This window comes from Sinohyriopsis cumingii, chromosome 14, assembly GCF_028554795.1.
Source record: "Sinohyriopsis cumingii isolate HCF-2022 chromosome 14, ASM2855479v2, whole genome shotgun sequence".
NCBI lineage: Eukaryota > Metazoa > Mollusca > Bivalvia > Unionida > Unionidae > Sinohyriopsis > Sinohyriopsis cumingii.
In genome coordinates this window covers 73,471,069-73,759,426 of record NC_142974.1, presented here as the reverse complement: position 1 = coordinate 73,759,426, position 288,358 = coordinate 73,471,069, and the positions used below count along the sequence as shown (strand labels likewise).

The 288,358-nt window shown below is 37.0% G+C and overlaps 7 long non-coding RNA genes across 10 annotated transcripts; 5 read left to right on the top strand and 2 right to left on the bottom strand.

The window, feature by feature from the left end:
- Positions 1-74,275: 74,275 nt before the first annotated feature.
- LOC149784151 (uncharacterized) lies at positions 74,276-83,550 on the bottom strand. Of its 2 annotated transcripts, none has more exons than XR_016413765.1 (3): positions 83,200-83,550; positions 76,516-81,720; positions 74,276-74,671 (listed from the first exon to the last, which is right to left on the bottom strand). It is a non-coding gene; the product is annotated as an uncharacterized LOC149784151 (long non-coding RNA). The 2 variants fall into 2 exon arrangements; XR_016413766.1 differs by lacking the exon at positions 83,200-83,550 and adding an exon at positions 82,343-82,667.
- A 9,626-nt stretch (positions 83,551-93,176) lies between these two features.
- Positions 93,177-115,651, bottom strand: LOC149784150 (uncharacterized). Its single transcript, XR_016414102.1, has 4 exons — positions 115,010-115,651; positions 114,375-114,496; positions 103,527-103,641; positions 93,177-94,159 (listed from the first exon to the last, which is right to left on the bottom strand). It is a non-coding gene; the product is annotated as an uncharacterized LOC149784150 (long non-coding RNA).
- Positions 115,652-150,198: 34,547 nt separating this feature from the next.
- On the top strand, positions 150,199-285,904 carry LOC149784145 (uncharacterized). Of its 3 annotated transcripts, none has more exons than XR_016413763.1 (3): positions 150,199-153,177; positions 284,741-284,840; positions 285,445-285,904. It is a non-coding gene; the product is annotated as an uncharacterized LOC149784145 (long non-coding RNA). The 3 variants fall into 3 exon arrangements; XR_016413762.1 differs by having other exon boundaries at positions 150,213-153,393; XR_016413761.1 differs by lacking the exon at positions 150,199-153,177 and adding an exon at positions 155,398-155,428.
- Positions 160,608-163,917, top strand: LOC149784149 (uncharacterized). Its single transcript, XR_016413760.1, has 3 exons — positions 160,608-160,759; positions 162,772-162,865; positions 163,458-163,917. It is a non-coding gene; the product is annotated as an uncharacterized LOC149784149 (long non-coding RNA).
- On the top strand, positions 242,145-245,443 carry LOC149784148 (uncharacterized). Its single transcript, XR_016413759.1, has 3 exons — positions 242,145-242,296; positions 244,310-244,403; positions 244,984-245,443. It is a non-coding gene; the product is annotated as an uncharacterized LOC149784148 (long non-coding RNA).
- LOC149784147 (uncharacterized) lies at positions 252,399-253,580 on the top strand. The gene is made up of 2 exons (XR_016413758.1): positions 252,399-252,544; positions 253,121-253,580. It is a non-coding gene; the product is annotated as an uncharacterized LOC149784147 (long non-coding RNA).
- LOC149784146 (uncharacterized) lies at positions 258,424-261,739 on the top strand. The gene is made up of 3 exons (XR_016413757.1): positions 258,424-258,563; positions 260,576-260,669; positions 261,280-261,739. It is a non-coding gene; the product is annotated as an uncharacterized LOC149784146 (long non-coding RNA).
- Positions 285,905-288,358: the final 2,454 nt, after the last annotated feature.

Genomic DNA, 288,358 nt, shown 5'->3' with positions numbered 1-288,358 from the left:
AGGCTCAGTCAACCCCGCATGGATTTATAACGATAAACTTGCATGACCCACGGTCACGATATCGATTCGGGCTTGATAAAATTTTTAATTAATAGCAGCAACGAAGGTGAAGCCTCTCTTGAAATAACGAGTGAGTCAATTAAAGGTTTTTCGCCCTCTCTGCTGCTTAGTAATATGCATTTGAAGACGTAAGGAAAATAATGTATGATCATTCAATTGCCTTTTCGATCGCCTACATTGGATGAGTATCGTTATTTTATTTACTGCGTTAAATTGAAATCTTTCTACAGAGGCATTCCTGCGAAAGACACAATGGTCCTACATCAATTTATTCGGGCCCATTATGCTCAAACTTGTTTCACTTTGCGGTGAGAAAAGAAACCTACCTCCGAATAAATAAAACACCTTATGTGGTAGGTCAGTCTGATCAATTAAACACACAATTCATGAATACAAGCACTAGCAGAGAAACAGCCAAATATGTTTTGTAATATTTTTAAAAGCTACTGCTCCAAAAAGGTATAAGATATTATGAATTTTTTAATAACTATAGAACAGGGTCATAAAACAAGAATGAAAAAAGCCATGAAAAGTAAATACAAAGTTACAATGAGTTGGAGACAGGTCGAAAACATTGTGTTTCAAAACTTATTTACTAGCTTTGTACAGATTGATAAAAGTATCAGACCATGGATTGAAAAAATGTTACTTAAGCACGAGGTAGCAGCTGCAGCAGCAGTTTCCCCTATTTTCCAAAATGATTAACCATCATCTCTGTACTGAGTCGTCAAGAAGGAAGCACGGTTTAGTTTTAAGATAGTTTCTTAAACCTTTATTTTTGTAATTTAATTATATCGGTTCATTATTTTTCCACTTGTCTCAGTTTTATACACAATGTTTGACCTAAATTACCTCTCAATTTTCTTTCATTAACTTGTTCTTTCCTTTGTCCTCGTTTTTCTTACATCCCCTTGTTGATTCTTCTTTATATACCATTGACTGATATATAATATTTAAGTAGGACAGTCTTAACGTTGACTATTAAATATTTATTGTTGTAGGGGTGCAAAATGACAAATTACGTATTCGCCATCTATTCGTATATATGTATCGTAAAGAAGAAAAGTAGTATGCACAATTGGTTTTCTTTCTTATACTTAACATTTTATGTTATACTTCTTGTAATCGCGAACGAAACAGTTATCGAATAATATATGTAATTTAAACAATGTGTGAATAACAAAATAGCTATTGGTCAACCACCAGGTGTAGTGGATAATAAGCCGGGTAGTCTCCCTTTACAGACAGGTGAAAATGTATGTCACGTGGTTCCTAATATCTAATGGCCAATAAGATCTCGACTAGGAGCAACTGTCCACATTTAAATCTGATTTCAGACACTAAACATGGTCAGTGTAGCTCAAATTCATATCGATGCATCAACCTTTGAGACAAGCGCTATGGAATTGTCACTGACGATTTCTAAAAACAGGCCTATTAATTTAATACCTCTGAGTTCGGGTATGCATTGTTACGTCCAATCCGCTATTCTTCTAACCACGGTTGGGTTGTCTCTGTATATCACCTCTTATCTTGAGTTGAATATCCTGTTTGCATTAATCATAGTACCCATGTGTAAATACGGCAGTTAACTATATATATATATATATATATATATATATATATATATATATATATATATATATATATATATATATATATATATATATATATATATATATGTATATATATATATATATATATATATATATATATATATGTATATATATATATATGTATATATATATATATATATATATATATATATATATATATATATATATATATATATATATATATATATATATATATATATATATATATATATATATATATATATTGACGTCAAAGAGAGCTGGTGAGAAGAGGCTCCACTATGTGAACCCGCGTCTGACGAGATCTGCTAGTTGTTTTATTATATAAGTTTCATTTTGTGCTGATTAATTTGTCGTATATTCGGTATATCGGCATGGTAGATCACATGGATACATTTCATACCTTACCGAAAGTCTTATTAAACTCAATGCAGACATGATAGAGGTTCTGTTCCATAGTGCTATGACCTTGTTTCCAACCTTCACCATCATCAACAACGATGTTCTCGGTTTGTGGTTTCAGTTTGTTAAGGATGATCTTAAGCATAGCCTTGCTTACATGACTAATGCGGCTGATTGTTCCCTACTTCCGGTAAAGCTGTAGACTCCCTTTTCTATGGGGAGTGGTGATCAGAAAATGTGTCCATATTTTGTTGCAGATTGTTGTGAGGACATCTTCCATTGAGGTTCCTCCTACATCAATACGTTTTGTTTGTATATTAACCACCCCAGCTGAATTCCAATTCTTTAGTCACTTTTTGCAGACTATGTTTCTTCTGTGAGGAACGGGTGGTCAGCTTCTGTGATAATCAGTACGAAGTTTAATACAGGTTTGTCCTCAGGCAAAGTAAGATACGTTTCGTCATAAAGTCATCGTCGCATCATATTTCAGCTAGTGGGAAGCTACCTGTTCTGGCAAAGTTAATGCTAGATAGGAAGCACTTCTTACCATAATGTAATCAATTTAGTTGTGATATTTTCAGTCGGGATTGTGTCACGTGCATCTTCTAGATGGTTTGCCGGGGCGAAGTGTATTCGTTAGCACTAATTTAGTGTCGGTTGCAAAGCACAGCAGTTTCAATCCGTTTTCATTTATCTGTTCATTAAGTATGGCAACATATTTATTGCCAGCATGTTTTGTAGGTCTTCTCTTACCATGGCGTTCTAGCATATTTGTATAACTAGAAAATCTTTCTTCTGTGTATGGCTGATGAGGGGTTGAAGCTGGTCAAAGAACTCATCCGCTTCTTCGAGATCATGGTTAGACGGTAATGTTCAGATACCCTAAAATGGATGGCAATCATCCTGGTATACTTTGGTCGACAACCGATGAAAACACTCACAAGGTCATTAGGCAAATAAATACAACTCCATACTCGTGATTAACCTCATGTCGATTGAAGTAAATCCTGTGTCCTTTATCTATGTATCTGTCTCCGAAGTTATTCCAGCGCATCTCGCCGAGTCCAAAGATGTGCCATTGGTATCTTCCCATATCGCGAGTAAGCTCCTTGATTTTATCAGCTGTTTTAATGTTCTGATATTTCACGTTCCAAAGTCGATCTTATCTTTTGACTGTAATGTGGTGGCAATTGCACCAGTAGCATATTTATCACTACCGTCCTGGTATTCAGCGGATGATGCGGTCATTGGTAACCCAGGCTGTGACCGGTTATGTATAAGAACTTAATCTATTGTCATATAGTCAATATGGGCAAATCATGGTCAGTTAGACCGCAGCCGATATACATGTTACCGTATGACTCGCCCTGGTCTTCAATATGTCGCCGTTGATTTCATCTTAGAACCCATCCACCCTTGCCGTTGACGTCAACTTGAAATATTTCCGCCCTGTGATCTTCCGCTCTTTGATGTCATGCTAGTCACAACCCTGTTTCTTCAATACGAATGAAGACTCCTGGAGTCGGGAGAGTCTTTAATCTTCCCTTGCGTGTTTTATCTTGCCCACTGCCTATCCAATCGAAACATGTTAATAATGCATGCTGAGAGTCAAGTTATGTAGCTCCTGGTGCCAGTTTTTATAAATTTTAAGATAGCTCTTCCTAAATTATTACTTGGGACTTCTTTTATTTGTATATGTCTGTTTTTGTATGCGTGTGTGTGCCAGTAAGTAAAATATTCATGATGAACATCAGCTTTAGAGATTTGCTAACTAACATAAATGTTAATGTCTTCATTATATAGAACACAAACGATAGTGAGGAGATTCACCATATTCTGATTCATCTGTCAACTCTAAATGGTAATGACAGTTACGTTTGAATCCCATTTGCAATGATTAGAATACATATTCGAGTACATTTTCATTATTCCGTTAATAACAGGTTCATAATCTCAATTAGCAATTGTTAGCCTAGAGTTGGAAGTAAAGTCGTGCTCCGCTCTTTTCTGTCAGAAATCACATTCGTATTTCTTGACAAATATATCAAGTGGATAAAGACATCATAAGCTACACCAAGCATCAGTTATACTGAAACATTGTTCATGATCCGTAATCTGGTACTGAAAAGCTCTTTTGGTTACCTCATCTAACAACGCTTTATAAGATTTATAATATCATTATAATGCTCTGTGTTTTATTTTGATCATTGTTTTGGTCACAAGAAGGGCGTTTGATGGACATTGTTGCCAAATTTTCGAAAATATTTCACCAGATTTTAAGTTACCTTTGATCCTTCTTGATGTTTGAGACCTACTTGATGCGTGAGACCGTCCTGACGTTTGTGAAGGACCCTAAAATGGTATCACCTTTAATCACTCAGATGAATACTGAGTCAAACTTCCGATGGTCGTCATGCCGACAAGCACGATATGTACCATTGCAAATGCCAGTCATATCAATGGTGAAACTATATGGATCCTTTGTGATCCGCGCAGACATTCCTCGAAATTCATCGCACGTGTGTTCAGCTGTTTACTATCTACAATTCATATTTCTAATGCCACACACTATCATCAGCATGTTAGTTATCGTAAATAACTTTAACTGCACGTGCGTGTTGTTCAGTAAAAAATATCACATGAGTGTGTTGGTGTCCACCTTGTGAAAATATGTGTGCTAGATTGACTCGGTTTTCAAGCATCTCGTCGTCGTAAACTACAAGATTGTTTACGTTTTCATCGAAATCGCTACTTCTCTGTGCTTCATCGATGGTAGAAAAGAAATCAATGGTGCCGTGGCCATCGCTGCTTAACGCTAATTGGAAATGTTTAAAAACATCATAACACACCTGGTCATCAGCCGATGCCGCACTCTAGTACCTCCGATCCCTCTTCAACCATGGACTAGAATAACTGGAACTTGTGTTCGACGTGGAGCAAATACATTATTTGGTACTAAACGTTCAGGCTTTAAAGACGTCCGGGTGATATCACAGCAGCATTTAAAACGTTCTTAAGAACCTCTTGGAGTAAATATCCTTGCAAAGAACTCATTCCTGGATACAATTACTATAGGCGTGTTACATGGCCAGGAATGGGAATTGATTCTAACAACCAATCAAAGCCTGATGAAGCACATGTGAATCGTGTTGTTGCTGCGTGTTACCGATAGACTTGCGCGCCGGCCCCGGTATGATTCATAGCTTAAATGGGATTGCGTGAGCAGGTGGTAGACATTGAATTGCAAGATGATCGTCAGATGAGATATTGAAGGCCATCAATGCACCCAGAGGCAAAGCTTTTGATTAAAAGTAATGCATACTGACACAAACAAACAAAAAATTGACACAGAACCGAAAAATATCAAAAACATTATACTTTCCTAATCGGAATTGGAAAGGTGAAGACGCCATGGAAAAGTTAGCAAGCGCGGTACAGGATCTCATACGATTGCTTGAATATAATTTCCAAAACAAGTGTTCTTGAAAATTCATCTGCTAGTACCAAGAAAGATTTCACGTGGAGGGTTAGTGCAAAAGAAGAAATATAGGTCACTTTGAATTAACTATGTTATGAATGGGTGGTACTAACATAAACACACATAATCATCAATGCCACGATTCAAGCCGGTCCTGTGAGATGAACACGAAACGCAAGATGGTCAGAATTATAAAGTACTTACGTAACCACATACTTCTGCAATTGGGGAACCCTCCGTAAGTTTTATGCTCTAAAAAAAGATAATATTTACATAGCATCCAGAAATCTCGTGGTGCCGTATGCTAAATGCATTTAACATAACATAAGTCAGCATAATGTGAAATGTAGATTGTTTGTACCATTTTAGTACGGGTTTGGTACCGAGTTTACAAGCATTTAGCTTAATGATTGAATCTTAAACACAGGGAAAAGCACAATTTCACTAAATTGACTAAAACGTCAACCATCGGTCAGGGCGACCTACTTCACAATTATGGCATATTACTCATCAGAATGCATCACTTCCCTAAGTTCCAAAATTCCAGATACGACAGTATGTATTCAAAATGAACCTCACCCCGAAATAGAGAGTATAATAAACAAGCAGCAACAATAACGAAACATACATAACACGGCTAAAAAAATATATTGCAAAAGGAAAACAAACCACCACCAGCCAATCAGTCAAACTATGCGGTAATGGGATAAGGTAACAGATTAACCTAATCAGTAAAATGAGATACAAAAGTTATAGGAGCCATCTATTACTGTAATAATGATACATACAGTCGTTTAGTTTAAAGGTTACAATATGAACAATGCTTGAGAAATATACTTAAAATACACATTTCAATTAATATCAATGACACCTGAATAGAGCCATAGTAATCAACGTTTGTAAAGAGGATCTAGGACCATTTCACGCTAATTTTCTCGCCCAGTCTCATGCATCAAACTAAGTAGTAAAGTAACGTCATATGATCACAAACATGGCACTACGAATGCAAGACAAATTAACATTATGCCACAAATGAATTTAACATTAGTTTGTATGATTAATTTTAGTACGGCGATATGTTCGCAAGGGGAATGATAATACTATGAATGTCCATAAGAATAACATGAGATGGCATTATGGGCACAACTTGAGAAATGATGTTAATGGTATCCCTATAATTAACATTAAACTGCAATATGGGCATAAGAGGAAATATAGTGATCAATATTCCATAGCTCCAGTAGTTTCTCGTGGTTCGGTACTGTTATTCGGGGTTTTCCAGGGTTCTTCCTCCACCAGTTATACTTACCACCATGTATAGCCTGTTTTGTGCTGACAAATGGCGTTAAAACCTACAACAACTACAACAACGACAATAGTGAATTATTATTGACATTAGATGGCACTTTGTGAGATTTTGACATTGAAATTGTCCATGGGGTAAACAGGATGGGTCTGTCCAAGGTAAAAAAAGAATGGAACATGATGTTAGATACTCTCACACTTACTGACCGAAATGCAGTCTAACTAATATACACTCACACATACTGTCCTTTCCACGTCGACATACAAACACTTACAACTTTTGACGACCACGCCATCGTATTGACCAGCACTCAAATTTACCAACCAACAGCTTCATCTACTTATCGATATCCAAAAATTACTTACCAACACGCTGTCTTTCTGACCTGCACCATTCTCTACTGACCAACACTTACGCCTGCTGCTCAGCGGCCACACCTACTGACTGGCAGAACATCAGCTTATTGACATTCACACCTACTAAGAAATATAGAATGCTGATGACCATATCAGCCAACAGTGCTAGAAGAACGTAAGACAAGGAAGATGGTAATAACGACACATACTACAGAAAAAAATATCCTCAAGGCCCCAAACAAAATAAGCGTCTTATGTGCAATCAGATCATTTGATATTGTGTGATTTGAATAGTCTTATATCGTCCAGCTTTCGCCAATCATAACATCTAAACCAAAATTTATAAGATGTTTCCTTTTCGAAGAACTAATAGCTTCTTCAGTTATTTTTGTACATCGGCGTTGAATTTTGGCTGAACTATCTCTGGCAGTTTTACTGATAATTGATGTTTCCATAGCCAAACAGTCTCATTACTGGTTGGCCAGCGTGAGAGAGAAGCGTATAAATGCGATACAAAAGCCCACATACACACGCGACGAGTTTCTATTACGAACCTCGCTACTGCAATAATAATTCGACCAAAGTATCTTACACATGTGGTCGACATGTGACTCCTTTTATGGACATCACACACCCCACATTATGCAAAACGAGTGCTCATTACATGTTCTGGTAAACAACACATTCAAAGAAAGCATTATTAAGGGGTTTCGCTTTACGTTACCTTTGTTAGTTCCTAAATTTGTGCCACTTGGCTACCCATTTTATATTCTTCAGTCATCCTAAACACTACATAATGATAGAATGTAATTTCAGCAAGAGTTTGCTATGTCCTGCTTATATACATTTTAAAGGAAACGCTTCATGCATCTCTATTAAGCCCCCAACCCCTATTTATGCAACGTCAACAATAATTTTTTTGCTCATCAAAGATTGTTCGTGCATTGCTTGAAAATTCTTAAAAGTGTATTCATTAGAAATCAACCATTGCGTGATACTCATCTAGCTCGCATAATTGAGAAGACGCGTTAATGGCGTTCTTTTCATCGCGCGGCTCGAACAAAATCAAGGTAGGCGATTATGGCTCATAAATAAGCTTGAAAACCATCTTTTAACGTCATCTAGCAAAGTTCTAGGTTAGTTTAAGCTTTCTTATTTTACGGAATATCAACACGATTGTACCGAAGCAAATAGAGTACAGTACCTTGCCGATGTTAGTGATGGGAATGGAGCCCACACTGTTCAATCAACAATTTATCGAGCTTCTGACTTGTAGTTGAATTGTCGCGGATTCGATACAGCCTCTGTCAGCTGTCTGGGGTTGGCCTTGGGAAATAAATCTGATCATTATTCACCAAATAGATAATAATGCAGATCTTTCTAGGTGTAGTAGTAATAGTAGTAGCAGGTCAGTTTTAAATCGACTGTACAAAAATGAATTTGCGGGGGAAATATGAATAAGACATATTTGTATTGGCTCTACAGGCGTTTCCGGCATATTACAGTACCAGTTCTCCAGTATGCGCAGACTACATGCACCTACCCAAGTAGTAGACGCAAAAGTAGTTAGCTTCGCATCCTATAGTATTGCGATTTAGAGCCACTGTATCAGGATTCAATGCTGAACTTTTCGTTGATAAGATGTTTATAGCTACGGCGAAAGAGTGTCTTTATGTATGTGATTCGGATTTTTAACGTAGCTTTAACAATTTTCCAGTCATATCACTAATATGCTACAGTGTGGAGCTGACAGTGAAGTCAATCATTTGGGCATCATTCCGCAGACATTTAGCATCATGTCCCACTCAGTCTCATTATCCCACACCAGCCCGACCAGTCCTAACACTAACATCTTAGTGCTGAGCGCAAAGCGAGGCTGCTGTTTGTAATATTTTGATATGACTAGGCCGGGTTTCGTACCCGAGCCACAGCCCCTCTCCGCGTATCCGGGGCGGACGCTGTAAACACTTTGCTCACAAAATAAAAACATCTCTGAAATACCGAGCGGAACAAAACGCACACGTATTAATAAAATGGTAAAAAACTATTTAATTCATTGCAGGACCTGTATATTTATATCTCATGACTGGAAGTACACGGCCATTTCAGATTTAAGACTGATTCTCCCCTCTCTATCTCCCTCTCTCTCGCACACTCACGACGGCAAAACATTTCGTTAAAAATCTTTTTTCTATATTTATTTTCAAATTTGTTTTCAAACTGACTCTTCTATACCTTTAAAATTTTATGGTTATTTTTTTTCCCCATCGTTGGACGGACAATTAACTTCGTACGCTATAATGAAGTCACGGCATAATACAAGCTGTTGAGAAAAAGAAACAATATCATTCACTATAATCTATTCAGAAGTCTTTTTATTTCTTTGGTAAAGAAAATTTTTGTAAATTCACGTATTATATTAGCATAAATATGACAGAAAAAGCCACGTTGATGCATCCCATAATATATGTAAGTCTGCATCATAAAAAGGAAACACAGATATACCCATAACATACGTGCATACATGTACATACACACACACATATATACATGTACGTAAACACGCACAAACGCACACACATACATACATACATACATACATACATACATACATACATACATTAAAAGTGGGAAAGTTAAACAAAGCTATTATCAGGAGGAATATAAACCTTTCCCGACAAAAATAGAATAATTAACTCCTTGATTTATTATCAGTTCAAACGGATGATGAAGCACCGTGGTTTTTTTAATAACTATATTGCACTCGCTGTAAAGGTACATTAAACACGATATTTTGATTGCAAGTTGCTAGCTGAAAGTTTCATTGTCAATTTATATGATGATACTTCTTTTCACAATCGAGTGGACGTTAATAACACATATTGCACAATTCGTGACAGGAATTTCAAGGTGAAGTCCTGCTATAATGTTTTGAATGATATGCATTCTAAAAACCGGTTTGGGTAATAAAATACACCAAGACAATTTTATCAGCTTTACGGTTGGATTCTTTCGAAAACAGGGGTTTATGTGTGTATGATTTAATCATGCGTCAGCATAATCCTGGTCGTATAGTGCCAATTAGTCCTAAGTAGCACAAGCGGTAGAGGTAAAATAGTACTTAAAAGATGAGTAGGATAAACTCTTTCTCTAGAAGGTCAGCACGGATACCTCTGTTATAGATTAATAAACGTAAGGGTAGGTTGCTTACAGTAATAGTGAATTGCCGCCGGATCTCTCCGGGATTGTAAAATGAAGCCAAAGATAACGCAATCCCGTCACGCATTCCATCCTTTTAGTCGGAGAGAGGTTAAACAAAGGTCACACCAGGTAAACTGACAACGAAGTAAGCGGACATTTTAGTAAAACTGAAACGTTTATTTTCGATCTTATATACAAGGCTTTTTTCAACTTTTATAAAATCTGTTATATTCTAACATTATTTTGAATGTTTAATTATAATAAGAGGAATAAGCCTATAAAGTAATTTAAAAATATGTTGCTATAGTAAGCTGATGTGGTATTGTGATATAGGACAATATTTTTCATAACCATTGATTGCAAACACTTGCAATTTTGTTTCGGTAGGTATTTGTGGCGAGTATGGTCATGTAATTTAGTGTATGTCAATGGGGACCATCTTATTATCTAATGAGGTGTAGTCAAAACATTATTTGTTTATTTACATTATAATATAATTTATTTTATTTTTTGGGGATAATATCCACGACCAAATCTTCAATATAAATTGAAAAAATCAGTAACTATACAGTAAATGAATTTTTTCATCTAAATTTTAATATTAAAATAGTTATTTTCTAAAACTTCTGGTTTATTCAGTGTTGGCTCTGTTCATTATTTTAATAGGAATTGAAGAATATGCTTTATAAAACACTTTGGTAATGTTCCACATTTAGTTGATATCTTGATAGTAGTGAATGGGGTCGGTTAAGCGTCAATGGGAATTAGCATTAAAAAACACCCTGGGTCACTTTAGCGTCAAGGGAAATTTAACATGGAGAAAAATCGTGGGTCACTTTAGCGTCAAGGGGAATTGAACATGGGAATAAATCGTGGGTCACTTTAGCGTCAAGGGGAATTGAACATGGGAATAAATTGTGGGTCACTTTACGTAAAAGGGAATTGAATATGGGATTTTTTTTTTTTTAAATTTTTTAAATTTTTTAAATTTAAATTTAAATTTAAATTTAAAAAAGGGGTAGGCAATTGAAAAGTCATTCTCTTTTCGAGAAACATGGCTGGCCCTGAAAAGGGCCTTTGGGTTTTTCTTCTTCTTTTAACTTCTTAACTTTTTCCACCATCCTCTTATTTTGTCCATCATTCCTTTCTTCTTCTTCTTTTCTGTTTCCCGCATCCAGTCCGGGTGACCCATGGCTCGGAACTTGGATTTTCATCCAATTGTTGTTAAGTCGCTCAAACTCTTCCTTTTTCTTTTTGTTTTCCACATCTTTTCTTTCTTCCCTCCATTTCTCTTTAATCTTCTCTACTTCTTCCTCCATTACTTTTCTCATCAGATCTTCCCCTTTCTTCACCTTGTCCAACCCCCATTTTACATTCCTCCACTCTGTCCAGTATAATATCTTTTCTATGAAGCACCGGACTTGGATGACATGATCCAGTGCTTCCTTCAAACTTCCCACTCTGAAGTAAGGTGGGTTAATGAAGCCTCTTGACTTATTGACTTCTTCTTCAATCATCCCTGCTATGATATCTCTTGCTGTCTTTAGGCCTTGAACTTGACTCGTTACAAAGTCTTTCATATCTCCATGCCTCCATTCCTCTTCTATTCTTCCTAAAAATTATTCTACATCCATTATCCAGAAATAGATGTCTCTCAATAGATTAAATAGAACTGATACTTGAGTCATTTTGTCTCAATTATTCCGTAGAATGGTTCCAACGACGAACGTGGTGGGTTCTTATAGTGAAAGCGCGGACGTGAAGGAAAACATCCCCCTAAAACATAAAATTGATCTTACCTAGATCATGACCCAACAACGCGCGGACGTGAAGGAAAACATCCCCCAACTTTCTCATTTCATATAATAGAACCCTAACTATACTCTTCACATACGCTAAGAAACCCATAATCTACTATTCACACAAACATACCTGAGCCCTTACAAACACAAACACACAAACACACAAACACATACCCTCACATTTTTTTTAAAAGAGTTAGTGTTTATATTCACACTACTCTACCTACACACATTGGCAAATTAATAGTTATTTCTTTTCTAGAGTATTGGGTAGCCCTTAGAAGGGCTGTTTTTTTTCAACTCCAGATGCACCTATCTAATGGTTGCACCTTCCAGGCCTGGCGCCATACACACATCTTTGACTCCAGTCTCTTTTTACTTTTTGTCTTGAGAGTGCAGAGGCGGGATGATTCGCTTCAGCACCCCAATCCTCTGTCTCGGGAATATTGTACGACATCCTCTCTCCTATTTTCTTTTCCTCTTCTTTCCTCTCTCTTCTCTCCTCCTCTTCCTTCTTTATTCTTGCTTCTTCTACGATAGCCTCCACTGATAGTTCATTTACTATGCGCCTGGCATATTCCAGGTGCATCTGGAGTTCTAACAGTTTCACAATTCTGGTGTTCATTCTTCTGGTGGTGGTGTTGATCAATCAACAAGGGTAGCTAGACTGACGAATGAGTTTCAATTTATAGTGAAAGCGCGGACGTGAAGGAAAACATCCCCTAAAAGCATAAAATTCATCTTACCTAGATCATGACCAAAAAAAAAGCAACGCGCGGACATAAAAGAAACACTCACTCACTTTTTATGCTACCCATTCCTATTCTAAAAATTTTTTTATAAATCACTTCAACAGACTATTTACATACGCAAAGCAATCCAATCTAACCCCAAATATACACCTCAAACACCAAAAAAGACATTATTTTAATCTACTATTCACACAAACTTACGTAAACTGTTACAAACACAAACACATACACTCTCACTATAAATAAAGAGTTAGTGTTTATGTTCACACTACTCTACCTACACACTTTGGCAAATGGATTGTTATTTCTTTTCTAGAGTATTGGGTAGCCCTGAAAAGGGACTTTTTTTGTTTGCTATTGCATTCTTTTTTTAGTTTCTAAGAATGCGATGTCCTCTGATTATAGACTTTCTGGCAATAGGTCTGCTTCTTCGGAAAGAGAAGAAGAACTCTTTGGTGTCGATACGGCAATCGACAAAGCCTCTGTCACGTTCAGGTTGCTGCTGCTGCTGCTGCTGTTGTTGTTGTTGCTGTTGCTGCTGTCTCTGAAGTCTGTACTTCTCTGTCCATTCTTCTTTTTCCCTGTTCACTTCTTCTCTGAAGAGCTCTTCTATCAGGTTTTTAGTGACTTTTAGCATTCTCACGTTCTCTATTTCTTCTGGCTTCGGTATCAGACTGTGTCTGACCCTATGCAAATTCACGTAGGCTTCGTTGAGCTTAGCTAGTTTGGAGCACATCTTCGTAGGAGGATGAGTCGACAATGGATGGTTAGACTGGAAACAACCCGGTTCTTAAAGTCAAAGCGCGGACGTGAAGGAAAACATCCCCCACATTGTTTTCGAGTCGCAACGTTCAATGAGTATTATGAGAGAGATAGTAAGAAATGAAAGAGCATCAATCCAACATTCTTATACCTAAACAAAAGACAAAGGCATTTTTTCAAAACACAACATTTTTTATTCAAAAATCACTTAACACTAACCAACAACAACTCTAACATATTTTTCAACAATAATCCAACATGATAACATCAAGCATTTTTTCTTCAAATGCAATCTACTTTAAACAGGGCTGACAACGTTGTGAATGAAATTGTGATTTCCACTGTTGGAAATCATTAGGCCATTGATGGACACTACGTTTCCTAGCTTGAGACAAAAGATAAGCATAATGGTCACAAAACCATTTATCTACTTTCACATCGTTTCTAGTAGAAGAACGAGGATCAAAATGAGTTACTAAATGTTCTAAGGAATAGCCCAGGCTGCGATGATGCAGAAAATACACACAGTACTGTCCACACACCAAGGAATCTGTGCCTTGTAATTTCACATTATTGAATCGGGTGGTTTGAGCATTTCTTCTCATAAAGTCAATGATATCGTCTTCCAAAGGGGGCAATTCATAGGAATCGAAATATTCCACACATCCTTCTTGAGGAAAGTAAACGGCTACCCAGTGGGTTCCTGGGAGATGACTGTCGTCCGTGTTGATCACGTAAGCTTGATGGTCTTGAGGTTTGCGATGAGGGAGTTCATCTTTAGCACAGACGACAGGATTCCAAGAAGCCGTATACGAACTGTGGTTCAAAAGGTAATAAAGTTCCCAGGTATCCATTGTTTTACATGTGTTGTTTTCCTTCTTCTTCACAGGTAATAATAAGTCGTCAATTCGATCCTGACTTTTTGCTTGAAAATGTCTGACAAATAACCGTTTCTTCGTTTCGACTCCTCACTCTGATTCAGGAGAGCTTCGATACGATGGATCTCTTGAGTGGTTAATGGTGGACAAGAATGTTCACGCAAGTCTTTATACCACTGGTGCAACACGTCTTCGTCCGAGATGAGACTCCAAGCTTCGTCCAGATATTCGTCCAATTTTTCTTCTTGACTTAACATCAGGTATTTATCGTGTTGAATTTGACTAGGATGATCGTTTTGACATCCATAGCAATTTTTCTTGATCAGTTCCGTTATTTTTTCGACCAAGTGTTTGGCAAAACAGGAGACTAAATGAGCTTCTTGTTCTGGCCATCTCGACTTCATCATGATCACTTCTTCTTCTTCCGCAGTCTTCTCACATTTCATGTCCAAAGTTTCTCCACTAGGTAAAGAGGGATAACAGTCTTCCATGGCTTCTAGTAATCTAGAATGACTTCTCTCAAACTGTTGATTTCTATGGTGTTATCGAATTCGGCATACAGGAGGACGTTCACTGTCTCGTCCAGTGGCTTTGCAAACTGAAGTTCCACACGAATCTGACCTGATTTTATAGGGTGGAAATGTCCCTCGTCGCTGCCTTGGTCTGGAGTGAAATCGAAAGCACACAAAGCATAACCTCCTGCATAATCATCGTACGTAATGCCGTGACTGGTGTTGGTTCCTAACTGTCCCGTGGCTTCGTACAGGGACAAGTACGATCTCAAGTAATTCTTCTTGGTAAAGTCAGGTTCGAAAGGTCGGGTACACAAGGTTTTGCCATCGCGACTGACTTCGATCTTGGACACGTCAAAGTGTTGAAAGTGGAAAGGATTTTCAGCGAAGGCTCCGTTGAAGGCTGTATTCAAGACCATACCAAGGATTAAACGTTTGGGTAACTGTCCTTGAAACAGATGATCTTCGATCATGGATCGCTGTCCCTTGGGAATGGTGAAGGTTTTCACTTCCACGCGACGTATCGGATACTTGGCGGTCGTTCTGCTTAACGTCTGACTGATGTCGTTTCCCACTTTGGGTAGCACTTCCACGCGCCGTACGTAGAGTTTGGCCTCCTCGATTTTGCTTTTAGGAGTGCCAGTCTTAGTAGCATCAGTATCAGCCAACAAATGGAAAGCGGTACTGCTGCGATTCAGTCTCAGGCGGACATTTACGCAGTTTAGCAAATATTTCTCTTGCAACCACATGTCCAAATGCAAACGGTCCATCAGTTCTAAACTCTTTCCACCTGGGATTTTCTTTTGTCTTTCCTCAAAGCCGTCATTGTCTTTATCTAGTAGGTCAAACTTGGTCGCTACGTCAGGTTCCCACAGCACACAAGCATTGAGATGAGTATCCTTGGCATCTATTCCGTACGTCAAAAGATTTTCCAGGTAGGCACGGTAAGGGTATGTATCCATGCTGCTGCTGACCAGTTTGTTATTCAAGTACAAGTCCACTGAGCTGAACAAGGAATGCATGAAATTGTTGATGGGAGCTATATTCTCAGTGTCTTCTACTGTACCATTATCCTGATCTAGAACTTTGACTTTCAAGTACAAGTAACTGCTATTCAGATCGATGTAATCTTCGGGTTGTCCCTTGATTTCAAACTCGATGGGAGCGGAATCGGACAGTGAGGAGACGGGGTGAAATTCTACCCATGGGATTCTTGCATCGTCAGCATCGTGGGGGGCATGGCAAACAGATCCAGTTCCGTCTTGGAACAAGCGCAAGACTCTCGGTGCATCATTTTTTTCTGTTCTTTCTCAATAATCGAAAACGTCTAAGTCTCGAACGGTTCTTCTTTTCTTGGCCTTTCTAGCTTGAAGTCTGGTGAAAGGGTGTTTTCTTCGTCGTCTCGTTCTGCTTTGTCCTTGCTGAATGCCTGACTCGGTAACGTGTAGGGCATTTATAGGTGTTTCTCGGCGACCCAAAATGTCTTTGCCCGTTTGCAGCAAGACGATTTTGCCTGCCCTCATGAAAGCTTCTTTAGGGTTTTGTTTGTCGATGATGACATTTTGGAGAAATTCTTTGCCTTGAGTCAGTGCCTCATCTTTCAAGGCGTGCAATCCGCGTGTCACCATCGGTTTCAACACCGGGGCAACCGAACGAAAGGCCGATTTTAACATGTCTCCTAAACCGTGTCCTCGTTGTCGAGCAACCCCTTGATACACTGGATACATGACTTACGAGTCGTGAGAAAACCGTTTTCGAAAATGGAGTTTCACCGTGACTTTTCCTTTGGTGAATGGAATATTTTGTCCCAAATCTCCTTTTATAGTAATGTTGACCGTGTCCAAATACGACTTGCTGACAGGCAAATACTGAGGATGGACAAATTCGCGGTGGATGTGGTAAGTGTTTCCACCTTCTTCGTCAGCGTTCGCGGCAGAATCCACTTTGAAAGGAATGACACGCAGTAACGGTACGGAGGTGTGTCCCACCACATTGTACTCCACCACATCGGAATACACGAACATCAAATTCAGTCCTTGGTTCAGTTCTACCGGGGCACGAAATAACTTGCTAAAAGAATCGTTATCGTAAACGATGGGTAATTCTTTTTTCTTGAGCATGGCCATTCTCATGTCCATGTCTCCGCCCAACATGTCCAACAATTCAGGACAAAATAAAATGGACAGGATTTTACTCCCGTCAAATTTCATCATGAAGCAACGAGCTGCTTTGTGGCACTCCAGGGTGACACTTTTTCTGACACTCTCCAAAGCTTTCAGAAACACGACATTAAACCTGGAGGCTATGGTGCTGACCAAATGTTGACCACTAAAATAATAGCCTGGAGGAACGAACAAGTGATATATGGTGTACTTTTGATTTTGTGTGCCAGGGGTTTTTATGTTATATTTGCCATGGGTATCCAAGTACTGTTGCATTTGCTCGTCATGAACTTCCACATCAAAAAAATTTTGATTGGGAAGGACATTGAGGACTTGGGTCGGGTGAATGATTTCTACTAAAGCCACTTCCCAATGGGTTTCGTGATCTAAGGGGATGGCCTGAGGTAATTTGGCCGTGTAACAGCACAACGTGTTGTGGAGAAACACCTCCATGGAACTGTCACTGGGTAAGGTTAAGTAAAATTGGTTTTGGTGACTCATAATTCCAGATTTCTGTGGCTGTCCGAGGGGTTATTACTGGACGTCAGAGGCGTGTCTCCGTCTAAAATGGGGATCTGATTGTGGTTGGAGTGGTGACTGGCACTGTCACTGGACACAAGGTTCCTGAGGTTCCCGTTCGAGGAGAATTTCAGGGAGGGATTGGGAAGCAGGTAACCGATGCAACTGCTCAATAAAATGGTCCACAATTGTTTGTCTCTTTGTTGCAAACTCAAATTGGCAATGGCTGCCCCGATGACACATTACACCACGAAGAAGACGATTTGCGTTTCAGGCACACGTTCTCCACACCACACCCACAAGGGTTGTTTTTGTAAATCTTGCACAGAAGAACTAGGTGAAGGAGGAGTGGTCGAAATAGCTGCGTCTGCTGTGTGAAAGGGCATGATGGTCACTTCTTCTTTTTATAGTCGATGACTTGGGAAGCGTCTATCCAAGAATCAAAACTGGGTGGATATTCTTTCCAACGTACTTTGACTTCTTTGACACGTCGTTTGCCCACTTTACGGGTTCTGCGTTCGAGAATGCTTTCGATGTCGTACACGTCGTCTTCTTTTTTGGTGACACGTTGTAACTCGGGCAAATAAAACGTTCCTTTGAGCACTTCTCCGTTCATGTCTTCCAATTTATAGACGGCAGGATGACGGCCATGCACTCGTCTAGTGACGCGAAACAATTTGGTCGTCCAGTTAGGTAAGTAACCTTTGTCAAAAGTGCGTTTGGTTTTGCCAATGCGCACCCAATCTCCTACGGCCAACTCTCCACTTTTCTTGGGGACAGCCCTCGTCGGGGACGTACCGAACAGGCGCTCAAACACCAACACTTCGTTGTCGGGAGTCACGTCTTGCGGGGCACGTCCGATGCTTCGATGGTAAGATTGGTTGTACGCTTGCACCAGGTGCGGTAAGATGTCGATGTACTTCAGAGTGTGGTGATGCGTAAAATATTTCCACATGCGTTCTTTCAAAGTGCGTTGAAAACGTTCCACGATGCGGGCTTTGGTTTTGGGATTCTCGGTGGTAAAAAAATGAATGTCACGTTTCTTTAATTCTTTTTGGAAAGCTTGGTTCAGAAATTTGGTGCCTTTGTCCGTTTGCCATCGAAGAGGGTGACGACCGCTTTGTTTCAACACCCGTTGCAGGGCTCGCACTAACTCGCTGCTGGATTTGGAAGTCAAGGGCACGACCCAGGCAAATTTGGAAAAGACGTCGATGACACAAAACAAATATTTGTAGCCGCGATTGTAGCTGGCCAAATGAGAGACATCGGCTAAATCGGCTTGCCATTGATGATCGATGCCTTCCACTCGGGTGCGACTTCTGGCAAACTTGCGTCGAATGGGTTTGTGCAAAGTGTAGATAGCTTGTTCTTGGAATCATCGTTGCACTTGAGGTAAACGGAGACTTTTCAGTCGAGTTTTGGCAGCACGATACACTTTTTGAACTCCTGCGTAACCTGCAGGATGGGAGGGATCGTAGTAAATGCTGGCTAAGACTTTTTCCATTTTTGTGTGTTAATAATTCACCCACTCTTCGGTGATGCTCCTTTGGGTGGGACGGAAGGGTGGTTTGGAAACGGATTTACGTGTCCGATGGGCTACGGGAGTAGAAGTCGAAGGTAGTGGTGGTGGTGGAGGTGGCAATGGAATGGCTTTGGTTTTCTTTTCTTTTTTCGCTTCTGGTTTCCCTTATTTCTTTTTCAGTTCTGTCTAAGGAGGAGTGGACATCATCTTTTTAATCCAAGCTTTCATTTCTTCTCGTTGGGGTGTGGGGGACGGTGTCAACAAGAATGCTGCAATCTTACTTGAAATGGGAGCTGCTGACGGTGTTTGAAACACTTCTCGCATCTCTTCTTCCTCAGGTCTTCATGGGGTAGCATCTCTGGTGACCCCTGGGGATGGTAGGACTGGTGGTGGTGGTGGTAATAATGATGGTGCTGGACTTTTCATCAAGGTCTTAAAATCTTTCAAAGTGGGTAGAGCTGTTTCGTCTAAAGCTTTCTGGTGAAAGAGTTGAAGTCGTTGCAAGAGTTGACCGTACTTTTGCGATTTTTCTGTTTCGGACAAATCTTGGCGATCCATTAAAGACTGTAATTCGTGTTGTAACTGGGACATCTCGCTCAAATAGGGATTGGGAGGTAAATGTGGGGTGCGTTGTTCTTGCCACCGATAGTATTCCATCCATCGTTTGTAAGGCACTAAAGCTAGTTTTCGTCCTTCCATGGGGTTGTCAGGGGTCGATTCTGAGACCTTGGGGCTTCCGAGGGCCTTTTTATCTTGCTCCCACCAGACCTCCCAACAGGGTTCAAAAGACTCCTTTCAGTATGGGGCCTAACAAGAGAGGCAAATTACCTCCACGTTGCACTAACATCTTCTTCTTTTGACGAATGGGAATTTTCTTTCGAACCATTTGGCGAAGAACGTGACGATGTTTGCTTAAGCATTGTTTCTGGTATTTGGACAAAGGGATCGTGCCTTTCAAAACATTCAAACAACATTCGCACACGGTATCGATGACCTCTTTGGAGGCCGTTTGAGTGAGTTTCTTTTGTAGGGGTGGAGAAGCTTTGGACAGGACAGATAACATGTCCCCATCTTTGGCTAAACGTGGTGGCAGTCCTTTCCTTTTCTATCCTTGGGGTTTTCTGGAGGGTGACATCTTTGAGTCTTCAGGAGCACCAAAAAAACACTGATACCCTACTTGGTCACAGGCTTTTTTTATACTGGAACGCGTCGCCACTGATTGTCTTTACGTCGTATCAACTTCATGACAGGCATGACACGTCGTGCAGGGGTACGCAACGGACTAAATCGGGCCAGTTCTTGCTTGGACAAATCCAGTAAACTTTGTAACATGCCCGGTCTTTCTTTTACTTTGATTTTGGGAGAAGGTACTTTGTGAGCAGCAGCCACTGCCACTAAATTGGAGGATCCTGCCACTGGGGAAGTTCTTTTTGGGGTCATCAACGGAGAAGTTCTTGGTGTGATCAACGTCTCCAAGTACTCTTCAGTTCTTGGTGTCATCAACGGAGAAGTGGATAAACGTGAGGCTGCCCGAGACACAGTCACCGACGTGGCAGGTCGTGGTTTGCGAGTGTAAGGTTGCGTCCTGGCCGAAGTGCCTCTCTTGCGACTAGTTTTCTTCTGTGGACTTTTCTTTTTCTGAGGACTTTTTCTCTGTTTCTTTTTCTGGGGGCTTCTTTCCTTTTTCCGGGGTGGTGTCTGGTAAGAGGAGGGTCCCGCCACTGGAGAAGTTCTCCTTCGGGACTTGGTCTTTTTCTTCTTGGGGCTTCGTTGGACTTTTTTCTTGGGGATACGTTTGGGGGCATTAGGATCCCATCTTAAGAGTGAGCGAATGATGACGCCTCCTAGAGTACCGCTCCCTCCAGGTTTCAAAATGATTTGTTTTTTGGTTTGAGTGTCGATGCGGGGATCGGCCAGTTGGACCAAAGCGACTTTGTTTCGATCGAAAAAGCGTTTGGTTTGATGAGGAATCTGAATGATTCCTTGGAGTAATTGACGTGCCGTCACCGTGAACCATCGTAAGACTTCTTTGAGACTAGCTTCTAAGACACGAGCTCGTGTTTGTGGATTTTTTTTTCGACTGATGCCATACAAGGCACAAATCAATTTGACGGGAAGATGCGACTGAAGGGACGTCATGTTCACACTGTGTGTGAGACAGACGAAAAGGGCCTGTGGTTTTTATAGATTTTGTATGGGGAGTGAAAATGAAGTCGAGGACGGAGACGTGTACAGGACAGGTCCTCCGTCTTGGCACCAGTGGTGAAACAAGTGGGTACGAAATCGCAAATCCTCGGGGCTGGTAGGTTTCAAATCGCCGAGTAAATAGGCGTGTGGCGTTTGAGTGGCATCGTCGTACGCCTGAGTCAGCCAAGGCGTTCCTAACTGTTTGGCTAAGACTTGCACTTGCGATTTATCTCGAGGGCTTTTAAACAAGACCACGTAATGCGCATTGAGACTGATGGTGCGATGGGCTTTACTTTGTTGAAACAAATTTTGGGTGATGTAAACGACACTGGCATTACGGTGATGCCCTTTACGCGTAAACCACAGTTTAATTTCTTCTTCGTCTTCTCCTAACATGTCGTCGAAAATGACCAAATGGGTTTGACGGGAGTCCGAGACGATGGCGTCGTCTTCTTTAGGAATGCCTTCCACAAACACGATGGAATCGCCTTGACTTTCTCGCAAGAGGTTGTACGCCGATTGCCACTCTTTGTAACACCACACGATCCGTTGAGGGGGTAGATCGATCAAATGATGTTTATGTTCGATCAAACGTTTGACGAATTCGGTTTTGCCTGAACCGCTAGGTCCAGCAATGAGCATGTTGAAGGGATGGCGAAGATACAAAGCCTCCCAACTGGCACGATCTAAGTGTTCGTCGATGACTTTGACAGTAAAGGAAGAGGGAGTAGAGACAGCAGAGGTAGCCATTGTGTCAGAAATGTCACTTGTGACACGAAAACAAACAAGACGAGAGTTTATATACTTTTTTCAGAACACGTTTATTGAATGTTTCAAATATCAACAACACGAAAAACAAAAATACATAAAACCCAAATAGTGATTTACAGGAATAAAAAACACATCAAAACGATCAAAGTGGAATATAAACAAGTCTCTGTACAACATGTTTTGGGTAACCAAGATGTCCTTGGGACAGTGTGTAATGTTCTTACAGTCTCTACATGAGGTATTGTCACACAAGTGTCCTCCCGGAATGACCTTTCAGGAATGTCCATGACAGTCCTGTCCTGAAGCGAGTGGTTGTTCTCGGTGACGGGTTCTTCTGGCACTGTCACTAACACAGGTTGAAAAGTAACTTTTTTCCTTGAACAACTCTTGTGCATACTGGGCCACTTCTTGGGTCCAAGCCTCAAAACCCCCCTTTTTCCAGTCACGAACATCTGTCCAATGGGGGTGTAAGTCACAAGCTACACACACATCGTCATACACGTCTTGGGTCGCTAAAAGTTGACGAATCTTTTTTTCCCGTTGAGGTCGAGAAGTATCCAGATGAAAACGCAAGGCTTTGAGCAAAAGGAGTTTTTCGTGACCATTTAAGGCCATTGAGGTGGTAAGTACTGATCGTAAAGAGTCCACAAAGAATCGGCTGGTAAACGAAATCCCAGAAAACAAGTCACTAAGACACAGACCACTTGTCGTCCCAAATTGAATGGATAAAGTTCTTGTAATAATCGATGGTAATGATCCACGGTTTGAATATGGTCATTGAGTTCCTTCCACGGAATCTGTTGGATTACATGCGATAAAGGTCGTGGCATGGCAGCCTGTTTTTATAGTCTGTTTGTTTCGGAAACAATACACGTACTTTCTAGCCAGACATCTACGTTCTCCAGTAGGGAATTTAAATTTTGCATACTGTAACCGAAACGTCAGACTTCGTTTAGAAGTTTCCTCTTCCGCTAAGTAGATTCCACGTAAAATATGTCTGTAATCCTTTACCTTGTCTTCCTCAATGTGTTGTACTAGGTGAATCTCGAAGTAACCAAAATGATCAACACGTGGATCATCGGGGGCCTGGAAGTATTGAACAAGGTCTGACCACTGAAACAATTTCTGACGAATCAGTTCTTTTATACCATTCAGGTACCAGTGGTTAAAAATCTGGTGACGTAACGGATGCAATTGTTCTTTACGTTTCACTTGTATTTTGACCAGCTCTCGGTAAATCCTTTCTCTCAACTCCACAGGTAAGGCACGAATGTTCTCTAGCAAAGTATCCATGAATAGGTCATACTAAATCCTCTTTGGTCTGACACAAGAAATGTACTGTTTGCACAAACATGTTTTTACTTCAGTGTCGAATTTAAATCGTTTAGTCACTAATTTGCACATTACAATTCGTTCAGAACTTTCCTCTTTCACTAAGTTGACATTGTGTTCACGATGTTGGTAATTCGTTAACTCTTCCTCTGGAATTCGTTGCAGTAAATTTACAATGATGTGGGTAGAATCGTCCATAACAAACCAATCCTTTTCAAAACTAGAGGATCGTTCATCAATGTCTGTCCGATGGAACACTTTCAATTGAATCAGTCCTTGTATAGCCTTCAGGTACCAGTGGTTCAAACACCGGTGACGTAACGGATGCAATTGTTCTTTACGTTTCACTTGTATTTTGACCAGCTCTCGGTAAATGCGTTCTCTCAACTCCACAGGCAAAGCACGAATGTTCTCTTGTAAAGTATTCATGAACAGATTATTATGGTAAAGTTACTTCAATGTCTCGGTCCCACTAAGGGTAAGTAATGACAATTTGGTGACCATCGAGCATGTTCTACGTAGGCCAAATCTTGCGGTTCCGAGTGGTGAAGTGACACACCGCAACTGAAGCACTTGACTTTATCTCCTTCACCCAAGTAGAAAAATCCGGCTCTGGCTAATTCTTCGGGGGTCGGTCCTCCCAGATACTTAGGCCATTTTCCTTTGAACGATTGAAGACGATTTTCGAAGTCGCAGTATTCCGACAAAAGCACAGGAAACGAATATTCGTCTTTCACAGGTTCGTTTCGATGACGGTTGGGTGACAGGAACAGGAGTTTGCTCAGGGCTGGATGACATCCGTAAGGGGGTAGACGTGAAGGCGAACATTCCCCTTTAAAACGAAACCCAGTAAAATGTCCAAGAGGACGAGCGGCATCCCTTTCGCATCCCTCAGGTTTGACACGCACAACATCACTTTCCATGATAGGAGTAGTGACACTAAAGTTCCCATGATGCTTTATGGCATCGCTTAGGTCACAACGTACACATCGTACCCATCGCAAGGCTCACAATCGCATTCCACTTCCGAAGCCCCACACTTGAATTGTGCCTTTCTAAACAACTTGTTTTGCATTTCTCTGAAAGTATTCATCTCGTTCGTTCGGTCTTGGTAGTCCCAATGAACTATCGATCTTGCCTAGGGTTCCTTTTTTATATACAAACCAATACCGACGTGACCGTAAGGTAAGGTGAAATGATTGGGAAGTCTCACTCGCTTCTGGTACACAATTTGATAGACTTTTTCCAAGGGTCGACTGACGATGTGGTGAGTGGGTAAACGTACAATCTTGTTGGGTTGGTAAGTGGTCACTTTAAAGTTTGCATCCTCTCCCGATTGCAAGGCTTCTTTCACTACCCCAAAGTTCACCACTTGACTGGTACGATAATTCAGAGTCAGTCCTTTCACTTTGCACGTCGTGTGCACTTCTCCTTGTTTGTCCCGGTATTCGTAGCCGTAATTTTTGGGACCGCCACTGACGAAACTTAGAATCTTGTTGTCGGGATGCTCGTCTGTCCAGGCTCCTAAACGGTCTCCTTCGATGTCAGGGTGATGTTGAATCGGGTGATGGATGTAAATGCAACTGTCCGTGTCAAAGTACAGGACGCGTTCCCCTAACAGTTCTAAAGCTTCGTACAATTTTAAGCGAGCATGAGCTGTCACGTAAGCCGCAATGATGACATTTCCAAAGGGGTCGTCTTGTACAAAGTCCAGATCTTCTTCGTAATTGACCAAGATCAAATTCTCTCGAACGACGTCCACGTGTTTCATGTATTTGGTTTTGTCGTGAATCATCTGGAAGTAGCGGGAAGGTTCTGTCAAATATTCCGTCTTGGGTAAACACGGTCGTTGTGCCATTTTACCCCACAAGCAATGTAACATCACTTTGGCAAACTATCGCCTGCCTTCGTTTTTTTCGATGTGGTCTAAAGAGATGCCTTCTTGTTCGTAGTATTTCTCTTTGAATTGTATTTGGTCTTCGGGAGTGGGACACCAGGACGGATAGCCGCTGGCTTCTTGCTTCAGTTTCAAAAAGGCATCCACGTAGTCTGCGAAAATGCCTTTCTGACTGGGATCACCCTTGTGGTATTGTTGTGTCTTGGGAAAGTGGCAAATTTCGTACACTTCTAACAGTTGGTATCCCATGTCCATAGCTTTGAACAATTCTACGCTGACCCAGGTTCCCGTCAAGGCCCGTTCTTCCTGGGTGTGCTGACAAGGCTGATCTTGGTTGCACGTTTCGGCACAAGTACTGCACAAGGGAAACATCAGTTTGCCTTGACAATGTTGAGGTAAGACGGGATGGTATAGGTTTGTGGGAGGCAAAACTTTGCACTTGATCAAGCCTTCGTATTGTCGAATGTTTTTCAGGTCGATGTGTTCCGTTAACAATTGTGGGTGCCCTACAGGAAAGCGACAATATTTGCACACGTAGGGATACAGCGAACACACGTCCAAGTATTTGATTTCTTCTCCTTTCTCTTCGTCGGCTTGGTACAGCAAACAGGTGGCATTGGTCCTTCCTCCGTACAAACTATCCCTCGGGTTCAACGGGTCCATGAACTGGTAACTTTCCACGAGGCGTTTAAACTCGGAATCGGTTTTCATACGGTGATCGTACTCGTGTTCCCACATTTCCACCACTTGGTATCCTTCCTGTTCTAACTTTAGGCGCCGCTGACAAGTGTCCTGGTACAAGTCTTCCATGGTTCGTTGTAAAAACTGATTTTTAGTGTCACAGTCAGGGTAGCAGACAGGACATCCGTGAAATAAGCAACCGTTAAACTCGTACAAGATCTTGGGGTTTTCTAAGTCCCAGCCATCGACCGAATACGTTCCGATGGTCTTTTCGCCCCCTCCGTTGCGGGCATGCTGAATCCACTTGTCTTCCTTGTCGCACAAGTAATGTAACCAACGTAGGGCTTTAACCGAGTATTGACGTTTGACAAAGTGTTTCGTTTGAGGGCTGATGACAGCCACGGTGTTTTCAGGCATGAATCATTGTCGACACACTAGGGAACACGCTTTGGCAATGGTGCAAGCTTCTTTCAAAGGATCGACCTCTCCGTGTTCCATGAACAGTTCTCGAAATTTTCCACAGCAACGCCGTAAAATATCCAAGTCGGAACAACAATACTTTAGCATTTCTTCCTGAAAGTCGAAAGGGTCCGAGGTGTGAGCCTGGTACCAAGCGTAGAAAGCTTCTCGTTGTTCGGTACGCATGTTGTCGGGGTCATAATAGTGAGCCTCAGGTAAATGGGGTAGAACGGCGTGTTGATTGGCTTCCGTATTGAAAAAGTGTGGAAAGTACCTTTTAGCCATTTCTGTCATTCCAAATGTTTTAGGCATTCGGCTCAAAGGCATGGACAAGTAACTCATCGAATCTTTAAACTGCACTTGTCCCACTTGCACGAAAATGATTTTGGCTCCGTTCAAAGTCACTTTAGGACGTTCGGTGCCATGTTCCGTATAGTATCTCAAAAGAAACTGTCCATCGTATCCGGAGAAATTGTGAGCCATCACCGTGGCATAACGATGACAATCTCCGTAACGTTCGATGTCCTCTTGGCTCCACGTCTTGTCGACGGGGTCTAAGACCCATCGAGCGAAATCGGCTAGCGTGTTCGTCCCGGAAAGATTTTTTCACGCCCTCCAGGAATTTTGCTGCAGTGAGGGCAATGACTGAAGATAGGTTCTTGAATGCACTTCTCGCACGCTCGATGAGCCACGCAGAAATTAGGAATGTGAATGCCAGTCTCTTGCATGCATTCGAAATCGAAAAAGATGAAATTGCCTTTCTTCTTGTGACCGTCCTCTTTCTCTCGTGGGGGTTGGTAATTTTGCACGTAACATTCGTGTTCCAAGTCCACGATGTGGTGACAACTGTGACATTTTTTCTTTCCTGAACATACGTGTGCTTTGACACTATTGGCACGTAGGCCTTGTCCACACGCGGGGCACAATCTCAGCAGTTGACAAGCGCATTTCTTCTGTGAACCTTACGTCTTAAAATGTTGTTGGTAACAGGTAGGGCTGACAAACGTGCGCAGACAAGTTGAACAAGGCACTGGTTCTTCGCTCAGACAGGGTGGAGAGGCCAAACATCCTGAGCATTTCCATCCACAATGTTTGTCTTGCTCTCGATTATTATAGCCATAGTCACATTTCTCACAATAATAAACATATCCCAGGAAGCCAGCGATACTGGTAATGGTATCGAAATGTGCATCGTGATGATAAAGGTGAATGTATTTTCCGTCCTTAAAATCTTGGCCTCGAAACAACAAAGACCCGGGCATTTCTTGAGGGTGCACTTTCAAGGTGTAGCGTGGAGCTAGGGCATCTTGCAATTTTTGCATCTCAGGAATGCCACAGGGTGTGTCTTTGGACAGTCCGGCTTGTTGTAATAGGAGTTCTGCTTCATTTCGTTGTTTGGCTCGGTCGGATTGTTGAATAGTTTTCCAGGTTCTTTTCCATTCTACCGTGTCGTTCTTGTTGGCATAGGTTCGTCCCACCACGATGGCACGGGCTAAACACATCTGGTAATGAGGGTTGTTAATTCGGACGAGACTCTTTTTGGTGTTGCGAAGGTCGTCCACCAATAACATCTTTTTGCGCCCAGTCCCTTGAGGAGGAGAGACGTGGGTCATGTCCAGTGTGGCTTTACCATCGGTGATGTCAAACTGATCATTAGATTGTTGTACGTGTTGAATCTTGTCCATGACTTTGGAAGCAGTCAATTCAGCCGGGGTGCTAAACTCGATCCAAACAGGGGATTTCAAACCGTCGTGTTGTATGGAAAGTCTCAAGCGATCGTCTTCTTTGGGTTGACATTGTCGCTTTTGTGCAGTGAGCAGAGAATCCCACACCCCAGTGATAAACACTTCTGCTTTCTCTAACGACACTTCAGCCTTGAAATCTTTAAACTTCACCGTGTATTTGTAAGCCGTGGTTCTAAATTTTCTAGAGGAGCGCTTTTCCGTCTCTCGAATGGAATAGTATTTTTCAGGGTTGACTAAGGGTGCCGAACTTGGTTTAGAGGTTTCAAATTCTGATTCACTCATGTCCTCTTCAAAAATCACTGGCATGAATTTGTGCCAAGATTTCAGCCCTGGTTCGAGGCGATAGATCACGTTTTTGCCTCTTACTTTCTTCTTCTTTCTTCTCGAATGAATAGGATCGTTTCATCTTGAGTGTAAAACGTCAAATGACTCAAGTTTAAACACCATAGACTAATTTATAGTCATGGCAGGCCAGCGTATATAAAAGGGTGTGTGTCTTGTCATTTCACTATTCATTTCACTCTCAAGCCGAGCACAACGATGGAAGAGACTAAACAAATCGAACGTTTCGTCAGAGCTTTGCGAGGGATCATTAGAAAATTCTCTTCAGACCAGCCCACGGACTACTCTCCTTCCTTTCGAGATAAAAGTCAAGATACTTGCTATATCTGTCAGAAGAAAGGGCATTGGTCTTCAGAGTGTCCAGACCGTCAAAAAAGAAAAAAAAAACAGGGACTAAAAAAGACAAAAGTCAAGATACCTGTTATTATTGTAAAGAAAAAGGACATTGGTCTCCAGATTGCCCAAAAAAGAAACAAGAGGAATCAGAAGAAAAGAGGAATTCTTCAGAAGAAGAGAAGGATTCTTCAGAGGAAGAAAGGGATTCTTCAGAGGAAGAAAGAAGACAGATGAAGAAAAAGAAACAGGAGAAAAAAAGAAGAAGGGAAGAAAGCGAGGAGGAGGAAGAAGAAGAGGAAAAGAGTGTGACGGTGAAAAAATTCAAAAAACAGAGAGACTAAACAAGGAGACAGAAGAAGTCAATGAACTTTTAATTAAAGTGTTATGTTGTGAATTGTGAATTGGATTGTAACAATGGATAAAAGAATAAATTAATGATATAAGGTAAGTGTCTTTGAGTTTTGATTTTAAAATAAGAAGCTACACTCACGCACTCATACACAGACACGTACTATAAGTGTAAAATGGGTGAATTTTTTTATTTTTTAGTTATTGGCAAATTGAAAGGCTATCTCTTTTCGAGAAATGTGGGTGGCCCTGAAAAGGGCCTTTTTTATTTATGGTGTAGGGGTGAGTTTAAGCAATCAGCTTTAACTGTCTTAAGCCTTTGCCACGGCCAAGGCCTACTTCTGGACTGCGTGCTGTTGATGATGATGATGATTGGGTTGAAATCACTAAGGGTGGTACGGTAGGCTTAGTCACAGGGTTAACGTGTTTAGCTCGGGAAGGTCGTATTCTCTTCGGTCGTAATAAAGAAGTCTGATACATTTGTTTCAGACTTCTTAACTCCGCTAAAATGTCCAACAGTAGCGTGACCGTTTGATTTTCACCCTCTTGTTTCTTTGCTGCTACTTCTTCTTGCTGTTGTTGCTGTTGTTTTTTTTTTCTTACCTCTTCTTCTTGCTGCTGTAGGAGAAAAGCTTGTTCCGCTTCCTTTTGTCGTTGTATAAATTTCTCCAATTCTTCTTTCTGTCTCTGTCTAAAATTGTCCACTTGCGGTAATGAAGAAGGTAACGAAGGTTCCGGAACAAATTCTTGCGAGGTAAGAAAATCCACAAAATCCCAATTCACCTCTTCTGAAAGTAAGTCCTGGTTCCCTTGGTCAGTCTCCCCTGCTGGTGCACCCCAATGGATCGTTTTCTGAGTTTCCGTCATGTTGAATCACTGTCGCATAGATTGACTGCACACAAGCACTAGCGAATCTATATAGACTACGTGACGTCACAGACTGCTATCTTCGGATTGGATGCGAGCTGACTGAATTTTGTAACGCGTGTTCGGATTGGTGAATGAACTCAATCCGTTTCAATCCTTCCTCTGCCTATAAATAAGCGCAGTTCACTGCATTGATTCACCTGTTCTCGTCGCTTCAAGATGTTTACCACAGTCGAGTCATCCACCCTTGTGTCTTCCATGATGTTTAGGACGGACATGCTCATGTATGTCCGATCCAAGTGGACCGTTGTCCACAGGACAAACACCAGCCTGTGGATACGTAGGATCTACGTTGAAAGACAAGGATGCCTGAAAAGAGTCCTGATTTACGGACCAACAGTGAGACGCAGCCTAAGGACAAGAAGAAGACCAATGCGGTGCCATTTATGTTAATGAATACATTAACATAAACCCAAAGGCCCTTTTCAGGGCCAGCCATATTTCTCGAAAAGAGAATGACTTTTCAATTGCCTACCCCTTTTTAAATTTAAATTTAAATTTAAATTTAAAAAATTTTTTTAAAAATTAAAAAAAAAAAAATCCCATATTCAATTCCCTTTTACGTAAAGTGACCCACAATTTATTCCCATGTTCAATTCCCCCTTGACGCTAAAGTGACCCACGATTTATTCCCATGTTCAATTCCCCTTGACGCTAAAGTGACCCACGATTTTTCTCCATGTTAAATTTCCCTTGACGCTAAAGTGACCCAGGGTGTTTTTTAATGCTAATTCCCATTGACGCTAAACCGACCCCATTCACTACTCTTGATGTTGTCCCATATAATACAATAGACCAGGACGAAATATTAAGATGATGTCTTGATGTGTTGCCATATAATACAATATACCAGGAGGAAATATTAAGATGATGTCTTGATGTTGTCTCATATAATACAATAGACCAGGAGGAAATATCAAGATGATGTCTTGATGTTGTCCCATATAATACAATAGACCTGGAGGAAATATTAAGATGATGTCTTGATGTTGTCCCATATCATACAATAGACCAGGAGGAAATATTAAGATGATGTCTTGATGTTGTCCCATATAATACAATAGACCTGCAGGAAATAACAAGATGATGTCTTGATGTTGTCCCATATAATACAATAGACCTGGAGGAAATATTAAGATCATGTCTTGATGTTGTCCCATATCATACAATAGACCAGGAGGAAATATTAAGATGATGTCTTGATGTTGTCCCATATAATACAATAGACCTGCAGGAAATAACAAGATGATGTCTTGATTTTGTCCCATATAATACAATAGACCTGGAGGAAATATTAAGATCATGTCTTGATGTTGTCCCATATAATACAATAGACCAGGAGGAAATATCAAGATGATGTCTTGATGTTGTCCCATATAATACAATAGACCAGGAGGAAATATCAAGATGATGTCTTGATGTTGTCCCATACAATACAATAGACCAGGAGGAAATATCAAGATGATGTCTTGATAATATGCATCATTTTAACCGAGAGGACGAAGAAGCCGACAATGAGAAGGAAAACATTTATAATGAACATGGCGCCATAATATTTGTAGCTGGCATAGTGGTATAAGATTATAGTACACAAAATACAAGTAGTATTCGTATTCGTAAATCCATAAACAATAATGTTTAATATTATCCCTTCCTTAATGAGTTAGCTATGGTGAGGGAAGAGTTTCTATTCTGAAGTTATATATATATATATATATATATATATAATTCTGGGATGGAAACATGTAAGAGTACATGTTTAAATTAAATTTATTTTTCTTTCTTAATATTTGTACATTCATATATACATATTTTCTAACTTTTAATGTATCATATTTATTATTCGTTTTCTCGATGTTTTTATTGCATGAAGCATTTAGCTCCATGGAGCAAAATGATTGTTTGACTAAGATCTAAAACACATATAAAATAGTTTTTAAACATTGTAGAAAACACTATATAATTTCAGAACCTTTAATAAGAAAACACTAACTAAATTTCTTCTTTCTGTTTATTATTCTTTCTCATTCTGTTCTTTCAAATTATGTTTGTCAGGTACAAAAAAGATTATAGTGTTGACTATATCAAATGTTTATATACAGGAGAAAGAAACGTGGAACGAAATTTAACTATATATTAATAAGAATCCTTATGTTTCTTATGAATATTTAATTTATATGGTTTTGTGTTACTTTTGCGAAATGAATTGAACTGTTAAAACGTCATGATGTCGAATTGGCGAAGTGTAACTTGCAAGGTATAACATGTCAAGTAAAAGTCTCTGGCTTTGTTTCATCACATCGCCTCTTGATGCAGCAGGGGGCAGCGTCGTTAATTTGCCTCTGACGCGGTTCTGAAGGCTGTCACGTGACGCATTTAGCTATTTGATAATCAATGGCACATCTATCTCCAAGAGAGACAAGGGCTTATTATACATTGTAGCACAATTCCACCTGTTACAAAATTTGAAAAATAAATTAAACTACTTTGTTCTGAATTATGTGGAATGGCACATGGAAATATCTTATTACCTGCAAAAGAGCTATTTGAATTGGCACTGAATCGCAGGCATAGGAAATGTATTCATCATGTGCATTTCCGGTACTGGTAGTGATGCTATTATGTATATCGCGTCCACTATAGACCCCAATCTTGAACTCTCAAATTTGCATGTACTACACACAAGTCTTGAATAAGTTCTTTCCAAGTTACTCACGTGATGACATTCATTCATGGACATTGACAATAGATCGTCCTTGACAACGAAGCTTGCATTATCTGGTTCTTATCAATTTTGCCAGAAATATGCAAGAAAACTGTACGGGAAACTGTTATTTATATAGATCATATTGAAAAACGTTGGAAAATATGCACTAGATTTAAAAACTATATACCATAATACTTCATAAACAGTATATATTCATATTTCAGGGTGACTCTTCGTGCTGGTTTCACAATGATAGATTCTTTACTTCCAGACAATGTATAAAAACAAACTTACACTTTGAAACGAGAATTGGAGGGAGGTAGTACAGCTGAACTCGAATCAACCGAATGTTTATTCTTTAGCATCAAAGAAAATAAAAAAAAAATGATATGACAATATCCCATATTTGCAAGATAACTATGTTTAGGATGGAATCCCAGTTTGTAAACGGGTGACTCCATCTAGAGGGCATCTCAAAGGAATATGTTATCACGTTAATTACACGAAAGAGAATGACAGAAAGAGCGAACACATCATGTACTCAGATGCAACTGCGTTTTTTAATAAAACTATTGTAAAACAAATGCGCAAATGTGCTAAAGACAGAACTTAATAATCATCAAAACTCCGTCCTCTATTTGGCGTAAAGGAATAGAGAGTAAAGGGGTGGGATCATTGGTTCCAAAACTTGATCCAGACTTTGATGCTGGTTAGACATGAGTATTATATCTCAATTAGTTGACTTTTGTCACTGAAATCATATGTAAGATCTATTCTTGAAAGGTTTTAGTGAAATTGTCCAAACTGAGTTCACTGCACTATATATCACAGATTATGCAAGTACACAAGAACGTATATATCTGAGTGATTATGACTTTACTAGCTCCTTTTCTGACAACAAGCCAAAGTCTGCCTGAACACTGACCTCTATGTGAAAATGAGAAACATTTGTTCAGTGAGAAATTAAAATTTAATACGATCATGTAAGGTATATCCATTTATATCTCTCTATTTCCATTATATATATTTCAGGTATACATACATACATACATACACACACACACACATATATATATATATATATATATATATATATGCAACATTTGTAACGGCGCAAATTTTTAAACAATTTCCCAACGTTTCGTGCTAAGCAAGCTCTTTAACATGATATAAAAATAAACAATGTTCACAAAATATACAGAAAATGAACGAAAAATTATGGAATCCTACATGTTAGAGTCACTAGAGTCAATTTACATCAAGCTGTACAACAATACAATTTTTTTGAGGAATAATGGACGAGTGTCTTGTGTCAATCACATAACGAACCAGCATTATGCTTTAACCTAAGTTCTGAACATATGACGAGACAACGTTTGGTGACAGAGATACGCCATGAATTACATACATGTAAAATAATTGTGTCGGGTGAATTGACAAGGACATGAACAAGAACACCACCACCACCACCATCAACAACAACAACAACAACAACAATAATAATAATAATAATAATAATAATAATAAATTAATTAAATGAAAAAAAATTTAAATATGTAAATACTTTGGTAGATATTTTCGCAAATATTGCAAAATTGACTGTAAATTTGACTAGGATGTAACATGAACGTTAGCTTTGTTCATTTAGACCAAATTCCCCATGACATTTGACGAGTAGTGTCCAGCATTGTTCTTTAAGTTTGTGATTGGTTTATGTCCATCTAAGGTTGTATACAATAGGTAACATCTGTAACAACTCGCTTGAATGCAGTCTATTCGAGGTGTGGTTGTTGGTTACTTTCGTGTTGAGTTTCTTACGAATGTGGCTTCGAAATTAGACATCCGCTTTCTGAAATCAAAGGGTTCGTCAAAATAGTGAATGGCACTGATCTTGCACGTTATAAGATGGATTGTATTATTGGCTTGACTTCCTAACTTATGACTGATCACGCAGTTCATTCCTGTTTTCGACCGTCTGAAACATATATCTATCTATCTATCTATCTATCTATCTATCTATCTACATATACATTCATCCATCCATCCACGCACCCACTCACCCATCCATCCACCCTCCCACTCACCCACTCACCCACCCACCCAACCACCCATCAATCCATCCACCCACCCACACATCCATCCATCCATCCATCCATCCATTCATCTAACCTTCTGTTATATCTATCTATCCTGTCTGTTATTCCCTCTCTGAAGAAGAGTCAGCCACATGAGTGCTCCTCCATTCAGTTCCGTCAACAGTAGTGTTTGCACTAAGTCTGAGTTCCTCTTAATTCTGTAACACATCCATCCATCCTTTCTTTTGCCGTCCTCAGCTCCGTTGTCCACACACTTCTTCTTTCATGATTCTTCTGAAGCAGCTGTTTTTTCTCTCTCTATTCAACATACCCATGCCACCATAGTATGGCTTCACAATCCTGTTATGTGAAACAAGCTACTCGATCAATTCGGCTAATGTGTTCATTTATTTTCCCCTCTTTATGTGAGATCACAAGTATCCAACCTATCATTCTCATTTCTGTTCTTTCTAGGAGATCTTCTACTTTCCTTCCTAGTGACCATGCTTCTGTGTCATATATAATCGCTGTCTTATCATTGTGTTATATACGTTTCCTTTCAATGTTACTGACATCTTACGATTACAGTCTGGACTTGTTAAGTCTTTCCACTTTTGCCAGTTTGCCTTGAACATCTGCTTGACATCCTCTGCGCTTCCTACCTTGACGTTTACTACTGATCCCATAAGGTCTCCTCTTGTTTCCATGCATTTACTTTACTGCCAGTGATTATCAAGGGTTGCTCAGTCTGGTATCTGTGTTGCTAGCAATGATTATAATGCCTCTACTTTCGAAGGTACATTAACATCTGATAAACCTTGTCAAAAGGTTCGTCTATGTATCTTCTGCCACAATCAGATCATGTGCGTACAACATGTCCCATAGTACCTCACGCTTGACAATTTCAGTGACGGCATCTATTACACTTTTGAACAGTAATATACTCAGGCACGATCGTTGATGAAATCTCACTGTGCCCCAATACTGTTTCTTACCATCGTTCGTGCTCCTTCAAACATGGTGTTAATGACTCGCATACTCAGTTATGTTACTCTCTGTTTTCCTTAAACTCCAATAAATAATGTATTTCTGCACTAGATCCAAAGCCATTGTCAAAATCTATGAACGGCAGTATCTCTTGTTGAAACCTTCAATAAGCTTTTCTTGTTTAAATGTCCTCATTAAATGTATCTTTCTCCCCTTGTGTGCAACCTGTATGAGGATCATACATTGAGATGATATTTAAGACTTTGCTATGTATTACAGTTTTAACTAACATGAGTCGATTGTCATGTCTTGTCATGTCTGCCACAACATTTTTCGATTCCAGTTCGAAAAGCATTCATACACAATTTCTCTTGCTCTTATCACCCCTGAAGATAGCATTGCATCGCTCACCAAGTTCATAAGCGCTCTGATGTTTCCGGTTGAACTCCTATATACACGTACTATTAATTATCCTTCTCTGCATTACATCAACTTACTCACTTGATTTTTCTGTCATAATGCCACAATTCCAGGTGGCCACCCTTTTTTTCTGGCTGCATTTAGAGCATCATTTATGGGCTACGCCATAGCAGTCACATCCACTTTTTCACAATATCTGGGCAACGGTGCGGGTTCTTTTCCAGACATCGTCCTAACCACATGTCTTCTGCTGCGCAATAGTAAACGCATGTTAAAAACTATGGAAGCAGCATTCAGTGACCGGATTTCATTCATGTTGTCACCATAACGGACAGCTGTTAGTGAAATCACCCTCACGCAAAGCACATGTTTATTGAATGGCTATCTGTACTCGCCATGTCACGTGACTGTCAATGTGTTTGATGCAGCTTTTACGCACAATTGTCGTGCCACCGATATCTCTCACTGCATCCTGGTAATATTGTTGCTGTTGGCCCGCGACTGTTTATTCGTCAGGTTGCACCTGCTGATATGGGCATAGAGCACAATTAATTTTACTATATGTTTTCAACATTTGTTTCTCAGTACTGACCTTTCCACTGTGTGACAATCTATGAAAATCATATGTTAATCTAAAATACGTTCGAAGATGACTTCACGGTGAAGTTCTTGTCAAGGTTAACCTGCCCTTTTTTGAGATGCTGGACTTTCAACATAGCAGCATGTAAACAGAACACAGATTTCACTTCCGGATCATCACCAAGATCTTATTACTCACTGTGCACTGTCGCCGAAATACACACAGACAACAACACCCTGAGCTCATATTATCAAGAATAAACAGTTACCTTTAAATCCCTACAAAAAATGCATAAATAAAACTCTTATATCACCACCAAAATGAGAGAGGAAACAATGTTCTAAAATTAGACTATACCTACATTCGTGGGTACTGAACTGGAAGTATTAATTTTAACCCGATTCCTGACAGGCCCCATGTGTTAAGCCAATTTTAGGCAAACTTTTGTATTTGCATGCTATACCTATTTCAACTTTATAAATAAAATCTTTTTGAATTTCCTTGCAACTAAAACATGTGACACCTGTCAGAAATTATGTAGTACTCGTGTTCCACAGGGTGCAAATTCTGGTCCAAGAGCTCTTGAGAAACCAAAGCTAAATTTGCTATATCTTCCTTAATTATATGAATTTTTCAATGCAGTAAAAACCTAATGTAATACAAGATAAGCCCTGTCTGAAAATATGTTTGAAAGTTACAAATATTGATAAAGTAAATTTTAATGGCCAATTAAATAAACATTTAAATTTTAAAAACTAAATTTTATTGAAAACTTAATTTTCATACAAGTTTTAAAACACCGTTTTACCAAATTTTAAAAAGAAACGTTGATTAAAGAATGGTATTTAAAACAAATGGTAGATTGAGTCTGTACAGCTGATAACATTTTTCCCAGGAGTAGTGAAGCAACATAGCTCATAGTGATTTTGGCAGCAAACCGCAATATGTCTGTACAGATGCATATAGGTGTACAGACTAAAGAAACAATGACAGGTGCTATCTTCCACATTTATCGTGTCAGGTACTCAGGCAGTTGTTTCCATAACTAATAGCACATTCAGATTTAAAGTTCTGATGGGACCACTACCATGCTTTATAGCAAAAATGCATTCAATTTCAATGTCGATAACTACAAAAGGTGGCAATGGGATAGGAAAATAGTTTCTAGGGAGGCTCTGCTTTACTGAAAAATGGTGCTGATCTCTCTCATGAAGACCTAAGCCATGTCTTTGAGATGCTATATATCAGTGTGGTGATATGAACTAATCTTGGTCACTTATGGCAGTACACTTCACATGCCCTTATGAAACCTTGCTATCACCACCGGACTACTGGAGAGTTTCCAAGCTGATCCAGCTCTAACACTTTGTTCCAGATACCAGGCTAGACCTGAAAAGATACAATATGTTTCACTTAATTCTAGAAAACAGTAGGATCTATGTAAATGAAGTTGAAATGTGTTAGATATGGTGATTTCAAAATAACATTAAAGTTGCAAGCATGGGGGGAAAATATTAAACTTGACAGATGATACTCAGAGATGCGAAGCAATGACCATGTATTAAAGTGATCAAATTCATCGTAAAATATATGAGGTTTCTACAAGCATCTTTAGCCATTTACAAGTTAAATACCTAATCAGGTACACTATGTATCATAAAGTTTAAGGCAATGTTGGGGCTGTGAGGTTTGAGCAGTGGTGCAAACACTAGTACATACCAGTATACAGGAAAGTCAAGTGACAATGTGCTAAATTAGAATATATTACTATAAGCAATCTTATTCATGAGAGAAAAACAATTTTGGATACTGAAAGTGAATACAGCCAAATGTCGTCACACAGGTCAACTATAGGTACCAATAAATCCTATATCGTCAACTAAATGTGAAAGTCTGATCCGGAAAACTTGTAAACAAGGATGGAAATTTGCATATGTGGGACATATACAATGTACATAATTCAAATGATCTGTTTGAACATTTATAGTGTATTTTTAAGAGTGTTGGTTACCAGTTATTAAGCTCATTGATTCAATATAATCAGATATCAGCTGAAGCTTCAATAGCGTACTCTGTCAAAGTAATAAATTGAAATATGTTGCCATACATAGGCATATTCATGATGAAAATAACATTTTGGGATATTTTCAGTGCACACAACCAGAAATGTGCCTTAGAGATTCATTATAGGTACAATGACAGCCTATACGATGAACTGAATGTGAACTTTTGATCCCAAACATTCTAAAATGGATGGATATTTGTTCATGTGGGACGTGTAACCATGTTAAGATCAGTTGTACAAAGTTAAATTCAAATAATCCGTTTGAATATTTCTTTTGTAACCTTTAGAGGGTCAGTTAACAAATATTATTAGTAATTAATAATGCATAAAGCAAGATGGATCATTAGAATTTCCATAACATCATATAGGCCACAATGCCACACTACACCAATCAATATCTTAACCTAACTGAACAATAAAATGGAATGCATTTTGTATTCAACTTACATCGTTTTGCTTTTTTCTTACATCCAAGGGTAAATATACCTGGGGAAAGTATATTTTATCCCTTTGACCTGTATTTTATTCTTGGACAGTTTAAATTGGTTTAGTAGAGAACTTGAGTAGGTTCTAGTATAAAGTTTTCATCGCTGTCCTCTCACTAAATACCTTATAACTATGTTTATAAACAATTACTGAAGGCTATACAAGTAGATGTGTGTCACTCAGGAAGTGACCCCATCATAAACACATAAATTAACTGCTTGGACCCCCTAATAAATAGTCTGAATGGCCAATACAACTTATAAGTTTGCCTTCGTGTATTTTAAATGAAGGTCTCATTTTAACTTATAAATATATTTTCTCTGACAAAATGTGACAAATATCCAACATTGGAGCTTGTATATGGTGTAGGAATATATACATGCTGACAACATTTAATATCATTCCAAAATATACTATATATGTGCATTTTAGGTGGAATATTTTAATGTTTAAAAAAATTAAAATTTTATTTAAATTTTTAAAATACATATTAATTTTTACTTTTAATTTCATTCTTATATTTTCAAAGCCAATATACATGACACGTTCAAATTTCATGTGTCTATCATTAATAATAAATATTTTATACCAATTTAAACTTTACTCCAATACTGCCCTGACGGGACATATAGCACAATTAATGTTACTATATGTTCTCTACATTTGTTTCTCATTACTGACCTTTCCACTGTGTGGCAATCTATGCAAATCATAGCTTAATCTAAAATACCTTCAAATATGACTTCACTGTAAAGTTCTTGACAAAGGTTGACCTGCTCACTTTTGAGATGCTGGACTGTCAACATAGCAGCATGTAAACAGAACACAGATTTCACTTCCGGATCATCACCAAGGTCTTATTACTTACTGTGCACTGTTGCCGAAGTACACACAAACAACAACACCCTGAGCTCATATTATCAAGAATAAACAGTTACCGTTAAATCCCTACCAAAAATGCATAAATAAAACTCTTCTATCACCACCAAAATGAGAGAAGAAAAAATGTACTAAAAACAGAATAGAACTACTGAACTGGAAGTATCAATTGTAACCCGATTCCATATCAAACCTAACCTCTTTACTGAGGAGACGCACCACCATCCACCACCTGTGTAATCGTGTGATGTCAGCGTCTCTCTCTCTCTCTCTCTCTCTCTCTCTCTCTGTATATATATATATATATATATATATATATATATATATATATATATATATAGAGAGAGAGAGAGAGAGAGAGAGAGAGAGAGATTATTGTTGTTGAGGAGAATGACATACTATTAAAACAAGCTAGTATCAAATTGGTGTTGCAGTTTTTACACATCAAACCTGCATGGAGCTGTGACGCATACGCATAAGGAAACATTCTTATATATCAGTTGTTCACGTGGTTTTATAATAATGTAGCCACAACCATAAATACTCGAAAAAAGCTAAATTGCAATATTAATGGCTTGCTATGCTCCATCCTGATTGAAAAGGACAGTTTGATTTAAAACCACACTGTAGATAAATTACACAAGCCCAGTTTATTGTCTCTCTTCTACAGTTGTAATGTGTCCAGTTGATCATTAGAAACACTAAGTTGAAATATGTTTGTGAAAATATAAATTCAGTGCGTATAGCTATCACTTTCAGCTCTCACATCACTAGAAAACAATGCAAAATAATATTATAATTGCACTTGTTTACGATATGGAGTGAACAAATAAAATGGCACGTTTGTCATATCTACTCTCTGCGTTTAGGGCAAATATGAATGTGAGATATAATGTATCAACACAGAGCTTATGCTATATAAACAAACAAGACAGAACAAAAAAAAAATAAAGATGGTTTCCTTGTTGTACAAGTGCACTTAAAGAAATCTCACCCCGGATCGTTCCTTTTCTAATGGTATATGTTTCTCCCTTCACCTCCTTCAAGACTTTCTTTACAATTTCTTACGTTTACAGACAGCAAAACTGTTACAAGTAAAATATGATCAGTATAACAGTCCTTAGAATTATGCAACAAATGTTAACATACAATGACGATGTTCAGCAGCAGAAAGTGATACTTTCTTAAACAAAGATTTAATTCATATTGAGCACCTCCGAAATTTGCAAGACTAATGCTCAATTTTCACATAGACGTCTTTGAATTTAAACAGAATCTGTATTACAATCGGTATCTAAAGTAATGCATGAACTGAACCATTGTATACACAGGTACATACGAAATATTATGCAGATTGACATTTTCACACCTATCTAACATGAACTCAAAAATCGTGTACACAAGCCCATACGAAATGTTATGCAGATTGACATTTTCACACCTACCTAACATGAACTCAAAAATCGTGTACACAAGCCCATACGAAATGTTATGCAGATTGACATTATCACACCTACCTAACACTTTGTATGTCTGTTGATTAATAATCAATTCAAAGTTTACGTCCTAGTATGGCTTTCAGAATTCCATACATTTTGGCAAAACACGATTGTCAGGTTCATATAGGAAACAAAAAAATAAACTTTTCACCTGTGTTGAAAACAAGGTTCTCCTCTTGGCGGGCCAAAATCTTGTATTTCCCATGAAACATAGACTATCAAATAAATTTGAAATAAAAAAGACATTCACATTGTTCATTGACTTAACTAGCAACGGTCCAATTTCGAAATATTTAATTGAGAAACTTGTATAATTGAACCAAACTTTATAAACCACTGTAAAATATGACCAAATTATTTCGAAAGTTGTTTATTTTTAATTATCTTGATGTACATGGATTGAGCTAATGTACTATTTTTACACAATTACTGCAACGTGATGTATCCCTCTTATGTTGCCTCCGATAAAGTGTTGACAAGGACATAATTCTCTAAGTAGGGGCCCCGAGGGGCCGAGTAGTCTAAAGCGCTCTCCGTTACGGATCACTGCCATCTCACCTCTGTCTGCGTGGGTTCGAATCCAGGATTCGGCTAACGTGGGTATGTGTGAAAGCTCTCCAGTAGCTTCTCGTGGGTCGGTGGTTCTTCCCGGTGTTTTCCAGGGTTCTTCCTCCACCATTAATACTGGCCGCCATGCATAGCCTATCGTGTGCTGAAATATGCCGTTAAACCCCACAACAACAACAACAACAACAACTCTAAGGCTTTGAAATTCCGTTGTGAAATATTTGACTATTGTATAAATATATATAAGATATTTTATTACCGTTTACGTGATATGTTTGCTCAAATCGTCTTGGCATCTCTGAAACATTCTATGATATGTGCTTCAGCATATGAGTGGACTAGTTAAACACGAGTACAGCAGTGTATTTTCAAGTTTTATCGATATTGTCTGATTGAGATTTTCGCATGCACAGAAAATGAACATTAATTGTATACCATACCAAAACACTATAACTTTCAAGGTTTCGTTAAAGACAGCTTCCCACCCACCTTTGTATCACGCTAGTGGCGATGAATGATCGGACACCCACGAAGGCCGCTCATCTCTCTCCATAAGATCAAATAGTTTCTTGAACGAATCCTTCAGCTTCTGTAGTTCTTTAACCTGTTTTTCCATTTAAATTTGTATGCATCTGGTTCCTCTTCATCAATAAATGCACAAGTTAAGCTCAGCATTTACTAGAGCAAAAAAAGGTGGCTGACGAGAGCTTAATGTTTAAACAATCAATAATTTGCAGAATACAAAATCATCCAGAGTGACAAAATTACCAGAGCCTACCACCATGACTCAATCTGACATCATACAATGAAAACGGCAAGGTCGAACACACACAATTGGCGACTTGTTGTTAAGGATTTCATTTAATTTATAATAATAATTCACTAATACTATAATATATATATATATATATATATATATATATATATATATATATATATATATATATATATATATATATATATATATATATATATATATATATTTGTTATATATATAATATGTTTCAATCGGTGAAAAATATGAAAAAATAATTTAACAATTAAAATAATTTATAATTGGACTATCATGATATATTCAGCTAAATAGGGTTATTTTAGGTTAGAAAAAAATAAGCATTCTTCAAATTTGAGCAAATGTCTAGATCATAAAAGACATTAATTCAAGAAAAATAAATTATTATTGCCAAATTATATAAGGATTAATATCAAACTATCAGTCATTGAATAGACGGACGAGTCTTAATTAAAAAGTCATGAAATATACCAAAGTCACACAATACATTTTTCCCACGCTTATTTATTTTTCTGGGTAAGATTGACCGTGCATAAGCATCCCAAAGCTTTTTCTGATAATCTGATAATTCATGTGTCCCAATGTTATTACATAGGACGAAATGGGCGTGGGGGAAATGTTATTCTATAGGACTAAATGGGCGTGAGAAGATAACCAAGCTTTATTGACACTTCCTACTGTATCAAAGATAATTAATATTTGTAACTTTAGTAATAAAATCAATTTTAGAAGCATATGTTTTTATTTCAATATGTAGGTAGATGATGAGTGTACATAACAGTTAAATGAGAGAGCAAGGTCCACAACGGAAGATTACATGGTGCAGCTGATTTCAGGTTACGACTATATTTGTCCGAATGAGGTACTTGAGTATATGATAACATTTGTATTGCAAGAATGTCAGCGTTAAAAAATATGATAGTACAGAACATATTTTACTAATGTTTTCGTTTGGACTTTTCAAAAGATCAGTGTTCCCCATATTTGAATGGAAGGGGATACATACAGTGTCAACTGCCCTTCGGATTTTATGAGCAACATTGAAATTATAATATGTTTAATGTACGATCTGTAGAATGATTTCGAAGAAAACTTTAAATAGTCAATGATGTGGATGTTACCTTTCTGATACCTTTATTCTTAGGGATATATTCACGATTATTTTTAACATTATTCTTGATGTATTCAGCTTTATGCACTGGCATCAAGTATAACACAGCTTCGCAACTTGTTTCGCAAACTTATGCCGCATCATAAAGGTAAATAGGGGAGCCATTCAGTGTCTAATAACCTGATATTCTATAAATTCCGGAAGTGTAGTGGAGTGGTTTGATGTTACAGTGGCTCAGACTAATCTATGATAGAACATGAATGCATATATTTAGCAGCTGAGGATTATTGTCTAATGCATAGTTACAAACAGTTTATCCTGCTGCAATGGGAAAGACGCACTTAAATGTTGTACTCTCAAGATTCACATTCAAATTATAATTCATTTATAAAATTGCGCAATTTAAATTACGGGTAATGGTGTCACATATCTTTGAATGCTGTTGGATAGAAAACTGGAAGAAATTGTTAAACAGTTTTCGGATCACAAGGTCGATTTTGTGCAAAACGTATCTAAAAGAGACTTGATGAGCTGGAATATTAATGTCTCAAACAGTTTATAAGAAATGTGTACATTTAAGTTAAGGTATATAGGCGGGTCCTGAAAAAAGGCGGTTACTACTTTTCTTAGCTCCATGATAGAGTTTAGGCAATTCTTTTCCATAATAAAGTAGTGTTTTTTTAACGCAACGTTACACATATATTGAACTTTGTAAATATTAATAGCTGCTCTACCTATCAACCTAACAATAGTTGGTGCCGGCAATCATACTATACATTTTCAAGTGGTTACTTTTTTGTTGTTGGTTACTTACGAGCTTGGCTGATTGGTTGGTTGAACTGATGCATAGCTCGAACAATGGGCCTATTTTTGTATGCATTTATTATATTTATTATCCTTTGTGCGCACAAGCGAATATATATATATATATATATATATATATATATATATATGTATGTATGCATGTCATATAATACTAAAGGACTAAAGCGTTGGGGAATTGCAACAACATGTAATCCAACATATATACGATCTATCGCCATTTAATTAAACCTCATGCCATGTGCGTAACCCACACCTTAAAGAGTATGCTTTAAAAAAGATACAATGCTCTTCTCTGACACATACCTCATACAATGCGCTTCATTCACACATTGTACAGAATGCTTAATGACTTACGCCTCTTACAATACGCCTTAATAACAAGTACATCATACAATGCTCCTTAATAACAAGTACCTCATAAAATGCTCCTTGTTAACAAGTACCTCATACAATGCGCCTTAATAACAATTACCTCATACAATGCGCCTTAATAACAATTACCTCATACAATGCGCTTTACGGATTGATCCACCAGACTTTATTGATTTATATTTTATATAACTCACTTTATTAACTGCAATGTAAATCGTTTATTATTAAAATTTAAACAAAAATTGATTCCACCGTTCCGGTTGTCTAGTGCTTAGTGCGTCCGCCTCGGAAGCGGGAGGTCGCGGATTCGAACACGGGCTGAGTCATACCAAAGACTTATGAAAATGTTACTAACAGCTGCCTTGCTAGCCGCTCAGCATTAAGAGGTTAGGGTTATGAATGTTCGACATGATTCAGGATCATGTAACTGGGTGGGACATCAAATTACATGTCTGCAGCACGATGCTCCAGAGCTAGACATCGCAATAAACTGCCCTACTTTACACATCGTCGGTATGTGACTGAATCATTGTTAAATATGCGTTAAAAGTACAAATCACACACACACACACACACACACACACGCTCCTGTACGTGTAGAAATTCCAAATCAAACTGGTTTTGATCTCAGAAGCTTAGCATCTATTTTTCTCCCAGTCCGCAGCTACAGAAAGAACGTCCATACTGAGATAAAATCAGGACAGTATCAAACAATCATATGTTAGAATGAGAAACAATCTTTACTAATTTAGTAAAAATGAAAAGGCAAAAATTACACAGTTTTTAATATTCTCAGTTAGAAGAAAAATATTTAAGGACATATGGGCATGAAGTGCATAAATTCTAACGAATTGAAAATTCAGCGATAATGGTCGATTACAAAAAAGGAAACCGCACTTCTGTAGCATTCTTCCTTACATAAATTACTGTTAGGGAAGACCTGCGTGAAAGGAAAGTAGTATATTCGTGCATGTGAAACTCGACTAAAGAGTGGTTACAACTATTAATTACATTATAAACCTGAATGTAAATGAATTTAGGGCTCTTCAGCGCTATTCTCTGCCAATATTCTCGTCGATGCCTACCAACACGCTCTGGTAGTCTAAATGGTTAGATCATTCACCTTTGATGCGGGAGGTCGTGCCGATTCATACCAAATACATAAAATGGTACTTGTAGCTGCCAGCCATGGCGGACACCATTGAGATGTTAATGTTAGGACCGGTCAGCCTGGTCTCAATATAATATGGGGGGGGGGGCATGGTGCTACATGTTTTAGGCAATATTTTCCTGTGTTGGACATAAACTATAAACTACCCAACTGCATATATCGTCGAGACCTATTCTGTGGCCTAAGTGGTAAAGGCGAACACTTTGGATACGGGAGGTAGCGGGTTTGAAACCTGGCCGAATCATATCAAAGACTTATACAAATGGTAGTAACAGCTGCCTCGCTTGACAGTAGGCATTACGAGTTTAGTGTTAGGATTAGTGGGCTTGGTGTCAGTATAATAAGACTAGGTGGGACAATTATGCTACTTGTCTGCTGTATGATGTTCCTGTGCTGGACATCACTATAAACTGCCACACTGCATACATCTTTGCGATATGGCTGTAGAATTGTCAAAGCTACGTTAAAAATCAAAATCACACACACATGCGCAATTATTTCAGATATATAACTTAATTTCACTAATCTTGTTCACATTATTTATCGCATGCGAAACGTGTCTTCATCCGTATTTATCTATCATTTAGACGTACAATATTTAGTTCCATTTATTACCAGTCAGTCATATTTCAAGAAGGCTGTATAGACATTCCTGAGTGGCTGGATGAAGAAATAATAGAGAGCTGTTCGTGTACGACGTAATGTTTTCTGGACGCTTTCGGGGACACGGATATGTTGTTTAATTATCTTAGAGACAATCTAGATTCGTTTTTAGGTACCCTTGATTCTCCTTCTCCTACTCTCCTTTCCAATGGTGCCTTGTTTCGGTATGTCTAGTTAGTTTTTCTATACTTTTAAAAACCGTTTCCTTTTCTTTGAAATGAGAAAACTTAACAACTATGGGCCTTGAACTTAGTTTCGATATTAGGCGGTGCACTCCTTCGATTTCAAGTAACGAATCATACATGTCCAATGCTTGCCCTAAATATTTTCATACCGTGGTGTTCGTGTTGTCCAACGTTTTAACATTGATTTATGGAAATGCGTAGAAGATGGAGGTGTATTTGAGTGAATGTTGATTCTTACGTTTCTTCTTGTTAGTTAAACGTTTTGCTTCTAGAGTAAGCACTGATTGATTGAGGTCATTCACGTTTGCTTGTATGTTGGAGTCTGTGCTCATTTAATTCTTCATTTGATTATTTTAAGTATTCATGTGGTCCAATCTATATTTCAGGCGTTTCACCTCATTACGGACACAACTCATGATTTGTATAAGATTATCTGATTTATCTGCCTTTTCTTTGCGCATCTATCCCGGTACATATAGGGAGCTATTTCCCCTTTAAAAATAGATAAACAGGCGACACAATTTTTTTTTTAGTTGTTTACTTCTTTGATATAACATTATACCCTTTCGCTTTACGTAAAATATTGTCATATCGTAACGGGACACTAACTGATCATAATTTTCCTTTCGATCACTACATGACACGTTATAAACAAAACATACAAAACTTGGTACGTGTCATACTGACAGCGGAAAATACGATACGAGAACATCGACAATACAACTATAACATTTTGCACTTTTACACACATGCATGTTGTGATTTATTGCGATAATTATATATATATATATATATATATATATATAAGATTGGGGGGGGGGTACCTTGCGAGACAGAGTTTCCCCCAAGCCACTCTCGTTTAGAAAAGATGAAACGTATTAGTAAAGATATCCAAACACCCTTTACGAAGACGTTCAACGTGAATATTTGTATAAATGACTTGGTAATTAAAATCACTAGTTGTATTATCTGTTGTCTTTTACATAGCTCTCTGATTCATGGAATACTGTCCAGTGCACTATGTTTACCCTCTCACCCTCTCCCCTTAGTTTTACAGATCCTGGTTGCATTAATTGTCAAATGTTATTTTTTTATTGGGACGGACACTTTCAACCAATATGTATTGTAGTACGTAAATTATTATGAAAGACTGTTCATGTGATGACGTAAATTGGAAAAGTTTTGCTAAATCGTAGCTCAGGGTCAAACTTGTCCCAGAGTTATGGTAAAGGTCACGTGTGAGTAGGAAAAGGATGATCCGTATTAAGTATAATTTCTACCCAAACCGTTAGGAAATATGATAATCTGGTCGTAATATAACAATAGCTGAATGGTCTTATTTTAGGTTTGTACTAAACTCGAGAAAAGAACAAACAATTAGGTTGGTTAGATTTCCAACGTTATTGTGAGGGTGGTCATAGAAGAGAAGCACATAAGTGATCTTAAAGAGGGATTTCACCGTACATAGCATTCAAAATAATTTACATGTTGATACATTATTTGTCTTTATGCTGTTTACCTTTAAGTTTTTATAATGAACTGAAGATACGAAATCCCAAGTTACGCTACCCCCCTTCCCACATGTACATACATATGATGTTAATTATGAAGATTGTTATCGTACAGTGGATCCCTTGAATTATCCTTCTTTATATGTTGTTTTCTTGACCTAGTCGTATAAGTGTTTACTCTCGCAGACATACATTTTTTTGCACATTTAAAAAGACGTTTACTTTACAGCAATACTTTGTGAAATGAACAGTAACAACACTTCTTTAAGTATTCTTAAACCGGGAGAGGATCAAATTAAAAAATGCATTAATGAAAGTCCTTGACTGTGAAAATTAACCCGTAAACATGCCTTAGACGGCTATGTGATTTTTCAACCGGGACAGACGTCAAGGTGGAAACGCATTCTAAAAAAAACACTGGTTATAAAATCGAGCTAGTAAGTATGCATCAGACGGTTATTACATAGTTCATTAGCATTTAAAATCAGAAATCATTTCCATCTTTCTTTAGTAGAAAACGCATTACCACGTGAAACATTTGAGAGTTCTTGGAACTGTTGCCTATTAGGATGACCGATATGAACCCAAGCCTCTAGTTATGGTGACTCTCTTTCTCTCTGTCTGTCTGTCTGTCTGTCTGTCTCTCTTTGTCTTCTTTAATGCTAATTTGGGACGCACGGACGTACATATGAAGATTTTCTGCAAAACACGTTTCTTAATGTGCTAATATTGTTCATAGTCTTGAGTATTTGCTCACGTAGGCATACGGTATATTTGACACTTTACAATTTCAGCACGTATAACAAGATGTTTATCGACGCGAATGTGCAATGAATAGATGACAAAGCGTGGGGGTTCAGACTAGTGGCTGTTTTATATTACTTCAGTCGAGATGGAATCAAAAAGAAAATGCATTAAAGAAAATTGAGTCCATAAATAAAATGTTTTATACGATGTAATACCCTTGACAACCTGAAAACATTTTCTTTCATCTTTAGCAGAAAATTATTTTCTCCAAACATGTTGTCATGGAATTAAGCTTGTGATGATGTTTTTAGCCTTTGACATTTTTTTTCAAGAGATAAACTATTTTTATTTTGATTTCTGAAAACCTTATCCGAAGTTAGTTTCTTTAACAATGCCTGTCACTCCGTTAAAATGGCGTACGATAATCTGCGCCTCTCTCTCTCTCTCTCTCTCTCTCGTACGTACCGCCCCTTTGGCCTAGTGCTGTGATTGTCCGCCTCGGATGAGAGAGATCCCGTTTCGAACACTGGCCGAGTCATACAATAGACTTTTAAAATCTGTACTTACAGCTGCCTCGCTTGGCGCTAGGCATTAAGTGTATATAGTGCTAGGAGTGGTCGGCCTGGTTCAGGATAATATGACGGGGTGACAGCTCATGTTATATGTATACTGCATGATAACTCAGAGCTAGACATCATTACATACATCGTAGCGTTATGGCTGAAAAAAATGTTAAATCTAAGTTAAATATCAAAGTCACACACACACACACACACACACACACTCCCGTATATGTAGAAATTCAATATCAAACAGATTTATATCACAAGCGTAGCAACTAATTTTCTCCAGGCCGCATCGACAGAAGGAAAGTCCGCATTTATATAAAGTTAGAGATAATATAAAACACACATATATTAGTGACATAAACAATCTGTAAAGATTCGGTACAAATGAAAAGAAAAAATACCCCAGCTTGTAATGATCTCAGAAGAAACATATCTAAAGACTATTGGGTATGAAGTACATAAATTCAAATGAATTGATAAGTCAGCATTATAAGGTCGATTACAAAAAAGGAAACCACACTTATGTAGCATCCTTCCTTATATAAGCTACGGTTAGAAAAGATCAACGTGATATGAAAATATTAATAATTTCATAGACTGTATCAACCGCGTCCATAATTTCCTTTACAAACATTTCACATTCAGGCATGTGAAGTTCGACTGAAGAGTGGTTATAACGATTTGTTACATTGTAAACGCGAATGCAATACCAGTCATATTGTAGGGCGTGGTGTTAAACGCGGCATTGGTACATGAATTGAGAGCTCTTCAGAGCCTTTCTCTGCTTGTTGATGACTCCCACACAGCTTCGGTAGACTAAGTGATTAGATCATTCGTCTTGGATGCGGGAGGTTGGGGGCCTATTCATACCAAAGACATAAAATGGTACTAGCAACTACCAACCTTTCCACTCAGCATTACGAGGTTAATACTAGGATCAGTTGGCTTGGTGTCAATAAACTGTGACTACGTGGGACATCATGCTAGACGTCAGAGGTATAAAGTTCCTGTGTTGGACATCACTATAAACTGTCACACTGCAGACATCGTATAGACCTCTCCGTTGACCGAAGTGACCCGCCTTGGATGCGGGAAGTCTCGGGTTCAAACCCCTGTTGCGAATGATCTAAGACTTTTACAAATGGTACTAACAGCTGCCTCGCTTGACGCACAGCATTTAAAGGTTAGCGTTAAGGTTGGTTGGCTTGGTGTGAGTGTAACGTGCCTGGGTGGGAAAATGATGCTACTTGTCTGCAGCATGATGTTCATATGCAGGACATCACTATAAACTGCCACACCGCAGACATCTTGGCGATATGACTGCAAAATTGTCAAAGCTATGTTAATAATTCAAATCACAACCACACATATTTATTTCAGATACAGAACTTTAATTCAATTATCCTCTACCCATTATGAATCGCATGCAACACTTGGCTTCATCCATATTTATGTATCCTTTATACGTACAATACTTTGCAGAACATCAATAAACACATATTTAGTTCCATTCATTACCAGTCAGTCATATTTCAAGAAGGCTGCGTAATCATTCATGTGTGGCTGGATGAGGAATGAGTACAGACCTGTTCGTGTCCGGGATACTCTTCCTGCGACGTTTTTGGGTCGACGAATACGTTGTTCGATCAGACGAATACGTTGTTACCTTAGTGAAATTCCGAGATTTTTTAATGGGTACAGTTGCTCCTCCTTCCCCTACTCTCCTAGCCACTTGTGCCTTGTTTCGGCATGTCTTTTTAGTTTCTCTATATGTTTCGTTAAACCGCTTTCCTACCATTGAAACGAGAAACCTTAGCACATATCGGTCTTGAACTCATTTTTTATATTGGACGATGCACTCGTTTGATTTCAAGTTTCGACTAGTCCATGTCCACTGTTTGCCTTATATATTTTCCTATCGTGGTTTTCGTGTTGTTCCAATTTTCGCCCTATATTTTTGGAATGCCGTAGAAGATGGAGGTGTTATTGAGTGACTGTTGATTCTTACGTTTCTACTCGTTAGTTAATAGGTTTGTTCTAGATTTAGCATTGATTCATTGAGCTCATTTTAATTTGCTTCTCAGCTGTTGTTTGTGCGAATTAAATTCTTTTGTTTGTGTGGATTATGCTAGGTCTTAATTTGTATGGTCACTTCAGTACGGATATAACGCAGGATATGTATAATATTATTAAATCTTTGCCGTCCATCAATGCGAAATGCTAATCTTGATTTATCCCGCTGAAATGGCATGACTGAAAACAACGCACTATCTTACTCTCACTCAAAAAGCAGGCATCGGTATCTGTTAGTTTAGCAGAGCCATACGAACATTTTGGAGGGATTTTCAGTCCGTATTTACATGTCTGTGTGTGTATCGGTGGCATATACATACCAATACAACATTCAAACATGCTTAGCGTCTTGGCAATCTCCCTGGTCTGCCAGTCCCAGGCCCTGAGTTTGATTCCATTTCATGTGAAACCAGCAAAACGAAAAGCAGACTGATACTCTCTGAAGAGATATTAATAATCTTGCCAATTCTAATGACAGAGAACACCGATCGTGTCTTTCACGGACTGTGAACAGCAGCATATTATGACCCTTCAAACCATTATTTCACTCTCATGCTTAATGTATGTCCCACATTATATTACTGAATGATACATGGTTCAACTAACTTTAAAAGGTTCGAAATATCAGTAGCTATGGACATTCACGAGAAACCTACTAAGTTACCTACTGCATACTTTCCAAGTTTCAAACCGCCCATCTTTCAAAGAAAGATAATTTGCTCAACCCCCCGCGATATAATTACATTTTGCCTTATTTGAAAACCATATGACTATATTCTATATTATATCTAAAGCCAGGCGACCCCCCCCGCCCCCTACGGTGACGCAGTGGTAATAATTCCAAAGATATTACTGTTTAATACAGCAACATTTGGGAGGTAAAAATGTAGATCAATGAATACTAAATAAGTGATTTTACAATGTCACTGCAATATAAATTTGACTAATTTTGACCATTTGTGTTGGCGCACAAGAACCGTCGATGCAAGGAATACAGAATGGTACCTTTCTATACAAGGCAAGAACGGAAAACCGACGTATTAATCTTCGAAACATTCTAAAACCAACTTTTTACTGGAATATTAAATACAATGCTATAGGAGGAATAATAGTGACAAACAGAGGAACAATGCATATGGAAAACGACGATTCTGAAGTTCGACAGATTTGAACTGATCGCATCAAGCCAATATGTTTTCCTTTGTTTCGAATGGCTTTCAGCTCATACAATTACTTTCACATTATATCGACTAAGTTAGGATACATTTTCAGGAAGCTAATTTATCACCAGTCTGTATTTCCTCCATTCTGCTTTTAAGGATTCAACCGATTTTTCAATTACAAAGCATTAGCTTATCATCTTTGAATAACCGTCTTCTGTTGAAATTAATGATCAAAAAGGAAAGTGGTAGCTCTGTGAGCATATTTATTACATATGACTGAACTGCATAACTGTCCTTAACACTAGTGGTCAAATTTGACACGTGAGGAAATTCGATTGTATCATTGTGATGGAAGATCCCCAAAAAGAACACACGTATATATGATGTCAATGCAGATGAATATGACGAGTTTACAAACGTGCACATGAATCTTGTCTAACTCAAATTTAACTTCTCTAAATACGTTTATACTGTCAGGGCATATCCCTTAATATAAACATTCGAGCAGTGATTCTTCTAAGAATACAGAAGTGGTCACTTCATTTAAATTCAAATATAATCAATGCGCTAAGTAATCAGTTTGTAATAGCTGATACGTGTAAGAGTGTCTCCATTTCTCTGATTGGGATAGACACATTATTTCGTCCCAACCCTTTCCTATGAATATTCTAGTGTTCATATTTAATTTAACATTTTCGGAAGAGTGGAGAGGCACGTCGCAAATTAAACTGGTGCGCAAATATGTTTTTTCGGGAATGTGTTAATTATTCCCTACATAACTGGTATCTTTTCCTTAGTCCTTACTGAATCGGTTAGTACTTTTTTAAATCGAGAGTAATACGTAAAAATAAGTAAGAAACCCGGTGTGTGTGTGTAGTTCATATATTTAATTCCTTGACTCATACACATGCACAATATGAATTTAGCCTATTGATGGTAACCTATTACAACATACAATATGTGGACATCAATCATGTAGCAGCAGGGAGGGCGAACAGCCTCTAATTGGTTCACTCGTATTTTCGCGAATTAAGCCTTCCTTCGAAAACACAAAAAATCGTATAAAGAAAAAATGCGTATCCAGCGTAAAACAACTTCGTTTACCTGTTGTCGCCGATATGTTTCTTTTTTCTTTGTTTTTCGAAGGAAAAATGCGGGATTGTTGGTGACAATTTGGAGGCGCACCTTCCTGCTGCTATGAATTAAAAAATTAAGTTAACAATAATGGCCAACATTGGAGAAGCATATACCACTAGATTAGCCAGAGAGCGACTAGAAGCAATAAAGAAATATCTTCCCGTGAGAGATTCTGTAAGACAAAAATTACAAGAACGTCAGCAAGCACACGTTGAATATGCTACAGATATAGAACAATTATTTAAACCCGTTACAACAGCCACTGAAAAAGCTGCGGCGGTTACTGAAAGAGCTTTACTGGGAGATCCTAAGGACGAAACAAAGAAAGGTATTCTTCCAGTGCTAAAACAAACCGTCGCGCACACTGAAAAAGTTGCAGCGAGAACTAAAAAAACAAAAAAACTTTTACGAGGTCTTCCAACTAATATAGCTTCAGCTCAACCTCCACCCGTCGATGAAAAGGTACTTGAAGGTATTGAACAAATTCGTACTGAACTTGCGTCTAAACCAATAAAGGAAAATATTGGACTGATTGCAAAATTTAGGGAGGATTTAGGAAATATTAAAATAAAAAAATTGCCTGAAAAATTATTAATTAGTATATTTAATAAATCTAGTATCTTAAAACCCGGTTCTGAAAAAGTAACTGATGATAATCTTATTAAATGGATATATCGCATATATAAAAACAAAAAACAAGCCAGAGATGATGATTTAGAATACAGAAGTCTTGACGAAGAAGTAAAGAGATTTTATAAAGAAACGCTGAAACAGCTAGAACAACAACAACCCTCCCAGCAGGAACCTTCATATCAATTTCCTCCACCTCTGCAACAGATAGAACAACAACAGTCTTCTTCACCGCAGCAAAAGTTGATGTCGGAACCTAAAAGGTCTGGGGAGCTACTTAAAAAAGCAAAAGGAGAAAGATCGCCCTTAAGACTATTTAAGAAAAGCACAGAGACAACAGAAGAAGGAGCAACTGGCAGTGGTTTGGGAAGTGGTTGTATTGCCTGTCCTGATAATATCCTCAATGACGTGTCACGGTTAGAAGTTCTCATAGGAGGAAAGCGAGCTGGGAATAACTCATCACAAATAATTAATGAAGCAGCTGATATATGTCAGCGATTATTTCAAAATAATATTATGGATGCTAGTATATACCGAGAACTTATTGATGAGCTCGCGGACGGTGTTACCGTCAATGGTTATTACAGCGACTAGTTAAATAAATAAGTAATTAAATAAAATGATCGTACACAATTCTCATTGTAGACCAGTTATGGTCAGGGTTGTAAACTCACGAGTACCCGTATACAGGATGACTTACGGAAATGGATTCGGTGATGTTGTTCGGGGTTTATTTGCGAGGATGGCCCCTAAAGCAATACCGATCGCAAAACAATTATCAATGAAATATATTGACGTTATTAAAGATAAAGCTCCTGGTGCTGTTGGTAACGTTGCCAGTAAAGCATTGATGGCAATCAAGGACAGACTAGCACGATTAATACGCAGACCGCCACCACCGGTGAAATTACCGAGTACCGAAGTGATGGCGGCAAATGTTAGCAAAATAATAAATGAAGCTGAAAATCAAAAACTAGCGGCGCTGATAAATCAAGGAGCTGAACAAATAAACACAAGTCTGGCGGCGGGAAGCGGTCTTCGTTTTAGACGATAACAAATTATAAAAAAAATGTTTAAACGTCAAACCGACACAGCATTCGACATAGACGAACCGGTTCTTAAAAATGAATCAGTGCGCTATTTTCAGTATTATTCTTATGACGCGAGAAAAAACGAGATCAACGAGGACGAATTGAATTACAAGTTCATGATACAAGTAGATATTTCTTGCCAGCTGAAGCATTTATTGAAGTAGAAGGTGAAATTATAAAAACAGATGACACAGAATACCTCCCCGGGGTTAAAATCGGTTTTGTCAATAACGGAATTATGGTCTTGTTTAGTAGTGCCATATGTATGATTGATATAAAAAATATCGAAACGATTCAGAATGATGTCGATGTTGCTACAACAATAATTGGTCTAGCAAGATATTCTGACGACTTTACAAGATCAGCTGGTCCATCAATGATATTTGCCAAGGACACTTCTGATTATCCTAACAGTGATCAGTTTATTATTAGACGACCAAAAAACCGTGCTGCTCCTAATCCTGCTGATATTGACGTGGAAGACATGATTACTGGCTCTAATACAGAATTAATTTAGGTTTTGCTACACGTAAACTAATGTTGAAAGGTAATCGTAGAAATGTTTCTTGTGCTATTCCACTATCACATATCTTTGGATTTTGCAGAGATGTCAGAAAGGTAATTTTCGGAGCAAAACATCCGGTCGTGCTTGTAAGAAAAAATGATGACAATGATGCTTTATGGCGACCCCTAGGTGATGATGGTAAAGTAGAAATAAAACAATTATCACTGTGGATGCCGGTAATGACTCCGGCAATTACTGAAGAACAGCGACTGCTTTCTGTTATGGATCAAGGCGGTTAATTGCTGTTATCGTGGCTTACAACAACCACAGATAGTATTCAAAGTAATAATAATGGTTTATTTACATGGCATATAGCATCACAGCAGGGGGTTTCCGCGCCGCGACATATTTTTATTGCTCTTCAGGATGTTGCACGAATAAGCTCACAAACACGGAGTCATATGATATTTGACAAACTGGGTGTCTCAGAAATTTCCTTAAAAATAAACGGACATCAAGAACCATCTGAGAACATACTGTTAAATTTTGATAATAATCAAGTTGCACGTGCATATCAACGTTGGACAAAATATCTAGCGCGTGATATAAATATTGATACTGGTTTGCAAATATCACAACTGGATTTTATGACATATTATCCAATCTATTACTTTTCACTAGAGCATCTTGATTTAACTAGACAGTGTTGGTGGCTGAATGAGATTCGTTGACGCGCCAGTGGAAAACATGTATACAATTAGATCAATCTCGTATCAAATAAAATGTCATGCAGTCACGTTAATGTCACTCTGAGTCCTGGTGAGGTGAAAAAATTATAATCGAAAAACGCGAGCGCATATGGGGCTACCATAATACTAAAACAAGATCAAATTGCTAATGGTGTCCAAACAAGTTATCACTGACTAAAACCGAACTAAAACATTTCAATAAAGCGAAGCAAGCGAAAACTGGAACTCAACTTGATTTCGCTCCAAAACCCATCAAGGATATGGTTAAAACCGGTGGTATATTTCCTTTTGTCGCAGCAATAACAGCACTGATAGCTGCTGCTGCCCCAGCTGTCGCAAAAGCAGCCGCGTTAGGAGCTGTTGGAACCGCTGCTGGAATGGCATTAAAGAAAGCAACTGGAAAAGGATACAAAAAGGAGCGGGTGTAAGACTTCCAGGAACTCCGCCTTCATGGTACCCAATACGGTTTTAACACCAATGTCAAATTTTGATTTACTCGATGCCGCTAAACAATTAAATATAAAAAAATTTCTGAGGTGCTTTTATGAGAGATCAATTACTACAACAACCGAATAATCCAGAAACTGGAATTATTAATCTCGATAACAGCGATGGTCCAGGAACTCACTGGGTTGCTTACGAGATACATCCACGTGGAATTATCTATTTCGATTCGTATGTGTTAGCACCGCCAGTTGAATTCTTCAAATGCGTACAAAATACTGCATCTACAGTTTGGTACTCAACGCTACCAACACAAACACTAACCGATCCACCAATATGTGACCGTGAAGTATTAAATGTTCTTGACGTGATATCACAATCAACCAAACCACCTCACAAAGTCGTGCAAAGTAAATCGCGGGTCGATTTAAACAATCGTTAAAGAATAATGGTTGATATTTACGGAAGATCTCTTCTCTCAAAGACAAAAAAACGCGGTGATGTAGATTTATCAAAATATGCGACCAAGGATGAAATCGACAATCTTTTATCGTTATCCGGGATAGACCCAGATGAGGTTGTTATTTTTCAGGACCGACACGGAAAACTAAAAACCAGCGATATCAAATGGCATGAAATAAGGCTTATTGGAGCTACTCCGGGTAACATCCCTGTATTCACTGATAGCGGGAAAATCAGAGATTCACTAATATCAATCGCGGCGTTAAGAGATGATACCCAGAACGCTGCAGGGGAACGCGTAATAATGACCGGCGATACAATGACAGGTGAACTCAGGATGAACGGTAACAAAATAGTGGTTTTAAGAGATCCAACATCCCCGGAAGATGCCGCGACGAAAAATTATGTTGACACCGTTGACGGTAAATTATCCACGTTGCGGGCCGAGTATGACGTTCACGTAAACGCGTTTGCAAATCTTCGCAGAAACTGTAGAAAAATTAATGAAACCGCAGAGGAATTCTTTGGTACTCCACCCACCGCTGATATGAAACTTTCTGATATCAAGAAAACATTGGACCCGATCAAACAAACACAGCAAGATATAGTAAGTGGGATTCCTGAGATCGTTAACAAAACCAGTTTGATTAAAATCCCATCTGGAGTTACTCCCGGGCATATTACCAACATAGTATACACGGTATCATCTGGATTCGCAACATGGTCTAAACAAAATAATACTATCAAATATACCGGAACAGTCACTGGTGTGTACAGTTTGTCTGTGTTCAGTGCCGCTAAATTTGAGATATTTACAACGTATCCCTGGCGACATTCCACCGACAAGTTTTCCGGGGTTGTGACTATCATATTAAACAAGGGAACCGAAGAAACATTTATACTGGAAGCAGCTGATAAGAAATTAACCGCAACATCTTACTGGTGGTGTTTGGAATTTGTAGCTGAAACGTCTCAAATGGTTACCGCGTAATGTAAATAATGGCAACAGAGTCAACTGCGTAGCAATATAGATACGATCAAGTACGCGAATGGCAGTCAGAGTTAAAAAATACCATTGACAAATGCACAATAAAAGTAAAAAAAAAATACAAGCAGCGTGTAATCGTGATGGATGCTATAGTATACTCAGTATCCGCGATAGTTGCATCCGCCGGAGTAGTGTTATCAGCGCTAACACCAATAATCTCAGCAACAATTACCGTTTCATCATCAGCGGCAATTGCAGATGTTTTTAATATAATCGCAACAAAGTATCTTCATGCGCGCTAACAAAATTGCACGATTATGTTACACTGTTAAACTCGGTCACGAGAGCCTACTCGAAATTATCTTCGCTGATATCATCAAGTCTCGACGATACAGCAATATCAGATTCCGAATTCGCGCAAATGGCAAAGATATACGAAGACTACACCAGTCTTTTGAAAAGACAAAGGATAAATAATGACGGAATTACTTCAACAGATAGCCACAAATACAAATCAGACAGTCGCGAATACAAACCCAGTGAAAACCTGTTCGATAACAGTAATTTCGACTAAACCAGAATTTAGTATTAATTTTCCAACGGCGATTCCAGTAAACGAGATCGCGTTAGCACAATTACGAGTGTATTACAGCTGGCCCAATATCAGATCAAAATCATTTGGTGGATTACCAGCACATAATTCGTTTGTGTTTGCAAATAAAAATAAACAAGATGGCACTCCCGACTGGAATGTCATTTGGTTACCAACCGGGTCTTATCAAATCGAAAAAATCCATGAGGAATTACAACGTCGAATAAAAATATCACAGGAAAAGAATCCAAAATAACAATAACTGTTCATGAACCAACCCTGTCTTAAGCCATCGAGATAAACTCTCCTGATTACGCCATAGATATATATCAGAGTAATCAGAACAGTATTAGGATGGCCTAAAATTCCACCTGAAGAACCGTCGTTACCATCAGAACCGAAAAAGTCTGATAAAGTCACGGACAAACAATCATATCACGAAGTTGAATCACGTTACAAAGATGTTTGGTTTGGCATTAAAAATTCAAAATTGAACGAAAATTGTAACGTTGATGTTGAATTATCAGCACCAAGAAGAGAGGATTGGGACACCGATTCCATATTATGGAGATCTTATTCAGATCCCATCCCCTGCCCCCGCTCATCAATAGGTTATGGCATAAGTTTAAAACTTATTAATAAAAAAATCAACCGCCAAAATCATTGATGAATTCTTTACTGAGATACTCGCATAGTACAAATAAACACTATCACTGGCAACTATTCTCCGGCACAACAATGACCCAGAAGGGACAGGACGACATGTATACCCGGAAATCGTAAATAGAACCGAAGTGGTCGCGGTCAATCTTGTATGTGATGTCATTGATGGCAGTTACAGCACGGACACGACAGTATCAAATCAAGTCCAGCAAGGATTTGTTCTTTATTCATTCACCCCGAAAGATATACCACCCGGATTTCTAATCGTGCAAGAGCCGATCAATCCAGTCTATCTACGATGTCATAATCCGTAGCTGACCAGAATAAATTTCAAACTAACAGACCAGTCTGGTCACCTTCTTGATTTACGAGGTGAAACACTTTATATTAATTTACTTGTAAAGTCTTAGAAGTCTTTGACTTCCACTTCCAAATCTACGATTTTCAAGGTGGACTGACAGACCCTGATTTCTAATTAATCAAGCTATTATATAATGTACCAACATGTAAAGGTTTGCATACACGACAAGCAAGTACTTGAAAACTACATCAAGAAAAACATATTTACACAGTTTCTAGTCGGCCCAGTTGATTTGGTTATTCTTGTGTACGGTAACGAAGACTTCTTATTGACCTAATCACAGCTTGATACAATACAGCAAGAACGTATTTCTGTGATCACGTGTAATAAAGATCAGATTCTAAATTACGCGCATTCTTGCATTAAATCTGATCGACTAAGGGAAACATTATCTGTATCACCCTGACGAAGTCAAGGAAGAAAAAAAATAATTATCTGTATCAGATTGATAATACTTTTTTTACCGTCAGTGACATTCTACTTTCGATTTCATTTCCAAGTACTTGCCTTCATATCTAGGTATTTACTTCACATTCTGACATATATTTTTTTAGTTGCCTTACACGAGTATTAATTACTTTCTTTGCTTCATATTCTTGGAATAATTCCAACCTAATTTTTTCAATTGCACGAGACAACGAAACAACTTCATTATTTGTGCTTCTTCTACTGTAACTAGCGATTTATATAACACTGTCTGGATTTTCTTTATCAATCTGTACTGAGCAGGCAAAATATAACGCCCTGCGCATTTAGCCTCATGTAGTGTTTCAAAATCAGATATGGTTTTTTTCACGATTTAGTTCATCAGATATATTAATTCCATTTTCTTGAAATTTTTTAATAGCAACAATCACATCATTGATGCTTTCGTAATTCATATATGTATATGTATATATATTTAAATAGACCAAAAATAAACAGTAGCCATGATGAGCGGTTATCAATAATGAGTCTTGCACTGGTCTATGTGTACTCCATGAGGTCCTTTCAGACTTTTGTTTCGAGATTTTATCTCGGAGATTTTATCTCAGTTGAGAATTTTGTCTTACAGATCCTTTCGAATGGTTTCTCGGCATACTCGTGATTCTGTCAAGGGCCACATTCTTTCTTTTGTGTGAGACCCATGTGACGTAGAGCTTTATGCATCCAAGGCTACCGTTTATTTTTGGGGAGCCACACAAACATACCTCCAGCGAAAGTGAAACGAAATGTTAGAGTATTCAGAAGGCTGTATGTGTACTTTTCATGTACATTACCGACTAAGATCAAATCCAAGGGGTGAAAAACACACCTCCACGATTTGACGTGGAGGAGATATGTACACGAGGGCCCTGCTGGAGCCCCACAATTATTATAAAACCCTATATATTGGGACCGTCGACAGTATGTCCGTGACGAGACTCGAACCGCTGTCATTTGATAGAGTTGGGGACGAGAGTCAGCCGCTCTACAACTGCACCATGGTCTTATTTAATAATACAGCATTTAAAAATTATCAATACAGGTAACTATTGACAGACAGTTAACAGCTAAATTTAAGTTCTGAACATTACTGCTAAATTTAAGTTCTGAACTGGATTTGTGAAAATAACACTTACCTGTACTGACAATTGTTGATTTTATCAAACGCGGCGAAAAGAGACTGCGACGCAGTGTGTATAAAATTGGCTGTAAAAAAACCCAACTGTATACAGTTCTGCTCGCTGGATAATATTACCTGCAAGTTCTATTACCTTAACGAGTCAAGGGAGAGATAATTGTATCATTGACTTTTACACAGTCGCTGTAGAGTTATCTCCGTTATCTGCATCCAGATAAGAAAATAAGATCCAATTTTTGTACTTGTATGAAAAGCTGATTTGGTCACTTTATTTGCCACACGTCGTAACCCCGCGGAGTTAATACCAAAATACTTGGCAGCTGAGTTCATTGACTGAAATATTTTCTCTTTGCCGGTCGCTATATTTAAATATTGAACTGCTTTAGGATTTTTGTTTCCCCTCCCAGTATTCCCCCTTGCAGAATTTTCACTAGGTGTGATAGCCTGAAAATTTTGAGGAGAATTATCGAGTTTGTCGTTGTTGATGTGATCAATCACAAGATCGTTTTTAATCTTCCCAACGAAACATTCGAATACAAACCTGTGATTATGATGGGATTTACCCCCAGCAGTAAATCTAAGATAACCAGCATTATGAACAACACCAACTGGTTTTTTCAACCTGCAATTGCCGACTATTCCATCACGATTCGCTTCGTAATTCTTGATGATAGGATGTGGGACAAATTCTTGATTCATTTTATATAATAATGTATTTGTCTAATTTATAATTTGTCTGAAAACTTAGTTATTTAATCGCGCTCACATTTTAGCGCATCATTGTTATTTTTTTGTTATACTATCTTTTAAGTTCCCTGTATATTTCTTATTTAATTGTTTGTCTTAAATATAATATGGAGGAGTTTGATCTTGGCAGAGTAACCCCTGACTCGCGGAGACGAGCCCTGACTGATCTGATTGATATTATCAGGGATGCCAAAAAGAATTTCGCAATGATGCAGCATCTCACGCATGGTCTACATTCAAAATTATACACGACTCTGACGAAGTCAAGGACGCTACAAGGAGCGATGCACGAGCGAAAACAAATATCGATTACCTCTTTGATAATCAGAAATATTTTTTTCAGAATAAAAGTTTATCGTGCAGGCCGATTTCGATACGTGGATTATCCTTGACGAACGTGATCCTGTCCTTACTAATGGAAAAATCGCTCTGTTAAGCAAAGATTCCAGACCAGGAATGGTGACTATGATTGATACACCATATTACACTTGATCGTATCCTGTAACCGCGGTCATTTATAGAATCTATCCGATAAAAAAAAATCAATAAACTTGCCCCAATGAGATTGTCAAGGCTAAGTTGTGTAGCCGGGCGAGTAATGGAATATTTTACAAATGCGAATCGTGGAAACGGTTTAACTGATTTGTGACGTGAACAAATAAACAAATGGGCTGAATCGGTTAAGGATACAGGAGCGTCAATAAACGATGTCGCTGAATTATCAAGTGAATTAAAATTTCCAATGATAGTAAAAACGTTAACCGGAGGGGTCTTATATGAATCAGCGAATAAGTCAAAGGGAGCGCCGATTGAAATTATTGACCATAACGCTCACGCTTGGACTAGCGCAGTTACAACATTTCCACGAGATCGTGTTGTGAAATATTACTCGTCAGAGAACTCGTCGGGTGGAATGTTTGATGCTATCAGCCGGATAAGCAAAAACGACCCTGTGTCAGTGTGGTTGCTTAAAAGCTCCGAAGATGGCGAGTATGATCAATTTTTAAGACCTAATGGCGAATTATGTTGTAAAGAATCTCTGCATGAAGAAATGAGAAAACTCACACAGAGATATTCAGAAAATACTGAGCAGTTATTAGCTAATTGTTTTACAGTTCCATCAGTTGCTGCCCAAGCTGCCAGAGAAAAAAGTTCATGGAGACCAACACGCGCTGAGTTCCTTGAGGATGTTCAGGATAGTTGTATCGAATAAGGACATGGCAGTTTGTGGAATACCAGATATAATATCAGCGAGATGATTTCCGTGGACATGATTGCATGTTATCCGGGAAGTTTTCTTGGGATGGGCGAGTGTGCTGAATATTTTAAAAGATTTGGTCATCCTTGTCACGAGATGGTAAGAGTATCAATTAATGGTCCATTACCCGATTTTTCCCTGACAGGATTTGCTTGTGTAGTGTCGTTTGAATTCGCTGAAAATCTTCATGCTATTTGTTATGTTTGGTTTTGCAGACATTTCTCGGAGAAACCTTGGGTGCCAATAGTGTTATTACGATATATGCTTGACAGTAAAATGTTGATATCGTTGACGGTCAGTGAAGCGATCATATCGTACCGAAAACAGACTTCGGTTTGGTTACCAACACCGGAATGTATCAGTGCAGATGCGGTCATTGAAGAATATGCGCGAGAGCGTCCAAACGTTTCTGCTGATGTCATTGTTAATGATGCTCCTAATATTCTTAAGATTAAACTCAGCAACAGTGAAGAAACAGAAGAATAATCGGTAAATTTACTTAAGGTGGTGCGTATGATCATAAACGGCATCACTCACGATTGATTATGGATGATGCTGAATTAAATTTTATAATTGCTGATGCCGCTGCAAGAAATATATTTTGTAATCGGGAGGACGCTTACTTGTCTGACGAAACACGGTTGGGAACAATTTTAGTTACATTAATGGAGAATCACCTCAGTACCCACATTTAAGATCTTCGATGCTCGCTTATGTTTCTATAAATTTGCTGTCGCAGATAAATAGATTTTCTGACACTGCAGTTAGAGTTGCAACGGATTGGTTTTACTTGAATAAAAAATACTTAGGATTACTGGATTGTTTTACAAGCAATGATGAATCATGGAGCTCGTGGAGAATAAAAAAGGAAATGTTACATTGTTATTGTGAATCCGCTATTGTTGCGGTTAAAGATAGTTATTGCAAATCAGAATTATCAGAAGTGTCTTCTGCACCGTCTGTATATGATCCAATCACCAGACACAAAACCATTTATTTGAACGGACCGGGAGGTTCTGGTAAGACAACTCGAGCGATTGAATTATTTCGAAATTCAGATATGATTGTGCTAACACCTACACATAGACTCGCCAGGGAGATGAAACAACGAGGAGTCAATTTTTGTACTTATCACAGCTTTTTCAAACACAGCGGTGGTGTGTGGACTCCTGACCGAATGGGAGAGAAATATATTCCGCGGATTATTATTTGGGATGAAATAGGCACAGTGTCTTTAGATATATTAAAAATATTTCTTGATTGGCTATTAACAAAAAATACTGCAGTCGTTATGTGCGGCGATCACGGTCAGCCATCACCTTTTTTTGGTCCATCTCCGCATTTGTTGTTAAAAGATTGTGTTGATTATTATGAAGAAGTGTTCGATGATTATAAATCTCTTGATGCAACGTTGAAGGAATTTAAAACATTAATCAGACTACAACCGAATAAAATTCAATATGAAATTATGCGTAAAATAATTTCAGAGACTTCAATGAGCGACTTTTGGAAAACGTGGAGACCAAACGATTTGATGGTGGCAAGTTGAAAGATAGTCAGAGACACACTTCAACATCAGTTATTTCAATTACCAAGAGAAAAGTTCCCGACGCTGCCAGTGCCGTTGTGCTATAGACCAGATGATGCACGACTACAGAATATTGTCGTTAATATACCAGGACAGTCAGGGAAACATAATTTAGTATTGAATGATATTGTTACAGTTGATGTCAATGTTGTTGAAGATGCACTGCGCGCTGATAAATCCCCGTGGACGCTAGGATACGCAATGACGATTCATTCATCTCAAGGATTGACTATTTCTGATACACTTGTTTGGATCGTTGATGATCGAATCGAGTGGTCAAACTTAGTTTACTTGACTGTGTCCAGAGTCAGAAGAATATCTCAACTGCGGAGAATTGTCTTGGATGAGTCAATGGCTGATGAAATTAATAATGAAAACAACGGTGATATAATAAGAAAAAAAATAGCCGGTTACAAACAGTGACAAAAAAATAATCGCGATTTTGACCTTGACGTTGAATTTATCATGACACTGAAACAACAGCAGAATAATCACTGTGTGAGCTGTAATTGTATAATGTTGTGGCAGTCTTCGAGTAATAATCCAAGACAATTCACCGTAGATAGAAAAGATAATCGTCTTGGTCATACACGACAAAATGTGATGCTGACATGTCTTGAGTGTAATCGATGTCGGGGTGCTAGTTAAGTGATCTGGGCGGTAATTGTGTGTCCTCGGGAATTACTTGTAATTGTTCACGTGTGAATCCACGTTGAGGAGCAGTTGAATCCAGTCTATAAATTGCGGGTCTACCTGTAGATCTATTTATGTTAGATATCTTGTGTGTGGTAATACTCCAGATAGGATCAGTCGCTCTTATTTTACCACCTTCAAGTTCACTTGGTTCATATAAATTTCTCACAGTGACATCACCCAGTATTGGTTCTGTTGAAAAATCACGTCGCTGTGGTATATTTGTTTGGTAATTGCATTAATAGGTTTCATGTTGGTTGTTCGAGTTATTTCATTATTTAATGCAGTTATCACGCTTGGTAATCTTGCAACCAATTGGCGATCTCTTGTCCTGGATGAATTCCTTCGCGTACTGATATCCAAGTAACCGCTCAGCAAGTGTTCGTTTAAATCGCTCAACAATTGCCTGATCACGGTGAATTTCAGTATGTCCTCGTCTAATGTTGACATTATGTTGCTTCATCAGCGATTATACTGAACCCTGAAATTCTTTGCCAGGATCAACTTGTAAGAGATGTGGACATCGTAGACCACCTCGTTGATAAATTCCTTCAAAAGCAAAAGCAACCTCAGATGCTGTTTTAGTCGTTAACGGTTCTGCATCCTTGTATCTACTCGCAACATCAGCTACAGTTAACGCGTATTTATATGTTATTTGACGTCTTCGGATTTTAACAGTATCATGTGGCAGAAATAATATGTCAGCTTGGTGAACTTCATTTGGCACACTAACATTGAAATGTGTAAAATTGATTTTCTGAGGGCGGGGTAGATAAATTTGCTATATTGCCTGTTTGCCTGTTTGGATAACCAATCTGCTGCAGTATCACGTGTGACTTTTGCACCTTCAGCGAGTTTACTAATTGCTGCGCTACCCCTCCAGTATCCTCTTGGGAAATAATAAATCGACTCCATTATAATTAATTACCAGCATCTAGTGCTAATTTACCTTTCATTGCGGATTTTATTAAGCAACTAGCTAACCTTTCCTTGAAAGATTTATCAGTGATGGAATTTAGCGCGTGAATTAATTTCACATCAGCGAGATGCCTATCTTGTAGATTTTTACTTTATAAGCTACATCATGCGCATGACACGCCTTATCAATATCGTTTATCAGATACTCACCTGGTTTTGGTTGATATTGGTCATCAAGTCTGATATCAAGTCTGGTTCCAGGACCACAGTAATCATATCCTGGAATATGTTTTTCTCCTGGATACTTAGACCACGGAGCTCCTGGAAGTTTTTCCTAATTTGGCGGCAATATCACCTCCTGGCTTTTTTTTTTACTTGGCGCTGACTTTGGTTTTGATTTTGGTTTTGACTTTGGCGCTGACTTTGGTTTTGGCTTTGGTTTTTCACCTGACTGCGTTGACTTGCCAGAGGAAATAAATTTAAATTTCTTTGTACACTTGCCTGTAAGTGCTGATCTGTTATTTTTTGTTGTAACAGTTGTTGTATCTGTTGCTGGAGTACGTGCTCTACATTTTAAACAATATAAATCCATATTTATATTATATTATATCTAATGGAAATCACTGACTTTTCTGCAACAAGGAAACGAGAACCAGTTAAGCATCACGCAACGCTACCAAATTATGTTCGTATGATTATAATTGGACCATCTGGGAGTGGTAAGACACAATTGTTACTTAATTTAATAATGAAGTGGATGAAGTGGGATAAGTTGTATTTGGTAGCTCCATCTGTGGACGATCAACGATATTACAGCGTGCTAAAAGATATTAACGAAAACATGAGATCGGTAAAAGATGATGTTATTGAATTTATAACTGAAATCGATGAAGCACCAATTATTGATGATATTGATGGATTTATTAATAATTTAGTTGTTTACGATGTCATGTTGGATAAACAATCAAATCCAGCTAGGATATTTTCCAGAGGTGGACACAAAAACACAGATGTAATTTATGTAACCCAAAGATACACCCAAATTCCCAAAGTGATCACGGATAACTGTAATATTCTTGCAGTGTTTAACGGAGTTGATACACACACGTTACTAGATATTCATCAGACCTGGTGCAGTGGCGATATGGATATAAATACGTTTAGAAAGTTATTTAGTCATGCCCAATCAACCCCGCACGGATTTATCACGATAAATTTACATGATCCTCGAACACGGTATCGAGTAGGTCTTGATACGATTTTTTAATTCATCGCAACAGGAAGGCGCGCCTCCAAATTGTCACCAACCATCCCGCATTTTTCCTTCGAAAAACAAAGAGAAAAAAACATATCGTCGATAACAGGTAAACGAAGTTGCTTTACGCTGGATACGCATTTTTTTAAACGATTTTTGTGTTTTCGAAGGAAGGCTTCACTCGCGAAAATACAAGTGAACCAATTAGAGTCTGTTTGCCCTCCCTGCTGCTCCTGTTAACCATTGAAGAAGCATATATCTTCACGCTTCTATCTAAACTGGTCAGAACGGGTCTAATGTATAAGCTATGACGTATGTAATATAGTTATGTTTGGTCAAGAACTAAACACAATTACTCATCTGAACAAAGCATAACGTAAAGGTTACAGTGGCATTCCGTTTGGTTGCAACGGAGTAGTACAATGGGATTCATGATTCTAACAAAAAAAACCAAAAAAACAACAGCACTCAAAATAAACTCATGTGGTAATGGGTTAAATGCTAAATAAATATAGGTCACGGTCAGTTAGCAAGGTTGTTAGGACGTAGTACTAACATAGACACACACACATCATCATAAATGCAATGATTCTAGCAGGTCATGAAAAATTAATACGAAACACAGATTTAACCTACACAAAATCACGGACAAAAATTGTAATGAACTAAATTACGTCTGCAACGAGGGAGTAGTAACAATCAACATGAACCACTTTCGTAAGATTTTTGTTCGAGACAAGATAATATTTACATCTAGCAAAGCGAGCTCGTGTTGCCAACCCACGGCATCAAAGCAAGAGGAAGCAAATGTTCACAGTTCTCACACATTCGCACATACCTGATGGAATAAATTTTTGTGTTTATAGCGTATTTCGTTGTCGCTCCCGAATATCCGAGTCCCAGAATAATAAATGACGTAAACGTCAAGTGTAAAACTGCAACAATAAAACTACGGCCCCTACACATTATGACTGTAATGTGGGCTCATAACATTTTATTATTGTATGTTTGTAGCAGCCATATATAACCCGGCTTTTTACAGTCAAAACATATGCATATGCTGTTCGGCGACGAATTACCAGTCTAGTTAGTTATTTACATCTTTAAATAATTTATACATAGACCTTGTATTTTGGTTGAGTCATCTCTTGTTTTTTTTTAAAGATCTTAACTACAATACAATTGATGTTTCGATAGCGAAGCAATCTCGTCATTGATTTCCGTACGTGAGTAAGAAATGAATACGTGAGGAGCAGGGAGGGCGAACAGACCTAGGGACTGCGACACAAAATAAACCTTCCAGAGAAATCTAATCATGAGAAAGGTTTTATTTACCGAATAAAGGCTTCCTGGAAGAGTTACATCGTTATTGATCCTCAATCCGGAAATAAAACCTTAGTTCGAAGATCTAGCTGCAGAATAATATGTTCATGATATTTTTATGGTTATCGATTAAAGATTGACGACCGACTATCGGTAGACGCCCTCCCTGCTGCTGTCGTGTTTAAATGGATTTTAGATTTTCAGAATATTAATGAGATATAATATTGAATTAAAAATAAATTTTGATTTTGATTTCAAGATACAAATAAAAATAAAATAACATGGATGTAGGAGAATCACTTAGATCAAGAATAGCACGAGAGCGATTAAAAGCAATAGAAGAATATCTACCAGTGCAAAAAGAAGTCAAGAAGAAAATACGAGCTATTCAGAGTGCGAGGGAAGGATTCGCCGAGACAGCGCAGGAATTATTTAAACCAGTGACCAAAGCAACCGAGAAGGCTTTCATAGGTGATATAAAAGATCCTGAGGCAGCGAAAGAGGTGGTGAAAGAAGGAATTCTACCTATGTTGAAAAGAATTGAAAAACAAACCACTGCCAAGATCCGTACCGCTAACAAATTCACCGATGATAACGCAGCAAGAATAAAAGCAATAGCAGATGTTGATATCCTTGCTAATTTTGCTGTTAATTCATTTCCTCGGCGGAAAAATATTTTAAAACCCGAGTATGTTGATGATGTTACCGGTCGCGAAAAATGGTATAGGTTGATCTATTATGTGCGTTATAACACAGATCGAGTCACCGCTAGGGATCTTGGATATAATACCTATCTTAATGCGATAAAAGGTTTAGGGAAACAAGCTGCGCGGCAACCTCAACCTGTGCCGCAACCTCTGCCTGAGCAACCGCCTCAACCTGAAGAGGAACCTGTATTTATGCCGCATACCTTTTTAAAAAAAACTGCTCTTCAAGATATCAATGATGAGAAAAAAATGATCAATATAGCTAAAAAACAGGATGAGAGCGGTAAATATTTGAAGAAAAAAAACATAGTGAAAGAAAAAACTTATACCATTAGAATGGATTCCAATGGTGTATTTTGCTTCCAAAAGATCAAAATTAGATCGTAGTGATCCGGATTTTTTAAAATTGTATGACAAAATACAATCTCAGATTAAGCAGGCAGGATTACCTAAAACCACCACATGGATGTTCAAACCGGAGGCTATCACTAAATTTTTTGTAGATCGTAAAATAATTACTGAGATTGCTGCACATGATTACGATGAAAGAAGCAAATATCTGATATCGGATAATGTTGATCGTGTGAAAGAATCTGAATGGACTCCAACGTTATATTTTGCTTTTTATACGGAAAAAATATATGATCTGAATGACCCAGATTATAAAAAAATTGTTAGTGAGGTAGAGGAAGAAAAACTACGTCCAGAGGAAGAAGAATTAGGTATTCCATAGGACGAATCGAGGATGAGCGGTGAATTTGCATCCAGATATTTTATTCATGATGTTTTATCTGATATTAAAAAAGATGAAAATGAATTAGCGCGTTTAGCTGCGTATGAATACAAAAATATAAATAATTATTTGAGGTCGGAATATCACAACAAGCGTCTATCTCTTGATGATTGGATTTCTTTGTTGTATTTTGCTAGTAAAAATGAAGAGGTTGATCTCGAAGATAAAGGATACGACGATTTCAGAGATAAAACTTACATCATGATAAAAAATGAGGAAAAAGAAAAGGAAAAAAAGACCAGGTTTTCTTGAATCAATTTTTGGTAGTTCAAAAACAGGTAGCGGATACACTATCTGTCCCGATAGCGTCGTTAATGATGTATCTCGGCTTCAGGTTCTTGTGGGGTTAAAACGAGCCGGAAATAACTCGCACGAGATAGTTAATGAAGCAACAGATATCTGTCGAAGATTGTTTCAAGGAAAAATTATCGACATAGCTATTTATCGCGATCTTATTGATGAATTCGTAGACGATTATCACAGTGATTAAATAATTAGATTATAAATAAAATGATCGTGCATAAAAGTCATCAGAGAGAGATACAGGCTCGTATCATGAACTCAAGGTTACCTGTGTATAAACTCAAATACGGATCGGTGATAGGTAATTCAATATTACATTTTTCACTCGAATAGCACCTAAGGTTGGTCCGCTAGCTAAGCAGCTATCGTCGAAGGCCATAGGTGTTGTTCGCGACAAAGTCATAGGCACCGTTGGTACTGCTACCAGCAAAGCATACGACCGTATTAAAGATAGAATATTGCGATTAGTAAAAGGGAAACCAAAACCCGCGGATAAATTACCTGTTACTGCTAAGATGCCTGGCGACATCAGCAAGATTATAAATAACGCGGCTAATCAAAAACTAGGGAGGATAGCGTTAGAACAGGTACAACCACCACAAGAGACTGGTACCTCCGCATTTGGGGGTCGTCTTCGTTTTAGACGATAAAAATATTTTATTAATAAGTATGTTCTGGCGGACATCTAATGAAGCTTTTAAATTGGATGAACCAGCAGAGAGAGACGACTCAGTGCGAGACTACCAGTATTACTCATACGACGCAAGAGAACCAAACAGCAGTAGCAGAATCGAATTACAAGTACAAGATACAACAAGATATTTTCTACCGTGTGAGGCATTCATCGAGGTTGTTGGTAAGATTGTGAAAAACGAAAATACTAATTTCGCTGCCGGCGTCAAGGTTGGATTAGTCAACAACGGTATTATGGCGCTATTTAAGAGTGCAGCTTATATGATTGATGGTAGAGAAATCGAATCAATTAACGACAACGTCGATGTGGCAACCACGATCATAGGCCTAGCGAGATACTCAGATGATTTCACCAGATCGGCTGGTCCTAGCATGATGTTTACCAAGGATAATTCAGATGCTGCTGATATTAATCCATTTAGACTTGTGCAATTGACTCGTGATTCTGCTGCTGATGCGGTAGCCGGAATAACGATAGATAAACCAACTGCGGCCTTCCCACTGGCTTATGATTCTAATGCAAAATATAATCTCGGATTTTTCACTCGTGTAGCTACGTTATCAGGTGACGATACAAAATTTTCATGTGCTATCCCGCTATCGCATATATTTGGATTCTGCAGAGATTTTAGAAAAGTCATATTTGGAGCCAAACACACGGTTGTCTTCTATCGAAAAGGTGACAGCAACGACGCTATCTGGAGGACTGGAGCTGCAGATAACAATGGTAAGGTTGTATTAGAAAAACTTACTTTGTGGATGCCTTCGATGACATAAATCGATAGAAGAAGAGAGTAATTTGTTATCGTTTATGAATCAAGGTGGTAAATCGGTGATGTCATGGCTGACGACGTACACAGATAGCATCCAGAATAACATCAAGGGTAATTTTACCTGGCATATAGCATCTCAGCAGGGTGTATCTGCACCAAGACATATCTTTGTAGCTCTTCAACGAGCTAATCGAGTAGGTGATCAAACTCAAACTCATATAATTTTCGATCATTTTAATGTTAGTGATGTATCATTGAGGATAAACGGACATCAAGAACCAATTGAAGAGATTCAGCTAAATTACGCAGATGGTTTAGTAGCACGTGGTTATCATCGTTTGTGGAGCTACATGGGTCGAGATCAAAATATTGATACCGGATTGCAAATATCTCAGTTAGATTTTAAAAAATACTATCCGATCTATTATTTTTCACTGGAACATATTGATTTGATAAAACAATCTGTCGTTGATATTCATTTTAAGGCCAGAGTCGGTCGATTCGATACAGCTCATCCAGATGAAGTTACTCAATATAGAGCCATTGCTGTTATACTCAGCGATAAAACCATGATTCTTGAGGGTATCGAAGGCAGAATGAGGATCACTGATGCTCCTGTAGAGAAAATGTGATTTAAATCAATCATAAATTTATAAATGTCTTACAAATATGTTAATGTGACTCTGACTTCGGGTCAGATAAAAAAAAACTCCAATCAGAATTAGCGAAAAAATGTGGGACAAAATTGACACTGAAACATAATCAGATTCAAGGTGGTCGAAATAAATTATCGATAACAAAAACGCAACAAAAACATTTTAACGCAGCTAAATCATCTAATACCGGAGTACAAATCGCGCTATCTCCGGCCGCTATAAAAGATATGATTAAGGTATGTGGTATTTTCCCGCTATTAACTGCGATACCAGCATTAATAGCTGCGTCTGCACCAGCTGTAGCAAAGGCGGCCGCGTTAGGTGCGGTCGGATATGCAGGTCATAAACTAGCACAAAAAGTTACGGATGGACGATATGGTAAAAAAAGGACGAGGACTCCGATTACCAGGAACGCCTCCATGGTACTACGAGAGGGGTACCAATCTGCCAGGAACCCCCGCGGTGTGGTACAGAAGATAACACAGATGTCGAATTATGATTTAATCAATGCTGCTAAAAAACAAAAAATAAGATTTTTCAGAGGCGTATTTATGCGAGATCAATTACCGGCTCATCCGAATAAATACGAAACAGAGATTATAAATCTCGATAACAACGCCGGACCAGGTACTCATTGGGTAGCGTACGCGATAAATCCGCGCGCGATTATCTATGCTGACTCATACGGGTTAGCCCCACCTAGAGAGTTTTTAAAATATGTAGCTCAGTTGAATATTCCAACGTGGTACTCTACGGTACCAACACAAACACTAACTGATCCACCGATATGTGGCGACGAAGCAATCAATATTCTTACTGAAATATCCAGGTCAAAAAAAAAACCTAGCATAAAATGGTCCACGAGTACACGTCAGATAAATTAGATCAACGACAACAATATAATGGTTGACATCTACGATAGATCTCTGCTAACAAGAACAATAAGAAAAATACTAGAGAGAGAAAAATTTGATTTATCAAGATACGCTACGAAGGACGACGTTAACAATATTTTATCGTTAGCAAAAGCAGATCCTGGTGAGGTTGCTGTTTTTCAGGATGAATACGGACAACTAAAGACGAGTAACGTAAAAATAGGTGATATAATCAAACGAAACGAATATGACACTCACTTGGTTGATTTTAACGTCGTCAAAGAAGATACCAGGGAAAATGCTAACGCCATCAGGATAAATCGCGGGGATATTGAGCTCATATCCGGTCAGATGCTCCGAAAACTAGCTCAGAAGAAACAGATAAAATCAATAAAAAACTCGCTGTCGTTAATACCTCAGTTCATGGCAAAATCGATCTTAATAAGATTCCATCAGCGATGAAAAATTTATTTATTAATCTAACGCCTATTATTGCATCAGGAGTATTCAAGTGGACGAATGTATCAAATGTTTCTTTCAATTATACAGCACCTGTCACTGGCGCGTACAGAATAAATATTTTTTCCTCAGATAGATTCAAAATTACCTGTGAAAAATATAAATGGAGACACCACACATATAGATTTCTCGGTACACTAAATATTTTGTTGAATAAAGATATCGAAGAGACATTTAAATTCGAACCCACTGACGCTAATAAACCAACACCACCACCAGATACATCCATATGGTGGTGTATTGAATTTCTCTTTGAGACACGTCCTTCATTTAGTTTTTGATCGATAAATATAATGGAATACAGGTACAATCAAGCTCGTGCATGGCAGATGTCGTTGAAGAGTATCATCGACGTCTATCAGGTAAAAATAAAGAAATACCAACGCAGATTAGTTATCATCGATGTTACCGTTTATTCTGCTTCAGCAATAATAACTGGTGTAGTCGTAATGCCGTTTAAACTCTCTGTATTTTTTCCGCCACATCCTGCACACATTCTAGTCTTCCCCCGAATTCCAATGTTGCATCTGATGCATCTCGTAGGACCAACTCCGCCTCGCTTTATATAAGCTAAATGTATCCAGCAGTATTCTTCTGTGCACGATCTGCCACAACAAACAAACGAACCGACCATTAACCATTTGCACTGATTCATTATATATTTAAAGATATACTTGTTTAAAATACAGCAAAAATGGTTTTTGATCTCGACAAAGCAGAATATGTTATTCCTGAGCTAGATCAGGCTAAAAAAGAATTCTACGATGATGGAGCAGCTCATGTATGGTCGACATGGAAAGCAGCTGATATCGATAATACGATGAATGATGCACGAGCTAAAAAGATAATTGATTCGCTCGGTAGTGATAAATATATATTCAGAATAAAATTTATCGTGAATAACGAGAACGATGTTTGGATTACACGTGACAAACGCGATCCAGTGATCAATAGCAAAAAATCTGTCACGGTGAGCAATAATTCTAAACCAGGGTTATTGACAGGCATAGATAAACCGTATTACGTATGAGCATATCCTGTAGCTGCTGTTGTTTATGGCATTTACAGACTGAATAAACATGTTGTTGAGAATCTCACTAAGATGAAAATGTCAGTGAAAATAAATTGTGTAGCTGAACGAGTCATAGAACATTTTACGAACATAAAACGCGGTAACGGATTAACAGATCTAAGGAAAGAAAAAATAAACAGATGGGCAGAATCAGTTGTTGATGGTGCATCGATAAGTGATGTTGCTTTATTATCAGCGAAATTAAAATTTCCCATCACGGTAAAAATGATATCGGGTGAGATATTGTATTCTTCTGCGTACAAATCCAAAGGAGCTCCTATTGAGATAATTGATCACAATTCTCATGCTTGGTCCAAATCAGTTACTGTTTTTCTTCGGAATCGTGTTATTAAATTCTATTCTGCGGATGCGGGAAATATGTTTGATTTTATTTATGAAATAAGTAAATCAGATCCTGTATCTGTTTGGTTATTTTCCAGCGATGATCGATACGATCAATTCGTCCGACCCAACGGAGATATGTATCGAAGTGAATCTTTACATGATTCGATGACATCGATAGCAGAAAAATACTCAGTAAATGAAGAATTACTTGTTAATTGTTTCACGATTCCATCTGTTGTTGCCCACGCAGCAAGAAAGAAAAATTCATGGAAACCAACTAGACAAGATTTTCTTAAAGATATTCAAGATAGTTGCGTCGAATACGGTCATGGTGGATTATGGAACACAAAATATGATTTTATCAATATGATTTCGTTTGGCATGATAGCATGTTATCCAGGTAGTTTCTTAGGAATGGGAGAATGTAGCAAATACTTCATTCAGTTTGACCATCCGTGTGACGAAATGACAAGAATGTCAATTAATGGTCTGTTGCCAGATTTCCCCCTAACAGGATTTGCTAGGGTTACATCGTTTAAGTTTTCTTCAGGGTTACATAAAATATGTTATCTTTGGTTTGGAAGACACTTATCAGAACAGAAATGGGTTCCGATAGTGTTATTGAGATATATGTTAGATTCTGCTATGTTAACGTCGTTGATGGTCAGCGAAGCGATTATTTCATATCAGAAACAATTTAACGTCTGGCTACCTACCGAACACGATGATGCGCATGATCATCAGAGACGTAATTGCAGATTAATTATGGACGAAGGTGAGTTAGATTTTATAATAGCTGATACCGCCGAGAGAGGTATATTTTGCGCCAGAGAAGATATTTATGTCGCAGATAGAACGAAACTCGGTACCGTGGTCAATTATCTCGAAGGAGAATCACCGCAGTATGTTCATCTAAGATCATCGATGTTGGCGTATGCGAGTATAAATCTTTTATCGATGATAAATACATTTCCTGATACCGCGGTTAGAGTAGCTACATATTCGTTTTATATTGATAAAAAATACCTACCGGAGTTAGAAAAACTAGCCGGAGACGGATCATGGGGAACTTGGCGAGTGAAAGATGAATATATCTTACATTATTGTGAAGACGCTGACGTAGTTGATGAAGAAAAATATTGCTCAGATAGCGTATCAGAAACATCGGCAACACCATCTGTGTATGATCCTGCTGCGAGATATAAAATGGTCTACATAAACGGAGACGGTGGATCAGGTAAAACGACTAGAATGATTGAATTATTTAAGAACTCTGATGTGGTTGTTCTGACACCAATACACAGATTAGCACGAGAGATGAAACAACGAGGGGTAAATTCGTGTACGTATCACGGTTTTTTCAAATATAAAGGTGGTACATGGAGTCCGTCTAGGATGTGAAAAAATATGTAAATAAAACTGTTATCTGGGATGAGATTTGTACCGTATTTGTTGGTACATTAAAAATGTTCTTAGAGTGGCTATCAACACAAAATACTGCTGTGATAATGTGCGGTGATCACGGCCAACCAAATCCTATTGATGGCGAATCTCCTCACAATTGGCTGAAGGGTTTTGTTGACTACTATGAGGTCGAATTGAAAAATCTTTTCTACGGATCGGTATAAAATTTTTTTGTATAGCTATAGCTGGTTTCATATTTATCGCTCTTGTTATCTCATTATTTATCGCTGAGATAACACTCGGTAGCCTGACGAACCAGTCGCTAGATCGTTTATCTTGAATGAATTCTCTTGCGTATTGATAACCAAATAATTTTTCAGCTAGTGTTTTATTAAATCGCTCAGCAATAGCCTGATCGTTGTGGATGTTGACTTTACCGCGTCGTATTGCCACATTTTTTTGTTCATCAAATAAGTAACAGCACCAAGTAATTCTCTCCCAGGATCAACCTGAAGCAATCTTGGCCACGTTAACGGACCTCGTTGATATATTTTTTTAAAAGCGTTAGCAGCCTCAGATGCTGTTTTAGTTATCAGCGGCTCAGCTTCTTTGTATCTACTAGCGATATCAACTACGGTTAGCACATATTTGTAAATCTTATCGTTAACGGTATCATGCGGCAGATACATTATATCAGCCTGATGAACCTCGTTTGGTACGCTGACATCAAAATGTGCATATTCTATTCGTTTGGGCGGTGGTAGATAAATCTGCCAGATAGCCTGTTTAGATAACCACGTAGAAGCTACTGATGGTTTCACTTTAGCAGCTTTTGCAAGTTTTTTGATTGCTGATTTACCTTTCCAAAATCCAACAGGAGAATAATAAATCTCTTCCATATAATACTAATTGCCACCAAAAACTAATTTACCTTTCATAGCAGCCTTAATCACCCAGCTAGCTAATCTTTCTTTGAGAGTCTTATTTTTTATCGAATTTATTGCATGAATTAATTTAATATCAGCTAGATGCCGCTGTTGTAGATCCTTGCTTCGATATGCGATATCATGAATATGACACGCCCGATCGATTGCGTTTACAGGATCCTCACCGGGATTCGGTTGATCTTGATCATTCAATCTGATATCAAGTCGTGTCCCTGGTCCGCAGTAGTTATATCCTGGTAGATGTTTTTCTCCGGGATATTTGGACCAAAATAATCATGGTAACGACGATAATTTTGATGTGACATCACCTCCGTATTTTTTTCTTTTTTTTTAATCGTTTCTGATTTAGTTAGTTTCTGGTCAGATGAAGAGAATCTAAATTTTTTTGTGCCACATATTTCACATTTACCAGTAACGGCCGATCTATTATTTTTTGTAACGACAGTCGCTACATCCACAGTTGGAGTTCGTGTTCTACATCGTACACAATATAAATCCATAATATATTTATAACATGAATGTAATTGATTTTTCGGCCACAAAGAAATCTGCTCCAGTGAAGCATCATGCTGCGTTACCTAATTCGATTAGAATGATTATAATAGGATCATCTGGGTCAGGTAAAACAAAATTATTGTTGAATCTGATAATGAGATGGCTAAAATGGGACAAATTATATTTAGTTGCACCATCCGTAGATGATCAACGATGGTATCAGCTACTCAAAGAATTTAATGAAAACGCAGCGTTGTTGAACAACGGCGAGAATATAATTGATTTTATCACTGATGTAGAAGAAGCGCCATCGGTTGATGTTCTAGATGGTTCGATAAATAATTTAGTAGTCTACGACGATGTCATGCTGGATAAACAATCGAATCCTGCTAGAATATTCTCTCGTGGACGACATAAAAATACTGATGTTATTTATGTGACTCAGAGATATACACAAATTCCTAAAGTAATTAGAGATAATTGTAACATGATAGCGATCTTCAACGGCGTAGATACGCATACTCTGAAAAATATTCATCAAACCTGGTGCAGCGGCGATATGGATATAAATAAATTTAAAAATTTCTTTGGACGAGCTCAGTCTACACCATATGGATTAGTGACAGTGAATTTATGCGATCCACGAACCAGATATCGAGTCGGCCTAGATAGAATCTTTTAATATTCTGAAAATCTAAAATCCATTTAAACACGACAGCAGCAGGGAGTGCGTCTACCTTTAGTCGGTCGTCAATCTTAAATCGATAACCATAAAAAAATCATGAACATATTATTCTGCAGCTAGATCTTCGAACTAAGGTTTTATTTCCGGATTGAGGATCAATAACGATGTAGCTCTTCCAGGAAGCCTTTATTCGGTAAATAAAACCTTTCTCCGGATTAGATTTCTCTGGAAGGTTTATTTTTTGTCGCAGTCCCTAGGTCTGTTCGCCCTCCCTGCTGCTATACGTGTGAAAATAAAAATCAACACAACATTAGATAAATTTCAGTTAGAAACATCGTTATTGTAAGAATAATTCGACCAAAGTTTCTGTCACAAGTAGTCTACATTTTACCCCTTTTATAGACAACACCCACCCCACAATATTCAGAACCTGTTTTAATTGCCTGCACTGGTAACCGCCACATTCATATCCATCATTAGTAATGGGTTTTCATTTCACGATCCTTTCATAGTTCCTAGCCTTTTGTCACAAAACTGCGTCATGTCCCGGATTGACCTAGAATAACTCCAACAAACAACAGTAGTGGTAACGATATCCATATAGTAAATAATACTATGAACGCTACCGTAAACACTATAAGGTATTTGACGCCATGGCGGATTAAGCTGCAACAAGAAAAGAGAGAAACCAGACTACAATTTTGACGAAATTGATCTTTCAAACTCTTAAATCAAACTAATTATGTGAAAACATCAAGCTATTTAAACATGCACATTAGTAACGGAAACATTCCATTCAGTTATCTCTTGCCTTATATCTGCACCAATACTTATTAGTGAAAGAATACAGCTTGATTATACTATCTTGTGTTTATAATAATAATAATAATAATAATAATAATAATAATAATAATAATAATAATAATAATAATATATAATAATAATAACAATAATAATACTAATATTATCTATATATATATAAATATATATATATATATATATATATATATATATATATATATATATATATATATATATATATATATATATATATATATATATATAATTGTTCTATGTATTATTACAAATCAGATTCATCTCGGTCGACATAGAAAACAAGCTTTGAGAGTCCAAATTATAATGCATAGCACTTTACCGTTTGGTATCATTGTCTTACTAGACAACACTATTTCAGAGTGAAGTGTTTTCTTTTTGTAATTTAAGTAGGCTTTGAGTAAGCTGCAAATGTTTTGTAAAATGACAGGAGTATTAAACAAAACCAGCTTACCAATTAAGCGACTCTACGACGAGCTTTGGTGGATATCATTTTGATTCCCTCCGATTTTCACCAGTCATACACATATCTCTAACTTGTTTAGGTCACAATTATTGAAACTTGCTAGAATAGTTCCACATATTGTCAACTGTTGCTACAGGTATTTTAATTATATTTCCTCTCCCACTCCTACATTGTGGGCCCCAGTGACATATCAAAAGATCTATTAATCATAGGGAAAGTGCAACATCCGCCTTTTTATTTAACAAAATAACTTTGTGATTGCAGCTAATAATCACGAACCAGATATCATATTCTGACTGGAGTGAGAATTTATGTCCAACACATTGGATCCCTAAGTACATATTTACTCTGAGGGAAATAGCGTATGTGTCTCAGCTTGCAAACTATTGAGACCATCAATATATTATCATATGTACAGCGATTATATATATATATATATATATATATATATATATATATATATATATATATATATATATATATATATATATATATATATATATATATATATATATATATATATATATATATATATATATATATATATATATATACAATTCCAATTATTATAAATTGACTGCGTCTTCTACGCTCTGATTGGATGTAAACGGTCACGTGATACTGATCATGAATGTTTTATACATCGATACATTCTGCGGACTACTTTTGATTCATTGTTACCAAATCTTTTGATGTGAAGTTTTGTCTGTATCAAAGCCTTACACCCGAAAAATAATAACAACAAGCTACCATCCACCCATTTCTGTGATTTGCGATATAAAATGACAAGCGACAGCTTAAAATCGACCAATAGAAGCTAAAACAATATAATTGCACAGACCTACCTGCACTCCAACACTCATCCCTTATGTCGAAGAATACATATGGCAGGCTTTAGAAGCCAATCTTCTGAAATTATTGCATTTCACCTCGACAATATGTTACAGCCGCGGTAGTTAAAGGTCAGGGTGATATGTCAACCAAGACATGTCACTAAAATGGGCACGATTTTGCTTTTGAAAGATCGAAATGCGTAGAAAGTAACAACGACGTTGCTATAACGACACGTGCCATACCCAAACGTAATTTAATAAAAGGAATACGCCTAGTTTAACCGCAACAACAATTTTTTTATATATTAAAATATTCATCATAACATTATATCACTGGCATGACGCGCAATGACATTCTATCCAGTATCACCGTATAAAGAGTCGATTAATCTAGGCTTGCGAAGATAGGGCTATGTATTCTACCGCAGTTAAGAGGCTAATGAAAGAAAACTTCGCTGTACATAAAAGTGAATGCTTTGTTGGTTAAATCTGCTGATCTGATGTTAGAAAGGAGGAAAATTGGAATTATGAGGATTAAATGATCATGGTTCGGTATTTATCGATGTGTAAATTTTACCTAATCACTCACAAATTTTACATAAAGTCCTTCGGACTTTATTTACTTTGGATGTGATTAGGTAAAATTTACACATCGATAAATACTCAACCATAATCATTTAATTCTATACTATATAACGGTATATATATATATATATATATATATATATATATATATATATATATATATATATATATATATATATATATATATAATCAATTTTGACCACTAGTTATATCCTTATCTCCATCTAGGACATATAAGACGGGGGACAAATTATGTAACTTTGGCGACATACGTTTTAAATACAATGTCTGATTTAATTTGGAATCACAAAAGCAGGAGAACATGACCCAAATTACTTAAGGACGCCTTTAAAAATAATTAATATTGAACAAAACTTTTCTTGCAATTGTGTTCTTTTATAGCATGATTCTCACGATAATTTTTAAATATATATCCTTTCCGATATGTTATACAAGATGTACTTGACGCATATGAAGTTCTTTCCGATAATACTCTACCACGTATAGTCTCTCCATGTTATTATGTTCTGTTTTTCTAAGCCACAAAGCAAAATCCAAGCTTCCGTATAATAACTAATTGCTTCCTAACATTCAAAGCCAAGTCCAAGCTCTCCAATAGTTTGGATATAAGACATTTGCAGCTTACTGCTTGCTGAAAGATTTTAATCGTCTTGTGGCTGGCGATAACTATTCTGACCTAGGAAGAAGAGGGATATTATACATTTGATCCCAACTGTAGTTTCATATCTATTGTACATTTTCTACGGAATTATTTGCAACTGACGGTTGGAGATTGTGCCTGATTGTGGTTAAAATGGCTTCTGCGTCTTAAATAAAAAAGAGACTTGAGGTGGTTTGAAGGTATACATTTGTCAGGTGTTCTTTCATAAGTGTCCCCAGCATCATCATCCCCGACTAAAATCATAACTGTGCCATTATATTTGTGGACTGAAATACTACTATCACGTATGGTACGAACACCACTCTCGTGCTCATAACGATCGAGATCGTGCCTTTTTTCACCCATAACAATACCATTTTTTTTCCATTTTCAGTCCTAACTTTTTCTGCCCTCATTCTTCTTTTCTTTCGCTTGTACCTCATTGTCATCATCACCATAATCGTCCCCACTATAATCATCACAGTCACCATCATCCACGTACGGAATCACTTTTCCTTGTTCATCTAGACGAAAAAGCTTCTGTTAACCTCTCTGGTACATCCAGGCCTCAGTTTTATTTACTTGAGGCAGCCTCTGCATCATAATTAATTTAACATGATGAGTCGAAAACACAAGCAAATCTTAGTCGGGAGTAACATTTTCTACAGCAAAGGTGAAACAACATTTGTTGCCGTACTTTGGAATCAACTTCTTTCTTCCTGAATATTCGGAAGTAACATGCATCTACGCACTGCTTTTGACGGCCCCTAAGTAGTGCGAAGTACTAGATTAATGTCGATGGATATATCAATATGTTTATAAATTGGTCATCGCCAGGAAACAGTAAATCCTTGCAAGTTTGCAAACGGAATATGAGAATCCCGGTAACTACTGCTCCTCCAATGAATAAAAGGAATCCATACTAAATGTTTCGATAAGTTCCTTTAAAGAACATCATAGGATTAAATTCTAGTAAGTCTACAGTAATGGCGAAGAAGAGCATAGACATTAAGTCTCTTTTTGAACTCAGACCAAATCTGGATATAACTGGAATCAGTGAATCGTTCATTATAAATTGACACTTTTCCGGGATGTCGAGATTTTCCACCTTCTCTACAAAAGCAATGATTTTTTCCATATGACAGACAAAATCAAACTCATATGGATATCCTATTTGTACTCATTCAAAACCTATGCCTGCATTCATAAGATTGCAATGGCAAAGGGGGTCTTGTTCCCCAATACGTTCGACGATTTCCAAAACACAGTTGTAGGATGCTTATATATATACACGTTTTAGGTGCGTTGTGGGCAGTCATCCCGAAAGTGGGTTTACGGGAAGGACATGATATAGTTTACATTTCAAATCAAAATACATATACATAGGTTGTATTTCTTACATAGTAATTATGTATATGTTGAAAATAAGTATATACACTTATGTTATAGTCCTATTCATGTTTTCGGTTCGTGGGCAGATATATATATTTCATGGGCAGTTTTGACCTTTAGGTTGAAGATGACAAAGTAACTGCCCAAAAATACGTTCACGAAGAACAAACATATAGCATTCTGCCCGTGAATACGGCCACGGGAACAATATATAGCGTACTGCCCACGAATACGTTCACAAGTAACAAATATATAGCATGACTTTCCGGTGTGCGCGCGCAAAATGGTTGTCAAGACACGACGATAAACATTAATCTATTAAAGCATCCTTTGCAATGGCCAGCGTACATATAGCGGACGTGAGGTTCGTTTTTCACAGCTTGTTTGAAATAAATGGATGATTATATATCCAGTGTAACAACTTGCATTGACAGCTTATGGATGCTAATGTTTGACATTTATTGTGAAGATGATTGTTCACTGCTTGTTGATGAATTCGTAGCTTCCGTTAATCGATGCTATAGCTCAATTTAACTGTCATACACTGATATGTTTAAGTCTGCTTGCACAGTTAACTATGCAGAGTTATGGAAATATAACAAATTGGTTTTAATAACTTTCAGAGTTTGTTTTACTATTACTCAATATTTGTTTCAAGTACTATAAAGGCTGTGATAGGTTGGGTGGCTTAGATTACAAATCAGGCCCTTCTCACTTGGGGGGGGGTGGGGGGTGGGTACTGCCCATTATGAATATTACTGGTCCTAGATGTCCAACCTGATATTTATGACATATAGGTTCAACATTACTGCCAGCAGAAATGGTGTTCTGTAGTATTTTTCCCAGTCAATAGTTTATGGATATATTATGTCATGTACTATGCTTGTTTAATTCTCTCATCTCAGTTCTGACGTTACCATTGAATGCTATAATGTTCCCAGACATCCGGTATTCTTGGTTATTAAAATTATATATATACACAGATAACTGAAGGTGAGTTCTCATTATTCCCTAACAATTGTAATTAGTGGGGCTGTAGCAATTGATGGTCTGAGAATTCAAGTTAACTGGTTCAAAACTTGGGTAAACAACAAACTGTTTTCTTCCTTTGACAGGCATCATAAAGTTTTGCATCTTTGTCTCTCTGATGACTGTGGTACACAAGTTACAGACTTTGCCTTAGAATGAGCCTGATTTTTTATACTTGTTACTGAATGGGGTGGGGTAGGGAAGTAACAAAATTATTAAAGGTGGAATGTATGCAAACCATGCTGGAAATAGATATGTGCCAGCAACTGCAACATGTAAGCTTCAATCAATTTGGAAACTATAAGCTTTATCCTGTAAATATTAACAGTTCACACCCTGTATAAAAGGTGATTTTGTGTTTGATTAACTGGAACTGTTAATTTATTATGTTAAGGAATTTATTGTTTTAACCCTAGTAAATGTAATATAATTAGGTCAAAAGTTCCAGTTTGTTTATTGTTTCCAGAGTTGATTATTGTAACTGGAAGAACCTGTTTCTAAGTGTTAAATGAAACGAAAGAGATATTGTTTACTCAAGTGATATAAAATAAAAGTTTAAAATGAACTGAAAGAAATATTGTTTATTCAAGTGATACAAAATAAATGCAAAAGTGTATATTCATTAAGAAGTGTATTGTCAATTGCAAATAAATGAAGATTTATCTTATTTTGTTCTTTACTTGTGTACAAAATTATACCTGGATTGGCCAATAATTACTTGGACTCCATTTGGAAAAGAAAAATCTATATGTCCTAAATACCTAATGTTCATATCATAATGCTCTTTTAATGGATGATTATGCTTTTCAGCTGACGTTACCATATTGCCAAGTGAACTAATAGTATGGCCTTCGGTGTGGCCCACTAATCACATTTGTAAATGAATTATGCATACAATAGAGAAATAGCTCTTAAAATATCTTATGAGTTGAACAATGTGTGTACACAAATAAACATGAAGCAAATCTTTGAACTTGTATGCCACACATGCAAGTGAATTGGTGGTTTTCATATGTAACTTGTGTACTCTTATGGCTTTTGTCTATATTACTTTTAGCCATTTCTATTCACACACCAGAACACAACCTTTTTTGTCTGATTCAGGTACTAATGCAAAACTTATTTCAGCTGTAACTGAAGTATACAGAATTTTTCCTGACATTGAGGCCTACTGTGTAGACAGTATAGCTGTAAGTCATCAAATCAAATGGAAGACAACAGTGTGCAGTTGAAGAAAATGATATATACCCAGTACCATTTAGAGTTATCTTAAAGAAAAGTCACAATGCACACTGATACAAGTAGTTTTAGAAAATGCATTTGTTCCACATACATTTTAACTTAACCCAAAAGTTCAGTCTCTTGCCTAAAATTCAATCAGATGTATGCATTTATTCCATAAAACACAAAGATATAATGAACCAAATCATTTTCATTATTGAGTTAGGTAGTAGGCTATGTTAAAGAGTGCAATCACTTTATCGATTTTTTTTTCCATTACATTTTTATTTATTATAAAATGACATTTCTTAGTGGAGTGCTAGCAACTGTAACTTGAGGAATATTTTGTACATGCTGGCCTAAGTGTCATGAATATACTGTGCTACATTTTGCTTTATTAGGTATAATACTATCATGAGACTTGCTTGATTAAATCCTGAATTTGTCAGTTACACTTACAAGTCCACTGGTAGAATTTAAAATCTGTGACAGTTTGGGAACTTTTTTTGCAGTAACTGCAAATCACTTTGCCTTCACAGTCAATGAATTCAAGCCATTGATAATTGTCAAACCATTGTGACTGAAAATGTGATTGTCTCTTAGTTGTGTCCTATTTTATAATTTTGCTGCCATAGAGTCTGGATTGTGTCTCTGAAGAAATAGTTCATCTAGACTCTGTTGCAGTATTACATTTTATATGTTCAATTTAATGAATTTTCTTTCTTTGAATCATTCTTATGTCATAACTTGCGAAAATAGTTTAGTTAACAATATTTATTCAAACAGAAAAGATAACCTCACTTGACAAATCATCCTACTAAAGTGATCATGGCATACACTTTTATCTTTGAAATTCAAATATTGCCCACTCGTTAATTAACATAACTAATATTGCACATTGAAGGTGATCATATGTATCATCAGTTTTAAAAAAATAAAGACATAATACTATCATTTAATCACTACATACAGGAAACAGACACTTGTGTCTGTAAAATGCCTTTCATTGGATTACTTTGGTTTATTAAAACCAAACAGCAATCCACTCAGGATTTTCTAGGATAGATACAGAGAATATATTATGGTCATTCAGAACGCTATCAATACATCAGACCAGATTGTTTTTATTATTATTTAGGCAAAATAACTTAGTAAGTCAGATGGCAAACATGAGGATGGTGATAGGTTATGTGGAATTTGCATTGAATCATCTGATCCCAGAAGATTTGATACAATGTCACTGGCTATGGTAATGATCAAGTGCAGTTGCACGGCACCATAAGACTTATCAAGATACCATAAGCTAGAAAGATGAAGAAAAAGAAAAACGATGACCCAAAGACAAATCCTGCAAACTGTGTGCAAAAATGATTCCACAGATTATAGATGAAAACTTTACTATATTTAGCTTCAAGATATTAATAAATTCGGATTACTTCCTCCAGTCTGCTACAGTAATTCATGCCCATTGCACTCATAAATTGATTATAGTCCTTGCAGTATTTTGTGTGGGCCACAATATTTTAATTGATGCAGCTGATGCTCCATTCTTCAGTTCAGTGTTGATTCAAACATAGCAATGTCCCTTTGGGATGTGTGCATAAATAAAGAATGCCTGTCCCTTCATTACCACACTTGTTGAATTTATCGTGTCTCTCTGAAAACTGTACCATGTGAGAAAGAATTTTATAAACAAACTGGACATAAGTATTGCTAGACATATACTCAGACCTGAGACTTCATAAAAGACTGCTTACTTGTGAGGCATTATTAGTGCTAGGGCTTGAGGTAATAACTTGCTATATGTTTGGTAAGGCAAAATAAGGGGCCTTATGACTTAAATTGAAACTGTGAAAAAACAAAAGGTTCAAATGCAATAAACTTTTGTTTTTCCTCATTTGTTATATTACAGTGCCATGAAAGGTCATTTCTTTTATCTTTTTAATCCCTTGCCAATTTTAAGTCATCATCACTAACCAAGTCTCTAAATCAATTCTTGGCATATTTAGCTAAAATGGTGTCTACTGTTCCATTATATCATTGATTGTTTAGCTTGCTTGTATGGAGCTTAATACCATTTTTCAGGACATCATAGACTTTACATGGCAGCCAACATATTTATTGGAAGAAATCAACACACATAACGCTACTGGCAAGCTTTCTCATATACACACATTGGTTGGACTAGAGAGAGTTGATTAGTGATGTGTATGCCTAGACCATTCTATAATCCAGGGCCCCATGATTGAATACAGCTTAAAGAAATTAACCCTAATTCAATTTCCTTGTTGCATTTAAATCATAACACCCACCATGCAAAGTGACACATGTCTCAAGATTTTCAAATTTGTATATGTTTTGCAACTTTTAATTCTGAGTTGATGCATGTGGATGTGGAAATTCAGTTACTGAATACTTAGCTACTTATATAAGGAGCTCTCACACTGGTAAAAGCATGCAATTGGGATTGTATTTGCAAGAGGGCAATTAATTGTTCAAAATACTGTTTTAGCTAACTACATATGCGAAGGGTTGATGTATAAAAAAGAGGATCAAGAAATCCTAGCTGGTAAAGATAATTGTATCCAACTTGACAGAAAGTGAGAAGGCCTTTTAATTTTGTACAGCAGTTTCATTAAGGAACCAACTATAATACCATTAGAAGTTTATGAGCAGCAAAAACCACATTTAGGACCAACTAGACATCAAAACCATATGCATAGTTCCATTTACGGCCAACCAGACATCAAATAGGTCATCTAGTGAAAGCACAATGTCAAAATGACCAGCCATCTAGGAGAAGTAGCAAGGAAGGGGTTTTCCAGATGCCCATTAAAACAGCCATATTGGAGGTTAGATTGGCACTATTTTCATTTACGTCCAACTAGACATAAGAAGTCTTTCACTGATATGACGATTCATTCAGGAGAAGTAGTTATACCAAGATTTTCAGGATGGCCACATTGGTGGCCTTATAGGATGTCTGTACAGCACCATAATTCTCATTCAGGACCTGCTAGACATCAACATAAGTATTTTGTACACATGTTGACACGCTGACACAATTATCCATTCAGAAGTAGCGATAAAAAGTTTCTTAATATGGCTACTGTGGCAACCACATTGTATGTGTGAGTGGCACCATCTTGTTTTTTCTTCCAGATATTTTCACACAAATATCATATTTAAAGATAACATGAATTCATACAAGATCTTGACAGTTCATTTCATAACAGATTTTTCCCTCATATTAATATAATCTTTTGAAAACATTTATACATTATAGTTCTAGAAATTTTTCATGCTCTCAGAAACTATTAAAATCACAGCAGAAAGTGTTATGTTATATCTTTATTCAGCACTGAAAAATATTTATGAACTCTTAAAGTTTTTTCCCCTATATTAACTTAATTTAATGAAGATTTTCAGACTATAACCTTTCCATTGGATTTATTTTTTCAAACATGGCGTAAAAAGTATGTTATAGTAACCAATTTTTACATTGCCTTCACCATTGCAGAAATCTCTATAATCAATTTCCTAGTAAAGAAAAGCCAAGAAAATAAATGGACAGTTAATATTCACTTCAGGATCACAGACCTGAGGCAAATATGTCATTGTTAAATCAAACATTTTTATTGTGTTTCCTTAGACCTAAATATATATATATACTTGCTGTTACTCTAAACGAAGGCTGGTGATCCAGTTGATAACCTTTTGGGGGTTTTAAGGATGTCTTTAAAATTAAGGCCTTAAAAATGTTGAGATCTTATATTAAAAATGACAATTTGAGCCTTGCAGATTCATGTCCACAGGTGCCCAAATAAAAAAAAAAGGGGGGGGGTGCAAGGGGCAAGCTTGTTGGTGTGTTATAAAATAACTGACTTATCATCGGTGTGCTGACAGGTGATGTGTAATTAAATCACTGTTGTAATATTAATAATGAGTGAGTCTGCACAAAGGAATTTCATACAGCTAAACTAGCTCAACAACTAGAGGCAATTAAGAAATATATCCACATTCGTGATTCTGTCAAATGGCAGATACAACAGCATCAGGAAGCTCAAGTGGCATTTACAGAAGGTAAAGAGCCGCTATACCTGTTATCTTTTTAGGGATGTGCTTGGATTTTGCCCTCAAGCTGGAGCAGTCATAGGATATATAATAAATCGCCACGGTCGGAATTTATCCCCAAGCTGGGGTAATCGATGGGTAAAGTCTTATCCACAGTCGGGGTTTTATTCAAGCTTCAGGTGCAAGTTTTTGTGCATCTCCATGCCCTTGCATAAAACACAGTTACACGTTTTTTTATATAGATATTTTTCAGTTGTAGACAGGAATAATAAGTATTTGCGAGTGTTTGAAATGAATGGGTTCATTATGAATTGAGTGGCACTACATTTCAAAAGCAAAATTGGATTGAAATGCAAGAACTGTAGTACGGAATTAGTGTTGGTTCTGGATCGTAGAATGGAATTGTGTGTGTGTGATTGGATTTTTAACGTAGCTTGAATAATTTTTCAGTCATATTGCTACGATGTCTGCAGTGTGGCAGTTTATAGTGATGTATAGCACTGGGGCATCATGCTGCAAACATGTAGTATGATGTTGCACCCAGTCACATTATCCTGACACCAGGCCGATCAGTCCTAACACTAGCCTCTTAATGCTGAGCGTCTAGCGAGGTAGCTGTTCATATCATTTTTGTAAGTCTTTGGTATGACTTGGCTGGGGTTTGAACCCATGACCTCCCGCTTCTGAGGCGGACGCTCTAACCACTAGGACACCGGAGTGGTCAGAATGGAATTGTAACAATTACAATGGAAGCAATTTGTATTATGCTTGTTGGGGCATTCCTCACTGATGGCTGTCAGTGACATCATCATGGGAATGTGTAACAGCCACATTTTGTAAGAACAAGGTGTAGTTGGTGAACAATACAGACACTTTTCTGACATTTCCACTGGCATCATCTCATATGATGTTATTTAAAAAAACTTCCTACAACATACTCACAACATATAAAACCTATATGCAAATCTGATGAAAGCTGCTTGTGTTTCTGAAACACATATTCCATACTGGTGGCAAGAATGTCCAAATCTACATTACAAAAATGAAAACATTACCATCCATCTAGGAGTTGCAAATGTATGAAATCCTCTTGTTGGGTAGTTTTACTAACAGGCTTTACAGCAGGGCCTTCCATTAGATTTAAATGTGGCAGGTAAGTTGACAAAGTAGGGTGGGGGGTTGGGGGGACCTACCCCAATGGGGATAATTCATTTTTTTTTAAAGTAGCATGGTGTAAAGTAAAAGTAGATGGGCTGATAAGGAATCCACTGAATTTACAGACTAAAGGTTCAGACATTTGTTTTTAAGAGAAAAATGAAAGAAGGAAACAATACAACAGATATTTTAATATGACTTTAATGTTTATTTTCTAGATTTAATTAAGATTATGAATCAGAATCAGTCTCCAACTCCACTGTAAAGTTTATCTATTACTTCTTCTGCTCAGGCACCTGCAAATTAAAACAAAATTGTAATGCTTAAATAAAGTCATATCATCTCAGCACTAGTTACATATGCAGAAGTCATGTTAATCAGCATTATAAAAATGTATGAAATTTTCTTCACTGCACTTGTGCTTCCCTTACTATCGTTAAGCCATGATACAAGATAACTTTGCACTTACTTGTCATTTCTGGCAAGTGGATGGTGCAATCAATTTGCACAAAGATGAATTTATTTCATCCAAATATTTCATGTGAATAAAAATTCCAAATGGAAGCACTTGTCCGATCAGACAAGATATATGCATATTGTAGTTAGCTGGACTCTAGCTCTGATAGTCCTGGGCAATAGGATAAGCTGATTTTGTTATCAGTTTAGAAATGCATCCGCTTTGCAAATACTATGCTTTAAAAGACGAAACTGAATCCAATATTGATGAAATAAGAGTCATTTGGATTACCTTGTTTTTTATCATTCTGCGTTGGTTGGATGCATATTTGAGGGTCTCTGATATGGTCTCTTCCATTCCATTTGCCTTTGCTTTGCCATTAGTTTTCAAGCAGGCTTCTGCATGAGTAATACAATGTTTTAAAATAAGTTTCACAATAAAGGATGCATTGCATTTTTCTAAATGCCAGCAATAATCAATGGAATATTTTTAAAACATGTACTTTGAAATGTGTCTCAAGTTACTTTATCAATTCATTTAAAAATCTCTGGCAAGTCACATGAAAAACACAATTTAAATCAAGCCATACTTACTTATCAAAGACTTTCTCATTCACATCCTTTACCTCACACAATAAATATCAGCAACACCAACATTAAATTCACACAATCAGTACAAAACCTAGGTGTTACTCTGGACAGTACTCTCACATTGCACCAACATGTCATGAACATATGCAAGGCTGCGTATCTTGAGCTGAGACGCATCAGCTCCATTCTCAGATATCTTTCAGTTGATGCCACTAAAACACTTGTGTGTTCATTACTGCTTTCAAGACTGGACTATGGTAACTCAATTCTGTCTGGTTCATCTTAATATCTACTGCAGAGACTTCAAAAAGTTCAAAACATAGCTGCTTGGATCATACTTAGAGTACCACAATCAGAGCACACCTCCCCGCTGCTCTGTACCCAACACTGGCTATCCATTCGATCCAGAATCAAACACAACATTAGTTCTCTGTGCTACGTTTCACTGACAGACTCTAGTCCAACATACCTATCCGACCTCACCTATGTGTACACACAAGCAAGATACTTACACTCCTCTTCCGACAATCATATACTCATTATTCTCACTATGAAAACAAAGTCACATGGACAGCATTCTTTTGCATACCAGGGCCCAGCAACATGGAATGAATTGCCCACTGAACTTAGACACAAAGACGCAGTGATCCCATTCAAGAGTGCTCTCAAAACTACTTATTCTGACTACAAAAACAAACTTAATGACTTAATAATGTTAACTACCTTAAATATTCTCAGCATGTTTTTTATGTTTTCTAATTTCATGGTGTTTGTTTTTGTAATCATATCATTGTGTATGTTTTTATGTTGTCTAATGTTGCAAAGCGCTTACAGCTTCTAAAGATTAGGCGCTATACAAAGTCCTCATTATTATTATTATTATATTTAGCTTGGATGAATATTTTTTAAATCAGTGGCCATAACTAAAAAATGGGATTTTGTTTTATGATCATAAAAGTATGTTGGACACCATTCATGATGTACAATGCTGTCTGACATTTCTATGCACCTAAGGTTTCCATCTCAAATATTAAAGCAAAATGCATACCGAATTTGACAGATTGATGAAAATAAAAAAAAGCAATGCTTACCATCTGAAAAGAGGCAATTGTCACTAGAATATTCTATTCAAAATGATATTAATTTTGGACACAGGGGATACCACCCCCATGTTTTCCTGACTCGTGATATGTCGGCCTATTCTGTGCACAGCTTTAAAAGATGTAATGTTTATCCATCGAGCTATAGAAATGAAATACATTTACTGTAGACTGTTTCTGTCAGCAGTTAAGTTGAGTAATTAGGTCAGGTTTATAGCTAGTTTACAAAATTCAATGTAGAATGCCAATAAATGACAAGATATATTTTTGCAAACTAAAGTGATCTTGAAAAAAGATTAGTAAAGTTTAACATTTTATAAAAAATAAGCTATTATGTGGAAAAGAAACAACAATGAAATAGGATGCAATGTGTTTACGTCTAGTTTTGGAAGGTACCGTCTCTAAGGTACCGTCATAATTGTACCGTAGTTTAATGGGTGGAAAGGCCATTGAAAGGTAAGGGCAGTGCGGAGACCATCGAGTATGTTCCAGAATAGCTGAATCTTTGTAGATACATAGATCCATTCGTAACTTCAGTCCGCAAGCGAAACACTGTACTTCGTATCCCAATCCTGACTCAGGTCCGAAGTAGACAAATCCTGTTCTAGCTAAAACATACGAAGAAGGTAATCCTTCCCTATCCGTAGGCCATTTTTGAAACGTGTCCAATCGACGGGCACAATCACAATAGTCAGGTAAGAAGACTGGAAAATGGTAGGGTTTGAACTTGGAGTTCTCACTGGATTTCTCACTCGATTCTTGCTGCGGCGAAGTCATCCTTCTGGTGGGTGGCTATCCTCTTACAACCAATGTTTTATACCGACATGTCCATACGGCAAAGTAAAGTGGGTGGGAAGCCGCACTCGCTTCTGCTACACGATTTGATAGACTTTTTCCAAGGGTCGACTGACGATGTGGTGTGTGGGTAAACGTACAATCTTGTTGGGTTGATAGGTGGTCACTTTCTCTAGACTGCAAGGCTTCTTTCAATATGCCAAAGTTGACCACTCGACTGGTACGATAATTCAGAGTAAGTCCTTTCACTTTACACTTCGTGTGCACTTCTCCTTGTTTGGCCCAGTATTCGTAGCCGTAATTTTTGGGACCACCACTAACGAAACTTAGAATCTTGTCATCGGGGTGCTTGTCTGTCCAGGCTCCTAAACGGTCTCCTTCGATGTCAGGGTGCTGTTGACTCGGGTGATCGATATAAATGCAACTGTCCATGTCAAAGTACAAGACACGTTCCCCTAACAGTTCTAAAGCTTCGTACAATTTTAAGCGAGCATGAGCTGTCATGTAAGCTGCAATGATGACATTTCCAAAGGGGTCATCTTCTACAAAGTTCAGATCTTCTTCGTAATTCACCAAGATCAAATCCTCACGAACGACGTCCACGTGTTTCATGAATTTGGCTTTGTCGTGAATCATCTGAAAGTAGCGGGAAGGTTCGGTCAAATACTCCGTCTTGGGTAAACACGGTCATTGTGCCATTTTACCCCACAAGCAATTTAACATCACTTTGGCAAACGATCGCCTGCCTTCGTTTTTCTCAATGTGATCTAAAGTAATGCCTTCTTGTGCCCAGAATTTCTCTCTGAATGTCTTTTGGTCTTCAGGAGTGTGACACCAGGACAGATAGCCACTGGCTTCTTGCTCAGTTTCAAAAAGGCATCCACGTAGTCTGCGAAAATGCCTTTCTGCGTGGGGTCACCCTTGTGGAATTATTGTGTCTTGGGAAAGTGGCAAATTTCGTACACTTCTAACAGTTGGTATCCCATGTTCAGAGCTTTGAACAATTCTACGCTGACCCATGTCCCCGTCAAGGCCCATTCTTCCTGGGTGTGATGACAAGGTTGATCTTGGTTGCACGTTTCAGCACAAGTACAGCACAAAGGAAACATAAGTTTGCCTTGGCAATGGCGAGGTAAGACGGGATGGTATAGGTTCGTGGGAGGCAAAACTTTGCACTTGATCAAGCCTTCGTATTGTCGAATGTTTTTTAGGTCGATGTGTTCGGTGAACAATTGTGGGTGCCCTGCAGGAAAGCAACAATATTTGCACACGTAGGGATACAGTGAACACACGTCCAAGTATTTGATTTCTTCTCCTTTCTCTTCGTCAGCTTGGTACAGCAAACAGGTGGCATTGGTCCTTCCTCCGTACAAACTATTACTTGGGTTCAGGGGGTCCATGAACTGGTAACTTTCCAAGAGGCGTTTAAACTCGGGATCGGTGTTCAAACGGTGATTGTATTTGTGTTCCCACATTTCCACCACTTGGTATCCTTCCTGTTCTAACTTTAGGCGTGGCTGACAAATGGCCTGGTACAAGTCTTCCATGGTTCGTTGTAAGAACTGATTTTTAGTGCCGCGGTCAGGGTAACAGACGGGACATCCGTGAAATAAGCAACCGTTAAACTCCTACATGATCTTGGGGTTTTCTAAGTCCCAGCCATTGACCGAATGCATTCCGATGATCTTTCGCCCTGTCCGTTGCGGGCATGCTGAATCCATTTGTCTTCCTTGTCGCACAATTAATGCAACCAGCATGGGGCTTTGACCGAGTATTGACGTTTGACATAGTTGGTCGTTTGAGGACTGATGACAGCCACAGTGTTTTCAAGCATGAATCGTTGTCGGTAGACTAAGGAACACGCTTTGGCAATGGTGCAAGCCTCTTTTAAATGATCAACCCCTCCGTGTTCCATGAACAGTTCTCAAAATTTTCCACAGCATCGCCGTAAAATGTCCATGTCGGAACGACGATACTTTAGCATTTCTTCCTGAAAGTCGAAAGGGTCGGAGGCGTGAGCCTGGTACCAAGCGTAGAAAGTTTCTCGTTCGGTACGCATGTTGTCAGGGTCGTAATAGCGAGCCTGAGGCAAATGGGGTAGAACGGCGTGTTGATTGGCTTCTGTATTGAAAAAGTGTGGAAAGTACCCTTTAGCCATTTCTGTCATTCCAAACATTTTAGGCATTCGACTCAAAGGCATGGCTAAGTAGCTCATCGAATCTTTAAACTGCACTTGTCCCACTTGCATGAAAATGATTTTGGCTCCGTTCAAAGTGATTTTAGGACGCTCGATGCCACGTTCCGTATAACATCTCAAAAGAAACTGTCCATCGTATCCGGAGAAATTGTGAGCCATCACCGTGGCATGACAATGACAATCTCCATAATAATGTTCGATGTCCTCTTGGCTCCACGTCTTGTCGATGGGGTCTAAGACCCATTGTGTGAAATCGGCTAGTGTGTTCGGTCCTTGAAAGATTTTTTCACGCCCTCCAGGAATCTTACTGCAGTGAGGGCAATAACTCAAGATAGGTTCTTGAATCACTTCTCGCACGCTCGATGAGCCACGCAGAAATTAGGAATGTGAATACTGGTCTCTTGCATGCATTCGAAATCGAAAAAGATGAAATTGCCTTTCTTCTTCTTGTGACCATCCTCTTTCTCTGGTTGGGATTGGTATTTTTGTATGTAGCATTGGTGTTCCAAGTCCACAATGCAGTGAAAATGTGACATTTTTTCTTTCCTGAACATACGTGTGCCTTGGTACTGTTGATACATAGACCTTGTCCACACATTGGGCACAATCTCAGGAGTTGACAAGCACATTTCTTCTGTGAACCTTGCATCTTCAGATGTTGTTGGTAACAGGCAGGGCTGACAAATGTGCGCAGACAAGCAGGACAATGCACTGGTTCTTGCCCTTCGCTCAGACAGGGTTGAGAGGCCAAACATCCTGAGCATTTCGATCCACAATGTTTGTGTTGCTCTCGATTATTATAACCATCGTAAGTCACATTTCTCACAGTAATATTTGTATCCCAGGAATCCAGTGATAGTGGTAATGGTATCGAAATGGTCATCGTGATGATAGAGGTGAATGTATTTTCCATCCTTAAAGTCTTTCCCTCGAAACAACAGAGACCCGCGCACTTCTTGAGGGTGCACTTTCAAGGTGTATCGTGGAGCTAGGGCATCTTGCAATTTTTGCATCTCAGGAATGCCACAGGATGTGTCTTTGGACAGGCATGCTTGTTGTAACAGAAGTTCTGCTTCATTTCGTTGTTTGGCTCGGTTCGATTTTCGAATGTTCTCCCAGGCTCTTTTCCATTCTACCGTGTCGTTCTTGTCGGCATAGGTTCATCCCACCACGATGGCTCGGGCTAAACACATGTGGCCTTGAAAATTGTTAATTTGGACAAGACTTGTTTTGGTAATGCGAAGGTTGTTGACCAATAAGGTCTTTCTGCATTGTCCGGTCCCTTGAGGAGGAGAGACGTGGGTCATGTCCAGTGTGGCTTTTCCATCGGTGATGTCAAACTGGTCATTAGATTGTTGCACGTGTTGAATCTTGTCCATGACTTTGGAAGTGGTCAATTCTGCAGGGCTGCTAAACTCGATCCAAACAGGGGATTTCAAGCCGTCATGTTGTATGGAAAGTCTCAAGCGATCATCTTCTTTGGGTTGACATTGTCGCTTGAGTGTGGTGAGCAAAGAATCCCACATGTCGGTGATGAACCCTTTTGCTTTCTCTAACAGTACTTCAGACTTGAAATCTTTAAACTTCACTGTGTATTTGTAAGCCGTAGTTCTAAATTTTCTAGAGGGACGCTTTTCCGTCTCTCGAATGTCATAGTACTTTTCAGGGTTGACTAAGGGTGGTAAACTTTGTTTAGAGGGTTTGGATTCTGGTTCACTCATGTCCTCTTCAAAATCACTGGCAAGAATTTGTGCCAAGACTTCAGCCCTAGTACGAGGCGATAGATCACGTTTCTGCCTCTTACTTTCTTCTTCTTTCTTCTCAAATGAATTGGATCATTTCATCTCGATAGCAAAAAGTCAAATGACTAAAGTTTAAACACCATGAATTAATTTATAGTCATAGCAGACCAGCGTATATAAAGGGTATGTGTCTTGTCCTTTCACTATTCATTTCACTCTCAAACTGAGCACAACAATGGAAGAGACTACCAAGATCGAACGTTTCATCAGAGCTTTGCGAGGGGTCATTAGAAAATTCTCTTCAGACCAGCCGAGGGACTACTCTCCTTCCTTTCAAGATAAAAGTCAAGATACTTGCTATATCTGTCAGAAGAAAGGGCATTGGTCTTCAGAGTGTCCAGACCGTCAAAAAAGAAAAAAAAGGGGTTAGAAGAGACAAAAGTCAAGATACCTGTTATTATTGTCAAGAAAAAGGACATTGGTCACCAGACTGCCCAAAAAAGAAACAAGAGGAGTCAGAAGAAGAGAGGGATTCTTCAGAGGAAGAGGAAGAAGAAGAGGAAGAAAACAGACAGGTGAAGAAAAAGAAACAGGAGAAGAAAAGAAGGGAAGAAAGTGAGGAGGAAGAGGAGGAAAAGACTATGACGATGAAGATATTAAAAAAACAGAGAGTGAACAATGAGACAGAATAAGTCTATGAACTTTTTAAAGTGCTCTGTTGTGAATTGTGAATTGTAAATATTTATAAAAGAATAAATTAATTATAAAAGGTAAGTGTCTTTGGGTTTTGATTTTAAAATAAGAACCTACACTCACGCACACTCATACACAGACAGGTACTATTGGGTAAAATGGTTTTTTTTAGTTATTGGCAATTGAAAGCCTATCTCTTTTCGAGAGACGTGGATGGCCCTGAAAAGGGCCTTTTTTGGTGTAAGGGGTGAGTTTAAACAATCAACTTTAACTGTCTTAAGCCTTTGCCATGGCCAAGGCCTACTTCTGGACTGCGTACTGTTGATGATGATTTCGTTGAAATCACTAAGGATGGTGCAGTAGGCGTAGTCACAGGGTTGGAGTGTTTAGCTTGGGAAGGTCGTATTCTCTTCGGCCGTAATAAAGAAGTCTGATACATCTGTTTCAGACTTCTTAACTAAAATGTCTAACAGTACCGTGACCGTTTGATTTTGACACCCTTGTTTCTTTGCTGCTGCGTCTTCTTCTTGTTGTTTTTTTCTTACCTCTTCTTCTTGCTGCTGTTGCTGTAGGAGAAAAGCTTGTTCCGCTTCCTTTTGCTGTTGTATAAATTTATCCAATTCTTCTTTCTGTCTCTGTCTAAAATTTTCCATGTGCGGTAATGAAGGAGAAGGTGACGAAGGTTCAGGAACAAATTCTTGCAAGGTAAAAAAATCCACAAAATCCCAATTCACCTCTTCTGAAAGTAAGTCTGGGTTCCCTTGGGTAGTCTCCACCATCAGTGCACCCAAACTGATCGTTTTCTGAGTTTCCGTCATGTTGAAAAACTGTCGCTTAGATTGACTACGCACAGGCGCTAGCGAATCTATATAGACTATGTGACGTCACAGACTGCTCTCTTCGGATTGGACGTGGGCTGGCTGAATTTTGTAACGCGTGTTTGGATTGGTCAACAAACTCAATCCGTTTCAATCCTTCCTCCCCCTATAAATAAGTACAGTTCACTGCATTCCTTCACCTGTTACTCAGCACCCCAACATGTGGACCGATGTACAATCTTCAACGCTTGTGTCTTCGATGATGTTCCGGACGGACATATCAATGTATGTCCGATCCAACTGGACAGTTATCCACAGGACAGACACCAGCCTGTGGATGCGAAGAATCTTATGTGGGGCATCAAGGATGCCACAAAAGAGTCTTAATCTATGGTCCTGCAGTCAGGCACAGCCTAAGGTCAAGAAGAAGATGTCACAGATGCCCTTTATGTATATTAACATAAAACCAAAGGCCCTTTTCAGGGCCATTCCTATCTCTCGAAAAGATCTTGACTTTCAATTGCCTACCCCTTTTTTTATTTTTTTGTTTAAAAAAATAATAAAAAAATAGAGACCCCTCCCTGTTTCAATTTTCGCCTGTTCCATTTTCATAGACCCATCAGGTCGGGACCTTATTAAAATAGGGTCCCGACCCTGTTCCATTTCCCCTAGTCCCAAGACAGTCCCACGATTTATTCCCCATGTTCAATTTCCCTTGTCCCTAGAGTGAATAGTTTTTTTTCTTTCTCCCATGTTAAATTCCCCTTGTCCCTAGAATGGATATTTTTTTTTTTCTCCCATGTTAAATTACATAGTCCCCAGAGTGGATATACCCTTTTTAACATGGAAGTTCCCTAGTCCCTAGACCGTCCCTATTCACTACTACCATTGTCATTACCAGCCTGAAACCCAATTTAATGCCATTTGTATAAATTCATTTCAAATAAATATTATGATATAGTTGATGTGTAAAGTCAAGCAAGTATTCTGTTTGCAGATTTTACATTTTAGATATTATAGTAAAGTCATATTTTCTCTTGTTTAGTAAACTTTATTGCAACTGGTTCCAAAATAGTAAATCTTATTTAATGTTCATTCACCAGAATAGGTATTAATACAATCCCGAATTAACTGTATGGTACTAAAATATACCCTGATCTTGTGTGAGATTGTAATATACAGAACTATACCTCAAGACAACAATAATATATTGAATTTATATTGTATCAAGACTGTCATGGTTATGAACTCCAACTTTATTCAGGTTTTTTCATAATAAATGATCATCTTGTGCTATGGTTGAAAAGAAATCAAAGTTCAGTTTAACTCCATTCTCTCCACATTTGTAAGTTGTTAAGAGGCATACTCATCCTCAGTGTTATAGTAAAATGTAATCTTATTTGGATCAATCTTGGTGGTATAATATATGAATGGAGAAAGAATATTATCATCCAGATTAAAATATGTTTTATTCAGACTCTACTAAAATGTTTAGTTGGATATGGGTTACGGAGCCTGATGTGTACGAACAAAGCAATGTGTACCATGACCTTTTTAATTTAACATTTTAAACTCCTGCAGAAGAAAGAGATTTTTTAGATCCATTAATCTGTATTAACAAAAACATTTCTTCAGTATGATTTTCAATTACTTAGTATTGACACAACTCATATTTTAAAGTTGTTGTTTTTTTGTGTTTGGTTTGGCCTTTTATGGTAAACCAACACAAGTAAGTTATTTAGTGCCAAGGCACTTTAAGTATAGTGCCTTGCCCAAGGACACACCATGGTAGCTAACCCAGGTTGGTCTGATGGTAGAATTTGAACCTACCTTATTTCACAGGTCCAGAAAGCTAACCACTGAGCCACTACAGCTCCCCATCTTATAGTGGAATGCTGGTATACTTTATGATCAAGAAGGATGGGTTGGGGTATGCATGTTGCATCTGAAAAAAGTGATGGAATTTTTGTTTACATAATATTTTAGTCATACAATATGAATCATTTTCTATAGATTTAAGATGTATCAGATCAAGTTAAGAAAAATCATATATTCTGTTTCCTGGGAATGTACTAAAATTCACTGTTATTGTTTGATTTTTTGGTAGTAAGCTTACTTGGTATTTTTTTCTTTTTAACTTGAATACCTAATTTGTTAACATCCTATTCTAAATCTTCAGAGTTCTGTCTATTAAGTGACAACTGTTGATACATGTAGGGAAGTTTTTGTTTATATCTTTTGATTTTTGTGATTCTGGAAGTTGCAGTATTTGTTGTTGTATTATAACCATTTCAGTAATTTAATGAATGCAGAGTATACTGCTCTATAAATGAAATTTAAGTGAAAATAATGTAAAAGTATGTTTCACTGCAAATATAAATTGTTTAAAATAATATATCATTTATCATATGACTATTCAATTGTGGTAACTAGTATTCCATCCAATATCTATATATTAAAATATGTCTTTTCATACAGCTGGTGATCATTTAGATACAAGTCCAATTGAACATAATCAAATTATCAATGCAGGTGTTTTTATTAGTAGTAGTATTGCAAGTATAAGTGTTAGTATTAAGATTTCATATACAGGTATGATAAGTGTATCATAATGTTTAAATGATGCTCCTCGTTACAACATAAAATATGTTCATTGAAACAAATGGTTCACTGGTAAATTGGCAGCAAAGGTCTTCACTGAATTATGTTGCATAAACTATTTTACAATAAAACATATATGATGCATCTCAATTATGATGAATGTGAGGGGGAGGATTAATAATAATGCAATTTAAGTTATCTTCATAACATAAGTTCTAGCAGATGTGTAATTTTTATGTGGTTCATCATCAGTTTGAAACTGGTCTGTGATTTCTGGATCTGGACATACCTGGTCCCCTGCTGTTGTGCTGCTATGGTCTTTACAGTTCATTAGGATATCAGTTACACTTGGTTTACATTTAGAACCCCATGGGATGGAATGCCCAGTTTGAAACTGAGAGAATGGTTAATTATCCATAATATAACTCCTGCAGTTATTATTAGGTTTGATATCAAGGTCTTTCTTTAAAAGCTTTTCAACTCAGGTTCTGTTCTACCATACAGATAAATAAAGTCAAATTCAAGGCTTTCAGATTTGTCCAGTTTGTGTCATGTGTTGCGGCAGACAGACTGTATATTGCCACTGTACCATATAAATATCAGTGCTTAGTCTGCTCTCAGTTGCTGTGGTTTGATTAGTTACAAGTGTCATCACATGTGACTAATTATTGACCAATGTAATGAAACTTGTATAATTAGAAGGCTGTATTTAAAAACTCTAAAGATCTTAAAAAGAAAATTGGATCGGGGTAAGTAAAACCTTTTACTTTGACCATTTGGCTAGAAAATAATTTTCAATAATTTAAATTGGATGATAGTAATATAATAATTAATTACACAAATCAGAATAAAAGCTATTTGCATATCCCCTTACAGCTGTTGCTTTTTCATAGTACTAAGTAGAATAAAGTATAGTTAAGACAGATAGCTTTAAGCTAGAATTAAACTCAAATAAATTGCAAGAAATCAAAACAAACCCAGGATTAAAACTAAAGAAATATCCCGTCATATATACCTTACATCAAATAAAGAAACTCAAGATGGATAACAACAAAATTAATGTCACATCATCAAATAGTTATCTCAGCTGCCTGGTCAACCTAAAGGCAGATAAACTAAGGCAAACTTACTCCGAAGCAGTCTCATCCCCCCTAAGAGAAAAACGACAGATACAGTTCTTAACGCCAATTTTCAACTCGACCCCAACTGACTCGATGAGTAGACTCTACCTGTCACCAAGCGTAAACGAGAATGTGGACAATCTACCGAGTAACCGCAAAACTACATCCGACATGAGTACCCAAACTGAGGAACAATACTCAACAAGCACAAAAACAACCCAGACCACGCTGGTTAAAAACACTAGCAGCCAGGGGACTCAAACTGAGAACCTACTAGATGAAACAGAACGCCCTCACCCTACCACAAATAAAGCAGTCACACACGACTCAACAAAAGGTAATAATAATAGGAAAACCAAATCCCAAATACCAGTTAGAAAGAATAAGGAACACACTAACTGTCAGAATACAAGACCCAGCAAGCCGGTTATGGACAACGAAACAAAGTCAGCTAAAGAGACAAACACCAGGGGAAAAAAGACCAGTCTGCAAAATATCCAAAACAAGAAACACCCCGCTGAACTGACTCTCTTCGTCAAGGGAGTAAATTCCAAAATAACGAAGTTAGCCTTTAAAACCATAGCATGGCAATTGAACAAACATCACCAAGGAGAATTCACGCTTAAAAGCACTAGAGACGACTTGCTGATAATCAAATGCACCACTGAACAACAGATTGCCAAATATATGGAAATTGAAAGAATAGGCCAAATAAATGTTCAGGTCACTAGACACAACAGAACAAAACAACACATAGACCCAAACCCCCCAAAAACACACAACAAAGGAGTCATATACGTATCAACTCAAAATAAAACCAATGAAATAGTAGACTACATAAGGAGTAAAGGACAGGAAGTAGAGAAAGCAATCCGCCTAAAAACAAGAAGGGGAAAGGATAGCACTGCAGTGGTACTCTTTTTTAAGGGCGCCACCCCAGAAACTATCAAAATAGCCGAAAAACTCGAGGCTAAAAAAATTTTTGCTTTCAAAAACAAACCACGGTTCTGTGGCAACTGCAAAAATTGGGGGCATTACTCTAAGAGTTGCGGAAACCTATTCCGGTGCAATCAATGTGGTCTTCACCACCCAGACCGGAAAACATGTAGCGCCACCAATCAGCACTGCGCTAACTGTAGTGGTAACCACAAACCAAACCACGCAGAATGCCCCAGGGCTCTTAGAGAAGCCCTAATAGTCGAATATATGATCTCCCATGGGGTAAACTATAAGCAGGCCAAAACAAAAATCAGGATACCAAAAACAAAATAAATAGGTAGCACCCTCACTGGTAGGAAACACGCATAAAACGAAAACAACAGTAAATTAAACAAACTATTAAGACTTTTTGCACTAGAGATGGATTCCAGAGCAGAAATCAAAATATGGCAATGGAATGCACGCGGCCTTAGGGCCCACGCTGACCAACTAAATAACAGAATACTTGAACAGGAAAGAAAACCAGATGTTATATGCATACAGGAAACCCACCTAAATGATACCTCACGTATCCCAAACATCATAGGCTACAACACCAAATACCTAAAGCATCGATCCCCCACAGCAAGAGGAGGGGGGTTAGCAACCTTTGTTAGAGATGGAATTACATCAGAAATGCATAAATTAACAGATAGTAGACCGCCCAATGACTTCGAAATACAGATAGTCAAAATAACCGCTCAAACTAAGCAGGTACTAATCGTTAACCTCTATGAAACAAATGAGCAGCGCAATTTAAGTGCAGACGAAACAATCAAAATGATTAAAGACTGTGGAGAATGGGTGGTAATATGCGGGGACTTCAATGCGCACAATGAACTATGGGGGAGTCAAAAGACGGACATTCAAGGAAAAATTGTAGAAAAATGGGCACAAAAATGCAACTAAGTTTTTCTAAACAACGGAATGCACACCCGGATAGATGACAGAACAGGCCACACATCAGCAATAGACCTATCTCTATGCACACCAAGATTAACAGGCATTTCTGATTGGCAAGTTGATGAAAGCAACCCTATGGGAAGTGACCATTACCTTATAAATATAGAAATACAAATTAGAATACCTCAAAATAAAGCGTCCTTCACACCAAGATGGAAATACGAACAGGCCAACTGGATTAGGTTCAAACAGATAGGTGACTCAATCGACCCAGAAACCATATATCACCGGGACATTGACACCTTTAATGACAAATTAATAGAAACCATTAACACAATGGCCCAAGAAACAATTCCTAAAACTAAAGGAGTAGCACCCAAACCCACGGTGCCCTGGTGGAATAATGAATGTAAAATAGCAATTAAAGAGAAAAAAAGAGCTCTAAACAAATTCAAAAGAACTAAAAATAATAGAGACTTTAACTACTACAAGGAAAAGGAAAAAACTGCCAAACAAACTATTATGATAGCTAAACAAAACTCATGGAGAGAATTCTGCTCAAAACTAGATATTAACACAAAATCGAAGGAGGTGTGGCAAAGAATTAAAAAAATGAGAGGCAAAACTAAATCAATAACCCCCAACATACCTGGACAAAACAACAAACATAAGGCAGAATTATTCGCAAACTATTTCGCCAACATGTGTAGCAATACCAACTTAGAGGATAAGTTTAAAAATCATAAAAGGCAATTTGAGGAAAGCAACTCTGACAACATAAAGGAAGCAGGAAATAATGACGGCCCACTAAACCTTCCGTTTACAGAAGCCGAATGGAGAAAGGCCCTCGCCGGCAAAAAGACCACATCCCCCGGGGAGGATACTTTGGGGTATGAAATGTACAAGAACCTACCCAAAAAACTTGTCACAATTGCACTTAACCTCATTAATAAAATATGGGAAACCGGTACCATACCTATAAGATGGAAAAAGGCAGTAGTGGTCCCGATTCTTAAGCCTGGAAAACCCTCAAGCGATATAAAATCATACAGGCCCATATCACTAACAGACAATATATGTAAAATAATGGAAACTATGGTAAACAACATGCTGAAATACCATTTAGAAAGCAAAGGACTACTAGCTAATACACAGAGCGGGTTTCGCAACTACCGAAGCACAATAGACCAACTCATGAGACTAGAAACCGCTGTCAAATTAGCATCTAGAGAAAAATTTTAAAAATCCAGATATGTTACAGCCATCTTCTTAGACATGGAAAAAGCATATGATCTAATGTGGACTAAGGGACTGATAAGTAAACTTAAACCATACGGAATAACTGGCAATATATACAAATTTATTGCTAACTTCCTAACCGATAGAAAGATACAAGTCAGACTAGGACAAGACTACTCCGAACGATACAAACTGGAAAATGGCACGCCACAATGAAGCGTAATCAGCCCAACTTTATTTAATATAATGATAAACGACCTGGAAACAGCGGTAAAACCCAACCACCTTGACTTATCCCAATTCGCCGATGACAGCGCCGTATGGAAAACTGGCAACCCGGCCAGCAGAGAAACGACCAAGCACTTACAAAAAGGACTAAACGATATAGGAAATTGGACAGATAAATGGGGATTTAAATTGTCACCTCTAAAAACAGTAGGCATAGTTTTCAATCCGTGAGGTGGCCACCCCCCACCCACTCCAAACTTAACCCTAAAGGGGGTACCCATCAAATTCGAAAAACAAGCGACACTCCTAGGTATGGTATTCGACCACGAACTCACGTGGGCAGCTCATATCCAAGAACTCGTAACGAAGTGCAAACGAGACATCAACCTCCACAGAAACCTCAGAGGGGTGAATTGGGGGGTTGATCAAAAAACACTCGTTACCCTATATAGAGCACTTATAAGAGCAAAATTGGACTATGGTTGCCAGGTATATGGAGCAGCGAACACCACGTTACTAAAGAAACTAGACACAGTCCAATCAAAAGCGCTAAGGGTATGCACCGGCGTCCTAAATGGTACCCCCACACAAGATATCTTAATAATAGTAGGAGAACCCCCGCTAGACCTAAGGCGGAAGGAATTGATGCTGCGATACTCGACTCGAATATCAATACACCAACCCAACCACCTCACGCTACAAGCCCTCTTAGCATGCGACAAACCATTCGATACAAAAGGAAAAAATAAAAAAATACCTAGTGGGAAAATAATTATAGAATTAAAAAGGAAATTTCAAATCGCAAATATCAACCCAGAAAAAATAAGGTACTACCCAGACCCCCCGTGGACCTGTCCCACACCACAAATAGATCTTAGCTTACGTAAACTAGGACAAAAACAAAATGACCCGATAGGACTAAGAGCATCAATACTAACGTACATTGACAACAAATACGAGACATACACGCAAATCTTCGCAGATGGATCAAAAACCAAAAATCCAAATAAAACTGCAGCAGGGATAGTGATCCCAAAATTAGATGTCGCCGTTGGAAAAAGACTCCCAGACCAATGCGCTATATACACGGTAGAATTCATGGCAATACTAATGGCATTAACATACGTCAAAACATACCCCACAACTAAGGCAGTCATTCTAAGCGACTCTTACAGTGTACTACAATCGTTAGCAACAGACCAATCCAAGAGCAGACCTAATATGATTAATCATGCAAGATCGCTACTTAAAGAGATTGAAAAAAACAACAAACACGTTGAATTCGTATGGATACCCTCTCACATCCATAATCCCAGGCAATGACAAAGCAGATGCAGAAGCAAAAAACGCCACAAACGAACCAAAAGCCCAAAATATAGCATACAGCGTCACTGAAATCAATAACATGGGACAAGATCAATGACATGTGGCAAGAGCTATGGGAAAAATCGGATGCAAACAGTCTAATACACACGATGATGAAAAAAGTAAGTAGAAAAGTCGAAAGTCCGACCTTCAAAAATCCATACGATATAACAATAATAAATAGAATAAGAACAGGTAAAACACTATTGGCAGGATGCGCAGGGAAACACATAAAAAGGGGACCAACCGAAAACTGCCCCTACTGCCCAACTCCAGAAACAATCGCACACTTAATAAATATATGCCCCAAATACAACCAGGAAAGGGCCGAACTAAAATCTCAACAGGAACAAATAGGAGAACGGTGGACATACCCGGAGTTACTTGTGGCAAAAAACAATAACATAGGAATGACCTATAATAACATCATGACATTCATTAACAAAATAGGCAAAAGGGGACAAATCTAAACCGAATGAAGGGTTGGGTATAAAGAGAGACCATGTAAAGAAATTAAAACCAATAAACCTAAAAGATCGAACCAAAAAAGAAAAAAAACAATCAAAATATTACAAATCACTGTTTGGGAATTGTGACGGCCGGCTCGGGCTAGTGGGTTCACAGACTGACACCGCCGCTCATAACCCGAACAATAAAAACCAGATAAGGACGAATATTACAAAATCACTGTTTTGGAATTATAATGGCATGCTAGGCCCCGTAGGTTCAAAAAAAAAAACAAAAAAAAAAAAAGAAAAAAAGGAAAAAAAAACAAAACAAAAAAAAAAAAAAAAAAAAATATAAAAAAGTAAATCAAAGACCAGTCAAAATATTACAAATCACTGTTTGGGAATTGTGACGGCCGGCTCGGTATCGTGGGTTCACAGACTGGCACAGCCGATCATAACCCGAACAATAAAAACCAGATAAGGACAAAATATTACAAAATCACTGTTTCGGAATTATAACGGCATGCTAGGTCCCGTAGGATCAAAAAAAAATTAAAAAAATATAAAAAAATAAAAATAAAAAAAATATACATTAAAATAAATCACAAATAGCTAAGCTAAACAAAAATAACAGGTAAATAGCCAAGTGGTCAAAGCGAAGGGAAACAAAGGCAATCAAACCACCTCCCTCGAAGAAAACATCTCACGGCGAACATGGCAGTATCAAAAGGACGAGAAGACCAAAACAGAAACGGACACGGGATAAGGCAGAAAGAGCTGAAATAAAAAAGAGCAGGAAAAGGCACAGAATGAAGTTAAACGTCCTAAGGCAGTAAAAGAAGAAAGAACAGGACACTTGCAGACCTTGGGGAATGAAGGCAGAAACAATGAAAAGAGTATGCCTCAAATAATCAAACCACCCCCACCCCCCAGTATGAAAAGAATTGCCTTCCCGAAATCAAACAAAAGAAATAAGGCCACCCCCCCCCCCCACATCTACTTATAAGTGTGAATGAGAAAGTGAGCGTGAATGTGTGTTGTCGGGATATGTGGGAAAAGCAGAAAAACGAACAAAAATGTCTATAGCCATCACACAAATATAGCATACACACTCCCTACCCACCTTTTTTTTCTTTTCTTTTCTTTTTTTTTTTCTTTTTTACAAACAAATTTTACCACATAGGGCTTTCATTCTGACCCACGAAAGCCCTCTTTTGACCAACAACTTACTGGCCCTGAAACACACTGATTGGTTTAAAGCCACACGTACGAAATACTTAACCAAATTGAGATCTCCAAAACAAAATAAAGGGCTACTAAAAGCCTACTAGATGTGAAAAAATTTTCGGAAAATTCAAGTACGCAAAGTACACAAAATTTAATAGACCTTACAAAAGATAGGAAAATTCACAACTCAGGAATATCTGAAGCGTATGTGACAATCACATGTTTGGCAAGATAGTACAGGAATAGCCCAATAAATATAGGGAACTGGGCATTGATTGCAATGAAAATTTCATAATACTGCTGCTGGTGTGCTTCGGTTACTGCCTGAAATGAGAGAGGAAGGAGATGCAGGATGCAGAAACAGACCACCAACGGAGTACAACGATGGAGAAGGTTGCAGCGACGAGAGCCTGGGCGGGACCTTTTGGGGCACCTGGGCTTCGGCTTGCTTGCTTGGGGGCATTGTATAAGTTAATCGCTAAATTCAAAAAATACACAAACGTGTACAAACTAAACAGTCGCACATACCGAAAGGTGCACGTGACTTTAATCCAATGAATGAATGAAATGTGTGCTAGAGGGTAGGGTTAGCAGTTATACTCCCAATTATGTTTGTGATGAGCAAAAGCAGCTGCACAAATTTGAGCTTTTAGTTTGGTTCTGGTAGGGTCAAAGGATGCAGGTACATTTTACATTCATTTTTTACTAGAAATAGCTATTTTCAATATTTTTCTGTGACAAGGCAACTAAAAGAATCAGTATGTGCCTTATGCATGAATAAAGTTCACTAGTACTATAACAAATTAGCATACTTTTCATCACCCCTCTACCATCAAGATTTTTTTATAGTTACCTCTGTAGCAGACACAAATAAAAGTCGGCAGCTCATTTGCAGACTAAGTTACGCATATGATCTCCAATGCTCATCTAACTGTGACAGGCAGTCACCAACAAGCCAACCTATTTCCATGCCTAACTCAAAGTAAATCTGAACCACATTATAGATTTAGCTTATGTGTAAATTTATAAATGCTAGGCTTGTGATAATTAGGTTCATGCGTTCTACCTTAAAAATTAGAGGGATGTCAAAATACGAAACTATCCAGTGAGACCCATGATGTTAATTTTAATCCCTATGGGATTTGTGACATAAAAAACCCAAATGCTTTATGTATTAAAAGGTAACTAATGGGGGCAGGATCTGCAGTGAATCAATGGTTAGTATGCTAGACTCCTGATAAAAATGTTTGTGTTAAAATCCTGTTATCAAGTCAACCAGGTTACCTACTGCAATGTACCCTTGCCTTACTCCAATTCCCTCAGTACTCAGTAAACAACTAGTGTTGCTGTACATAACAAAACCAGTCCATATTGATTTTACATATTTTACTAAATCCTGACAAAAATAATTCTCTAAATAAAGAATGATTAATATGTGATGGTCTCGCATGTAATCAAACTCTTCCAAGCTTTTAATGATATGAACCGATTTATCAATGTTTATCAAATTTGCATGAAAAACTATTTCTTATTTGTCATCAAATATGTTCAATGTTTTGATCATATAAGCATTTCTGCTACATTAGATCAAAATAATCTTTTTGTCAGAAATAGAGCCCTTATAGTATTTGCAAGGTCAACCAATCAGATGCAGAATTTGAGTTTAATATGAATGAATATTTTTTTTACAAAATTGCTCTTTTGCTATATCTTGATGAGATAAATCTATTCACCAAGTCTGATGAAATTAATGAGAAATAGTTTTAAGAGCAGTAGCAAGAATGGCTAGTGAGATGTAGAACCACCACATTATATGCATAGATTTTGCTTATAGCCTCAGACATACAAGCAAATAATTAAACAAGTCAGATCTAAATTGGATCATAAACACTGTTGTGCAAATCATAAGAAACTCTGCCAATCAGATGCAAGGTCACTTCACTACCATACCTTTATCACACTCATAATAAGCATCATTGTGAAACTTGACTCTATAAGCCCAATGGCCAAGCATGATCAAACTTGAATCAGCAGTAGTGGTTATAACCTCATGTATTTGTATGCATCTTCACTTCTTCAATCTAGATCTCATTTATATAAGCATGTATTCTACGTTTAGTAAAAACTGCACTACATGTATAAATATTGCATGCGGTGGTAACATACTCAGATGAAAGATCACCTTATTATTATTAATGGTTAACACTCATCAAACTTCAAGGACAACTTAATGATTTTAGCCTATATTGTGGAAGTATGGCTTTTAGGCTGGTTAAAAAACTCAACTAATCTTATACATGATCACATGTATATACTTGGATTTTGCTCATTATTAGATTTATCCAAGATGTTGATTTAAGCCCAAAACCAAGTTTTATATAAACAAATTGATCAGAACTATGGACTCCAGAGTAGCTAATTTCTTACTGTTGAAAGACAGAAGGGGATGTGAAATAAATAACACACTCTGGACCATTACATAAACCCACTTAGCCTTTTGACCAGTTGAGATAAAATATCAACAATAATGTTAAATAAGATTGATAAATTATGTTTTCTCACATTACCTCTAGCCCTTTTCAACATGGATGGTATTTTTCTTCCACATATGTCAGCTCTTAATTAGTGCCCCTTTCCCATCATGAATGTTGTAGGTGAAACTCTCAGAATTAGGCTTTTTAATTTATATCTGTAGAAGAAAAAAACTATTGGTCTGCATATATCAATGTCACCATTTCTGTATTAGATTAAAATACCATATGTGTGTGTGTGTGTGTGTGTGTGTGTGTGTGTTAATTTTAGAATTTAAGCAAACTTGTCTCCATGTGTTTATTTTAAAACTGATGATGATAACACATAACAGGTTCAATGGATAAAATGTTATTTCTTACTTCTTACAACTGCTCATTATATCTGAATTTACATTCAATGTTTGTTTTAATTAACATATTTGGGATATTGGGCAAATTATTTATTTTGTAGTTTATCATTATATCATTTACCAGTCTTTTATCATTCAAATATGTAATATAGTACCATTATACTGACTTCATATTCTATATGATATCCCAGCAATACATATTAAGCAGATAAGTGCAAATAAAAATGTTCAGAATGTAAAATTTACTCCAAGCTCAAAGAAGATCAGCAAAAGATAATATCCAACAAATTACCAAACAAAAAGCGAAGTTAACGCAGTTACCTTTATTATGACGTCTCCAACACCAACGGTACTGTACAGCTACGTCTTCTGAGTTTTACCGTCATCTTGTCTTTCAAACCAGAATTAATTTCTTGAGCTCTTACAAAATGAAGAAACTTTTAAATACTATAATTTAAGCAGCTTCTTTACATGCCATCAGATAAATTATGGCACAGTGTTATGTCTGTCAGCAAAACGCAACTTCACATTTGGACGGCGCGCTGTGTGGGCATCGCCGACACAGCAACAGACATGAATTCTCTATTAGCAGACAATGATTCGGAATAAATCCTTCGCAAATCTAACATTCTCGATTTTTCATAGTTCCACTTTTCATTGTTGCATCTGTTTGATTGTACAATTGCTAATGATGTTCAATGAATCAACTTCAATTCATCTGCTGTCTGAAATCCCGGTTCAGTTGGTATTTTCTTCCGCGCATGATGTCGTGTAAATAAAAGATACGGTCGACATTCAAAGTGGTTTAGGTTAATTTATTATTTTTCTTTATTAAGGTCATTTGCAGAAAGTGTTTCGCTAGGGTGAGAAAAAAAAATATAACAAAAAGAAAACTTTCTTTTCCAACGCTAATACTGTATATATTTCAATTTGTGATTGATGCTATAAATAAAAAAAAATGATAATAAAGCATTTTAGCCCGTGGCTTCGGCACGGCACTCGTTTTTGTGGGTTTTTTAAAATGGTGTTTTTTTTTGGGGGGGGGTGTTTTTTGTGTGTGTACCACACTAAAAAACATACCAGGTATTAGGCCTAACGTAGGAAAAGAAATTATCCTCTATTTATTACTATTCTTACTGTCAAATGACGCAAAAGTGATCAAATTGCTATTAAGATTTTGTTTTGTATAACACTTACCGCTCGTTTTCCTCGAGATAAAGCAGCCACTTCAAAATGATTATAAAATCTGTGACAGATGAAAAACGTGGTTTAAATAATTCGTAATCGCCTGCCTTAAAATACTGTAGGAATTTGCTAATGTATTTCATGGCCCTCGTTTGAATAGATACCAACGATCATGTATATCGACCAAATTTTGTATATTCCTGCCCACAATCATGTATTTTGTATTAAACCGTATATTACACGAGCGCTCTGTGGCAAACTCGGGGGGGGGGGGGGGTCTCTATTATACCCAGAGGCGTAGCTATGATATTTTGCGCCCGGGGACGAACTATAAAATTGGCGCCCCAGCCCCCTCCCCGTTTAATCACATTTTTGAATATTACCCTTGTTTACTTATTATAATGTAACGTTGTAAGCCTCATTTTGGCGCCCCTGTACCTTGGCGCCCGGGGACATATGTGCTCCCCTTCCCCCCCCCCCAGCTACGCCTCTGATTATACCTGCTGTATCAGTTGAGAAATATATTGAACAGATCAGGCCCCAATACTCTCGCTCTGAAAAACATTAAAATAATTATATGCAGAATATCGGTAGGTCTCCCTCTTGCCGAAAATGTCAGCACCATATATATTTTGCAAGTAATGTAATGGGTATAATAACACACACACACACACACACACACACTTTTTTGGGAGTGGGGGGGGGGCAACGGACAGATGCCCCCATTTCCCCAAAAAAATAAAAAGTATTTTATATTTGTGTATTTCCCCCTCAGATGTGTTCTACGTTTTATTAAAACAAAATTTTATATAAAAAATTTAGTTTTTAGAATTTTTGATGGGGTATTTATGTTTCCATAGTGTTATCTAAAGGGTTGTTCGTCCGAGTCTGGTTTCCCTCACCTTGCTCGAAGTTCATTCCCTTGAAATGTTTTGTAACCTTTGCTATATGTCGCCTAGGTCTCAGTGTTTGCTATATGTAATGGTCTTATATTGTGTGTATGCTATATTTTTTCTTTATGTTTGAGACAGCAAGTATAGATCAAATATCTTTCCCAGTTGTATTTCTTCCTTTATGATGTTATATTGTATCTTTTAATTTGTTTTATGGTTTTCTAATTTTGACGATGGAATAGTGTACTATTTAGATTTTGTTTAAAAAAAATAATTTCCTATTTTATTATTCGAGTGATAATATGTGTCGTTCCTCATAATAGTCTTTAAAGATGTTGATAGGTAGGTTACGCTCGATCCAAGGTTCACGCTTCTTTATTCTCTATGTGTTTTTCCTGGGTCGCGTTAGGCCTCCTTTATTTAGTTTATCTGATTATGCTTTATTGAAAGATCCAAACGTATTTATGAGACCACATTATTCTATAGTGGTCAATCATGCAGTGCGGGAGAAGTTAGTAGGGTTTTAAACTAAGTGTTATACAGTATGTATTTGTGTCTTTATTTTGTCTGTTTATGTTCTACATTGGGTGTTTTCAAAGACTCATGATGGGCCTATGCACTTCACTGAGCCCTGTGACTTAGCCCCATGATGTCATCGCCATTTACTTCCCCCTTATATTTTCCCTGTATCCCTTCCTATATATGTCTTTAGAATTTTCTTTCAGAGAAAGAAGAAAAAAAATTAAATTACAAAATTCTTTTATTTTTTTCTTTCTTCCTTTCTTCCCTTTTCTCTTTAAAAAAAAAAAAAGTTATATGGGTTTCTTTGAAATATTTGAAATAGAATTTGAAATTTTCTTTGAAATATGGCTGTTGTGGGGTGCGAGGAGGGGGTATGGGTATGGCATCAGCTCGCAATTGCGCTACGCGACCCTTCGGTCTGTAATACCTATTCCTCCCTCCCCCTCTCTCCCCCAATTCCAACATCAATTGCGTTATATCAACCTGACGGTAAGTATCTATTCGTCGTAAGACGTACTGAGTTCTTGTTGTGGTTAATATTCTTATTTTTACCACGTATCTTATTTAAAAATCTTTATCACCTGTCCACAGGATATCATCGTAGTTACTATATAGTCTATACATTTTAGAACGATTTTGTTTTCGTAGTCTAAATCTATGAATAAAATGTTATTTTTGTTATACTTATATTTTTTGCAAATTTTCATTATTAACTTTATCCTATTATGTTTAGATTTATCACATTAGACAATCGTATGTAGTTTGGTGAAGTTCGCTGTTTTATATAAAGGGCATTTCGGCATTATCCTCAGCATACGATGTTTGATTGTTTCTTCGCCTGTTAGCCAGGTGTTGTGCAGGTATTTAAAAATTATACTTTGTGTTTTGACAGATCTTATTTTCCCCAGTTTTTCCAATTTTTTGTCCAATTTACCCCCTCAGTTGTCCTGCTCTACTCTACATTTTATATTTTTGGTTACCTCCTCCCTAATCCAAGCGTGACTTTTACTTATTAAATTTTGCATAAATCTGTTTTGTCTCTATATTTTAAAATTAGTTCTCATATGTTTGCGTGGCACTTCGATTTTTTTATATTAATTTGTTATTTTTGTATATCTCTGGTCGGTTTCTCAAGGTGAAGCCGAACCAGTAGATGTACGGTGCTTCTCACGCTGTAGCCGGGTCTGAGTGCATTTTTTTTTTAATCTTTTGATTATGTTAGTTAATTATAGTAGTAGAGGGCTCGGCAACCCCAAGCCCCCTCTACTTTTGGCCCTATATAATGTCTCTTTTTTTACATGATGCATTTTATGATTCCATATATAATCTATTATTTCGTTGTCTGTTTTGTTTAAAATTGTATTATCCATATCTATGGATTTAATTATGTAGTTAATATTTGAGTATAAATAAGTCTTGGCCACTTGGGCCCGCTCCATGATAGGTAATGGCGCCATGGCCAGATTTTCACATTTTCTCTTATTTTATTGATAATATGTTCATAATTTTCTACAGCTTCTTTTTTTTATTACCAAAGTAAACCCCTAGAGCCTTTACAGTGTCTCTCAGTAAGTGTGTGTGTGTGGGGGGGGGGCGATAATCCAGGGTGGTTGCCCCTCCAGTTAACTATTTTTAAGATTTCGTGCTTGTTGTGGTTTATTTTGGAACCTGACGCTTATAGCATTTCCCCTCTCTTATAAAGATGTTGCAATCATATGCATGTTAGAGCATTTTTTAATTCTTTTTTAGGTTTGGTATTTGTATGCCTTGTATAATCAGGGGCGGATTAAGGCTCACTGGTGCCCTAAGCACTGACAAATCTTGGCGCGCCCCTCTTTTCCACGTACACCTGAGAAGATAACCCTAGGGTGTAACATGATCAAGAAACAGAACATCATGATCAATTTGCACTAGTTGTATCAGTTTTTTTTACAAATCTTCATTCTTTTTTCTTTCTTTCTTTTCACCCTTTTCTCAACTTTGTGGTGCCCCCTTTGGCCCTGGTGTCCTATGCACGTGCTTAGTCTGCTTAATGGTTAATACGCCCCTGCTTGCACATCTGGGTTGTTTCTTATCGTGTGACGTAGGATTTATATTGCCATTACGTATTCTAGCATTGATAGTGGACATCCTTGTATCACTGATCGTTGTATTTCAAATTCTTTCGTGCATTTCCCGTTTAATTATCCCAGTGTGTAGGATTTTGGTCCATTTTGGAAATTGGGTCCGAAACCAAATTTTTTAAAAACATTCTTTATACAGTTTTGTTCAAATCAGTCGAAAGCTTTCTCCTGGTCGAAGAGTACTATAGCACTCATCATACCAGTTTCATTTATGTAGTTAATTATAGTTTTAATGTTTAAAATATTGTTTTGTATATCCCTCCCCCACAAGTTTGATTTACATTAATTATCTTGTTTATCCTACCCTTTACTGTATTTGTTAAAATCCTACTTAAAATCTTATAGTCCGTGTTTAAAAGTGATATAGGCCTCCAGTTTTTAATCTCGTCTCTATTCCCTTTCCCTTTGTATATAATTGTGATAACTCCCTCCCTCATAGATTTAGTCATTTTATTTTTACTTAAAACTATATTATTATACAAAGCGTTTAAGATCGGCGTCAGTTCACCGTGGAACTTTTGGTAGAATTCTACGATGAGTCCATCTTTCCCTGGTGACTTTTGTGAGTGTTGATATACTTTTTGTGATTTCTTCATCTGAGATGACATCATCACATTGGTCTCTATGTACTGCTGATGTCATCTCACAGTCGACATTTTTTAAGTAGCTGTCGATTGTGCTGAAGTATATGTTCTGTGTGGTGTGTGGTGTATAGTTCTTTATAATATTTGGAAATATTATTTAGGATATCTTCTTTTACAGTATGGGCTACATTGTTTATTTTGATATTGTTTAAAATTGTATCACCCCCTTTTCTAAATTCTTCTCGCTTATATACGTTTTTTGCCTCGTTGTAGATCTCTGTAAATTTTCCCGCCCTTATTATTCTCCCCTGATTTTCGTCTTCTTCAACGATTTTAATTTTGTCTGTCAATCGTTTTTTTTTTTCTTTCTCCATCGTCGTTTGTTGTTTTGCTTAGTTCTAATTTGAGTTCGTGTTTGTCTTTTTTTTCTGGGGTTTTTCCGCCCTCTATTTGAGTACTGAATATTTATTCCTTTTATTTTGTTTTTTAAAACATCCCAATCAATTATTATATTAATATTTTCTTCATTTTTGACGGTTTCAATTTCTTTTTTTAATTATTATTTCGACATATTCTTTGTCATTTAAAATCTTATTATTTAGTTTCCATAGTCCTGACCCACATTTTTCTATTTTTTTCATTTTTAGGTCAATAGTGAGCATGAAATGGTCTGATAGCTTTTGGTTGGTTATTGCAGTATTAATATATATTAATGGATAATAAAAATTTCCGTAAAATTTATCAATCCTGCTAGACTGGTTTAATTTATAGTTACCCAGTTGAAATCTCCCCCTATGATTAGATTTTCCATCGAATATTGTTGTAGGTAGGTGTATAAGTTTTCTTTAAAATTAGTTTCTTATTTCTATTAGCTGGCGTGTACACATTTATAATATGCCAATTAAACATTTTAACACGTAGCAACCGTCCCTTAAAAAATTCCCCCCTCCTCAAACCTTTCCCAGCGTTTTAAAAATATTATTGTTGCAACCAACTCTAATATCATTATTTGCAAAATTGTTGCATATCTTTATTGCGTTAAGTTTGTCTTCTACTAAAATTTCGAACTCTGGCTTAATTCTCTAGTGTGTTTCTTGTATCATTATTACACCAAAGTTTGTTTCTTTGGCTACTTTGTCTGCTTTCGCTTTGTCTATCCCATTGCTGTTGATAGTAGCGATCCGGAAATTTGTTTCTTCCATTTTTGCTTTACTCCCAGGTGCCGCATCACTTTTATATAGAATTTAATTGTATATATTTCAGTTAAAGTTATTATATTCCATTTTTTTTTGTACACACACACCAGCACGCTCGACAAAGAGCGCTTGAGTAATATACAGTTTGATACATCCTACATGGTAGTGGGCAGGAATACATATATAGGTCGTTATCCTTCTCGACCGAAGTAGTAACATTGTTCCAATGCTAACACTCGACGTCCTCGATTTGTGCTTCATCGTATTTGCAGTCTATACACTTAAAGTTACAATGGAAAAGTGTACATGAACATATTTATACCATAGACAGAGCCTTGAAGTACTACTTTTTTCGGTCTAAAACTGTCCCCCAAAAAAAGAAAAAAAACCCAGCATGTAATAGTTCATTTCGATACAGTTGCACAGAGCATTTGACGTTCATTTTGATGTCAATATATATTGATATCGATTAAGTGCGATTTGTTTTCAAAGCTGCTTTATTGCTGGTAGTGCTTCTGTTTTCAAGTTCGATATATAATATACCCATGGAGCAGTAGTAATACAGAAATCAGAACAACAACCATCATCATCATCATCGGGAGTATTATTATCGTATATGTTGGTCACATCGATGATCATTAATAAAAAGCGGTTGAAATATGAACAATATTCCATCTCTTCAAATAGCAAATAACTAAGCAAAGTGTGTGTGTGTGTGTGTGTGTGTGTGTGTGTGTGTGTGTAATTTTTAACGTAGTTTTAAAAAAAAAATGCAATCATATCGCTACCATGTCTGCATTGTGACAGTTTATAATGATGTCTAGCAATGTGGCATCATGCCACAAACATACAGCATTTTGTCCCACCCAATCACATTATCCTCACACCAATATCTTAATGATGGGCGCCAAAAGAGGCAGCTGCTAGTACCATTTTTATGTCTTTAGTGTGATTCGGCAGGGGTTTGAATCCGCGACCTCTCGCATCCAAGGCGGACGCTCTGTACAGACACTGCACCACCTGAGCGATCGCTTAGCAAAGAATGTACGATACTGTTTCCTGTTGTTCATAACAACTCGACCTGGAGACCCACCTGACGGAAAATGAAAGCGCATTATAACGTTATAATATACGAATCCGGAATTTTTTTTGATTATTATAATTTTCAAGAAAGTTAGTGCCTTTTAGCATTTGACAAAGTGTGCTTGCAGTTGCATACTAAGGGGAGGGGGAGTTTACAACATACTTCGATGCTGACTACTGATTTGAAGCATAAAATTAAAACTAAACAACAGCATAACATGTTTATATATCTTATTAAATACGTCTTCATTTGTCTTTCCGTGCGCCAAAATGCCTTCCTACACGAACATGTTCCATATAGGTAAATAAGTTGTACCAATCGTAAACAACCACCGATTTCGACATATATGATATCAATTTATAGGTTTCTCATCAGTTTAAATCGATCTGTGCAAAAAAAAAAAAAAAAAAAAAAAAAAATAATTAAAAAAAATGTGTGAAAATGAATAATAAAAAAGTTGCTATTTGCGACTCATTGTCGCTTGCGACTTTACCGATCTTCGTATCCTTGATGCTTCCATCCTTCCCGTTTAGGGATGGTGGCACCTACTTGGATGCTAATACTATAGATTTGAAGCATATAATTAAAGCTGTACAACAGTAAATAATATGTTTATGTATCTTCTTATTAAGTACGTCTTCATAATGTATGTTCGTGCGCCCAATGCCTTCCTCTACGAACGGTTTCGATATACACGAATAAGTCATACCAATAGTAAATAAACACCGATTTTGACAAATTTCATATTAATATATAGGTTTCTCATCTGTCTAACTCGATCTGTGCCAACAGACATGTGTGAACATGCAGAATACAAAAAAGTGTACTTTTTACTGAATATTGGGTTCGACTTTACTGATCTACATATCCTTGCTACGTTCATATACCGTTCCCGTTCTGCGATGGTAGCACATACGTCCATGCTAATACTATAGATCTGAAGCATAGAATTAAAGCTGTACATAATTATAAAATATGTGTATGTATCTTATTAAGCACGTCTTTATCTGTCTTTCCGTGTGCCTACATCTGACCTATACGAAAGTTTTCCATATGGGCGAATAAGTCATACCAATCGCAAAGAACGATTTTGACACGTTTGATATCAGTTGATAAATTTTTATCAGTCTAAATAGATCTGTGCCAATATAAATGGGTGAAAATGCAAAATAGAAAAGTTGGTATTTTTCACTCAGTATCGCTTGCAACGTTACCGATCATCGTATCCTTGCTACGTCCATCTGCCATTCCCGTTTTGCGATCGTATCACATTTTTTCGATGCTAATTCTATAAACCTGACACATATAATAAAAGCTGTTCAACGGTAAATAATGTGTATGCGTCTTATGAAGTACGTCTTCATTTGTACGTCCTTGCGTTTAGTGCCTTCCTAACCGAATATTTTCCATATAGGCGAATAAGTCATACCAATCGCAAACAACCAACGATGTTGACAAGTTTGATATCAATTGATACGTTTCTCATGATTCTAAGTCGATCTCTGCCAATAGACAGGTGTGAAAATGCAAAATAAAAAAGATTGTTCTTTTTACTGAATATCGGGTGCGACATTACCGATCTTCATATCCTTGGTACGTGAAACTACCATTGCCGTTTTGCGATTGTACCACATATTTCGATACTAATACTATAAATTTGAAGAATATAATTAAAGCTGTACAACAGTAAATAATATGTGTGTGTATCTTATTAAGTACGTCTTCATTTGTCTGTCTTTTCTCCTAATGTCTTCTATACGATCGTTTAACAAACAGGTGAATAAGTCATTACAATAGTAATAAACACCGATTTAGCAAAATTTGATATCAATTGTTAGGTTTCTCGTCAGTCTAAATCGATACGTGCGAACAGAAAAGTGTGAAAATGAAAATAAAATAGTTTGTATTTTTGACTCGATATCGGTTGCGACTTATACGTGCCTCTACCATTGCAGTTTGCCACGGTACCACATATTTCAATTTTAATATTATAGATCTCAAACATATAAGGAAAGCTATACAACAATATATAATATGTGTATGCATCTTATAAAGTACATCTTTGTGTGTCTGTATGTCCGCTCAATGTCTTCCTCAATGAGCGTTTTCCATATAGGCAAATAAGTTATAACATTAGTAATTTTTTAAAAACGCGATTTAGACGAATTTGATATCAATTGATAGGTTTCTCATCAGTCTAAATTGATCTGTGAAATATATAAATGTGTGAAAATGCAAGTAAAAAAGTTGATATTTTTTACTTGGTGTCGCTTGCGATATTACGGATCATCAACGGATCATCATATTCTATATTCTACCTACGTGCCTCTACCCTTGCCGCTTTGAGATGGTACCATATAATTCGATGATAATCATTTGAATGTTAGTGCTCCTAGATCTTTACAACACGAACGTTTATCTTAGAGTCGAATAAGTCATACCAATCGTAAGCACACACAGATTTTGACAAATCTGGTATTATTTGGTAGGTTTCTCATCAGTCTAAATTGATCTATGCCTACAGAAATGTGTGAAAATGCAACCTAGAAAAGTTTATATATTTTACCCAGTATCCTTTGCGACTTTACCATTACCAATCTTCATATCCTTGTTACGTGCCTCTAGTATTGCTGTTTTGCGATGGTATCACATACCTCGATGCTGATACTAGTGATATGAAGCATATACTTAAGCAATAAAACAGTAAAAATTATGTGTATGTATCTTATTAAGTACATCTTCATTTCTCTGTCCGTGCGCCTATATCCTTGCAACATGATCGTTTTCTATAAGGCTAAATATGTCATGTTAATCGTAAAAAAAGCTACAAAGATTTGGACCTATTTGATATCCAGTCATTGGTTTCTCATTAGTCTAAAACGACCCGTGTCAATATAAATGTGTGAAAATGCTACCTTGAAAGTTGCCTTTTTTGTCTCGGTATTGCTTGCGACTTACCGATCTTCATATCTTTGCTACCCGCTTCTACCCTTGCCGTTTTTTGATGGTTTGTATATAACCAAATAAGTCATGCCAATTGTAAAGAACCACCGATGTTAACACATTTGATATTAGTTTATAGGTTTCTCATCCTCCAAATCTTTCTGTTTTTAAGAAACGTTTTTCTAATTCAACTAACGGGTCATCACGCTAAAATTACGCTACTGACAAATGTCACCTTAATATCCTACATACTAAACTTAGACAAGCAGGTAGTCTCCTGAAATCCGACCTTTACATGGTGAATTTAGTTAACTCTTTCACGTGTGCATGTGCTTATGATAATGAAGAAGTTGAACACTTTGTCTATTGCCCCTTACCTAATGCCAAAGATCCCAGCTCTTTCGCTCTACCTTTCAATACACTTCTTGGTTAAGTCTAGATTTATCATTGAAAAGTGACGTGACTACTCACCTACAATAAGATGTCTTTCTGCTTGTGTGATGACCCGTTAGTTAAATTAGAGAAACGTTTCTTAAAAATAGAAAGATTTGGAGGATTTCGGATATCATCAGGCAGAGAGTTCTAAAGACGAATCGTATATGGTAAAAGGTCGTGTGAAAATATAAAGTTTGGTTGAGATTGGTGTGATACTTTGAGAGTAACGTAGACGATAATTAGATGCCTCATATCTCCTTTGTGGAAGAAGTTCGTTTAAATAGTTAGGTACTTGAGTATTTATAATCGAATACATAATGCATAATCTCTTCCTTTTCCTTCGTTGTGCAAACCAAGCAGTTTCCGCATAAAGAGACTATCTAGAAGAATTAATGGGTATAGATCTGGAACGATCCGTGCATCTTCCATCTGATTTTCCCCCCTTTATTCTGATCTTTCCGAATCTTCAATAGAACAATTATCCCAGACTCCAGAAGTATATTCTAAGGTTGGACTTATGAATAGTGTATATAATTTAGCTGAAGTCAACAATTAGTCTGCATTTAGACGGTAGTGTTTTATCTCCTTTCTTATACATCGGTATGTCATACGCTAGCTTGCACTGTGTTAGGAACACGCTGGCTGGGAGTGATTTATTTAAATGTATTTGCAATGGAACATACATTTCTTCAACTATACTTGTACAAGTTTATTACTTATTGGATTGGTTCCAGCGGTTTTGTTTAGGTCATGACTAGTTACTACATCTATAATTTCTTGTTTATATATAATGATGGCAGAAATAAAAGTTTCATTTCTAACTTCAAAATGCGGTAACTGTTTATCATAATTTTTTAAACGTGTAACATATCAAACTTCCGAGTTCAACAGGTCGCACTTCTCCTGATCACTTGTTGCAAATTTAGATGATCATTTCGTACGTTTCAGTGGAGGTAATAGGTTCCATGTCTTTGTAGAATGTACTTGTTATCTCATTATTTTCCAATAAGGTCGAGGATTTGATCCGATGGCAGGGGTTGAACCTGCATCCTTTCGGTCGCAGGTCTGAGACGCTAACCACTGAGCCAATGTTGCTCCTCTTAAGATTAATATACCCATATGATATTTTCCAGTATCATACGTAACTATATGATACGTTTAATAACACCCAGTAACTCAGCAAATGCCGGCATGACGACATATGAATTGAAGGTGTAATGACGAATGTAATTTAAAGTCAATTATGTAACCTATTTTTATGCTTTTTATTGAATATCATTTCTGTCATGTGATACACATAACATAATCTTACATTTAAGTTTATTTAAAATGAAATTTATGAAATTCGTTAAATAGTTTCAATCTTTTGCGACTCTCGTGAAAAGATCCTTCATTGCTGTTCATGTAATTTTACATGTCATTATATTTCTTTATTGATTTGCACTTTGGTTACAAAAGAGACAACTTTTGCAATTTAAAACTTATTTCATCTATACTACACTAGTATAGCTCATGAAATGAAGGCAGTTTATTTGGCCTCTAATTCATCTATAGGGAATGATACCTGCGGGAGACTGCTCTATCTGACCAGTGTGTAACTATGGAAACGGTAATTTAGTGACCTCTTCTCCAGCCTCGAGCTTTAAGTTAAGACTGAAATTCGCTGTCTTATGTAATGTTCTGTATCTGTAGTTTAAAGCTGGGAGAATTATACAAAGAGAATAGCAAGTAAACCCTTCTGTAAATGGAGCAAACTCGCACTTTTACACTGTAAAACTAATTTATCTTACAATCATTTATGAATAATTAAAAATTACTGAGTAGTAACTAAGAATATATAAATTCTTTAGATGGAGACCCAAATTTCATTTTTTAAATTATCGTATTTTTTATGTTTACTTTCCAGATACTGAGTAGTAACTAAGAATATATAAATTCTTTAGATGGAGACCCAAATTTCATTTTTTAAATTATCGTATTTTTTATGTTTACTTTCCAGATACATTTTTAAAAAAATTCTCAAGAAAATATGAAATCTAACAAAAGATGAACGAAAGTCTTATTATTTTGATTTTTTGTAAAGAGCAAAGAAAGAAAACTATTAATGACATAAGCTTTCATCATGACATATACACACTAGCCTCCACAGAAGTACTTTTATGACAGTACGGTTAAAATAGAAATAAATATGCATATACAGTTGTAAACTTTCCCGATTTATGACTAAACATTTATACTGTGATAGGGTATTCTTAGTAAGTAAAATGTGTATTATACAATGAATGAATAGGAGGTATTCGATGAATGGACTGCACGCATTTCAGGTGCAGTGGCTACTCAAGATTATTTACTGATGCACAAACTAGTTATAGTTGTCATACTGGTTGTCATTCCAGGGATACTGACAGTCAGTGATTTCCACCTTGTAAAATCTTTCCTCTAGGGCGGACAATAATAATAGTTTCTGAAGCTGATTTTATTAGCAGTGGTTTGCAAAATAACAACAAATATCCTTGTGTTTTATCAACTCATTATGGTTCCGCTGCTTTGGTAGAACAAAAAGGAATGTTCTTTATTGTTTTATGAATTTTATGCCCTGTGACAATGGCCAACATTTTGTAGGTCACGATCACTTTGGCATAAACTTATTTTATGCATGGCAGTTGGAAACTACGAAAGTCTTCTTAGAGGCGAGCTGTATAATCGGCAGTTACATTGTTATTCTGAAAGAGTTCTGATAACTAAATAAATAAGTAAATAAATAAAAACACCATCTTTTATCATTAAAAGTTGCCAAGTGTTGTTTATACATTGTACGTGGCGTAATTCGTAAGTTTACTCGGCATATTTTCAACTCGGTAACGCCTGGTAACGGTCATACTTTTACCTAAATATGTGGGTCCTTTGAGAGCATCGTAAATGTATGGAGGAAAAGAAATAATTGTATTTTATGCTCATCTCAAAAGATTTGTTTGTATTTCTGCGAAATAGTCATGCCTAACCAGATAATAGTACAGACCCCCCCCCCCATTGTAACTACAAAGCCTTGAGCAAGTGCGAAGTTACCAGTTAATTTTATTGTTTGTTTCTATTTTTCAAGTTGTCTTCGTGTTAGGCCGATAAATCAGCCCTTCACCCGTTACGATCTTGATGTTGGGGTTAGGGGCTGATTTCATGTATTCATTGAACTCTGCAATTATCAGCAGACACTTTTGGCTGCACAAATATGTGTATATTTCACACACTTACCGGTATTTTTCGCGGCTGTTGAGCTCCCGTCGGCTGAAGAGTTCATTTTGCGATATGTACAGCATATTTCCGAATCAAATCCTACGTTTGACAACTTGTAAATCCAAGCAGAATAACACAACCCTAAAATACCGTTGACATTTAAGTTTCGTGATCACCATACTACACAGAGCAACCAATCCGATGCGACTTCCGCTCGTTCGCTCATTCGAAACACTCGGTACGTTTGGTCATGTGACTCGGCTGTAGCAACGTGAATGTGACTATCACGTGATTCAAGCAGACTCCGAACAAGACAGGTAAGAAAAATCCTTTGTAGTACCATTCTCGTACAGTTAAGTTAACGCGTGATTAGAACGAAATGAATGCAAAAAATTAGACAATGGCGGAAAATACATGCTCGCTTTGTGGTGTTCACCTGGGCGCAAATCGATCCAACAAAGTTCATTTACATGGAAAACTGAAGAGACAGACAGAAACAGCTCAAGATGTGCTACATGATCATTTGGGGCTAACATTTACTCCAGACAGAAGTGCATATATATGTTATGCTTGTTCTACTGTGATTAGCAAGGTGAAATGACAAACTTCCAAGTTATAAGGGTCCCAATAATGGTGCATTTAAATCCAATTTTAGAGATTCAAAACAAGAATATAAAAAAATTACAGCACTTGTTTACAAAAAGTGTTGCCACTTTTTCTTTATTTATTCTATAGTAGTGAAATTAATAATTAAATAATTAAATATTCACTTAATAATCAGTATGACACCCAACATTAGGAAAATCTCATTAAACAATGTTGACCCTAAATCATAATGCCTATGCAGATTCCATATCATAAACATCTCTCTCTCTCTCTCTCTCTCTCTCTCTCTCAATGTTATTTGTAACCTTTGACAGTAAATTTCAGATACATATATTTTTTTAGAAAAATAAACAGTAGTGAAAGGTATCAATTGATGCTTGAAAAGAAAGAAAGATAAAATGTTGATTAAAGTTTTGTATGGTTTTAAGAACTGCCCAATTCCTATAAAAACTATCAACACATTTGTGATATTTTAATAATTATTATTTAGATCAATAAATAAAGATAACAGACTTGAACTATAATATCTTGAATTAACTATTTGTAAATAATAAAAATATGTCATACAGTTTATTTAATTAATACTATAATTCAAATGAGATATTTTCATTTAGTTCTTTAACAGATAATTGTTATCTGTGATGGATGCCAATAAATTTTGATGCGTTTGGACAGGTAGTCTCTCATTAACATAAATAACAATATGCAATATATTGCTAACAAATGTATTGATGTATCTGTGACTGACTGTAAACCAAATATATATTTGTTATTTACAAGTACATGTAATATATAGTTTACATTAGGTTATTTAGCATAGAATGTGCTGATGTGTTATTGAATTTAATACAGTCCAAATCCACTGTAATATATGGGATTTTACAGCCATGATATGTTGACGTGTCATTTAAATAATGTCTGGGAAGTCTGGAATGGAAAGTGGAGCACATGGCTAGGCATTTTTTAAACATGTACTTCTAATCAGCTTTTTCTTAAATGTCAGCTTGTTTCCAACAGAATGATGTGTCAATGAATTATGTGCAGTCCACTTGTTAGTCACCAGTTCATGTAGTAAGCCTTGAATGTGATGATATGCCAATCAAATTTCTATGCATTTTTCATCTTCTGGTAGTTTCAGTGTTGTATAGCCCAGTATGTGCTGAAACATCAATGAGTTACATCAAAATCCACTTAAAATGGTAATATAATATATACATGTTACTGTACATGAGTACCGGTACATGCAATTTTTGTATGACTCATTGTTAGTATTTGTTTCCTGCATTAGTATATATATATATATATATATATATATATATATATATATATATATATATATATATCAGCAGATAACTTTAAACCAATCTTATGTAGTAATTTGTTCTAAATTAGGTTAGAGAGCCTTGAATACTGTAATGTTTCACTGAATTACACAGAGTGCACATTCCAATCTGTTAATATGTATTTCAACCAGAACTCTACAACCGATCAATGACATTCACAGGTTTTCCCGCACATCCACATCTGTACATGCAGTTAACACAACACATACAGGCTTTACATTCACACCAATCACAATCCTCTTGAGTACACATTCTGGACGATGGTAAAGATGATTGGTCCATGTTGGAGAGAAGGAATTGTTCCAGCACACAACGTCTCAGACAGTCAGATGTGTTACAAAGCTTCTTCATATATTCATCTGAACAGCGGCTAAGAGACCTAGGAAATATGTAACATAATCCAAGTCCTTTACGCCCATCCCTAGAACATCTTCCAACTTCTTGCCAATAGGAGAGAACTGAATTTTCAACCCCCCAATGTACTACAACATCTATATCCTCAACCTGAATTCCTATACCAAAGGCAACGGTAGATATAAGAACTCGGATGGAACCCTGCAGCTTCACAAAATCTTGCAGAATTCTAGTCACTGATTCGTTATCTGTCCTGCTGTGGAACATCTCAACTAGACGATTATTGGAAGCTGACTGTTTATCCTTGTATGCATTCTCTGCCAAGTCTTCCATGAGCCACATACAAATGTTCTGGCAATCCCTCATGCTTTGGCAATAGACAACTATCTTCTGGGACTTCTCCTTCCTGGACATGACATGATGTGGCAACCATGCAAGCACTTCCTCATACTTCTCTGAGCACTTCTCCATATGTATGTAGATATTAGGTCTGAAAGAGAAACACTTTTTTAATACTAGTGTTATGTTGCACAAGAAACAAATACAAGTCAGGACATTTTGTTTCACCTTACGTTTTATTCAATAATTTTTTGTGTCTGTTTAAATGCTCATATTTATCTGACAGAAAGCCCATGATCACTATTTATAATTTGTTGGAATTCATCACACGAAAACTGAACACTGCATTGCAAAAAGTGCAGTCACTTTAAGCAGACAGCAAATGGTTGATAAGAGAGGTGGCAAGTTTAGATAGGTAAAATATGTATGTAGAATGAAGAGAATGAAATTTGTACCTTGCTTGAATATAAGAGGTTTTCATCAGTGGAGAAGGGTGTGTGTATCACCACTATGGGAGTATGTGTTGAATATTATAGAAGTTATGCTATAACAACTTACATTTCCCTATTTGTTTCAAACAAAACAAAACTAAATAATGTGTTAACCCTATTTCTACTCAAGTATCCCTTGATTCTTGCACTTACCACTGCTAGTAGTTGTTTGTATTTGTATGTCAGTTCTTTATCGGATAAAAGTTTAATAGCATGTGAATAGGTCGGTAAGATGTGCGTAATGTTATGAATATCCACAACCAATGTATAGTTTTACTGTGGTGTTGGGGTTTATTTCAGGCAAATACAGCTAGAGACAGGTTTGTACAATAATTTACATATTTCTTGAAATAGTAATAAACAGACAAACAAAATACTTAAAATATAAGTGAAAGTGAATGGTCATAAAAATCATAGAACAGATGTTAAATAAAAGAATGAGGTACCGGTCTGGAAGTCTGGCAATGGTATGTGTGTCCCCAGTAGGAAGTGCAAGTAGAGTCCTCAAATCCTTCTCCACTTTTTCTGTTGCTGTGGCAGTAAGGAGAAGAGATGGAATGTGTTGGAAATGAGTCACCAGCTCAGCCACTTTTCTATACTCCGGTCTAAAGTCAAGTCCCCTGTTATGGAATAATTAAACTTGCTATAAGAATGATTGTACTGAACTTGAAGTAAATGACCCAAGGCACTAAGAGCTACATGAGTACATGCAATTTTTGTATGATTCAGATTCAGAGGTAGTATTTGTTTACTGCATTATTATTTTCATAATGTCTCATTTGAATTTAGAGAGCTATTTTATCTGATTTGAAATACACACATCAAAGTCTTTAAATAACAGAATTTTACTGCATGGAAACAGGGACAATATTGTATTTAACTCCTATAAACGAAAGACAGACTCTGTGCCAGATGTTACACAGTATTCTATTATGTTGTACAATAAATTTTAGTATAAAGAATATAATAATCACCATTGTGAAATGCAGTGAGCCTCATCAAAAGCAAGGAGACATAGCTGTGACCACAAAGGTTCTTGATGTACAATCTGTAACCATTCCTTCTTCATGATAGCCTCTGGACTGGCCAGAATAACATCTACATTTCCATCTTTGATATCTGTAGAAATGTGAAATTTGATTACTATCCTTTTCCTACATTAACAGTTTTTACTTTATTATTGTGTAATAGATTTGTTCTACAACTTGTCTTTGTAAAAGAATAACAAAAATATAAAACAGGTTATGTTTAAGATAAATACAGATCTGAATGAAGAAACTACTTCTTGCACCAAAATAACTTAAGGTTTCTTGTATAAAGATAGTCTACCATTAGTGTATGATCACAATATCCCATGCTAAATATAACAGTTGATTTATTTCTTTCAATAATTATTTGTATTACCTTGATTGGTATGTAATAAGGACAAGAACAGAAATCAACACCATCATAAATCTCTTAGTATATTAGATACTTTGTGGAAAGTTATTAATTGGTTTGCATAAATTTTTGTGCCAAATTTTAATAAATCATTTTCTTTTACACACACTGTTTTATATATGCATGACTGTCAATGGAAAATTACCTTGAATGGATTCCTTTGGCATGTCTTTTATAATGCATTGGGCTTTGATGCTGTGTGTCTTCATTATTGCCTGTTGGTCTAACATCAAGGCCCGTAGTGGTGATATAACCAGCACTGTTTGGTGCTTACCGGTCAACTGAAGATCAAAAGAACAGAAAAACTATTATTTCATGCATGTTTAAAAAAATATTTTCTGAATTGTACTTATCATTTTTTTATACAATGTCACATTTAATATTTTTGGCTTCCATGCACCAGTAATAGCCTTATCAAAATGACAATATACAGAAACTGTTATGTGATCATCTTTATATGTTGTCAATGTGTTCTTACTGAATGCATGTTTCATTATTTAAATTTTCTAGACAAAAACACATACTTGAATAATTTATTATATTCATTAATAAGAATAAAACAAAAGAATACTGTCATTTAACACTGCTATGAAGATTGATAAAGAATTTTCATGAATTGTGTGGTAATTATGTTTTATAATGTAGACAGGCATTCATAATTTATATGAATCAAAACATCCCATATTAGGTCTCCAAGAGAAACGGCATAATCAGTAAGATTCTGTCTAACATTCCATAAATCAGTGTATCCATCCAACACTTTCCAATGAATACTGGCAAGATTTAAATATCAAAACTATGAAAAGGACAAAAGAAATTATTATAACTTCATATTAATCCTATCAATCCAAAAAATGATAATGTCATACTGTCAATAATAATCATAATAATTTTATCAATGACTCCTGCTACATAATACTTTAGATCATCACAAATCTTGCTCCACAGCTTTTATGGTCACACTTAAATCCCCTTGTTTGAATACTGTGCAGTATATAGCTATATAACTTATATCTGTAAAATGCAATAATTATTACTTTTATGTATATTACTTCTTATAACTAAGATGTTCTTTTGTTACGCACTATGACATCTTTTTTGTACCACATGATGTATGGATATGTATCTTGGGTTAGTGGCCTAAAACACAAATAAATATTATTAGTATCACCAACACAGCTCGCCCAATCGATTATCACTATTCTCACATACAAATAACTCCTACCTCAATAAAGAGCAATGTCATTTTATCAACATTTCCTAAATTCACGTTACCTTTCTCTTGATGATAGGGAAAAGAGTATATATCAGGCTTTTCCCGAAGCCGGTGGGTAAAAAAGCAATAACATGCTTTCCCTCAACTAATTTTAATAATGCTTCTTGTTGTTCCACCTTTAATCTCACGTCATAGCCCAATTCGTCAAGAACACCCGCAATCATTTCGTCCATCATACTTTAGCGCTTTCCAGCATAACAACCGAGTCACATGACCAAACGTACCGAGTGTTTCGAATGAGCGAACGAGCGGAAGTCGCATCGGATTGGTTGCTCTGTATAGTATGGTGATCACGAAACTTAAATGTCAACGGTATTTTAGGGTTGTGTTATTCTGCTTGGATTTACAAGTTGTCAAACGTAGGATTTGATTCGGAAATATGCTGTACATATCGCAAAATGAACTCTTCAGCCGACGGGAGCTCAACAGCCGCGAAAAATACCGGTAAGTGTGTGAAATATACACATATTTGTGCAGCCAAAAGTGTCTGCTGATAATTGCAGAGTTCAATGAATACATGAAATCAGCCCCTAACCCCAACATCAAGATCGTAACGGGTGAAGGGCTGATTTATCGGCCTATCTTCGTGTGTGCGCGCGTAAATTGAAAGCTTGTTATTACCAGTCAATATCGTCAATCATATTTGCTCCATTATTCCATGCAGATAAGAAAGGAACTAATTTTGTGTTGAATTTGTGCCCCCCCCCCCCCATCCCACCCCGCCCCGGCACGGTACAATAAACAAACACTTGATTGAAAATAAAATAAAAGAAACTAACCTTGCATTGTTATAATGTATTCCTTCTTTTTTCATCATGCGAAATTTACAGAACAAAATATATCAACGAACTCCGTAAATGTAGCGGATGCCGGCATGCGTATGCATCCTTACTGTGTGTGTATCGCTAATGTCAGATAAACAAAAATATCGCAAAAGAGACGAAAATATCACCAGATTGCTTGAAGGCGCCTGCCATTCACGCATGATAAGTTTCAAGGTGCAAACGGACCAAGATTATATTGTATCCAGGTTAACTATACGACGATATCTCGCAAATAAAAAAAAAAATCATTATTTTAAAGAACATACAATGTGAGTGCAAATGATAATCTTTCGCAGGTATGAGTTACGAAAGTATCATGGGGGGGGGGGGCACCAGACAGATGACCCCCACCACATAAAAAATAAAGTGTTTTCATGTACTCTTGTATACCCCAAGATGTGTGTGCTTGTTTAAAGTTTAAAAAAGGAATTTTGATCAAACTTTTAGTTTATAATTAGTCCTAGTGTTTTCTAAAGGGTAGTAGTCTGAAACATGGGTCTTATTCCCATTTTCAGATTTCATATCCTTGATTTCTAGTGATCTTTGTCAAGAATTTTCTATGTTCCGTGTATGCTATGTGTATCAATGCTATGGTGTGTGTATGCTATATAGTCTGTGTGTAGGGACAGCAATACTATGTCAAATTTGTCTCTGTTGTCTTAATATATATTTTTCTATGGACTTTTCAAATTTATTTGTTTGTCCTGGTATAAATTTAGTTGCTTTTGAATTAATTTGCAATTTAGAATTCCGGCGAGATGAACGGTATACTACCATTTGAAATTAAAATAAAACCTTTTGTTTTATGTGATTGACTATGGTGTGGTGTTTCTCACATTAAAGTCTATTTTCAAAATGAGGTAGGCTGTATTCGAGTCAGGGTCCGCACTTTCTTTCTTTATTTATTTGTGTTTCTCCCGATTCGAGTTAGGCCTCCTCTCTAGTATTTAATTTATAATGTAAAAGAAGTAAATATCCAACCCAAAACCCCTTAGGAAGCTTTATACATTTACTGGTTTAGTTTTAGCATGAAAAACATAAGTGATATCTACAAAAATAATAAACTGGTAAAAAGACTAGAAACAACAAGGACCTTTAGAAGTATAAAGGAACTTTTATGTAAATATAGGGAAAATGAGGAACTTTGGGGAATTGAAACTAAGGAAACATATAATTGGATAAGGGAAAATTTAACCTCTAAAATTAAAAATAAAGTAGAGGAGGAAATATCTCGGTTAATTGGGACAGACCTTAGAGGTACTGGACCAACATCGGCTCTCCAAAAATACAAAGCTTGATATTCAAATATCTACACGACATATGCATACATGTAAATTATCTCATGTGCAAATGTGCGAACTTCACAAAATATCATGCGATGGCACAGTGCGAGTTTAGGAAACAAGACAGGATACAATTAATTATGGAGATATCCAAGAAATAAAAATACAGAAGAAACCAAGTTTTATATCAAGACGGCAACTTTAACAAAACTTTAATAGGAAAAATAACAGATAACATAACTAAAACCATGATGGCGTGTGACCAAGTCATAAACATAAAAAAAATGAATAGGCCAATTTTTTTGTAATCCTTTCAAATTAATTAGAAAAAAGAACTTCTAGGAAGATTTGTGAATGGGAGGAACGGGGCTGCAAAGGGTGAAAAGAAGGGGAGGGAGATGGGGCAATGGATAATCTCCCCTTAAAGGGGACCATCACAAAGTGAACCCTTGCCCTCATACCCCCACCCCGGATTGGAATCTGCTGTAGCCGCCACCCTTTTAGATTCTTATAAATTTTCCTAAACAGCTTCAGTTTCTTTTTATTATCCATTACAATTAAAATTAAATAATTAAATAGACTTTAATTATATTACGTAAACTATCACAAATCCTAATTATCGGGACAGAGAAACTATATGGGAAAAGAACGAGATAATGACGTCATGGGGCTATGAAAGAGTCGGGGAAAAACACCTCATATAGGAAACTTTACATACATACACGAAAACAAAGGATCTAATAAGTCTCTCTTCTAATTCTATTTGCTCAAAATGTGCAGCTCTCGCACTGCACGGTAAATCCCCACTGTGTGTGTGTATGTGTGTGTGTGTGTGTGTGTGTGTGTGTGTGTGGGAAGAACAACCATTTTTAGAGATTTTGGCAGAAATCCAATAAATAATTTGAGACGGCCTAACTCTAGGTGGGAGAAATACAAGCAAATAAAAAAGTGTATGGACTCCAACTCGAGTACAGCGGATTTCAATTTACAAATCCAATATGTGAATAATGACACAATATATTTGCACACAGAACACATTAAGTTTTTTTTTCTTAATTAAATTATAATGCACCGTCACTTAGCCAAAATTCAAAAATATATTAAATAAATAAAAATAAACCTTTTCTTGATCCGATTATAAGGTCCTAAGATTACTGGGGAGATTTGGGAAAAAATAAAGGCTATCCCAACATGGAAGCAAAATATAGCATACACAAACTATAGCATATATATATATAGCACACACGGGATATAGGCGACCTCTAGCCAAGGTCAACCAAGAGTATAGGGAAGGGATTTCAAGTCAGGTGATGGAAAGATGGAAACCTATTCGGAAAAACAACCCTATAGATAAAACTAGGTTTTAAAAGAAATACCCCGTTAAAAAGGAGAATTAAATTTTTTTGACCTAAATTCTTTTGCATAATATAAAACATACAACACATGGGGGGGGGATAAATACACATAAAACACTATAATTTTTTGGAAAAGTGGGGTGGGGGGTCTGTCTGGTGCAGGCCCCCCCCCCCCCCCCCACCAGTACTTCGTCTTGTGGGGATAAAGGTACGTCATTTCCTGCTGGCGTCCTCTATAGGTGGAAAATCGTATCTAAGTAACAGTGATGTATACTTTTATTTCGAGAAATTAAATTATTTTTTCTGTACACTTTATAGGTTTTTTTTGGTTCTTTTTGTTCAAGTATAACTACTTTTAATCATGTTATGCAAATCTGATGTATAAAGAAAAATGTTGGTGCATGGCCGGTAACTTTTATACGTCATGGCAACGGAAAATAAATTCCGCGCATGCGCATTTTGTGTGGGAGCACCAAAAAAACCCCACACAAAAACAAGCAATCTACTAAAACAAGCCATTACGTGAGAACTTGGCCTGAAAAGAGCAACTATAGGTACTATAAAATATTGCTAGTCTCGGATTTGACAAGCCTTAGTTTTTTATGCTGATGAAATATTTTTCAGTAGAATTTTTTTTCCTACAGTTTAAATGCCTAATTTTACTGTTTATAATCATACATGTTCAAATGTACTGGTCACATATAACAATATCGTCGAAATATTAACTGATACCATGCTGGATTTATATAGAATGTCTAAATAATCATAAAACTAAAGGTGTAATTGATTATAACCAATATATATTTTTTGCAATAACAAGATAATGAGATCCGAACATTGACCAAACAGTACTTAGAGAAATTCAATATCGATTAGTTCATCCTCAACCTCCAACTGATATACTTTATTGCAAGGGGTAAATGGTACCGTATTGAAAGACGTGTTAGGATAAAAGATACCGTTGTTAAAGAATATCCTGACCGACTGAGATCTTAACATCGTACATCATAGCTGCAAACAGTGCAAGCCAATATACACATTTGTATTATGCTCACGCAAGAAATATTGTATCAACCAAATGGGTTTCTTGACCGAGCGATGTCAAGCCCTTGCGCGAATCCCGCTACGAGTCATAGGTTTCCCCGATTCAAAGGAATCCTGTACAACTACTTCTGCAAACTGGAAAGTCCAACGCGTCCAATCTATCAGTAATGTTACTCTAATTAATACATGACCACAAATCCCAACTTCCCAATTGTATGTCAATGTCACAACTGCAAAGCTTCTCTTCGTTAACTTTCCGTAACTTACCGCCAGTATTTCACGCCGTGAAACTATACAACTCAACAACCTAATACAGGGAACCGTTTTTACTACGCCACCTTAGGCCTCTTAAATCATGATTTTTAGCTTCATTTCGCCTGTAACTTTGTAACATATTTACCACCACAGCAACAATAAATGGCGCCCGCCGACGGCGGAACAGTCCTTTTCTGTTGATTCCATTGTATAATTTACCAATCTCCAGTCATAAATACTGCACCTGGAGTCACACGATCAATTCACGCAATTAGATTTGAATAGGGACTACTGAGTGACAGGGATACTCATGCGGCTCTTACCTGAATTCACCAAAAGTAAACCATGTCATCTTGAAACTCACTTACACTTCACTCCGTAACGTTTGCCCCTAGTAATTGGCTAATTATTTTGGTCTAAAGACTATAATCCCAGCACCGACTTCCCATATTCAAGCAAGTATATAAGGAATCCTTAAAATGGAGAGAGGTAAACAAATGCGCATACTCCAAAATATATTACAATATTATACATACCTTGGAATTTTATTAACTATTTTTGTTTACATATTTTCATTGTACTCGTGGATGGGTAATGTGATTTTGCGTTCTGCCTTGCTTATAAAATGTATTGTCTTTGGTCAACAAAAGTTGATTTAGAGAGGATAAGAAAAGAAGTTTTGTTAAACGATGATGGAATTAAATAAACACTGGGGACAATATCGTACGTTGCACATAAATCGCAGAGATTAATTGAGATTTTGCTTAACGGTCAATCAGTCCGCACTCGAAGTAGGGAAATAAGCGAATAGTGCAAAAGCCGACCATTGTCTGATAATCGACGTACATCTGCCACAGCCATATATTGTAAAAATCCCATTACTACAGGTAAAAAAGAATTAACTACAACTGCTTCTTTGGGGCGTCATGTGTGACCAGTGTATATTAGTACTGTGTTAGAAAAATATTGCGACAAACCAAAGTAAAGAAAACAGTCACTTTTATCAATCAGTCCATATCGTTTTACAAATTATACTGAATAACTGACTTCAGTAGAACTCAGAAGAATGTATTCCTGTAAGCACATCACGATTGCGGTGTTTGTACATTTATATAAAGTGGGATCATTTTACAAGCAAAGTATACATTTAAAAATTAACACTACAAATGAGACAACGCTTAAGTACATACGGATTATAATCGTGAGATGGCAAAGAATGGTTCATATGTTGAGAGGTAACCAATACACCAACAAAATAAGAGTTTGTAAGAACATCTTATTTCCTTCTTAGATATACTTAGCCATAATGCAAATTGTTTCCTAATATGAAACATGTAAACATATTCCGACCATGCTGGAAACAAAAATAGTAAATTTAATTTAGTTCAGCGTAAACTGTAAGTTAGTTCTTTCCTTTTGGCATGGTGTCTGAATAAAAAAGTATATTTCTCAAATTTGCTAACCACTACACTGTCATTATGTAATTAGATACCTAATTGATGTACCATGGTTGTATACATATATCTATAAATATATATAGTTTTGTGGATATGTACGGTTGAATAATACCATCCCGTGTTTGTGTAGGGAAATGCGTACATCACAATCGCACTCGTAAATTTGAATCAATACCATCTCATGAATGGTTAGGGGCCGTCCATTTAGTATGTACGCATGGGGGGGGGGGTAAACCAAATGCATAGGCTTGAGCATGGAGGTATACTGATAATATATGTACGCATTTAAGGGGGGGGGGCGCTGAAACCTCGAAAATAAGTTGTATAATACGTAGCCTATTCGACTTGGTTCAGTAGGCTTTTGCATTTTAGCGGACATAAGACAAACTTGTCCCACCCAGTCACACTATCCTGACACCAGGCCGACTAATCCGAACACTAACCTCTTAATGATCGGCACCAAAAGAGGCAGCTGCTAGTACCATTTTTATGTCTTTAGTATGATTCGGCCGGGGTTTGAATACGCGACCCCTCGCATCCGAGGCGGACGCTCTATAGACACATTGCACCATCGGAGAGGTCGCTTAGTAAAGAATGTACGATACTGGTTCCTGTTTTTCATGACAACTCGACCTGGAGACCTACCTGATGGAAAATGAAGGCGCATTATAAGGTTATAATATACGAGGCCATAAATACATAAATATTTTTAAATTATAATTTTCGAGCAATTAGTGTCTCTTAGCATTTAACAAAGTCTGCTTGCAGTAGCGTACTAAGGGGAGGGGGTTACAACATACTTCGATGCTAATACTACTGATTTCAAGCATAAAATTAAAGCTAAACAACAGCATATAACATGTTTACATATATTATTAAGTACGTCTTCATTTGTCTTTCCGTGCGCCAAATACCTTCCAACACAAAGATTTTCCATATAGGTAAATTAGTTGTACCAATCTTAAACAACCATATATTTCGACATATATAATATCAATGTATAGGTTTCTCATCAGTTTAAATCGATCTGTGCCAAAAAAAGTCGAGAAAATTAATAATAAAAAAGTTGGTATTTATGACTCATTATTGCTTGCGACTTTACCGATCTTCATATCCTTGATATGTGCATCTACCCTTCCCGTTTTGCGATAGTAGCACATACTTGGATGCTAATACTATAGATTTGAAGCATATAATTTAAGATGTACAACATTAAATAATATGTGTATGTATCTTATTAAGTACGGTTTCATATGTCTGTTTGTGCACCCGATGCCTTCCTATCCGAACGGTTTCCATATAGGTGAATAATTTATACCAATAGTAAACAAACACAGCTTTTGACAAATTTCATATTAATATATAGGTTCTCATCTGCCTAAATTGATTTGTGCCAATAGACGTGTGTGAAAATACAAAATAAAAAAGTTCCACTTTTTACGGAATATCGGGTGCGACTTTACCGATCTTCATATGCTTGCTACTTTGATACACCCTTCCCGTTTTGTGATTGTAGCACATACTTCGATGCTAATATTAGAGATCTGAAGTATAGAATTAAAACTATACAATATTATAAAATGTGTGTATATATCTTAATAAGCACGTCTTTATTTGTCTGTCCGTGCGCCTAGATCCGACCTATACGAAAGTTTTTCATATGGGCGAATAAGTCATAACAATCGCAAAAACAACGGTTTTGACACATTTGATATCAGATGACAAATTTGATTTTAATTGATATGTTTCTAATCATACTAAATCGATCTGTGCCAATAGACATGTGTGAAAATGCAAAATAGAAGGTTTTGTTCTTTTTACTGAATATCGGGTGCGACTTTACCGATCTGCATATCCTTGCTACGTGAATCTACCATTGCCGTTTTGCGATCGTACTACATATTTCGATGCTATTGCTATATATCTAAAGCATATAATTAAAGCCGTACAACTGTAAATAGTATGTGTATGTATCTTATTAAGTATATCTTCCTTTGTCTGTCATTTCGCCTAATGTCTTCCTATACGATCGTTTTCCATACAGGTGAATAACTCATAACAATAGTAAATAAACCCCGATTTTGACAAATTTGATATAAATTGATAGGTTTCGCATCAGTCTAAATCGATCTGTGATAGTAGAAATGTAAGAAAATGCAATATGAAAGTTTTGGTATATTTGACTCTGTATCGCTTGTGAATTTAACAATCTTCATAACCTTGATACGTGCATCTTCCATTGCCGTTTGTCTCGGTATCACAAACTTCAATGTTTATAGTATAAATCTGAAGCATACAAGGAGAGCTATACAACAGTATATAATATGTGTATGAATCTTATTAAATACATCTTGATGTGTCTGTATGTCCGCCCAATGTCTTCCACAGCGAGCGTTTTCCATATTGTGTATTGTTCCACTTCCTATTTTTACACTACTTAATTTTGACCTAGTTTAATAAACACCCATTTCTACAGAGGACACATCTGTCGCAGCCTCGACATTTTTTTACACTTATCAGCATTGAGTCACTCGGACAAAAAGATTTGTCAAAAGTCATATCATTATTATTAATGAAGTGAAACAAGGACACATACGATGAAAAAAATAATACATTTCTCCAATTCACTTTTTTTTCAACCAGGAAGTCCTCTTAAAATCTTTACCAACTATTCTGACAAGGCAAATACAATTCGTTCCATACCAATCATCCAGTCTGCTACTCAACATGTGTTAGCTATGTGACTCACAGCTGATAACTGCATCTCCATCACCTTTTTATAATTGTGTTTTGTGTTTTACGTGAATATGTCATTACTGATTTTCTGAGGTGGTTCTTGGGTATTTTACTTTGGAGTAATGAACATAAAACACACGTTTATGGTATATTTCATAAATAAATCAGCATCCTCTACATTACTGCTAATTTAAATAAAATTACGTGTATTACTATTAGGATTTTTCTCTCAAAAATAGGCAATTTTACTTTAATAGTAAATTTTCAAACGTCCATTAAACTAATCTTGATATTTAACTTATTTTGACAAATTAATTCTTTCTAAATGTCTTCTGTCTCCTATTATTTGCACTATTAGAGAAATAAGTTATGAAGTATGCAAAACAGTTTTGTACCTTAAACAGTACATGTACATTAAAGAATTGGGGTTCTGCATATTCACAATGCCATTTAATTATTGCAAGGATGTTGTACACTAAATCCAGTATTCTTTTATTATAAGTAAACAATTGTATTATTATACCATCATGATTTTCCCCCAATTTTATTCTTTCAGCTTTTCCAACAAAATATCTGTTCCAAAACAAATTTTTTGATAAATATAGGAACAAATTCTGAGTAAACACCATTTTTCTTTTGTTCTCGTTGTTAATGGTAGACTGAGAGAAGAAAATGCAGCAGCATATAATATGAACTTAAGTGAAGTTATGAACTTACTAAGCCTGGATTTAAATAAATGGTATCACTTGTATTTCTAATGACAGCCACAATCCTCTTAGTTTGGGCTCAAGACCAGCAATAGTGAATAGAGGTATTTCGAAAGACATATAACAGCTCACTCATTATAATGTTACTAATTAGCATTATTGAAAACTTCTTAGATATCAAAATAAATAGTATATATGTATGGTGCTTGTTGGCGACATTGGCAGATTATTCACTCCACATCCTGGTTCCCGGCAGTTTTGATCTCTCACAATAATAATCACGGGCATAGTGGCTCGTTACAAAGAAAATCAACAGATTTGGGTTCTAACCTGTAACACTATTAACATATTATATTGTTACAGGTTAGAACCCCATCCCTTGATTTTCTTTGTAACGACCCCCTGTCATCATGGGCAGTAAATTTGAAACATACTACTTCCGGGTCAATCTATTTTTAAGGTGCAATATATACTAGTACATAATGGGAGGTAACTCAAGTTGTGCTATTCAATTCAATTCATTAATGAAAAAATGGAAATAAATAGGTAAAAAGGCAATTATTTATTTTGCAGATGAATATTTATCGAATATTTAACATTCAGCAGCGTAAATATGCATTTATTTTATTGATATTTGTGGCAAGAGTGCAGAAAAGGACGACGTGCTTCGTGGGCAGATGGAAATCTGCCCACGAACTTTTATCTGCCCACGAAACCGTCTGAGGACGACAAAACTGCCCACGACCCACCTTAAATAATAGTATATATATATATATATATATATATATATATATATATATATATATATATATATATATATATATATATATATATATATATATATATATATATATATATATCTGCCTTCTTCTTCATCTAAGTGAAGTCTACAAATTCCAGGTGGGTCTAAGGTAGTTTTTTCCGATAGCAGCTCCGGGCTCTCCCATGGCTTTTAACGGTTATGTGATTTCCTCCACGTAGTCATCTAACTCATGCATTTCATGAAAAGGTCTATGTGGGATTGGACCTGGGGCTAATCTCCCAAATTTCACTGCAGATGTGGAATCTGCAAGAAAAGTAGTAACCCTGTATCCTCCTCTCAGCAATGCAAAAGCAAGAGGTTCTAGTCCTTGAGAATCCTCGCAGTTCGTGTTGACATGTTGATAGAGAAGATATCTATATAGGATTTCCATTTGATGCAGCATCAAGTGTGTGGAATTAACACCCACTGGTTACTGCATCAAGTCGTTCCCCCGTAACTCTTGCGGAGGTGGAATTGCTGTCATCACAAAGAACTCAATGATCAAACGTCTTAACCACATCACAACATTAACTTTCGACCACACATCTTTTTGAACTAGTCTAAACCACACTCACACTGGAGCAAAGGTCAGTTCAATTTTTCTGCCTATACCGCCCTCCTCCTAGTAGAGAAAACAAGCTGACTGAATCTCTCTTTTTGGAGCAAATTCCGAATCTCCTGGAGCATGGAAATTCGATAGGTGGCAACCTCATTATTCTTGGAGATTTCAACTTTCATTTTGACTGTCCCGGAAACCCAAACACATCAAAACTCATAGATTCCATTAATGTTTTCAACTTCACTCAAACAGTCAGTTAACCAACCCATCCATAAACATGGTCACACTTTAGACTGGATTCTTCATAGACCTGATGATAACATTCTACGGTCCTCCCTGGTATCCCATGACCTTGCATCAGATCACCTCTGCATTATATGCCATCTTCACGTATCAGTCCCTAACCCTCCACCTTTATCTGTTACTAACAGAAACCTCCGCATGATAAATAGAACCACACCAATGCATGACATTCAAGCTAACCTAACAACTTGCTTCCCTCCTACAGCAGAACAACTCGATAACTGCCTGCGTTCATTGCTCGACAAACATGCCCCAGCTACCAAGTGCAGTTTATAAATTCAAAAGTTTTCACCATGGTATAGCAGTGTTAGGGACAAGCTTCGCACTGCTAAAAGAGACCGCCGTAAAGCTGAGAGGCTTTGGCTTTCCACCAGACTCACTATTCATAAGCAAATCTATGAAGCCGCTAAGAAGAACGTCACAAATATAGTCCATGCAGCGAAATCAGCCCACTACACTACTAAGATCATGGAAAGTTCCAGCTGCAAAGAGCTCTTCGAGATTGCTATCAAGCTAATATCAAGGAACAAATCAACACCACTTCCAACTACATTCTCTCCAGTCGACCTTCCGGACATGTTTGCAAATTTCTACCGTGACATAATACTAACCATTAGAGATAACCTTGACACCAAAATTTCAATTGACTCATAATCACCATACAGTTGGGATACAGAATTTGAGCGGCAACCATTAGCAGCATTTGAACCGGTCTCTATGGATTTCGTGCGTACAATCCTGACGAAGAGTTCACCAAAGTCTTGCGAACGTGATCAAATTCCAATATCACTGCTGCTTGAGTGCTTAGATCCAGTATTGCCCTCACTAACTGATGTTATTATTACCTCTATCTCATCCGGGAAATTCCCATCATTTTTCAAAATTTCCATTGTAAAGCCTCAGCTGGAAAAAACAACACTAGACCATAACGATTTAAAGAACTACCGCCCAGTTTCTGATCTCCAATTCATATAAAAAATCTTAGAAAATGTTGTTCTATGCCAGCTTGTATCTCATCTAAATTCAAACAGTCTTTTTACAACGAACAATCTGCATATCGCCCTTGCCACTGCTCTGAAACTGCTCTTCTCAGAGTAGTTAATGACATTCTCTCTGCGTTGGACAGCGGGAAGATTACAGTCCTCAACCTCCTTGATTTGTCTGCAGCATCTGACACAATAGACCATGATATATTACTTCACCGTCTCCAGCATGTATTTGGCATTCATGATACAGCCTTACTGTGATTCAAGTCCTACTTGGTCAACAGGACACAACTTGTATCTGCAAATGTAACACACTCCAGCCCAGTTGATATATGTTGTGGTGTTCCACACGGGTGTGTTCTTGGACCTGTTCTCTTCATTCTATACACTCATTCGCTCGCTCTCAAGTGTCATAGATCATCATCCAGTGTCTCGCCAATTGAACGCTGTTGACACCAAAATATACAAATATAGTCACACAATTGAAGTTGATGCTACCATCCAAGGTTGTAGAGAGGTGCATTTCTGATGTGAAATCATGGATGACATGTAACAAGCTGCAGATGAATGATGACAAAACTGAGGCCAATTTGATCACAACACAAAGACTTTCTCATTCACATCCTTTACCTCAAGCAATAGATATCAGTGACACCAACATTAAATTCACACAATCAGTACGAATCCTAGGTGTTACTCTTGACAGTACCCTCACATTGCACCAACATGTCATGAACATATGCAAGGCTGCATATCTTGAGCTGAGACGCATCAGCTCCATTCGCAAATATCTTTCAGTTGATGCCACTAAAACACTTGTGTGTTCATTAATACGTTCAAGACTGGACTATTGTAACTCAGTTATGTCTTGTTCATCTCAATATCTGCTCCAGAAACTTAAAAAAGTTCACAGCTGCTAGGATCATACTTAGAGTACCACCATCAGAGCACACCTCCCGCTGCTCTGTACCCTACACTGGCTATCCGTTCGATCCAGAATAAAAGACAGTTTTTTTCTTTCTCTGTGCTGCATTTCATTGTCGAACTCTAGTCCAACATACCTATCCGAGCTCACCCATGTGTACACACCAGCAATATAAATACGCTCCTCATTTGATAATCGTATACTCATCATTCCCGCTATTAAAACAAAGTCATATGGACAGCGTTATTTTGCATACCAGTGCCCAGCAGCGTGGAATGAATTGCCCACTGAACTTAGACACAAAGACACAGTAATCCCATTCAAGAGTGCTCTCAAAACTCACTTATTTCAACTGCAAGAACAAACTAAAAGATCTAACAATGTTTCTTACCTTAAATATTCTCAGCATGTTTTTTTTAATGTTTTCTAATTTCATGTTGTTTGTTTTTGTAATCATATCATTACATGTTTTTTTTATATCTTATAGGTGTTGTCTAATGTTGTAAAGCGCTTAGACCTTCTAAAGATTAGGCGCTATACAAAGTCCTCATTATTATTATTATTATTATTATTATTATTATTATTATTATTAAGGGGTGTTGATCTGGTTGCATCTGGAGTGGAAATATAACAACCCGTGTTTTGCAAACTTGCATCATCAGAGAGTCCCCGTTTACCCCCGTATATATATTGGCTGCATTCCCTGCTCACCGCGGGCCTTATAATCAGCACAATTTTTAATAAGAATCTGAACCGCATTTGTTTTGCCATGGACACAAGCATGAATCAATGGTCTGTCACCATGGATATCTTTAGCTTCAATGTCTGCTCCGATCTGTGTTCGTTACTGGCATATGCAAAGGAGATTGTTGAAGGTAATCACTCGCCTCTGTGTCAGCTCCTGATTTTACGAATAATTTACGAAAATTGTGATTCGATTTCTCAGCAGCAAAATGTAAAACTGTTGAATCATCAAGCCCTTTGATATTAATATTAAGTCCCGCTTCCAGCAATATAGGAAGTGAGGGAAGAAGCACAGTTTCAATATCACCTTCTTCTTAGCCAACACCTTCGCACCAAATTATATGTGTTGGAGACATCTTTATAATTATCTGATGGTTAATGTTTGCGCCATGCTTGACGAGAGTGTTTACTACATCCACATTCTGATTTGCCAATGCTATACACAAAGCGGTATTTCCATACTTAGCATGACTTATATAGCCGCCCCTTGATGCCGTAAATATTCAAGTATTTCGATTTTGCATTGTCGAACATCAATAAAGTTGCCTCTTGGATCTGGGTCGTTTTTATCACTGTAGTGGGTACAGTCGTAATAGCACATATTAGATCACTTTGTCAAAAGATGTAAATAGCGCTGATATCAAATCCTTTTGTCAGCAATATTTCTATGACACATTTCCATTCGATCTGTTTTATAACATCCATTTCCGTCGCAAGGGAGATGATACATTCATGTAGTGTTTTTCCAAGATGGAAAGATCTCGTCATTAAATCGGCACCAGTGTCAATCAATCATTCCGACAATATAAACACATATATTAATCTTTTTCTTTTAAATTCAGGTCATTAAAATTGTTTAGCTTTCTTTTGCAATTATATTGACCACAATTCATTTCAAGAGAACGTTAATGACATGATTAATCAATTTGGATTGTTCCACAAAATGGCCTAATAAGGGCTGGCCTTTCAAATTACGAAAAATCTCTAAATCAATTCCAGTCTTGATACACATATCTACAGCTTAAATGTTGTTTCTTTCCACATAAAGGAACAGTACACTAAGCTATTGGATATATTATTCCATTATCTGCAAATTAGATGAACTATGCTCATTTTCTGCACATGCATTTTCTGTACATGCATCTTTTTCAACTTCTTTATTTCCACCAATATTACACCATATAGCAGTAGATGTTCTTGAGTATAAAAAAGATTATGTCACAAATATTTCTCCTTTGCTTACAGGAATTTGGTGAAAGACGTTATCTTCTTTTACCGAATCGTGTTCATCAGAACACATTTTGCTTGTAGGTCTTTCTTTGACAATTTTATTTAGAAATGAAAAAAAAAATGTGTTTAGTTCTGATGCTTCATTAGTGAACTGTCACGTCAAATGGTGGTGACGATTCTCTCGTAAGCATCTTCGTACTCTGTTGTCTTGTGCCAGTTGCCATGGTTATAACATATATATTTTATATTTCTAAAAAAATAATTTATTTTTGAGAATCTGAAACATTTGCTGCAATTAAAGAAGATTTACATTATATCATATGAAACTCATGATTAATGAGATGAATGAGTTTAGGCGGCCAAATATAAATTAAATACACAAATGTATTACCAATGTTAGAAAAAGCAATCGAAGTATAATGGTATAATTCCTTAAGGATGATTTATTTGGATCGTGACATAATACTATATTGATTTATTAATACTTTATTTATATGATAACAATCTATACTGTCGAAGACTGGTACAGATATTGAAAACGTCGTGTATTCAGTAAGATCTATGCAATAAATTGTTTGCAAACTAAATAACAATTATGACGCTTATCAAATTTTCGATGATTCAAATTGCTAATTTAAACGACAGTTGTGGAATTACTGCGTCGTACCGAGAGAAATGTTCTCGTACATTTTTGCACCGTATTCCACCATACAGTATTATAAAATATAGAACGACAGTTCCAAATGGAATAAACAATACTATAGTTAGTACATCATTTGACGACATACGACGTAATACCGCGAGTGGAATTAGTGCCTACTGGAACATGTGTGTGTGTGTGATTTAAGTTTTTAACGTAGCTTTAACAATTGTTCAGTCATATTGCTACGATGTCTGCAGTGTGAAAGTTTATAGTGATGTCTTGCAGAGGGCATCATGCCGTAGATATGTATCATGGTGTCCCACCGAGTCAAACTATCCTGACACCAGGACGACCAGTCTTAACACTAACCTCTTAACACAAAGTGCCTAGCGAGGTAGCTGTTAGTACCAGTTTTTTAAGTCTTTGGCATGACTCGGCCATGGTATGAAACCGCGACCTTCCGCATCTGAGGCGGACGCTCTAACCACTAGGTTAATTTAACAAATGTATGTATGTATGTATGTATGTATGCATGTATATATATGCGTGTTTGTGTTTGTGTGTATGTATGTATGTATTTATGTTTTCTTGTACCTTTTACTTACAGATCTTCGATAATCCGTGTAAAATCTAGACATATTGTAGAACATTTATGGAATTGTGATGAGAAAACAATACGATGTATAATATATGGCATTACGATGATAAATCAATACGATGTATCATGTATAAGGCAGTTTGGCTTTGCTTAGTGCTTTTCGACATATTATCACAAGTAGATTACTAAGTGATGAGCAATTGTAATAAAGTGTACACATGAGCATTTGTACTGTTGTACATTGCACATAATTAGTAAATCAGATATTTCAAAAATGAAGCCCGGTGTTATATGCAATGTATATGTGATGTACCCGGGGCGACTGTACGATTGATGCTGCTGTATTGAGTTTTAGACCAGGGTATGAGTTGTAGATGGATTTGACTTCCTGTAAAATACAACAAGGGCAATAAAAGTAAAATCAGCAACTGTTGTTAAAAACGTTTTACAGTTACCAGAATAAAATGAATGGAAACAGCCCCTCAAGTTGTTGAGGTACATTAAGCAAAACCTAGGTACATGAAAAAATATGAGAAGCTCCCTGTCTAATCCCAGGAGGAGAACGTTACTATCCAATAATTATAAACATTCCACGGTTGCAGTGACTACCAGCAAGACGCCAGCAGCAGTCGCCAACATCTCTTCAGCTAGATCGGAAGGCCACCTAGGTATACTCAGAAAGAGATAACGTTCGATGATTGCCAACATAGTGAAAATTAAAAAGAGAGTTCGTAACTAAATATGTTTGCGTCATTATGTTACTAATATCATAAACACAAACTAAGAATTTGAGATACTTACTTATATTGCAATATTCTGGTGAATAAGAATCACAATGCTATTTCGAACCGACCAAAATATATATTAATGTGCGTTTTACTCCATGTTTAAAATGTTATTACTTGAATGAATTTTTATGCCGTTTCTTCTTTTTCTTGTTTTGAATTTCTTCGCATGAAAGGGATTTTCTTCGTTTCTCTTATGATACCTAGTGTATGTTTCCCTTGTTCACCTTTTTCGGACATTCGGAAGACCAATATCCTTTTCACAGGTCTCCTTAATGCTAACAGCTTTCGCATGTTGTTGAGGGCTCCTCTGTTGACGTTGTTGACAATTGGTAGTCCTATGTCCCTTCCGTTTACAGACATAGCAGGTATTTTCATTCTAATCTGTAGAGGTGGCCTAGTAGATAGAGACTCCGCCTTTGAATCGGGAGGTCTCGGCTTCAAACCCCAGCCAAGTCATACTTAAAACTGGTACTAAAATCGCCTTTCCATGCGCTCAGAATTAAGAGGCTTGTGTTAGAAGTGGTCAGCCTGATGTCAAGATAATCAAACTGGGTGGGACATCATCCTACATGTCTGCGGCATGATGTCTCAGTGCTTGACATCACTATAAACTGACCCACTGCTACCATCGTAACGATATGACTGAAAAATTGTTAAAGATACGTTAACATTCCAAAGCACACACACACACCGAGTGATTTTGAAGTAGAAATTACGTTTTTTGTATGCAATACAATCAACCTCCTTCTCTCCAAGATAGAGTATGATTCATTATCACCCATGCGATAAAGTCATTTGATAGCCCATTCAGATTATTTTGAAATTGGAGCTACTCACGAAATGACTTATTAAAAATAAGACTTGATTCCTACACTTACACAGTCATTTGTAAAAGCACATGTCATTGCAGAACAGCGGCCGGATTGTTTGCCGCCTTTTTGTCCTATATATACCATTAGTTAAAACGGCACGTCAAGCTGTGAAGCACAACAAGATGTGACTTACGGTTACTCAAGACAATTTGAAACCTCCTGTCTGAATCTTGTTTAGCACGCCTGCAGAATTAACAACTTCATTTAATTTTGGACAACATTCAACACGACCATGATTCCAACTATGTGTTTAACACGATTGATGAAAAAGCTTCCCTTAACATGACACGTGTTTCATCTTCAAGATATATACGTCAGACGGTCATCGCTTAGGTAACCATATCGGTCTCTCACCCTGTCTGTCAGTCTGCCTCACACACTCTCTCGTCAGAGCTCGGCTTTCAGAAAACGATTCGAATCGGAGAGTATACGTATTTTTCAGTGTGAAACATTATGTGCTGGAGACAAGTAGAAACCGAGTAAAGCTGTTTAAGGGATTCACATACTAGGCCGGCTTCAGTGATATTAAATAAACACAAAACAGAAATAGTAAGTAACATCAAAGCAAGATCTATATATATATATATACATGCATGCATATATATATATATATATATATATATATATATATATATATATATATATATATATATGAAGTTATATATGCATATATATGTTTGCATACATACATACATACATACATACATACATACATACATACATGCCCCTTATGGTGCATTCCTTAACCAGATCATAGTCGGCACTTTGCTGTACTGGCAGGTATGCCAAGATATCTCGGGCCAAGCCAAAAAGTGCATACTGTAATAATTGCGTCCAATGCTCCCATTGCCGTTTCAAATTTTCAGCAACTTTTTCAAAGAAAGGAAAATGTGTCCAGTTTTTTTTTTCTCTAAAGGAGGGCACTATCGTAAAATTCTTAGTAACATCAGAAAAGCTTTTCCCTTGAGAAAGATCATATTTTCCGGCAAGTTCAATTAATTCATATTTTATCAAACAGGACAACTGCTCATGGGAAGGATTTGAAAGAGAGATTCCCACTTTTGATGACATTGAAAAAAGGCATGTTAATTTCACTAAAGATTTATAAAATGTTTAAAAAAGTATTTTGAAGTATGTTAACCAAACTTAATATATCCCTATGACGAGCAACCCAATTTCTTGTTACGTGGTATGTCTCTTACATAAAGTATCAAGAAAATTGAGAAAACAACAAGCTTTGTAAAAGGAAACGGATACATTAATTCCCTAGAAAAGTAAGGTAAAAATTAGGAAATAAAATTACGAATTTGCAAATCAAGGACCAAAATAATCCAAGAGTTAAAGCATATTTATTTAAAAAAATGTCCTTAGAGGAGTCTTGATCAAATCCAAAAGGAAGACAATGACGTCAGTTGTAACCTGTGAAGTGCTGCAGTGTCAAGGGCCTCCAGTTTTAGAATCCTGAATAAATTTCGAATAAATGTCATTGTCAAAAATTTAATATAGAGCACTAGTATTTCCAGGGAAAATAATCACTTTTCTCTACAATAATTTGAAGGAAATTATATAATTAGTCCAAACTGGACACAGCATTAAACAAATGGATCTCTCAAGTGTTAAAGAACTAAAGACAATTCTTTCTCAAAACAATATTAATAAATCTAACTACAACACAAACCCGAATTCAGGTCAAGAGTTTATCATTCTGGGAAAACCAAAAGATTGTAACAATATACACATGGTGTTTGTCACTTACTCCTAGCATGGCATCGATGCTATTGAATTATTCTTACTCTGAGAAATAAAAACGAAATAAGTTGTTTACTACAAGTTCTTTATCAAGGTCAGGAACTAGGTCAGCATTAGATACAAAGTTTCTATTAATAGTTATTTACTTCGAAAAATACCCATAAACATAAGCCAGAACTGAACTCTATTCCAGAAAATAATGTTACATTACAATAGCATGTAATGGAATATTTATAAAAAAGCAACAAAATTAATTTAAATCAAACATAAATGAACACTGTTCACCGTCTCTGCAGAAGTAAATAATGACCCTTTAAAAATTCCTGTCACGTATTGTTGTACAGCTGTTATAAATATTTACTTCCCTTTGAATATGGTATACTGATTTAGATAAAACGATAAATATGAATCAATAATTCTTGATATGTCAGGTATAATGGAAAGCTGCTATTTAAGGATAGTTTAGCTATATTACATATTTTATTACATTGCTTGTTGGAAGTTCTGCTTTTATTTACATGTTAGCAGAAGGGTAAATCGGATCTTGGTGTTTGGTGAATTTCCATCAGGGAGTTATTCAAATAGATTCACTAGCTATTCTTTGAAAGTACATGAATTCACGCTTTATGCTTTTATAGAGAGTATATATTATATGTTGCTAGACTGTATACCAGCCTTGTTTAATGCAGGACATGGGCCCCTACAGGTCTAAGTTATGAGAGTTTCGTGCGGCGTTAACCATATATTCCGTGCTAAAATGCAACGACCTCTTTATTTCGTGTGGACAGTTAACGTCTCTTGTTTGGCTTACATCCGAATATGCTGGTTCATGACGGTAATAATTTCGATTATTTCACGGTAGCGCCTAATGATAATCTCTGAGGGTATTTAGATACAGTATAGAATGATGTGAAATAACCAAATGAGAGGTACACCTGTAATTATGTATTTGTCGTTTTGCTATTTTGTTCCAGTTGTTTAAAGATAATCATATTTTTAAATGAAAAGCACAATTTAGGTTTATATCTTACTCTCGGATTTTGTGTGGAAAAAGTGCATTTGATTACATCGGTGTCCGTTACAGATTTTCCACATGACCCGGACGTAAAAAATGTAGAATGTAGTATTAAATGTAAAATAATAGTAAATCTGTAGTAATTATTAATTGTAGACCAGTCAATAATCTGGTGCATATTTATCCAGATCAGTTATGCATACTTTCTATTCCTTGTTGACTCATACACAAGGACATTTGTATTGAAATTCACGCAACCGCTGTGAAAGGCAAATGGAGCAGCGCCCTGTTAAAACCGGTTTTAAGAACGAAAACATGTAAAACTAGATAATGATGCATAAGCGATATTTTCAGTACACCTGTATAAATGTACCTTGAATTTATTGCATACGGGTTGCTTCTTCAACTCAACTCTATCACGAATTACATTTGCAATTGAGCATCTGTTTGTGTTCAAAATCCCATATACTATTATAGTTTGTTACTTGAAAATAACAAAACTGTACCGAAGCCAAATTGCTCTAAACATTATATTATATAACCATACGTTTCAAAATTGACTATCAAGCTAACACATAATCTGTTTTAGGGCATAATGTAACCGGTATTGCGTAATTCTTGTTTAAAAGAGGAGAAATCAGGAAAATCACGATTTCACATTCAAATTTGTGTGCTATTATCTTACTATATGGCATTGAAGGAAGAAAGAAAATGGAAGTAGTTCAAACTGTTACTGTTTCAATTATGTTCATTATAATTTTATATTCAAAATGAATATGAGTAGGTTCGTCAGACAATTGGCGTCAGGTAAGTTGTGAAAGTGTTGATGTTATCTTAGTAGTCATACATAAAGCAACTGTCTCAATTACATAACGCTTAGTAAGTTATTGCATAACGTTGGATATATTGAACAACATGCACATTAGTATCCAAGGTCATATCACTCATGTCAACAAGCAAACCAAAACTAGTATCCACTGCAAATAGGGTAAACAAGATTCATTGGTTTCTCAGATTTTAATTGCCAAATTCATCTGCATCCATAAAACGACGGTGCATTTTCTCTATGCGTTACTTGTTTTAAAAAATTACACTCGATGCGACTTTTAGAAAGAATATATTAATAATATCATATTTAAGTCAAGACCATGACATCGTGTTGCATTTAAATGTGTGTTCGTAATCGAAAAAGAGTATACAGGCTCTACGAAGCACGTTGGCCGCGTTCCACGACCAACCGCTTAATAAATATACTTACGATTGCTGGTTCGGTCATATGACGAGATTATATATAATATTATAAACAGGAGGGGTGTGATGAAAACAGAGTAATCACTTAAATAGTTTATGTAGGGGATGGAAGCATATTCATACTTTTTAATTCACAGCGATTTTATTTATTTGGTAAGTACATTAGTTCAATCCACATGACAAATATTGGAAACACAACTTGAATGTCATACAAATACAAAGTTCAATTTAAGTTACAGACTTGCTATATATTGACGCAATTATCTTATTTTAAAAAGTTGACGTGAATAAAAAAATAAAGCATATTTTTTCCTAAAGAACGTGACACCAAGTTCATATTTATACTGGGTTTAGCAATTAGCCAAACAAGTAAAACCAATTATCACTGAATCTTTGGGAAGCAAAACTAAGCTAGCTTCGAGTCACGTGAACAAATATTGGGCTAGTATAACGAAAGTAATAATAAAAGAAGGAAAATAAGGGTGGGATGAGTTAGTACTTGCTTATGTAAGAATAAATATGTTCCCCAGTGTTGCAGCAACATTTAATTTATCCATACGTCCATCGTGTAATCATCATTAGCAATTAAATATAAATGCCTAATATTATGAAAATGTATTAGAGATTTTGGTATCTGCGGTTAATAAGATTTTAACTGATGTACAATTCAAATTACCCGAACCGAATTTTGTTACGTAGGTTTGATTTATCTCAGCGGAATTTCTTCTTTACCTTCACATGTCTTCTTCCCCATCTCCTCCGCCACATCCCTTTGTTTATCTTGGAAGGCATTAGCTGTAAATGATGCCCTTAATGGCAAAGTCATATATTTGACAAGGCTAAAATGTCTCTAATTGCACTGATTGCTATTGAAATGTGGCGTCTCCTATTTGTTACGGCTTCAAATATATACATCCCTGGTAAAACTTCGCTAACTACAGGAAAAATAGGTTGTAGCTGCAAAGTTTGTGAAGATCTATCATTTTCTGATTATCTTTGACAACTTCATACGTATTATAAGGACATTAATACGCGAGAAGGACAACACAACCACGACGTGTTTCTCAGTCCATGTTATAAGTTCAATATTTTCTACACAACCAACTTAACAATAAGGGTGCGCATTCAGAAGTTAATGTTTCTTTTGAAAACAACAGCGATGCCCAATACCTCCCGGATTAATTATTGTTAAGAATCGTAGATACATACTTCAAAGTAAAGTGTCGCTTCTCGGCTGTTGCTTGATTATAATTTCATGAAAAAGCGACGAAGACAGTTACCTTTTTCATAAACAACACTTCGTGTATTGCATGAACAGCCATTTTTAGACAGCAGACTTCAATGCATTGTAGACGAATTGTGTGCATTAAAAATATCATACTCTCAAATCATCAGACAAATACTGCAAAGTTTAGTGGTTCATCATGGTCAGTATACCATTTTGTGGAAATTCAAGTTTAACGGCTAGTCTCATATCCAGTAAACTTGCACAACATTATGATGATGGTCAACTTTCAAGTGACAAGTGTATGTACGTCTGAGTGTATGTGTTTGTACGCTACGCTATCCCCCATACGGCCATGATATTCATTTGTTAATATCATGCTAGGGACCCGTTTTACGCGATAATATGAAAATGTTACATTAAACGTTTACTCGGTCCAATTTCTTAACAACCAACATCTGCTTATTTTATGTTGCGTGATTTTGGAATATTTTGATTCAATATTTAATATACATCTTATGCCTTCTAAGCGCAACATTAGTAGCTTGTTCATGTTCGAAATGTCCTGACTAATTGATGTTGACTGGATACAGGAAGTTACAGTTAAAGGGTAGGGGCAGATTTCATACTAAGACACTTCTTAAACCAGCTCATAGAGACTCATGTAGATTTCATGGACAATGTGAGGGCATAAATAACTTTGCATTCTTCGTTGGTATCAGTTAGAGTGAAACAGTCAATATTGTGTACATAATTCCGTCCATTTAATATAAATGTCGTTCGTTCTCAAAATCATACTGGTTTCAAAGTGTACGTAATAAAGGACAGAAAATACTTTTAATATTATATCACGTGTATCTCCTTTTTAAATACATGACATAAATACCATCTTATTATTGCAGTATCAACATTGAACAGATGTACGACATGTTTGTTCGCTTGGCGCTCGGCATTAAGAGGTTAGTGTTAGGACTGGTCGGCCTGGTGTCAGGATAATGTGACTGGGTGGGACATCATGCTACATGTCCAAGGCATGATGCCCCAGTGCTAGACATCACTATAAACTGCCACACTGCAGACATCGCAGCGATATGATTGAAACATTGTTAAAGCTACGTTAAAAATCCAAATCACACACATACACATGTTTGTATATGTATGTCATGATGTTCCAGTGTTCGTGATTGTACATGTCCTATATAAATAATAACGTCATTCCTTACGTAATCTCCTATCGAATTGTATGTGTATTTCTGCATTCATTAATTTCTTCACAGTCGGTATTGAATATAACATGGAACTCAAAGAGAACGTATGAAAAATTTCTAACTAGCGCATAAAACTTTAATGAAATGTCATTTATTAAGAATGAAACTGGAATGTAATACTTGATGCAGAATAGTATGCAAATATAACCTGTAACTAGGCATTTTCTTGTGCGTACGTTACATAATGGACAGGGAAGGAAGATATCGATGAAATCTAGATTCTCATTTTTCTAGGTTACTTGGGTTTGCCGTTATGTACTCATAGCTAGACCACTGTGTATAACGAAATGATACCACTCTAGAGTTTGTACAGGTAAAGGTATTAAATTGGAATCAGCCATGGTTTAGGCTCCACTCTCGGGGTGTCTCCCATTGTTTTCATAGTGCGTCAACTCGCAACGAGAATGCAATGTAATCAATGAGGAATACAATGAAAGACACTACAGCTTCAATACAACCCATAATGGACTTCTGCTTGATTGACTGTATTTCTACTAGATTGGGTGAAATGTATACCAGTATGAGTGGCAGTCCACTACTCACTAAGGGCACATACTCCCCTGCCTCTCTATCCAGGTCCATATGATTGAACTGCGATCAGTAAAACAAGATGCTGTACTGTATGCAGCAAATTTCGTTGCTTATTTTAAGTGTTTTCATTAGTCAAAAAAAAAAAAATAATACTGAACATGGGATTTACCAAGTCTTTCTAGCAGTACCAAATATTGTAGAATTAACGTTTTATGTAGAAATAGAGGTAAGTACTAAAGACCGTTGGAACGTTTCTAACAGCGTCACTTTGCCTCCACCTCAGAGATTTTATATCTACTCTAGAGTTTACACCAAAGGCATGTTCTGTACTTCTGTCCTTCAATGTTGCTGAGAAGTAATGTGCTCGGCAATGGATGCATTATTATTATAATCAAGATAGAATCATCGCAAAAAATAAATACGTTCACGTGCTATTGCTGATTTGTCTGTACTCTCCTTGATAAGAAACATTCCTTCCAAATCAATTCGTTTGAAGCTCCTTGATAACTTTAATGTAGCTTGGCTAAAATAGTGTTATCAAGCGCAACTTTACAAGGGAGTGACGTTACAAATAACAGAGAAATTACTTTGAATTCTAATACATTTTTTCCCGAGCACAGATCTCGTCAGCCATGCTTCGGTTCAAGTGTTTTGGGGGATGTCGTTTGATTACAATATCAATAAAATAGTCTCCTATTGGTCCGCCGTGACAACCGATAAATAATACACCTGAGAACACGTATAAATAGTGAAGGTTTGATCCACCCAACATTTCGACTACAAGCTGCGAACTGGTAGAGGGTCATTTTCCGAAAATGAAGGATCTCACTTTGTTGCTGCTGCTTCTGGTTCTGTGTGCACTGGCTTTATCTAAAGGTATGTATTTGTTTTATTTTGCCATTCTATTTTCTGTATTCCTGTCTTTCTTTCTATCCGTCGCTCATTCTATCTTTCTTTTCTTTCTTTATCATTTCTTTACAGTTCCAGAATTTTGTGTTTCTACGTATGCAGGAGAGTCAAAAGTTAGCCTGTGTCGATCTTTCTCGCCCGGAGTTATTTTCTTTAAACATATTTATTGGAAGTATGAAATGGATTCGAATTATTTCGTATTCAAACTCTTTTCAAAGCCGTCTCCCAACTTGCGCTTCCGGTAAAACTGTGTGGCTCACCGCTTCTTGGATATAATATATCGGTCAAGCTTAGCTATAAATAATCTCAAAAATGTCCAAAAAAATACGATACATTATGTTTTCTTTGACTTACAATACAATATTTTCTTAAAGCGTACTCAATATCTTTATTTCATATTCGGTCAGTTTTCAATAAGACGTACATCAGTAAAGTCATTGCCAAACAGCGGTGTAAATATTACAGAACGACGCCCTTAAACGGAGAATTCATTCTCGTTGAGATTATACTTGTTTGATCAGATGGAGATGTCCAAAATGGAACATAAAGACCGATATACCAATTCAAAACTCAGTGATTAGTGTGCATTGTTGCGCAAAAGATTGAGAACAGTAAGGTACTTAAAATGTTGCTGACAATGCGCATCATGGTATGTCACATGGCAGTACTAGAGGCACGAATATTTCTTGAAGGATGATGGTCACTAGGTGATAATGAAGGAAACGAAAGGTTAGAGATGCAATATGACTTACTTGAAACCAATATCACGTTATTGAATGCAAATGAAGATGATGGACTAAACGTGTATAATTGTAACAATATGTATCATTGATAATGGTCTCCTAAATTAATTATGGGAGAGCACAATCAACTCAATTATTCATAACGTATATATGCATAATTATGATCAACGTTTGCAGGAACATTTGGATAAACTCTCTTATGTTTGTATGAATGTAAACTCATTGGCAAGCCTCGGTGTAAAAGTTACATAACAATGCGTTTAAATCTATTCCTTTTAAAGAATACAGTTATTTGATAAGATGAGGTATCTTTGAAAAGTCTTTAAGACCAATATTCGAAATCAAAATCCACTAATTATTGCAGATTTTGGCGCGAACCATTGGGGAAACTATTGGGCATTTAAAAAATGAAGATGTGACAACGCGCCATGCTATATATCACGCAGCTGTAGTGGCATGGGTATGTCTTGAAGGATTATAGCCGCTGTCGTACAATTATTGCTTTAACGGAAATCCTAGTGGGCTAAATGTTAAAGGTTGTGTGGAGAGACAAACACACATAAACGCAGAGACGCAATATTTTGCCCAATTGTAAAAATGAAAGAACCTAAGTAAGAGAAAGAGCTGACTCATTATTTTTACACGCGCAATTATGATGACAGAAATAAATTAATTTCTAACCTCATCGATGTTAATTTGTTTCCTCTTTTATGAGTTAAGGAATTGTCAAGTCAGATACAATTTATATAAAAAGGTTCATAGATATTATCATGCACCGAATGCCTCATTTACTTTTCAAACATAATCCTCTCTTCATTCGTTTTTCTGGCACATTGGTACCTGCTATTTATAATCCGTTTATAATGATGCGGTTTTTCAAATTAGTCTATGTAAGCTGATTATGTATAAACTGACACATTTGTAGAATTGAGTAAGACATCCTGCGTGTGACGTATGATTACGTTTTAGACAAAATAATCAAACCATATTGAAGTTTAGAAGAAATCGAACATTATATCAATACAATATTACTTTTATCTTGGAAATCGAATGTAAACTTTGTAAAGCTGTCATACTCCTATACATAATTAGCTCACTTGCACAAGAAACGGAATTTGGAACTGAAAATTCGAGGCCCATATTTCTTGTTTACATTTTAATCATCCTTTTTTAAAATCAATCTCTATATTAATTATCTAATGCGTGTGGGCACCAATAAATTTGCTTTATCCACAGATCATCGAAAACGGAGAAGTTACTCGACCGAGGATGTTGATACGTTGGAAACTCTATTAAGGGACATTGAGAATGGAAATGTTGACCTCAATCAGTAAGTCTGTGCAAATACTGTACTTTTCTGTAAACTCGTCCATGTTATATTTTACGGATCTATGAGAAAAAAAATCCAGAAAATCAATGGTTGAAATAACGCCTGTTTCACGGTCTCTGAACATAAACATTTTGATCTTAAGACGTTCAGTGTTCATCAAGGTCATATTGATTATGCAATACTTCTATACTAGCAATAAATAAAAGAGAGGGAGGAAATTAGCTACAGTATAGGTGATTGACTGGCAAACTAGATAGATGGGCGGTCATGAGCATTGAAGACAGGTTGTAGGTGAGTCAGTTAGTCGGTTAGTAAGAAGGTACCTTCATGTTTTTATAAACTAACTGACTTATAGACAGACATAAAAGTAGGGAGAGAAAAACCAATATAGAAAAAATAAAGCTAGACATGAAGAACAATAACTCCAACGACAGCCATACACACATATATGATATAATAACATACAGGCATACACACCGATAGATAGAAATATAGATAGATAGATAGATAGATAGATAGATAGATAGATAGATAGACAGAGAAAATTATTAGGTTTCAAATTTCACTGAATAAAGTTTTCTTTTTCTTACAGAGTGCTCAAAGATGACGCCAGTGAGCCAGGTCGCAGACTCTTCATCAGATTTAGATGGCCCTGGCGAATCGGCAAAAAATGAGCTATTCACAGCAATAATCACTCAGATCTTCTGGTCTAGACATATTGTAAAATGTATTATACACAATTTAGTGAAGTCACTTTGGACGACGTCTCTTTAATTTTTTTCTAATGTTATTGTTTATCATTTGATCTTGTCTATTATGTTGGGGATGAAAGTCAAATAAATTTGATCTAATGAACGTTTAAGTTTGTAACCTGCATATATATCGCAGCAGCAGAATTAAGATAGCCTGCAAAATCAGCCTTCCCAACCCAATTTACTTTACTCTGGTATTCCTTGCCCAGAACAGAACTTTTAAGGACGATATAGTACTGTCCATTACAAATTGTAGATATATTTTATAACTGTCTATTTAATAAAAATATTCTGAGTGCATACTATGATCATTTGTTTCTCTTCATATTGTATTACATGTAATTAATACGATATCTTACTTATTTGATTATGTTTGTGTATCTATTTCTCAACATACAATCAACAAATAGCCTGGTTGCGCAGATCCATCTGTAAGGTATTTTTTGTTTAGTCAGTTAGCTTTCGGCAATGTGAATATCTTCCTCACACAAACGTTTGAAGTTATTGGTGTATGCACTTCTTAATATACAGTCAATGATTGGTTTCTTTGTGAGATATTTTGGGTTACAGACTTTTTTGAAACAGGAAACAATAAAGTGGACAGCTGCCTGAGAAAACCTATGTTGATGTGGTCATGTATGTTGTCTTCCCTGGAGTTCTAGTCTGCCTTCTAGGTCTCTGATAGAAACAGTAATGCTATATAATATGAAGAAGCAAAACCATCTAGTTTTGTGGAACTGAACAAACAATTTAATTTTCAACCGTATCAATTGGATATTTAGGAGGCCCTTAAAATATTATGATACTAATCCAGTATAATACAAATAGACATATTAAGGTCCTAAAGAACACAATGTGTCATATAAACTGTAGGTCATGGAATGTATTGGTCTACCAAAACATTCTAATGTGTAATAATAATTCCATAACTCCTTTTATATTATTCACCAAAGTCGCGGATACAATTTTAGTCCATTGAACACTTGTAGTTCCAACGAACGATTTAAACAAATGCTTATCCTCACAAACACTATCTAAATACAAGCTAAATTGTTTCTTTGTACTTATGATACACGCATAATATCAGAATAAGGAACGAATTCATTGACCAAACCAAGACAATTAGTGTCAAGTGTAAGATATGAGAACGCCTTTAGCTACTAGTCCTAGCTACAATATGCAAATATTCCACATCCTCAGAGAACCTACCTGTCCTAAAGTAATTTTATTCAGAGAATCCACCTTATCGAGCTGCCTATCGGGAAACAAACCTGAATCTCTAAAGAAGTTCAGGTTTTACAATTAATATTATTATTAATAATGTATCACGCCTACGTGTGTGTGTGTGTGTGTGTGTGTATAAATTCTTAACGTGATCTATATAAAGACAGTTGCAGAAAAAACTCAATAGAACATAGTTCATCTCTTCTACACTATATTCTGGCTTTAAAGACTGAGTTAATAACTAGACATTGCGAGTAGCAACGATTCGATCGTTATATATATATATATATATATATATATATATATATATATATATATATATATATATATACATCAGTTTTCCCTGTTGTCCCTGCAGATCATATTTCAAAATGGATATTAACTCTGACATATAAACATATACGATGAATTTGCAATTTTAGCCTCGATTCGGAAACTATACGGTTGCAAAGTCAACCCCAAACGCAGCAATCTTGCGTTGGCGTTGGCGTCCTTTGCATTTTTCAAGTACAAGAGCTGCTACTGGTCCGTTTGTATGGTAAACTCCATTCCAAAAAGTACGTATGTAATTTTCCTATCCCCCATACTAAGATTAGGCACTCCTTCTCAATCACGGAGTAGTTTTGCTCCATAGAAAGGAATTTGCTACTTGCTTAAGCAATGGGCAATTTCATCCCTTCTCGCTTCTGTAGCAAAACAGACCCAATACCGGTATCAGACGTATAAGTCCACATCACAAACGTTTTATTCAATTCTGGCAACTTTCGGATTGGTGGACTTACCAGTTTCTGTTTTAAAGCGCTACATGCTTTTTTTTTTCTGGCACACCCCTCAGGGAACCTTATTAAGTTGCCTTTTCCTAGTCAAATCTGTTAATGGGCTGGTAATAGCCGCAAAATTGGGAACAAAAACCGAATCAAACCTAGGAAAGATCTTACTAGTCTGTTAGTTGCTGGACAAGGTGCATCTCTGATTTCTCCTATTTTGTATTGGTGAGGTTTTTTAAAACCCCGCTATCTATTGTTTGACTATGTTTTTCTGCGTAGAGTTTCAGCATATTGGCGTGAAATATCTTGGACTTACCTTCCATGACGATGATGTAGTCCATTTCGCCTTTCACATTTTTGACTTTGTATGGCCCTTTCCATTGGAGAAGCAGCTTTCTTTGTTTCCGTAAGGATAAGCACGAACACTTGATCGCCTACATCAAACTTCTTACTCCGCGTTCCTCGGTTGTAGTATTGCGCGTCCATACGACCAGATTATGCGAATTCTTCTTTCGCCATTCGACATGTACTCCATAACCTTTCGCACGAATCTACCACGTATTGGTAAGTGGTCTTAACTTCTTCGTTCGCTACATCGCCTGACCACAGTTCGCCTAGGATACGCATATGACCACGAACTGTCCCACCGTACAATAGTTCAGACTTGGATAAGCTTACGCTTTCGCGAGGAACCTCACGATACGCGAACAGCATTACGTTCAGGTGCCTATCCCAATCCATTGTACTTTCCGCTCACATTCGTCCCAACTTTTGCTTCAACGTTCCGTTGAATTTCTCTACCACCCAATTGCATATAGGGTGGTAGGGTGTTGTGCGCAACTGTTAAAGAAACAACAACCTACTAGTGTATTCCATGAGAATTGCGCTCCACAATCAGTAAGAACCTCTTCGGGCACTCCGACCCTGCTTAACATGTCTACGAGCACTTAGGCTACACGTTCGGTTTCGATTGATGGGAAAGCTGTGGCGTAATCAACCAGCGTTATTATGTATCAGATTTCCGATCTGTATGTGGAAATATATGTCCTACAATGTCAACGGGCCCTCTTTTAAACAGAGTTCATATCAGGGGGATCTGATCTAACGGTACCGTAGTTACCCTGCCCTTAGAGACCATCTTCAGGCAAACATTCCACGACCTACGAAACTTCGCTACATTACTATTGCCACCAGGCCGATAAAATTCTCTTAATACTCTATCTGTTGTTTTCTTCGTATCGAAATATCCCGCCATACTTGATTCGTTCGCCACCTTGAGTACATACGACCTTATACGACCTGCGTATCACATCACTATTTGCACACTCACTTTATGCATATATATAGTTCAAATGTAATGTACTGTATGTACTGTTCATAATTGTGCTATAAGAATTTGTTGTCAAAAGAAATACACGAAATTCAGTCGGAAATATCCGCACAAGATGCAATTCAAACTTCAAAAGATCTTCAATAATCAGTTGTTACGTGTGCGCTTAGTAATCCGTTAAATCTTGAATAATGTCATGGACCTTCCTGCACGGAATTGTGTTTGACACTGGTGATATAAGTGGTGTCAACATCAAATAATGTGTTCGCCGAAGAGTATTGCCATATCCTGTGATAGTTTATTTTTCCAAATATACTACAGCCGTCTTCAAGGCATGATGCCCCAGTGCTAGAAATCACTATAAACTGCCACACTGCAGACATCGCAGCGATATGATTGAAACATTGTTAAAGCTACGTTAAAAATCCAAATCATACACATACACATGTTTGTATATGTATGTCATGATGTTCCAGTGTTCGTGATTGTACATGTCCTATATAAATAATAACGTCATTCCTTACGTAATCTCTTATCGAATTGTATGTGTATTTCTGCATTCATTAATTTCTTCACAGTCGGTATTGAATATAACATGGAACTCAAAGAGAACGTATGAAAAATTTCTAACTAGCGCATAAAACATTAATGAAATGTCATTTATTAAGAATGAAACTGGAATGTAATACTTGATGCAGAATAGTATGCAAATATAACCTGTAACTAGGCATTTTCTTGTGCGTACGTTACATAATGGACAGGGAAGGAAGATATCGATGAAATCTAGATTCTCATTTTTCTAGGTTACTTGGGTTTGCCGTTATGTACTCCTAGCTAGACCACTATGTATAACGAAATGATACCACTCTAGAGTTTGTACAGGTAAAGGTATTAAATTGGAATCAGCCATGGTTTAGGCTCCACTCTCGGGGTGTCTCCCATTGTTTTCATAGTGCGTCAACTCGCAACGAGAATGCAATGTAATCAATGAGGAATACAATAAAAGACACTACAGCTTCAATACAACCCATAATGGACTTCTGCTTGATTGACTGTATTTCTACTAGATTGGGTGAAATGTATACCAGTATGAGTGGCAGTCCACTACTCACTAAGGGCACATACTCCCCTGCCTCTCTATCCAGGTCCATATGATTGAACTGTGATCAATAAAACAAGATGCTGTACTGTATGCAGCAAATTCGTTGCTTATTTTAAGTGTTTCCATTAGTCAAAAAAAAATAAAAAAATAATACTGAACATGGGATTTACCAAGTCTTTCTAGCAGTACCAAATATTGTAGAATTAACGTTTTATGTAGAAATAGAGGTAAGTTCTAAAGACCGTTGGAACGTTTCTAACAGCGTCACTTTGCCTCCACCTCAGTTAGAGATTTTATATCTACTCTAGAGTTTACACCGAAGTCATGTTCTGTACTTCTGTCCTTCAATGTTGCTGAGAAGTAATGTGCTCGGCAATGGATGCATTATTATTATAATCAAGATAGAATCATCGCAAAAAATAAATACGTTCACGTGCTATTGCTGATTGTCTGTACTCTCCTTGATAAGAAACATTCCTTCCAAATCAATTCGTTTGAAGCTCCTTGATAACTTTAATGTAGCTTGGCTAAAATAGTGTTATCAAGCGCAACTTTACAAGCCAGTGACGTTACAAATAACAGAGAAATTACTTTGAATTCTAATACATTTTTTCCCGAGCACAGATCTCGTCAGCCATGCTTCGGTTCAAGTGTTTTGGGGGATGTCGTTTGATTACAATATCAATAAAATAGTCTCCTATTGGTCCGCCGTGACAACCGATAAATAATACACCTGAGAACACGTATAAATAGTGAAGGTTTGATCCACCCAACATTTCGACTACAAGCTGCGAACTGGTAGAGGGTCATTTTCCGAAAATGAAGGATCTCACTTTGTTGCTGCTGCTTCTGGTTCTGTGTGCACTGGCTTTATCTAAAGGTATGTATTTGTTTTATTTTGCCATTCTATTTTCTGTATTCCTGTCTTTCTTTCTATCCGTCGCTCATTCTATCTTTCTTTTCTTTCTTTATCATTTCTTTACAGTTCCAGAATTTTGTGTTTCTACGTATGCAGGAGAGTCAAAAGTTAGCCTGTGTCGATCTTTCTCGCCCGGAGTTATTTTCGTTAAACTTATTTATTGGAAGTATGAAATGCATTCGAATTATTTCGTATTCAAACTCTTTTCAAAGCCGTCTCCCAACTTGCGCCTTCCGGTAAAACTGTGTGGCTCACCGCTTCTTGGATATAATATATCGGTCAAGCTTAGCTATAAATAATCTCAAAAATGTCCAAAAAAATACGATACATTATGTTTTCTTTGACTTACAATACAATATTTTCTTAAAGCGTACTCAATATCTTTATTTCATATTCGGTCAGTTTTCAATAAGACGTACATCAGTAAAGTCATTGCCAAACAGCGGTGTAAATATTACAGAACGACGCCCTTAAACGGAGAATTCATTCTCGTTGAGATTATACTTGTTTGATCAGATGGAGATGTCCAAAATGGAACATAAAGACCGATATACCAATTCAAAACTCAGTGATTAGTGTGCATTGTTGCGCAAAAGATTGAGAACAGTAAGGTACTTAAAATGTTGCTGACAATGCGCATCATGGTATGTCACATGGCAGTACTAGAGGCACGAATATTTCTTGAAGGATGATGGTCACTAGGTGATAATGAAGGAAACGAAAGGTTAGAGATGCAATATGACTTACTTGAAACCAATATCACGTTATTGAATGCAAATGAAGATGATGGACTAAACGTGTATAATTGTAACAATATGTATCATTGATAATGGTCTCCTAAATTAATTATGGGAGAGCACAATCAACTCAATTATTCATAACGTATATATGCATAATTATGATCAACGTTTGCAGGAACATTTGGATAAACTCTCTTATGTTTGTATGAATGTAAACTCATTGGCAAGCCTCGGTGTAAAAGTTACATAACAATGCGTTTAAATCTATTCCTTTTAAAGAATACAGTTATTTGATAAGATGAGGTATCTTTGAAAAGTCTTTAAGACCAATATTCGAAATCAAAATCCACTAATTATTGCAGATTTTGGCGCGAACCATTGGGGAAACTATTGGGCATTTAAAAAATGAAGATGTGACAACGCGCCATGCTATATATCACGCAGCTGTAGTGGCATGGGTATGTCTTGAAGGATTATAGCCGCTGTCGTACAATTATTGCTTTAACGGAAATCCTAGTGGGCTAAATGTTAAAGGTTGTGTGGAGAGACAAACACACATAAACGTAGAGACGCAATATTTTGCCCAATTGTAAAAATGAAAGAACCTAAGTAAGAGAAAGAGCTGACTCATTATTTTTACACGCGCAATTATGATGACAGAAATAAATTAATTTCTAACCTCATCGATGTTAATTTGTTTCCTCTTTTATGAGTTAAGGAATTGTCAAGTCAGATACAATTTATATAAAAAGGTTCATAGATATTATCATGCACCGAATGCCTCATTTACTTTTCAAACATAATCCTCTCTTCATTCGTTTTTCTGGCACATTGGTACCTGCTATTTATAATCCGTTTATAATGATGCGGTTTTTCAAATTAGTCTATGTAAGCTGATTATGTATAAACTGACACATTTGTAGAATTGAGTAAGACATCCTGCGTGTGACGTATGATTACGTTTTAGACAAAATAATCAAACCATATTGAAGTTTAGAAGAAATCGAACATTATATCAATACAATATTACTTTTATCTTGGAAATCGAATGTAAACTTTGTAAAGCTGTCATACTCCTATACATAATTAGCTCACTTGCACAAGAAACGGAATTTGGAACTGAAAATTCGAGGCCCATATTTCTTGTTTACATTTTAATCATCCTTTTTTAAAATCAATCTCTATATTAATTATCTAATGCGTGTGGGCACCAATAAATTTGCTTTATCCACAGATCATCGAAAACGGAGAAGTTACTCGACCGAGGATGTTGATACGTTGGAAACTCTATTAAGGGACATTGAGAATGGAAATGTTGACCTCAATCAGTAAGTCTGTGCAAATACTGTACTTTTCTGTAAACTCGTCCATGTTATATTTTACGGATCTATGAGAAAAAAAATCCAGAAAATCAATGGTTGAAATAACGCCTGTTTCACGGTCTCTGAACATAAACATTTTGATCTTAAGACGTTCAGTGTTCATCAAGGTCATATTGATTATGCAATACTTCTATACTAGCAATAAATAAAAGAGAGGGAGGAAATTAGCTACAGTATAGGTGATTGACTGGCAAACTAGATAGATGGGCGGTCATGAGCATTGAAGACAGGTTGTAGGTGAGTCAGTTAGTCGGTTAGTAAGAAGGTACCTTCATGTTTTTATAAACTAACTGACTTATAGACAGACATAAAAGTAGGGAGAGAAAAACCAATATAGAAAAAATAAAGCTAGACATGAAGAACAATAACTCCAACGACAGCCATACACACATATATGATATAATAACATACAGGCATACACACCGATAGATAGAAATATAGATAGATAGATAGATAGATAGATAGATAGATAGATAGACAGAGAAAATTATTAGGTTTCAAATTTCACTGAATAAAGTTTTCTTTTTCTTACAGAGTGCTCAAAGATGACGCCAGTGAGCCAGGTCGCAGACTCTTCATCAGATTTAGATGGCCCTGGCGAATCGGCAAAAAATGAGCTATTCACAGCAATAATCACTCAGATCTTCTGGTCTAGACATATTGTAAAATGTATTATACACAATTTAGTGAAGTCACTTTGGACGACGTCTCTTTAATTTTTTTCTAATGTTATTGTTTATCATTTGATCTTGTCTATTATGTTGGGGATGAAAGTCAAATAAATTTGATCTAATGAACGTTTAAGTTTGTAACCTGCATATATATCGCAGCAGCAGAATTAAGATAGCCTGCAAAATCAGCCTTCCCAACCCAATTTACTTTACTCTGGTATTCCTTGCCCAGAACAGAACTTTTAAGGACGATATAGTACTGTCCATTACAAATTGTAGATATATTTTATAACTGTCTATTTAATAAAAATATTCTGAGTGCATACTATGATCATTTGTTTCTCTTCATATTGTATTACATGTAATTAATACGATATCTTACTTATTTGATTATGTTTGTGTATCTATTTCTCAACATACAATCAACAAATAGCCTGGTTGCGCAGATCCATCTGTAAGGTATTTTTTGTTTAGTCAGTTAGCTTTCGGCAATGTGAATATCTTCCTCACACAAACGTTTGAAGTTATTGGTGTATGCACTTCTTAATATACAGTCAATGATTGGTTTCTTTGTGAGATATTTTGGGTTACAGACTTTTTTGAAACAGGAAACAATAAAGTGGACAGCTGCCTGAGAAAACCTATGTTGATGTGGTCATGTATGTTGTCTTCCCTGGAGTTCTAGTCTGCCTTCTAGGTCTCTGATAGAAACAGTAATGCTATATAATATGAAGAAGCAAAACCATCTAGTTTTGTGGAACTGAACAAACAATTTAATTTTCAACCGTATCAATTGGATATTTAGGAGGCCCTTAAAATATTATGATACTAATCCAGTATAATACAAATAGACATATTAAGGTCCTAAAGAACACAATGTGTCATATAAACTGTAGGTCATGGAATGTATTGGTCTACCAAAACATTCTAATGTGTAATAATAATTCCATAACTCCTTTTATATTATTCACCAAAGTCGCGGATACAATTTTAGTCCATTGAACACTTGTAGTTCCAACGAACGATTTAAACAAATGCTTATCCTCACAAACACTATCTAAATACAAGCTAAATTGTTTCTTTGTACTTATGATACACGCATAATATCAGAATAAGGAACGAATTCATTGACCAAACCAAGACAATTAGTGTCAAGTGTAAGATATGAGAACGCCTTTAGCTACTAGTCCTAGCTACAATATGCAAATATTCCACATCCTCAGAGAACCTACCTGTCCTAAAGTAATTTTATTCAGAGAATCCACCTTATCGAGCTGCCTATCGGGAAACAAACCTGAATCTCTAAAGAAGTTCAGGTTTTACAATTAATATTATTATTAATAATGTATCACGCCTACGTGTGTGTGTGTGTGTGTGTGTGTGTATAAATTCTTAACGTGATCTATATAAAGACAGTTGCAGAAAAAACTCAATAGAACATAGTTCATCTCTTCTACACTATATTCTGGCTTTAAAGACTGAGTTAATAACTAGACATTGCGAGTAGCAACGATTCGATCGTTATATATATATATATATATATATATATATATATATATATATATATATATATATATACATCAGTTTTCCCTGTTGTCCCTGCAGATCATATTTCAAAATGGATATTAACTCTGACATATAAACATATACGATGAATTTGCAATTTTAGCCTCGATTCGGAAACTATACGGTTGCAAAGTCAACCCCAAACGCAGCAATCTTGCGTTGGCGTTGGCGTCCTTTGCATTTTTCAAGTACAAGAGCTGCTACTGGTCCGTTTGTATGGTAAACTCCATTCCAAAAAGTACGTATGTAATTTTCCTATCCCCCATACTAAGATTAGGCACTCCTTCTCAATCACGGAGTAGTTTTGCTCCATAGAAAGGAATTTGCTACTTGCTTAAGCAATGGGCAATTTCATCCCTTCTCGCTTCTGTAGCAAAACAGACCCAATACCGGTATCAGACGTATAAGTCCACATCACAAACGTTTTATTCAATTCTGGCAACTTTCGGATTGGTGGACTTACCAGTTTCTGTTTTAAAGCGCTACATGCTTTTTTTTTTCTGGCACACCCCTCAGGGAACCTTATTAAGTTGCCTTTTCCTAGTCAAATCTGTTAATGGGCTGGTAATAGCCGCAAAATTGGGAACAAAAACCGAATCAAACCTAGGAAAGATCTTACTAGTCTGTTAGTTGCTGGACAAGGTGCATCTCTGATTTCTCCTATTTTGTATTGGTGAGGTTTTTTAAAACCCCGCTATCTATTGTTTGACTATGTTTTTCTGCGTAGAGTTTCAGCATATTGGCGTGAAATATCTTGGACTTACCTTCCATGACGATGATGTAGTCCATTTCGCCTTTCACATTTTTGACTTTGTATGGCCCTTTCCATTGGAGAAGCAGCTTTCTTTGTTTCCGTAAGGATAAGCACGAACACTTGATCGCCTACATCAAACTTCTTACTCCGCGTTCCTCGGTTGTAGTATTGCGCGTCCATACGACCAGATTATGCGAATTCTTCTTTCGCCATTCGACATGTACTCCATAACCTTTCGCACGAATCTACCACGTATTGGTAAGTGGTCTTAACTTCTTCGTTCGCTACATCGCCTGACCACAGTTCGCCTAGGATACGCATATGACCACGAACTGTCCCACCGTACAATAGTTCAGACTTGGATAAGCTTACGCTTTCGCGAGGAACCTCACGATACGCGAACAGCATTACGTTCAGGTGCCTATCCCAATCCATTGTACTTTCCGCTCACATTCGTCCCAACTTTTGCTTCAACGTTCCGTTGAATTTCTCTACCACCCAATTGCATATAGGGTGGTAGGGTGTTGTGCGCAACTGTTAAAGAAACAACAACCTACTAGTGTATTCCATGAGAATTGCGCTCCACAATCAGTAAGAACCTCTTCGGGCACTCCGACCCTGCTTAACATGTCTACGAGCACTTAGGCTACACGTTCGGTTTCGATTGATGGGAAAGCTGTGGCGTAATCAACCAGCGTTATTATGTATCAGATTTCCGATCTGTATGTGGAAATATATGTCCTACAATGTCAACGGGCCCTCTTTTAAACAGAGTTCATATCAGGGGGATCTGATCTAACGGTACCGTAGTTACCCTGCCCTTAGAGACCATCTTCAGGCAAACATTCCACGACCTACGAAACTTCGCTACATTACTATTGCCACCAGGCCGATAAAATTCTCTTAATACTCTATCTGTTGTTTTCTTCGTATCGAAATATCCCGCCATACTTGATTCGTTCGCCACCTTGAGTACATACGACCTTATACGACCTGCGTATCACATCACTATTTGCACACTCACTTTATGCATATATATAGTTCAAATGTAATGTACTGTATGTACTGTTCATAATTGTGCTATAAGAATTTGTTGTCAAAAGAAATACACGAAATTCAGTCGGAAATATCCGCACAAGATGCAATTCAAACTTCAAAAGATCTTCAATAATCAGTTGTTACGTGTGCGCTTAGTAATCCGTTAAATCTTGAATAATGTCATGGACCTTCCTGCACGGAATTGTGTTTGACACTGGTGATATAAGTGGTGTCAACATCAAATAATGTGTTCGCCGAAGAGTATTGCCATATCCTGTGATAGTTTATTTTTCCAAATATACTACAGCCGTCTTCAAGGCATGATGCCCCAGTGCTAGAAATCACTATAAACTGCCACACTGCAGACATCGCAGCGATATGATTGAAACATTGTTAAAGCTACGTTAAAAATCCAAATCATACACATACACATGTTTGTATATGTATGTCATGATGTTCCAGTGTTCGTGATTGTACATGTCCTATATAAATAATAACGTCATTCCTTACGTAATCTCTTATCGAATTGTATGTGTATTTCTGCATTCATTAATTTCTTCACAGTCGGTATTGAATATAACATGGAACTCAAAGAGAACGTATGAAAAATTTCTAACTAGCGCATAAAACATTAATGAAATGTCATTTATTAAGAATGAAACTGGAATGTAATACTTGATGCAGAATAGTATGCAAATATAACCTGTAACTAGGCATTTTCTTGTGCGTACGTTACATAATGGACAGGGAAGGAAGATATCGATGAAATCTAGATTCTCATTTTTCTAGGTTACTTGGGTTTGCCGTTATGTACTCCTAGCTAGACCACTATGTATAACGAAATGATACCACTCTAGAGTTTGTACAGGTAAAGGTATTAAATTGGAATCAGCCATGGTTTAGGCTCCACTCTCGGGGTGTCTCCCATTGTTTTCATAGTGCGTCAACTCGCAACGAGAATGCAATGTAATCAATGAGGAATACAATAAAAGACACTACAGCTTCAATACAACCCATAATGGACTTCTGCTTGATTGACTGTATTTCTACTAGATTGGGTGAAATGTATACCAGTATGAGTGGCAGTCCACTACTCACTAAGGGCACATACTCCCCTGCCTCTCTATCCAGGTCCATATGATTGAACTGTGATCAATAAAACAAGATGCTGTACTGTATGCAGCAAATTCGTTGCTTATTTTAAGTGTTTCCATTAGTCAAAAAAAAATAAAAAAATAATACTGAACATGGGATTTACCAAGTCTTTCTAGCAGTACCAAATATTGTAGAATTAACGTTTTATGTAGAAATAGAGGTAAGTTCTAAAGACCGTTGGAACGTTTCTAACAGCGTCACTTTGCCTCCACCTCAGTTAGAGATTTTATATCTACTCTAGAGTTTACACCGAAGTCATGTTCTGTACTTCTGTCCTTCAATGTTGCTGAGAAGTAATGTGCTCGGCAATGGATGCATTATTATTATAATCAAGATAGAATCATCGCAAAAAATAAATACGTTCACGTGCTATTGCTGATTGTCTGTACTCTCCTTGATAAGAAACATTCCTTCCAAATCAATTCGTTTGAAGCTCCTTGATAACTTTAATGTAGCTTGGCTAAAATAGTGTTATCAAGCGCAACTTTACAAGCCAGTGACGTTACAAATAACAGAGAAATTACTTTGAATTCTAATACATTTTTTCCCGAGCACAGATCTCGTCAGCCATGCTTCGGTTCAAGTGTTTTGGGGGATGTCGTTTGATTACAATATCAATAAAATAGTCTCCTATTGGTCCGCCGTGACAACCGATAAATAATACACCTGAGAACACGTATAAATAGTGAAGGTTTGATCCACCCAACATTTCGACTACAAGCTGCGAACTGGTAGAGGGTCATTTTCCGAAAATGAAGGATCTCACTTTGTTGCTGCTGCTTCTGGTTCTGTGTGCACTGGCTTTATCTAAAGGTATGTATTTGTTTTATTTTGCCATTCTATTTTCTGTATTCCTGTCTTTCTTTCTATCCGTCGCTCATTCTATCTTTCTTTTCTTTCTTTATCATTTCTTTACAGTTCCAGAATTTTGTGTTTCTACGTATGCAGGAGAGTCAAAAGTTAGCCTGTGTCGATCTTTCTCGCCCGGAGTTATTTTCGTTAAACTTATTTATTGGAAGTATGAAATGCATTCGAATTATTTCGTATTCAAACTCTTTTCAAAGCCGTCTCCCAACTTGCGCCTTCCGGTAAAACTGTGTGGCTCACCGCTTCTTGGATATAATATATCGGTCAAGCTTAGCTATAAATAATCTCAAAAATGTCCAAAAAAATACGATACATTATGTTTTCTTTGACTTACAATACAATATTTTCTTAAAGCGTACTCAATATCTTTATTTCATATTCGGTCAGTTTTCAATAAGACGTACATCAGTAAAGTCATTGCCAAACAGCGGTGTAAATATTACAGAACGACGCCCTTAAACGGAGAATTCATTCTCGTTGAGATTATACTTGTTTGATCAGATGGAGATGTCCAAAATGGAACATAAAGACCGATATACCAATTCAAAACTCAGTGATTAGTGTGCATTGTTGCGCAAAAGATTGAGAACAGTAAGGTACTTAAAATGTTGCTGACAATGCGCATCATGGTATGTCACATGGCAGTACTAGAGGCACGAATATTTCTTGAAGGATGATGGTCACTAGGTGATAATGAAGGAAACGAAAGGTTAGAGATGCAATATGACTTACTTGAAACCAATATCACGTTATTGAATGCAAATGAAGATGATGGACTAAACGTGTATAATTGTAACAATATGTATCATTGATAATGGTCTCCTAAATTAATTATGGGAGAGCACAATCAACTCAATTATTCATAACGTATATATGCATAATTATGATCAACGTTTGCAGGAACATTTGGATAAACTCTCTTATGTTTGTATGAATGTAAACTCATTGGCAAGCCTCGGTGTAAAAGTTACATAACAATGCGTTTAAATCTATTCCTTTTAAAGAATACAGTTATTTGATAAGATGAGGTATCTTTGAAAAGTCTTTAAGACCAATATTCGAAATCAAAATCCACTAATTATTGCAGATTTTGGCGCGAACCATTGGGGAAACTATTGGGCATTTAAAAAATGAAGATGTGACAACGCGCCATGCTATATATCACGCAGCTGTAGTGGCATGGGTATGTCTTGAAGGATTATAGCCGCTGTCGTACAATTATTGCTTTAACGGAAATCCTAGTGGGCTAAATGTTAAAGGTTGTGTGGAGAGACAAACACACATAAACGTAGAGACGCAATATTTTGCCCAATTGTAAAAATGAAAGAACCTAAGTAAGAGAAAGAGCTGACTCATTATTTTTACACGCGCAATTATGATGACAGAAATAAATTAATTTCTAACCTCATCGATGTTAATTTGTTTCCTCTTTTATGAGTTAAGGAATTGTCAAGTCAGATACAATTTATATAAAAAGGTTCATAGATATTATCATGCACCGAATGCCTCATTTACTTTTCAAACATAATCCTCTCTTCATTCGTTTTTCTGGCACATTGGTACCTGCTATTTATAATCCGTTTATAATGATGCGGTTTTTCAAATTAGTCTATGTAAGCTGATTATGTATAAACTGACACATTTGTAGAATTGAGTAAGACATCCTGCGTGTGACGTATGATTACGTTTTAGACAAAATAATCAAACCATATTGAAGTTTAGAAGAAATCGAACATTATATCAATACAATATTACTTTTATCTTGGAAATCGAATGTAAACTTTGTAAAGCTGTCATACTCCTATACATAATTAGCTCACTTGCACAAGAAACGGAATTTGGAACTGAAAATTCGAGGCCCATATTTCTTGTTTACATTTTAATCATCCTTTTTTAAAATCAATCTCTATATTAATTATCTAATGCGTGTGGGCACCAATAAATTTGCTTTATCCACAGATCATCGAAAACGGAGAAGTTACTCGACCGAGGATGTTGATACGTTGGAAACTCTATTAAGGGACATTGAGAATGGAAATGTTGACCTCAATCAGTAAGTCTGTGCAAATACTGTACTTTTCTGTAAACTCGTCCATGTTATATTTTACGGATCTATGAGAAAAAAAATCCAGAAAATCAATGGTTGAAATAACGCCTGTTTCACGGTCTCTGAACATAAACATTTTGATCTTAAGACGTTCAGTGTTCATCAAGGTCATATTGATTATGCAATACTTCTATACTAGCAATAAATAAAAGAGAGGGAGGAAATTAGCTACAGTATAGGTGATTGACTGGCAAACTAGATAGATGGGCGGTCATGAGCATTGAAGACAGGTTGTAGGTGAGTCAGTTAGTCGGTTAGTAAGAAGGTACCTTCATGTTTTTATAAACTAACTGACTTATAGACAGACATAAAAGTAGGGAGAGAAAAACCAATATAGAAAAAATAAAGCTAGACATGAAGAACAATAACTCCAACGACAGCCATACACACATATATGATATAATAACATACAGGCATACACACCGATAGATAGAAATATAGATAGATAGATAGATAGATAGATAGATAGATAGATAGATAGATAGACAGAGAAAATTATTAGGTTTCAAATTTCACTGAATAAAGTTTTCTTTTTCTTACAGAGTGCTCAAAGATGACGCCAGTGAGCCAGGTCGCAGACTCTTCATCAGATTTAGATGGCCCTGGCGAATCGGCAAAAAATGAGCTATTCACAGCAATAATCACTCAGATCTTCTGGTCTAGACATATTGTAAAATGTATTATACACAATTTAGTGAAGTCACTTTGGACGACGTCTCTTTAATTTTTTTCTAATGTTATTGTTTATCATTTGATCTTGTCTATTATGTTGGGGATGAAAGTCAAATAAATTTGATCTAATGAACGTTTAAGTTTGTAACCTGCATATATATCGCAGCAGCAGAATTAAGATAGCCTGCAAAATCAGCCTTCCCAACCCAATTTACTTTACTCTGGTATTCCTTGCCCAGAACAGAACTTTTAAGGACGATATAGTACTGTCCATTACAAATTGTAGATATATTTTATAACTGTCTATTTAATAAAAATATTCTGAGTGCATACTATGATCATTTGTTTCTCTTCATATTGTATTACATGTAATTAATACGATATCTTACTTATTTGATTATGTTTGTGTATCTATTTCTCAACATACAATCAACAAATAGCCTGGTTGCGCAGATCCATATGTAAGGTATTTTTTGTTTAGTCAGTTAGCTTTCGGCAATGTGAATATCTTCCTCACACAAACGTTTGAAGTTATTGGTGTATGCACTTCTTAATATACAGTCAATGATTGGTTTCTTTGTGAGATATTTTGGGTTACAGACTTTTTTGAAACAGGAAACAATAAAGTGGACAGCTGCCTGAGAAAACCTATGTTGATGTGGTCATGTATGTTGTCTTCCCTGGAGTTCTAGTCTGCCTTCTAGGTCTCTGATAGAAACAGTAATGCTATATAATATGAAGAAGCAAAACCATCTAGTTTTGTGGAACTGAACAAACAATTTAATTTTCAACCGTATCAATTGGATATTTAGGAGGCCCTTAAAATATTATGATACTAATCCAGTATAATACAAATAGACATATTAAGGTCCTAAAGAACACAATGTGTCATATAAACTGTAGGTCATGGAATGTATTGGTCTACCAAAACATTCTAATGTGTAATAATAATTCCATAACTCCTTTTATATTATTCACCAAAGTCGCGGATACAATTTTAGTCCATTGAACACTTGTAGTTCCAACGAACGATTTAAACAAATGCTTATCCTCACAAACACTATCTAAATACAAGCTAAATTGTTTCTTTGTACTTATGATACACGCATAATATCAGAATAAGGAACGAATTCATTGACCAAACCAAGACAATTAGTGTCAAGTGTAAGATATGAGAACGCCTTTAGCTACTATTCCTAGCTACAATATGCAAATATTCCACATCCTCAGAGAACCTACCTGTCCTAAAGTAATTTTATTCAGAGAATCCACCTTATCGAGCTGCCTATCGGGAAACAAACCTGAATCTCTAAAGAAGTTCAGGTTTTACAATTAATATTATTATTAATAATGTATCACGCCTACGTGTGTGTGTGTGTGTGTGTGTATAAATTCTTAACGTGATCTATATAAAGACAGTTGCAGAAAAAACTCAATAGAACATAGTTCATCTCTTCTACACTATATTCTGGCTTTAAAGACTGAGTTAATAACTAGACATTGCGAGTAGCAACGATTCGATCGTTATATATATATATATATATATATATATATATATATATATATATATATATATATATATATATATATATATATATATACATCAGTTTTCCCTGTTGTCCCTGCAGATCATATTTCAAAATGGATATTAACTCTGACATATAAACATATACGATGAATTTGCAATTTTAGCCTCGATTCGGAAACTATACGGTTGCAAAGTCAACCCCAAACGCAGCAATCTTGCGTTGGCGTTGGCGTCCTTTGCATTTTTCAAGTACAAGAGCTGCTACTGGTCCGTTTGTATGGTAAACTCCATTCCAAAAAGTACGTATGTAATTTTCCTATCCCCCATACTAAGATTAGGCACTCCTTCTCAATCACGGAGTAGTTTTGCTCCATAGAAAGGAATTTGCTACTTGCTTAAGCAATGGGCAATTTCATCCCTTCTCGCTTCTGTAGCAAAACAGACCCAATACCGGTATCAGACGTATAAGTCCACATCACAAACGTTTTATTCAATTCTGGCAACTTTCGGATTGGTGGACTTACCAGTTTCTGTTTTAAAGCGCTACATGCTTTTTTTTTTCTGGCACACCCCTCAGGGAACCTTATTAAGTTGCCTTTTCCTAGTCAAATCTGTTAATGGGCTGGTAATAGCCGCAAAATTGGGAACAAAAACCGAATCAAACCTAGGAAAGATCTTACTAGTCTGTTAGTTGCTGGACAAGGTGCATCTCTGATTTCTCCTATTTTGTATTGGTGAGGTTTTTTAAAACCCCGCTATCTATTGTTTGACTATGTTTTTCTGCGTAGAGTTTCAGCATATTGGCGTGAAATATCTTGGACTTACCTTCCATGACGACGATGTAGTCCATTTCGCCTTTCACATTTTTGACTTTGTATGGCCCTTTCCATTGGAGAAGCAGCTTTCTTTGTTTCCGTAAGGATAAGCACGAACACTTGATCGCCTACATCAAACTTCTTACTCCGCGTTCCTCGGTTGTAGTATTGCGCGTCCATACGACCAGATTATGCGAATTCTTCTTTCGCCATTCGACATGTACTCCATAACCTTTCGCACGAATCTACCACGTATTGGTAAGTGGTCTTAACTTCTTCGTTCGCTACATCGCCTGACCACAGTTCGCCTAGGATACGCATATGACCACGAACTGTCCCACCGTACAATAGTTCAGACTTGGATAAGCTTACGCTTTCGCGAGGAACCTCACGATACGCGAACAGCATTACGTTCAGGTGCCTATCCCAATCCATTGTACTTTCCGCTCACATTCGTCCCAACTTTTGCTTCAACGTTCCGTTGAATTTCTCTACCACCCAATTGCATATAGGGTGGTAGGGTGTTGTGCGCAACTGTTAAAGAAACAACAACCTACTAGTGTATTCCATGAGAATTGCGCTCCACAATCAGTAAGAACCTCTTCGGGCACTCCGACCCTGCTTAACATGTCTACGAGCACTTAGGCTACACGTTCGGTTTCGATTGATGGGAAAGCTGTGGCGTAATCAACCAGCGTTATTATGTATCAGATTTCCGATCTGTATGTGGAAATATATGTCCTACAATGTCAACGGGCCCTCTTTTAAACAGAGTTCATATCAGGGGGATCTGATCTAACGGTACCGTAGTTACCCTGCCCTTAGAGACCATCTTCAGGCAAACATTCCACGACCTACGAAACTTCGCTACATTACTATTGCCACCAGGCCGATAAAATTCTCTTAATACTCTATCTGTTGTTTTCTTCGTATCGAAATATCCCGCCATACTTGATTCGTTCGCCACCTTGAGTACATACGACCTTATACGACCTGCGTATCACATCACTATTTGCACACTCACTTTATGCATATATATAGTTCAAATGTAATGTACTGTATGTACTGTTCATAATTGTGCTATAAGAATTTGTTGTCAAAAGAAATACACGAAATTCAGTCGGAAATATCCGCACAAGATGCAATTCAAACTTCAAAAGATCTTCAATAATCAGTTGTTACGTGTGCGCTTAGTAATCCGTTAAATCTTGAATAATGTCATGGACCTTCCTGCACGGAATTGTGTTTGACACTGGTGATATAAGTGGTGTCAACATCAAATAATGTGTTCGCCGAAGAGTATTGCCATATCCTGTGATAGTTTATTTTTCCAAATATACTACAGCCGTCTTCAAGGCATGATGCCCCAGTGCTAGAAATCACTATAAACTGCCACACTGCAGACATCGCAGCGATATGATTGAAACATTGTTAAAGCTACGTTAAAAATCCAAATCATACACATACACATGTTTGTATATGTATGTCATGATGTTCCAGTGTTCGTGATTGTACATGTCCTATATAAATAATAACGTCATTCCTTACGTAATCTCTTATCGAATTGTATGTGTATTTCTGCATTCATTAATTTCTTCACAGTCGGTATTGAATATAACATGGAACTCAAAGAGAACGTATGAAAAATTTCTAACTAGCGCATAAAACATTAATGAAATGTCATTTATTAAGAATGAAACTGGAATGTAATACTTGATGCAGAATAGTATGCAAATATAACCTGTAACTAGGCATTTTCTTGTGCGTACGTTACATAATGGACAGGGAAGGAAGATATCGATGAAATCTAGATTCTCATTTTTCTAGGTTACTTGGGTTTGCCGTTATGTACTCCTAGCTAGACCACTATGTATAACGAAATGATACCACTCTAGAGTTTGTACAGGTAAAGGTATTAAATTGGAATCAGCCATGGTTTAGGCTCCACTCTCGGGGTGTCTCCCATTGTTTTTATAGTGCGTCAACTCGCAACGAGAATGCAATGTAATCAATGAGGAATACAATAAAAGACACTACAGCTTCAATACAACCCATAATGGACTTCTGCTTGATTGACTGTATTTCTACTAGATTGGGTGAAATGTATACCAGTATGAGTGGCAGTCCACTACTCACTAAGGGCACATACTCCCCTGCCTCTCTATCCAGGTCCATATGATTGAACTGTGATCAATAAAACAAGATGCTGTACTGTATGCAGCAAATTCGTTGCTTATTTTAAGTGTTTCCATTAGTCAAAAAAAAAAAAAAATAATACTGAACATGGGATTTACCAAGTCTTTCTAGCAGTACCAAATATTGTAGAATTAACGTTTTATGTAGAAATAGAGGTAAGTTCTAAAGACCGTTGGAACGTTTCTAACAGCGTCACTTTGCCTCCACCTCAGTTAGAGATTTTATATCTACTCTAGAGTTTACACCGAAGTCATGTTCTGTACTTCTGTCCTTCAATGTTGCTGAGAAGTAATGTGCTCGGCAATGGATGCATTATTATTATAATCAAGATAGAATCATCGCAAAAAATAAATACGTTCACGTGCTATTGCTGATTGTCTGTACTCTCCTTGATAAGAAACATTCCTTCCAAATCAATTCGTTTGAAGCTCCTTGATAACTTTAATGTAGCTTGGCTAAAATAGTGTTATCAAGCGCAACTTTACAAGCCAGTGACGTTACAAATAACAGAGAAATTACTTTGAATTCTAATACATTTTTTCCCGAGCACAGATCTCGTCAGCCATGCTTCGGTTCAAGTGTTTTGGGGGATGTCGTTTGATTACAATATCAATAAAATAGTCTCCTATTGGTCCGCCGTGACAACCGATAAATAATACACCTGAGAACACGTATAAATAGTGAAGGTTTGATCCACCCAACATTTCGACTACAAGCTGCGAACTGGTAGAGGGTCATTTTCCGAAAATGAAGGATCTCACTTTGTTGCTGCTGCTTCTGGTTCTGTGTGCACTGGCTTTATCTAAAGGTATGTATTTGTTTTATTTTGCCATTCTATTTTCTGTATTCCTGTCTTTCTTTCTATCCGTCGCTCATTCTATCTTTCTTTTCTTTCTTTATCATTTCTTTACAGTTCCAGAATTTTGTGTTTCTACGTATGCAGGAGAGTCAAAAGTTAGCCTGTGTCGATCTTTCTCGCCCGGAGTTATTTTCGTTAAACTTATTTATTGGAAGTATGAAATGCATTCGAATTATTTCGTATTCAAACTCTTTTCAAAGCCGTCTCCCAACTTGCGCCTTCCGGTAAAACTGTGTGGCTCACCGCTTCTTGGATATAATATATCGGTCAAGCTTAGCTATAAATAATCTCAAAAATGTCCAAAAAAATACGATACATTATGTTTTCTTTGACTTACAATACAATATTTTCTTAAAGCGTACTCAATATCTTTATTTCATATTCGGTCAGTTTTCAATAAGACGTACATCAGTAAAGTCATTGCCAAACAGCGGTGTAAATATTACAGAACGACGCCCTTAAACGGAGAATTCATTCTCGTTGAGATTATACTTGTTTGATCAGATGGAGATGTCCAAAATGGAACATAAAGACCGATATACCAATTCAAAACTCAGTGATTAGTGTGCATTGTTGCGCAAAAGATTGAGAACAGTAAGGTACTTAAAATGTTGCTGACAATGCGCATCATGGTATGTCACATGGCAGTACTAGAGGCACGAATATTTCTTGAAGGATGATGGTCACTAGGTGATAATGAAGGAAACGAAAGGTTAGAGATGCAATATGACTTACTTGAAACCAATATCACGTTATTGAATGCAAATGAAGATGATGGACTAAACGTGTATAATTGTAACAATATGTATCATTGATAATGGTCTCCTAAATTAATTATGGGAGAGCACAATCAACTCAATTATTCATAACGTATATATGCATAATTATGATCAACGTTTGCAGGAACATTTGGATAAACTCTCTTATGTTTGTATGAATGTAAACTCATTGGCAAGCCTCGGTGTAAAAGTTACATAACAATGCGTTTAAATCTATTCCTTTTAAAGAATACAGTTATTTGATAAGATGAGGTATCTTTGAAAAGTCTTTAAGACCAATATTCGAAATCAAAATCCACTAATTATTGCAGATTTTGGCGCGAACCATTGGGGAAACTATTGGGCATTTAAAAAATGAAGATGTGACAACGCGCCATGCTATATATCACGCAGCTGTAGTGGCATGGGTATGTCTTGAAGGATTATAGCCGCTGTCGTACAATTATTGCTTTAACGGAAATCCTAGTGGGCTAAATGTTAAAGGTTGTGTGGAGAGACAAACACACATAAACGTAGAGACGCAATATTTTGCCCAATTGTAAAAATGAAAGAACCTAAGTAAGAGAAAGAGCTGACTCATTATTTTTACACGCGCAATTATGATGACAGAAATAAATTAATTTCTAACCTCATCGATGTTAATTTGTTTCCTCTTTTATGAGTTAAGGAATTGTCAAGTCAGATACAATTTATATAAAAAGGTTCATAGATATTATCATGCACCGAATGCCTCATTTACTTTTCAAACATAATCCTCTCTTCATTCGTTTTTCTGGCACATTGGTACCTGCTATTTATAATCCGTTTATAATGATGCGGTTTTTCAAATTAGTCTATGTAAGCTGATTATGTATAAACTGACACATTTGTAGAATTGAGTAAGACATCCTGCGTGTGACGTATGATTACGTTTTAGACAAAATAATCAAACCATATTGAAGTTTAGAAGAAATCGAACATTATATCAATACAATATTACTTTTATCTTGGAAATCGAATGTAAACTTTGTAAAGCTGTCATACTCCTATACATAATTAGATCACTTGCACAAGAAACGGAATTTGGAACTGAAAATTCGAGGCCCATATTTCTTGTTTACATTTTAATCATCCTTTTTTAAAATCAATCTCTATATTAATTATCTAATGCGTGTGGGCACCAATAAATTTGCTTTATCCACAGATCATCGAAAACGGAGAAGTTACTCGACCGAGGATGTTGATACGTTGGAAACTCTATTAAGGGACATTGAGAATGGAAATGTTGACCTCAATCAGTAAGTCTGTGCAAATACTGTACTTTTCTGTAAACTCGTCCATGTTATATTTTACGGATCTATGAGAAAAAAAATCCAGAAAATCAATGGTTGAAATAACGCCTGTTTCACGGTCTCTGAACATAAACATTTTGATCTTAAGACGTTCAGTGTTCATCAAGGTCATATTGATTATGCAATACTTCTATACTAGCAATAAATAAAAGAGAGGGAGGAAATTAGCTACAGTATAGGTGATTGACTGGCAAACTAGATAGATGGGCGGTCATGAGCATTGAAGACAGGTTGTAGGTGAGTCAGTTAGTCGGTTAGTAAGAAGGTACCTTCATGTTTTTATAAACTAACTGACTTATAGACAGACATAAAAGTAGGGAGAGAAAAACCAATATAGAAAAAATAAAGCTAGACATGAAGAACAATAACTCCAACGACAGCCATACACACATATATGATATAATAACATACAGGCATACACACCGATAGATAGAAATATAGATAGATAGATAGATAGACAGAGAAAATTATTAGGTTTCAAATTTCACTGAATAAAGTTTTCTTTTTCTTACAGAGTGCTCAAAGATGACGCCAGTGAGCCAGGTCGCAGACTCTTCATCAGATTTAGATGGCCCTGGCGAATCGGCAAAAAATGAGCTATTCACAGCAATAATCACTCAGATCTTCTGGTCTAGACATATTGTAAAATGTATTATACACAATTTAGTGAAGTCACTTTGGACGACGTCTCTTTAATTTTTTTCTAATGTTATTGTTTATCATTTGATCTTGTCTATTATGTTGGGGATGAAAGTCAAATAAATTTGATCTAATGAACGTTTAAGTTTGTAACCTGCATATATATCGCAGCAGCAGAATTAAGATAGCCTGCAAAATCAGCCTTCCCAACCCAATTTACTTTACTCTGGTATTCCTTGCCCAGAACAGAACTTTTAAGGACGATATAGTACTGTCCATTACAAATTGTAGATATATTTTATAACTGTCTATTTAATAAAAATATTCTGAGTGCATACTATGATCATTTGTTTCTCTTCATATTGTATTACATGTAATTAATACGATATCTTACTTATTTGATTATGTTTGTGTATCTATTTCTCAACATACAATCAACAAATAGCCTGGTTGCGCAGATCCATCTGTAAGGTATTTTTTGTTTAGTCAGTTAGCTTTCGGCAATGTGAATATCTTCCTCACACAAACGTTTGAAGTTATTGGTGTATGCACTTCTTAATATACAGTCAATGATTGGTTTCTTTGTGAGATATTTTGGGTTACAGACTTTTTTGAAACAGGAAACAATAAAGTGGACAGCTGCCTGAGAAAACCTATGTTGATGTGGTCATGTATGTTGTCTTCCCTGGAGTTCTAGTCTGCCTTCTAGGTCTCTGATAGAAACAGTAATGCTATATAATATGAAGAAGCAAAACCATCTAGTTTTGTGGAACTGAACAAACAATTTAATTTTCAACCGTATCAATTGGATATTTAGGAGGCCCTTAAAATATTATGATACTAATCCAGTATAATACAAATAGACATATTAAGGTCCTAAAGAACACAATGTGTCATATAAACTGTAGGTCATGGAATGTATTGGTCTACCAAAACATTCTAATGTGTAATAATAATTCCATAACTCCTTTTATATTATTCACCAAAGTCGCGGATACAATTTTAGTCCATTGAACACTTGTAGTTCCAACGAACGATTTAAACAAATGCTTATCCTCACAAACACTATCTAAATACAAGCTAAATTGTTTCTTTGTACTTATGATACACGCATAATATCAGAATAAGGAACGAATTCATTGACCAAACCAAGACAATTAGTGTCAAGTGTAAGATATGAGAACGCCTTTAGCTACTAGTCCTAGCTACAATATGCAAATATTCCACATCCTCAGAGAACCTACCTGTCCTAAAGTAATTTTATTCAGAGAATCCACCTTATCGAGCTGCCTATCGGGAAACAAACCTGAATCTCTAAAGAAGTTCAGGTTTTACAATTAATATTATTATTAATAATGTATCACGCCTACGTGTGTGTGTGTGTGTGTGTGTGTATAAATTCTTAACGTGATCTATATAAAGACAGTTGCAGAAAAAACTCAATAGAACATAGTTCATCTCTTCTACACTATATTCTGGCTTTAAAGACTGAGTTAATAACTAGACATTGCGAGTAGCAACGATTCGATCGTTATATATATATATATATATATATATATATATATATATATATATATATATACATCAGTTTTCCCTGTTGTCCCTGCAGATCATATTTCAAAATGGATATTAACTCTGACATATAAACATATACGATGAATTTGCAATTTTAGCCTCGATTCGGAAACTATACGGTTGCAAAGTCAACCCCAAACGCAGCAATCTTGCGTTGGCGTTGGCGTCCTTTGCATTTTTCAAGTACAAGAGCTGCTACTGGTCCGTTTGTATGGTAAACTCCATTCCAAAAAGTACGTATGTAATTTTCCTATCCCCCATACTAAGATTAGGCACTCCTTCTCAATCACGGAGTAGTTTTGCTCCATAGAAAGGAATTTGCTACTTGCTTAAGCAATGGGCAATTTCATCCCTTCTCGCTTCTGTAGCAAAACAGACCCAATACCGGTATCAGACGTATAAGTCCACATCACAAACGTTTTATTCAATTCTGGCAACTTTCGGATTGGTGGACTTACCAGTTTCTGTTTTAAAGCGCTACATGCTTTTTTTTTTCTGGCACACCCCTCAGGGAACCTTATTAAGTTGCCTTTTCCTAGTCAAATCTGTTAATGGGCTGGTAATAGCCGCAAAATTGGGAACAAAAACCGAATCAAACCTAGGAAAGATCTTACTAGTCTGTTAGTTGCTGGACAAGGTGCATCTCTGATTTCTCCTATTTTGTATTGGTGAGGTTTTTTAAAACCCCGCTATCTATTGTTTGACTATGTTTTTCTGCGTAGAGTTTCAGCATATTGGCGTGAAATATCTTGGACTTACCTTCCATGACGACGATGTAGTCCATTTCGCCTTTCACATTTTTGACTTTGTATGGCCCTTTCCATTGGAGAAGCAGCTTTCTTTGTTTCCGTAAGGATAAGCACGAACACTTGATCGCCTACATCAAACTTCTTACTCCGCGTTCCTCGGTTGTAGTATTGCGCGTCCATACGACCAGATTATGCGAATTCTTCTTTCGCCATTCGACATGTACTCCATAACCTTTCGCACGAATCTACCACGTATTGGTAAGTGGTCTTAACTTCTTCGTTCGCTACATCGCCTGACCACAGTTCGCCTAGGATACGCATATGACCACGAACTGTCCCACCGTACAATAGTTCAGACTTGGATAAGCTTACGCTTTCGCGAGGAACCTCACGATACGCGAACAGCATTACGTTCAGGTGCCTATCCCAATCCATTGTACTTTCCGCTCACATTCGTCCCAACTTTTGCTTCAACGTTCCGTTGAATTTCTCTACCACCCAATTGCATATAGGGTGGTAGGGTGTTGTGCGCAACTGTTAAAGAAACAACAACCTACTAGTGTATTCCATGAGAATTGCGCTCCACAATCAGTAAGAACCTCTTCGGGCACTCCGACCCTGCTTAACATGTCTACGAGCACTTAGGCTACACGTTCGGTTTCGATTGATGGGAAAGCTGTGGCGTAATCAACCAGCGTTATTATGTATCAGATTTCCGATCTGTATGTGGAAATATATGTCCTACAATGTCAACGGGCCCTCTTTTAAACAGAGTTCATATCAGGGGGATCTGATCTAACGGTACCGTAGTTACCCTGCCCTTAGAGACCATCTTCAGGCAAACATTCCACGACCTACGAAACTTCGCTACATTACTATTGCCACCAGGCCGATAAAATTCTCTTAATACTCTATCTGTTGTTTTCTTCGTATCGAAATATCCCGCCATACTTGATTCGTTCGCCACCTTGAGTACATACGACCTTATACGACCTGCGTATCACATCACTATTTGCACACTCACTTTATGCATATATATAGTTCAAATGTAATGTACTGTATGTACTGTTCATAATTGTGCTATAAGAATTTGTTGTCAAAAGAAATACACGAAATTCAGTCGGAAATATCCGCACAAGATGCAATTCAAACTTCAAAAGATCTTCAATAATCAGTTGTTACGTGTGCGCTTAGTAATCCGTTAAATCTTGAATAATGTCATGGACCTTCCTGCACGGAATTGTGTTTGACACTGGTGATATAAGTGGTGTCAACATCAAATAATGTGTTCGCCGAAGAGTATTGCCATATCCTGTGATAGTTTATTTTTCCAAATATACTACAGCCGTCTTCAAGGCATGATGCCCCAGTGCTAGAAATCACTATAAACTGCCACACTGCAGACATCGCAGCGATATGATTGAAACATTGTAAAAGCTACGTTAAAAATCCAAATCATACACATACACATGTTTGTATATGTATGTCATGATGTTCCAGTGTTCGTGATTGTACATGTCCTATATAAATAATAACGTCATTCCTTACGTAATCTCTTATCGAATTGTATGTGTATTTCTGCATTCATTAATTTCTTCACAGTCGGTATTGAATATAACATGGAACTCAAAGAGAACGTATGAAAAATTTCTAACTAGCGCATAAAACATTAATGAAATGTCATTTATTAAGAATGAAACTGGAATGTAATACTTGATGCAGAATAGTATGCAAATATAACCTGTAACTAGGCATTTTCTTGTGCGTACGTTACATAATGGACAGGGAAGGAAGATATCGATGAAATCTAGATTCTCATTTTTCTAGGTTACTTGGGTTTGCCGTTATGTACTCCTAGCTAGACCACTATGTATAACGAAATGATACCACTCTAGAGTTTGTACAGGTAAAGGTATTAAATTGGAATCAGCCATGGTTTAGGCTCCACTCTCGGGGTGTCTCCCATTGTTTTCATAGTGCGTCAACTCGCAACGAGAATGCAATGTAATCAATGAGGAATACAATAAAAGACACTACAGCTTCAATACAACCCATAATGGACTTCTGCTTGATTGACTGTATTTCTACTAGATTGGGTGAAATGTATACCAGTATGAGTGGCAGTCCACTACTCACTAAGGGCACATACTCCCCTGCCTCTCTATCCAGGTCCATATGATTGAACTGTGATCAATAAAACAAGATGCTGTACTGTATGCAGCAAATTCGTTGCTTATTTTAAGTGTTTCCATTAGTCAAAAAAAAATAAAAAAATAATACTGAACATGGGATTTACCAAGTCTTTCTAGCAGTACCAAATATTGTAGAATTAACGTTTTATGTAGAAATAGAGGTAAGTTCTAAAGACCGTTGGAACGTTTCTAACAGCGTCACTTTGCCTCCACCTCAGTTAGAGATTTTATATCTACTCTAGAGTTTACACCGAAGTCATGTTCTGTACTTCTGTCCTTCAATGTTGCTGAGAAGTAATGTGCTCGGCAATGGATGCATTATTATTATAATCAAGATAGAATCATCGCAAAAAATAAATACGTTCACGTGCTATTGCTGATTGTCTGTACTCTCCTTGATAAGAAACATTCCTTCCAAATCAATTCGTTTGAAGCTCCTTGATAACTTTAATGTAGCTTGGCTAAAATAGTGTTATCAAGCGCAACTTTACAAGCCAGTGACGTTACAAATAACAGAGAAATTACTTTGAATTCTAATACATTTTTTCCCGAGCACAGATCTCGTCAGCCATGCTTCGGTTCAAGTGTTTTGGGGGATGTCGTTTGATTACAATATCAATAAAATAGTCTCCTATTGGTCCGCCGTGACAACCGATAAATAATACACCTGAGAACACGTATAAATAGTGAAGGTTTGATCCACCCAACATTTCGACTACAAGCTGCGAACTGGTAGAGGGTCATTTTCCGAAAATGAAGGATCTCACTTTGTTGCTGATGCTTCTGGTTCTGTGTGCACTGGCTTTATCTAAAGGTATGTATTTGTTTTATTTTGCCATTCTATTTTCTGTATTCCTGTCTTTCTTTCTATCCGTCGCTCATTCTATCTTTCTTTTCTTTCTTTATCATTTCTTTACAGTTCCAGAATTTTGTGTTTCTACGTATGCAGGAGAGTCAAAAGTTAGCCTGTGTCGATCTTTCTCGCCCGGAGTTATTTTCGTTAAACTTATTTATTGGAAGTATGAAATGCATTCGAATTATTTCGTATTCAAACTCTTTTCAAAGCCGTCTCCCAACTTGCGCCTTCCGGTAAAACTGTGTGGCTCACCGCTTCTTGGATATAATATATCGGTCAAGCTTAGCTATAAATAATCTCAAAAATGTCCAAAAAAATACGATACATTATGTTTTCTTTGACTTACAATACAATATTTTCTTAAAGCGTACTCAATATCTTTATTTCATATTCGGTCAGTTTTCAATAAGACGTACATCAGTAAAGTCATTGCCAAACAGCGGTGTAAATATTACAGAACGACGCCCTTAAACGGAGAATTCATTCTCGTTGAGATTATACTTGTTTGATCAGATGGAGATGTCCAAAATGGAACATAAAGACCGATATACCAATTCAAAACTCAGTGATTAGTGTGCATTGTTGCGCAAAAGATTGAGAACAGTAAGGTACTTAAAATGTTGCTGACAATGCGCATCATGGTATGTCACATGGCAGTACTAGAGGCACGAATATTTCTTGAAGGATGATGGTCACTAGGTGATAATGAAGGAAACGAAAGGTTAGAGATGCAATATGACTTACTTGAAACCAATATCACGTTATTGAATGCAAATGAAGATGATGGACTAAACGTGTATAATTGTAACAATATGTATCATTGATAATGGTCTCCTAAATTAATTATGGGAGAGCACAATCAACTCAATTATTCATAACGTATATATGCATAATTATGATCAACGTTTGCAGGAACATTTGGATAAACTCTCTTATGTTTGTATGAATGTAAACTCATTGGCAAGCCTCGGTGTAAAAGTTACATAACAATGCGTTTAAATCTATTCCTTTTAAAGAATACAGTTATTTGATAAGATGAGGTATCTTTGAAAAGTCTTTAAGACCAATATTCGAAATCAAAATCCACTAATTATTGCAGATTTTGGCGCGAACCATTGGGGAAACTATTGGGCATTTAAAAAATGAAGATGTGACAACGCGCCATGCTATATATCACGCAGCTGTAGTGGCATGGGTATGTCTTGAAGGATTATAGCCGCTGTCGTACAATTATTGCTTTAACGGAAATCCTAGTGGGCTAAATGTTAAAGGTTGTGTGGAGAGACAAACACACATAAACGTAGAGACGCAATATTTTGCCCAATTGTAAAAATGAAAGAACCTAAGTAAGAGAAAGAGCTGACTCATTATTTTTACACGCGCAATTATGATGACAGAAATAAATTAATTTCTAACCTCATCGATGTTAATTTGTTTCCTCTTTTATGAGTTAAGGAATTGTCAAGTCAGATACAATTTATATAAAAAGGTTCATAGATATTATCATGCACCGAATGCCTCATTTACTTTTCAAACATAATCCTCTCTTCATTCGTTTTTCTGGCACATTGGTACCTGCTATTTATAATCCGTTTATAATGATGCGGTTTTTCAAATTAGTCTATGTAAGCTGATTATGTATAAACTGACACATTTGTAGAATTGAGTAAGACATCCTGCGTGTGACGTATGATTACGTTTTAGACAAAATAATCAAACCATATTGAAGTTTAGAAGAAATCGAACATTATATCAATACAATATTACTTTTATCTTGGAAATCGAATGTAAACTTTGTAAAGCTGTCATACTCCTATACATAATTAGCTCACTTGCACAAGAAACGGAATTTGGAACTGAAAATTCGAGGCCCATATTTCTTGTTTACATTTTAATCATCCTTTTTTAAAATCAATCTCTATATTAATTATCTAATGCGTGTGGGCACCAATAAATTTGCTTTATCCACAGATCATCGAAAACGGAGAAGTTACTCGACCGAGGATGTTGATACGTTGGAAACTCTATTAAGGGACATTGAGAATGGAAATGTTGACCTCAATCAGTAAGTCTGTGCAAATACTGTACTTTTCTGTAAACTCGTCCATGTTATATTTTACGGATCTATGAGAAAAAAAATCCAGAAAATCAATGGTTGAAATAACGCCTGTTTCACGGTCTCTGAACATAAACATTTTGATCTTAAGACGTTCAGTGTTCATCAAGGTCATATTGATTATGCAATACTTCTATACTAGCAATAAATAAAAGAGAGGGAGGAAATTAGCTACAGTATAGGTGATTGACTGGCAAACTAGATAGATGGGCGGTCATGAGCATTGAAGACAGGTTGTAGGTGAGTCAGTTAGTCGGTTAGTAAGAAGGTACCTTCATGTTTTTATAAACTAACTGACTTATAGACAGACATAAAAGTAGGGAGAGAAAAACCAATATAGAAAAAATAAAGCTAGACATGAAGAACAATAACTCCAACGACAGCCATACACACATATATGATATAATAACATACAGGCATACACACCGATAGATAGAAATATAGATAGATAGATAGATAGATAGATAGACAGAGAAAATTATTAGGTTTCAAATTTCACTGAATAAAGTTTTCTTTTTCTTACAGAGTGCTCAAAGATGACGCCAGTGAGCCAGGTCGCAGACTCTTCATCAGATTTAGATGGCCCTGGCGAATCGGCAAAAAATGAGCTATTCACAGCAATAATCACTCAGATCTTCTGGTCTAGACATATTGTAAAATGTATTATACACAATTTAGTGAAGTCACTTTGGACGACGTCTCTTTAATTTTTTTCTAATGTTATTGTTTATCATTTGATCTTGTCTATTATGTTGGGGATGAAAGTCAAATAAATTTGATCTAATGAACGTTTAAGTTTGTAACCTGCATATATATCGCAGCAGCAGAATTAAGATAGCCTGCAAAATCAGCCTTCCCAACCCAATTTACTTTACTCTGGTATTCCTTGCCCAGAACAGAACTTTTAAGGACGATATAGTACTGTCCATTACAAATTGTAGATATATTTTATAACTGTCTATTTAATAAAAATATTCTGAGTGCATACTATGATCATTTGTTTCTCTTCATATTGTATTACATGTAATTAATACGATATCTTACTTATTTGATTATGTTTGTGTATCTATTTATCAACATACAATCAACAAATAGCCTGGTTGCGCAGATCCATCTGTAAGGTATTTTTTGTTTAGTCAGTTAGCTTTCGGCAATGTGAATATCTTCCTCACACAAACGTTTGAAGTTATTGGTGTATGCACTTCTTAATATACAGTCAATGATTGGTTTCTTTGTGAGATATTTTGGGTTACAGACTTTTTTGAAACAGGAAACAATAAAGTGGACAGCTGCCTGAGAAAACCTATGTTGATGTGGTCATGTATGTTGTCTTCCCTGGAGTTCTAGTCTGCCTTCTAGGTCTCTGATAGAAACAGTAATGCTATATAATATGAAGAAGCAAAACCATCTAGTTTTGTGGAACTGAACAAACAATTTAATTTTCAACCGTATCAATTGGATATTTAGGAGGCCCTTAAAATATTATGATACTAATCCAGTATAATACAAATAGACATATTAAGGTCCTAAAGAACACAATGTGTCATATAAACTGTAGGTCATGGAATGTATTGGTCTACCAAAACATTCTAATGTGTAATAATAATTCCATAACTCCTTTTATATTATTCACCAAAGTCGCGGATACAATTTTAGTCCATTGAACACTTGTAGTTCCAACGAACGATTTAAACAAATGCTTATCCTCACAAACACTATCTAAATACAAGCTAAATTGTTTCTTTGTACTTATGATACACGCATAATATCAGAATAAGGAACGAATTCATTGACCAAACCAAGACAATTAGTGTCAAGTGTAAGATATGAGAACGCCTTTAGCTACTATTCCTAGCTACAATATGCAAATATTCCACATCCTCAGAGAACCTACCTGTCCTAAAGTAATTTTATTCAGAGAATCCACCTTATCGAGCTGCCTATCGGGAAACAAACCTGAATCTCTAAAGAAGTTCAGGTTTTACAATTAATATTATTATTAATAATGTATCACGCCTACGTGTGTGTGTGTGTGTGTGTGTGTATAAATTCTTAACGTGATCTATATAAAGACAGTTGCAGAAAAAACTCAATAGAACATAGTTCATCTCTTCTACACTATATTCTGGCTTTAAAGACTGAGTTAATAACTAGACATTGCGAGTAGCAACGATTCGATCGTTATATATATATATATATATATATATATATATATATATATATATATATATATATATATATATATATATATATATATATATATATATATATACATCAGTTTTCCCTGTTGTCCCTGCAGATCATATTTCAAAATGGATATTAACTCTGGCATATAAACATATACGATGAATTTGCAATTTTAGCCTCGATTCGGAAACTATACGGTTGCAAAGTCAACCCCAAACGCAGCAATCTTGCGTTGGCGTTGGCGTCCTTTGCATTTTTCAAGTACAAGAGCTGCTACTGGTCCGTTTGTATGGTAAACTCCATTCCAAAAAGTACGTATGTAATTTTCCTATCCCCCATACTAAGATTAGGCACTCCTTCTCAATCACGGAGTAGTTTTGCTCCATAGAAAGGAATTTGCTACTTGCTTAAGCAATGGGCAATTTCATCCCTTCTCGCTTCTGTAGCAAAACAGACCCAATACCGGTATCAGACGTATAAGTCCACATCACAAACGTTTTATTCAATTCTGGCAACTTTCGGATTGGTGGACTTACCAGTTTCTGTTTTAAAGCGCTACATGCTTTTTTTTTTCTGGCACACCCCTCAGGGAACCTTATTAAGTTGCCTTTTCCTAGTCAAATCTGTTAATGGGCTGGTAATAGCCGCAAAATTGGGAACAAAAACCGAATCAAACCTAGGAAAGATCTTACTAGTCTGTTAGTTGCTGGACAAGGTGCATCTCTGATTTCTCCTATTTTGTATTGGTGAGGTTTTTTAAAACCCCGCTATCTATTGTTTGACTATGTTTTTCTGCGTAGAGTTTCAGCATATTGGCGTGAAATATCTTGGACTTACCTTCCATGACGATGATGTAGTCCATTTCGCCTTTCACATTTTTGACTTTGTATGGCCCTTTCCATTGGAGAAGCAGCTTTCTTTGTTTCCGTAAGGATAAGCACGAACACTTGATCGCCTACATCAAACTTCTTACTCCGCGTTCCTCGGTTGTAGTATTGCGCGTCCATACGACCAGATTATGCGAATTCTTCTTTCGCCATTCGACATGTACTCCATAACCTTTCGCACGAATCTACCACGTATTGGTAAGTGGTCTTAACTTCTTCGTTCGCTACATCGCCTGACCACAGTTCGCCTAGGATACGCATATGACCACGAACTGTCCCACCGTACAATAGTTCAGACTTGGATAAGCTTACGCTTTCGCGAGGAACCTCACGATACGCGAACAGCATTACGTTCAGGTGCCTATCCCAATCCATTGTACTTTCCGCTCACATTCGTCCCAACTTTTGCTTCAACGTTCCGTTGAATTTCTCTACCACCCAATTGCATATAGGGTGGTAGGGTGTTGTGCGCAACTGTTAAAGAAACAACAACCTACTAGTGTATTCCATGAGAATTGCGCTCCACAATCAGTAAGAACCTCTTCGGGCACTCCGACCCTGCTTAACATGTCTACGAGCACTTAGGCTACACGTTCGGTTTCGATTGATGGGAAAGCTGTGGCGTAATCAACCAGCGTTATTATGTATCAGATTTCCGATCTGTATGTGGAAATATATGTCCTACAATGTCAACGGGCCCTCTTTTAAACAGAGTTCATATCAGGGGGATCTGATCTAACGGTACCGTAGTTACCCTGCCCTTAGAGACCATCTTCAGGCAAACATTCCACGACCTACGAAACTTCGCTACATTACTATTGCCACCAGGCCGATAAAATTCTCTTAATACTCTATCTGTTGTTTTCTTCGTATCGAAATATCCCGCCATACTTGATTCGTTCGCCACCTTGAGTACATACGACCTTATACGACCTGCGTATCACATCACTATTTGCACACTCACTTTATGCATATATATAGTTCAAATGTAATGTACTGTATGTACTGTTCATAATTGTGCTATAAGAATTTGTTGTCAAAAGAAATACACGAAATTCAGTCGGAAATATCCGCACAAGATGCAATTCAAACTTCAAAAGATCTTCAATAATCAGTTGTTACGTGTGCGCTTAGTAATCCGTTAAATCTTGAATAATGTCATGGACCTTCCTGCACGGAATTGTGTTTGACACTGGTGATATAAGTGGTGTCAACATCAAATAATGTGTTCGCCGAAGAGTATTGCCATATCCTGTGATAGTTTATTTTTCCAAATATACTACAGCCGTCTTCAAGGCATGATGCCCCAGTGCTAGAAATCACTATAAACTGCCACACTGCAGACATCGCAGCGATATGATTGAAACATTGTTAAAGCTACGTTAAAAATCCAAATCATACACATACACATGTTTGTATATGTATGTCATGATGTTCCAGTGTTCGTGATTGTACATGTCCTATATAAATAATAACGTCATTCCTTACGTAATCTCTTATCGAATTGTATGTGTATTTCTGCATTCATTAATTTCTTCACAGTCGGTATTGAATATAACATGGAACTCAAAGAGAACGTATGAAAAATTTCTAACTAGCGCATAAAACATTAATGAAATGTCATTTATTAAGAATGAAACTGGAATGTAATACTTGATGCAGAATAGTATGCAAATATAACCTGTAACTAGGCATTTTCTTGTGCGTACGTTACATAATGGACAGGGAAGGAAGATATCGATGAAATCTAGATTCTCATTTTTCTAGGTTACTTGGGTTTGCCGTTATGTACTCCTAGCTAGACCACTATGTATAACGAAATGATACCACTCTAGAGTTTGTACAGGTAAAGGTATTAAATTGGAATCAGCCATGGTTTAGGCTCCACTCTCGGGGTGTCTCCCATTGTTTTCATAGTGCGTCAACTCGCAACGAGAATGCAATGTAATCAATGAGGAATACAATAAAAGACACTACAGCTTCAATACAACCCATAATGGACTTCTGCTTGATTGACTGTATTTCTACTAGATTGGGTGAAATGTATACCAGTATGAGTGGCAGTCCACTACTCACTAAGGGCACATACTCCCCTGCCTCTCTATCCAGGTCCATATGATTGAACTGTGATCAATAAAACAAGATGCTGTACTGTATGCAGCAAATTCGTTGCTTATTTTAAGTGTTTCCATTAGTCAAAAAAAAATAAAAAAATAATACTGAACATGGGATTTACCAAGTCTTTCTAGCAGTACCAAATATTGTAGAATTAACGTTTTATGTAGAAATAGAGGTAAGTTCTAAAGACCGTTGGAACGTTTCTAACAGCGTCACTTTGCCTCCACCTCAGTTAGAGATTTTATATCTACTCTAGAGTTTACACCGAAGTCATGTTCTGTACTTCTGTCCTTCAATGTTGCTGAGAAGTAATGTGCTCGGCAATGGATGCATTATTATTATAATCAAGATAGAATCATCGCAAAAAATAAATACGTTCACGTGCTATTGCTGATTGTCTGTACTCTCCTTGATAAGAAACATTCCTTCCAAATCAATTCGTTTGAAGCTCCTTGATAACTTTAATGTAGCTTGGCTAAAATAGTGTTATCAAGCGCAACTTTACAAGCCAGTGACGTTACAAATAACAGAGAAATTACTTTGAATTCTAATACATTTTTTCCCGAGCACAGATCTCGTCAGCCATGCTTCGGTTCAAGTGTTTTGGGGGATGTCGTTTGATTACAATATCAATAAAATAGTCTCCTATTGGTCCGCCGTGACAACCGATAAATAATACACCTGAGAACACGTATAAATAGTGAAGGTTTGATCCACCCAACATTTCGACTACAAGCTGCGAACTGGTAGAGGGTCATTTTCCGAAAATGAAGGATCTCACTTTGTTGCTGCTGCTTCTGGTTCTGTGTGCACTGGCTTTATCTAAAGGTATGTATTTGTTTTATTTTGCCATTCTATTTTCTGTATTCCTGTCTTTCTTTCTATCCGTCGCTCATTCTATCTTTCTTTTCTTTCTTTATCATTTCTTTACAGTTCCAGAATTTTGTGTTTCTACGTATGCAGGAGAGTCAAAAGTTAGCCTGTGTCGATCTTTCTCGCCCGGAGTTATTTTCGTTAAACTTATTTATTGGAAGTATGAAATGCATTCGAATTATTTCGTATTCAAACTCTTTTCAAAGCCGTCTCCCAACTTGCGCCTTCCGGTAAAACTGTGTGGCTCACCGCTTCTTGGATATAATATATCGGTCAAGCTTAGCTATAAATAATCTCAAAAATGTCCAAAAAAATACGATACATTATGTTTTCTTTGACTTACAATACAATATTTTCTTAAAGCGTACTCAATATCTTTATTTCATATTCGGTCAGTTTTCAATAAGACGTACATCAGTAAAGTCATTGCCAAACAGCGGTGTAAATATTACAGAACGACGCCCTTAAACGGAGAATTCATTCTCGTTGAGATTATACTTGTTTGATCAGATGGAGATGTCCAAAATGGAACATAAAGACCGATATACCAATTCAAAACTCAGTGATTAGTGTGCATTGTTGCGCAAAAGATTGAGAACAGTAAGGTACTTAAAATGTTGCTGACAATGCGCATCATGGTATGTCACATGGCAGTACTAGAGGCACGAATATTTCTTGAAGGATGATGGTCACTAGGTGATAATGAAGGAAACGAAAGGTTAGAGATGCAATATGACTTACTTGAAACCAATATCACGTTATTGAATGCAAATGAAGATGATGGACTAAACGTGTATAATTGTAACAATATGTATCATTGATAATGGTCTCCTAAATTAATTATGGGAGAGCACAATCAACTCAATTATTCATAACGTATATATGCATAATTATGATCAACGTTTGCAGGAACATTTGGATAAACTCTCTTATGTTTGTATGAATGTAAACTCATTGGCAAGCCTCGGTGTAAAAGTTACATAACAATGCGTTTAAATCTATTCCTTTTAAAGAATACAGTTATTTGATAAGATGAGGTATCTTTGAAAAGTCTTTAAGACCAATATTCGAAATCAAAATCCACTAATTATTGCAGATTTTGGCGCGAACCATTGGGGAAACTATTGGGCATTTAAAAAATGAAGATGTGACAACGCGCCATGCTATATATCACGCAGCTGTAGTGGCATGGGTATGTCTTGAAGGATTATAGCCGCTGTCGTACAATTATTGCTTTAACGGAAATCCTAGTGGGCTAAATGTTAAAGGTTGTGTGGAGAGACAAACACACATAAACGTAGAGACGCAATATTTTGCCCAATTGTAAAAATGAAAGAACCTAAGTAAGAGAAAGAGCTGACTCATTATTTTTACACGCGCAATTATGATGACAGAAATAAATTAATTTCTAACCTCATCGATGTTAATTTGTTTCCTCTTTTATGAGTTAAGGAATTGTCAAGTCAGATACAATTTATATAAAAAGGTTCATAGATATTATCATGCACCGAATGCCTCATTTACTTTTCAAACATAATCCTCTCTTCATTCGTTTTTCTGGCACATTGGTACCTGCTATTTATAATCCGTTTATAATGATGCGGTTTTTCAAATTAGTCTATGTAAGCTGATTATGTATAAACTGACACATTTGTAGAATTGAGTAAGACATCCTGCGTGTGACGTATGATTACGTTTTAGACAAAATAATCAAACCATATTGAAGTTTAGAAGAAATCGAACATTATATCAATACAATATTACTTTTATCTTGGAAATCGAATGTAAACTTTGTAAAGCTGTCATACTCCTATACATAATTAGCTCACTTGCACAAGAAACGGAATTTGGAACTGAAAATTCGAGGCCCATATTTCTTGTTTACATTTTAATCATCCTTTTTTAAAATCAATCTCTATATTAATTATCTAATGCGTGTGGGCACCAATAAATTTGCTTTATCCACAGATCATCGAAAACGGAGAAGTTACTCGACCGAGGATGTTGATACGTTGGAAACTCTATTAAGGGACATTGAGAATGGAAATGTTGACCTCAATCAGTAAGTCTGTGCAAATACTGTACTTTTCTGTAAACTCGTCCATGTTATATTTTACGGATCTATGAGAAAAAAAATCCAGAAAATCAATGGTTGAAATAACGCCTGTTTCACGGTCTCTGAACATAAACATTTTGATCTTAAGACGTTCAGTGTTCATCAAGGTCATATTGATTATGCAATACTTCTATACTAGCAATAAATAAAAGAGAGGGAGGAAATTAGCTACAGTATAGGTGATTGACTGGCAAACTAGATAGATGGGCGGTCATGAGCATTGAAGACAGGTTGTAGGTGAGTCAGTTAGTCGGTTAGTAAGAAGGTACCTTCATGTTTTTATAAACTAACTGACTTATAGACAGACATAAAAGTAGGGAGAGAAAAACCAATAAAGAAAAAATAAAGCTAGACATGAAGAACAATAACTCCAACGACAGCCATACACACATATATGATATAATAACATACAGGCATACACACCGATAGATAGAAATATAGATAGATAGATAGATAGATAGATAGACAGAGAAAATTATTAGGTTTCAAATTTCACTGAATAAAGTTTTCTTTTTCTTACAGAGTGCTCAAAGATGACGCCAGTGAGCCAGGTCGCAGACTCTTCATCAGATTTAGATGGCCCTGGCGAATCGGCAAAAAATGAGCTATTCACAGCAATAATCACTCAGATCTTCTGGTCTAGACATATTGTAAAATGTATTATACACAATTTAGTGAAGTCACTTTGGACGACGTCTCTTTAATTTTTTTCTAATGTTATTGTTTATCATTTGATCTTGTCTATTATGTTGGGGATGAAAGTCAAATAAATTTGATCTAATGAACGTTTAAGTTTGTAACCTGCATATATATCGCAGCAGCAGAATTAAGATAGCCTGCAAAATCAGCCTTCCCAACCCAATTTACTTTACTCTGGTATTCCTTGCCCAGAACAGAACTTTTAAGGACGATATAGTACTGTCCATTACAAATTGTAGATATATTTTATAACTGTCTATTTAATAAAAATATTCTGAGTGCATACTATGATCATTTGTTTCTCTTCATATTGTATTACATGTAATTAATACGATATCTTACTTATTTGATTATGTTTGTGTATCTATTTCTCAACATACAATCAACAAATAGCCTGGTTGCGCAGATCCATCTGTAAGGTATTTTTTGTTTAGTCAGTTAGCTTTCGGCAATGTGAATATCTTCCTCACACAAACGTTTGAAGTTATTGGTGTATGCACTTCTTAATATACAGTCAATGATTGGTTTCTTTGTGAGATATTTTGGGTTACAGACTTTTTTGAAACAGGAAACAATAAAGTGGACAGCTGCCTGAGAAAACCTATGTTGATGTGGTCATGTATGTTGTCTTCCCTGGAGTTCTAGTCTGCCTTCTAGGTCTCTGATAGAAACAGTAATGCTATATAATATGAAGAAGCAAAACCATCTAGTTTTGTGGAACTGAACAAACAATTTAATTTTCAACCGTATCAATTGGATATTTAGGAGGCCCTTAAAATATTATGATACTAATCCAGTATAATACAAATAGACATATTAAGGTCCTAAAGAACACAATGTGTCATATAAACTGTAGGTCATGGAATGTATTGGTCTACCAAAACATTCTAATGTGTAATAATAATTCCATAACTCCTTTTATATTATTCACCAAAGTCGCGGATACAATTTTAGTCCATTGAACACTTGTAGTTCCAACGAACGATTTAAACAAATGCTTATCCTCACAAACACTATCTAAATACAAGCTAAATTGTTTCTTTGTACTTATGATACACGCATAATATCAGAATAAGGAACGAATTCATTGACCAAACCAAGACAATTAGTGTCAAGTGTAAGATATGAGAACGCCTTTAGCTACTAGTCCTAGCTACAATATGCAAATATTCCACATCCTCAGAGAACCTACCTGTCCTAAAGTAATTTTATTCAGAGAATCCACCTTATCGAGCTGCCTATCGGGAAACAAACCTGAATCTCTAAAGAAGTTCAGGTTTTACAATTAATATTATTATTAATAATGTATCACGCCTACGTGTGTGTGTGTGTGTGTGTGTGTATAAATTCTTAACGTGATCTATATAAAGACAGTTGCAGAAAAAACTCAATAGAACATAGTTCATCTCTTCTACACTATATTCTGGCTTTAAAGACTGAGTTAATAACTAGACATTGCGAGTAGCAACGATTCGATCGTTATATATATATATATATATATATATATATATATATATATATATATATATATATATATACATCAGTTTTCCCTGTTGTCCCTGCAGATCATATTTCAAAATGGATATTAACTCTGACATATAAACATATACGATGAATTTGCAATTTTAGCCTCGATTCGGAAACTATACGGTTGCAAAGTCAACCCCAAACGCAGCAATCTTGCGTTGGCGTTGGCGTCCTTTGCATTTTTCAAGTACAAGAGCTGCTACTGGTCCGTTTGTATGGTAAACTCCATTCCAAAAAGTACGTATGTAATTTTCCTATCCCCCATACTAAGATTAGGCACTCCTTCTCAATCACGGAGTAGTTTTGCTCCATAGAAAGGAATTTGCTACTTGCTTAAGCAATGGGCAATTTCATCCCTTCTCGCTTCTGTAGCAAAACAGACCCAATACCGGTATCAGACGTATAAGTCCACATCACAAACGTTTTATTCAATTCTGGCAACTTTCGGATTGGTGGACTTACCAGTTTCTGTTTTAAAGCGCTACATGCTTTTTTTTTTCTGGCACACCCCTCAGGGAACCTTATTAAGTTGCCTTTTCCTAGTCAAATCTGTTAATGGGCTGGTAATAGCCGCAAAATTGGGAACAAAAACCGAATCAAACCTAGGAAAGATCTTACTAGTCTGTTAGTTGCTGGACAAGGTGCATCTCTGATTTCTCCTATTTTGTATTGGTGAGGTTTTTTAAAACCCCGCTATCTATTGTTTGACTATGTTTTTCTGCGTAGAGTTTCAGCATATTGGCGTGAAATATCTTGGACTTACCTTCCATGACGACGATGTAGTCCATTTCGCCTTTCACATTTTTGACTTTGTATGGCCCTTTCCATTGGAGAAGCAGCTTTCTTTGTTTCCGTAAGGATAAGCACGAACACTTGATCGCCTACATCAAACTTCTTACTCCGCGTTCCTCGGTTGTAGTATTGCGCGTCCATACGACCAGATTATGCGAATTCTTCTTTCGCCATTCGACATGTACTCCATAACCTTTCGCACGAATCTACCACGTATTGGTAAGTGGTCTTAACTTCTTCGTTCGCTACATCGCCTGACCACAGTTCGCCTAGGATACGCATATGACCACGAACTGTCCCACCGTACAATAGTTCAGACTTGGATAAGCTTACGCTTTCGCGAGGAACCTCACGATACGCGAACAGCATTACGTTCAGGTGCCTATCCCAATCCATTGTACTTTCCGCTCACATTCGTCCCAACTTTTGCTTCAACGTTCCGTTGAATTTCTCTACCACCCAATTGCATATAGGGTGGTAGGGTGTTGTGCGCAACTGTTAAAGAAACAACAACCTACTAGTGTATTCCATGAGAATTGCGCTCCACAATCAGTAAGAACCTCTTCGGGCACTCCGACCCTGCTTAACATGTCTACGAGCACTTAGGCTACACGTTCGGTTTCGATTGATGGGAAAGCTGTGGCGTAATCAACCAGCGTTATTATGTATCAGATTTCCGATCTGTATGTGGAAATATATGTCCTACAATGTCAACGGGCCCTCTTTTAAACAGAGTTCATATCAGGGGGATCTGATCTAACGGTACCGTAGTTACCCTGCCCTTAGAGACCATCTTCAGGCAAACATTCCACGACCTACGAAACTTCGCTACATTACTATTGCCACCAGGCCGATAAAATTCTCTTAATACTCTATCTGTTGTTTTCTTCGTATCGAAATATCCCGCCATACTTGATTCGTTCGCCACCTTGAGTACATACGACCTTATACGACCTGCGTATCACATCACTATTTGCACACTCACTTTATGCATATATATAGTTCAAATGTAATGTACTGTATGTACTGTTCATAATTGTGCTATAAGAATTTGTTGTCAAAAGAAATACACGAAATTCAGTCGGAAATATCCGCACAAGATGCAATTCAAACTTCAAAAGATCTTCAATAATCAGTTGTTACGTGTGCGCTTAGTAATCCGTTAAATCTTGAATAATGTCATGGACCTTCCTGCACGGAATTGTGTTTGACACTGGTGATATAAGTGGTGTCAACATCAAATAATGTGTTCGCCGAAGAGTATTGCCATATCCTGTGATAGTTTATTTTTCCAAATATACTACAGCCGTCTTCAAGGCATGATGCCCCAGTGCTAGAAATCACTATAAACTGCCACACTGCAGACATCGCAGCGATATGATTGAAACATTGTAAAAGCTACGTTAAAAATCCAAATCATACACATACACATGTTTGTATATGTATGTCATGATGTTCCAGTGTTCGTGATTGTACATGTCCTATATAAATAATAACGTCATTCCTTACGTAATCTCTTATCGAATTGTATGTGTATTTCTGCATTCATTAATTTCTTCACAGTCGGTATTGAATATAACATGGAACTCAAAGAGAACGTATGAAAAATTTCTAACTAGCGCATAAAACATTAATGAAATGTCATTTATTAAGAATGAAACTGGAATGTAATACTTGATGCAGAATAGTATGCAAATATAACCTGTAACTAGGCATTTTCTTGTGCGTACGTTACATAATGGACAGGGAAGGAAGATATCGATGAAATCTAGATTCTCATTTTTCTAGGTTACTTGGGTTTGCCGTTATGTACTCCTAGCTAGACCACTATGTATAACGAAATGATACCACTCTAGAGTTTGTACAGGTAAAGGTATTAAATTGGAATCAGCCATGGTTTAGGCTCCACTCTCGGGGTGTCTCCCATTGTTTTCATAGTGCGTCAACTCGCAACGAGAATGCAATGTAATCAATGAGGAATACAATAAAAGACACTACAGCTTCAATACAACCCATAATGGACTTCTGCTTGATTGACTGTATTTCTACTAGATTGGGTGAAATGTATACCAGTATGAGTGGCAGTCCACTACTCACTAAGGGCACATACTCCCCTGCCTCTCTATCCAGGTCCATATGATTGAACTGTGATCAATAAAACAAGATGCTGTACTGTATGCAGCAAATTCGTTGCTTATTTTAAGTGTTTCCATTAGTCAAAAAAAAAAAAAATAATACTGAACATGGGATTTACCAAGTCTTTCTAGCAGTACCAAATATTGTAGAATTAACGTTTTATGTAGAAATAGAGGTAAGTTCTAAAGACCGTTGGAACGTTTCTAACAGCGTCACTTTGCCTCCACCTCAGTTAGAGATTTTATATCTACTCTAGAGTTTACACCGAAGTCATGTTCTGTACTTCTGTCCTTCAATGTTGCTGAGAAGTAATGTGCTCGGCAATGGATGCATTATTATTATAATCAAGATAGAATCATCGCAAAAAATAAATACGTTCACGTGCTATTGCTGATTGTCTGTACTCTCCTTGATAAGAAACATTCCTTCCAAATCAATTCGTTTGAAGCTCCTTGATAACTTTAATGTAGCTTGGCTAAAATAGTGTTATCAAGCGCAACTTTACAAGCCAGTGACGTTACAAATAACAGAGAAATTACTTTGAATTCTAATACATTTTTTCCCGAGCACAGATCTCGTCAGCCATGCTTCGGTTCAAGTGTTTTGGGGGATGTCGTTTGATTACAATATCAATAAAATAGTCTCCTATTGGTCCGCCGTGACAACCGATAAATAATACACCTGAGAACACGTATAAATAGTGAAGGTTTGATCCACCCAACATTTCGACTACAAGCTGCGAACTGGTAGAGGGTCATTTTCCGAAAATGAAGGATCTCACTTTGTTGCTGATGCTTCTGGTTCTGTGTGCACTGGCTTTATCTAAAGGTATGTATTTGTTTTATTTTGCCATTCTATTTTCTGTATTCCTGTCTTTCTTTCTATCCGTCGCTCATTCTATCTTTCTTTTCTTTCTTTATCATTTCTTTACAGTTCCAGAATTTTGTGTTTCTACGTATGCAGGAGAGTCAAAAGTTAGCCTGTGTCGATCTTTCTCGCCCGGAGTTATTTTCGTTAAACTTATTTATTGGAAGTATGAAATGCATTCGAATTATTTCGTATTCAAACTCTTTTCAAAGCCGTCTCCCAACTTGCGCCTTCCGGTAAAACTGTGTGGCTCACCGCTTCTTGGATATAATATATCGGTCAAGCTTAGCTATAAATAATCTCAAAAATGTCCAAAAAAATACGATACATTATGTTTTCTTTGACTTACAATGCAATATTTTCTTAAAGCGTACTCAATATCTTTATTTCATATTCGGTCAGTTTTCAATAAGACGTACATCAGTAAAGTCATTGCCAAACAGCGGTGTAAATATTACAGAACGACGCCCTTAAACGGAGAATTCATTCTCGTTGAGATTATACTTGTTTGATCAGATGGAGATGTCCAAAATGGAACATAAAGACCGATATACCAATTCAAAACTCAGTGATTAGTGTGCATTGTTGCGCAAAAGATTGAGAACAGTAAGGTACTTAAAATGTTGCTGACAATGCGCATCATGGTATGTCACATGGCAGTACTAGAGGCACGAATATTTCTTGAAGGATGATGGTCACTAGGTGATAATGAAGGAAACGAAAGGTTAGAGATGCAATATGACTTACTTGAAACCAATATCACGTTATTGAATGCAAATGAAGATGATGGACTAAACGTGTATAATTGTAACAATATGTATCATTGATAATGGTCTCCTAAATTAATTATGGGAGAGCACAATCAACTCAATTATTCATAACGTATATATGCATAATTATGATCAACGTTTGCAGGAACATTTGGATAAACCCTCTTATGTTTGTATGAATGTAAACTCATTGGCAAGCCTCGGTGTAAAAGTTACATAACAATGCGTTTAAATCTATTCCTTTTAAAGAATACAGTTATTTGATAAGATGAGGTATCTTTGAAAAGTCTTTAAGACCAATATTCGAAATCAAAATCCACTAATTATTGCAGATTTTGGCGCGAACCATTGGGGAAACTATTGGGCATTTAAAAAATGAAGATGTGACAACGCGCCATGCTATATATCACGCAGCTGTAGTGGCATGGGTATGTCTTGAAGGATTATAGCCGCTGTCGTACAATTATTGCTTTAACGGAAATCCTAGTGGGCTAAATGTTAAAGGTTGTGTGGAGAGACAAACACACATAAACGTAGAGACGCAATATTTTGCCCAATTGTAAAAATGAAAGAACCTAAGTAAGAGAAAGAGCTGACTCATTATTTTTACACGCGCAATTATGATGACAGAAATAAATTAATTTCTAACCTCATCGATGTTAATTTGTTTCCTCTTTTATGAGTTAAGGAATTGTCAAGTCAGATACAATTTATATAAAAAGGTTCATAGATATTATCATGCACCGAATGCCTCATTTACTTTTCAAACATAATCCTCTCTTCATTCGTTTTTCTGGCACATTGGTACCTGCTATTTATAATCCGTTTATAATGATGCGGTTTTTCAAATTAGTCTATGTAAGCTGATTATGTATAAACTGACACATTTGTAGAATTGAGTAAGACATCCTGCGTGTGACATATGATTACGTTTTAGACAAAATAATCAAACCATATTGAAGTTTAGAAGAAATCGAACATTATATCAATACAATATTACTTTTATCTTGGAAATCGAATGTAAACTTTGTAAAGCTGTCATACTCCTATACATAATTAGCTCACTTGCACAAGAAACGGAATTTGGAACTGAAAATTCGAGGCCCATATTTCTTGTTTACATTTTAATCATCCTTTTTTAAAATCAATCTCTATATTAATTATCTAATGCGTGTGGGCACCAATAAATTTGCTTTATCCACAGATCATCGAAAACGGAGAAGTTACTCGACCGAGGATGTTGATACGTTGGAAACTCTATTAAGGGACATTGAGAATGGAAATGTTGACCTCAATCAGTAAGTCTGTGCAAATACTGTACTTTTCTGTAAACTCGTCCATGTTATATTTTACGGATCTATGAGAAAAAAAATCCAGAAAATCAATGGTTGAAATAACGCCTGTTTCACGGTCTCTGAACATAAACATTTTGATCTTAAGACGTTCAGTGTTCATCAAGGTCATATTGATTATGCAATACTTCTATACTAGCAATAAATAAAAGAGAGGGAGGAAATTAGCTACAGTATAGGTGATTGACTGGCAAACTAGATAGATGGGCGGTCATGAGCATTGAAGACAGGTTGTAGGTGAGTCAGTTAGTCGGTTAGTAAGAAGGTACCTTCATGTTTTTATAAACTAACTGACTTATAGACAGACATAAAAGTAGGGAGAGAAAAACCAATATAGAAAAAATAAAGCTAGACATGAAGAACAATAACTCCAACGACAGCCATACACACATATATGATATAATAACATACAGGCATACACACCGATAGATAGAAATATAGATAGATAGATAGATAGATAGATAGACAGAGAAAATTATTAGGTTTCAAATTTCACTGAATAAAGTTTTCTTTTTCTTACAGAGTGCTCAAAGATGACGCCAGTGAGCCAGGTCGCAGACTCTTCATCAGATTTAGATGGCCCTGGCGAATCGGCAAAAAATGAGCTATTCACAGCAATAATCACTCAGATCTTCTGGTCTAGACATATTGTAAAATGTATTATACACAATTTAGTGAAGTCACTTTGGACGACGTCTCTTTAATTTTTTTCTAATGTTATTGTTTATCATTTGATCTTGTCTATTATGTTGGGGATGAAAGTCAAATAAATTTGATCTAATGAACGTTTAAGTTTGTAACCTGCATATATATCGCAGCAGCAGAATTAAGATAGCCTGCAAAATCAGCCTTCCCAACCCAATTTACTTTACTCTGGTATTCCTTGCCCAGAACAGAACTTTTAAGGACGATATAGTACTGTCCATTACAAATTGTAGATATATTTTATAACTGTCTATTTAATAAAAATATTCTGAGTGCATACTATGATCATTTGTTTCTCTTCATATTGTATTACATGTAATTAATACGATATCTTACTTATTTGATTATGTTTGTGTATCTATTTCTCAACATACAATCAACAAATAGCCTGGTTGCGCAGATCCATCTGTAAGGTATTTTTTGTTTAGTCAGTTAGCTTTCGGCAATGTGAATATCTTCCTCACACAAACGTTTGAAGTTATTGGTGTATGCACTTCTTAATATACAGTCAATGATTGGTTTCTTTGTGAGATATTTTGGGTTACAGACTTTTTTGAAACAGGAAACAATAAAGTGGACAGCTGCCTGAGAAAACCTATGTTGATGTGGTCATGTATGTTGTCTTCCCTGGAGTTCTAGTCTGCCTTCTAGGTCTCTGATAGAAACAGTAATGCTATATAATATGAAGAAGCAAAACCATCTAGTTTTGTGGAACTGAACAAACAATTTAATTTTCAACCGTATCAATTGGATATTTAGGAGGCCCTTAAAATATTATGATACTAATCCAGTATAATACAAATAGACATATTAAGGTCCTAAAGAACACAATGTGTCATATAAACTGTAGGTCATGGAATGTATTGGTCTACCAAAACATTCTAATGTGTAATAATAATTCCATAACTCCTTTTATATTATTCACCAAAGTCGCGGATACAATTTTAGTCCATTGAACACTTGTAGTTCCAACGAACGATTTAAACAAATGCTTATCCTCACAAACACTATCTAAATACAAGCTAAATTGTTTCTTTGTACTTATGATACACGCATAATATCAGAATAAGGAACGAATTCATTGACCAAACCAAGACAATTAGTGTCAAGTGTAAGATATGAGAACGCCTTTAGCTACTATTCCTAGCTACAATATGCAAATATTCCACATCCTCAGAGAACCTACCTGTCCTAAAGTAATTTTATTCAGAGAATCCACCTTATCGAGCTGCCTATCGGGAAACAAACCTGAATCTCTAAAGAAGTTCAGGTTTTACAATTAATATTATTATTAATAATGTATCACGCCTACGTGTGTGTGTGTGTGTGTGTGTGTATAAATTCTTAACGTGATCTATATAAAGACAGTTGCAGAAAAAACTCAATAGAACATAGTTCATCTCTTCTACACTATATTCTGGCTTTAAAGACTGAGTTAATAACTAGACATTGCGAGTAGCAACGATTCGATCGTTATATATATATATATATATATATATATATATATATATATATATATATATATATATATATATATATATATATATATATATATATATATATACATCAGTTTTCCCTGTTGTCCCTGCAGATCATATTTCAAAATGGATATTAACTCTGGCATATAAACATATACGATGAATTTGCAATTTTAGCCTCGATTCGGAAACTATACGGTTGCAAAGTCAACCCCAAACGCAGCAATCTTGCGTTGGCGTTGGCGTCCTTTGCATTTTTCAAGTACAAGAGCTGCTACTGGTCCGTTTGTATGGTAAACTCCATTCCAAAAAGTACGTATGTAATTTTCCTATCCCCCATACTAAGATTAGGCACTCCTTCTCAATCACGGAGTAGTTTTGCTCCATAGAAAGGAATTTGCTACTTGCTTAAGCAATGGGCAATTTCATCCCTTCTCGCTTCTGTAGCAAAACAGACCCAATACCGGTATCAGACGTATAAGTCCACATCACAAACGTTTTATTCAATTCTGGCAACTTTCGGATTGGTGGACTTACCAGTTTCTGTTTTAAAGCGCTACATGCTTTTTTTTTTCTGGCACACCCCTCAGGGAACCTTATTAAGTTGCCTTTTCCTAGTCAAATCTGTTAATGGGCTGGTAATAGCCGCAAAATTGGGAACAAAAACCGAATCAAACCTAGGAAAGATCTTACTAGTCTGTTAGTTGCTGGACAAGGTGCATCTCTGATTTCTCCTATTTTGTATTGGTGAGGTTTTTTAAAACCCCGCTATCTATTGTTTGACTATGTTTTTCTGCGTAGAGTTTCAGCATATTGGCGTGAAATATCTTGGACTTACCTTCCATGACGATGATGTAGTCCATTTCGCCTTTCACATTTTTGACTTTGTATGGCCCTTTCCATTGGAGAAGCAGCTTTCTTTGTTTCCGTAAGGATAAGCACGAACACTTGATCGCCTACATCAAACTTCTTACTCCGCGTTCCTCGGTTGTAGTATTGCGCGTCCATACGACCAGATTATGCGAATTCTTCTTTCGCCATTCGACATGTACTCCATAACCTTTCGCACGAATCTACCACGTATTGGTAAGTGGTCTTAACTTCTTCGTTCGCTACATCGCCTGACCACAGTTCGCCTAGGATACGCATATGACCACGAACTGTCCCACCGTACAATAGTTCAGACTTGGATAAGCTTACGCTTTCGCGAGGAACCTCACGATACGCGAACAGCATTACGTTCAGGTGCCTATCCCAATCCATTGTACTTTCCGCTCACATTCGTCCCAACTTTTGCTTCAACGTTCCGTTGAATTTCTCTACCACCCAATTGCATATAGGGTGGTAGGGTGTTGTGCGCAACTGTTAAAGAAACAACAACCTACTAGTGTATTCCATGAGAATTGCGCTCCACATTCAGTAAGAACCTCTTCGGGCACTCCGACCCTGCTTAACATGTCTACGAGCACTTAGGCTACACGTTCGGTTTCGATTGATGGGAAAGCTGTGGCGTAATCAACCAGCGTTATTATGTATCAGATTTCCGATCTGTATGTGGAAATATATGTCCTACAATGTCAACGGGCCCTCTTTTAAACAGAGTTCATATCAGGGGGATCTGATCTAACGGTACCGTAGTTACCCTGCCCTTAGAGACCATCTTCAGGCAAACATTCCACGACCTACGAAACTTCGCTACATTACTATTGCCACCAGGCCGATAAAATTCTCTTAATACTCTATCTGTTGTTTTCTTCGTATCGAAATATCCGCCATACTTGATTCGTTCGCCACCTTGAGTACATACGACCTTATACGACCTGCGTATCACATCACTATTTGCACACTCACTTTATGCATATATATAGTTCAAATGTAATGTACTGTATGTACTGTTCATAATTGTGCTATAAGAATTTGTTGTCAAAAGAAATACACGAAATTCAGTCGGAAATATCCGCACAAGATGCAATTCAAACTTCAAAAGATCTTCAATAATCAGTTGTTACGTGTGCGCTTAGTAATCCGTTAAATCTTGAATAATGTCATGGACCTTCCTGCACGGAATTGTGTTTGACACTGGTGATATAAGTGGTGTCAACATCAAATAATGTGTTCGCCGAAGAGTATTGCCATATCCTGTGATAGTTTATTTTTCCAAATATACTACAGCCGTCTTCAAGGCATGATGCCCCAGTGCTAGAAATCACTATAAACTGCCACACTGCAGACATCGCAGCGATATGATTGAAACATTGTTAAAGCTACGTTAAAAATCCAAATCATACACATACACATGTTTGTATATGTATGTCATGATGTTCCAGTGTTCGTGATTGTACATGTCCTATATAAATAATAACGTCATTCCTTACGTAATCTCTTATCGAATTGTATGTGTATTTCTGCATTCATTAATTTCTTCACAGTCGGTATTGAATATAACATGGAACTCAAAGAGAACGTATGAAAAATTTCTAACTAGCGCATAAAACATTAATGAAATGTCATTTATTAAGAATGAAACTGGAATGTAATACTTGATGCAGAATAGTATGCAAATATAACCTGTAACTAGGCATTTTCTTGTGCGTACGTTACATAATGGACAGGGAAGGAAGATATCGATGAAATCTAGATTCTCATTTTTCTAGGTTACTTGGGTTTGCCGTTATGTACTCCTAGCTAGACCACTATGTATAACGAAATGATACCACTCTAGAGTTTGTACAGGTAAAGGTATTAAATTGGAAATCAGCCATGGTTTAGGCTCCACTCTCGGGGTGTCTCCCATTGTTTTCATAGAGCGTCAACTCGCAACGAGAATGCAATGTAATCAATGAGGAATACAATAAAAGACACTACAGCTTCAATACAACCCATAATGGACTTCTGCTTGATTGACTGTATTTCTACTAGATTGGGTGAAATGTATACCAGTATGAGTGGCAGTCCACTACTCACTAAGGGCACATACTCCCCTGCCTCTCTATCCAGGTCCATATGATTGAACTGTGATCAATAAAACAAGATGCTGTACTGTATGCAGCAAATTCGTTGCTTATTTTAAGTGTTTCCATTAGTCAAAAAAAAATAAAAAAATAATACTGAACATGGGATTTACCAAGTCTTTCTAGCAGTACCAAATATTGTAGAATTAACGTTTTATGTAGAAATAGAGGTAAGTTCTAAAGACCGTTGGAACGTTTCTAACAGCGTCACTTTGCCTCCACCTCAGTTAGAGATTTTATATCTACTCTAGAGTTTACACCGAAGTCATGTTCTGTACTTCTGTCCTTCAATGTTGCTGAGAAGTAATGTGCTCGGCAATGGATGCATTATTATTATAATCAAGATAGAATCATCGCAAAAAATAAATACGTTCACGTGCTATTGCTGATTGTCTGTACTCTCCTTGATAAGAAACATTCCTTCCAAATCAATTCGTTTGAAGCTCCTTGATAACTTTAATGTAGCTTGGCTAAAATAGTGTTATCAAGCGCAACTTTACAAGCCAGTGACGTTACAAATAACAGAGAAATTACTTTGAATTCTAATACATTTTTTCCCGAGCACAGATCTCGTCAGCCATGCTTCGGTTCAAGTGTTTTGGGGGATGTCGTTTGATTACAATATCAATAAAATAGTCTCCTATTGGTCCGCCGTGACAACCGATAAATAATACACCTGAGAACACGTATAAATAGTGAAGGTTTGATCCACCCAACATTTCGACTACAAGCTGCGAACTGGTAGAGGGTCATTTTCCGAAAATGAAGGATCTCACTTTGTTGCTGCTGCTTCTGGTTCTGTGTGCACTGGCTTTATCTAAAGGTATGTATTTGTTTTATTTTGCCATTCTATTTTCTGTATTCCTGTCTTTCTTTCTATCCGTCGCTCATTCTATCTTTCTTTTCTTTCTTTATCATTTCTTTACAGTTCCAGAATTTTGTGTTTCTACGTATGCAGGAGAGTCAAAAGTTAGCCTGTGTCGATCTTTCTCGCCCGGAGTTATTTTCGTTAAACTTATTTATTGGAAGTATGAAATGCATTCGAATTATTTCGTATTCAAACTCTTTTCAAAGCCGTCTCCCAACTTGCGCCTTCCGGTAAAACTGTGTGGCTCACCGCTTCTTGGATATAATATATCGGTCAAGCTTAGCTATAAATAATCTCAAAAATGTCCAAAAAAATACGATACATTATGTTTTCTTTGACTTACAATACAATATTTTCTTAAAGCGTACTCAATATCTTTATTTCATATTCGGTCAGTTTTCAATAAGACGTACATCAGTAAAGTCATTGCCAAACAGCGGTGTAAATATTACAGAACGACGCCCTTAAACGGAGAATTCATTCTCGTTGAGATTATACTTGTTTGATCAGATGGAGATGTCCAAAATGGAACATAAAGACCGATATACCAATTCAAAACTCAGTGATTAGTGTGCATTGTTGCGCAAAAGATTGAGAACAGTAAGGTACTTAAAATGTTGCTGACAATGCGCATCATGGTATGTCACATGGCAGTACTAGAGGCACGAATATTTCTTGAAGGATGATGGTCACTAGGTGATAATGAAGGAAACGAAAGGTTAGAGATGCAATATGACTTACTTGAAACCAATATCACGTTATTGAATGCAAATGAAGATGATGGACTAAACGTGTATAATTGTAACAATATGTATCATTGATAATGGTCTCCTAAATTAATTATGGGAGAGCACAATCAACTCAATTATTCATAACGTATATATGCATAATTATGATCAACGTTTGCAGGAACATTTGGATAAACTCTCTTATGTTTGTATGAATGTAAACTCATTGGCAAGCCTCGGTGTAAAAGTTACATAACAATGCGTTTAAATCTATTCCTTTTAAAGAATACAGTTATTTGATAAGATGAGGTATCTTTGAAAAGTCTTTAAGACCAATATTCGAAATCAAAATCCACTAATTATTGCAGATTTTGGCGCGAACCATTGGGGAAACTATTGGGCATTTAAAAAATGAAGATGTGACAACGCGCCATGCTATATATCACGCAGCTGTAGTGGCATGGGTATGTCTTGAAGGATTATAGCCGCTGTCGTACAATTATTGCTTTAACGGAAATCCTAGTGGGCTAAATGTTAAAGGTTGTGTGGAGAGACAAACACACATAAACGTAGAGACGCAATATTTTGCCCAATTGTAAAAATGAAAGAACCTAAGTAAGAGAAAGAGCTGACTCATTATTTTTACACGCGCAATTATGATGACAGAAATAAATTAATTTCTAACCTCATCGATGTTAATTTGTTTCCTCTTTTATGAGTTAAGGAATTGTCAAGTCAGATACAATTTATATAAAAAGGTTCATAGATATTATCATGCACCGAATGCCTCATTTACTTTTCAAACATAATCCTCTCTTCATTCGTTTTTCTGGCACATTGGTACCTGCTATTTATAATCCGTTTATAATGATGCGGTTTTTCAAATTAGTCTATGTAAGCTGATTATGTATAAACTGACACATTTGTAGAATTGAGTAAGACATCCTGCGTGTGACGTATGATTACGTTTTAGACAAAATAATCAAACCATATTGAAGTTTAGAAGAAATCGAACATTATATCAATACAATATTACTTTTATCTTGGAAATCGAATGTAAACTTTGTAAAGCTGTCATACTCCTATACATAATTAGCTCACTTGCACAAGAAACGGAATTTGGAACTGAAAATTCGAGGCCCATATTTCTTGTTTACATTTTAATCATCCTTTTTTAAAATCAATCTCTATATTAATTATCTAATGCGTGTGGGCACCAATAAATTTGCTTTATCCACAGATCATCGAAAACGGAGAAGTTACTCGACCGAGGATGTTGATACGTTGGAAACTCTATTAAGGGACATTGAGAATGGAAATGTTGACCTCAATCAGTAAGTCTGTGCAAATACTGTACTTTTCTGTAAACTCGTCCATGTTATATTTTACGGATCTATGAGAAAAAAAATCCAGAAAATCAATGGTTGAAATAACGCCTGTTTCACGGTCTCTGAACATAAACATTTTGATCTTAAGACGTTCAGTGTTCATCAAGGTCATATTGATTATGCAATACTTCTATACTAGCAATAAATAAAAGAGAGGGAGGAAATTAGCTACAGTATAGGTGATTGACTGGCAAACTAGATAGATGGGCGGTCATGAGCATTGAAGACAGGTTGTAGGTGAGTCAGTTAGTCGGTTAGTAAGAAGGTACCTTCATGTTTTTATAAACTAACTGACTTATAGACAGACATAAAAGTAGGGAGAGAAAAACCAATAAAGAAAAAATAAAGCTAGACATGAAGAACAATAACTCCAACGACAGCCATACACACATATATGATATAATAACATACAGGCATACACACCGATAGATAGAAATATAGATAGATAGATAGATAGATAGATAGACAGAGAAAATTATTAGGTTTCAAATTTCACTGAATAAAGTTTTCTTTTTCTTACAGAGTGCTCAAAGATGACGCCAGTGAGCCAGGTCGCAGACTCTTCATCAGATTTAGATGGCCCTGGCGAATCGGCAAAAAATGAGCTATTCACAGCAATAATCACTCAGATCTTCTGGTCTAGACATATTGTAAAATGTATTATACACAATTTAGTGAAGTCACTTTGGACGACGTCTCTTTAATTTTTTTCTAATGTTATTGTTTATCATTTGATCTTGTCTATTATGTTGGGGATGAAAGTCAAATAAATTTGATCTAATGAACGTTTAAGTTTGTAACCTGCATATATATCGCAGCAGCAGAATTAAGATAGCCTGCAAAATCAGCCTTCCCAACCCAATTTACTTTACTCTGGTATTCCTTGCCCAGAACAGAACTTTTAAGGACGATATAGTACTGTCCATTACAAATTGTAGATATATTTTATAACTGTCTATTTAATAAAAATATTCTGAGTGCATACTATGATCATTTGTTTCTCTTCATATTGTATTACATGTAATTAATACGATATCTTACTTATTTGATTATGTTTGTGTATCTATTTCTCAACATACAATCAACAAATAGCCTGGTTGCGCAGATCCATCTGTAAGGTATTTTTTGTTTAGTCAGTTAGCTTTCGGCAATGTGAATATCTTCCTCACACAAACGTTTGAAGTTATTGGTGTATGCACTTCTTAATATACAGTCAATGATTGGTTTCTTTGTGAGATATTTTGGGTTACAGACTTTTTTGAAACAGGAAACAATAAAGTGGACAGCTGCCTGAGAAAACCTATGTTGATGTGGTCATGTATGTTGTCTTCCCTGGAGTTCTAGTCTGCCTTCTAGGTCTCTGATAGAAACAGTAATGCTATATAATATGAAGAAGCAAAACCATCTAGTTTTGTGGAACTGAACAAACAATTTAATTTTCAACCGTATCAATTGGATATTTAGGAGGCCCTTAAAATATTATGATACTAATCCAGTATAATACAAATAGACATATTAAGGTCCTAAAGAACACAATGTGTCATATAAACTGTAGGTCATGGAATGTATTGGTATACCAAAACATTCTAATGTGTAATAATAATTCCATAACTCCTTTTATATTATTCACCAAAGTCGCGGATACAATTTTAGTCCATTGAACACTTGTAGTTCCAACGAACGATTTAAACAAATGCTTATCCTCACAAACACTATCTAAATACAAGCTAAATTGTTTCTTTGTACTTATGATACACGCATAATATCAGAATAAGGAACGAATTCATTGACCAAACCAAGACAATTAGTGTCAAGTGTAAGATATGAGAACGCCTTTAGCTACTAGTCCTAGCTACAATATGCAAATATTCCACATCCTCAGAGAACCTACCTGTCCTAAAGTAATTTTATTCAGAGAATCCACCTTATCGAGCTGCCTATCGGGAAACAAACCTGAATCTCTAAAGAAGTTCAGGTTTTACAATTAATATTATTATTAATAATGTATCACGCCTACGTGTGTGTGTGTGTGTGTGTGTGTATAAATTCTTAACGTGATCTATATAAAGACAGTTGCAGAAAAAACTCAATAGAACATAGTTCATCTCTTCTACACTATATTCTGGCTTTAAAGACTGAGTTAATAACTAGACATTGCGAGTAGCAACGATTCGATCGTTATATATATATATATATATATATATATATATATATATATATATATATATATATATATATACATCAGTTTTCCCTGTTGTCCCTGCAGATCATATTTCAAAATGGATATTAACTCTGACATATAAACATATACGATGAATTTGCAATTTTAGCCTCGATTCGGAAACTATACGGTTGCAAAGTCAACCCCAAACGCAGCAATCTTGCGTTGGCGTTGGCGTCCTTTGCATTTTTCAAGTACAAGAGCTGCTACTGGTCCGTTTGTATGGTAAACTCCATTCCAAAAAGTACGTATGTAATTTTCCTATCCCCCATACTAAGATTAGGCACTCCTTCTCAATCACGGAGTAGTTTTGCTCCATAGAAAGGAATTTGCTACTTGCTTAAGCAATGGGCAATTTCATCCCTTCTCGCTTCTGTAGCAAAACAGACCCAATACCGGTATCAGACGTATAAGTCCACATCACAAACGTTTTATTCAATTCTGGCAACTTTCGGATTGGTGGACTTACCAGTTTCTGTTTTAAAGCGCTACATGCTTTTTTTTTTCTGGCACACCCCTCAGGGAACCTTATTAAGTTGCCTTTTCCTAGTCAAATCTGTTAATGGGCTGGTAATAGCCGCAAAATTGGGAACAAAAACCGAATCAAACCTAGGAAAGATCTTACTAGTCTGTTAGTTGCTGGACAAGGTGCATCTCTGATTTCTCCTATTTTGTATTGGTGAGGTTTTTTAAAACCCCGCTATCTATTGTTTGACTATGTTTTTCTGCGTAGAGTTTCAGCATATTGGCGTGAAATATCTTGGACTTACCTTCCATGACGACGATGTAGTCCATTTCGCCTTTCACATTTTTGACTTTGTATGGCCCTTTCCATTGGAGAAGCAGCTTTCTTTGTTTCCGTAAGGATAAGCACGAACACTTGATCGCCTACATCAAACTTCTTACTCCGCGTTCCTCGGTTGTAGTATTGCGCGTCCATACGACCAGATTATGCGAATTCTTCTTTCGCCATTCGACATGTACTCCATAACCTTTCGCACGAATCTACCACGTATTGGTAAGTGGTCTTAACTTCTTCGTTCGCTACATCGCCTGACCACAGTTCGCCTAGGATACGCATATGACCACGAACTGTCCCACCGTACAATAGTTCAGACTTGGATAAGCTTACGCTTTCGCGAGGAACCTCACGATACGCGAACAGCATTACGTTCAGGTGCCTATCCCAATCCATTGTACTTTCCGCTCACATTCGTCCCAACTTTTGCTTCAACGTTCCGTTGAATTTCTCTACCACCCAATTGCATATAGGGTGGTAGGGTGTTGTGCGCAACTGTTAAAGAAACAACAACCTACTAGTGTATTCCATGAGAATTGCGCTCCACAATCAGTAAGAACCTCTTCGGGCACTCCGACCCTGCTTAACATGTCTACGAGCACTTAGGCTACACGTTCGGTTTCGATTGATGGGAAAGCTGTGGCGTAATCAACCAGCGTTATTATGTATCAGATTTCCGATCTGTATGTGGAAATATATGTCCTACAATGTCAACGGGCCCTCTTTTAAACAGAGTTCATATCAGGGGGATCTGATCTAACGGTACCGTAGTTACCCTGCCCTTAGAGACCATCTTCAGGCAAACATTCCACGACCTACGAAACTTCGCTACATTACTATTGCCACCAGGCCGATAAAATTCTCTTAATACTCTATCTGTTGTTTTCTTCGTATCGAAATATCCCGCCATACTTGATTCGTTCGCCACCTTGAGTACATACGACCTTATACGACCTGCGTATCACATCACTATTTGCACACTCACTTTATGCATATATATAGTTCAAATGTAATGTACTGTATGTACTGTTCATAATTGTGCTATAAGAATTTGTTGTCAAAAGAAATACACGAAATTCAGTCGGAAATATCCGCACAAGATGCAATTCAAACTTCAAAAGATCTTCAATAATCAGTTGTTACGTGTGCGCTTAGTAATCCGTTAAATCTTGAATAATGTCATGGACCTTCCTGCACGGAATTGTGTTTGACACTGGTGATATAAGTGGTGTCAACATCAAATAATGTGTTCGCCGAAGAGTATTGCCATATCCTGTGATAGTTTATTTTTCCAAATATACTACAGCCGTCTTCAAGGCATGATGCCCCAGTGCTAGAAATCACTATAAACTGCCACACTGCAGACATCGCAGCGATATGATTGAAACATTGTAAAAGCTACGTTAAAAATCCAAATCATACACATACACATGTTTGTATATGTATGTCATGATGTTCCAGTGTTCGTGATTGTACATGTCCTATATAAATAATAACGTCATTCCTTACGTAATCTCTTATCGAATTGTATGTGTATTTCTGCATTCATTAATTTCTTCACAGTCGGTATTGAATATAACATGGAACTCAAAGAGAACGTATGAAAAATTTCTAACTAGCGCATAAAACATTAATGAAATGTCATTTATTAAGAATGAAACTGGAATGTAATACTTGATGCAGAATAGTATGCAAATATAACCTGTAACTAGGCATTTTCTTGTGCGTACGTTACATAATGGACAGGGAAGGAAGATATCGATGAAATCTAGATTCTCATTTTTCTAGGTTACTTGGGTTTGCCGTTATGTACTCCTAGCTAGACCACTATGTATAACGAAATGATACCACTCTAGAGTTTGTACAGGTAAAGGTATTAAATTGGAATCAGCCATGGTTTAGGCTCCACTCTCGGGGTGTCTCCCATTGTTTTCATAGTGCGTCAACTCGCAACGAGAATGCAATGTAATCAATGAGGAATACAATAAAAGACACTACAGCTTCAATACAACCCATAATGGACTTCTGCTTGATTGACTGTATTTCTACTAGATTGGGTGAAATGTATACCAGTATGAGTGGCAGTCCACTACTCACTAAGGGCACATACTCCCCTGCCTCTCTATCCAGGTCCATATGATTGAACTGTGATCAATAAAACAAGATGCTGTACTGTATGCAGCAAATTCGTTGCTTATTTTAAGTGTTTCCATTAGTCAAAAAAAAAAAAAATAATACTGAACATGGGATTTACCAAGTCTTTCTAGCAGTACCAAATATTGTAGAATTAACGTTTTATGTAGAAATAGAGGTAAGTTCTAAAGACCGTTGGAACGTTTCTAACAGCGTCACTTTGCCTCCACCTCAGTTAGAGATTTTATATCTACTCTAGAGTTTACACCGAAGTCATGTTCTGTACTTCTGTCCTTCAATGTTGCTGAGAAGTAATGTGCTCGGCAATGGATGCATTATTATTATAATCAAGATAGAATCATCGCAAAAAATAAATACGTTCACGTGCTATTGCTGATTGTCTGTACTCTCCTTGATAAGAAACATTCCTTCCAAATCAATTCGTTTGAAGCTCCTTGATAACTTTAATGTAGCTTGGCTAAAATAGTGTTATCAAGCGCAACTTTACAAGCCAGTGACGTTACAAATAACAGAGAAATTACTTTGAATTCTAATACATTTTTTCCCGAGCACAGATCTCGTCAGCCATGCTTCGGTTCAAGTGTTTTGGGGGATGTCGTTTGATTACAATATCAATAAAATAGTCTCCTATTGGTCCGCCGTGACAACCGATAAATAATACACCTGAGAACACGTATAAATAGTGAAGGTTTGATCCACCCAACATTTCGACTACAAGCTGCGAACTGGTAGAGGGTCATTTTCCGAAAATGAAGGATCTCACTTTGTTGCTGATGCTTCTGGTTCTGTGTGCACTGGCTTTATCTAAAGGTATGTATTTGTTTTATTTTGCCATTCTATTTTCTGTATTCCTGTCTTTCTTTCTATCCGTCGCTCATTCTATCTTTCTTTTCTTTCTTTATCATTTCTTTACAGTTCCAGAATTTTGTGTTTCTACGTATGCAGGAGAGTCAAAAGTTAGCCTGTGTCGATCTTTCTCGCCCGGAGTTATTTTCGTTAAACTTATTTATTGGAAGTATGAAATGCATTCGAATTATTTCGTATTCAAACTCTTTTCAAAGCCGTCTCCCAACTTGCGCCTTCCGGTAAAACTGTGTGGCTCACCGCTTCTTGGATATAATATATCGGTCAAGCTTAGCTATAAATAATCTCAAAAATGTCCAAAAAAATACGATACATTATGTTTTCTTTGACTTACAATGCAATATTTTCTTAAAGCGTACTCAATATCTTTATTTCATATTCGGTCAGTTTTCAATAAGACGTACATCAGTAAAGTCATTGCCAAACAGCGGTGTAAATATTACAGAACGACGCCCTTAAACGGAGAATTCATTCTCGTTGAGATTATACTTGTTTGATCAGATGGAGATGTCCAAAATGGAACATAAAGACCGATATACCAATTCAAAACTCAGTGATTAGTGTGCATTGTTGCGCAAAAGATTGAGAACAGTAAGGTACTTAAAATGTTGCTGACAATGCGCATCATGGTATGTCACATGGCAGTACTAGAGGCACGAATATTTCTTGAAGGATGATGGTCACTAGGTGATAATGAAGGAAACGAAAGGTTAGAGATGCAATATGACTTACTTGAAACCAATATCACGTTATTGAATGCAAATGAAGATGATGGACTAAACGTGTATAATTGTAACAATATGTATCATTGATAATGGTCTCCTAAATTAATTATGGGAGAGCACAATCAACTCAATTATTCATAACGTATATATGCATAATTATGATCAACGTTTGCAGGAACATTTGGATAAACCCTCTTATGTTTGTATGAATGTAAACTCATTGGCAAGCCTCGGTGTAAAAGTTACATAACAATGCGTTTAAATCTATTCCTTTTAAAGAATACAGTTATTTGATAAGATGAGGTATCTTTGAAAAGTCTTTAAGACCAATATTCGAAATCAAAATCCACTAATTATTGCAGATTTTGGCGCGAACCATTGGGGAAACTATTGGGCATTTAAAAAATGAAGATGTGACAACGCGCCATGCTATATATCACGCAGCTGTAGTGGCATGGGTATGTCTTGAAGGATTATAGCCGCTGTCGTACAATTATTGCTTTAACGGAAATCCTAGTGGGCTAAATGTTAAAGGTTGTGTGGAGAGACAAACACACATAAACGTAGAGACGCAATATTTTGCCCAATTGTAAAAATGAAAGAACCTAAGTAAGAGAAAGAGCTGACTCATTATTTTTACACGCGCAATTATGATGACAGAAATAAATTAATTTCTAACCTCATCGATGTTAATTTGTTTCCTCTTTTATGAGTTAAGGAATTGTCAAGTCAGATACAATTTATATAAAAAGGTTCATAGATATTATCATGCACCGAATGCCTCATTTACTTTTCAAACATAATCCTCTCTTCATTCGTTTTTCTGGCACATTGGTACCTGCTATTTATAATCCGTTTATAATGATGCGGTTTTTCAAATTAGTCTATGTAAGCTGATTATGTATAAACTGACACATTTGTAGAATTGAGTAAGACATCCTGCGTGTGACATATGATTACGTTTTAGACAAAATAATCAAACCATATTGAAGTTTAGAAGAAATCGAACATTATATCAATACAATATTACTTTTATCTTGGAAATCGAATGTAAACTTTGTAAAGCTGTCATACTCCTATACATAATTAGCTCACTTGCACAAGAAACGGAATTTGGAACTGAAAATTCGAGGCCCATATTTCTTGTTTACATTTTAATCATCCTTTTTTAAAATCAATCTCTATATTAATTATCTAATGCGTGTGGGCACCAATAAATTTGCTTTATCCACAGATCATCGAAAACGGAGAAGTTACTCGACCGAGGATGTTGATACGTTGGAAACTCTATTAAGGGACATTGAGAATGGAAATGTTGACCTCAATCAGTAAGTCTGTGCAAATACTGTACTTTTCTGTAAACTCGTCCATGTTATATTTTACGGATCTATGAGAAAAAAAATCCAGAAAATCAATGGTTGAAATAACGCCTGTTTCACGGTCTCTGAACATAAACATTTTGATCTTAAGACGTTCAGTGTTCATCAAGGTCATATTGATTATGCAATACTTCTATACTAGCAATAAATAAAAGAGAGGGAGGAAATTAGCTACAGTATAGGTGATTGACTGGCAAACTAGATAGATGGGCGGTCATGAGCATTGAAGACAGGTTGTAGGTGAGTCAGTTAGTCGGTTAGTAAGAAGGTACCTTCATGTTTTTATAAACTAACTGACTTATAGACAGACATAAAAGTAGGGAGAGAAAAACCAATATAGAAAAAATAAAGCTAGACATGAAGAACAATAACTCCAACGACAGCCATACACACATATATGATATAATAACATACAGGCATACACACCGATAGATAGAAATATAGATAGATAGATAGATAGATAGATAGACAGAGAAAATTATTAGGTTTCAAATTTCACTGAATAAAGTTTTCTTTTTCTTACAGAGTGCTCAAAGATGACGCCAGTGAGCCAGGTCGCAGACTCTTCATCAGATTTAGATGGCCCTGGCGAATCGGCAAAAAATGAGCTATTCACAGCAATAATCACTCAGATCTTCTGGTCTAGACATATTGTAAAATGTATTATACACAATTTAGTGAAGTCACTTTGGACGACGTCTCTTTAATTTTTTTCTAATGTTATTGTTTATCATTTGATCTTGTCTATTATGTTGGGGATGAAAGTCAAATAAATTTGATCTAATGAACGTTTAAGTTTGTAACCTGCATATATATCGCAGCAGCAGAATTAAGATAGCCTGCAAAATCAGCCTTCCCAACCCAATTTACTTTACTCTGGTATTCCTTGCCCAGAACAGAACTTTTAAGGACGATATAGTACTGTCCATTACAAATTGTAGATATATTTTATAACTGTCTATTTAATAAAAATATTCTGAGTGCATACTATGATCATTTGTTTCTCTTCATATTGTATTACATGTAATTAATACGATATCTTACTTATTTGATTATGTTTGTGTATCTATTTCTCAACATACAATCAACAAATAGCCTGGTTGCGCAGATCCATCTGTAAGGTATTTTTTGTTTAGTCAGTTAGCTTTCGGCAATGTGAATATCTTCCTCACACAAACGTTTGAAGTTATTGGTGTATGCACTTCTTAATATACAGTCAATGATTGGTTTCTTTGTGAGATATTTTGGGTTACAGACTTTTTTGAAACAGGAAACAATAAAGTGGACAGCTGCCTGAGAAAACCTATGTTGATGTGGTCATGTATGTTGTCTTCCCTGGAGTTCTAGTCTGCCTTCTAGGTCTCTGATAGAAACAGTAATGCTATATAATATGAAGAAGCAAAACCATCTAGTTTTGTGGAACTGAACAAACAATTTAATTTTCAACCGTATCAATTGGATATTTAGGAGGCCCTTAAAATATTATGATACTAATCCAGTATAATACAAATATACATATTAAGGTCCTAAAGAACACAATGTGTCATATAAACTGTAGGTCATGGAATGTATTGGTCTACCAAAACATTCTAATGTGTAATAATAATTCCATAACTCCTTTTATATTATTCACCAAAGTCGCGGATACAATTTTAGTCCATTGAACACTTGTAGTTCCAACGAACGATTTAAACAAATGCTTATCCTCACAAACACTATCTAAATACAAGCTAAATTGTTTCTTTGTACTTATGATACACGCATAATATCAGAATAAGGAACGAATTCATTGACCAAACCAAGACAATTAGTGTCAAGTGTAAGATATGAGAACGCCTTTAGCTACTATTCCTAGCTACAATATGCAAATATTCCACATCCTCAGAGAACCTACCTGTCCTAAAGTAATTTTATTCAGAGAATCCACCTTATCGAGCTGCCTATCGGGAAACAAACCTGAATCTCTAAAGAAGTTCAGGTTTTACAATTAATATTATTATTAATAATGTATCACGCCTACGTGTGTGTGTGTGTGTGTGTGTGTATAAATTCTTAACGTGATCTATATAAAGACAGTTGCAGAAAAAACTCAATAGAACATAGTTCATCTCTTCTACACTATATTCTGGCTTTAAAGACTGAGTTAATAACTAGACATTGCGAGTAGCAACGATTCGATCGTTATATATATATATATATATATATATATATATATATATATATATACATCAGTTTTCCCTGTTGTCCCTGCAGATCATATTTCAAAATGGATATTAACTCTGACATATAAACATATACGATGAATTTGCAATTTTAGCCTCGATTCGGAAACTATACGGTTGCAAAGTCAACCCCAAACGCAGCAATCTTGCGTTGGCGTTGGCGTCCTTTGCATTTTTCAAGTACAAGAGCTGCTACTGGTCCGTTTGTATGGTAAACTCCATTCCAAAAAGTACGTATGTAATTTTCCTATCCCCCATACTAAGATTAGGCACTCCTTCTCAATCACGGAGTAGTTTTGCTCCATAGAAAGGAATTTGCTACTTGCTTAAGCAATGGGCAATTTCATCCCTTCTCGCTTCTGTAGCAAAACAGACCCAATACCGGTATCAGACGTATAAGTCCACATCACAAACGTTTTATTCAATTCTGGCAACTTTCGGATTGGTGGACTTACCAGTTTCTGTTTTAAAGCGCTACATGCTTTTTTTTTTCTGGCACACCCCTCAGGGAACCTTATTAAGTTGCCTTTTCCTAGTCAAATCTGTTAATGGGCTGGTAATAGCCGCAAAATTGGGAACAAAAACCGAATCAAACCTAGGAAAGATCTTACTAGTCTGTTAGTTGCTGGACAAGGTGCATCTCTGATTTCTCCTATTTTGTATTGGTGAGGTTTTTTAAAACCCCGCTATCTATTGTTTGACTATGTTTTTCTGCGTAGAGTTTCAGCATATTGGCGTGAAATATCTTGGACTTACCTTCCATGACGATGATGTAGTCCATTTCGCCTTTCACATTTTTGACTTTGTATGGCCCTTTCCATTGGAGAAGCAGCTTTCTTTGTTTCCGTAAGGATAAGCACGAACACTTGATCGCCTACATCAAACTTCTTACTCCGCGTTCCTCGGTTGTAGTATTGCGCGTCCATACGACCAGATTATGCGAATTCTTCTTTCGCCATTCGACATGTACTCCATAACCTTTCGCACGAATCTACCACGTATTGGTAAGTGGTCTTAACTTCTTCGTTCGCTACATCGCCTGACCACAGTTCGCCTAGGATACGCATATGACCACGAACTGTCCCACCGTACAATAGTTCAGACTTGGATAAGCTTACGCTTTCGCGAGGAACCTCACGATACGCGAACAGCATTACGTTCAGGTGCCTATCCCAATCCATTGTACTTTCCGCTCACATTCGTCCCAACTTTTGCTTCAACGTTCCGTTGAATTTCTCTACCACCCAATTGCATATAGGGTGGTAGGGTGTTGTGCGCAACTGTTAAAGAAACAACAACCTACTAGTGTATTCCATGAGAATTGCGCTCCACAATCAGTAAGAACCTCTTCGGGCACTCCGACCCTGCTTAACATGTCTACGAGCACTTAGGCTACACGTTCGGTTTCGATTGATGGGAAAGCTGTGGCGTAATCAACCAGCGTTATTATGTATCAGATTTCCGATCTGTATGTGGAAATATATGTCCTACAATGTCAACGGGCCCTCTTTTAAACAGAGTTCATATCAGGGGGATCTGATCTAACGGTACCGTAGTTACCCTGCCCTTAGAGACCATCTTCAGGCAAACATTCCACGACCTACGAAACTTCGCTACATTACTATTGCCACCAGGCCGATAAAATTCTCTTAATACTCTATCTGTTGTTTTCTTCGTATCGAAATATCCCGCCATACTTGATTCGTTCGCCACCTTGAGTACATACGACCTTATACGACCTGCGTATCACATCACTATTTGCACACTCACTTTATGCATATATATAGTTCAAATGTAATGTACTGTATGTACTGTTCATAATTGTGCTATAAGAATTTGTTGTCAAAAGAAATACACGAAATTCAGTCGGAAATATCCGCACAAGATGCAATTCAAACTTCAAAAGATCTTCAATAATCAGTTGTTACGTGTGCGCTTAGTAATCCGTTAAATCTTGAATAATGTCATGGACCTTCCTGCACGGAATTGTGTTTGACACTGGTGATATAAGTGGTGTCAACATCAAATAATGTGTTCGCCGAAGAGTATTGCCATATCCTGTGATAGTTTATTTTTCCAAATATACTACAGCCGTCTTCAAGGCATGATGCCCCAGTGCTAGAAATCACTATAAACTGCCACACTGCAGACATCGCAGCGATATGATTGAAACATTGTTAAAGCTACGTTAAAAATCCAAATCATACACATACACATGTTTGTATATGTATGTCATGATGTTCCAGTGTTCGTGATTGTACATGTCCTATATAAATAATAACGTCATTCCTTACGTAATCTCTTATCGAATTGTATGTGTATTTCTGCATTCATTAATTTCTTCACAGTCGGTATTGAATATAACATGGAACTCAAAGAGAACGTATGAAAAATTTCTAACTAGCGCATAAAACATTAATGAAATGTCATTTATTAAGAATGAAACTGGAATGTAATACTTGATGCAGAATAGTATGCAAATATAACCTGTAACTAGGCATTTTCTTGTGCGTACGTTACATAATGGACAGGGAAGGAAGATATCGATGAAATCTAGATTCTCATTTTTCTAGGTTACTTGGGTTTGCCGTTATGTACTCCTAGCTAGACCACTATGTATAACGAAATGATACCACTCTAGAGTTTGTACAGGTAAAGGTATTAAATTGGAATCAGCCATGGTTTAGGCTCCACTCTCGGGGTGTCTCCCATTGTTTTCATAGTGCGTCAACTCGCAACGAGAATGCAATGTAATCAATGAGGAATACAATAAAAGACACTACAGCTTCAATACAACCCATAATGGACTTCTGCTTGATTGACTGTATTTCTACTAGATTGGGTGAAATGTATACCAGTATGAGTGGCAGTCCACTACTCACTAAGGGCACATACTCCCCTGCCTCTCTATCCAGGTCCATATGATTGAACTGTGATCAATAAAACAAGATGCTGTACTGTATGCAGCAAATTCGTTGCTTATTTTAAGTGTTTCCATTAGTCAAAAAAAAATAAAAAAATAATACTGAACATGGGATTTACCAAGTCTTTCTAGCAGTACCAAATATTGTAGAATTAACGTTTTATGTAGAAATAGAGGTAAGTTCTAAAGACCGTTGGAACGTTTCTAACAGCGTCACTTTGCCTCCACCTCAGTTAGAGATTTTATATCTACTCTAGAGTTTACACCGAAGTCATGTTCTGTACTTCTGTCCTTCAATGTTGCTGAGAAGTAATGTGCTCGGCAATGGATGCATTATTATTATAATCAAGATAGAATCATCGCAAAAAATAAATACGTTCACGTGCTATTGCTGATTGTCTGTACTCTCCTTGATAAGAAACATTCCTTCCAAATCAATTCGTTTGAAGCTCCTTGATAACTTTAATGTAGCTTGGCTAAAATAGTGTTATCAAGCGCAACTTTACAAGCCAGTGACGTTACAAATAACAGAGAAATTACTTTGAATTCTAATACATTTTTTCCCGAGCACAGATCTCGTCAGCCATGCTTCGGTTCAAGTGTTTTGGGGGATGTCGTTTGATTACAATATCAATAAAATAGTCTCCTATTGGTCCGCCGTGACAACCGATAAATAATACACCTGAGAACACGTATAAATAGTGAAGGTTTGATCCACCCAACATTTCGACTACAAGCTGCGAACTGGTAGAGGGTCATTTTCCGAAAATGAAGGATCTCACTTTGTTGCTGCTGCTTCTGGTTCTGTGTGCACTGGCTTTATCTAAAGGTATGTATTTGTTTTATTTTGCCATTCTATTTTCTGTATTCCTGTCTTTCTTTCTATCCGTCGCTCATTCTATCTTTCTTTTCTTTCTTTATCATTTCTTTACAGTTCCAGAATTTTGTGTTTCTACGTATGCAGGAGAGTCAAAAGTTAGCCTGTGTCGATCTTTCTCGCCCGGAGTTATTTTCGTTAAACTTATTTATTGGAAGTATGAAATGCATTCGAATTATTTCGTATTCAAACTCTTTTCAAAGCCGTCTCCCAACTTGCGCCTTCCGGTAAAACTGTGTGGCTCACCGCTTCTTGGATATAATATATCGGTCAAGCTTAGCTATAAATAATCTCAAAAATGTCCAAAAAAATACGATACATTATGTTTTCTTTGACTTACAATACAATATTTTCTTAAAGCGTACTCAATATCTTTATTTCATATTCGGTCAGTTTTCAATAAGACGTACATCAGTAAAGTCATTGCCAAACAGCGGTGTAAATATTACAGAACGACGCCCTTAAACGGAGAATTCATTCTCGTTGAGATTATACTTGTTTGATCAGATGGAGATGTCCAAAATGGAACATAAAGACCGATATACCAATTCAAAACTCAGTGATTAGTGTGCATTGTTGCGCAAAAGATTGAGAACAGTAAGGTACTTAAAATGTTGCTGACAATGCGCATCATGGTATGTCACATGGCAGTACTAGAGGCACGAATATTTCTTGAAGGATGATGGTCACTAGGTGATAATGAAGGAAACGAAAGGTTAGAGATGCAATATGACTTACTTGAAACCAATATCACGTTATTGAATGCAAATGAAGATGATGGACTAAACGTGTATAATTGTAACAATATGTATCATTGATAATGGTCTCCTAAATTAATTATGGGAGAGCACAATCAACTCAATTATTCATAACGTATATATGCATAATTATGATCAACGTTTGCAGGAACATTTGGATAAACTCTCTTATGTTTGTATGAATGTAAACTCATTGGCAAGCCTCGGTGTAAAAGTTACATAACAATGCGTTTAAATCTATTCCTTTTAAAGAATACAGTTATTTGATAAGATGAGGTATCTTTGAAAAGTCTTTAAGACCAATATTCGAAATCAAAATCCACTAATTATTGCAGATTTTGGCGCGAACCATTGGGGAAACTATTGGGCATTTAAAAAATGAAGATGTGACAACGCGCCATGCTATATATCACGCAGCTGTAGTGGCATGGGTATGTCTTGAAGGATTATAGCCGCTGTCGTACAATTATTGCTTTAACGGAAATCCTAGTGGGCTAAATGTTAAAGGTTGTGTGGAGAGACAAACACACATAAACGTAGAGACGCAATATTTTGCCCAATTGTAAAAATGAAAGAACCTAAGTAAGAGAAAGAGCTGACTCATTATTTTTACACGCGCAATTATGATGACAGAAATAAATTAATTTCTAACCTCATCGATGTTAATTTGTTTCCTCTTTTATGAGTTAAGGAATTGTCAAGTCAGATACAATTTATATAAAAAGGTTCATAGATATTATCATGCACCGAATGCCTCATTTACTTTTCAAACATAATCCTCTCTTCATTCGTTTTTCTGGCACATTGGTACCTGCTATTTATAATCCGTTTATAATGATGCGGTTTTTCAAATTAGTCTATGTAAGCTGATTATGTATAAACTGACACATTTGTAGAATTGAGTAAGACATCCTGCGTGTGACGTATGATTACGTTTTAGACAAAATAATCAAACCATATTGAAGTTTAGAAGAAATCGAACATTATATCAATACAATATTACTTTTATCTTGGAAATCGAATGTAAACTTTGTAAAGCTGTCATACTCCTATACATAATTAGCTCACTTGCACAAGAAACGGAATTTGGAACTGAAAATTCGAGGCCCATATTTCTTGTTTACATTTTAATCATCCTTTTTTAAAATCAATCTCTATATTAATTATCTAATGCGTGTGGGCACCAATAAATTTGCTTTATCCACAGATCATCGAAAACGGAGAAGTTACTCGACCGAGGATGTTGATACGTTGGAAACTCTATTAAGGGACATTGAGAATGGAAATGTTGACCTCAATCAGTAAGTCTGTGCAAATACTGTACTTTTCTGTAAACTCGTCCATGTTATATTTTACGGATCTATGAGAAAAAAAATCCAGAAAATCAATGGTTGAAATAACGCCTGTTTCACGGTCTCTGAACATAAACATTTTGATCTTAAGACGTTCAGTGTTCATCAAGGTCATATTGATTATGCAATACTTCTATACTAGCAATAAATAAAAGAGAGGGAGGAAATTAGCTACAGTATAGGTGATTGACTGGCAAACTAGATAGATGGGCGGTCATGAGCATTGAAGACAGGTTGTAGGTGAGTCAGTTAGTCGGTTAGTAAGAAGGTACCTTCATGTTTTTATAAACTAACTGACTTATAGACAGACATAAAAGTAGGGAGAGAAAAACCAATATAGAAAAAATAAAGCTAGACATGAAGAACAATAACTCCAACGACAGCCATACACACATATATGATATAATAACATACAGGCATACACACCGATAGATAGAAATATAGATAGATAGATAGATAGATAGATAGATAGACAGAGAAAATTATTAGGTTTCAAATTTCACTGAATAAAGTTTTCTTTTTCTTACAGAGTGCTCAAAGATGACGCCAGTGAGCCAGGTCGCAGACTCTTCATCAGATTTAGATGGCCCTGGCGAATCGGCAAAAAATGAGCTATTCACAGCAATAATCACTCAGATCTTCTGGTCTAGACATATTGTAAAATGTATTATACACAATTTAGTGAAGTCACTTTGGACGACGTCTCTTTAATTTTTTTCTAATGTTATTGTTTATCATTTGATCTTGTCTATTATGTTGGGGATGAAAGTCAAATAAATTTGATCTAATGAACGTTTAAGTTTGTAACCTGCATATATATCGCAGCAGCAGAATTAAGATAGCCTGCAAAATCAGCCTTCCCAACCCAATTTACTTTACTCTGGTATTCCTTGCCCAGAACAGAACTTTTAAGGACGATATAGTACTGTCCATTACAAATTGTAGATATATTTTATAACTGTCTATTTAATAAAAATATTCTGAGTGCATACTATGATCATTTGTTTCTCTTCATATTGTATTACATGTAATTAATACGATATCTTACTTATTTGATTATGTTTGTGTATCTATTTCTCAACATACAATCAACAAATAGCCTGGTTGCGCAGATCCATCTGTAAGGTATTTTTTGTTTAGTCAGTTAGCTTTCGGCAATGTGAATATCTTCCTCACACAAACGTTTGAAGTTATTGGTGTATGCACTTCTTAATATACAGTCAATGATTGGTTTCTTTGTGAGATATTTTGGGTTACAGACTTTTTTGAAACAGGAAACAATAAAGTGGACAGCTGCCTGAGAAAACCTATGTTGATGTGGTCATGTATGTTGTCTTCCCTGGAGTTCTAGTCTGCCTTCTAGGTCTCTGATAGAAACAGTAATGCTATATAATATGAAGAAGCAAAACCATCTAGTTTTGTGGAACTGAACAAACAATTTAATTTTCAACCGTATCAATTGGATATTTAGGAGGCCCTTAAAATATTATGATACTAATCCAGTATAATACAAATAGACATATTAAGGTCCTAAAGAACACAATGTGTCATATAAACTGTAGGTCATGGAATGTATTGGTCTACCAAAACATTCTAATGTGTAATAATAATTCCATAACTCCTTTTATATTATTCACCAAAGTCGCGGATACAATTTTAGTCCATTGAACACTTGTAGTTCCAACGAACGATTTAAACAAATGCTTATCCTCACAAACACTATCTAAATACAAGCTAAATTGTTTCTTTGTACTTATGATACACGCATAATATCAGAATAAGGAACGAATTCATTGACCAAACCAAGACAATTAGTGTCAAGTGTAAGATATGAGAACGCCTTTAGCTACTATTCCTAGCTACAATATGCAAATATTCCACATCCTCAGAGAACCTACCTGTCCTAAAGTAATTTTATTCAGAGAATCCACCTTATCGAGCTGCCTATCGGGAAACAAACCTGAATCTCTAAAGAAGTTCAGGTTTTACAATTAATATTATTATTAATAATGTATCACGCCTACGTGTGTGTGTGTGTGTGTGTGTGTATAAATTCTTAACGTGATCTATATAAAGACAGTTGCAGAAAAAACTCAATAGAACATAGTTCATCTCTTCTACACTATATTCTGGCTTTAAAGACTGAGTTAATAACTAGACATTGCGAGTAGCAACGATTCGATCGTTATATATATATATATATATATATATATATATATATATATACATCAGTTTTCCCTGTTGTCCCTGCAGATCATATTTCAAAATGGATATTAACTCTGGCATATAAACATATACGATGAATTTGCAATTTTAGCCTCGATTCGGAAACTATACGGTTGCAAAGTCAACCCCAAACGCAGCAATCTTGCGTTGGCGTTGGCGTCCTTTGCATTTTTCAAGTACAAGAGCTGCTACTGGTCCGTTTGTATGGTAAACTCCATTCCAAAAAGTACGTATGTAATTTTCCTATCCCCCATACTAAGATTAGGCACTCCTTCTCAATCACGGAGTAGTTTTGCTCCATAGAAAGGAATTTGCTACTTGCTTAAGCAATGGGCAATTTCATCCCTTCTCGCTTCTGTAGCAAAACAGACCCAATACCGGTATCAGACGTATAAGTCCACATCACAAACGTTTTATTCAATTCTGGCAACTTTCGGATTGGTGGACTTACCAGTTTCTGTTTTAAAGCGCTACATGCTTTTTTTTTTCTGGCACACCCCTCAGGGAACCTTATTAAGTTGCCTTTTCCTAGTCAAATCTGTTAATGGGCTGGTAATAGCCGCAAAATTGGGAACAAAAACCGAATCAAACCTAGGAAAGATCTTACTAGTCTGTTAGTTGCTGGACAAGGTGCATCTCTGATTTCTCCTATTTTGTATTGGTGAGGTTTTTTAAAACCCCGCTATCTATTGTTTGACTATGTTTTTCTGCGTAGAGTTTCAGCATATTGGCGTGAAATATCTTGGACTTACCTTCCATGACGATGATGTAGTCCATTTCGCCTTTCACATTTTTGACTTTGTATGGCCCTTTCCATTGGAGAAGCAGCTTTCTTTGTTTCCGTAAGGATAAGCACGAACACTTGATCGCCTACATCAAACTTCTTACTCCGCGTTCCTCGGTTGTAGTATTGCGCGTCCATACGACCAGATTATGCGAATTCTTCTTTCGCCATTCGACATGTACTCCATAACCTTTCGCACGAATCTACCACGTATTGGTAAGTGGTCTTAACTTCTTCGTTCGCTACATCGCCTGACCACAGTTCGCCTAGGATACGCATATGACCACGAACTGTCCCACCGTACAATAGTTCAGACTTGGATAAGCTTACGCTTTCGCGAGGAACCTCACGATACGCGAACAGCATTACGTTCAGGTGCCTATCCCAATCCATTGTACTTTCCGCTCACATTCGTCCCAACTTTTGCTTCAACGTTCCGTTGAATTTCTCTACCACCCAATTGCATATAGGGTGGTAGGGTGTTGTGCGCAACTGTTAAAGAAACAACAACCTACTAGTGTATTCCATGAGAATTGCGCTCCACAATCAGTAAGAACCTCTTCGGGCACTCCGACCCTGCTTAACATGTCTACGAGCACTTAGGCTACACGTTCGGTTTCGATTGATGGGAAAGCTGTGGCGTAATCAACCAGCGTTATTATGTATCAGATTTCCGATCTGTATGTGGAAATATATGTCCTACAATGTCAACGGGCCCTCTTTTAAACAGAGTTCATATCAGGGGGATCTGATCTAACGGTACCGTAGTTACCCTGCCCTTAGAGACCATCTTCAGGCAAACATTCCACGACCTACGAAACTTCGCTACATTACTATTGCCACCAGGCCGATAAAATTCTCTTAATACTCTATCTGTTGTTTTCTTCGTATCGAAATATCCCGCCATACTTGATTCGTTCGCCACCTTGAGTACATACGACCTTATACGACCTGCGTATCACATCACTATTTGCACACTCACTTTATGCATATATATAGTTCAAATGTAATGTACTGTATGTACTGTTCATAATTGTGCTATAAGAATTTGTTGTCAAAAGAAATACACGAAATTCAGTCGGAAATATCCGCACAAGATGCAATTCAAACTTCAAAAGATCTTCAATAATCAGTTGTTACGTGTGCGCTTAGTAATCCGTTAAATCTTGAATAATGTCATGGACCTTCCTGCACGGAATTGTGTTTGACACTGGTGATATAAGTGGTGTCAACATCAAATAATGTGTTCGCCGAAGAGTATTGCCATATCCTGTGATAGTTTATTTTTCCAAATATACTACAGCCGTCTTCAAGGCATGATGCCCCAGTGCTAGAAATCACTATAAACTGCCACACTGCAGACATCGCAGCGATATGATTGAAACATTGTTAAAGCTACGTTAAAAATCCAAATCATACACATACACATGTTTGTATATGTATGTCATGATGTTCCAGTGTTCGTGATTGTACATGTCCTATATAAATAATAACGTCATTCCTTACGTAATCTCTTATCGAATTGTATGTGTATTTCTGCATTCATTAATTTCTTCACAGTCGGTATTGAATATAACATGGAACTCAAAGAGAACGTATGAAAAATTTCTAACTAGCGCATAAAACATTAATGAAATGTCATTTATTAAGAATGAAACTGGAATGTAATACTTGATGCAGAATAGTATGCAAATATAACCTGTAACTAGGCATTTTCTTGTGCGTACGTTACATAATGGACAGGGAAGGAAGATATCGATGAAATCTAGATTCTCATTTTTCTAGGTTACTTGGGTTTGCCGTTATGTACTCCTAGCTAGACCACTATGTATAACGAAATGATACCACTCTAGAGTTTGTACAGGTAAAGGTATTAAATTGGAATCAGCCATGGTTTAGGCTCCACTCTCGGGGTGTCTCCCATTGTTTTCATAGTGCGTCAACTCGCAACGAGAATGCAATGTAATCAATGAGGAATACAATAAAAGACACTACAGCTTCAATACAACCCATAATGGACTTCTGCTTGATTGACTGTATTTCTACTAGATTGGGTGAAATGTATACCAGTATGAGTGGCAGTCCACTACTCACTAAGGGCACATACTCCCCTGCCTCTCTATCCAGGTCCATATGATTGAACTGTGATCAATAAAACAAGATGCTGTACTGTATGCAGCAAATTCGTTGCTTATTTTAAGTGTTTCCATTAGTCAAAAAAAAATAAAAAAATAATACTGAACATGGGATTTACCAAGTCTTTCTAGCAGTACCAAATATTGTAGAATTAACGTTTTATGTAGAAATAGAGGTAAGTTCTAAAGACCGTTGGAACGTTTCTAACAGCGTCACTTTGCCTCCACCTCAGTTAGAGATTTTATATCTACTCTAGAGTTTACACCGAAGTCATGTTCTGTACTTCTGTCCTTCAATGTTGCTGAGAAGTAATGTGCTCGGCAATGGATGCATTATTATTATAATCAAGATAGAATCATCGCAAAAAATAAATACGTTCACGTGCTATTGCTGATTGTCTGTACTCTCCTTGATAAGAAACATTCCTTCCAAATCAATTCGTTTGAAGCTCCTTGATAACTTTAATGTAGCTTGGCTAAAATAGTGTTATCAAGCGCAACTTTACAAGCCAGTGACGTTACAAATAACAGAGAAATTACTTTGAATTCTAATACATTTTTTCCCGAGCACAGATCTCGTCAGCCATGCTTCGGTTCAAGTGTTTTGGGGGATGTCGTTTGATTACAATATCAATAAAATAGTCTCCTATTGGTCCGCCGTGACAACCGATAAATAATACACCTGAGAACACGTATAAATAGTGAAGGTTTGATCCACCCAACATTTCGACTACAAGCTGCGAACTGGTAGAGGGTCATTTTCCGAAAATGAAGGATCTCACTTTGTTGCTGCTGCTTCTGGTTCTGTGTGCACTGGCTTTATCTAAAGGTATGTATTTGTTTTATTTTGCCATTCTATTTTCTGTATTCCTGTCTTTCTTTCTATCCGTCGCTCATTCTATCTTTCTTTTCTTTCTTTATCATTTCTTTACAGTTCCAGAATTTTGTGTTTCTACGTATGCAGGAGAGTCAAAAGTTAGCCTGTGTCGATCTTTCTCGCCCGGAGTTATTTTCGTTAAACTTATTTATTGGAAGTATGAAATGCATTCGAATTATTTCGTATTCAAACTCTTTTCAAAGCCGTCTCCCAACTTGCGCCTTCCGGTAAAACTGTGTGGCTCACCGCTTCTTGGATATAATATATCGGTCAAGCTTAGCTATAAATAATCTCAAAAATGTCCAAAAAAATACGATACATTATGTTTTCTTTGACTTACAATACAATATTTTCTTAAAGCGTACTCAATATCTTTATTTCATATTCGGTCAGTTTTCAATAAGACGTACATCAGTAAAGTCATTGCCAAACAGCGGTGTAAATATTACAGAACGACGCCCTTAAACGGAGAATTCATTCTCGTTGAGATTATACTTGTTTGATCAGATGGAGATGTCCAAAATGGAACATAAAGACCGATATACCAATTCAAAACTCAGTGATTAGTGTGCATTGTTGCGCAAAAGATTGAGAACAGTAAGGTACTTAAAATGTTGCTGACAATGCGCATCATGGTATGTCACATGGCAGTACTAGAGGCACGAATATTTCTTGAAGGATGATGGTCACTAGGTGATAATGAAGGAAACGAAAGGTTAGAGATGCAATATGACTTACTTGAAACCAATATCACGTTATTGAATGCAAATGAAGATGATGGACTAAACGTGTATAATTGTAACAATATGTATCATTGATAATGGTCTCCTAAATTAATTATGGGAGAGCACAATCAACTCAATTATTCATAACGTATATATGCATAATTATGATCAACGTTTGCAGGAACATTTGGATAAACTCTCTTATGTTTGTATGAATGTAAACTCATTGGCAAGCCTCGGTGTAAAAGTTACATAACAATGCGTTTAAATCTATTCCTTTTAAAGAATACAGTTATTTGATAAGATGAGGTATCTTTGAAAAGTCTTTAAGACCAATATTCGAAATCAAAATCCACTAATTATTGCAGATTTTGGCGCGAACCATTGGGGAAACTATTGGGCATTTAAAAAATGAAGATGTGACAACGCGCCATGCTATATATCACGCAGCTGTAGTGGCATGGGTATGTCTTGAAGGATTATAGCCGCTGTCGTACAATTATTGCTTTAACGGAAATCCTAGTGGGCTAAATGTTAAAGGTTGTGTGGAGAGACAAACACACATAAACGTAGAGACGCAATATTTTGCCCAATTGTAAAAATGAAAGAACCTAAGTAAGAGAAAGAGCTGACTCATTATTTTTACACGCGCAATTATGATGACAGAAATAAATTAATTTCTAACCTCATCGATGTTAATTTGTTTCCTCTTTTATGAGTTAAGGAATTGTCAAGTCAGATACAATTTATATAAAAAGGTTCATAGATATTATCATGCACCGAATGCCTCATTTACTTTTCAAACATAATCCTCTCTTCATTCGTTTTTCTGGCACATTGGTACCTGCTATTTATAATCCGTTTATAATGATGCGGTTTTTCAAATTAGTCTATGTAAGCTGATTATGTATAAACTGACACATTTGTAGAATTGAGTAAGACATCCTGCGTGTGACGTATGATTACGTTTTAGACAAAATAATCAAACCATATTGAAGTTTAGAAGAAATCGAACATTATATCAATACAATATTACTTTTATCTTGGAAATCGAATGTAAACTTTGTAAAGCTGTCATACTCCTATACATAATTAGCTCACTTGCACAAGAAACGGAATTTGGAACTGAAAATTCGAGGCCCATATTTCTTGTTTACATTTTAATCATCCTTTTTTAAAATCAATCTCTATATTAATTATCTAATGCGTGTGGGCACCAATAAATTTGCTTTATCCACAGATCATCGAAAACGGAGAAGTTACTCGACCGAGGATGTTGATACGTTGGAAACTCTATTAAGGGACATTGAGAATGGAAATGTTGACCTCAATCAGTAAGTCTGTGCAAATACTGTACTTTTCTGTAAACTCGTCCATGTTATATTTTACGGATCTATGAGAAAAAAAATCCAGAAAATCAATGGTTGAAATAACGCCTGTTTCACGGTCTCTGAACATAAACATTTTGATCTTAAGACGTTCAGTGTTCATCAAGGTCATATTGATTATGCAATACTTCTATACTAGCAATAAATAAAAGAGAGGGAGGAAATTAGCTACAGTATAGGTGATTGACTGGCAAACTAGATAGATGGGCGGTCATGAGCATTGAAGACAGGTTGTAGGTGAGTCAGTTAGTCGGTTAGTAAGAAGGTACCTTCATGTTTTTATAAACTAACTGACTTATAGACAGACATAAAAGTAGGGAGAGAAAAACCAATAAAGAAAAAATAAAGCTAGACATGAAGAACAATAACTCCAACGACAGCCATACACACATATATGATATAATAACATACAGGCATACACACCGATAGATAGAAATATAGATAGATAGATAGATAGATAGATAGATAGACAGAGAAAATTATTAGGTTTCAAATTTCACTGAATAAAGTTTTCTTTTTCTTACAGAGTGCTCAAAGATGACGCCAGTGAGCCAGGTCGCAGACTCTTCATCAGATTTAGATGGCCCTGGCGAATCGGCAAAAAATGAGCTATTCACAGCAATAATCACTCAGATCTTCTGGTCTAGACATATTGTAAAATGTATTATACACAATTTAGTGAAGTCACTTTGGACGACGTCTCTTTAATTTTTTTCTAATGTTATTGTTTATCATTTGATCTTGTCTATTATGTTGGGGATGAAAGTCAAATAAATTTGATCTAATGAACGTTTAAGTTTGTAACCTGCATATATATCGCAGCAGCAGAATTAAGATAGCCTGCAAAATCAGCCTTCCCAACCCAATTTACTTTACTCTGGTATTCCTTGCCCAGAACAGAACTTTTAAGGACGATATAGTACTGTCCATTACAAATTGTAGATATATTTTATAACTGTCTATTTAATAAAAATATTCTGAGTGCATACTATGATCATTTGTTTCTCTTCATATTGTATTACATGTAATTAATACGATATCTTACTTATTTGATTATGTTTGTGTATCTATTTCTCAACATACAATCAACAAATAGCCTGGTTGCGCAGATCCATCTGTAAGGTATTTTTTGTTTAGTCAGTTAGCTTTCGGCAATGTGAATATCTTCCTCACACAAACGTTTGAAGTTATTGGTGTATGCACTTCTTAATATACAGTCAATGATTGGTTTCTTTGTGAGATATTTTGGGTTACAGACTTTTTTGAAACAGGAAACAATAAAGTGGACAGCTGCCTGAGAAAACCTATGTTGATGTGGTCATGTATGTTGTCTTCCCTGGAGTTCTAGTCTGCCTTCTAGGTCTCTGATAGAAACAGTAATGCTATATAATATGAAGAAGCAAAACCATCTAGTTTTGTGGAACTGAACAAACAATTTAATTTTCAACCGTATCAATTGGATATTTAGGAGGCCCTTAAAATATTATGATACTAATCCAGTATAATACAAATAGACATATTAAGGTCCTAAAGAACACAATGTGTCATATAAACTGTAGGTCATGGAATGTATTGGTCTACCAAAACATTCTAATGTGTAATAATAATTCCATAACTCCTTTTATATTATTCACCAAAGTCGCGGATACAATTTTAGTCCATTGAACACTTGTAGTTCCAACGAACGATTTAAACAAATGCTTATCCTCACAAACACTATCTAAATACAAGCTAAATTGTTTCTTTGTACTTATGATACACGCATAATATCAGAATAAGGAACGAATTCATTGACCAAACCAAGACAATTAGTGTCAAGTGTAAGATATGAGAACGCCTTTAGCTACTAGTCCTAGCTACAATATGCAAATATTCCACATCCTCAGAGAACCTACCTGTCCTAAAGTAATTTTATTCAGAGAATCCACCTTATCGAGCTGCCTATCGGGAAACAAACCTGAATCTCTAAAGAAGTTCAGGTTTTACAATTAATATTATTATTAATAATGTATCACGCCTACGTGTGTGTGTGTGTGTGTGTGTGTATAAATTCTTAACGTGATCTATATAAAGACAGTTGCAGAAAAAACTCAATAGAACATAGTTCATCTCTTCTACACTATATTCTGGCTTTAAAGACTGAGTTAATAACTAGACATTGCGAGTAGCAACGATTCGATCGTTATATATATATATATATATATATATATATATATATATATATATATATATATACATCAGTTTTCCCTGTTGTCCCTGCAGATCATATTTCAAAATGGATATTAACTCTGACATATAAACATATACGATGAATTTGCAATTTTAGCCTCGATTCGGAAACTATACGGTTGCAAAGTCAACCCCAAACGCAGCAATCTTGCGTTGGCGTTGGCGTCCTTTGCATTTTTCAAGTACAAGAGCTGCTACTGGTCCGTTTGTATGGTAAACTCCATTCCAAAAAGTACGTATGTAATTTTCCTATCCCCCATACTAAGATTAGGCACTCCTTCTCAATCACGGAGTAGTTTTGCTCCATAGAAAGGAATTTGCTACTTGCTTAAGCAATGGGCAATTTCATCCCTTCTCGCTTCTGTAGCAAAACAGACCCAATACCGGTATCAGACGTATAAGTCCACATCACAAACGTTTTATTCAATTCTGGCAACTTTCGGATTGGTGGACTTACCAGTTTCTGTTTTAAAGCGCTACATGCTTTTTTTTTTCTGGCACACCCCTCAGGGAACCTTATTAAGTTGCCTTTTCCTAGTCAAATCTGTTAATGGGCTGGTAATAGCCGCAAAATTGGGAACAAAAACCGAATCAAACCTAGGAAAGATCTTACTAGTCTGTTAGTTGCTGGACAAGGTGCATCTCTGATTTCTCCTATTTTGTATTGGTGAGGTTTTTTAAAACCCCGCTATCTATTGTTTGACTATGTTTTTCTGCGTAGAGTTTCAGCATATTGGCGTGAAATATCTTGGACTTACCTTCCATGACGACGATGTAGTCCATTTCGCCTTTCACATTTTTGACTTTGTATGGCCCTTTCCATTGGAGAAGCAGCTTTCTTTGTTTCCGTAAGGATAAGCACGAACACTTGATCGCCTACATCAAACTTCTTACTCCGCGTTCCTCGGTTGTAGTATTGCGCGTCCATACGACCAGATTATGCGAATTCTTCTTTCGCCATTCGACATGTACTCCATAACCTTTCGCACGAATCTACCACGTATTGGTAAGTGGTCTTAACTTCTTCGTTCGCTACATCGCCTGACCACAGTTCGCCTAGGATACGCATATGACCACGAACTGTCCCACCGTACAATAGTTCAGACTTGGATAAGCTTACGCTTTCGCGAGGAACCTCACGATACGCGAACAGCATTACGTTCAGGTGCCTATCCCAATCCATTGTACTTTCCGCTCACATTCGTCCCAACTTTTGCTTCAACGTTCCGTTGAATTTCTCTACCACCCAATTGCATATAGGGTGGTAGGGTGTTGTGCGCAACTGTTAAAGAAACAACAACCTACTAGTGTATTCCATGAGAATTGCGCTCCACAATCAGTAAGAACCTCTTCGGGCACTCCGACCCTGCTTAACATGTCTACGAGCACTTAGGCTACACGTTCGGTTTCGATTGATGGGAAAGCTGTGGCGTAATCAACCAGCGTTATTATGTATCAGATTTCCGATCTGTATGTGGAAATATATGTCCTACAATGTCAACGGGCCCTCTTTTAAACAGAGTTCATATCAGGGGGATCTGATCTAACGGTACCGTAGTTACCCTGCCCTTAGAGACCATCTTCAGGCAAACATTCCACGACCTACGAAACTTCGCTACATTACTATTGCCACCAGGCCGATAAAATTCTCTTAATACTCTATCTGTTGTTTTCTTCGTATCGAAATATCCCGCCATACTTGATTCGTTCGCCACCTTGAGTACATACGACCTTATACGACCTGCGTATCACATCACTATTTGCACACTCACTTTATGCATATATATAGTTCAAATGTAATGTACTGTATGTACTGTTCATAATTGTGCTATAAGAATTTGTTGTCAAAAGAAATACACGAAATTCAGTCGGAAATATCCGCACAAGATGCAATTCAAACTTCAAAAGATCTTCAATAATCAGTTGTTACGTGTGCGCTTAGTAATCCGTTAAATCTTGAATAATGTCATGGACCTTCCTGCACGGAATTGTGTTTGACACTGGTGATATAAGTGGTGTCAACATCAAATAATGTGTTCGCCGAAGAGTATTGCCATATCCTGTGATAGTTTATTTTTCCAAATATACTACAGCCGTCTTCAAGGCATGATGCCCCAGTGCTAGAAATCACTATAAACTGCCACACTGCAGACATCGCAGCGATATGATTGAAACATTGTAAAAGCTACGTTAAAAATCCAAATCATACACATACACATGTTTGTATATGTATGTCATGATGTTCCAGTGTTCGTGATTGTACATGTCCTATATAAATAATAACGTCATTCCTTACGTAATCTCTTATCGAATTGTATGTGTATTTCTGCATTCATTAATTTCTTCACAGTCGGTATTGAATATAACATGGAACTCAAAGAGAACGTATGAAAAATTTCTAACTAGCGCATAAAACATTAATGAAATGTCATTTATTAAGAATGAAACTGGAATGTAATACTTGATGCAGAATAGTATGCAAATATAACCTGTAACTAGGCATTTTCTTGTGCGTACGTTACATAATGGACAGGGAAGGAAGATATCGATGAAATCTAGATTCTCATTTTTCTAGGTTACTTGGGTTTGCCGTTATGTACTCCTAGCTAGACCACTATGTATAACGAAATGATACCACTCTAGAGTTTGTACAGGTAAAGGTATTAAATTGGAATCAGCCATGGTTTAGGCTCCACTCTCGGGGTGTCTCCCATTGTTTTCATAGTGCGTCAACTCGCAACGAGAATGCAATGTAATCAATGAGGAATACAATAAAAGACACTACAGCTTCAATACAACCCATAATGGACTTCTGCTTGATTGACTGTATTTCTACTAGATTGGGTGAAATGTATACCAGTATGAGTGGCAGTCCACTACTCACTAAGGGCACATACTCCCCTGCCTCTCTATCCAGGTCCATATGATTGAACTGTGATCAATAAAACAAGATGCTGTACTGTATGCAGCAAATTCGTTGCTTATTTTAAGTGTTTCCATTAGTCAAAAAAAAAAAAAATAATACTGAACATGGGATTTACCAAGTCTTTCTAGCAGTACCAAATATTGTAGAATTAACGTTTTATGTAGAAATAGAGGTAAGTTCTAAAGACCGTTGGAACGTTTCTAACAGCGTCACTTTGCCTCCACCTCAGTTAGAGATTTTATATCTACTCTAGAGTTTACACCGAAGTCATGTTCTGTACTTCTGTCCTTCAATGTTGCTGAGAAGTAATGTGCTCGGCAATGGATGCATTATTATTATAATCAAGATAGAATCATCGCAAAAAATAAATACGTTCACGTGCTATTGCTGATTGTCTGTACTCTCCTTGATAAGAAACATTCCTTCCAAATCAATTCGTTTGAAGCTCCTTGATAACTTTAATGTAGCTTGGCTAAAATAGTGTTATCAAGCGCAACTTTACAAGCCAGTGACGTTACAAATAACAGAGAAATTACTTTGAATTCTAATACATTTTTTCCCGAGCACAGATCTCGTCAGCCATGCTTCGGTTCAAGTGTTTTGGGGGATGTCGTTTGATTACAATATCAATAAAATAGTCTCCTATTGGTCCGCCGTGACAACCGATAAATAATACACCTGAGAACACGTATAAATAGTGAAGGTTTGATCCACCCAACATTTCGACTACAAGCTGCGAACTGGTAGAGGGTCATTTTCCGAAAATGAAGGATCTCACTTTGTTGCTGATGCTTCTGGTTCTGTGTGCACTGGCTTTATCTAAAGGTATGTATTTGTTTTATTTTGCCATTCTATTTTCTGTATTCCTGTCTTTCTTTCTATCCGTCGCTCATTCTATCTTTCTTTTCTTTCTTTATCATTTCTTTACAGTTCCAGAATTTTGTGTTTCTACGTATGCAGGAGAGTCAAAAGTTAGCCTGTGTCGATCTTTCTCGCCCGGAGTTATTTTCGTTAAACTTATTTATTGGAAGTATGAAATGCATTCGAATTATTTCGTATTCAAACTCTTTTCAAAGCCGTCTCCCAACTTGCGCCTTCCGGTAAAACTGTGTGGCTCACCGCTTCTTGGATATAATATATCGGTCAAGCTTAGCTATAAATAATCTCAAAAATGTCCAAAAAAATACGATACATTATGTTTTCTTTGACTTACAATGCAATATTTTCTTAAAGCGTACTCAATATCTTTATTTCATATTCGGTCAGTTTTCAATAAGACGTACATCAGTAAAGTCATTGCCAAACAGCGGTGTAAATATTACAGAACGACGCCCTTAAACGGAGAATTCATTCTCGTTGAGATTATACTTGTTTGATCAGATGGAGATGTCCAAAATGGAACATAAAGACCGATATACCAATTCAAAACTCAGTGATTAGTGTGCATTGTTGCGCAAAAGATTGAGAACAGTAAGGTACTTAAAATGTTGCTGACAATGCGCATCATGGTATGTCACATGGCAGTACTAGAGGCACGAATATTTCTTGAAGGATGATGGTCACTAGGTGATAATGAAGGAAACGAAAGGTTAGAGATGCAATATGACTTACTTGAAACCAATATCACGTTATTGAATGCAAATGAAGATGATGGACTAAACGTGTATAATTGTAACAATATGTATCATTGATAATGGTCTCCTAAATTAATTATGGGAGAGCACAATCAACTCAATTATTCATAACGTATATATGCATAATTATGATCAACGTTTGCAGGAACATTTGGATAAACCCTCTTATGTTTGTATGAATGTAAACTCATTGGCAAGCCTCGGTGTAAAAGTTACATAACAATGCGTTTAAATCTATTCCTTTTAAAGAATACAGTTATTTGATAAGATGAGGTATCTTTGAAAAGTCTTTAAGACCAATATTCGAAATCAAAATCCACTAATTATTGCAGATTTTGGCGCGAACCATTGGGGAAACTATTGGGCATTTAAAAAATGAAGATGTGACAACGCGCCATGCTATATATCACGCAGCTGTAGTGGCATGGGTATGTCTTGAAGGATTATAGCCGCTGTCGTACAATTATTGCTTTAACGGAAATCCTAGTGGGCTAAATGTTAAAGGTTGTGTGGAGAGACAAACACACATAAACGTAGAGACGCAATATTTTGCCCAATTGTAAAAATGAAAGAACCTAAGTAAGAGAAAGAGCTGACTCATTATTTTTACACGCGCAATTATGATGACAGAAATAAATTAATTTCTAACCTCATCGATGTTAATTTGTTTCCTCTTTTATGAGTTAAGGAATTGTCAAGTCAGATACAATTTATATAAAAAGGTTCATAGATATTATCATGCACCGAATGCCTCATTTACTTTTCAAACATAATCCTCTCTTCATTCGTTTTTCTGGCACATTGGTACCTGCTATTTATAATCCGTTTATAATGATGCGGTTTTTCAAATTAGTCTATGTAAGCTGATTATGTATAAACTGACACATTTGTAGAATTGAGTAAGACATCCTGCGTGTGACATATGATTACGTTTTAGACAAAATAATCAAACCATATTGAAGTTTAGAAGAAATCGAACATTATATCAATACAATATTACTTTTATCTTGGAAATCGAATGTAAACTTTGTAAAGCTGTCATACTCCTATACATAATTAGCTCACTTGCACAAGAAACGGAATTTGGAACTGAAAATTCGAGGCCCATATTTCTTGTTTACATTTTAATCATCCTTTTTTAAAATCAATCTCTATATTAATTATCTAATGCGTGTGGGCACCAATAAATTTGCTTTATCCACAGATCATCGAAAACGGAGAAGTTACTCGACCGAGGATGTTGATACGTTGGAAACTCTATTAAGGGACATTGAGAATGGAAATGTTGACCTCAATCAGTAAGTCTGTGCAAATACTGTACTTTTCTGTAAACTCGTCCATGTTATATTTTACGGATCTATGAGAAAAAAAATCCAGAAAATCAATGGTTGAAATAACGCCTGTTTCACGGTCTCTGAACATAAACATTTTGATCTTAAGACGTTCAGTGTTCATCAAGGTCATATTGATTATGCAATACTTCTATACTAGCAATAAATAAAAGAGAGGGAGGAAATTAGCTACAGTATAGGTGATTGACTGGCAAACTAGATAGATGGGCGGTCATGAGCATTGAAGACAGGTTGTAGGTGAGTCAGTTAGTCGGTTAGTAAGAAGGTACCTTCATGTTTTTATAAACTAACTGACTTATAGACAGACATAAAAGTAGGGAGAGAAAAACCAATATAGAAAAAATAAAGCTAGACATGAAGAACAATAACTCCAACGACAGCCATACACACATATATGATATAATAACATACAGGCATACACACCGATAGATAGAAATATAGATAGATAGATAGATAGATAGATAGACAGAGAAAATTATTAGGTTTCAAATTTCACTGAATAAAGTTTTCTTTTTCTTACAGAGTGCTCAAAGATGACGCCAGTGAGCCAGGTCGCAGACTCTTCATCAGATTTAGATGGCCCTGGCGAATCGGCAAAAAATGAGCTATTCACAGCAATAATCACTCAGATCTTCTGGTCTAGACATATTGTAAAATGTATTATACACAATTTAGTGAAGTCACTTTGGACGACGTCTCTTTAATTTTTTTCTAATGTTATTGTTTATCATTTGATCTTGTCTATTATGTTGGGGATGAAAGTCAAATAAATTTGATCTAATGAACGTTTAAGTTTGTAACCTGCATATATATCGCAGCAGCAGAATTAAGATAGCCTGCAAAATCAGCCTTCCCAACCCAATTTACTTTACTCTGGTATTCCTTGCCCAGAACAGAACTTTTAAGGACGATATAGTACTGTCCATTACAAATTGTAGATATATTTTATAACTGTCTATTTAATAAAAATATTCTGAGTGCATACTATGATCATTTGTTTCTCTTCATATTGTATTACATGTAATTAATACGATATCTTACTTATTTGATTATGTTTGTGTATCTATTTCTCAACATACAATCAACAAATAGCCTGGTTGCGCAGATCCATCTGTAAGGTATTTTTTGTTTAGTCAGTTAGCTTTCGGCAATGTGAATATCTTCCTCACACAAACGTTTGAAGTTATTGGTGTATGCACTTCTTAATATACAGTCAATGATTGGTTTCTTTGTGAGATATTTTGGGTTACAGACTTTTTTGAAACAGGAAACAATAAAGTGGACAGCTGCCTGAGAAAACCTATGTTGATGTGGTCATGTATGTTGTCTTCCCTGGAGTTCTAGTCTGCCTTCTAGGTCTCTGATAGAAACAGTAATGCTATATAATATGAAGAAGCAAAACCATCTAGTTTTGTGGAACTGAACAAACAATTTAATTTTCAACCGTATCAATTGGATATTTAGGAGGCCCTTAAAATATTATGATACTAATCCAGTATAATACAAATATACATATTAAGGTCCTAAAGAACACAATGTGTCATATAAACTGTAGGTCATGGAATGTATTGGTCTACCAAAACATTCTAATGTGTAATAATAATTCCATAACTCCTTTTATATTATTCACCAAAGTCGCGGATACAATTTTAGTCCATTGAACACTTGTAGTTCCAACGAACGATTTAAACAAATGCTTATCCTCACAAACACTATCTAAATACAAGCTAAATTGTTTCTTTGTACTTATGATACACGCATAATATCAGAATAAGGAACGAATTCATTGACCAAACCAAGACAATTAGTGTCAAGTGTAAGATATGAGAACGCCTTTAGCTACTATTCCTAGCTACAATATGCAAATATTCCACATCCTCAGAGAACCTACCTGTCCTAAAGTAATTTTATTCAGAGAATCCACCTTATCGAGCTGCCTATCGGGAAACAAACCTGAATCTCTAAAGAAGTTCAGGTTTTACAATTAATATTATTATTAATAATGTATCACGCCTACGTGTGTGTGTGTGTGTGTGTGTGTATAAATTCTTAACGTGATCTATATAAAGACAGTTGCAGAAAAAACTCAATAGAACATAGTTCATCTCTTCTACACTATATTCTGGCTTTAAAGACTGAGTTAATAACTAGACATTGCGAGTAGCAACGATTCGATCGTTATATATATATATATATATATATATATATATATATATACATCAGTTTTCCCTGTTGTCCCTGCAGATCATATTTCAAAATGGATATTAACTCTGACATATAAACATATACGATGAATTTGCAATTTTAGCCTCGATTCGGAAACTATACGGTTGCAAAGTCAACCCCAAACGCAGCAATCTTGCGTTGGCGTTGGCGTCCTTTGCATTTTTCAAGTACAAGAGCTGCTACTGGTCCGTTTGTATGGTAAACTCCATTCCAAAAAGTACGTATGTAATTTTCCTATCCCCCATACTAAGATTAGGCACTCCTTCTCAATCACGGAGTAGTTTTGCTCCATAGAAAGGAATTTGCTACTTGCTTAAGCAATGGGCAATTTCATCCCTTCTCGCTTCTGTAGCAAAACAGACCCAATACCGGTATCAGACGTATAAGTCCACATCACAAACGTTTTATTCAATTCTGGCAACTTTCGGATTGGTGGACTTACCAGTTTCTGTTTTAAAGCGCTACATGCTTTTTTTTTTCTGGCACACCCCTCAGGGAACCTTATTAAGTTGCCTTTTCCTAGTCAAATCTGTTAATGGGCTGGTAATAGCCGCAAAATTGGGAACAAAAACCGAATCAAACCTAGGAAAGATCTTACTAGTCTGTTAGTTGCTGGACAAGGTGCATCTCTGATTTCTCCTATTTTGTATTGGTGAGGTTTTTTAAAACCCCGCTATCTATTGTTTGACTATGTTTTTCTGCGTAGAGTTTCAGCATATTGGCGTGAAATATCTTGGACTTACCTTCCATGACGATGATGTAGTCCATTTCGCCTTTCACATTTTTGACTTTGTATGGCCCTTTCCATTGGAGAAGCAGCTTTCTTTGTTTCCGTAAGGATAAGCACGAACACTTGATCGCCTACATCAAACTTCTTACTCCGCGTTCCTCGGTTGTAGTATTGCGCGTCCATACGACCAGATTATGCGAATTCTTCTTTCGCCATTCGACATGTACTCCATAACCTTTCGCACGAATCTACCACGTATTGGTAAGTGGTCTTAACTTCTTCGTTCGCTACATCGCCTGACTACAGTTCGCCTAGGATACGCATATGACCACGAACTGTCCCACCGTACAATAGTTCAGACTTGGATAAGCTTACGCTTTCGCGAGGAACCTCACGATACGCGAACAGCATTACGTTCAGGTGCCTATCCCAATCCATTGTACTTTCCGCTCACATTCGTCCCAACTTTTGCTTCAACGTTCCGTTGAATTTCTCTACCACCCAATTGCATATAGGGTGGTAGGGTGTTGTGCGCAACTGTTAAAGAAACAACAACCTACTAGTGTATTCCATGAGAATTGCGCTCCACAATCAGTAAGAACCTCTTCGGGCACTCCGACCCTGCTTAACATGTCTACGAGCACTTAGGCTACACGTTCGGTTTCGATTGATGGGAAAGCTGTGGCGTAATCAACCAGCGTTATTATGTATCAGATTTCCGATCTGTATGTGGAAATATATGTCCTACAATGTCAACGGGCCCTCTTTTAAACAGAGTTCATATCAGGGGGATCTGATCTAACGGTACCGTAGTTACCCTGCCCTTAGAGACCATCTTCAGGCAAACATTCCACGACCTACGAAACTTCGCTACATTACTATTGCCACCAGGCCGATAAAATTCTCTTAATACTCTATCTGTTGTTTTCTTCGTATCGAAATATCCCGCCATACTTGATTCGTTCGCCACCTTGAGTACATACGACCTTATACGACCTGCGTATCACATCACTATTTGCACACTCACTTTATGCATATATATAGTTCAAATGTAATGTACTGTATGTACTGTTCATAATTGTGCTATAAGAATTTGTTGTCAAAAGAAATACACGAAATTCAGTCGGAAATATCCGCACAAGATGCAATTCAAACTTCAAAAGATCTTCAATAATCAGTTGTTACGTGTGCGCTTAGTAATCCGTTAAATCTTGAATAATGTCATGGACCTTCCTGCACGGAATTGTGTTTGACACTGGTGATATAAGTGGTGTCAACATCAAATAATGTGTTCGCCGAAGAGTATTGCCATATCCTGTGATAGTTTATTTTTCCAAATATACTACAGCCGTCTTCAAGGCATGATGCCCCAGTGCTAGAAATCACTATAAACTGCCACACTGCAGACATCGCAGCGATATGATTGAAACATTGTTAAAGCTACGTTAAAAATCCAAATCATACACATACACATGTTTGTATATGTATGTCATGATGTTCCAGTGTTCGTGATTGTACATGTCCTATATAAATAATAACGTCATTCCTTACGTAATCTCTTATCGAATTGTATGTGTATTTCTGCATTCATTAATTTCTTCACAGTCGGTATTGAATATAACATGGAACTCAAAGAGAACGTATGAAAAATTTCTAACTAGCGCATAAAACATTAATGAAATGTCATTTATTAAGAATGAAACTGGAATGTAATACTTGATGCAGAATAGTATGCAAATATAACCTGTAACTAGGCATTTTCTTGTGCGTACGTTACATAATGGACAGGGAAGGAAGATATCGATGAAATCTAGATTCTCATTTTTCTAGGTTACTTGGGTTTGCCGTTATGTACTCCTAGCTAGACCACTATGTATAACGAAATGATACCACTCTAGAGTTTGTACAGGTAAAGGTATTAAATTGGAATCAGCCATGGTTTAGGCTCCACTCTCGGGGTGTCTCCCATTGTTTTCATAGTGCGTCAACTCGCAACGAGAATGCAATGTAATCAATGAGGAATACAATAAAAGACACTACAGCTTCAATACAACCCATAATGGACTTCTGCTTGATTGACTGTATTTCTACTAGATTGGGTGAAATGTATACCAGTATGAGTGGCAGTCCACTACTCACTAAGGGCACATACTCCCCTGCCTCTCTATCCAGGTCCATATGATTGAACTGTGATCAATAAAACAAGATGCTGTACTGTATGCAGCAAATTCGTTGCTTATTTTAAGTGTTTCCATTAGTCAAAAAAAAAAAAAAAAATAATACTGAACATGGGATTTACCAAGTCTTTCTAGCAGTACCAAATATTGTAGAATTAACGTTTTATGTAGAAATAGAGGTAAGTTCTAAAGACCGTTGGAACGTTTCTAACAGCGTCACTTTGCCTCCACCTCAGTTAGAGATTTTATATCTACTCTAGAGTTTACACCGAAGTCATGTTCTGTACTTCTGTCCTTCAATGTTGCTGAGAAGTAATGTGCTCGGCAATGGATGCATTATTATTATAATCAAGATAGAATCATCGCAAAAAATAAATACGTTCACGTGCTATTGCTGATTGTCTGTACTCTCCTTGATAAGAAACATTCCTTCCAAATCAATTCGTTTGAAGCTCCTTGATAACTTTAATGTAGCTTGGCTAAAATAGTGTTATCAAGCGCAACTTTACAAGCCAGTGACGTTACAAATAACAGAGAAATTACTTTGAATTCTAATACATTTTTTCCCGAGCACAGATCTCGTCAGCCATGCTTCGGTTCAAGTGTTTTGGGGGATGTCGTTTGATTACAATATCAATAAAATAGTCTCCTATTGGTCCGCCGTGACAACCGATAAATAATACACCTGAGAACACGTATAAATAGTCAAGGTTTGATCCACCCAACATTTCGACTACAAGCTGCGAACTGGTAGAGGGTCATTTTCCGAAAATGAAGGATCTCACTTTGTTGCTGCTGCTTCTGGTTCTGTGTGCACTGGCTTTATCTAAAGGTATGTATTTGTTTTATTTTGCCATTCTATTTTCTGTATTCCTGTCTTTCTTTCTATCCGTCGCTCATTCTATCTTTCTTTTCTTTCTTTATCATTTCTTTACAGTTCCAGAATTTTGTGTTTCTACGTATGCAGGAGAGTCAAAAGTTAGCCTGTGTCGATCTTTCTCGCCCGGAGTTATTTTCGTTAAACTTATTTATTGGAAGTATGAAATGCATTCGAATTATTTCGTATTCAAACTCTTTTCAAAGCCGTCTCCCAACTTGCGCCTTCCGGTAAAACTGTGTGGCTCACCGCTTCTTGGATATAATATATCGGTCAAGCTTAGCTATAAATAATCTCAAAAATGTCCAAAAAAATACAATACATTATGTTTTCTTTGACTTACAATAAAATATTTTTTTAAAGCGTACTCAATATCTTTATTTCATATTCGGTCAGTTTTTAATAAGACGTACATCAGTAAAGTCATTGCCAAACAGCGGTGTAAATATTACAGAACGACGCCCTTAAACGGAGAATTCATTCTCGTTGAGATTATACTTGTTTGATCAGATGGAGATGTCCAAAATGGAACATAAAGACCGATATACCAATTCAAAACTCAGTGATTAGTGTGCATTGTTGCGCAAACGATTGAGAACAGTAAGGTACTTAAAATGTTGTTGACAAGGCGCATCATGGCATGTCACATGGCAATATTAGAGGCACGAATATTTCTTGAAGGATGATGGTCACTAGGTGATAATGAAGGAAACGAAAGGTTAGAGATGCAATATGACTTACTTGAAACCAATATCACGTTATTGAATGCAAATGAAGATGATGGACTAAACGTGTATAATTGTAACAATATGTATCATTGATAATGGTCTCCTAAATTAATTATGGGAGAGCACAATCAACTCAGTTATCCATAACGTATATCTGCCTAATTATGATCAACGTTTGCAGGAACATTTGGATAAACTCTCTTATGTTTGTATGAGTGTAAACTCATTGGCAAGCCTCGGTGTAAAAGTTACATAACAATGCGTTTAAATCTCGTCCTTTTAAAGAATACAGTTATTTGATAAGATGAGGTATCTTTGAAAAGACTTTAAGACCAATGTTCGGAATCAAAATCCACTGATTATTGCAGATTTTGGCGCGAACCATTGGGGAAACTATTGGGTATTTAAAAAATGAAGATGTGACAACGCGCCATGCTATATATCACGCAGCTGTAGTGGCATGGGTATGTCTTGAAGGATTATAGCCGCTGTCGTACAATTATTGCTTTAACGGAAATCCTAGTGGGCTAAATGTTAAAGGTTGTGTGGAGAGACAAACACACATAAACGTAGAGACGCAATATTTTGCCCAATTGTAAAAATGAAAGAACCTAAGTAAGAGAAAGAGCTGACTCATTATTTTTACACGCGCAATTATGATGACAGAAATAAATTAATTTCTAACCTCATCGATGTTAATTTGTTTCCTCTTTTATGAGTTAAGGAATTGTCAAGTCAGATACAATTTATATAAAAAGGTTCATAGATATTATCATGCACCGAATGCCTCATTTACTTTTCAAACATAATCCTCTCTTCATTCGTTTTTCTGGCACATTGGTACCTGCTATTTATAATCCGTTTATAATGATGCGGTTTTTCAAATTAGTCTATGTAAGCTGATTATGTATAAACTGACACATTTGTAGAATTGAGTAAGACATCCTGCGTGTGACGTATGATTACGTTTTAGACAAAATAATCAAACCATATTGAAGTTTAGAAGAAATCGAACATTATATCAATACAATATTACTTTTATCTTGGAAATCGAATGTAAACTTTGTAAAGCTGTCATACTCCTATACATAATTAGCTCACTTGCACAAGAAACGGAATTTGGAACTGAAAATTCGAGGCCCATATTTCTTGTTTACATTTTAATCATCTTTTTTAAAATCAATCTCTATATTAATTATCTAATGCGTGTGGGCACCAATAAATTTGCTTTATCCACAGATCATCGAAAACGGAGAAGTTACTCGACCGAGGATGTTGATACGTTGGAAACTCTATTAAGGGACATTGAGAATGGAAAAGTTGACCTTAATCAGTAAGTCTGTGCAAATACTGTACTTTTCTGTGAACTCGTCCATTTTTATATTTTACGGATCTATAAGAAAAAAAACCCAAGAAAATCAATGGTTGAAATAACGCATGTTTCACGATCTCTGAACATAAACATTTTGATCTTAAGACGCTCAGTGTTCATCAAGGTCATATTGATTATGCAATACTTCTATACTAGCAATAAATAAAAGAGAGGGAGGAAATTAGCTACAGTATAGGTGATTGACTGGCAAACTAGATAGATGGGCGGTCGTGAGCATTGAAGACAGGTTGTAGGTGAGTCGGTTAGTCGGTTAGTAAGAAGGTACCTTCATGTTTTTATAAACTAACTGACTTATAGACAGACATAAAAGTAGGGAGAGAAAAACCAGTATAGAAAAAATAAAGCTAGACATGAAGAACAATAACTCCAACGACAGCCATACACACATATATGATATAATAACATACAGGCATACACACAGATAGATAGATATGTAGATAGATAGATAGATAGATATATTGATAGATAGATAGATATATAGATATATAGATAGACAGAGAAAATTATTAGGTTTCAAATTTCACTGAATAAAGTTTTCTTTTTCTTACAGAGTGCTCGAAGATGACGCCAGTGAGCCAGGTCGCAGACTCTTCATCAGATTTAGATGGCCCTGGCGAATCGGCAAAAAATGAGCTATTCACAGCAATAATCACTCAGATCTTCTGGTCTAGACATATTGTAAAATTTATTATACACAATTTAGTGAAGTCACTTTGGACGACTTCTCTTTAATTTTTTTCTAATATTATTGTTCAACATTTGATCTTGTCTATTATGTTGGGGGTAAAGGTCAAATAAATCTGATCTAATGAACGTATAAGTGTGTAACCTGCATATATATCGCAGCAGCAGAATCAAGATAGCCTGCAAAATTAGCCTGCCCAACCCTATTTACTTTATTCTGGTATTCCTTGCCCAGAACAGAACTTTTAAGGACGATATAGTACTGTCCATAACAAATTGTAGATATATTTTATAACTGTCTATTTAATAAAAATATTCTGAGTGCATACTATGATCATTTGTTTCTCTTCATGTTGTATTACATGTAATTAATACGATATCTTACTTATTTGATTATGTTTGTGTATCTATTTCTCAACATACAATCAACAAATAGCCTGGATGCGCAGATCCATCTGTAAGGTATTTTTTGTTTAGTCAGTTAGCTTTCGGCAATGTGAATATCTTCCTCACACAAACATTTGAAGTTACTGGTGTATGTACTTCTTAATATACAGTCAATGATTGGTTTCATTGTGAGATATTTTGGGTAACAGGCTTCTTTGAAACAGGAAACCATAAAGTGAACAGCTGCCTGAGAAAACCTATGTTGATGTGGTCATGTATGTTGTCTTCCCTGGAGTTCTAGTCTGCCTTCTAGGTCTCTGATAGAAACAGTAATGCTATATAATATGAAGAAGCAAAATCATCTAGTTTTGTGGAACTGAACAATTTAATTATCAACCGTATCAATTGGATATTTACGAGGCCCTTAAAATATTATGATACTAATCCAGTATAATAAAAATAGACATATTAAAGTCCTAAAGAACACAATGTGTCGTATAAACCTTAGGTCATGGAATGTATTGGTCTACCAAAACATTCTAATGTGTAATAATAATTCCATATCTCCTTTTGTATTATTCACCAAAGTCGCAGATACAATTTTAGTCCATTGAACACTTGTAGTTCCAACGAACCATTTAAAGAAATGTTTATCCTCACAAACACTATCTAAATACAAGCTAAATTGTTTCTTTGTACTTATGATACACGCATAATATGAGAATAAGGAACGAATTCATTGACCAAACCAAGACAGTTAGTGTCAAGTGTAAGATATGAGAACGCCTTTAGCTACTATTCCTAGCTACAATATGCAAATATTCCACATCCTCAGAGAACCTACCTGTCCTAAAGTAATTTTATTCAGAGAATCCACCTTATCGAGCTGTCTATCGGGAAACAAACCTGAGCCTCTAAAGAAGTTCAGGTTTTGCAATTAATATTATTATCAATAATGTATCACGCCTACGTGTGTGTGTGTATGTGTGTGTGTGTGTGTGTATAAATTCTTAACGTGATCTATATGAAGACAGCTGCAGAGAAAAACTCAATAGAGCATAGTTCATCTCTTCTACACTATATTCTGGCTTTAAAGACTGAGTTAATGTCTAGACATTGCGAGTACCAACGATTCGATCGTTATATATATATATATATATATATATATATATATATATATATATATATATATATATATATATATATATATATATATATATATATATTTATTTATATACATATATATACACATCAGTTTTCCCTGTTGTCCCTGCCGATCATATTTCAAAATGGATATCAACTATGACATATAAACATATACGATGAATTTGGAATTTTCGCCTCGATTCGGAAACTATACCGTTGCAAAGTCAACGCCAAACGCAGCAATCTTGCGTTGGCGTTGGCGACCTTTGCATTTTTCAAGTACAAGAGCGGCTACTGGTCCGTTTGTATGGTAAAGTCCATTCCAAAAAGTACGTATGTAATTTTCCTATCCCCCATACTAAGATTAGGCACTCCTTCTCAATCACGGAGTAGTTTTGCTCCATAGAAAGGAATTTGCTACTTGCTTAAGCAATGGGCAGTTTCATCCCTTCTCGCTTCTGTAGCAAAACAGACCCAATACCGGTATCAGACGTATAAGTCCACATCACAAACGTTTTATTCAATTCTGGCAACTTTCGGATTGGTGGACTTACCAGTTTCTGTTTTAAAGCGCTAAATGCTTTTTTTTCCTGGCACACCCCTCAGGGAACCTTATTAAGTTGCCTTTTCCTAGTCAAATCTGTTAATGGGCTGGTAGTAGCCGCAAAATTGGGAACAAAAACCGAATCAAACCTAGGAAAGATCTTACTAGTTTGTTAGTTGCTGGACAAGGTGCATCTCTGATTGCTCCTATTTTGTATTGGTGAGGTTTTTTAAAACCCCGCTATCTATTGTTTGACTATGTGTTTCTACGTAGAGTTTCAGCATATTGGCGTGAAATATCTTGGACTTACCTTCCATGACGATGATGTAGTCCATTTCGCCTTTCACATTTTTGACTTTGTATGGCCCTTTCCATTGGAGAAGCAGCTTTCTTTGTTTCCGCAAGGATAAGCACGAACACTTGATCGCCTACATCAAACTTTTTACTCCGCGTTCCTCGCTTGTAGTATTGCACGTCCTTACGACCAGATTATGGGAGTTCTTCGTTCTGCCTTGTCCTTGCTGAATGCCTGACTCGGTAGCGTGCAGGGCATTTATAGGTGTTTCTCGTCGACCCAAAAAGTCTTTACTTGTTTGCAGCAAGACATTTTTGCCTGCCCTCAAGAAAGGTTCTTTGGGGTTTTGTTTGTCGATGATGAGATTTTGGAGAAATTATTTGCCGTGTGTCAGTGCCGCATCTTTCAAGGCGTGCAATCCGCGTGTCACCATCGGTTTCAACACGGGGACCACCGAACGAAAGGCCGATTTCAACATATCTCCTAAACCGTGTCCTCGCTGTCGAGCAACCCCTCGGTACACTGGATACATGACTTACGAGTCGTGAGAGAACCGTTTTCGAAAATGGAGTTTCACCGTGACTTTTCCTTTGGTGAATGGAATATTTTGTCCCAGATCTCCTTTTATAGCAATGTTGACAGTGTCCAAATACGACTTGCTGACAGGCAAATAGTGAGGATGTACAAATTCGCGGTGGACGTGATAAGTGTTTCCACCTTCCTCGTCAGCGAGCGTGGCAGAATCCACTTTGAAAGGAATGACACGCAGTAACGGTACGGAGGTGTGTCCCACCACGTTATACTCCACCACATCGGAGTAAACAAAGATCAATTTCAGTCCTTGGTTCAATTCTACCGGGGTAAGAAAGAACTTGCTGAAAGAATCGTTGTCGGAAATGACTGGCAATTCGTTTTTCCTGATCATGGCCATCCTCATGTCCATGTCTCCGCCCAACATGTCAAACAATTCAGGATAAAATAAGAAAGACATGATTTTACCCCCCTCAGGAAATTTCATCAGAAAGCGACGAGCTATTTTGTGGTACTCCAGGGTGACACTTTTTTTGACACTCTCCAAAGCTTTCATAAACACGACATTAAACCTGCAAGCTATGGTGCTGACCAAATGTTGGCCACTAAAATAATAGCCTGGGGGAATGAACAAGTGATAGGTGGTCCACTTTTGATTTTTTGTGCCAGGGTTTTTCTTGTCATACTTGACATGGGTATCCAAGTACTGTTGCAATTGTTCGTCATGAACTTCCACCTCAAACAAATTTTGATTGGGAAGGACATTGAAGACTTGGGCCGGGTGAATGATTTCCACTAAAGCCACTTCCCCTTGGGCTTCGTGGTCTAATTGCATAGGATGAGGTAATTTGGCCGTGTAATAGCACAACGTGTTGTGGGGAAACACCTCCATGGAACTGTGACTAGGTAAGGTTAAGTAAAATTGGTTTTGGTAACTCATAATTCCAGAGTTCTGTGGCTGTCCGAGGGGTTACTGGACGTCAGAGGAGTGTCTCCGCCCAAAATAGGGTTGTTGTTGTTATTGGAGTGGTGACTGGTACTGGCACTGGACACAAGGTTCCGGTTGTTCCCGTTCGAGGTGAATTTCAGGGAGGGATTAGGAAGCAGGTAACCGATGCAACTGCTCAATAAAATGGTCCACAATTGTTTGTCTCCTTGTAGCAAACTTAAATTGGCAATGGCTGCCCCGATGACACAATACACCACGAAGATTTGGAAGAAAAAGACGATATGCTTTTTAGGCACACGTTCTCCACACCACACCCACAAAGGTTGTTTTTGTAAATCTTGCACAGAAGAACTAGGTGAAGGAGTGGTCGACGTAGCTGCGTCTGTGTGAAAGGGCATGATGGTCACTTCTTTTTATAGTCGATGACTTGCGAAGCGTCGATCCAAGAATCAAAACTGGGTGGATATCCTTTCCAACGTACTTTGACTTCTTTGACACGTCGTTTGCCCACTTTACGGGTTCTGCGTTCGAGAATGCTTTCGATGTCGTACACGTCGTCTTCTTTTTTGGTGACACGTTATAACTCGGGTAAGTAAAACGTTCCTTTGAGCACTTCTCCGTTCATGTCTTCCAATTTAAAGACGGCAGGATCACGGCCATGCACTCGTCCAGTGACACGAAACCATTCGGTAGTCCAGTTAGGTAAGTAACCTTTGTCGAAAGTGCGTTTAGTTTTGCCAATGCGCACCCAATCTCCTACGGACAACACTACACTTTTCTTGGGGACAGCCCTCGTCGGGGACGTACCAAACAAGCGCTCAAACACCAACACTTCGTTCTCGGGAGTCACTTCTTGAGGGGCACGTCCGATGGTAAGATTGGTTGTACGCTTGCACCAGGTGCGGTAAGATGTCGATGTACTTCAGAGTGTGGTGATGCGGAAAATATTTCCACATGCGTTCTTTCAAAGTGCGTTGAAAACGTTTCACGATGCTGGCTTTGGTTTCAGGATTCCCGGTGGTAAAAAAATGAATGTCACGTTTCTTTAATTCTTTTTGGAAAGCTTGGTTCAGAAATTCGGTACCTTTTCCGTTTGCCATCGAAGAGGGTGACGACCGCTTTCTTTCAACACCCGTTGCAGGGCTCGCACTAACTCGCTGCTCGATGTGGAAGTCAAGGGTACGACCCAGGCAAATTTGGAAAAGACGTCGATGACACAAAACAAATATTTGTAGCCGCGATTGTAGCTGGCCAAACGAGAGACATCGGCTAAAAATCGGCTTGCTATTGATGATCGATACCCTCCACTCGGGTGCGACTTCTGGAAAACTTACCTCGAATGGGTTTGTGTAAAGTGTAAGTAGCTTGTTCTTGTAACCATCGTTGCACTTGCGGTAAACGGAGACTTTTCAGTCGAGTTTTGGCAGCACGATACAATTTTTGAACTCCTGCGTAACCTGCAGGATGCGAGGGATCGTAGTAAATGCTGGCTAACACTTTTTCCATTTGTTGGTTTGTCTGTTAATAAGGCACCCACTCTTGGAAGATGCTACTCTTTTTCTCTTGGGGTATTTTCTTGGATTGTAATGCTTTGCGTGTGCGGCCGGTAATATGTGTCGAGAAGGATGTCTGAACAGGGGATATCGGTTCTTGTTTCACTTCTGTCTTCACCTTCTTTTTCTCTTCTGATGAAGAAGGGGTGGTCATCATCTTTTTAATCCATCCAATTCTGGAGGTAGGTGGTGTTGTTAACTTGCGTACTTTTTCTGGTGGAGTTTCAAACCCTTCTTCTTCTTCTCCTTTTTCTGTCTTGGTCACTGGTAGTGGTGATGGTGCTGGACTTTTCATCAAGGTCTTAAAATCTTTCAGAGTGGGAAGAGCTGTTTCGTCTGAGGTTTTCTGGTGAAAGAGTTGCAGTCGTTGCAAGAGTTTCGGACAAATCTTGGCCATCCATTAAGGACGGCAATTCGTGCTGTAACTGGGACATTTCGCTCAAATGGGGATTGGGAGGTAAATGCGGGGTACGTTGTTCTTGCCAACCATGGTATTCCATCCATCGTTTGTAAGGCACTAAAGCTAGTTTTCGTCCTTCCATGGGATGTCAGGGGTCGATTCTGAGATCTTGGGACTCCAGAGGGCCTTTTTATCTTGCTCCCATCAGTCCTCCCAACATGGTTCCCAAGAAGCCTTTCAGTAATGGGCCTAACAAGAGGGGTAAAATTCCTCCACGTTGGACCAACATCTTGTTTTGTCGGATGGGAATTTTCTTTTGAACCATTTGGCGAAGAACGTGACGATGTTTGCCTAAGCATTGTTTCTGGTGTTTGGACAAAGGGATCGTGCCTTTCAAGACGTTCAAACAACATTCGCACACGGTATCGATGACCTCTTTGGAGGCTGATTGAATGAGTTTTTTTCGTAGGGGTGGAGAAGCTTTGGACAGGACAGATAACATGTCCCCATGTTTGACTAAACGAGGAGGCAGTCCTTTCCTTTTCTTTCCTTGGGGTTGTTTAGAAGAGGAATGTTTTCTGGAGGGTGACATCTTCAGGAGCACCAAAACACTGATACCCCTACTCGGTCACACACCTTTTTAATACTGGAACGCGTCGCCACTGATTGTCTTTACGTCGTATTAACTTCAGAACAGGCATGACATGTCGTGCAGGGGTACGCAACGGACTAAATCGAGCCAGTTCTTGCTTGGGCAAATCCAGTAAACTTTGTAACATGCCCGAGCTTTCTTGAACTTTGATTTTGGGAGCAGGTACTTTGTGAGCAGCGGCCACTGCCACTAAATTGGAGGGTCCTGACACTGGGGAAGTTCTTGGGGTCATCAACGGAGAAGTTCTTGGTGTGATCAACGTCTCCAAGTATTCTTCAGTTCTTGGTGTCATCAACGGGGAAGTTAATGAACTTGAGGCTGCCGGAGACGCAGTCACCGCCGTTGCAGGTCGTGGTTTGCGAGTGTAAGTTTGCGTCCTGGCCGAAGTGCCTCTCTTGCGACTAGTTTTCTGTGGACTTTTCTTTTTCTGGGGACTTTTTCTCTGCTTCTTTTTCTTGGGGGTTTTCTTCTTCTTTTTCCGTGGTGGTGTCTGGTAAGAGGAGGGTCCTGCCACTGGAGAAGTTCTTGGAGACACAGGTCTCCTTGGGGACCTGGTCTTTTCCTTCTTCTTCTTGGAGCTTCGTTTGACTTTTTTCTTGGGGAGAACTTTGGGGGCATTATGATCCCATCTTAAGAGAGAGCGAATGATGACCCCTCCTAGAGTACCGCTTCCTCCAGGTTTCAAAATGATTTGTTTTTTGGTTTGAGTGTCGATGCGAGGATCTGCCAGTTGGGTCAAAGCGACTTTGTTTCGATCAAAAAAAGCGTTTGGTTTGATGAGGAATCTGAATGATCCCTTGTAGTAATTGACGTGCTGTCACCGTGAGCCATCGTAAGACTTCTTTGAGACTAGCTTCTAAGACACGAGCCCGTATTTGTGATTTTTTTTTCTCGACTGATGCCATACAAGGCACGAATCAATTTGACGGGGAGATGTGATTGAAGGGACGTCATGTTGACGCTGTGTGAGACAGACGAAAAATGTTTGAGGTTTTTATAGATTTTTTTGGTGCGGTTAAGTCGAGGACGGAGACGTGTACAGGACAGGCCCTCCGTCTTGGCCCCAGTGGTGAAACAAGTGGGTACGAAATTGCAAATCATCGGCATCGGGGGTCGTAGGTTTCAAATCGACGAGTAAATAGGCGTGTGGAGTTTGAGTGGCAGCGTCGTACGCCTGACTCTGCCAAGGCGTCCCTAACTGTCTGGCTAAGACTTGTACTTGCAATTTATCTCGAGGGCTTTTAAACAAGACCACGTAATGCGCATTGAGACTGATGGTGCGATGGACTTTACTTTGTTGAAACAAATTTTGGGTGATGTAAACGACACTGGCATTACGATGATGCCCTTCGCGCGTGAACCACAGTTTAATTTCTTCTTCGTCTTCTCCTAACATGTCGTCGAAAATGACCAAATGGAATCGCCTTGACTTTCTCGCAAGAGGCTGTACGCCGATTGCCACTCTTTGTAACACCACGCGATACGCTGAGGTGGTCGATCGATCAAATGATGTTTATGTTCGATCAAACGTTTGACAAATTCGGTTTTGCCTGAACCGCTATGTCCAGCAATGAGCATGTTAAAGGGATGGCGAAGATACAAAGCCTCCAAACTGGCACGATCTAAGCGTTCGTCGATGACTTTGACAGTGGAGGAAGAGGGAGCAGAGACAGCAGAGGTAGCCATAGTGTCAGGAATGTCACTTGTGACACGAAAACAAACAAGACAAGACTTTATATACTTTTTCAGAACACGTTTATTGAATGTTTTAAACATGAATACGAAATACAAAAATACATAAAAGCCAAAGGCTTAAGTACAACGATAAAAGGCACATGATAACCATCAACGCGGAATAAACAATCGAATAAGTGTCTGTACAACATATTTTGGGTAAGGTTCTGACCAGTTCTTTAGGGGGTAAGGTCACACAAGTGTCCTATCGAAAGGGTCTTTCAGGCATATCCACGACAGTCCTGTCCTGGGTGACGGGTTCTTCTGGTACTAACACTGGTTGAAAAGTAACTTTTTTACTTGAACAACTCTCGTGCATACTGGGCCATTTCTTGTGTCCAAGCTTCAAAACCCCCTTTTCTCCCGTCACGGACATCTGTCCAATAGGGGTGTAAGTCACAAGCTACACACACATCGTCATACACGTCTTCGGTAGCTAAATGTTGACGAATTTTTTTTTTCCCGTAGAGGTCGAGAAGTATCCAGATGAAAACGCAAGGCTTTGAGCAAAATGAGTGTCTCGTGAACATTTAAAGGCACCACTTTCATGTTGAATGTGGTGGTAAATACTGTTCATAGAGAGTCCACAAGGAATCGGCTGGTAAACGAAATCCCAGAAAACAACTCACCAAGACACACACTATGCGTCGACCCAAATTGAATGGATACAGTTCTTGTAATAATTGATGGTAATGATGCACGGTTTAAATATGGTCATTGAGTTCCTTCCACGGAATCTGTTCAATCACATGTGATAAAAGTCCTGGCATGGATTCCTGTTTTCATATTCTCTTTGTTTCGGAAGCAATACACGTATTTTCTACCCAGAGATCTTCGTTCTCCAGTGGGAAATTTAAATGCTCCAAACTGTAACTTAAACTTTAGAGTTCGTTTAGAAGTGTCCTCTTCCTCTAAGTAGATTCCACGTAAAATATGTTGGTAATCCTTTCACTTGTCTTTCTCAATGCGTTGCACTAGGTGAATCTCGAAGTAACCAAAATGATCAACACGTGGATCATCGGGGGCCTGGAAGTATTGAACAAGATCTGACCACTGAAACAATTTCTGACGAATCAGTTCTTTTATACCATTCAGGTACCAGTGGTTAAAGATCTGGTGACGTAACGGATACAACTATTCTTTACGTTTGACTTGTAATTTGACCAGCTCTCGGTAAATGCGTTCTCTCAACTCCACAGGCAAGCCCAAAATGTTTTCTTTTAAAGTATCCATAAGTGTATACACTGTTTTTGGAATCGTTGGGTGGTGGCCAATAGCCTCGTTTACCTTTGTGCCTGATGTAATATCCACTCATAATCAGTCTTCTTATACTTTGGAACAGAGCATAATTTAAAAACGGATGAATAACTCTGCGTTTGCGTTTCACTTGTATTTTGATCAGTTCTCGGTAAATGCGTTCTCTCAACTCCACAGGCAAAGCACGAATGTTCTCTAGCAAAGTTACCATGAATAGGTCATACTAAATCCTCTTTCTGACACAAGAAATGTACCGTTTGCACAGACATGGTTTTACTTCAGTGCCGAATTTAAATCGTTTCATTACTAATTTACACATTACAATTCGTTCAGAAGTTTCCTCTTTCACATTGTGTACAAGATGTTGGTAATTCGTTAACTCTTCCTCTGGAATTCGATGCAGTAAGTTTGCAAAGTAGCAGATATAATCATCAATAGCAAACCAATCCTTTTTAAAACTAGGGGGTCGTTGATCAATGTCTGTCCAATGGAACACTTTCAACTGAATCAGTCCTTGTATAGCACTCAGGTACCAGTGGTTCAAACACCGGTGACGTAACGGATGCAATTGTTCTTTACGTTTCACTTGTATTTTGACCAGCTCTCGGTAAATGCGTTCTCTCAACTCCACAGGCAAAGCACGAATGTTCTCTTGTAAAGTATCCATTTAAATATATTGTCCTACTAAGGGTAAGTAATGACAACTGGGAGACCATCGAGCATGTTCCAGGTAGGCTGAATCTTGCGGTTCCCAGTGATCAAGTGACACACCTCAACTGAAACACTTGACTTTATCCCCTTCGCCCAAGTAGAAAAATCCGGTTCTGGCTAATTCTTTGGGGGTCGGTCCTCCCAGATACTTAGGCTATTTTCCTTTGAACGATTGAAAACGATTTTCAAAGTTGCAGTATTCCGACAAACGCACAGGGAACGAATATTCGTCTTTCACAGGTTCGTTTCGATGAGGGCAGGGTGACATGGACTGGAGTTTGCTCAGGGCTGGATGACATCCGTAAGGAGGTAGACGTGAAGGTGGACATTCACCTTTTAAACGAAACCCAGTAAAGTGTCCAAGAGGACGAGCGGCATCGCTTTCGCATCCCTCATGTTTGACATGCACAGCATCACTTTCCGTGATAGGGGTAGTGACACTAAAGTTCCCATGATGCTTTACGTCATCGCTAAGGTCACAGCGTACAGCATCGATCCCATCGCAAGGCTCACAATCACATTCCACTTCAGAAGCCCCACACTTGAATTGTGCCTGTCTGAACTTGTTTTGCATTTCTCTGAAAGTATTCATCTTGTTCGCTTGGTCTTGGTAGTCACAATGAACTATCGATCTTGACCATAACCCTTTTTATACTAGTCGCAATGCAGTCTCAAGCTTGTACATCGTTCCTTTTTTGTGTCTAGTTTTGGAAGGTACCGTCTCTAAGGTACCATCATAATTGTACCGTAGTGTGATGGGTGGAAAGGCCATAGAAAGGTAAGGGCAGTGCGGAGACCATCGAGTATGTTCCAGAATAGCTGAGTCTTTATAGATGCATAAATCCATTCGTAACTTCAGTCCGCAAGCGAAACACTGTACTTCGTATTCCAATCCAGTCTCAGGTTCCAAGTAGACAAATCTTGTTCTAGCTAAAACATGCGAAGAAGGTAATCCTTCCCTATCCGTAGACCATGCTTGAAACGTGTCCAATCGACGGGCACAATCACAATAGTCAGGTAAGAAGACCGGAAAATGGTAGGGTTTGAACTTGGAGTTCTCACTGGATTCTTGCTGTGGTGAAATCCTTCTGGTGACTATCCTCTTACAGCCAATGTTTTATACCGACATGTCCATACGGTAAGGTAAAATGATTGGGAAGTCGCACTCGTTTATGGTACACGATTTGATAGACTTTTCCAAGGGTCGACTGACGATGTGGTGAGTGGGTAAACGTACAATCTTGTTGGGTTGATAGGTGATCACTTTAAAGTGTTCTTCTTCTCTAGACTGCAAGGCTTCTTTCAATACCCCAAAGTTGACCACACGACTGGTACGATAATTCAGAGTCAGTCCTTTCACTTTACACCTTGTTGCACTTCTTGTTTGTCCCGGTATTCGTAGCCGTAATTTTTGGGACCGCCACTGACGAAACTTAGAATCTTGTCGTCGGGGTGCTCGTCTGTCCAGGCTCCTAAACGGTCTCCTTCGATGTCAGGGTGCTGTTGACTCGGGTGATGGATGTAAATGCAACTGTCCGTGTCAAAGTACAGGACACGTTCCCCTAACAGTTCTAAAGCTTCGTACAATTTTAAGCGAGCATGAGCTGTCACGTAAGCCGCAATGATGACATTTCCAAAGGGGTCGTCTTGTACAAAGTCCAGATCTTCTTCGTAATTGACCAAGATCAAATTCTCGCGAACGACGTCCACGTGTTTCATGCATTTGGTTTTGTCGTGAATCATCTGAAAGTAGCGGGAAGGTTCTGTCAAATATTCCGTCTTGGATAAACACAGGCGTTGTGCCATTTTGCCCCAGAAGCAATTTGACATCACTTTGGCAAACGATCGCCTGCCTTCGTTTTTCTCGATGTGAACTAAAGTGATGCCTTCTTGTTCCCGATATTTTTCTTTGAATGTCTTTTGGTCTTCGGGAGTGTGACACCAGGAAGGATAGCCACTGGCTTCTTGTTTCAGTTTCAAAAAGGCATCCACGTAGTCTGCGAAAATGCCTTTCTGTGATATTGTTGTGTCTTGGGAAAGTGGCAAATTTCCTACACTTCTAACAGTTGGTATCCCATGTCCATAGCTTTGAACAATTCTACGCTGACCCAAGCCCCCGTCAAGGTGCGTTCTTCCTGGGTGTGCTGACATGTCTGGTCTTGGTTGCACGTTTCAGCACAAGTACGGCACAAAGGAAACATCAGTTTACCTTGGCAATGGTGAGGTAAGACGGGACGGTACAAGTCCGTGGGAGGCAAAACTTCAAACTTGATCAGACCTTTGTATTCTCGAATGTTTTTCAGGTCGATGTGTTCCGTCAACAATTGTGGGTGCCCTGCAGGAAAGCGACAATATTTGCACACGTAAGGATACAGCGAACACACGTCCAAGTATTTCATTTATTCTCCTTTCTCTTCGTCGGCTTGGTACAGCAAACAGGTGGCATTGGTCCTTCCTCCGTACAAACTATCCCATGGGTTCAGGGGGTCCATGAGCTGGTAACTTTCCACGAGGCGTTTAAACTCGGGATCGGTTTTCAAACGGTGATCATATTCGTGTTCCCACTTTAGGCGTCGCTGACAAGTGGCCTGGTACAAGTCGTCCATGGTTCGTTGTAAAATCTGATTTTTAGTGCCTCGGTCAGGGTAATAGACGGGGCATCCGTGAAATAAGCAACCGTTAAATTCGTACACGATTTTGTGGTTTTCTAAGTCCCAGCCATCGACCGAATGCGTTCCGATGGTCTTTTCACCCCCTCCGTTGCGGGCATGCTGAATCCATTTGTCTTCCTTGTCGCACAAGTAATGTAACCAGCGTAGGCCTTTGACCGAGTATTGACGTTTGACATAGTTGGTCGTTTGAGGACTCATGACAGCCACGGTGTTTTCAGGCATGAATCGTTGCCGGTACACTAAGGAACACGCTTTGGCAATGGTGCAAGCTTCTTTCAAAGGATCGATCCCTCCGTGTTCCATGAACAGTTCTCGAAATTTTCCACAGCAACGTCGCAAAATGTCCACGTCGGAACGACAATACTTTAGCATTTCTTCCTGAAAGTCGAAAGGGTCTGAGGCGTGAGCTTGGTACCAAACGTAGAAAGCGTCTCGTTGTTCGGTACGCATGTTGTCGGGGTCGTAGCCTTTAGCCTCAGGCAAATGGGGTAGAACGGCATGTTGATTGGCTTCCGTATTGAAAAAGTGTGGAAAATACCCTTTAGCCATTTCTGTCATTCCAAACTTTTTAGGCATTCGACTCAAAGGCATGGCCAAGTAACTCATCGAATCTTTAAACTGCACTTGTCCCACTTGCATGAAAATGATTTTGGCTCCGTTCAAAGTGACTTTAGGACGTTCGGTGCCTTGTTCCGTATAGTATCTCAAAAGAAACTGTCCATCGTATCCGGAGAAATTGTGAGCCATCACCGTGGCATGACGATGACAATCTCCGTAACGTTCGATGTCCTCCTGGCTCCACGTCTTGTCGATGGGGTCTAAGACCCATCGGGCGAAAACGGCTAGCGTGTTCGGCCCTCGAAAGATTTGTTCACGCCCTCCAGGTATCTTGCTGCAGTGAGGGCAATGACTGAAGATAGGTTCTTGAATGCACTTCTCGCACGCTCGATGAGCCACGCAGAAATTAGGAATGTGAATGCCGGTCTCGTGCATGCATTCGAAATCGAAAAATATGAAATTGCCTTTCTTCTTCTTCTTGTGACCATCCTCTTTCTCCGGTTGGGGTTGGTATTTTTGCACGTGACATTGATGTTCCAAGTCCACGATGTGGTGACAAATGTGACATTTTTTCTTTCCTCGACATACGTGTGCATTGGCAGCATTGGTACATAGGCCTTGTCCACACGTAGGGCACAATCTCAGGAGTTGACAAGCACATTTCTGCTGTGAACCTTGTGTTTTCAAATGTTGTTGGTAACAGGTAGGACTGACAAACGTGCGCAGACAAGTTGAACAATGCACTGGTTCTTGTCCTTCGCTCAGACAGGCCAAACATCCTGAGCATTTCGATCCACAATGCTTGTGTTGCTTTCGATTGTTATAGCCATAGTCACATTTCTCACAGTAATAACCGTATCCCAGAAATGCAGTCATACTGGTAATGGTATCGAAATGGTCATCGTGATGATAAAGGTGAATGCATTTTCAGTCCTTAAAGTCTTTCCCTCGAAACAACAGAGGTCCCTTCACTTCTTGAGGGTGCATTTTCAAGGTGTAGCGTGGAGCTAGGACATCTTGCAAGTTTTGCAGCTCAGGAATTCCGCAGGGTGTGTCTGTGGACAGACCGGCTTGTCGTACCAGGAGTTCTGCTTCACTTCGTTGTTTGGCTCGGTCCGATTGTTGAATAGTTTTCCAGGCTCTTTTCCATTCTGCCGTGTCGTTCTTGTTGGCATAGGTTCGTCCCACCACGATAGCCCTGGCTAAACACATCTGGTCTTGAGGGTTGTGAATTTGGACGAGACTCTTTTTGGTGCTGCGATGGTCGTTCACCAATAACACCTTATTGCGTTGTCCAGTCCCTTGAGGAGGAGAGACGTGGGTCATGTCCTGTGTGGCTTTTCCATCAGTGATGTCAAACTGGTCATTGGATTGTTGTACGTGTTGAATCTTGTCCATGACTTTGGAAGCAATCAATTCTGCAGGGGTGCTAAACTCGATCCAAACAGCGGATTTCAAACCGTCGTCTTGTATGGAAAGTCTCAAACGATCGTCTTCTTTGGGTTGACACTGTCGCTTGAGTGTGGTAAGTAAAGAATCCCACACCCCGGTGATGAACCCCTCTGCTTTCTCCAACGGTAATTCGGACTTGAAATCTTTAAACTTCACCGTGTATTTGTAAGCTGTGGTTCTAAATTTTCTAGAGGAGCGCTTTTCCGTCTCTCGAATGGAATAATATTTTTCAGGGTTACCTAAGTGTGGTGAACTTTGTTTAGAGGGTTTGGATTCTGGTTCACTCATATCCTCTTCAAAATCACTGGCATGAATTTGTGCCAAGACTTCAGCTCTTGTACGAGGCGATAGATCACGTTTCTGCCTCTTACTTTCTTCTTTCTTCTCAAATGAATTGGATCGTTTCATCTTGAGTGAAAAACGTCAAATGACTAAAGTTTAAACACCATGGGCTACTTTATAGTCATGGCAGACCAGCGTATATAAAGGGCATGTGTCTTGTCTTTTTACTATTCATTTCACTCTCTAACCGAGCACAACGATGGAAGAGACGACCCAAATCGAACGTTTCATCAGAGCTTTGCGTGGGGTCATTAGAAAATTTTCTTCAGACCAGCCTTCGGACTAATCTCCTTCCTTTCGAGATAAAAGTGAAGACACTTGTATATCTGTCAGAAGAAAGGGCATTGGTCTTCAGAGTGTCCAGACCGTCAAAAAAGAAAAAAAGGGACTCGAAAAGATAAAAGTCAAGATGCCTGTTATTATTGTTAAGAAAAAGGACATTGGTCTCCAGATTGCCCGAAAAAGAAACAAGAGGAGTCAGAAGAAAAGAGGGATTCTTCAGAAGAAGAGAGGCATTCTTCAGAGGAAGAAAGCAGCCAGGTGAAGAAAAAGAAACAGGAGAAGAAAAGAAGAGGAGAAGAAAGTGAGAGGAAGAAGAGGAAAAGAATGTGACTGTGAAGAAATTAAAAAAAAACAGAGAGTAAATAATGAAACAGAAGAAGTCTATGAACTTTTTTAGAGTGTTATGTTCAGAATTGTGAATTGAATTGTAAATATTTATAAAAGAATAAATTAATTATAAAAGGTAAGTGTCTTTGGGATTTTGATTTTAAAATAAGAACCTACACTCACGCACTCATACACAGACACGTACTATAGGGGTAAAATGTTGTTTTTTTTTGAGTTATTCGCAATTGAAAGTGTATCTCTTTTCGAGAGACGTGGGTTTCCTTGAAAAGGGCCTTTTTTTGGTGTAGGGGTGAGTTTAAGCAATCAACATAAACTGTCTTAAGCCTTTGCCACGGCCGAGGCCTACTTCTGATGATGATGATGATTTGGTTGAAATCACTAAGGGTGGTACGGTAGGCTTAGTCACAGGGCTTGAGTGTTTAGCTCGGGAAGGTCGTGTTCTCTTCGGTCGTGATAAAGAAGTATGATACATTTGTTTCAGACTTCTTAACTCCGCTAAAATGTCCAACAGTACCGTGACTGTTTGACTTTCACCCTCTTGTTTCTTTGCTGCTTCTTCTTGTTGTTTTTTTTCTTACCTCTTCTTCTTCTTGCTGCTGTTGCTGTAGAAGAAAAGCTTGTTCTGCTTCCTTTTGCTGCTGCATAAATTTCTCCAATTCTTCTTTCTGTCTCTGTCGAAAATTCTCCACGTGTGGTAATGAAAGAGAAGGCGACGAAGGTTCTGGAACAAATTCTTGCGAGGTAAGAAAATCCACATAATCCCAATTCACCTCTTCTGAAAGTAAGTTCGGGTTCCCTTGTGTAGTCTCAACGGCTGGTACACCCCAATTGATCGTTTTCTGAGTTTCCGTCATGTTGAATAACTGTCACATGGATTGGCTGTGCACAGGCACTAGTGAATCTATATAGACTACGTGACGTCACAGACTGCTCTCTTCGGATTGGACGTGGGCTGACTGAATTTTCTAACGCGTGTTTGGATTGGTCAATGAACTCAATCCGTTTCAATCCTTCCTCTGCCTATAAATAAGCGCAGTTCACTGCATCGATTCACCTGTTCTCGGCGCCTCAAGATGTGGACCGACGTGCAATCTTCTACGCTTGTGTCAACAATGATGTTCCGGACGGACTTACTCATGTATGTCCGATCCAAGCGGACAGTTGTCCATAGGAGCGACACCAGTCTGTGGATACGTAGGATTTACGTGGAGAGGCAAGGATGCCTCAAACGAGTACTCATTTATGGACCTACAGTGAGACGAAGTTTAAGGCGAAGAAGATGTCGCAGATGCCCTTTATGTTAAGGGCATATTAACATAAACCCTCCAAAGGCCCTTTTCAGGGCCACTCATAGGTCTCGAAAAGACCTTGACTTTCAATTGTCTACCCCATTTTTTTTCCCATGTTAAATTCCCCTTGACGCTATACAGTCCCAAAATCTATTTCCATGTTAATTTCCCTTGACGCTAAACAGTCCCACGAGTTTTTCCCATGTTAAATTTCCCTTGACGCTAAACAGTCCCAGGGGGTATTTTAATGCTAATTCCCATTGACGCTGAATCGTCCCTATTCACTACTCACAACTTGAATGTCATACAAATACAAAGTTCAATTTAAGTTACAGACTTGCTATATATTGACGCAATTATCTTTAAAAAGTTGACGTGAAGAAAAAAAATAAAGCATATTTTTTCCTAAAGAACGTGAATCCAAGTTCATATTTATACTGGGTTTAGCAATTAGCCAAACAAGTAAAACCAATTATCACTGAATCTTTGGGAAGCAAAACTAAGCTAGCTTCGAGTCACATGAACAAATATTGGGCTAGTATAACGAAAGTAATAATAAAGGAAGGTAAATAGGGGTGGGATGAGTTAATACTTGCTTATGTAAGAATAAATATGTTCCCCAGTGTTGCAGCAACATTTAATTTATCCATACGTCCATCGTGTAATCATCATTAGCAATTAAACATAATGCCTAATATTATGCAAATTTATTAGAGATTTTGGTATCTGCGGTTAATACGCTTTTAACTGATGTACAATTCAAATTACCCGAACCGAATTTTGTAACGTAGGTTTGATTTATCTAAGTGGAATTTCTTCTTTACCTTCACATGTCTTGTTCCCCATCTCCTCCGCCCCAATCCCTTTGTTTATCTTGGAAGGTATTAGCTGTAAATAATGCCCTAAATGGCAAAGTCATATATTTGACAAGGCTAAAATGTCTCTAATTGCACTGATTTCCATTAAAATGTGGCGTCTCCTATTTGTTACGGCTTCAAATATATACATCCCTGGTAAAACTTTGCTAACTACAGGTACCCTAGGTTGTAGCTGCAAAGTTTGTGAAGATCTATCATTTTCTGTTTATCTTTGACAACTTCATATGTATTATAAGGACATTAATACGCGAGAAGGACAACACAACCACGACGTTTTTCTCAGTCCATGTTATAAGTTAAATATTTTCTACACAACCAACTTAACAATAAGGGTGCGCATTCAGAAGTTAATGTTTCTTTTGAAAACAACAGCGATGCTCAATACCTCCCTGATTAATCATTGTTAAGAATCGTAGATACATACTTCAAAGTAAAGTGTCGCTTCTCGGCTGTTGCTTGATTATAATTTCATGAAAAAGCGACGAAGACAGTTATCTTTTACAGAAACAACAATTCGTGTATTGCATGAACAGCCATTTTAAGACAGCAGACTTCAATGCATTGTAGACGAATTGTGTGCATTAAAAATATCATACTCTCAAATCACCAGACAAATACTGCAAGGTTTAGTGGTTCATCATGGTCAGTATACCATTTTGTGGAAATTCAAGTTTAACGGCTAGTCTCATATCCAGTAAACTTGCACAACAGTATGATGATGGTCAATTTTCAAGTGACAAGTGTATGTACGTCTGAGTGTATGTGTGTGTACGCTACGCTATCCCCCATACGGCCATGATATTCATTTGATAATATAATGTTAGGGACCCGTTTTACGTGTTAATATGAAAACGTTACATCAAACGTTTACTCGGTCCAATTTCTTAACAACCAACATCTGCTTATTTTATGTTGCGTGATTTTGGAATATTTTGATTCAATATTTAATATACATCTTATGCCTTCTAAGTGAAACATTAATAGCTTGTTCATGTTAGAACTGTCCTGACTAATTGATGTTGACTGGATACAGGAAGTTACAGTTAAAGGCTAGGGGCAGATTTCAGACTAAGACACTTTTTAAACCAGCTCATAGAGATGCTTGTAGATTTCATGGACAATGTGAAGGCCGAAATAACATTGCATTCTTCGTTGGTATCAGTTAGAGTGAAACAGTCAATATTGTGTACATAATTCCGTCCATTTAATATAAATGTCGTTCGTTCTCAAAATCATACTGGTTTCAAAGTGTACGTAATAAAGGACAGAAAATACTTTTAATATTATATCTCGTGTATGTCCTTTTTAAATACATGACATAAATACCATCTTATTATTGCAGTATCAACATTGAACAGATGTACGACATGTTTGTTCGCTTGGCGCTCGGCATTAAGAGGTTAGTATTAGGACTGGTCGGCCTGGTGTCAGGATAATGTGACTGGGTGGGACATCATGCTACCTGTCCGAGGCATGATGCCCCAGTGCTAGACATCACTAAAAACTGCCACTCTGCAGACATCGCAGCGATATGACTGAAACATTGTTAAAGCTACGTTAAAAATCCAAATCACACACACACACACATGTTTGTACATGTATGTCATGATGTTCCAGTGTTCGTGATTGTACATGTCCTATATAAATAATAACGTCATTCCTTACGTAATATCCTATCGAATCGTATGTGTATTTCTGCATTCATTAATTTCTTCACAGTCGGTATTGAATATAACATGGAACTGAAAGCGAACATATGAAAAAATTTTAACTAGCGCATAAAACATTAATGAAATGTCATTTATTGAGAATGAAACTGGAATGTAATACTTGATGCAGAATAGTATGCAAATATAACATGTAACCAGGCATTTTCTTGTGGCGTACGTTACATAATGGACAGGGTAGGAAGATATCGATGAAATCTAGATCCTCACTTTTCTAGGTTACTAGCATTTGCCGTTATGTATTCCTAGCTAGACCACTATGTATAACGAAATGATACCACTCTAGAGTTTGTACAGGTAAAGGTATTAAATTGGAATCAGCCATGGTTTAGGCTCCACTCTCGGGGTGTCTCCCATTGTTTTCATAGTGCGTCAACTTGCAAAGAGAATACAATGTAATCAATGAGGAATACAATAAAAGACACTACAGCTTCAATACAACCCATAATGGACTTCTGCTTGATTGACTGTATCTCTACTAGATTGGGTGAAATGTATACCAGTATGAGTGGCAGTCCACTACTCACTAAGGGCACATACTCCCCCGCATCTCTATCCAGGTCCATATGATTGAACTGCGATCAGTAAAACAAGATGCTGTACTGTATGCAGCAAATTCGTTGCTTATTTTGAGTGTTTTCATTTGTCAAAAAAAATAAAAAATACTGAACATGGGATTTACCGAGTCTTTCTAGCAGTACCAAATATTGTAGAACTAACGTTTTATGTAGAAATAGAGGTAAGTGCTAAAGACCGTTGGAACGTTTCTAACAGCGTCACTTTGCCTCCACCTCAGAGATTTTATATCTACTCTAGAGTTTACACCGAAGGCATGTTCTGTACTTCTGTCCTTCAATGGTGCTGAGAAGTAATGTGCTCGGCAATGGATGTATTGCTATTATAATCAAGATAGAATCATAGCAAAAATAAATACGTTCACGTGCTATTGCTGATTTGTCTGTACTCTCCTTGATAAGAAACCCTCCTTACAAATCAATTCGTTTGAAGCTCCTTGATAACTTAAATGTAGCTAGGCTAAAATAGTGTTATCAAGCGCAACTTTACAAGCGCGTGACTTTACAAATGACATAGAAATTACTTTGAATTCTAATACATTTTTCCCGAGCACAGATCTCGTCAGCCATGCTTCGGTTCAAGTGTTTTGGGGGATGTCGTTTGATTACAATATCAATAAAATAGTCTTCTATTGGTCCGCTCTGACAACCGATACCTAATACACCTGAGAACGCGTATAAATAGTGAAGGTTTGATCCACCCAATATTTGGACCGAACTGGTATTCCTGTCTTTCTTTCTTTCCGTCGCTCATTATATCTTTCTTTTCTTTACTTTTTCATTTCTTCACAGTTTCAGAATTTTGTTGTTTCTACGTATATGAGTACACAGGAGAGTTAAAAGTTAGCCTGTGTCGATCTTTTTCGCTCGGAGTTATTTTCTTTAAACTTATTTATTGGAAGTATGAAATGCATTCGAATTATTTCGTATTCAAACTATATTCAAAGCCGTCTCCCAACTTGCGCCTTCCGGTAATACTGTGTAGCTCACCGCTTCTTGGACATAATATATCGGTCAAGCTTAGCTATAAATATACTCAAAAATGTCCAAACAAATATGAGACATTTTGTTTTCTTTGACTTACAATACAATATTTTCTTAAAGCGTACTCAATATCTCTATTTCATATTGGGTCAGTTTTTAATATGACGTACATCAGTAAATATTACTGAACGACGCCCTTAAACTGAGAATTCATTCTCGTTGAGATTATAGTTGTCTGATCAGATTGAGATGTCTTTAATGATTTGTGATTTTTGATTTTGATTTTCAACGTAGCTTTAACAATTTTTTAGTCATATCGCTACGATGTCTGCAATGTGACAGTTTATAGTGATGTCTAGCACTGGGGCATCATGCCCCAGACATGTAGCATGATGTCCCACCCAGTCACATTATCCTGACACCAGGCCGACCAGTCCTAACACTAACCTCTTAATGCTGAACGCCAAGCGAGGCAGCTGTTAGTACCATTTTTGTAAGTCTCTGATATGACTCGGCCGGGGATCGAACCCACGACCTCCCGCATCCGATGCGGACGCTCTAACCACTAGGCCACCGGAGCGGTGAAACCTAGAGACCGATATATCAATTAAAAACTTAGTGATTAGTGTGCATTGTTGCGCAAACGATTGAGAACTGTAAGGTACTTAAAATGTTGTTGACAAGTCGCATCATGGTATGTCACCTCGCAGTACTAGAGGCACGAATATGTCTTGAAGGATGATGGTCACTAGGTGATAATGAAGGAACCGAAAGGTTAGAGATGCAGTATGACTTACTTGAGACCAATATCACGTTACTGAATGCAAATGAAGATGATAGACCAAACGTGTAAAATTGTAACAATATGGATCTTTGATATGGGTCACCTCAGTTAAATATTAGAATGCACAATCAACTCAAATATCGGTAACGTATCTAGACTTAGTAATGATCAACGTTTGCAGGAACGTTTGGATAAACTTTCTTATGTATCTATGAATGCAAAATCATTGCCAAACCTCGGTGTAAAAGTTACATAACAATGCACTTAAATCTCGTCCTTTTAACGAATACAGTTATTTGATTAGATGTGATATCTTTGAAAAGACTTTAAGACCAATATTCGAAATCAAAATCCACTGAGTATTGCAGATTTTGGCGCAAACCATTGGGGAAACTATTGGGCATTTAAAAAATGAAGATGTGACAACGCGTCATGCTATATATCACATAGCTGTAGTGGCATGGGAATTTCTTGAAGGATTAAAGCCGCTCTCCTGCAATTATTGCTTTAACGGAAATCCTAGTGGGCTAAACGTTCAGGGTTGTGTGGAGAGACAAACATACATAAACGTAGAGACATAATAGTTTGCCCAATTGTAAAAAAGAAAGAACCTAACTAACAGAAAGAGCTGACTCATTTTTTTTACGCGCGCAATCATGATGACCGAAATAAATTAATTTCTAACCTCATCGATATTAATTTGTTTCCTCTTTTCTGCGTTAAGGAATTGTCAAGTCAGATACAATTTATATAAAAAGTTTCATAACTGTTATCATGCACCGAATGCCTCATTTACTTTTCAAACATAATCCTCTCAAAAAACATTTTTTTGAAAATAGTTTTTCTGGCACATTCTTATCCGGAACAAAATGGTACCTGCTATTTATTGTCCGTTATAATGATGCGGTTTTTCAAATTAGTCTATGTTAGCCGATTAGGTATAAACTGACACATTTGTAGAATTGAGTAAGACATCATGAGTATGACGTATAATTACGCTTTAGACAAAATAATCAAACCATATTGAAGTTTAGAAGAAATCGAACCTTATATTAATACAATATTATTTTTATCTTGGAAATCGAATATAAACTATGTAAAGCTGTCATACTCCTATACATAATTAGCTCACTTGCACAAGAAACGGACTTTGTCTGGAACTGACAATTCGAGGCCCATATTTCTTGTTCACATTTTAATCATCGTTTTTTTTACAATCAATCTTTATATTAATTATCTAATGCGTGTGGGCACCAATGAATTTGCTTTATCCACAGATCATCGAAAACGGAGAAGTTACTCGACCGAAGATCTTGATGTTGTTAAGTTGGAAATTCTATTAAGGGCCATCGAGAATGGAGACATTGACCTTAATCAGTAAGTCTGTGCAAATACTGTACTTTTCTGTAAACTTTTCCATATTTATAATTTACGGATCTATAAGAAAAAAACAGAAAATAAATGGTTAAAATTTCACATGTTTCACGGTCTCTGAACATAAACATTTTGATCTTAAGACGCTCAGTGTTCATCGAGGTCATATTGATTATGCAATACTTCTATACTAGCAATAAATAAAAGAGAGGGAGGAAATTAGCTACAGTATAGGTGATTGTCTTGCAAAATAGATAGATGGGCGGTCGTGAGCATTGAAGACAGGTTGTAGGTGAGTCGGTTAGTCGGTTAGTAAGAAGGTACATTCATGTTTTAATAAACTGATTTATAAAGAGACAGACATAAAAGTAGAGAGAGAGAAAAACCAATATAGAAATAATAAAGCTAGACATAAAGAACAATAACTCCAAAGACAGACATACACATATATATGATATAATAACCTACAGGCATACACACAGATAGATAGATAGATAGATAGATAGATAGATAGATAGATAGATAGATAGATAGATAGATGGATAGACCTTAGAGAAAATTATTAGGTTTCACAATTTCACTGAATTAAGGTTTCCTTTTCTTACAGAGAGCTCAAAGATGACGCCAGTGAGCCAGGACGCAGACTCGCAATCAGATGGCGATGGCCCTGGCGATTCGGCAAAAAATGAGCTATTCACAGTAATAACCACTCAGATCTTCTGGTCTAGACATATTGTACAATTTATTATACACAATGTAGTGAACTCACTTTGGACGACTTCTCTTTAATTAGTTTCTAATATTATTGTTCAACATTTGATCTGTCTATTATGTTAGGGATGAAAGTCAAATAAATCTGATCTAATGAACGTATAAGTGTGTAATCTGCATAGATATCGCAGCAGCAGAATCAAGATAACCTGCAAAATGAGCCTGTCCAACCTTATTTACTTTACTCTGATATTCCTTGCCAAGAACAGAGCTTTTGAGGACGATATAGTACTGTCCATAACAAAATGTAGATACATTTTATAATTGTCTAATTTAACAAAAATATTCTGAGTGCATACTATGATCATTTGTTTTTCTTCATATTGTATTACATGTAATTAATCGATATCTTACGGGGCCCCGAGTGGCCGAGTGGTCGACAGCGCTCTCCGTTACGGATCACTGCCATCTCACCTCTGTCTGCGTGGGTTCGAGTCTCGGATTCATCCAATGTGGGTATGTGAGAAAGCTTGTCAGTAGCTTCTCGTGGGTCGGTTAGTTCTTTCCGGTTTTTTCCCGGGTTCTTCCTCCACAATTAATACTGGCCGCCATGTATAGCCTATCGTGTGCTGAAAAATGGCGTTAAACCATACAACAACAACGATATCTTTCTTATTTGATTATATTTGTGTATCTATTTCTCAACATACAATCAACAAATAGCCTGGTTGGGCAGATCCATCTGTAAGGTATTTTTTGTTTAGTCAGTTAACTTTCGGTAATGAGAATATCTTCCTCACACAAACGTTTGAAGTTATTGGTGTATGTACTTCTTAATATACAGTCGATGATTGGTTTGATTGTGCGGATATTTTGGGTTACCTGGTTTTCTGAAACAGGAAACCATTAGTAAAGTGGACAGCTGCCTGAAAAAAACTGTGTTGATTTGTGGTCATGTATGCTATCTTCAGTGGAGTTCTAGTCTGCCTTCGAGTTTTCCGATAGAAACTGTCATTATAAATAATATTAAGACGCAAAACCATCTAGTTTTGTGGAACGGCACAAACAATTTAATTATCAACCTTTTCAATTGGATATTTAGGAGGCTCTTAAAATAGTATGATGCAAATCCAGTATATTAAAAATAGCTATATTAAAGTCCTAAAGAACACAATATCTCGTATAAAATTTATGTCATGGAATGTATTGGTCTACCAAAACATTCTAATGTGTAATAATAGTTCCATAACTCCTTTAGTATTACTCACCAAAGTCCCTGATATAATTTTAGTCCATTGAACACTTGTAGTTCCAAAGAACGATTTAAACAAATGTTTATCCTCACAAATACTATCTAAATACAACCTAAATCGTTTCTTTGTACTTATGATACACGCACAATATCAGAATAAGGAACGAATTCATTGACCAAATCAAGACAAGTAGTGTCAAGTGTAAGAGATGGGAACGCATTTGGCTACTATTCCTAGCGACAATTTGCAAATATTCCACATCCTCAATAAACCTACTTGTCCTAAAGTATTTTTTTTAGAGAATCCACCTTATCAACCTGCCTATCGGGAAACAAATTGAACCTCTAAAGAAGTTCAGGTTTTACAATTAATATTATTATTAATACTGTTAAACACCTACGTTAACGTTTATAGATCCTATACAGTCTTACATTCTTAATGTTTTTCATAGAACCTATGCCAGTATACAAAATGTAACCTATATACAGTCACTATGATTTATAGTCTTGAATGAAAATATTATTTTAATTATATATATATATATATATATATATATATATATATATATATATATATATATATATATATATATATATATATATATATATATATATATATATATATATTTGTGTGTGTGTTTGTATAAATTCTTGACGTGATCTATATGAATACAGTTGCAGAAAAAACTGAATTGAATATAGCTTATATGTTCTACACTGAATTCTGGTTTTAAAGACCGAGTTGATGTCTAGACATTGCGAGTAGCAAAGATTCGATCATCAATGCATCAATTTTGCGCTGGCGTCCATTGCATTTTTCAAGTAATGGTCCGTTTGCATGGTAAACTCTATTCTAAAAGGGTACCTACGGAATTTTCCTATCCCCCATACTTAACCGCTCCGGTGGCCTAGTGGTTAGAGCGTCCGCCTCGGATGCGGGAGGTCGTGGGTTCGATCCCCGGCCGAGTCATACCAGAGACTTAAAAAATGGTGGTAACAGCTGCCTCGCTTTGCGTTCAGCATTAAGAGGTTAGTGTTAGGACTGGTCGGCCTGGTGTCAGGATAATGTGACTGGGTGGGACATCATGCTACATGTCTGCGGCATGATGCCCCAGTATAGACATCACTATAAACTGCCACGTTGCAGACATCGTAGCGATATGACTGAACAATTGTTAAAGCTACGTTAAAAATCAAAATCATATCACATATCATATCCCCCATACTAAGGCTAGGCACTCCTTCTCAATCATGGAGTAGGTTTGCTCCACAGAAAGGAATTTACTAATTGCATAAGCAATGGGCAATTTCATCCCTTCTCGCTTCTGTAGCAAAACAGACCCATTACACCCAACACCCTGTTGCTCGTAAAAGGGTCATCTCTTTTCCGTTGGCAGTTCCATTTGCCGCCTGTACCCTGGCCTTGGGGAAAATACACGTGCCTATAGATTGGATCGCATGAAGACCGATCACTGCAAGTACCACTGGCTCGTACACTGCGAACTGCCTAGCCTACTGAGAAACACACACACACACACACACACATATATGTCAGTGC